The sequence below is a fragment of the Cantharellus anzutake genome (assembly GCF_015039405.1).
Source record: "Cantharellus anzutake strain C23 chromosome Unknown EI90scaffold_5, whole genome shotgun sequence".
Classification (NCBI taxonomy): domain Eukaryota; kingdom Fungi; phylum Basidiomycota; class Agaricomycetes; order Cantharellales; family Hydnaceae; genus Cantharellus; species Cantharellus anzutake.
In genome coordinates, this window is record NW_024066955.1 from 1,677,456 (window position 1) to 1,954,114 (window position 276,659).

The 276,659-nt window shown below is 50.3% G+C and overlaps 43 protein-coding genes across 43 annotated transcripts; 26 read left to right on the forward strand and 17 right to left on the reverse strand.

Annotated features, from left to right (window-relative positions):
- Positions 1-1,600: 1,600 nt before the first annotated feature.
- EI90DRAFT_2820897 (uncharacterized protein) lies at positions 1,601-1,810 on the forward strand (the record flags this gene model as incomplete). Its single annotated transcript, XM_039053572.1, has 2 exons — positions 1,601-1,675; positions 1,733-1,810. Coding segments are annotated over 2 exons (153 nt in total), but the record flags the coding sequence as incomplete, so codon positions are not given.
- A 6,449-nt stretch (positions 1,811-8,259) lies between these two features.
- On the forward strand, positions 8,260-8,713 carry EI90DRAFT_3012492 (uncharacterized protein; the record flags this gene model as incomplete). Its single annotated transcript, XM_039056567.1, has 2 exons — positions 8,260-8,482; positions 8,568-8,713. The coding sequence occupies 2 exons, from the start codon at positions 8,260-8,262 to the stop codon at positions 8,711-8,713; spliced, it is 369 nt and encodes a 122-aa protein (XP_038922078.1).
- Positions 8,714-17,982: 9,269 nt separating this feature from the next.
- On the forward strand, positions 17,983-19,271 carry EI90DRAFT_3012493 (uncharacterized protein; the record flags this gene model as incomplete). The annotated part of the gene is made up of 4 exons (XM_039056568.1): positions 17,983-18,239; positions 18,391-18,746; positions 18,812-18,927; positions 18,981-19,271. The coding sequence occupies 4 exons, from the start codon at positions 17,983-17,985 to the stop codon at positions 19,269-19,271; spliced, it is 1,020 nt and encodes a 339-aa protein (XP_038922079.1).
- A 2,772-nt stretch (positions 19,272-22,043) lies between these two features.
- On the forward strand, positions 22,044-23,827 carry EI90DRAFT_3117254 (uncharacterized protein; the record flags this gene model as incomplete). Its single annotated transcript, XM_039062968.1, has 6 exons — positions 22,044-22,496; positions 22,564-22,818; positions 22,875-23,060; positions 23,123-23,410; positions 23,489-23,537; positions 23,589-23,827. 6 exons carry the CDS (start codon positions 22,044-22,046, stop codon positions 23,825-23,827), a joined length of 1,470 nt encoding a protein of 489 aa, XP_038922080.1.
- Positions 23,828-66,783: 42,956 nt separating this feature from the next.
- On the forward strand, positions 66,784-69,742 carry EI90DRAFT_3117265 (uncharacterized protein; the record flags this gene model as incomplete). The annotated part of the gene is made up of 3 exons (XM_039062969.1): positions 66,784-66,987; positions 68,890-69,384; positions 69,449-69,742. The coding sequence occupies 3 exons, from the start codon at positions 66,784-66,786 to the stop codon at positions 69,740-69,742; spliced, it is 993 nt and encodes a 330-aa protein (XP_038922081.1).
- Positions 69,743-74,316: 4,574 nt separating this feature from the next.
- On the reverse strand, positions 74,317-74,682 carry EI90DRAFT_3117266 (uncharacterized protein; the record flags this gene model as incomplete). Its single annotated transcript, XM_039062970.1, has 3 exons — positions 74,317-74,402; positions 74,464-74,597; positions 74,663-74,682. 3 exons carry the CDS (start codon positions 74,680-74,682, stop codon positions 74,317-74,319), a joined length of 240 nt encoding a protein of 79 aa, XP_038922082.1.
- A 4,088-nt stretch (positions 74,683-78,770) lies between these two features.
- EI90DRAFT_3117267 (uncharacterized protein) lies at positions 78,771-80,377 on the forward strand (the record flags this gene model as incomplete). Its single annotated transcript, XM_039062971.1, has 2 exons — positions 78,771-79,070; positions 79,721-80,377. 2 exons carry the CDS (start codon positions 78,771-78,773, stop codon positions 80,375-80,377), a joined length of 957 nt encoding a protein of 318 aa, XP_038922083.1.
- A 7,888-nt stretch (positions 80,378-88,265) lies between these two features.
- On the forward strand, positions 88,266-88,472 carry EI90DRAFT_2853310 (uncharacterized protein; the record flags this gene model as incomplete). Its single annotated transcript, XM_039053757.1, has 1 exon — positions 88,266-88,472. A coding segment is annotated over one exon (207 nt), but the record flags the coding sequence as incomplete, so codon positions are not given.
- A 35-nt stretch (positions 88,473-88,507) lies between these two features.
- Positions 88,508-89,806, reverse strand: EI90DRAFT_3151003 (uncharacterized protein). The gene is made up of 4 exons (XM_039065694.1): positions 89,462-89,806; positions 89,196-89,410; positions 89,074-89,140; positions 88,508-89,009 (listed from the first exon to the last, which is right to left on the reverse strand). The coding sequence occupies exons 1-4, from the start codon at positions 89,484-89,486 to the stop codon at positions 88,828-88,830; spliced, it is 489 nt and encodes a 162-aa protein (XP_038922085.1). The 5' UTR covers positions 89,487-89,806; the 3' UTR covers positions 88,508-88,827.
- A 2,513-nt stretch (positions 89,807-92,319) lies between these two features.
- EI90DRAFT_3036645 (P-loop containing nucleoside triphosphate hydrolase protein) lies at positions 92,320-95,878 on the forward strand. Its single transcript, XM_039058715.1, has 16 exons — positions 92,320-92,523; positions 92,595-92,800; positions 92,858-92,864; positions 92,915-92,995; positions 93,057-93,091; positions 93,156-93,505; positions 93,565-93,671; positions 93,736-93,745; positions 93,798-93,866; positions 93,922-94,201; positions 94,261-94,626; positions 94,679-94,876; positions 94,935-95,005; positions 95,059-95,144; positions 95,198-95,365; positions 95,424-95,878. Exons 2-16 carry the CDS (start codon positions 92,703-92,705, stop codon positions 95,655-95,657), a joined length of 2,160 nt encoding a protein of 719 aa, XP_038922086.1. The 5' UTR covers positions 92,320-92,523; positions 92,595-92,702; the 3' UTR covers positions 95,658-95,878.
- Positions 95,879-96,091: 213 nt separating this feature from the next.
- EI90DRAFT_3036646 (P-loop containing nucleoside triphosphate hydrolase protein) lies at positions 96,092-99,727 on the forward strand. Its single transcript, XM_039058716.1, has 14 exons — positions 96,092-96,708; positions 96,768-96,964; positions 97,021-97,106; positions 97,158-97,415; positions 97,473-97,598; positions 97,651-97,730; positions 97,786-97,845; positions 97,900-98,062; positions 98,120-98,260; positions 98,318-98,422; positions 98,480-98,530; positions 98,588-98,730; positions 98,795-98,984; positions 99,053-99,727. Exons 1-14 carry the CDS (start codon positions 96,239-96,241, stop codon positions 99,491-99,493), a joined length of 2,511 nt encoding a protein of 836 aa, XP_038922087.1. The 5' UTR covers positions 96,092-96,238; the 3' UTR covers positions 99,494-99,727.
- A 2,012-nt stretch (positions 99,728-101,739) lies between these two features.
- Positions 101,740-104,203, forward strand: EI90DRAFT_3279192 (MFS general substrate transporter; the record flags this gene model as incomplete). The annotated part of the gene is made up of 11 exons (XM_039066653.1): positions 101,740-101,788; positions 101,864-102,057; positions 102,122-102,242; positions 102,344-102,529; positions 102,622-102,639; positions 102,713-102,798; positions 102,858-102,990; positions 103,047-103,356; positions 103,479-103,544; positions 103,602-103,638; positions 103,702-104,203. The coding sequence occupies 11 exons, from the start codon at positions 101,740-101,742 to the stop codon at positions 103,978-103,980; spliced, it is 1,479 nt and encodes a 492-aa protein (XP_038922088.1). The 3' UTR covers positions 103,981-104,203.
- Positions 104,204-105,708: 1,505 nt separating this feature from the next.
- Positions 105,709-108,589, forward strand: EI90DRAFT_2990025 (Sodium/calcium exchanger protein-domain-containing protein). Its single transcript, XM_039056078.1, has 14 exons — positions 105,709-105,821; positions 105,886-106,200; positions 106,289-106,323; positions 106,395-106,458; positions 106,742-106,846; positions 106,913-106,941; positions 107,015-107,028; positions 107,087-107,118; positions 107,190-107,342; positions 107,442-107,541; positions 107,596-107,947; positions 108,004-108,221; positions 108,283-108,451; positions 108,511-108,589. The coding sequence occupies exons 1-14, from the start codon at positions 105,803-105,805 to the stop codon at positions 108,541-108,543; spliced, it is 1,638 nt and encodes a 545-aa protein (XP_038922089.1). The 5' UTR covers positions 105,709-105,802; the 3' UTR covers positions 108,544-108,589.
- A 185-nt stretch (positions 108,590-108,774) lies between these two features.
- Positions 108,775-109,867, forward strand: EI90DRAFT_3036657 (uncharacterized protein; the record flags this gene model as incomplete). The annotated part of the gene is made up of 1 exon (XM_039058717.1): positions 108,775-109,867. A coding segment is annotated over exon 1 (616 nt), but the record flags the coding sequence as incomplete, so codon positions are not given.
- A 7,273-nt stretch (positions 109,868-117,140) lies between these two features.
- On the reverse strand, positions 117,141-118,738 carry EI90DRAFT_2906523 (uncharacterized protein; the record flags this gene model as incomplete). Its single annotated transcript, XM_039054253.1, has 7 exons — positions 117,141-117,389; positions 117,453-117,489; positions 117,541-117,728; positions 117,785-117,846; positions 117,898-117,932; positions 117,996-118,269; positions 118,303-118,738. 7 exons carry the CDS (start codon positions 118,736-118,738, stop codon positions 117,141-117,143), a joined length of 1,281 nt encoding a protein of 426 aa, XP_038922091.1.
- A 2,245-nt stretch (positions 118,739-120,983) lies between these two features.
- EI90DRAFT_3117276 (uncharacterized protein) lies at positions 120,984-121,860 on the reverse strand (the record flags this gene model as incomplete). The annotated part of the gene is made up of 2 exons (XM_039062972.1): positions 120,984-121,245; positions 121,304-121,860. 2 exons carry the CDS (start codon positions 121,858-121,860, stop codon positions 120,984-120,986), a joined length of 819 nt encoding a protein of 272 aa, XP_038922092.1.
- A 579-nt stretch (positions 121,861-122,439) lies between these two features.
- On the forward strand, positions 122,440-125,625 carry EI90DRAFT_2906259 (uncharacterized protein; the record flags this gene model as incomplete). The annotated part of the gene is made up of 18 exons (XM_039054241.1): positions 122,440-122,681; positions 122,730-122,920; positions 122,973-123,052; positions 123,104-123,196; positions 123,252-123,423; positions 123,472-123,592; positions 123,654-123,810; positions 123,864-124,165; positions 124,272-124,381; positions 124,432-124,504; positions 124,635-124,666; positions 124,728-124,825; positions 124,885-124,953; positions 125,005-125,030; positions 125,099-125,239; positions 125,300-125,348; positions 125,413-125,490; positions 125,548-125,625. 18 exons carry the CDS (start codon positions 122,440-122,442, stop codon positions 125,623-125,625), a joined length of 2,112 nt encoding a protein of 703 aa, XP_038922093.1.
- Positions 125,626-127,076: 1,451 nt separating this feature from the next.
- On the reverse strand, positions 127,077-128,686 carry EI90DRAFT_3143955 (tRNA methyltransferase complex GCD14 subunit-domain-containing protein; the record flags this gene model as incomplete). Its single annotated transcript, XM_039065073.1, has 7 exons — positions 127,077-127,681; positions 127,729-127,828; positions 127,882-127,940; positions 127,993-128,090; positions 128,154-128,256; positions 128,308-128,578; positions 128,633-128,686. The coding sequence occupies 7 exons, from the start codon at positions 128,684-128,686 to the stop codon at positions 127,077-127,079; spliced, it is 1,290 nt and encodes a 429-aa protein (XP_038922094.1).
- Positions 128,687-128,822: 136 nt separating this feature from the next.
- Positions 128,823-132,187, reverse strand: EI90DRAFT_3012505 (uncharacterized protein; the record flags this gene model as incomplete). The annotated part of the gene is made up of 11 exons (XM_039056569.1): positions 128,823-129,404; positions 129,430-129,627; positions 129,678-129,764; positions 129,819-129,874; positions 129,934-130,015; positions 130,067-130,385; positions 130,440-130,585; positions 130,615-130,718; positions 130,774-130,950; positions 131,010-131,844; positions 131,897-132,187. The coding sequence occupies 11 exons, from the start codon at positions 132,185-132,187 to the stop codon at positions 128,823-128,825; spliced, it is 2,877 nt and encodes a 958-aa protein (XP_038922095.1).
- A 3,668-nt stretch (positions 132,188-135,855) lies between these two features.
- On the forward strand, positions 135,856-140,844 carry EI90DRAFT_3036693 (uncharacterized protein). Its single transcript, XM_039058718.1, has 16 exons — positions 135,856-136,016; positions 136,076-136,282; positions 136,341-136,663; positions 136,717-137,265; positions 137,320-137,680; positions 137,746-138,071; positions 138,125-138,281; positions 138,343-138,404; positions 138,458-138,785; positions 138,850-139,110; positions 139,173-139,537; positions 139,598-139,626; positions 139,683-139,753; positions 139,811-140,014; positions 140,081-140,377; positions 140,434-140,844. The coding sequence occupies exons 1-16, from the start codon at positions 135,926-135,928 to the stop codon at positions 140,712-140,714; spliced, it is 3,912 nt and encodes a 1,303-aa protein (XP_038922096.1). The 5' UTR covers positions 135,856-135,925; the 3' UTR covers positions 140,715-140,844.
- A 520-nt stretch (positions 140,845-141,364) lies between these two features.
- EI90DRAFT_3036696 (uncharacterized protein) lies at positions 141,365-141,860 on the reverse strand. The gene has a single exon (XM_039058719.1). It carries the CDS (start codon positions 141,744-141,746, stop codon positions 141,396-141,398), a length of 351 nt encoding a protein of 116 aa, XP_038922097.1. The 5' UTR covers positions 141,747-141,860; the 3' UTR covers positions 141,365-141,395.
- A 1,128-nt stretch (positions 141,861-142,988) lies between these two features.
- Positions 142,989-147,732, forward strand: EI90DRAFT_3117280 (uncharacterized protein; the record flags this gene model as incomplete). Its single annotated transcript, XM_039062973.1, has 13 exons — positions 142,989-143,334; positions 143,390-143,712; positions 143,771-145,117; positions 145,171-145,327; positions 145,387-145,448; positions 145,502-145,829; positions 145,891-146,151; positions 146,213-146,577; positions 146,637-146,665; positions 146,716-146,786; positions 146,845-147,048; positions 147,116-147,397; positions 147,452-147,732. 13 exons carry the CDS (start codon positions 142,989-142,991, stop codon positions 147,730-147,732), a joined length of 4,056 nt encoding a protein of 1,351 aa, XP_038922098.1.
- Positions 147,733-149,572: 1,840 nt separating this feature from the next.
- EI90DRAFT_2104510 (uncharacterized protein) lies at positions 149,573-151,094 on the forward strand. Its single transcript, XM_039052592.1, has one exon. It carries the CDS (start codon positions 150,047-150,049, stop codon positions 150,899-150,901), a length of 855 nt encoding a protein of 284 aa, XP_038922099.1. The 5' UTR covers positions 149,573-150,046; the 3' UTR covers positions 150,902-151,094.
- Positions 151,095-151,699: 605 nt separating this feature from the next.
- EI90DRAFT_2966611 (malate dehydrogenase) lies at positions 151,700-153,033 on the reverse strand (the record flags this gene model as incomplete). The annotated part of the gene is made up of 5 exons (XM_039055576.1): positions 152,913-153,033; positions 152,513-152,833; positions 152,119-152,460; positions 151,892-152,025; positions 151,700-151,831 (listed from the first exon to the last, which is right to left on the reverse strand). Exons 1-5 carry the CDS (start codon positions 153,013-153,015, stop codon positions 151,700-151,702), a joined length of 1,032 nt encoding a protein of 343 aa, XP_038922100.1. The 5' UTR covers positions 153,016-153,033.
- Positions 153,034-153,118: 85 nt separating this feature from the next.
- Positions 153,119-153,788, forward strand: EI90DRAFT_3036711 (uncharacterized protein). The gene has a single exon (XM_039058720.1). The coding sequence runs from the start codon at positions 153,259-153,261 to the stop codon at positions 153,481-153,483; it is 225 nt and encodes a 74-aa protein (XP_038922101.1). The 5' UTR covers positions 153,119-153,258; the 3' UTR covers positions 153,484-153,788.
- Positions 153,526-154,540, reverse strand: EI90DRAFT_3036713 (cytochrome b5-like heme/steroid binding domain-containing protein). Its single transcript, XM_039058721.1, has 6 exons — positions 154,314-154,540; positions 154,229-154,257; positions 154,128-154,164; positions 153,975-154,063; positions 153,854-153,909; positions 153,526-153,793 (listed from the first exon to the last, which is right to left on the reverse strand). Exons 1-6 carry the CDS (start codon positions 154,423-154,425, stop codon positions 153,724-153,726), a joined length of 393 nt encoding a protein of 130 aa, XP_038922102.1. The 5' UTR covers positions 154,426-154,540; the 3' UTR covers positions 153,526-153,723.
- Positions 154,541-156,372: 1,832 nt separating this feature from the next.
- Positions 156,373-156,942, reverse strand: EI90DRAFT_2826951 (uncharacterized protein; the record flags this gene model as incomplete). Its single annotated transcript, XM_039053592.1, has 1 exon — positions 156,373-156,942. A coding segment is annotated over one exon (570 nt), but the record flags the coding sequence as incomplete, so codon positions are not given.
- Positions 156,943-157,535: 593 nt separating this feature from the next.
- Positions 157,536-158,234, reverse strand: EI90DRAFT_2826791 (uncharacterized protein; the record flags this gene model as incomplete). Its single annotated transcript, XM_039053591.1, has 1 exon — positions 157,536-158,234. A coding segment is annotated over one exon (699 nt), but the record flags the coding sequence as incomplete, so codon positions are not given.
- A 2,592-nt stretch (positions 158,235-160,826) lies between these two features.
- EI90DRAFT_2104785 (uncharacterized protein) lies at positions 160,827-163,145 on the reverse strand. The gene has a single exon (XM_039052593.1). It carries the CDS (start codon positions 162,836-162,838, stop codon positions 161,069-161,071), a length of 1,770 nt encoding a protein of 589 aa, XP_038922105.1. The 5' UTR covers positions 162,839-163,145; the 3' UTR covers positions 160,827-161,068.
- A 28-nt stretch (positions 163,146-163,173) lies between these two features.
- Positions 163,174-164,654, forward strand: EI90DRAFT_3036720 (uncharacterized protein). Its single transcript, XM_039058722.1, has 5 exons — positions 163,174-163,452; positions 163,514-163,651; positions 163,707-163,778; positions 163,836-164,243; positions 164,303-164,654. The coding sequence occupies exons 2-5, from the start codon at positions 163,581-163,583 to the stop codon at positions 164,370-164,372; spliced, it is 621 nt and encodes a 206-aa protein (XP_038922106.1). The 5' UTR covers positions 163,174-163,452; positions 163,514-163,580; the 3' UTR covers positions 164,373-164,654.
- A 736-nt stretch (positions 164,655-165,390) lies between these two features.
- On the reverse strand, positions 165,391-167,200 carry EI90DRAFT_3036722 (uncharacterized protein). The gene is made up of 5 exons (XM_039058723.1): positions 166,283-167,200; positions 166,044-166,233; positions 165,946-166,002; positions 165,695-165,884; positions 165,391-165,673 (listed from the first exon to the last, which is right to left on the reverse strand). Exons 1-5 carry the CDS (start codon positions 167,161-167,163, stop codon positions 165,498-165,500), a joined length of 1,494 nt encoding a protein of 497 aa, XP_038922107.1. The 5' UTR covers positions 167,164-167,200; the 3' UTR covers positions 165,391-165,497.
- A 1,010-nt stretch (positions 167,201-168,210) lies between these two features.
- On the forward strand, positions 168,211-170,349 carry EI90DRAFT_3036725 (P-loop containing nucleoside triphosphate hydrolase protein). Its single transcript, XM_039058724.1, has 4 exons — positions 168,211-168,268; positions 168,329-168,606; positions 168,657-169,392; positions 169,452-170,349. The coding sequence occupies exons 2-4, from the start codon at positions 168,598-168,600 to the stop codon at positions 170,180-170,182; spliced, it is 1,476 nt and encodes a 491-aa protein (XP_038922108.1). The 5' UTR covers positions 168,211-168,268; positions 168,329-168,597; the 3' UTR covers positions 170,183-170,349.
- EI90DRAFT_3151020 (uncharacterized protein) lies at positions 170,243-175,473 on the reverse strand (the record flags this gene model as incomplete). Its single annotated transcript, XM_039065695.1, has 18 exons — positions 170,243-170,346; positions 170,396-170,706; positions 170,756-170,886; positions 170,942-171,290; positions 171,340-171,445; positions 171,495-171,593; positions 171,646-171,762; positions 171,815-171,927; positions 171,979-172,255; positions 172,312-172,394; positions 172,447-172,629; positions 172,690-172,845; positions 172,898-173,087; positions 173,466-173,550; positions 173,838-174,166; positions 174,219-174,450; positions 174,513-174,663; positions 174,713-175,473. The coding sequence occupies 18 exons, from the start codon at positions 175,471-175,473 to the stop codon at positions 170,243-170,245; spliced, it is 3,777 nt and encodes a 1,258-aa protein (XP_038922109.1).
- A 52-nt stretch (positions 175,474-175,525) lies between these two features.
- On the forward strand, positions 175,526-177,696 carry EI90DRAFT_3117287 (uncharacterized protein; the record flags this gene model as incomplete). The annotated part of the gene is made up of 10 exons (XM_039062974.1): positions 175,526-175,544; positions 175,597-175,658; positions 175,703-175,778; positions 175,836-175,880; positions 175,939-176,031; positions 176,082-176,314; positions 176,376-176,418; positions 176,482-176,958; positions 177,011-177,167; positions 177,222-177,696. The coding sequence occupies 10 exons, from the start codon at positions 175,526-175,528 to the stop codon at positions 177,694-177,696; spliced, it is 1,680 nt and encodes a 559-aa protein (XP_038922110.1).
- Positions 177,697-178,003: 307 nt separating this feature from the next.
- Positions 178,004-178,881, forward strand: EI90DRAFT_2907004 (DUF1000-domain-containing protein; the record flags this gene model as incomplete). Its single annotated transcript, XM_039054272.1, has 5 exons — positions 178,004-178,192; positions 178,259-178,381; positions 178,439-178,542; positions 178,597-178,705; positions 178,777-178,881. 5 exons carry the CDS (start codon positions 178,004-178,006, stop codon positions 178,879-178,881), a joined length of 630 nt encoding a protein of 209 aa, XP_038922111.1.
- Positions 178,882-180,226: 1,345 nt separating this feature from the next.
- Positions 180,227-182,152, forward strand: EI90DRAFT_3036733 (uncharacterized protein). The gene is made up of 4 exons (XM_039058725.1): positions 180,227-180,466; positions 180,531-181,021; positions 181,069-181,715; positions 181,766-182,152. The coding sequence occupies exons 1-4, from the start codon at positions 180,346-180,348 to the stop codon at positions 181,977-181,979; spliced, it is 1,473 nt and encodes a 490-aa protein (XP_038922112.1). The 5' UTR covers positions 180,227-180,345; the 3' UTR covers positions 181,980-182,152.
- Positions 182,153-183,038: 886 nt separating this feature from the next.
- EI90DRAFT_3036735 (uncharacterized protein) lies at positions 183,039-184,065 on the reverse strand. The gene is made up of 2 exons (XM_039058726.1): positions 184,032-184,065; positions 183,039-183,977 (listed from the first exon to the last, which is right to left on the reverse strand). Exons 1-2 carry the CDS (start codon positions 184,053-184,055, stop codon positions 183,198-183,200), a joined length of 804 nt encoding a protein of 267 aa, XP_038922113.1. The 5' UTR covers positions 184,056-184,065; the 3' UTR covers positions 183,039-183,197.
- A 66,128-nt stretch (positions 184,066-250,193) lies between these two features.
- EI90DRAFT_2990057 (uncharacterized protein) lies at positions 250,194-251,842 on the reverse strand. The gene is made up of 5 exons (XM_039056079.1): positions 251,622-251,842; positions 251,340-251,572; positions 251,078-251,288; positions 250,563-251,028; positions 250,194-250,508 (listed from the first exon to the last, which is right to left on the reverse strand). Exons 1-5 carry the CDS (start codon positions 251,770-251,772, stop codon positions 250,430-250,432), a joined length of 1,140 nt encoding a protein of 379 aa, XP_038922114.1. The 5' UTR covers positions 251,773-251,842; the 3' UTR covers positions 250,194-250,429.
- Positions 251,843-252,223: 381 nt separating this feature from the next.
- EI90DRAFT_3117304 (uncharacterized protein) lies at positions 252,224-252,772 on the forward strand (the record flags this gene model as incomplete). Its single annotated transcript, XM_039062975.1, has 1 exon — positions 252,224-252,772. One exon carries the CDS (start codon positions 252,224-252,226, stop codon positions 252,770-252,772), a length of 549 nt encoding a protein of 182 aa, XP_038922115.1.
- A 205-nt stretch (positions 252,773-252,977) lies between these two features.
- EI90DRAFT_3117305 (uncharacterized protein) lies at positions 252,978-254,115 on the forward strand (the record flags this gene model as incomplete). Its single annotated transcript, XM_039062976.1, has 3 exons — positions 252,978-253,270; positions 253,687-253,796; positions 253,850-254,115. 3 exons carry the CDS (start codon positions 252,978-252,980, stop codon positions 254,113-254,115), a joined length of 669 nt encoding a protein of 222 aa, XP_038922116.1.
- A 1,326-nt stretch (positions 254,116-255,441) lies between these two features.
- Positions 255,442-256,261, forward strand: EI90DRAFT_3012520 (uncharacterized protein; the record flags this gene model as incomplete). Its single annotated transcript, XM_039056570.1, has 4 exons — positions 255,442-255,749; positions 255,785-255,890; positions 256,051-256,114; positions 256,158-256,261. 4 exons carry the CDS (start codon positions 255,442-255,444, stop codon positions 256,259-256,261), a joined length of 582 nt encoding a protein of 193 aa, XP_038922117.1.
- Positions 256,262-268,203: 11,942 nt separating this feature from the next.
- On the forward strand, positions 268,204-269,718 carry EI90DRAFT_3117309 (uncharacterized protein; the record flags this gene model as incomplete). The annotated part of the gene is made up of 3 exons (XM_039062977.1): positions 268,204-268,626; positions 268,776-268,936; positions 269,097-269,718. The coding sequence occupies 3 exons, from the start codon at positions 268,204-268,206 to the stop codon at positions 269,716-269,718; spliced, it is 1,206 nt and encodes a 401-aa protein (XP_038922118.1).
- A 5,924-nt stretch (positions 269,719-275,642) lies between these two features.
- On the reverse strand, positions 275,643-276,626 carry EI90DRAFT_3012522 (uncharacterized protein; the record flags this gene model as incomplete). Its single annotated transcript, XM_039056571.1, has 1 exon — positions 275,643-276,626. The coding sequence occupies one exon, from the start codon at positions 276,624-276,626 to the stop codon at positions 275,643-275,645; it is 984 nt and encodes a 327-aa protein (XP_038922119.1).
- Between the last annotated feature and the right edge of the window lie 33 nt (positions 276,627-276,659).

Here is a 276,659-nt window from a genome sequence, read left to right on the forward strand (position 1 = left end):
GTAGTAGAAAACGTCGGAAGTGTGACTCTGGGTAACTGGCGGTGGTTCGGAGGTTAGGTTGGGTTGAGTTACGGGTCCAAAGGTTCGTAGCGGTGTTTGCCACTATATCATGGAATTAAGGGTGTAAGACAGTGTAAGGATCTGTTCACTGGGTGTGGGTAAAGGAGGTGGAAACCGAAGGTTCGGTAAAAGAGTGATGGGTTGGTCGTTGTCAGAAGCCTATGTCGTAACCGGAAGTTGAGAGAGCGGGTGGGTAACTTCAAAGGTTATGGAAGCTGCTCGGAAGTTGGGGGGTTCGGAAGGAACAGAGATCCCAATGGAGCTGCTGAAGGCGAGGTTGGTGAGAGGGACAACGAGTGAAAAACGAAGTGTGGGGAGAGGAAAGTGCCTAACCCAATCGTCTTCCAAGGCTTAGGAAGCGGTGATCAGAAGAGGTGGGTCGACAATGACGTGCTAACGTAGCAGAGGTTGGGTATAGTTCGTAAGGGTCGCTGCTGCATAGCGCAAGCGAGAGGAAGTCATAAAGGAGAACGTAACAGAGTGAGTTCTAATCTACTGTCAAAAACCCGGATCGAAGGGGGTAAATGTGTGAGTCTGAATGCAGGCGGGGCTCAACTAGAGGGGGGTCCGAGGGCTCCGGTAGTGAACCGAAGCTTCTCAGGGAGCCCAGTTCTGCTGGGTGGTACAAGAGGCTCTAAGAAGGATGCGGCCTCAGCGACTCGGAGGGAGCGCTGTGCCTCCGTTACGTCTCAGTTAGTCCTTGTATTTCTTATGTCTGAGGTATCTTGTAGAACAGGAACGGGAATCACTCAGAGGGACTTTGGGTGGCATTTTAGTCGAGATTAGAACTGAGGAACTACAGGTTCTAATCTACGGGTATTTATAAGGAGAATGGGAAGGACTTTAGTCAAAGTCCGAAATGACAAATGGGACAACACCGAAAGGTGCCGAATGATACCGAGAGGTACCGAAAGGTCCTGAACGATATCTTAAACAGGGAACCAAGGTGTCGGGCCAAGGAGGGCGGAGTTGGAGGCTGGAAAATGAATGGGGAAGACAAATGGGTAAAGGGGGTTAGCCGACTGAATAGTAGGAAGAAGCTAGTCGTGCTAAGAATGGAAGGTGACTAATAAGTGATAACATGAGGGAGATCACCGAAGGATGCAGGTAGCTCCGAAAGCGGAGTTGCGTATCCGAAGGATGTTAGGTGACTTGAATAAATGAAATGGGTGGAGGAATGGTTTAAGGGCATGTCACGGGATGTCAGAGGTCCATCGGGATATCGGAGCAAATCCAGGGTCTCCAAATGTTCCGACTTGGGACCGAGCTTCCGGGACGGGAGTGGCCAAGGTTCAGTGTGCTGCAACCAGACCAGAGCTGAGACAGTCAGGAGGGAAGGTGACTTGGGGAGTGGGGAGGCATGGTGTAGGGGATGGTGAAGTTGTTAGGAAGGTGTGGTGTGGTGGGAGTGCGCGGGGTCGGGATTCCGGGATATGACAGTGTCAATGAGCTCCTTGAATCATATGCTAAAGCAGCTGGGCTAAACTCCCTGGGTCTCACATCCCATTGCTTTCGACATGGTGGAGTGCAATACTGGCTGCTTCATGCCCCTACTGTGGAACGATGGTCTCTTGAGAGGTGTCGTTGGTGGGGAGGCTGGGCTGCTGGTGAAGATGTGAGTGTATCTCCCCCCCTTTCCAAAAACAATGCTTAACTTTCAATATTCTATCAGTCAAATACCCTCATCAAATATGCCATTGATGCTCTTCAAGATAATGAAGTTGATTACAGCGATGCATTGGCCCCAGTCAAGACTGATTATCGAGGATCTCTTGGTGGTGCTGCTTCTGACTCCCAGGCAATGACTGTGGGTGAAGGTCGTGCTCAGTTCCAATGGGTCAATCAACAGATATCGACCCTCATTTCGGACTTGAGGACAAACAATCAGTCTTTGATGGAGCAGCTTGGTCAGGTTGTGGCAGCTGGAGCACATTGTGAGTGAATAGTTTGGTTTTCAGAACTTGTAACTCACTTTCCCTTTGGCTATGCCCCCTTTAGCTCTACCTCCACCTGCTCAGTATCAACAAAACATCTTTATCACCACTCCTTGTCCTTCTCGTCTCCCTCCCATCTCCCATCCATGTAGGGCCACCCAGCCTCCACCTCAAGCAAACCAGATGGTAGACCATCATCCACCTGCTCAGCCAGCTCCAAGTGTCACCATTCCAGGAGTTAGGACTTTGAAGGATGCCATAGATCAATGGCTCTATGGTGATGTCCAACAGGGGCTCCCTATACCACTCAAGGACTGGGATAAGAAAATTTATATGGGAAGGTGTCATGCTAGCATTGGAGCAATTTATGGTAAACGTCATCGGGTTGGGGAAATATTTATGGAGTATGTGATCATCTGATAGTGACAGGAATGGGCTAACAATCCCTATGCAGATTGGGGGAGGCTACATTTCTAAGCAGGTACAGCCTTACAATGGATTCCAAATATGGTGATGCAGTCAGGGCAGTGGAGAATGAGGATAGAATGAGGGGTTTGATCCTGAGTCGTAGGAAAAGAAAATAGCTGTACATATGGGACAAATTGGTTTAGTTTTGGAAGACTTGTTATGGATTTTTTGAGGTGATTGAAGTGATTGAGAGCTGCATTCTTTGGCTTCATTCATTTAGCAACATACACCCTTCTTTTGCAAGAGTAAGTTTTTAGAGGAAACCTTGACTTTGTCATATCCATCACTTTCCATCACCTCTGGCCATCTCCGACAACCTCTGCTCCTTCCACACCAACCTTGGAGTTCCTGAATTCCATGTTCACCTCCGCATCCCCTACCACCCTCCCAATTCAATATATTACTGATGCCTCCCTAGTTATGGAATCCTGAAGCCCTCCGGACAGCTCCAATGTCCACAAGTGCACTCCCACCTCCACTAGGCTATTCATTAGCCTTCCCTTCAAGTTTGCCTTTGGACCACCATCCCCATGTCTGCTTTAGGTGACCTCTGCCTTTCCAATTAACCTGAGTTGTGGGTACCATTTAGTTTATTAACCCATGATTATATTACTGTATGTCAGCTTAACCTTAACCTGGCTCCTGCCTCTTGGGGCCTCCCACCTTTGCCTCCATTGTATCTATATATACAATACTTGTAGGTACTGTTAAACAGCATGTGGGGTGCAGTTGTAGACCTGTCTGTCAGAGACCAGATTTTAAGACGAAGGAATGTCTCCGTAACGGAGGGCTTTGGCCTCAGCGACTTCTGCCAGGAGCGCTGTGCCTAGTGACATGTCCGTGCCCTAACTTACTGACTGGCACTTAGAACCTAGTGGGGGTAACTCTAGTTGATTTATTTGCTGGGGCGTAACCTATGTACAAGTAGTGTATATATATGGTTACAGCGGAGGCGGTTCCGCAATTGGCGGAGCCGGACAGAGCGGAGCTAACGGGGTTAAGACATTAGCCGACTGAATATTACCGACGAGTCGGTTCGCGGGGTTAGCGGAAAGGCAGGCGTTAACCCAGAAACGGAAAGGAGGGATAAGCCCGAAGGTGGACTCTGCAGGGCAGGCGAGTGTATTGCCCAGCGGAGGCGGGAGTGCGCTAGCGGACGTCGGAGCTGTCCGGAAGTCTTCGGGGCTCCGTACTTAGGGAGGCGTAGGTAATAAATTGAAATGAGGGGGTGGTGGTCATCGAGGGGCACCGGGAGGTTTGCGGAATACGGGGCTCCGAGGTTGGTGAGGGGGGGAGCGGAGTGAGGACGGGGGGGTCGGAGAGCCCGGGAGTCGATGGCCGGGGATGGATATGACACTGTCCTGGGAAAGAGGATGGAGGGAGAGAACGAGTGGAGGGGCCTTCAGCCTCAGCGACTCTGGCAGAGTGCTGTGCCAACGTTCTATTAACAGTGTGTGGCCCTTAACTTTGTTAGAAGGAGGGCATGGTCTCTGGGGGGATTTCGGTCATTGATTTTGCACTAAGGTGCCATCAACTACAGTACATGGTCTATATACATAAATAAGACCAAAACGGGTACTGTTAAAGAAATGGGTCCTGGATGACCCATTTCTTCCTGTCCTTATAGACAACGACTTGGGTTCATCGACCTCATGTACATAGGGTGGTTTAGTTGTGTAATGAACTTTTGCTGGTGACTGTTGAGCTTCTGACAGAAAGCTGGAACCTTGTGGTGACGGGGACATGCACAGATGTATAGGATCACAAGTAAAGGGAATGTCCCAAGCTGGACCAGTCGAGAGTTGGGAGCTAACAGGTACTTGGTGCTTGAGGGAGCATACCGGTAGCAAGGGGAATGACAGCTCCTTAAGGAGCTTCCTAATGTTGGGTTGACGGTGCAAGCAGGAAGGAAAGGCTGGACCACAGTCAAGGGCTCACCACTCTCCAGCTGCTCCCTCACCAAAGGGAAAGAAGAAGGGGGGTGGGGTGGAAAGGGCACCTAGGGTTTCGGACTCACTGAGGCCCCAGTCCCAACTAACTCAGCCTAAAAATCTCAACACTGGGTGGACCTCCCTGGAAGACGGGCTAGCAGTACTGTCTGTGAAGCACTGTCCCCAAGACTTCAAGCACTCAGACACCACCCCAGGCACACGGACCTAGTACTTAGTGGAGCAGAGGGGAGAATCTCTGTATCATACTAGATACATCTTGTATATAAACCCAAGTTATACTGAGCTAATGTCCGAGAAATCCAACGGTGTTAGGGACGGATAGAAATGGACAGAACAACATAGAACAAAGGAAACAACAGAAAACATAAAAATATATAGGAACGGCCACACAATCGATAAACTCCGACGATCTCCACAACGGCTGCACCAAATTTCCCGATATTAGACTCGTTCTACTCGTCTTGATGATAACTTTCCAACAATACCAAGTGCGTCCGGATCGGAGAAGAACTGGGGGAGTTATGGTGAAAATACTGTGAAAGTGGCCTGGTAACATGTCCGGGTGGGCTGTAACCTGGTCTGAAAAATTATCAAAAAATACAACGATGATAGGGGAGGTTCAACAAGCTTTGGGGGACTGGGGTACTGTGTGTCAGATGCTAGGTAACGTCTGTAGGCCATGATATAGTGGTGTCGGGGTACTACTGGCTTTTCCCTCCTTCAACAGGCATACCAGCAATGGGGTATATGACCGTTTGTTGGGCGAACGGCCAATGATCATGTCAACAGGTACTTGGCACTTGTACAAGCATACCAGTAATGGGGAAGGTAGTTGTTCAAAGGTCAAACAACACGTGGTGGGGTTGGCAGCTACTTGGTGCTTGTGAGAGCATACTGGCAGTGATGTTGGTGGGCCTGACTCATGTATGAGTCCATCCATAGAGTTGGCCAATTCCTCACCATGGAGTGAGACAGATGAGAGCCCTGTGCCTGTGCAAACAACATGAGTTGTGACAGGAGACGTATGTGCATACCTGAGTTGAGTCATGCACGAACTTGACGACCTATGGCTAGAGTTGTCACCCTCGGTAGGGATGACCCATATAGGTGGTAACTGAGACATTTACAGCTGTACACAGTCATTTACAATGTTGGCACAAGGAGGTTTACAGAAGTTGCACAGTTGGTAGGAGTATCTGATTGTAGTTGAGTTCTCATCTCTCTCAGCTTGAGCTGTACATGAATGTGACACTAACTACTGAATGAGTAAGGTTGCGAGGAGTCTCATGAAATGGAATAACATACCAGCCAGCACCAAAACCCCAATAGGGGAAAGCTTAGCATGGGGTGGATATGTAAGAGGGGGGGGAATGGGGAGAAATATAAGGAAGAGAAAGGAAGAGATAGATAAGGAGGTGTCAGGGCATACACCCTGACCTAGCCCATACCTGCATCCACACCTGCACTCGCACCTGCACCTGCACCCACACCCAGCTGTTGCACTTCCCACACATGCCCTGTGCCGGATGCTCAGTGCGGCCGGATGGCCCAGACCTTGGGTCTCGGGTCTCATGTGACTTCCGGATATCTCTGGAAGTTTTCAATCTATTGTGGCCACTGTGGGAAGATGAGAAGTTAACTTCCTTCTCATCTCTGACCCACATTGTGCCCTGGATAGGGCTGGCCAGACTTGAGGCTGTGGGCCATAGGGGAGGGTCATGGGGACCCAGGAGCTGTCCCCTGACAGGAGGGCCTGCTATGGTTGACATTCAGTTGACATGGTCGCAAGAGACTCCATTCTTATAACAGGTACAAAGGGAAACAAGACTATATGTTACCCACAAGCCAGGTCAGTGAGCTCATGAGAGAATCGCCTTATTAGTAGCTGTGGAGCAATTGGGTGAAGGGTGGTATTAGTGACAGGGGTGTCAGGGCACACACCCTGACTAGCCTGGACCCGGACCTGCATCCAGACCTGTGCCTGGACCTGCATGTGTGCTCCACCCTGCATGCTCCACGCGCCGCATGCTCCGGGCCCGGTTCCTATTCCTCATGTGACTTCCGGGTATCCCCGGAAGTTTTTCTGATATTGCGGCCACTGTGGGAAGATGAGAAGTTAGCTTCCTTCTCATCTTCTTACCCACAGTAGGTTGTGCCCTGGATAGGGCTGGTTACACCATAGGGCTGTGGACCATAGGGGAGGGTCATGGGGACCCGGGAGTTGTCCCCTGACAAGGGGGTAATGGGGTGGAAAACCCTTTGCAGACAGCAGAGGCTCCTTGGAGGTCTGTAGTGATTGAGGGGGGATAGAAATATTAATAATTGAATAGGATAGGTGGAGGAGGTACTGGAGTTGGTACTGGAGATAGGAGGTGGAGGTGGTCCAGAGGTGAACTGGAGGGTAAGGCAGAGGTGAGGAGGAGACATGAGGGAATTGGACTGGAGATAGACTGGAACGATGGTGGAGGTGGTTGGAGGTTAGGCAGAGTTGGGATGGATATGACAGGTACATGATACCTTAGTTTGTAATTGACTAGATTCCCCCCTCTTTGCTTGACTCTCTTCCTGTCTGCTAAATTAAGATGCTTGCTGGGCACAGCACTCCCTTCTGATCACTGGGGCTGTAGCCTTTTGCTCTGAGTCATCTCTCCACCTCATGATTGTCAGGGTTCAGCACCCTGCCCTAGGGTGCCCCAGACTCCCCAACCAATCCCTTCCTTCCATTCCTTCATTGTTGCCTTTCTGTGTTGTGTATCCATGCACATGGGATAGCGTGGGAACTTTCTGAGCGAGCAGCTCACCCAGAATGTTCCCACGGGTCACAGCCACAGTTCTGGGTGAGCAACTCACCCAGAACGTTCCCACGCTTACTGGGCACTGCCACCTGGATGTTCCCTCCGGGTCACACTACACAACTCTAGGAGCTGTATACAGACCTGTTCTACTGCAACACCCTTTCAGCCCCCTTGTTCTTTCTTCCCTAGCTCTTGGGGAGTGAGCTGGAGTGCTACCTTCCATTTTCTGGTCCCAGTAATCCTAAATCCACCCCATGGTTTGTGATGTTGGAGGTCGCCAGAGGTCATGTGCTATAACACGTGAGATGCTCTCCCCAAAAAAACATTGTTTTTTTTTTTCCCCTACTTTGCCTCCGTGAATTTCTATAACCATGTCTATACTTGTGCTCCTTGGAAATAAACACTACCTAACTGCATGACATGAGTGAAAAGTTCTGCACAGGCTGCAACCAATCTCGATGTCAGGGCCCGGCCTCGGACTCGGAGGCTCCCTGACCTCAGCCCCCATCTAACCTGTCCTCACACTATGCGGGGCATGAGATGTATAGTAAAAGGAAAGATAATATATACACTTGCCTATGTGGGGCATGAGATGAGAAGAAGGGTAAAGGTCTCATCTCCCCGCATGGTTGCTATATAAAGGAATGGGTCACATGCCCACAACTATACAGCTCTTAGAGTTGTGTAGTGTGACCCGGAGGGAACATCCAGGTGGCAGTGCCAAGCGTGGGAACGTTCTGGGCGAGTTGCTTGCCCAGAACTGTGGCTGTGACCCATGGGAACATTCTGGGCGAGCTGCTTGCTCAGAAAGTTCCCACGCTATCCCGTGCGTGCAGATACACAACACAGAAAGGCAACAACAAGGCAACAATGAAGGAATGGAAGGAAGGGATTGGTTGGGGAGTCTGGGGCACCCTAGGGCAGGGTGCTGAACCCTGACACTCGACCTCTCAACCATTTCCAAACCACTCAGTCCAGCTTGTCCTCCCGCTGCACTATATGTCTTGATATACAGCGTGTCCAACATCGTTCCAATAAGCAAAAAAAAAAATGGATGCTCTTAAAAACCTGTCAACACTTCATGATTTCTATGCTAAGCTTGAAGTGGCCAAAGATGAAGAAGTTGACACCCACCACATCCTTCTTGAACCAAAGGGTGGCTCCCAACTCATACAAATTGCCGGTCCGGGCTACGATGACATACTGGAAATGGACCCTGATGCCAATGCCAATGCAGGAATCAGCGCATATAGGAACCAGGCCGACATTATAAGTACCCAATGTAGTATTATACTCGGCGGTATGGTTTCTTTAGCTTCCTTTCTGAAACAGTTGAACGGAATCTTCACTCACACTAGGTATCATGACACTCAGACACGCGCTAGGAAGGAGGGAGAACAACCTGCACTCCATTTTCGGTACTGGTGTGCACAGGATCGTCAATTGCTACAAAAGTCCCGGAAAATCAATGACTCATCAAAGCAATGGGACCGACAAACAATAGCCTACTTTGAATGCAAAAGCCACCTACACATCACCATTCAACCAATTCAAGGGATCCTCACTGCTAAAATTGACATAATGCATATTGATGATCACATCCCTTACCGTGCAACCCGCTTGCCACCAGAAGCCCGGGATATCATCGAGAAAAATAAAGATAAATCATTAAAAGATGTGTGTGAATGCTTGTTCTAATTAATGGGAAAACTTATCTGCCATTCTGGCCAGGTCTGGCACCTCACACGTCAGAAATCCCCTACCACCCCTTTCAGCCACGATTCTGTATATGTTTTCTTGCAGAGCCTGAAGATGAAGGACTGGAAACTTGATCCAGACCCGATAATATCTTCAAGAGCTCACCTTATGAATGCCGAAGCAGCTGCAGATGGGACACTGCAAATGATTGACCTGGGCGAGAACAGTGATTATGAGTGCATTGCATTCTCAATTCCGGCAGTGTTGGAATTATGGGGGAAGAGGATAAGAGAGTTAGTGATGGACTCAACTTGTGAGTAATTTTCACTAGTCTGAAACATGGAGCTGAAGGTGGATTACCCTTTAGGGAAGTGCGCAACTGGAAATTGGGAGTTATTTGTGTTGCTTGGCGACGCTTGGGGTTCAGGCTTGCCGCTTGGGTGGTGCTTCATGAGGACCAAGTCAAAAGAAGTCAGAACCGGGAGTAAGGAGAGGGTACTTACCACTTGGTTGTGCCATTTCCGAGATGTGTGGCATATAAATGCAAAAGTCACTCACTCGGACAAAGATTGGAGTGAAATAAACGCCTATTCTGGAGTCTTTCCTGTGGCTAAGCATCAGTTGTGTTTTTGGCATGTACTTAGAGCCATAAAACAATGGCTTTCAAAGTTGCACCATCAACCTGCTCCATATAAGGCAGCAATGGCAACAGCTGAGTTCCCATTTATTAATCCAATTTTTGTTCCTGTTGCACAGCATGATCAACTCCCTGCCAATGTGGTTCATAATTCCATTCCAATCTTGACAAGTACTGAAAGTTCATTAGAGGCGGCATGCAGACATAAAAGTTGTCTGCACCTTTATACCCCGACTTTCTTTTAAGATCAGTGGCCAATCAGTTGCACCAACCCAAGTTCCTTCAACATCACAGCAAGTTGAAGAAGTCCCTGATGATGGTTCAGTGCCCAGTGATGTCAGGCGGCTCATTACAAAAGTGCTAGCCAAGAAATTGTGTGGTAAGTAGATGTGGATGGACTTTCAACACTGATTCACTCTGTCACGGCCGTGCATTCCGGCCTGTTAGCCGCCCGTCCCGATGCCGCCCGAGCCCATTCCCACTATGCGAGCATGAGCATGAGCCCCAACCTCAGCCCTATCCTCCCTGAGGACTCCCTGCTCACTTCCCCGCTTGCCCCTAGGCTCCCCTACACTTGGCCGACTCCCCTGCTGCTGCACCAACCTTCCCACCCTGAGTCCGCCTCCAGCACCGTGCCCAGCGCGACTCCCCTACCCCGCCCACTTGGCCCCTACAGGGCCGCTATCATCCCCGCGCCCGACTCCGGCCCAACTCCGAGTCCAGCGCCGCTACGATACCATCGCCGCTATCGCGGCCCTACGCTCTTTCCTTTATTTATCTGTTATTGTTTGTTTTGACCCTCGGTCATTGCCGGCCGCTATGTGGCCAACCCCGCTCCTTCTTCTTGTTTGCTTCCGGACCCTTCGGCCTCCGGCCCGGGTCCGCTTCCATTCATTTCTTCTTCCTATATATATCCTGTATGATACTTTATTGTACCTTAGCTCTAATATCGATGTGACCACGACCCCTAAGTCCTGACCCCAACAAGGCAACCCCAGTGAGTCTGAAATGAGGGCCAAGAGACAGCTAGGGGGCACAGCACTCCCTTTAGAGTTGCTGAGGCCGAATGCCCTACCCTCGGGCCTTGTCTGAGGCATCGCGGCCATCGCGGCCTATAGCGGCCCGCATCGGCGACCTTCGGTGCCGACTCCGGATCAGTGTCTAACAGTATATTAGAGCTCTCTCCCTAGGTTGTCTCAACATCGTTCCTAGTTTTGACTCCGATCTCAGCTTTCCCGCGATACCGTGCCACATCGCCGATCACGGATCTTTCCCACGGCCGATAATCGCGCGAAAACCACTCCCACTGAAGCTGGATTGCTCTCAGTAGGGATTCTTGGGTCCCTGATGCCAGTGTAGCTCAAACCCGCGTTCTGTGACCCTCTGGGGCCTTGGATAGGCACTCAGATGGGGTTTTTAGGTCGCTGAATACCATATTCACTGGATGCGCAACATTTCAGTCCCAACCCGACTCTGGCTATACCACTCTGTGCTACAGATTGTGTCCCAATCTGCGAGCCTGAGCAGGAGCCACTTCCTGTCCTTTCTGACCCATCATCCAGTCTTATCGCGACCCCCATCAGTCCCAATCCGACCTCGATCAGATTTTGGAAACCTGACTTCTACCAACCCCGATCTCCAATCCGACCCCTCTGACGCCGCTAGCAAGCTGCTGGCACCCCTAGCCCTTGTGGGCATCTCTTCCAAAGTCCTGGGAGCAGTCCAGATAGGCACCCATCATCCACTTCAACCCCGACATCCAAACCTTCGGCAAGCGTGCAACTGATTTCAAGATCGCCGCCGCTTTGCACCCCGATGCCTCTTCCAAAGTCCTGGGAGTAGGCTAACTTAGGCATTCCTCATCCATTCCGACCCAGACGACGTCAATTGGCTTGCTCCCAGGAAGGGGGTTTGCCAATGCAGAATGAGCACATCTCCAGGGGGAGTGCTCAGCTTGTCAGGCTTGCGCTGCCGTTGTCTCCGTGCCATCCTGTTTCCCGCTTTGCCATGCCACATGACATTTCAGTCATCCAGGCACCCCCGCTCATTCACCCGCGATACCGTTAACTTCGGTTATCAATCCCACATTCCAAGCCGCTGGGTATTCACCCGGATTTCTGACTATTGATCGCTGGAGACGCTTAGTGCGCCGCTGGTCACATCATGGTTGGATTTCCTTATGGGTTTTCCCTGCTGGCATCCAGCTCTCCTCAGTCCGCTGATGGTTGAGTTCGCCATCACCCCCGCATATGGCTAGACACCGCTATTCTGTTAGGCCCGAGTGGTTAGGAGTATGGCGAAAGTCTCGGCGAGACAGTACCCATACGCCTACCCTCAGCCGTTATCCTGTACCCTAGGATGCATCTGTAGATGCTTGTGAAACCCGTTAGGTCGATAGGAGCCGACCATCCCCGCATTTCCGCAATCCCGCTAATCTGCGGCAAGTCCAGGCCTAGATGACCAAAGACTGCCAAAGATCGCCGTTACACCCACGCCGTTGTTGAAGCTCGCCGCTTCACAACTTTTTGTTAGTCTGCGGTTAGCCCAGCCTAGATGGCTAGGGATTGCCAAAGACCTTTGTCACATTCTGACCCGTTGTTGAAGCTCACCGCTTCACAACCCCACGTTAGTCTACGGCTTTGAATCGCCTAAGACTCTTGTTAGTGCACCTTTGGCTTGAGCAACCAAGGCCGCACCTCCGGAAATCAAACCGGGTGTCTCTTCTGAGACAAAACAAATAGTCTGCTCCATTTCCGTTTTCGTTTTCTGTTTCCTTTTTTGGTTTGACTACGGTCGATTTCCCGTTCAAGGGGACATGCCCCGGCTCTAGGTTGTTTTCCATTTCCGGGACTTCTGTCTCCCGCCCAATCCTTGTTTTTCATGTCCCTAAGATTTTCAAAAATAAAAATATGACTTCCCCGAAAATTCTTTACCTTCGCCGTTAATGGCTTAATTACCAAAACCGGCATTTCGCCGATATCTTCGCCGATTTTTGTCTTTCTGCTTCTGTTTCTCTCTAATGGTCTACTTCCATTTTGAAACATGTCGCTCATTCTCAATGTCTCTCTGTTCTCTGTTTCCGTCTGTTCTTCTGGGACATTTGTTTCCTTTTTGGGAACGCCGTCCACTCCGTCTGAGGACTCTGTCCTCTCGCCGATTTTTCGGCCACCGCCTCCTCACTTTGAGGATTTTTGTCACCCCCCGATGATCTGGCTCATCGCCGATTATCACTTCGACTGTTGTTGAGGTACTACCGGCGAACCGGTATCCAGGCCCGCAACAAGTATCAAACCCGCAACGCTACCGGTGCAATCAATTTGGACATTTCAATGTCACCTCACCATATGGACCTTACCCTACCGTTTCTGGGACACCAACTACACTCACCCACCTCGCTCCATTGAGCAACCGGGATTTTGAGCAAGTAAATCAGTCTGAACGTCCGAGTATTCCAGTTTAGTACCCTGCGCACCCCCGGCCACCTTTGGGCAGTACTCCCATTGGTTGGCATTCAAGCCGATTCACCGCGTATGCACTTTGACCACCAGGCATTCCATTAGTAATGCTAGGTATACCATCCCGGGATAGCGCGCCTTTGTGCCGCTTCCACCCTTAGTTTCCCCCGTCACCTTCGGCCATCACACCGCTGGTTGACTACCCACCTTCGCCTATCTCGCCGATGCTTTGTCATCAACTTTGTTGGATGGGCCGCGATCCCACTTGTCTTATGACAAGGTTGTTCTCCCTGAGGCTCCGTTGAGCAATGGTTCTTGAACATACCATGTCTAGATAACGGTGCACCCAGTCTAACCCCAAACACTCCACTCCGACTCTACTCCACTTTGCCGGACTTCACCGCTCTACCGCTAGGATCACGGACTCTAGTCATGATACTCCATTGAGTGATTGATGTTATGGGCTGCACATCTTGAGCATCTGAGCACCCAAGCCCCGCACCCTCCAACTTTACCGGTCACCAGCTTCACCACCGCTGGCTGACACCCCACCTGGCCGTCACCGGCCTTGTATTATGGGCTAACACCCCATCGCTGTCGACCTCTCTGCCGACTCCGAGGGTATACCATGTTTCATCATGGGTTTAACCTTAGGACCGACCTTGAGGAAGAACCTTTACTATTCCGCCTGCGTGTGGAATCCCGAACACCCGTGGTAGTTTATTGGGAATTATCCCGATAGCGCCGCACCCTCCGGCTTCGGCTATTTTGGCTTGTCCAATAGTTGAAGTACTATCCCGACACCGTGATGTTCCGCCGCTGTCCCCAGGAGACTCGGTACCGGCCTATAAGCATAGTTAGACGATGGGACATCTTCCCTAAGAGGGGGATAAGGACTCCGCGCCTAACAACCTCTGGCCTTTGACCGGTCTTCACCTAGGATTCTCGCCGCGTCGTCCTGTCAACCACCGCACCGCTTTAGCCTGGAGCAAGCCCGTGCATGACGCCGATCCTCCCTCACCACCCGGACATCATCCCTATCCACTCCCGACCCTTCGGTGCCTGAGTGCACACCCCTACAGTCCTCTCCCGACCTCATAGGTCAGTCATTGCAGAAGGCCTAGTATGGCCGACTCTTGTATCCCAACCCCCAATGACCTCTGAGCCCGTATCTGATGATACAACACCACCGGTTCCAAACCCACCTGGCCGGGTCCTCGTAACCCAGTTGAGGACTAGATGTCTTCCTTCACCCGCGCCTAGGTACACCGCTCCGAGCCTGTTTGGCTCCCCCAGTTGACTCCGATTCCCCAAATGGCCATAAGACTCCATCCCGTCAATCCCGCTATCGCCGCTTTCGCCGTAATCAACATAGCGGCATGGAGTACCTCCTTGTGCCATCACCGAATGGGATCCCGAGTCCTTCACCCCCATTCTCCTGGTCACGCCATTGCCACTTAGCCGATTACTCATACCAAATACCGCAAATCTGCGCATTCCCGGCCCTTGGCAGGCTAACCACCTGAACACCCTGAGCGAGTCTACCCTCGGCCCATGCTCCAGCACTCTGAGGACCTCGTCTCAACTTCACCATTTCCTTCTGTGATGAGTTTGCACCATGCCGCAGCGGTACCGTGCCTTGTACTGCCGCACCGCTGGGAACTCTATCACATTCCGTTCCTTCGGGCACTATGAGAGCCACTTGTGTGGTCTCCCATGTGTCATCATTTGACCCCTCCGCTTGCGGCCACCTTGTGAGTTGACTTCTGTCCTCCCTGCACCGCATCCCCGAACTCCGCGGTCATGTTGAGTGGACTCTTGTCCTCCATGTGCCGCACCTCTGAACCTTTGGACATGATGTGAGTTGCCCAACCGGCCTCCATCTGTCGCCTCCACACCCTTCGGGCCGATTAGGCCACTTCCCTTCCGCTACCCGGATCCCTGGACTCATAGGAAGCATGGTAGGAAGGCCAAGTTTGAGTTGAGAGACAAGTCCACCAGCTTGTTCTCCTCTGACCTTCCAGTCCATCATCGCCGACCCCATCTCCGACTTCCATTTTGAGTACCATATCAATCCCGTGCCGACTTCGCCTCCGTTTGAGGCATTCTGCTTTTCCTGCGCTGCCGCTTGCGGCGCTCTGGCTTTGTCTCCTTGTGGGACACCCTCTGCCGTACCCTCTGCTGATTCCGGACTCGGTGCTGCATGCGCTGACTGGATTCCAAAGCAAGGTACCGTGCCCTTGTCTTTTTATGGACACCAAGACCCTGCCAAGATGTCGGCAGCATTCATCTCGCACCTTCTCCTCTCCCGACTCTGGTGCTGTGCTGCAGCCGGCACTCCTGACACCGCCACTCTTAGGCCTTCAAGGGTTCAGGCCCTAAGAGGGGGATACTGTCACGGCCGTGCATTCCGGCCCGTTAGCCACCCGTCCCGATGCCGCCCGAGCCCGTTCCCGCTATGCGAGCGTGAGCGTGAGCCCCAACCTCAGCCCTATCCTCCCTGAGGACTCCCTGCTCACTTCCCCGCTTGCCCCTAGGCTCCCCTACACTTGGCCGACTCCCCTGCTGCTGCACCAACCTTCCCACCCTGAGTCCGCCTCCGGCACCGTGCCCAGCGCGACTCCCCTACCCCACCCACTTGGCCCCTACAGGGCCGCTATCATCCCCGCGCCCGACTCCGGCCCAACTCCGAGTCCAGCGCCGCTACGATACCATCGCCGCTATCGCGGCCCTACGCTCTTTCCTTTATTTATCTGTTATTGTTTGTTTTGACCCTCGGTCATTGCCGGCCGCTATGCGGCCAACCCCGCTCCTTCTTCTTGTTTGCTTCCGGACCCTTCGGCCTCCGGCCCGGGTCCGCTTCCATTCATTTCTTCTTCCTATATATATCCTGTATGATACTTTATTGTACCTTAGCTCTAATATCGATGTGACCACAACCCCTAAGTCCTGACCCCAACAAGGCAACCCCAGTGAGTCTGAAATGAGGGCCAAGAGACAGCTAGGGGGCACAGCACTCCCTTTAGAGTTGCTGAGGCCGAATGCCCTACCCTCGGGCCTTGTCTGAGGCATCGCGGCCATCGTGGCCTATAGCGGCCCGCATCGGCAACCTTCGGTGCCGACTCCGGATCAGTGTCTAACACACTCACAGAATCTCAGCTGATGACAATTTAGAAGAGGAGCTTGATACGGATGGATCGGATGAGGAGGATGGGCCTGACTGGGCATTTGAAGCAGATGAGAAGCGATCAAAGGACCCTGAATATGAATTTTGCCCAGCTGCTCACCGCAAACAACTCCTTTCTATTGTGACTTGACATTTCTGCCAGCATCCCTTCTTCCCTGCTCGCAATGGCTCTTCCCAAACAGCAGCTCAGATATGTGAGGAAAGTGTACACGAAATGTACACATTTTGTATGAAAATGTCACGACCATGCATTCCGGCCCGCTAGCCGCCCGTCCCGATGCCGCCCGAGCCTATTCCCGCTGTGCAAGCGCTAGCACGAGCCCCGACCTCAGCCCTATCCTCCCTGAGGGCTCCCTGCTCACTCCCTCACTCGCCCCTAGGCTCCCCTACACTTGGCTGACTCCCCCACAGCCACACCGACCTCCCTGCCCCGAGTCCGCCTCTGGCACCGACCTAGCGTGACTCTGTGACATCGCCTACTCCGCTATGATACCATCGCCGCTATCGCGGCCCTACACCCCTTCGTTTATTTATCTGTTATTGTTTGTTTTGACCCTCGGTCATTGCCGGCCGCTGTGCGGCCAACCCCACTCATTGTTCCTATTTGCTTCCGGACCCTTCGGCCTTCGGCCCGGGTCCGCTTCTATTCATTCTATCTTCATATATATATCCTGTATACTACATTATAGTACCTCAGCTCTAATATCGATGTGACCATGACCCCTAAGTTCCTGACCCCAACAAGGCAACCCCAGTGAGTCCGAAATGAGGGCCAAGAGACAACTAGGGGGCACAGCGCTCCTTTAGAGTCGCTGAGGCCAAATGCCCTACCCTCGGGCCTTGTCTAAGGCATCGCGGCCATCGCGGCCAATAGCGGCCCGCATCGGCGACCTTCGGTGCCGACCCCAGACCAGTGTCTAACAGAAAAGGGGCTTAGCAGACATATGGGGATACATGTGGACATCATGGTACACACCTGCAATGTGGAAACTGTGGGCCCGATCCAGCACTCCATCTCTCCTCCCCCATCTCCATACAACAATGACTGCAGAAAAACACTGGCAATACCTCAAACACACTCATCTTGGCTTCATGCATTGGCCACGGCTTGATCAAACAATCTATACAATGATAACAAGTGTCATTCCCGAAGTAATCAATAAATCCATTGAGTTAGATGGAGTACGTCACCTTGGCCTCTCCCTCCTGCTGACTTCCTTCCAAACCCAAGCAAAAAAGTCATGGGTAACCCTTGCAACTCGACCATCCAGCAGGAAGGACTATGGCACAGATATGTTGCGATGGATGTGTCAGTGTGGCGTTCAAGAGCTACAGGCACAGCACCTGTGCAAGCATCTTGTCCAGGCAGTGGAAGCCCAAGGGCCGCTTCCCTCAGATTTCTTTGGAAATCTTTCACGATGTCAAATGATTCCAATCTATAAAATCGCACACATTTGGAATGGTGGATCCGAAGTTGCAGGGTCAATTTCAGATGGGGACGATATTTGGATGGACTCACATAAACAGTTGTCTAATGGCACATGGAGAACTTGCTTGACCAGCAAGAACTTGAAGTGTGCTCGCTCGTCATCATGCGATCGTGCATCGCCCAAGAAGATGAAAGTTAGTTCACATCCTTGATCACATTACATCGATTTAATATGTCTGCTGCAGCCTCAAATAATTGATGTGGACCAAGATGTGGACTCACCTTCCCCAACTAGCTCAGAAGTTAATTATGAATCAGACGATGAAGAGGTAAGAACCTACATATTGTATGATTTATGAGTTCTCTGATGCCCGACTTACATGATCAGATGATTAGCAAGAATGAGGAAATATCCAAACTCATTGGGTCTCTCGAACGTGCAGCTGATATCCTGAAAAGGCAGTCTGCACTTGGCAGTTCCAAATGGAAGAAAGCAATCACTTCGACGCCCCTGTTCTCTGGTGCTTTACCCCTGCTTGACGACTATATTCAGGCCATACACCTTCACGAAGCTTGTCCAGAAAGGACATGGCCAAAGAGTCCTCAAGAAAAGCGATGGTCTCAGTACACACTTTACCACCAGATCTGATACCAATGTATCTCCTCTGACAATGTCTCTCACATCAATATTTATTGCAGTCGTTCACCCATCAGTCTACACTTATTCACATTCTAACGTTTATATTCCTTAATTTCATCCATATTATGTCTACAGATATGTCGTCGACAACTATTTGGAGCACTACCCAGAAGGCGTTTGGACCGACCTGGCAGCCTATGTCAAGTCTTCGGACATGGTTGAGGAGTGTGTCGATGGTGCCATTCTCGGCAGGTTTACTTACGACATGGATGAACACGATGTTGAATGGCTGCGGAAGAACAACAACATCGCACTTGGCGAGGGTCAAGTAGCGCAATTCCCTCGCCAACTCGCAATGTCAAAACTTGAGGCAAGGACATTGCTTCAGACCGACTCTCTTGTCTTCACTGAGGACGAGATAGAACTCATGATGGGTCTATTCGAGAAGTTCACCAACGAGAAATGCCATTTCCTCCATCTTGATATCAAAGGTCATTATCAGAGTACGAGCTGCTCTTCACCACCCTGTCCCCAACTCTTTTCGCCTCGTTCATAGTGCCTCCATGTGCCCAGGACCCCTCTCATCTTATTTGGCTCGCTCGAACGATATACCCCTACTATAAGGAGCGGGAAATTGTTAGCCAAGGCCACAAGATAATACCCTCATTAAATGTAAGTGCATGTGTGTTATGTTGCATTCAACACCTGTTGAGAAAACCTGTCAGTTCAACGAATCCAATGCTGAAGATGCCTACATGTGTTTCTGCCGACGAGATGTCAAGTCAGTCTGTAAGACTTGTCGAACGGATATGATGCCTGCCGAAAAGGTCTCACGGCTATGGCAAGAGCTTATCAAGGCGAAAGATCTTGCTAACTTAATGGTTTTGCATGAGGTGAAGAAGTTGGAGCTCAATAAGGATGCGTGCAGCATTCTCGAAGCGAGGATCAGGTTCATGTGCATCCACATGAACGTGCCGAGTTATTCACTAAAGAGATCAAGTGTCAATGCGAGATGAGAAAGGACTCGGGCTGGGAGGATTATTTAGATGTAGGGGCTGAGATTCATATATTAGTTGTCTTCTTTCTGATCACCTGCCTATGTTAGCTCCCGACGAGTTTACCTATCTCAGATCACTTTTTTCGCGCTCTTCCCCTCACTGTATCGCTGTCAAGCCCTTTGTAGAGCACACAGGGCGTTCCCCACTCTCAATTCGAATATGTACAGGGCAAGGCGGGTGGTCGTTCATCAATGCATATTGATTGACGGCTTTGATGCTCGGTACAGTTTTATTTGCATGCCCAGGTCTTCGAGACTGATAGGTGTATTCCCTCGCATCTTTCTCTATTGCGGAGTCCAAGCTTATTGGGTTATCGGTGGACGAAACACCACACTCGGCCCCTTCCTGCTCTACTCAACAGCGCTCTACACTGCACTCACCTCCCTTCCTGCTCCAACGAAACCCGCCCAACAGCGCTCTCCACCACACTCGCCTCGCCTCCCCAGAGCTCGCCAACTTTGTGGCATATGCTCTTCACCGCACTTGCTGCCCTTCCCGCTCCAACAAAGCCCTCTCAAGCAAGTCATGGCACTCGCCTCCAACAAAGCCCGTCCAACAGCACCCTTATCCCCTCCCCAGAGCTTGCCAACTTTGTGGCATACGCTCTTCACTGCACTTGCCTATCTTCCTGCTCCAACGAAGACCTCTCCACGGTGCTCTTCGCTGCACTCACCTCCTTCAAGAACTTCAAGCAGATGTCTTAACCAGACTTCAAGATGTGGCGAGTATTTCTTTTTCTTTTTTCTTATTATTCAATGGCCTTGCCACTGAGCAATGGTCATGTATCAATTTTGGACCTAGTCGGACCACCTCCATGGTTGTGTCTGAACTCTTTGTATGGCTACGACGCATCACTGAACGATGGTCACCGTGCAGGACTTAGTTCAACCTTAATGGTTGGGTCTGAACTCTCTTTGTACGATGACCCATCACTGAACGATGGTTGCGTATAAAATTTTTGGGACTCCCCAATGAGGGGAAAGTGTGAAAGATACAGTACAAGCGGCAAAAGTGCTGAGAATGTCGGAAAAAGTTCAAATCCGCATCAATACATTGCAACGTGATGCAATGACCAAAACGGGTATGGGGCGATGCAACGGTTGCATCGAACACTTAAACGTTGCAATGGCAGAGGCCGGGGCCCAATACATTGCAACATGACCCACAGCATTGCAATACATTGGTTCCATTGCAACACGGCCTATTGGGTTAAATACATTACAACGTGACCCATTAGGTTTCAATACATTACAACACTAGGGGTTGTATTGCGGTAAAAAGTAATTTATTATATCGCATTGTCGTACTTGGGACTCGAACACCGGACCTTGGAGTTACCGTGGGAGCATTAGGCCGACATACAATGTATTACACAATATACTATGACTACAAGAATACATACATTACCGCTCGGCCAGCGAGCCCTTACTGATTCAGGGTCAACCTTAGGTTTCTTATATATAGCTAGAGACGTCGGAGAGACTCCGAACCAGGCTCATAGAATGAATCCGCTGTTCTACTTTCGGTGTTATCCTCCTCCATTCCCGTTTTGCCTTTCATTGTGTTTACCGGGTCGCTTCCTTATCAGAGAGTGTCGCTGTTCTCACGTTATCTCATTCCCGTTTTCCCTCCATCTCTCCACTTGCCTCAACCACAAAACCCGATCGATCGTTTGTGCAACTTAGTATCACACTTGCACAATCTGTAATTGTGCATATCCCTTCACCACCATCCAACAATCAACATCTTATCGATCAACCCGTGCAATGCACCCCCACCCTGTGCGACCTAGATCTCACCCAAAATCCGTACCTGCTCACTTGCAGGCAAGGTGGATCAGAGCGCCGGGCGACTTCGATGCCGCGGAGAGGGGTTGTTCAGTGGTATTAGGTGCGTAACATTCAGTATGTTGTGAAATGGCTCACCTGGGTATGACATGGGGACATTGGGTGTCATATCGCAGGTGTTGCCTTGACATTGCTGTACATTGTGCTGACCAACGTTGAATCCCCACCGCTGTCTCATCACTCCCCACTCCATACCCACTGTATCATAATGCCCCGGCCTTCCTGGAACCAACCTGACCGGCATGGGCACCTTCCAACTACCGCCGCAACACCACCCACACCCACCAAATCACGGCCGTTGCCATCACCTCCAGGGTCTTCAACTATTGCACACCATCACCATCGGCAATTTGGTGTCGGGCCGAACTGTTGCAAACTCCCCCTGTCCGGCATCCTACCTCATATCCGCAAGCCATTTTCCTCCCACCGCTTCCATCAAGTTGATTGGGCTTGTGCGACATTTAGGTTGGGTGGGGCATCTTCAGTGCCGTTTGTCGCACATTCCGTTTCCCGTTGCCATGTCCGTCGGCGCTGTACCACATATTACTATTTTACTCAATGTACGGTAGTATTAGATGTGAGCAATCTAATTTTGGCTATCTATCCACTCATAAAACAACCACAGCACTGTTGTACAATCTGATACTGTGCTGATGGACCGATTGTGTGTACGCGCGTGGGAATATTACCGGTTATATTCATACACGCCGATTACCCGCGCCCTGTGATATTCTTGCATATTCTATGATCATGTGATCCTATCGGTGTATTGTTTGGTTTCCTAAATACCGTGCTCTTCATGTATATAGCTGAGACTTGCTGGGGATGTTCCTTTCCCCCAGCCTTAATCACAACTAGGTTCATTAGCACAAGTACTACTGCTATGTCTGCCTCACCAAGCTCTACTGCCTTCCGATCCCGTGGCTTCCAGGCACCATCTAGTTCTACACCAGTGCAACCACCTACTGTGTCTGATCTGCCCATCAACACTGATGTGCATGGTGAAGCTGATGACAGCGAAGTTGCTGGAGACACCAACAACAATGGCACTGATAGTGATGACCCTACCCCTGGTGATGCCTCTACTGTCAAAAGCATTGAGACTTCGATCACAAAATATGCAGCCCTTTATGCCATTTTCCATTCTCCTTTTTTATCGAAAGCTTCCCTTCTGGTGGAACTCAGCAGTGATTTCCACTCATGGGCACCAACAGAAATGTTTTCATCTGTTGAAAATTTCAATCAATTCTGTGTCCACAAAATTCTCACAATGAAATATCCTATCTTAACAAATGAGCTCCACACTCATTCTGGAGCTATGCCTTGGTCAGCAAAGGTATGTACTCATGTGCTAGTGATTCTCCTTGTGGCTTTCACTAATTAGGCATGTCTGGTACAACTAGTTTGTTTCAGCTGTTGGGGCACGAAGGCGGCAAATGATGAGCCGCTTGCGGCAATCAAGTTTTCAACTGTTTGGCATGGACCTAAGCATACCAGTGCTGAAGTTGGGTCATGGCCCAACTGTGGAACAACTTCAAGAATATTTGGGAGTAATCCCTGATTCTACCAACCCCTTCAACCACTTGCCTTTGTTCTTGTTCCCAGACAATGACCGATCTCATCATCAACATGTGTTTTGCTCACAGGTCCTTGCAGCTGTAAGTATTTCACTTGTGGGTTATACATATTATTCTACTCACAGTGCTACAACAAGGGGATAATTGTCATTATTTTTGGTCCTTCTGCACTCAATGGCCCTGTTTCTTCCATCCCCTTTCCAGGATCCCCTGAGCTTGAGAATTGGGAGCCTGCAAAATTATATGCATCACAAAGGGCACTAGGGAGCATGTATGAGGTAACTGAAATAACCCCTGGCACTTTGGCCATTGTTTCAATGCTGGTATGCCATAAGTAGAATTCTGCTTGAGAATCTTGTGCTGACCAATTATATCTAAACAACAGGTTTATTTCATTTTGTCTGGTGACACTGAGATGGTTTCTGGTTCTGGCAAGCCCAGTGCCACCAACTATGTTGATATCCTTCTCAACTTCTACCATTTTATCCTTACCCTACTTCACCGAGAGAAAACGACCACAGTCCAACCAATGCATAAGACCATGGATTGGTACAAGCATTTGTTGTTTGGTCCTCCTGCAGGAGCAGGAGATGCACATGCATCAGGACGAGCTGGAAGTCTTTCTTTGGGCCTGAGTGCTCTTCTTGAAGAAATGGAGCATAGTGGCAGTAATGTGAGCCTTCCATCAGATTTGCAGGAATTGATGCAGGCTAGAGTTCCACACTGTGTGAGTACTAAAAATTTACCATAGGAAGCAGATCCAGTGTCACTCAATGTTAATGTTTCCTCTGAAATGCCTCGTGTGTTCAGCCAATTTTCCCTTATATATTTTGGTACTGACAATTTTGCAGAAGGTCCAGAACCAGATGTACAGACTGAAGTGGTGGCTACCCCAGTCAGCCTGGATGAGGGGAGGGAGACAAGGTATGGGCGCAGAGGCCGGGCCCACACAGGTGACACTTCTGGGAATGACAGTTCTCGAGAAGTTAGTCGTGGAAGGAGAGGCCAGAGAGGTGGAGCCCAGGGTAGCAGCAGTCGCAGAGGTCGTGGAAGTCATGGAGGCAACAGCACTACACATGGTGATGAATAGGTACTGTCAATGTACAACTCCTCAAATTCTTTGTCTGCATGTAATGTTAGTCTCTATGTGTAACATCTTGTCAGGGACAGCTCTGAAAGCAGCAAAGTCCTGGTGCTGGGGACTTGGTGGGACGAGAAATGGCTGTGCATAGTGGTGGTCCTGTTGTGGGGTGAGTGTCCCCAACCACTTAGTCTGAAGTGTGAAAGTGAGAAGAAGCCTATTTCCTCTTCCTATATATATCCTGTATGATACATTATAGTACTTTAGCTCTGATATCGATTTGACCATGACCCCCAAGTCCTGACCCCAGCAAGGCAACCCCAGTGAGTCTGAAATGAGGGCCAAGAGACAGCTAGGGGGCACAGTGCTCCTTTAAAGTCGCTGAGGCCAAATGCCCTACCCTCGGGCCTTGTTCACAGCATCATGGCCATCGCAGCCTATAGCGGCCTGCAATGGTGACCTTCGGTGCCAACCCTGGACCAGTGTCTAACACTAAGGTACAATGGTTTCTGAACTACAGGTATATATAGAGGACTTTACACAAAGTCCAAAAGGTACTGAAAGGTTCTGAAAGGTGCCAAGGGATAACCTGAACAGGGAACCCAGGTGTCAGGTCAAGGAGGGCAGAGAAGAAGGCCAAGGAATGAATGGGAACAAGAAATGGGTAACCAAGGTTAGCCAACTGAATTGAAAGAAGACATCAGTCATGAGAGAAACAGAAGATGACTAATCAAGAAGTGAAGGGTAGAGTCGCTGGGGATGCAGATACATAGCTCTGAAACTGGAGTTACACATCCAAGGAATATTGGGTGACTCCAATAAATGAAATGGATAGAAGGTTCTGGCTCAGGTCCAAGCATCTGGGGTGGAGATGGCAAAGGGTGCCAGTGTCAAGGACTAGTCCAGAGCAGGGGCAGTGGAAGTGGAAGTGGAGTGGAACAGTGGAGGGAACTGGGACAGGGTATAGTAATGTTGAAGGGAGTGGTGTGTCAGGGGATGAACCCCGGGTCCCCATGACCCCTCTCTATGGCCCACAGCCTAACCTGTAAACACAGCCCATCTCAGGGCATAACTATACTGTGGGTAGGAAAGTGAGAAGAAGGTTAACTTCTCACTTTCCCACAGTGGCCCCAATATGGCGAAAACTTCTGGGGATACCTGGAAGTCACATGAGGGCAGGATCTGGGGCCAGATCATGCGGCGCACGAAGCATGCAGTGTGTCATATCCATACATACCTGATCCCAATCCAACTTCCGGACCCTCTCCACCACCTCCAGAGTCCTACCTTACCCCCATCCGCTCCGATACCTGCCTTCGGACATGATGCCACTCCTCTCCTCACCTTCCGTCCCTCTCCTACCTTATCCCCATCCACTCTGATATCCACCTTCGGACCTGACATCACTCCTCTTACTCCTCTTACTCCTCTCCTCCGCCCCTCTTCTGCCAACCTCCACCAAAGTTATGACCTTCCACCACAGTCCTGTACCCTGTACTTGGACACCACTCATACCTTTGCTCTGAGATCTTGTCATGGTTCCGACCTCAGACTTTGACTCCACCTCAGCTTAAGTCCATTGTATTGGTGACCTCACTTCATGTAAACTCCATTGCCAATATTTCTCAGACTTCCAACTTGGACTCCATAACCTCTGTAAGCTCCGCTACCTCAGAATGCCCTCAGCACTCTCACTGCTTGTACTGTATCCTTTGCACTTTCCCCTCATCCCTATTTGGACTACTGCTTCCTTCCATTTTAGCCAGTTATGTAGTCATCAACCCCACTTCACCTCATCCTCCTGCCCCTCTGGGCTTCACTGTCATATCCGTGCATACCCGACCCCGACCCGACTTCCGGACCTCCACCCTCTTCACCTCCAGAGTCATAACCTACCACTGCCATTCCAATACTCACCTTCGGTCCTGGCAACACACCTCCTTTTACCCCCCCACGCCACCTCTACTCCTCCTTACCTCTCCGACCCTATCTCTGTCCGTTCCAATACTCACCTCGGACCGAACACCACCCCTCTCGCCACCCTCCTACTACTTCTTCACCCTCCTACGCTTCCCCTGTCCACTCCGATACTCACCTTCGGACCTGACTACTCTCCTTTCCGCCACTCCATCTCCCTTACCTTTCCCCTCTCTCCTCCCTCTGGTACTCCTCCACCACCCTTCCGCCAAGATACGACCTTCTGCCGCCTCCCGTACTTCCTACTCAGACACCGCTCGTACCTTCGCTCCGAGCCTCCGTCATAGTCCCGACCTCGGACTTTGACTCCACCTCGGTCTTAGTCCATTGCATTGGTGACCTTATACTACGTAAACACCATTGCCAATATCCCTCAGACTTTCAACCCCACCTCCGTAACCTCTGTAAGCTCTGCAACCTCCGAGCTTCGCGGATTGCCTTCGGCACTTTCGCTGCCTGTAATGTATTTCTCGCGTTTACCCCTCATCCCTATTTGGACTACTGCTTCCTTCCATTCTAGCCAGTTAGTCATCATCCCCACTTCTCCTCATCCTCCTGCCCCTCTGGGCCTTGCCCTCCCTACCTCCTTTCGGACGTATCACAGGTCCTGCCTTATGACCTTCGGTACCGTTCCGCTTCTTCTACCCTTTGTTCCCGTTCGGACGTCTTCGTTCCGATTCGGTTCCCCTTTGTTTCCTTGTGCTTTTGCCCCCTCCATTATATATATCGGCGCTTGTACATACTCATTTTGGTTCAGTCCAAAATCGACCTGAAATGCCCCCTAAGACTTCCTGCTCACCTACTGTGAAATTAAGGACCAAATGGACAAACAGCAATGGCACAGCGCTCCGCTTGAGTTGCTGAGGCCAAGGTCCCTCCACGCTAAGTCTCCGATTCCACTCTGGAGTCGTCTGTTCCTGCCCGGTTCTAACATTTGCCCTCCCTACCTCCTTTCGGATGTACCACAGAGTCTAACCCATGACCTTTACCGCTCTGCTTCCATCATCCCCTTGTCTCCATTCGGATGCCTTTGTTCCAATTCCGACCCCCTTTGTCATATCCATACAATCCTGACCTCTGCTCCAGGCTCCGGAACTCCAAACCTGACTTCCGGAGTCCTACTTCCCTTCCATCACCTTCTCCTTGCCAACTTCCAAGAGGTTATCCCACCTCCGGCTCTGACACCACCTTCGGTCCAACTCCAGAACATTCCAGGTCCAACCCCAACCTCAACACCTTCCAGATGAGTATGCAACACCTATGCTCCCGACTCCGGACCTCCACTCCGGAATCCCGTTTGCATCTCTGTCTCCGGAACCTCCAGTCTTAGCTCCAACCTCAGACTTTGACTCCACCTCCGCTTATACCCATTGTATTGGTTAGCTCATTCCATTTAATTGCCTTTGCCAATATTCTGGAGTTTAACTTCTGAGTTCGGACTTTCCGGACTTACTTTGGACCTTGCAACTATTGCATTGCTCCATTCAATTCTGCTATTCTCCCTCATTCCTATTTGGGCTGTTGCTTCCTTTCTATTCAGTCAGTCAGCCATTCCCCACTCCCATCCTCCTTCCTTCCTCCTTGGGCCTTGGCCCTTCACTCCTCCTTTGGGAAACACCATTGAGTCAAACCCTTGACCCTCGGTGTTGTTCCTCTTTCCAGCTCCCTTTGTCTCCTTTCATCCTACCCTCGCTCCTTTTGATTCCGGACCCCTCCTTATATACAATGTACATAGTAACTTGTAACCTCAGTCCGAAATTGACCTGAATTCCCCACAAGAGACTTTCCCTCTGCTAGATCCAAAATTAGGGACCCCTAGGACAACCAGCAATGGCACAGCGCTCCGCCTGAGTTGCTGAGGCTGAGGTCCTTCCACACTAAGTCTCCAATTCCACTCCGGAGTCGTCCGAATCTGCCCGGTTCTAACAAAGTGCTGGCCCACGCCCCTGCAGTCCCTCCCTTCATATAGGACAGGACAAAGAGGATCTGGGAGAGGGGGTTGGGGAATTCTGCTGCTCAGACGTGGAAATATATCCCGCATTCGGCCTTGAAGCGGTCAAGGTCTTCAGCTGCTCTGGAGAAGGCAGTGGGGGGGGGCGACTTTAGGCGGTTTGGGTCTAGGGGCGGGTGCTGGTGTTGGTGCAGGGACCGGCGCCGGTGCAGGCACGGCTGGGGGTTGGTTCTGAGCTTGGCTTTCTACGATGGCCTGGAGCTCGTGGAATCAGGACAGCAGTTCATCGTACTGCTCTTCGGTCACCATGGCGGGGGAGGCAGGGGAGATGAGGTTGAAGCCTTCTTCTGCTGTCAGGGACAGCTCCGAAAGCGGCGAGGTCCCTGCACGCAGGACTCGGTGGGACGAGTAGCAGCTGTGCGTAGCGGCGATCCCGTCACGGGGTGAGCGTCCCTGACCACTTAAGCTGAAGTGGGAAGTTGAGATTATCATTAAAAGGGAAAAGCTACAGTACTTACCTGAAGTGGGAAGTTGAGAAGAAGGCTGCTTCTTCTGTTCCCACCCCAGGCACTATTATATACATGCGGCCAGGGTCACGTGGAGGAAGCCACATCATCTCCGCTGTAGGAGAAATAACGGCCACACTATGGAAACCCATTATGGAAATATGCCAGATAAATCACAAAACCTCATACGACAAGTAGATATGAGAACATAGAAGGACCTGAATTTTAACGAATTTTACGAATTTTTACGAATTATTATGACTATACACGATAAATCGAAAGAAAGAAAAATAACAAAAATACTTCAAGCTTACCATCAACGAGACGGAATTCTCGGGGGAATTTATAGCAAATATTAAACCAAGAATTAGGACAATCGACCAAGATTTGACTATAAAAATAATCAGAGAACCTCCACGGAAACTACTTTCCCACGTCCGCACACGTAGCAAGGATGGAAGTACCACGGAACAAAGATTCCTCAGGAACTAATGCAAAAGTCAAAGTCGTGTTTATAATAGGAAATGTAGATGTCACCCAAACGGAACCAATGAGAGTAATTACAGGGGAAACTACCCATAAACGACGGAGATATGACGAAAACTCCTGCAAAACGAGGACAATGTCTAAAAAGCAAGCACGAAGATTAACTAGTAACGACCGAGACAAGCTTGATAACCCATTAGAAAGGAAAGGATCTACTCTTAATCCTCCCAAATTTTCATAATAAAAGGATCATGCGTTAATGAGAAATCCAATAATGGGAATAGCGACATCAAAAGTCCGAGCTCAGGGACAAGACGATGATTGCGTAGGATCCATAATTAAAACATACAACGAAATTTACACGGAAATTATGAAAAATAGGAAACTATAGTTATGCAAATTCTCAGCCCAAACGGTCCAGCCGTTGTGAAGTTATACCCATGATGGGAATATAGGAATCCGCATCATGTGTAATGACACGTGAGGGTGGCGATGCGCAGGGAACCGGCCATCGGAACCGAGATCCGCACTTCAGCAGATCGCGAAGACCAATTTCCGTCCAAATAAGGAAGAGCCCGGTCAAAACAAAGCACGGAAAGTGCAAAACAACCTTAGATCATGAGGGAAAAATCTGAAATAAATCACAGAAGCCCATATGAAAGAAATAAACACCCGCGCATATCATAAATCCCGAACAAATAAACGAAAACGGCTCCCGCATACGAACGACACACGTGATTACCAAATGTGCGCGCGAATCTTTGCTAACTCAACGAATACCAGGAAATAGGACACAATATTAGTACCATTGGAAAGGTGGGAATAAATGAAAATTTATGATACTAAGAACGTGAGAAAACATCCAGAAATGGATGAGATACAAGGACATGAAGTTAGAAACCTGAAAATGCGTGGGAAAACAGCTTCAAGAGGTCCAGAGTCCTAAATAAAATAGATAAAAATATGATATCTTCAAGGACAACCTACTATAACAACCAACGATACATATGGAGGATTAGGATGTGATAATACAAAAGGAAATCAGAGAATATGAACAAAATTCACGAAAACCACTAAACTACGACGGACCATGGCGGGAATTTTAGGGAACGATATTCTAATGAGGTGGAGAGCTATAACACATTCGTTTGAGTAATTCTTGACTACTAGCAACTTTTTCTTTCAGTTTCAAACCTGAATAATTCACTCATTTACCATTTCAGTCTCATTTTAACTAAATGTCACTAAATAAAAATGGAATAAATCAGCTGAAGGTCTCAGCACGGCCGTACGCATAGTAATGCGAAGTTTGAATTCAGAGTCATCGAGTCATAGCAAATTTAATGGTATATATATAGAATTTGAAATAGGTAACTGCAGCAAATGCAGTGCAGCCAAGTTCTAATTAACCATTAAAATAGCTTAGGCGAGGGAGGACAATAAGAATTCTAGGCGCAGTCTGACCGCAGTAGAACCGCAGTTCAGCGCAGCAAAAGCACAGTAGAACTATAGCATGAAAATTTCATTTTTATTCAGTTTGAGAAAAATACACTGTAAATAAATCCTGTAAATAGAAGGTAGAGCGTGAAAAAGGAAGGCGACCCAAGGAGTATAAAAGGGAGACCCTTTCTGCGACTTTTCGCCCCCCTCAGAGAAGTAAGAAAATAGAGTATTATTTTTCTCAAGCATTTCTGGTTGTCACTCCAGTGCGAAAAAGTGATATACAGTTAAGATTGCCACTGTAGTAAAAGGCAGCAATTAAGGAGAGAAATATTAAGTAGATATTTCAACAGGAGAGCTGGTTAACACTCCAGATTTCAAAGTGTAAACACAAAACAGTTATTTTGCTACTGTTAAAACAAGCGATAAAATAAAGACAAAAATAAAACGAACTCAAGGGACACTCCAGACACCATCCAAATTCATTAACTGAATAGAATCTTTGAAACTTCACCAAGTAGAAGATTAAATTCAAGTTTAAATCCAAATTAAACAACGCTACACAGAATTACACCTAGACAAATTAATAAATTTCAATAAAGAAACAGCTCCGCAGGGCTCGGTTTATCTGTAAGTCAATTCCCAGGAACTTTAAAACTAACCCATAAAAATAGAATTAGCCAAAACACTCGGATTGGTACTTTATTTACAATAAATAACACTAGTACACTTCCCCATCCTAACTAAAGAACCAGGGAACAGCTTGGTGGTGGTCTCGTTTGAACCTCCCAACTGACCTTCCTTCGTTCTCTCCTTCACCGCACACAGCTGCACCTCCCTGGGTGTCTCCGCAGGAGATCCCGGAGGTGGCCGCTCAATAGGCGGGAGTGTGCACGGCGCATGCGGCGATCAGGGGGGCGGGGTCAGGTATGTAGTAGTACATGGAGAAAGGGAAATCGACCGTAGAATGGAAATAGAAATAGAAATAGAAATAGAGAGAAGGGGGAGAATGGGGGAGGGGAGACGGGGAGTGATAATGGGGTAGTGCGGTACGGCGCAGGGTGCGGCACGGGGTCAGGCAGATGTGCCCTGACATTGTCCTAGGGGTCCCTAATTTCGGATCTAGCAGAGGGAAAGTCTTCATGTCGATTTCGGACTGAGGTTACAAGTTACTATGTACATTGTATATAAGGAGGGGTCCGGAATCAAAAGGAGCGAGGGTAGGACAAAAGGAGACAAAGGGAGCTGGAAAGAGGAACAACACCGAGGGTCAAGGGTTTGACTCAATGGTGTTTCCCAAAGGAGGAGTGAAGGGCCAAGGCCCAAGGAGGAAGGAAGGAGGTTGGGAGTGGGGAATGGCTAGCTGACTGAATAGAAAGGAAGCAGTAGCCCAAATAGGAATGAGGGAGAATAGCGGAATTGAATAGGACAATGCAATAGTTGCAAGGTCCGAGGTAAGTCCGGAAAGTCCGAACTCGGAAGTTAAACTCCGGAATATTGGCAAACGTAATTAAATGGAATGAGCTAACCAATACAATGGGTATAAGCGGAGGTGGGGTCAAAGTCCGAGGTCGGAGCTAAGACCGGAGGTTCCGGAGACGGAGACGTGAACGGGATTCCGGAGTGGAGGTCCGGAGTCGGGAGCATAGGTTTTGCATACTTGTCTGGAAGGTGTCAAGGTTGGGGTCGGACCCGGAATGTCCCAGAGTCGGACTGAAGGTGGTGTCAGAGCCGGAGGTGGGATGACCTCTTGGGAGTCGGCAAGGAGGAGGTGATGGAAGGGAAGTAGGACTCCGGAAGTCAGGTTCGGAGTTCCGGGAGCCTGGAGCGGAGGTCAGGATTGTATGGATATGACAGCGGGCCCTCTCGGGATCTTCCGCGGAAGCACCCAGAGAGCCGTGGCTGTGTGCAAGGGTGATGTGGCACACCCCACGTGTGTCATATCCATCCCCGGCCATCGACTTCCGGTCCCTCCGTTCCCTCCGGTCTAACTCCGCTCCTCCTTCACTAACCTCGGAGCTCCCATATTCCGCAATCCTCTCGGCACCCCTCGATGGTCACCACCCCCTCATTTCAATTTATTACCTACGCCTCCCTAAGTACGGAGCCCCGAAGACTTCCGGACAGCTCCGACATCCGCTAGCGCACCCCCGCCTCCGTTGGGCAATACAATCGCCTGCCCTGCAGAGCCCACCTTCGGGCTTATCCCTCCTTTCCGTTTCTGGGTTATCGCCTGCCTTTCTGCTAACCCCACGACCTGACTCGTTGGTAATATTCAGTCGGCTAATGTTTAACCCCGTTAGCTCCGCTCCGTTCGGCTCCGCCAATTGCGGACCCGTCTTCGCTGTAACCATATATATGTCCCGCTTGTACATAGGTTACACTCCAGTAATAAAATCAACTAGAGTTACCCCCCCTTAGGTTCTGATTGCCAGTCAGTAAGTTAGGGCACGGACGTGTCACTAGGCACAGGGCTCTTGGCAGAAGTCGCTGAGGCCGAAGCCCTCCGCTACAGAGACACTCCCTCGTCTCAAATCCGGTCTCTGACAACGTGATCATTCCCGCATGTATATAATAACAGCTGGAGTGGGAACCGAAGAAGTAGCCTTCTTCTCACATTTCCACTTCAGGCAAGTAGTGTAGCCTTCCCTTTTAATGATGGCTCACATTTCCACTTCAGACTAAGTGGTTGGGGACGCTCACCCCACGACGGGATCGCCGCTACGCATAGCCGCTATCCGTCCCCCAAGTCCCGCACCCCGGGACCTCGCCGCTTTCGGAGCTGTCCCTGACAATGTGGGTCTTTCGATGGAGTGGAGATTTCCGCAATTGTTACTTGCGGTTCCTCGCATACAGTATTGTGTGTGGGGCCTCGAGTTGGGGGAAGGTGTTTTCACGGGCGCCTCAATGGCGTATTACCATGTCACTTTCCCCTCTCTCAAGGGTGGAGTCATTGCCCTGGAGGAGGGTTTTCCTCTGGGTTGTTCATCTGGACATCCGATTGCTGTGTCGGATGCGATGACGTAGCCTGGGCTACATTGTCGGGCTGTGGGCTCGACGAAGTGGGTGCTCCTTGGGTGGGAGCGGGTTGTTGTGTTCATGAGCTGCTTGGCTCAGGTGTAGAGTATGGTAGGTCTACCGTTCTTCCCATGGGGAAGGGTGGTCGTTGGGCTGGTTGTCCAGCACAGAGACTTGCGTCTCTTTCCCGGTATTCGGAAGCTTTCGCTTCCTGTTCCGCAGTTCTTGCGGCACGTTCCTCAGGAGTCCTGAGTGGTTTGAACTGGGACTTTAAGTAGGCAGCTTTGCCTAGACTTTCCCAGGAGATTTTTCCCTTATTCTCTGGGGAATTATATTCCTCTGCGAGTCTTGCGATACTCGGGAGTCCCAAGAAGTATTTCTCGGTTTCCTTCGCTTTTTCGCAAAGGATTCTGTGTACCTTGCCGCTTTTGAAGGCGGCTTCGGCCTGTTCGTACCAGTGTACAAATTCTTTCCCACTCATGCTTGTCCACCAAGCGTATGCGGCGTCATGTGCCGCTTCTGACCCTGCTATTCTCCTCATGGGGAAGTTGGGGTCGATTGTTATGTCGACTGGAGCTTCAACTTTGCCGAACTCGTTGAGTTCGGCGGTCTCATATAGCATGTGGACACTTCCCTGCAGGGTAGCTTGCCCATAGGGTGCTGAGGTACTCAGCGGCCCACCGCCTCTGGCAGTGGTCCCCATTTTAGGGTCTGCTGTCGGTTGCCTACCGCTCTCCCTTTTCCCCTTGACATGGGTTTGCCCCTCTGAGGGCGGGCCCTTATGCAACCCGGACAGGGTCGCCTGCCCACAGGGTGGCGGGATAGTCAGTGCCCCACCCCTTGATGTGCTAGTCCCCATGTGGGGTCGCGCCTCATGAGGCCCGGAACCGTATCCCCTCCCCCTGACCTGGGAGGCCCCCATCATGATGGGTTTGGCAGTGAGGTCTGCCAGTGCGCGTGCCTCTCTGAGCTCGCGTTTCAGTAATTCGATCTCCCTTTTTTGGAGATCGACTTCTCTCTCTGTGTCTTTCAGAGAGTCAAAGATGCCCTCAGCATCTCTTCGTGCTCTGTTGTATTCGCACCTCCAGTTGGCGCAATGGTCGCAGGCATCTTCTGACACCCTCGAGTTATCAGACCGTGCCCATTTGGATGGTCTGGATGAGGAGCCGCTGTCGCTCCCTCGTCTCCCTCCTATGAGGGACTTCATCTCTTTCAGCTCCTCACGGAGCTGACCTGTCTGAGCAGCTACCGCTGACATGATGGCTGATTCCCAGCCTGCATTTGGCTGGGGTGTTGTTGGACCTGGGCTGAATTGGCTAATCCAGGGGTTGATCTGGCCAGGGAAGTTCCCTGGGGAGTATGCCTGGGGCTGCAGCAGCAAATGCTGCCCCTGGAATGGCGCTTGTTGCGCCATCGGTGCAGTTTGCACCACGTATGGTTGGAAGCCTCTTTGGGGAGGCTGGGGGTATGCGGTGCCTGTTAGCAACGCGGATGGTTGTTGGTTTGCAGCACTCATTTGTGCTGCGTGCGTCGTGTAATCCATGGCACTTATCTGTGCCTGGTGTTGTTGTTGTTCTGGGGAGCCTTGCTCCCCGGGTTGTTGTATTTTGATATCCGGTGGTTTGTTTGGATCGAACCGAGGGTTGCCTCCCCCAGAGAACGACATTTCGTCATTATGTTACTCATGGTGGTGGGAGGGGTTTTCGTTCTTGCATGCGTGGGATTCGCCGCAGTTGTGTGTTCTTTTGCACATGAGCCTGTGGTTCACATGGTCTAGGTGAGTTACTCGCCTAGCCCATGTGATCTCTAGTACATGGTGTGGCTGTCCAGGCGAGTTACTTGCCCAGAACTTTCCCACGCTCTTGGCTGTGGGCCATCGTCCCTCGGCTTTACTTCCTCCACCTCCGTTTTTGGGGGTGTAGTGATGCCGAGAGTTCCCTGTCTTCTTTGATAGGGAGTTTTTCTGGTTCCCTTACATTTTGTAAGGTGAGGTACTCGTCCAGGTGGACGAGGTCGTTGCAATTTCCTAGGGGTTCCCATGTGGTGTCCCCTAGTTCCCATTTGACCTTAAACCAGAGTTCGTTGTGAACCCACGTGTGGTTTAGGATTTCGTGAACTACTGCTTCGCGATCGGGGTCTTCCCCAAAATTGTAGAATATGTTTACTTCCCTATTTGGGAAGATTTCCTGGTCATTCGGCTCGTGAGGTATGAGCCGGGATACGTGGAATCTTGGGTGGATTCCGCATTGTTCAAGTTGTGGTGGCAACTTGAGGATGTAGTTTGACGTCTCTGGAAAGTTTCCAGAATTTCATAAGGCCCTATGTATAAGGGCTTTAGTTTTCCTGCCCTGCCTTTGGGTAGGTTCAGCTTATCTGTGGATAAGTATGTGAACTCGCCTTTTCTCAAAGGCAGGTCTGGGCGTCTTTTCTTATTCGCCTGGATTGTTTGAGCAGCGTGATTATGTATTATCGTGTCGTGTGCTGCCATGAGGTTTTCCTTCGCCTTTTGAGCGAAGTCATTTACTCCTGGGTAGTCCGAGAGTGGTGCTGTTAGGCACATCTTTGGCATATGGCCGTAGATTAATTCGAACGGGGCAAATCCTGTCGATGTGTTCGAGCTCGCATTGATTGTGAATTCCGCCATCGACAATTTCGCTGCCCAGTCGCATTGGTCTGGTCTAACCATCGCGCGTAGTATTTGTACTACTTTTTGTATCATTCTTTCCGCTTGGCTGTCGCCTTGTGGGTGGAATGCAGTTGTGAATTTCAACTGCACACCGAGTATTCGGTGTAGTTCGCGCCAAAATTTTGACGTGAATTTTGAGTCTCGATCTGATATGATCGAGTGTGGTAGACCGTGGAGTCTTACAACTTCACGAAGAAATATGAATGCTAGTTCTAGTGCGTTCATTGTTGTCTTTATTGGAATTAGGTGGACGTTGGACGTCAACCTACAAATGATTACCCAGAGGTAATCATATCCCAAGCTTGTTGGGAATGGACCTGTGAAGTCCATGGCTATTGATGACCATGGTGTCTCCGGGGTCGGGAGTGGGTGAAGCATTCCGGGATTTCTCCTGGTGCTTTTCTTTGTCGTTTGACAAGTTCCGCAAGACCTGCAGAACTTGTGGGTATCCTTTCTCATTGACTTCCACCAGAAGTGTCGACGGAGGGTTTCCACTGTTTTCTTGGATCCTAGGTGTCCAAGTGTTTCGTGGATGTTCTCGAGGATTATTCCTCGAATGGACTTCCTTTTGTAGTTCCCTTTTGGGACTACTATTTGGGTCGTTCCTCCTTCTCCAAGTTGGGTTATCAGCCCATCTTTTATGGAGAAGTTTTTGAAATTCCCCGGGTTCTCTAGGATTTCCCAGTGGATCTGGCTTTTCAAGTATCCAGATTTTATTGCCTCAATGAGGTCTTTTTCTTCGAATTGTTTTCGAAGGTTCTCTTCTGGAATTATGATTTCTTCCAGATTTTGGGCACTCCCCCCTAGAGTTTCCTCTAGGTTATTGCTCCCCCCTAGAGCTTCCTCTAGGGTATTTCTCGCATGTATCGCTGCGAGTCTCTTTCTCTCTGAGTTTTTACTCAGGGTACTGCTTAGTAGCAGTTCTTCGTATTCCTCGATTCTGTCGGGGATGATGTCTTCTGCATTTTTGTCCAGGTGGATGTCCGCTGACACATAGTCATCGAAATGCAGATCCTTGTCCGTTGACAAGTCGTAGTATCGTGAGAGTGCATCTGCCACTTTGTTTTTGTGGCCTTCCATGTATTTTATTTCGCAATTGAAGCTTGCAAAAAAGGCTTGCCATCTCAGGTGTCTCCCTGAGTTGTGGTTTTTCGCTTTGAAATATTCCAAAGCTTTGTGGTCCGTGATTACTGTGAATTCACGGCCTCCCATGAGGTCGTCTTGCCATCTCATGAGTGCTTCGAGGACACCCAGTGCCTCGAGCTTGTAGGCGAAGTACCTACATTGTGTGTTGGTGAACTTTTTGGACATGAATGCGGCCGGGCGGCAAGTCTGCCACCTTCGCCTTGTCCAATTAATGCACCCATGCCCGCTGGGCATGTGTCAGGGCCCGGCCTCAGACTCGGAGGCTCCCTGACCTCAGCCCCCACCTAACCTGTCCTCACACTATGCAGGGCATGAGATGAGAAGAAGGGTAAAGGTCTCATCTCCCCGCATGGTTGCTATATAAAGGAATGGGTCACATGCCCACAACTATACAGCTCCTAGAGTTGTGTAGTGTGACCCGGAGGGAACATCCAGGTGGCAGTGCCCAGTAAGCGTGGGAATGTTCTGGGCGAGTTGCTCGCCCAGAACTGTGGCTGTGACCCGTGGGAACATTCTGGGTAAGCTGCTTGCTCAGAAAGTTCCCACGCTATCCCGTGCACACGGATACACAACACAGAAAGGCAACAACAAGGCAACAATGAAGGAATGGAAGGAAGGGATTGGTTGGGGAGTCTGGGGCACCCTAGGGCAGGGTGCTGAACCCTGACAGCATGCGTCTGTTATGACCCAGACGTGGAGTTTGGTCCTCTCTTCTTCTGAGAGGCTTTCCAGTGGGTTCCACTGGACAGGCTTCAGGATCAGAGCCCTGCATGCTAGACGTTTGAATTTGTCGAAGCATTTCTGGTGGAGTGGTGTCCACCTGAATGTCTGCTTGTTTGAGCAGATTGTTTGCAGTGGTCCTGTGTAACCGCTGACGTTTGGCATGAATATCGATAGATATTCTACCATTCCCAGGAATCTTAGGACTCCTGTGTGGTCTACTGGCTCTCGCCAGTTGCAGATTTTTTCCATTTTATCCGCTTGAGCGTGGATGCCCTGTTCGTCCACATGGCTTCCTAGAATGTCTAGGATTGGGGCAAATGGCTGGAATTTTTTCCGGCTTATGTAGAATTTCGCCCCTTTTAGGCGAGTGAATAACCACAATAGTGCTTTATTGTGGTTTTCCACCGAGCTATCGAACCAGACGTGTAGGCATCTGCCTACTTCTCCTCGTAGTTCCCAGGTCAGTGCGCGCTGGAAGGTGCAGGGAGCGTTGCAGTCTCCTTGCTGCATCATGTTCAAGTTGTACATCCCATGGGGCGTAGAGAATGTCGTCCTATGGACGTCGTCTGGATCCACGCGTATTTGTTCATACGCGTCCGACATATCGATCTTGGATCGGTATGTTGCTCTGGCGACTGATTCTTGGATCAGTCGCATGTCTGGCATTGGTGTGACGTCGAGGATCGTGTTTGAGTTACGGTTCCTCGCATCTATTACTGTGCGCAAAGATCCATCTGCTTTGTGGATGCACAGTAGCGGGCATGCTCGCTCGCTGTTCGCGGGATACCACCATCCTGCTTTTACATAGCGATCTATTTTGGTCGCTAGTGCTTCCTGCAGTGCTGCAGGACATCTCGGGGTGTTTTCCCGAAATTTCTTGTTCGGATCCTTCAACGGGATTCGATGGTTCACCTCCCTCAAGGGAGGCATTTCTAATGGTGCTGGTGCCATTACGGTTTCAAATTTTTCTCTCCACCACTCCCTGAGTATTTCGAACTCGGGGTTGTTCATGGAGAGACCTTCCAGGTGTGGTATGTCTGGAAGTTCTAGTCCTTCCAGACTAGGATTGGGCCAACCTTCAGGGTATTTTCTTTTGATTACCCTGAGGTGTGTTTCAATCCTGCCTCCCTGTCAGGGGGGCTTCTTTTTTGGTTGTTCTCGGGCTCTTGCTCGAGTTTTCCATCCGTGTGATCTCGTCACACGGTCTTCGCTTATTCCAAGGGTGTCTATGTTGCCCTTGTTCACCGTTCTCACTTTGTGGGACCGGAAGTCTAAGCTTACCTGGTTTTTGTTTAACCAGGGGGTGGGGAAGATGGCATCGTATCTGTCGATGTTAATTACATCGAAGTAGTGTTTTTCTACGTGGCCATTGATCTCAACGTCCACGTTGGTTCTGAACAGGATCTGTGATCTTGTTCCTTTTGTCCCCATTTGAAGGATGACTGGGTTCTCCAATTGGAGAATTGGGATGGGGACCATGCGGACAAAGTCCGGCAATATAGCGTCCGTTTCGGCTCCACTATCGAATAGTGCATAGGCTTTTATGCCTGCTATTTTTATGTGAGCCATTAGCGTTCTCTTCGTTGAGAGCGGTCTATTTGCGGGGTATTTTCCCGCGTCTTTTGAGATGCGGAATTTTGCATCAAACAAGGGGGACTGGGTTTCGATGGACTTTTGGTCCTTCTTCCCTTTGTCCTTGTTTTCCTTGGGTACTTTGGTGTATTTCCCCAAGGCATCTTTTCTTGGTGCTTCCACCAAGGCTTCGGCAACTTTTTCGTCTGCCGTGTTTTCTAACTGGTGTGCTACAGCCAGTTTGATTTTGTAATTTATGTCATCATGGTCGACGACTGACATTGGGCCCATCCTTATGGTCCCAACATTGACTTCCTCACCCTCTGAGTCGGGTGAGTATTGAGGTCCTTCGTATGGGTCCTCTACTTCGAAGCTTGATGCTTCGGAGTTACCAGAGTTGTTCTCTGGTTTCTCATCTGATGAGCCTTTCGACTCTTCATCCGTTGAGTTCGCGATCTCCATGGCAGCTATGCGCCTTGGTTTTTCATCGCTTGTTACATTGTGTCTTGGGCAATCTTTCGTTTGCCCTATTTTGCCGCATTTGCCGCAAATTGGAACTGACTTTTGGTCAGTTTTCCTCAAGTTTTTCGAGGATGTATCCTCTTTCCATCTGGGTTTCAGCTCTTCCGCCTTCTTTCCTGATGGGAGGGCTCTGCCGCGGCTCGTGGTTGCCATGGTAGTTGTTCGGGTATAGTAACCTGATTTGTAGGCTGAAGACATCTTCAGCCCGTCGATTATCTCGTCTACACGAGATATTGCTTTTAACATCTCCTCGTTTGAGGAGAAGTCTGCTCTGATTCTATCATGAGCAATCATTTCCCTCTTCCATTCGAGGGGAATGCAGTTTAGGAACCTGGCATTGAAAGACGCCTGGTCTGGCGGTGTCACCATCTGGGATGCTGCTTTTGACAGTTCTAAGTAGAACTGTTTTAGGCCTTTTTCCGCTTTGTATTTGACATTGCGGTATTTCTTTGTCGCGTTCAACGCGGCAGAGGCTTTGATGAAGGTTCTCATCAATATGTTGAGAACTTCGAGGCACATGCCCTCGTCTCCTCTGAGGAGAGTTTCGTCTCGGAGTCTAATTCCGAGGTCAAACGCGGGCCCCCTAATCCACGAATCAAGCAGTCCAGGTGGACTTCATCAAATTGGGGACCTTTGCATCCTCGCAAGGCGAGGAATCCCAGTAGTTCTGTGAACCACTGCCAGAATGATTCCATGTTGTTCTCCCCTGACCATTTCTTGTCAGGGAATGCCGGCCCATTCTTTAGGGCTTCTGGCTTCACTCCTTCTGGGTAGGGAGTGAGTATTCTCACTTCGGCCATTCTTATGGCCTTTTCGTACCATTTCTCCAGGTACTATTCTTGCTCCCCTGCCTTCGCGGGGTCGCTATCCAATGGAGATCTCTCCTTTGGGGGGTTTTTGCTGGGGAAATCTTCCTCGCAGCGTTTCTTTGGTTTCAGGCGAATTCGCCTGAAGTTGTATTTGTATTCTCTCATTGTTTTGAGAGGGTGTAAATGAGTTACCTCTCTGTTCGAGAGGTCCATCATAAGTGGACGTTTGGCCAAACCGTTGGTACATGCCAATTCTCCTCCTAATCTCTGAACGATGCCTTCTTTCGGCATCGTCTTCTCCTATCCTTGGGAGAAGGATCTCCTTAGCGTCTCTGTCAAGTCGCTGATGATATTCCAGTGTGCTTTCACTGGTGGTTCTTTTCGTGAATTTTTCACGAGTTCTATTTATGTCCTGGACCGTGGTCCAGGGGTGTTTATTTGTTTCCTCACTTTTTTGTGAGAAATTTATTTCCTTCAGCAAGTCTGTTTGTTCGCTGATTTTTTCAGTCAACGCGTTGATTGCGTTGGCCATTCTTTCTAGAGTTATCTCTAGACGAGCCGTACTATTATGGTTCATTTCCTCGATCTTTTTTGGATCGAGTTTATCGCATTTATTATGCACAATTCCTGGTTTTCCAGGAGGAAGTTTGGTTGGGTGAGCAGAGACTCTCCCCAGTTGACATTTCCGCTTCTGGGGGTTCCAGAATGGGTTCTTGGAGTGAACACTCCACGCTCGCTTTGTTTAGGCGAGGCTGTTGCGGAGGGTGCTTCCCTTTCATAGAGGGGTCTGTTCGCTGGTTTTTCCTTACTTTGACGTAAGGCTTCCTCAGCGAACTCCCTCATTTCAGTTCGCCTCCTCTTCATTATCTCGGAGACCTCCTCCGAGGTTGGCAACCTTGCCTTGTCTGGCATGGTGTGTGGGAGTGTAAACAGCGGAAGTTCTTTTGGAGCTTCCTGTCATATCCGTGCATATCCGACCCCGACCCGACTTCCGGACCTCCACCCTCTTCACCTCCGGAGTCATAACCTACCGCTGCCGTTCCGACACTCACCTTCGGTCCTGGCAACACACCTCCTTCTTACCCCCCCACGCCACCTCTACTCCTCCTTCCTCTCCTACCCTATCTCCGTCTGCTCCGATACTCACCTCGGACCGAACATCGCCCCTCTCGCCACCCTCCTACTACTTCTCCACCCTCCTGTTCCGCTCCTCCTTCGCCCAACCTCCACCCCCCCGTCATCCTCCTACGCTTCCCCCGTCCACTCCAATACTCACCTTCGGACCTGACAACCCTCCTCTCCGCCAATCCTTCCCCCTTACCTTTCCCCTCTCTCCTCCCTCTGGTACTCCTCCACCACCCTTCTGCCAAGTTACGACCTTCCGCCGCTGTCCCATACTTCCTACTCAGACACCGATCGTACCTTTGCTCCGAGCCTCCGTCATAGTCCCGACCTCGGACTTTGACTCCACCTCGGTCTTAGTCCATTGCATTGGTGACCTCATACTACATAAACACCATTGCCAATATCCCTCGGACTTTCAACCCCGCCTCCGTAACCTCCGTAACCTCCGCAACTGTCAGGGCATGCCCCGACACGCCCCGCCCGATCCCCGCTCTGCCTCCCCGCTCCGCACCGCCTCTCCCTCCTCTTCCTCTTCCTTCCTCCTGTTCTCCTCTCCTCTTTTCTTTCTTTCTCTCTTTCTCTTACACGGACCACCTTTCTCTCTGCTCAATGTATCATCGGCGCACACGCCCATCTCCCCTCCTGTATCTTACATCCCTACACCGCTGCCACCGCCGCTGCGCTCGCCTTGCACCCTCAGCGGGCCCTCTCGGGATCTTCTGTGGAAGCACCCGGAGAGCCATGGCTGTGTGCAAGGGTGACGTGGCGCACCCCACGTGATCATTCCCGCATGTATATAATAACAGCTGGAGTGGGAACCAAAGAAGTAGCCTTCTTCTCACATTTCCACTTCAGGCAAGTAGTGTAGCATTCCCCTTTAATGATGACTCACATTTCCACTTCAGACTAAGTGGTCGGGGACGCTCACCCCGCGACGGGATCGCCGCTACGCATAGCCGTCATCCGTCCCACCGAGTCCCGCACGCCGGGACCTCGCCGCTTTCGGAGCTGTCCCTGACAGCAACCCCCGAGCTTCGTGGATCGCCTTCGGCACTTTCGCCGCCTGTAATGTATTTCTCGTGTTTACCCCTCATCCCTATTTGGACTACTGCTTCTTCCCATTCTAGCCAGTTAGTCATCATCCCCACTTCTCCTCATCCTCCTGCCCCTCTGGGCCTGCCCTCCCTACCTCCTTTCGGACGTATCACAGGTCCTGCCTTATGACCTTTGGTACCGCTCCGCTCCTTCTTCCCTTTGTCCCCGTTCGGACGTCTTCGTTCCGATTCGGTTTCCCTTTGTTTCCTTGTGCTCTTGCCCCTTCCATTATATATATCGGCGCTTGTACATACTCGTTTTGGCTCAGTCCAAAATCGACCTGAAATGCCCCCTAGAGACTTCCTGCTCACCTACTGTGAAATTAAGGACCAAATGGACAAACAGCAATGGCACAGCGCTCCGCTTGAGTCGCTGAGGCCAAGGTCCCTCCACGCTAAGTCTCTGATTCCACTCTGGAGTCGTCTGTATCAGCCCCATTCTAACACTTCCACACTCTGGGAGATCCTGCTCTCAGGGCATATCTTCGCGCCTTCTCGGGCTTTCAGCCTGAGAAGAAGTTGATCTTCACTTTCCGTCCTCCATTCAGACGGAACCTGGAACAAGTCCAGTAGTTTTTCGGATAGCCGACGCGGGGGCTCTTCCCTTTGTTTCCCTTTGTCTGCCTTTGGGGCTTGACTTGGGGACGTGAGGGGGGACTCCAGGGGATAGTGGGGCCCTGGAGTTTCCTGCAACTCTATCCGATCAGCTTTTTGGGCTGATCGTTCGGCGCTTATGCATTTTTCGCGCAAGTCGATCACCTCATGAGGAGGTGAGGGATCTTCCCCAGCTTGGGTTAGATCGGTGTGTTGTGGAGTTCTGGGGGTAATTGGCCCCGCACTTACTCCATGTAAGGTTCTAAAACCTTCAGGGACCAGCCCTGAGGTGGTTGCTAATGCCGGATCATGTTGATCCTCATCATCATCTGACGACGGCTTTTGGTTTGAATCTCCCATGATGGGAGATTGCGGTTTCTTAATAAACCGCTCGTTTCTTTTTAGTGTCGCTGCAGATGCGACCTTGCCCTTGCGGGCGTGTTTAGGCGCCATAGGCGCTTCCGAGTCAGATGTTAAGATTTTTGGAGTTGTGGGTTGTGTTGTAAAACACACCTCATGCACTTAAAAAAGTGTGAGGTCTTTGGGTAGCTCAGCACACAAGGCCGTAAGTGATACAAGTTTGTGTATTTTATGGTGGTGTGTAAGCAGTTACCCGGAGGTTCCCGCTTGCCCACGTGACTATATGTATCTAATTTACATGTGGCTCGGGGTTCGGGGCTATTGCCCTGACAGGTCCTCAGACTTGTTCGAGACTGAGGCGGGTTTTCACTTTCTAATTCATGTATTTTACTTATATCGTAGCTAATTTGTGTTTGAGTGGGACGTATGCAGCTGGAGGTGTGTTAAGATACATATCTAAAACAGCGTAAATCAAAGCATGGTTCAAATTTAACTTAGAAAATTTCGCTCCAGCTGAAATTCGTGCCTGGATATACCTCCAGCCAGAATGAAAACGAAAAATTATATTTTCCAGGTGTTTTTTTTGGTGACACATGACCTCCACAAACTTCTGACGTCACAAATCATGGGGTGGATTTAGGATTACTTTCTGGTCCCATAGCCGATTCCTGCTTGCAACAGTAGGATAGGTGAGTGCTGTAGCGGAGTTAACTTCCAAACCCCCATTTTTGATCTGTTATCACAACTTCCCCATTCATTCATATTTCCTTTATTGTTTCTCTGTTCCTGATTGGACACTCTTTATTTATGGCCACCTATTGGGCTGTACACACTCTCTCATTCCATTCATTTCATTTTTAGCTCATATAAAAGAGAAATACCTTGTACATAACAAGTTAGTACTGAATAGACCAGTACCCAAGTGAAAAAGTAGTTGCATCCAAGTGGCAAAGACACCATCCACATCCCCTATGACATCCTACACCTGCTTGAACTCTATCTCCCACCGAATCTCAGCCTTGATGTTCAAGAGAGGCATAGGTGAGTTTTTTAGTTGAAGATTTCATAGTCCCAGTAGCACCAGGACCAACCCACCAAACACCAACCTGTACCCATGCACACTACTACCCCATCTCTTCTGTCTTGAGTCTTGGTGATAGACCTGTTACACCATGTCCTTCACAGATCTTGTATCCCTTGCAGACTCCAACAACCTCCAGAACAGCCCTGGCACACTACCTAGTGCCCTGGAACCCCCTAGTTGAGCCCATCTCCATGCCTCCATTCCTGCAATCACCCCTGACACCCCCTATGGTCATCACCCTCCAATTCAATATATTACCTATGCCACCCTGGTATTGGACCCCCTGGGGTCTTCCAGACAGCTCTGATGTCTGCAAGCACACTTCCACCCCTGCTAGGCCATTCAGTTGCTTGCCCTTCAAGTCCACCCTCAGTCCTCCCACCCCTATTCCCTTCTGGGTGACCACCTGCCTTCCCCTTAACCTGAGTCATGGGTAACATTTAGTTTACTAACCCTTGACAACCTTAAGTCAGCAAGACCTGGTGTCAGATAGTGTGATTCCAAGATGAAGGTGCAACTCAAGTGCAGAAGGCTATAGCCTCAGCAACTCAGTCTGGAGTGCTGTGCCCAGCTATCATCACATCTGGTGAAGGTTCCTCCAAAAAAAAAAAAGAAATCTCACAGACCATATCTCTGCCATGTCCCCACTATTCCAGACAAGACCAATATCATTCAAAAGCATTTGGGTAGAAGTATTTAATGCCCATTTTCCTGAAAATTTTAAGGCAATTCTACTGACCTTGACAAAGAGGATGGAAAAAATTGGAGAGGTATTGTGGGCTTAACTTGAAAATCTCACGGACCATATCTCTGCCACATTCCCACTATTCCAGACAAGACTGATATCATTCAAAAGCATTTGGGCAGAAGAATTCAATGACCCTTTTTCCCAAATTTCTTTGGCCATTTCTTGACAAAGAGGATGGGAAAAATTGGAAAGATTGTGGGTTGAACCTGAAAATCTCATGGACCATATCTTTGGCATGTCCCCACCATTCCAGACAAGACTGATACTTTTCAAAAGCATTTGGGCAGAAGAATTCAATTGCCATTTTTCCTGATTTCTTTTTTTTATCAGTTTATTTTATTTTTTGATGGAACCTCATAGCTTCCACTCTGTGTGTCACAACCTGGCTTAAACCCTGGGGCTCCATTGGCTGTACAACCTCCTACCAAACCCCCACCCATGTCTGACCACTATCTGAACACTGTTAGATACCAAGGACTTTGGCCTCAGTGACTCAAGCAGAGTGCTGTGCAACTGCTGTTGTCAGGGGTCCTTAATTATTTCAAGGCTATGGTGGTTGTCTTACTAGGGGGACTCAAGGATGTTTGTTCTAGCTTGTGATAGGGGACAAGCAACACTAGGTTGGACCCAGAATGGTCTGGAGTTGGACCAAAGGTGGTGTCGGAGCTGGAGGTGGGAAAACCTCTTGGGAGTCAGCAAGGAGAAGGTGATGGAAGGGAAGTGGGGCTCTGGAGTCAGTTTCGGAGTTCCGGGAGCCCGGAGTGGAGGTTGGGATTGTATGGATATGACAGTATTGTCATTAAAAGAGAAACTAGACTAGACTAGGCATAGAATCATAATGGCCCCCATGTTGAACCCATAATAATGAGAATAGCTGCACCATTGAGTCTCCTTACCTCTGGGCTTTATGGAACGTTTGTCCGAAAAGTTACAGATCCGCTGCATCACGTGATATCCATTGCAACGCGTTGCTATGCATCTCAATGACTTACAATGCCTCAGTCAAATGTTACAATGCATGTACCAAATGCCATTTCATGGTGTATGACATTGTAAATGACCCCTGTATTTGTGTAGCAACAAACAAACAGATGTATTTTAATTTATAGAAAGTTGAATGGATATTTAAGGTTGGTGTGTGGGTGCCAACCCAGTGATGGTAGAAAGTGAAATCCCTTTACCTGACCCTGCACCATACATAAGTAAATACAGTTGTTTAGAGTGAGGAATAATGATAAAGATGATTAAAAAAAATGAATGCACAGTGTAGGGGGATGACCTACCATACCTTACACTGCCGGTTTTTGCGGTTTTCACCTTATATGAGTTCCCCACATGCAAAGACCCCCAAGACATTTATATTGGCTGTGCCCAAATTCTAAAATCGGTGCAACTCATCATGGAGTGATGATCTTGGGCTCATAAAATAAAGAAAATTAAGTTACCTGGGATTGCTAAGTTTCATGTCAGAGATGGGCCAGATCAGGACCGCACTGGAGCCTCTTTGCCAAAAGGCTGACATTGACTGACCACTCAGTCAACTTGTCTATACTGGCAAAATAGTTGCATGGCTATGGAAAGTCAAAGTCTATGAGGGAATAGTGTCACGACCCGGCGTTCCCTGGGGCCAGACAACCTCCTCCCTGACCCTCTCCCACGCCCGAACACTCCCCGCACACTCCGCTCGCCGCCCGTCGCCGTCTAACCACTTCCCGCCACCTCTCCACAACCCCTCTCCTAAATGTCGTTGAACGACCTAGCAGCACAGAGCGCTGCGACCTGTTGTCCCATGTTTCGCCGCACCTTGTTACCTCACGGCGAAGGTCACGCTTGACCTTCGCTGTCTTGAACATGTGCTCTTTGTTTGTTTTCCTCCTTCTTTTCTCCGCCCGCAATCTCCGTGAGATCTGGCGACTTATTCCCTATTCAGTTCCCTAGTGCTTATATACAGCTTGTAACTAATGCTTGTACTGTAGTTCGAAATCAACTAGAAATTCACCCCTAAGCTTACCTCTGTCCCCCGTAAGACCTCCAACCTTCTGAAGTATCGGGACCGCGTCGAGAACGAGGTGCAACGCTCCCCTCGAGTCGTTGAAGCTGAAATCCCGGCTCACTCGCCTAAGTAGCCTCGGCCTCGAGATCGGTGGGGTTTATCCCTCACTAAAGCTCAGTCATGTGTAGGACGCCTGTTCCACTAGCGGGCAACGCTCGGTCACCTACAGCTACCATCGGCGAAGATTCGCACGGTTCTGACAACTGTGTTAGAACTGGGCAAGGGTGTTATATCCGTACATACTCGATCCCAAACCGACTCCCGGACCTCCTTCTTCACCACCTCCAGAGTCCTACCCTACCACTGTTCGTTCCGATATTCACCTTCGGTCCTGACACCACACCTCCTCTCACCCCTCATGCCACCTCCACTCCTCCGTCCTTCTCCTATCCTATCTCCATCCACTCTGATACTCACCTCGGACCGAACACCACTCCTCTCCCACTCCTCCTCTTCCTCCTCACAACACCTCCACCCTTCCATCATTCTCCTACCCTTCGCCCGTCCGCTCCGATACTCACCTTCGGACCTGACACCTTTCCTCTCCTCCACTCCTTTCCCCTTTCCTCTTCCCTCTGGCCCTCTTCCGCCAACCTTCCGCCAAGTTACGACCTTCCGCCACTGTCCTGTACCTTGTACTTGGACACCACTTGTACCTTTGCTCCAAGACTCCATCATAGTTCCTACCTCGGACTTTGACTCCACCTCGGCTTTAGTCCATTGCATTGGTGACCTCATACTACGTAAACACCATTGCCAATATTCCTCAGACTTTCAACCCCACCTCCATAACCTCCGTAAGCTCCGCAACCTCTGAGCTCCATGGATCATCTTCAGCACTTTCGCCACTTGTAATGTATCTTTTGCGTTTCCCCCTCATCCCTATTTGGACTGCTGCTTCTTCCCATTCTAGCCAGTTAGTCATCACCCCCACTTCCCCTCATCCTCCTGCCCCTCTGGGCTTCACCCTCCTTACCTCCTTTCGGATGTACCACAGGTTCTGCCCTATGACCTTCGGTACCGCTCCACTTCTGTCATCCCTTTGTTCCCATTTGGACACCTTCGTTCCGATTCGGACCCCCTTTGTTTCCTTGTGCCTTCGCCCTCTCCATTATATATATGACGCAGCGCACCATCGCGCTACTGACGGCAGGCTCCCCCCAACTCACCATGGACGAGTTCAACACAGAACTCGATGCCATGTTCCAAGACCCGAACTGGGAGGCCACAGCCAGACAGAAGCTGGCCACCCTGCGACAGGGCAGCAACTCCGTGGATAAGATCATCCAGGAGTTCGAGATCCTCGGACCCGCTTCACGGCTAGGGGACGTAGGGCTAGTGGACCGCTTCGAACAGGCGATCAACTCCCGGCTCCGCGAAAGTATCTACCGCCTCCGCCCCATGCCAACGACCTGGGCTGAGTGGAGACGCGAGGCCAGCCTCCTCGACAACCAGTGGCGGCGTTTCCAGGCAACGCAACCCCGCTTAGCCCCCGCCAGGCCCCCACTCCTGCCCCCGAGACCCCCACTCCCTGCCACTCTCCCACAGCTATGCCCCTTACCCACCGCCGCCACACCCCAGCCCCCTGCCCCCCGCCCCCCAACAGGAGCAGGGCCACAACCCATGGACCTCGACCGCTCAAGGATTGACCAGAGGCGAAATGGGCTGTGCTACAATTGCAACGCACCAGGGCACATTGCGCAGGATTGCCCACAACTGAAAACCCGCTGAGCCAGACGGATGCACCCTGAGGATCTCAGGGCGCTCATGGAGGGGCTGAGGAGACAGCTGGTAGATGGACCAGAGACAGAGGGAGAAGGGCAGGAAGCGGAAGCCCGAGAGGATTTTCAGGAAGGTGACCAGTGAGGGACACGTCCCGGCCGCCTGCAGGCGATAGTACCAACTGGTGTAGATACCATGAGGCACCTAAGTCGGCGCTGACATCTAAATTCCACCGAGTTATCGCCAAGAAAAAGAGGAAAACCGCATCCTCGAACAGAGAGATACCAAGCGTGGCGCCGGAGGTAGCGGTCCCGCCACCCACCATCTACGTGCTGTCAAAGCAACCCCCCAGATCCCTCAACCTAGCCGTAAAGCTAACCACCTTGACCTCCCTCGCTACCGTCTCTGTATCAGCCCTCTTAGACTCAGGAGCCACCGGGAACTTCGTGAGCCCCGAGTTCATCAGAAAGCACGGGCTCAAGACAACCCCGCTCCCCCAACCCATCCCAGTCTGCAATGTTGACGGGACCCCAAACGAGAACGGGGCCATAACTGAGGAGCTAGAGGCCCTTCTGACATTCAGACGGCACACGGAGCGGGCCCGCTTCGCCATCGCAAACCTAGGGCGACAGTCCCTCATCATAGGCCATTCGTGGTTGCTGCACCACAACCCAGAGGTAGACTGGACGCAGCAAAAGGTCAGTATGTCTTGCTGCCCATCCTCCTGTCGGTCGACGTGAGGGCACGCCGGCCAGGACCCCGTAGTGGAACCAGGGGACGGGATCTACGCCGCTATCATCCCTCCGGGGTGGGGACACGAACTGAGAGCAACCACGACTCCATCTCAGCAGATGGCCCAGGAGGCCCGCGAACCGGAAGCGGAGCCTGTGCCGTTCGAGGCGCTGGTCCCAGAGCAGTACCAGGACTTCCGGGATGTATTCTCGAAAGAGGCCTTCGACCAGCTACCCCCACGGAAGCCTTGGGACCACACGATAGACCTGGTGCCAGATGCCAAGCTCCCGAGAGGGAGGACCTTCCCCCTGTCACGACCAGAGCAGAAGGAACTAGACAAGTTCCTGCGCGAGAACCTGTGGAACGGGCGCATATGGGCATCCAAATCCCCGATGGGAGCCCCAGTCTTCTTCGTCAAGAAGAAGGATGGAATGCTGCGCCTAGTCCAGGATTACTGGAAGCTCAACGAGATCACAGTCAAAAACTCGTACCCCCTCCCACTCATTTCGGACGTCCTCGCGCGCCTCCGAAATGCCAAGTACTTCTCGGCGCTAGATCTGCGCTGGGGATTTAACAACGTCCGCATCAAGGATGGTGACGAGTGGAAGGCGGCGTTTTCGACCAACCACAGGCTATTCGAGCCTACTGTCATGTTCTTTGGCCTGTGCAACTCCCCAGCGACCTTCCAAACGATGATGAACGACATCCTCCGGGACTTCATTGACCGGGAGGCCGTCATCTGCTACATGGACGACATTTTGATCTTCACTGCCACCCTGGAGGAGCACCGGAGGGTCGTCCGAGAAGTCCTGGGGACGCTGCAGAAGCGGAGACTCTTCTTGAAGCCGGAGAAGTGTAAGTTTGAGCAGAAACGGATCGAGTACCTTGGCCTCATCATCTCCAAGGGAAGCATCGCGATGGATCCCGTGAAAGTCCGCGGAGTTCTCGACTGGCCAACCCCAACCAAGGTCAAAGAAGTACAATCCTTCTTAGGGTTTGTCAACTTTTATCGCCGGTTTATTAAAGACTTCTCCGAGACTGCCCACCCCCTCCACGCGCTGACTCGCAAAACCAAGGCATGGGCCTGGGGACCAGACGAGGACCATGCCTTCTGCGCCCTTAAAGACGCCGTCACCTCTGCCCCGGTCCTCGCCTTCCCCGCCGATACAGGTCGCCTCAAACTCGAGTGCGATGCCTCTAACTTCGCCACCGGAGCAGTACTATCCCAGCTCCAGACTGACGGAGAGTTCCACCCCGTAGCCTTCATGTCCAAGGGTTTCACGGATGTAGAGTGTAACTACGAAGTCTACGACAAGGAGATGCTCGCAATAGTGCACGCCCTCAAGGAGTGGCGGCATTTCCTACAAGGAGCGGAGGAGAAAGTCGAGGTCTACACCGACCACCGCAACCTAGGATACTTCCGCACCGCGCAACGGCTGAACCGGCGCCAAGCGCGGTGGTCCCTTTTCCTCTCCCAATTCCACTTCACCCTCATCCACCGCCCTGGGAAACTCATGGGAAAGCCGGACGCGCTCTCTCGCCGTGTGGACCACCCGAAAGGCAAGGACAACAATGATGGGCTAACCCTCCTCCAACCTGCTTGGTTTGAGGCCCATGCAGCGGAGGCGGTCTTGGTGGAGGGTGAGGAGACGACTATCCTTGAGAGGATTAGCAGGGCAAAGGACCTGGATGAAAAGGTGGTGAAGGCGATGTGGGAATTAGGAGAGGGCACGCTGAGGTCAGATGAATGGGAGAAGCAAGGAGAGCTGGTTCTGTACAGAGGGAAAATATATGTCCCAAAGGACCCACAGCTCCGCCATGACCTAGTGCGGCTACGCCACGACGCGCGGGCGATGGGACACCCAGGACGGTGGAAAACCCTGGAACTCGTCTCCCACGACTACTGGTGGCCACGGATGGCGGAGTATGTCGGGCAGTACGTCCGTGGGTGCGACATCTGCAACCGTGTCAAATCCTTCCCCTCCCGCAAAGTGGGGAAGCTCATCCCGAACAAGATCCCTGCCCGCCGCTGGCAGGTGATCTCGGTGGACATGATCGGAGAGCTCGAGTCGAAGGGCTACAACGCAGTCCTGGTCGTGGTGGATCGCCTATCCAAACGCATCCATGCAATCCCCACAGTGACAACAGTGGACTCGGCGGGGATCACGCAGCTTTTCCTCGAACATGTCTGGAAGCACCATGGCCTCCCTGAGGAAATCCTCAGTGACAGAGGGAGCGCCTTCATCTCGCAATTCTTGAAGGAACTCGTGGACCTCCTCGGCGTCAAGCTCACCCCTTCGACGCCCTACCACCCCCAGACAGATGGACAGACAGAGAGAGTAAACCAAGAGGTAGAAGCCTACCTCCGGGTGTTTGTCAACCACCGCCAAGATGACTGGGCGGACTGGCTCCCACTAGCGGAGTTCGCCTACAACAACCGCATCCATTCCTCCACTCACCGCACCCCTTTTGAGCTCGACACTGGCCAACACCCCAGGATGGGGACGGAACCCACACGCACATCCGAGGTAGAAGCCGCTGACGCCTTCTCATCGAGGATGATGAAGATGCAAGAAGAGGCGAAAGCGGCGCTAGAGCACGCGGCGGATGAGATGGCCCGCTACAATGACCGGAACCGCGAGGCAGCCCCCACGTACCAAGAAGGCGACCAGGTCTGGCTCAGCACCCAGAACTACACAACTGACCGCCCAACCAAGAAGCTAGACCACAAATGGACTGGCCCCTTCACGATCGTTAAAGTCGTCTCCCCCGCTGCCGTCAAACTCCGGCTCACCGCCTGACAAAAAGGGATCCACCCAGTCGTATCCATGACGAACATCAGACCGCACCGCCCCGATGAAATCGCGGAACGCCCCACCGAACCCCACCCCGGCCCAGACCTCGTAGATGGAGAAGAGGAGTATGAGGTCGAGAAAATCCTGGACTCTAAGTGGCTATGCCGAAAACTCCGGTACCTGGTAAAGTATACAGGCTGGCCACACTCAGAAAACCAGTGGCTCACGCGTGACCACCTGACCCACGCCTCCGACCTAGTTGAGGAGTTCCACCGAGCGCATCCCCATGCCCTGGGGAGAGAGAAGGAGAACCGCCCAGCCACTTCAAGGTGAAGCGGCTTAAAGGGGGGGTGATGTCAGGGCACATCCGCCTGACCCTGCACCGCACCCCGCGCCGTACCGCACTACCCCATTATCACTCCCCATCTCCCCTCCCCCATTCTCCCCCTTCTCTCTATTTCTATTTCTATTTCTATTTCCATTCTACAGTCGATTTCCCTTTCTCCATGTACTACTATATACCTGACCCCACCCCCCTGATCGCCGCACGCACTGCGCACACTCCTGCCTATTGAGCGGCCACCTCCGGGATCTCCCGCGGAGACACCCAGGGAGGTGCGGCTGTGTGCGGAGATGATGTGGCTTCCTCCACGTGACCCTGGCCGCATGTATATAATAGTGCCTGGGGTGGGAACAGAAGAAGCAGCCTTCTTCTCAACTTCCCACTTCAGCTTAAGTGGTCAGGGACGCTCACCCCATGACAGGATCGCTGCTACGCACAGCCGCTACTCATCCCACCGAGTCCCGCATGCAGGGACCTCACCGCTTTCGGAGCTGTCCCTGACAGACAACCAGCAATGGCACAGTGCTCCGCCTGAGTCGCTGAGGCCAAGGTCCTTCCACGCTAAGTCTCCGATTCTACTCCGGAGTCGTCCGAATCTGCCCATTCTAACAGTATTTCGGACTCCACATTGCTGTTGTCCAGTTCCGACTTCTAGCACCTGGCGTCCAACTGCGATTCCACCTTCCGCAGTCGACCGCACCCTCTGCTCTGGCTTCGGGTAAGCCACCAGCACCTCCCAGCCACTTTTAGGCGCCCCTTCCGAAGTCCTGGAAGTGGGTTGACTAGGCACCACTACTCCTTTCTTTCTAGGTGGTGCTTGCAGCATCCTCCTTCCCCCTTTAGCTCCCTGGAAGCACCCTCCATCCACCCATCCTAGGTTCCCCTGCAGTCCATCACTTCCATCGGCGATTAGATCCATGTCTACATCTGCCCACTGATGATTGCACCCACCCGGAACCTCCGACCTCACCTTCCGCTTCCACACCACTTCACCCTGAGGCATCTGAGATGCACTCGGACCCCTCTTAGGTCATCGCACACTGACCTATTCCACTCTCCTTACCCCCGGTTCCTGGAGTTACCCTCCAGACCACACCCCATGATGGATGCAACATACCCAACTCCCTTGCTACCATCTCCTGCAATGTCTCGCACCTCCGACTTCAACTCCGCCTACCTCCAATACACCCCTATCCCCGGTTATCAAGGCTCTCCCTTCGGTAACACCTCCGATTGGATCTGCGGTTAAGTCCGGCCCCTTCGGCTGTTGATTTACTTCAAGTCCTTGTTCTCCCGCACCTTCGGCTTGAGCAACCAAGGTCTGCGACTCCGGAAATCAAACCGGAAGTCTCTTCGGAGACACACAAATAGTCTGCTCTCTCTTTCTCTTGTTTCCTCTCTTTGGTTTCCTTTTCTGTTTTGTTTAATGGTCAATATTTCTCGTCTCTAAGTATAAAACCAAACCAAACATCTCGTTCCTCCACTATCACTTCCCTCCTTGTCATATATCATCAATTCCTGCCTTCCGTACCTATAACTCCGACTCTCCGACTCTCATATTTAGATCAGTTTCCTCTGTTTGTTATTTCCGTTTTGGTTCTAACTTTCTGTTCCTCCTTTAATATGTCTTCTGATTATTCTAGAATTCTCGGTCCTTCCGGACCCCATCTCTTCTGTCTCGGACCCTCGGACCTTGACACCCATCACCTTCCGATGCACCGGCTCCTTGCTGGTCATCACCCCACTGTCGATTAGGCACTGCTGGCACACCAGTACCCAGGCCTTCGACTCACCCCATCTGCTTCGCTTCGGTCTGAATCAACCTGGACGAACCTTCGTCATTCGTAGATGGTCCTTGTCCCTTAAGTTCTGGGACACCTACTGACTCGCCCAATTTCGATCCGTTGATCGAGGGGTTTAAGAGCAGTTACCTAGTCTGTGCTTTGGAACAACCCAGTCTGCCTTTCCGTGATCACCCCCCAGTCTCCACTTGGACTCCTTGTCCTATGGTAGACGCTTCCACCCGATTCCCCGTTGCACTCCCCACTGCCTGGCATTCCATTAGTAATGCTGAGCACTCTACTCCGGGATAGCGAGCCATGCTCCGCTTCCATCCCATCTGGCCCCCATCTTCCTTCAGACCTCATCCCGTTGGTTGATACTACGTCCTCCTCTCTTCCGATGACGTTTCTACGCCACCCTGGCTGACTTGGATTGTGGTTCTGATGTCTCATGGCATAACTTGTCTCTCCTATGCGCTCCATTGAGCGATAGTCTTGAGCTTACCTTGTCCGGACCTCCGGAACCCACAACCCAACTCATCCACCTCCACTTACTCTTCCGTTAACCTTCGGACCTCACACCGCTGGTTGACACATACCTTCCCTCATCAATTCCGAAGATGTTCTTACATCACTTTTGTCAAATGGACCTTGCCTACTGTCTAGGACACACTGGTACTCTACCTCTTGCTCCGTTGAGTGACTGGTACCGCAGTACTTTACGTCCGGACACTTCGGACACCCCAGTTTGACCACCTCAAACTCCAACCCCGACTCTACTTCGCCTCGTTGCCTTCGGTCAGTGTTCCACCGCTAGGATAACTGTCTCACCTATGTGCTCCGTTGAGCCTAGATCATGAGCGGTACTTCCGAAACACCGGACACCCCACTGCAACCTCCCCATACTCTTTCCGTTGCCTCCGGACCTAGTTCCGCTGGTTGACCCATTCCCTCTGTCCTCTCTCCATGAGTTAGGATCCCATCTGTTGACGTTCCCACGTCACCCCATTGGATAAGTTTGTGCTCAAGTATCTGGCTATTGTCTGCTCACCCTGAGACTCCATTGAGTAATGGACCTGAGTAAATGTTGTCTAGGTATGAGAACACTTCCTTTCCTTCCACCCTCACCTTTCCCTGTCGCCTCTGGACCTTGCTCCGATGGTTGACACTCTGTCTCTGTCTACCTCTTACCCTGAGGAAGACTCCTACCCCATTGGTAACCTTGTATGCTTCGCCAAAGCTTGCTACCGGTTAATATCTAACCTTTGCACATGGTATGCACACATCTCTACTCCACCTACTCTCTCTGCCTTCGGGCTCACCCCCGAGAGTCCTCTGGACAATCGTTAGCACAATCTTCGCCCTCCCACATCTCCTTGGAAGTATTCCGGAACCCTCCGGTTACTCCACACTCCTCTCTTCCACCTTCCCTATGATGTTCCGCTTCCGCTTCCGGATGATCCGACTTTAGCCTGTTGTCGATTGGACGCTGGGACATCTAATCCTAAGAAGGGGATATGGACTCCGCTTCTACCTACCTCAGCGCTATACATCGGTCTCCACCAGGAGTATTTTCGCGTCGTCCCTACAGACAACCCTAGCTGCTCAAGTTCCCTGAGCTAGCTCTACCTCCGATGCCGAAAACACTACACCCCAACATCATACTGTCACGACCCGGCGTTCCCCAGGGCCAGACGACCTCCTCCCTGACCCTCTCCCACGCCCGAACACTCCCCGCACACTCCGCTCGCCGCCCGTCGCCGTCTAACCACTTCCCGCCACCTCTCCACAACCCCTCTCTTGATTGTCGTTGAACGACCTAGCGGCGCAGAGCGCCATGACCTGTTGTCCCATGTTTCGCCGCACCTTGTTACCTCGCGGCGAAGGTCACGCTTGACCTTCATTGTCTTGAACACGTGCTCTTTGTTTGTTTTCCTCCTTCTTTTCTCCGCCCGCAATTTCCACGAGATCTGGCGACTTATTCCCTATTCAGTTTCCTAGCGCTTATATACAGCTTGTAACTAATGCTTGTACTGTAGTTCGAAATCAACTAGAATTACCCCTAGAGCTTACCTCTGTCCCCGCGAGACCTCTGACCTTCTAAGTATCGGGACCGCATCGAGAACGAGGCGCAACGCTCCTCCTAGAGTCGTTGAAGCCGAAATCCCGGCTCACTCGCCTAAGTAGCCTCGGCCTCGAGATCGGTGGGGTTTATCCCTCGCTAAAGCTCGGTCGGGTGTAGGACGCCTTTACCACTAGCGGGCAACGCTCGGTCGCCTACGGCTACCCTCGGCGAACCTTCGTACGGTTCTGACAGTATTTCGAACTCCCTATCGCTCTTGACGCCCTTACGATGTCACAACGTATGACTCGCTCGCAGAGCAGGAACGCTGCGGCAGGACCTTCTATGACGCCTTATAGAGACTACAGCTCTAGTACGCCATTTGAAAGAGGTAGGACAGAGGAGAGACAATTCGAGAGCTTTACGGCGGGCGATGAGTACTACCCACGCTCCTCAACCCCGAGAAGGTGACGCTGAGACGCTAGCAAAAGCGACTCGGACGACGACTTAAGGGGTGGTAACGAGGGCGATGAAACAGCTCAGGCTCCGCCACCACCGGTGACTGAGAGAAGGACTTCAGGCGCTGCAGCTGAAGCAGCCGCTGCGGCTACCCAAGACAATGGTGAGGATGACATCGAGGAAATCAATCCCGAGGAAGTCGATCCGAAGGATAAAGTCAACTTCATGCTCACCAGGGCAATCTCGGAACTAACCCGCACTACCCGCAGCATCCGCCTGATCATCCCTACACCTCCGCCACCAGCACCACCTCCTCTGCCTCCACGCCGCGAACCCCCCCCGTAAAAAGGTCCGCGAACCCGACCAGTTCGACGGATCAGACCCTAAAAAACTCCGCACGTTCTTCGTTCAATGCGAAGTGAATTTCAAAACTCGAGCCTACGCCTTCCCCGACGAATCCGACAAGGTGTTGTATGCAGTGTCATACCTAAAGGGGCCGGCCCTCGACTTATTCGAGCCCGACCTCCTCCGCCGTCATCGCCTAGGTCGAGAACCACGTTGGATGAACGACTGGGAAAGGTTTGTGCACGAGTTAGAGCGCAACTTCGGCCCACACGACCCTATCGGCGAGGCCGAAGAGTTGTTATTCAACCTCACGATGAAGGATGGGCAACGAGTTGGTAAATACGTGATTGAATTCAACCGCTATGCGGGCAAATTGGATAATTTCGGCGAAGGGGCACTCCGCGCCATGTTCTATTGCGGATTACCGGATCGAATTAAAGACGAGATCACTCGATTCGGTAAGCCCACGTCATTATACGACTTACGAGACCTAGCCGAAGATATCGACGGTCGCTACTGGGAACGTAAGGTTCAGACTGAGCGGCGCAACAAGCCCACTCACGATGCTAACGACAAGTCGCCGCCTAAATCCTCTCCCGCAAAACACCAACGCCCTTCCGACCCCCCACCTAACCCTAGTAACAAAACGCCAAAGGACAAGGAGTCCAACGGCAAACCAAAACCCGACCTCGCCGCAAAACTCGACAAAAATGGCAGGCTCACGAAGGAAGAGTGCCAACGCCGCTTCGATAATAAGCTCTGTATGTTCTGCGGAAAGGCCGGTCATGTAGCTAAGGATTGCTACAAAGCTGGCTCTAGCGCTTCCAAGGCTAGGGCAGCCAAGGTGGCAACACCTGAACCGGAGTCAGACTCGTCGTCTGACCCAAAAAATTAGCCGGCAACCATCCGGACCACGCACGATCGGACGGTTGCGGTCAACCGGTTTGTGCGCAGAGGGAGGTACACTTGAACGCGTCCGCCCTCTCCAGCCCCAATTCTTTCTCTGTCCCGGTTTCCTTTTGTTCCATTGACGGTCGATTTCCTAATTCAAGGGGGAATGCCCCCAGCTCCCCTTTGTTTTCTACTTCCGGGACTCCTGTCTCCCATGCGCATATGTTTTCTCCTGACGGTCTACTTTCCCCAGAAAAATGTGATCCCTCCATTGTTTTCTCCGCTCTTATAGATTCAGGTTCCTCTGACTGTTTTATTGATACAGAATTGATTAATAAAATAAAGATCCCGACCTATACCATGACCCCTATGCAGCTCCGCTTATTCGACGGCACCACAAACAATGTGATAACCCGCGCCGTCGACCTCCCCGTCCATTTTATTACCGGTGATGTTACCCTGATGACATTCTTTGTCACCCCATTGGATGGCTCTTGTGCTATCGTCCTTGGACATAACTGGCTTGCCCGATACAATCCGTTGATTGACTGGGTAAAGAGCAGTTTAACTTTCCAGACATCTGAACAATCCAGTCCGATCCCCCAGAGCTCTCCTGAACCATTGCCGAATGCTGTTCCTCCAGCGGACACATCGGTTCCCGTATCCAAAGACACACCGAGTAATCCCGACCGCCAGGCTCCTTTGATCGAGTTAGTCAGCCCTGCGGCATTTGTCCGCGCTGCCCGACTAGAAGGTTCTGTAACCTTCAGCCTGAGCATCCCGTCCCAAGCGAGTGAGCTGCGCTCATCCACCCTGTCCGAGCCCGCCGACCTCGAAGCCGTACCGAAGGTCTATCACGAATTCGCCGATGTGTTTAGCAAAAGCAAGGCTAACACTCTGGCGCCACATCATGAGTTCGACCTGAAGATCGAGCTAGAGGAAGGTGCGCACCCCCCGTTGGGAACCCTGTATTCCCTATCCCCGACCAAACTTGAGGCTCTTCAAGCATTCCTAGACGAGCACCTGGCAACCGGCTTCATTAGGCCGTCTTCATCGGCTCACGCCGCGCCAGTGCTCTTCGTCCGCAAGAAAGATGGATCGCTCCGTCTTTGCATGGATTTCAGGGGCCTCAATCGGATTACAAAGAAAGATAGATACCCGCTGCCTTGCATAGCAGACCTGCTAGATGCCCCAAGCCAAGCGAAGGTATATACAAAACTCGACCTGCGGCACGCCTACCACCTTGTGCGCATCGCCGCAGGCGACGAGTGGAAGACCTCGTTCCGAACCCGCTATGGTTCCTATGAATGGCTAGTCATGCCATTCGGGCTCACCAATGCACCTGCGGCGTTCCAGCAGTTCGTCAACTCTATCTTCGCCGACCTCTTAGATGTCTGTGTTGTCGTATACCTGGATGATATCCTAGTGTACTCTGAGGACGAAGCCTCTCATGAGGAGCACGTCCGGGAAGTCCTCCGCAGGCTTCGACAGCACGGGCTATTTGCCAACCCGAAGAAATGTGAGTTCCATACCGAGACTACGGAGTACCTCGGGTACGTACTTTCTCCTAGCGGACTCGCCATGTCCTCAGAGAAGGTGAAAGCCATCCAAGATTGGCCCGAGCCCCGTAAGGTAAAGGACATTCAGTCCTTCTTGGGATTCGCCAATTTCTATCGGCGATTCATCCACGAGTATTCCGATATTGTGGTACCACTGACCCGGCTCACCCGAAAGGGGGCCCCTTGGGTATTCACCGACGATTGTCGTTCGGCTTTCCAACGACTTAAGGACGCCTTCACTTCCGCCCCCATTTTGACCCATTGGGTTCCCGACGCGCCGATCATAGTCGAAACCGACGCCTCCGATTACACGATTTCAGGCATTATCTCTATCTGCTGTGCAGATGACGAGATACGCCCTGTCGCTTTTCGTTCGAGGACATTGACAGCGCCGGAACTCAACTACGACACCCACGACAAGGAGCTTCTAGCAATCTATGAAGCATTCCGAGGGTGGTGGCATTACTTAGAAGGCTCCGGTACCCCCGTCGATGTGGTTACTGACCACAAGAATTTGGAATACTTCTGCACCACGAAGCTCCTAATGCGCCGCCAGGCTCGTTGGTCTGAGTTTCTCTCTCAATTTAACTTGGTTGTCCGTTTCCGCCCGGGTAGACTCGGTGCGAAACCAGATGCGTTGACTAGACGCTGGGACGTCTACCCCAAAGAGGGGGATAGGGACTACGCTCGCGTAAACCCTCAGAACTTCCGCTCGCATCCTCCCTAAGAGCTACATACCTCGCCGAACCCGTGCTACGAGTGAGCTCCCTCGTCGACGTCGACGCCATCCACAAAGACATCCTAGCCGCCCTCTCCACTGATCCCACCATCGCCGACTACCTCGCCGGCCCGATCCCAGAGGACTCCCGTTGGTCTCGAGACGCAGATGGCCTATTACGGCTAGACAACCGAATCTACGTCCCCGATGCCAACGACCTCCGGCTTCGCATCCTGAGGTATAAGCATGACCACCCACTCTCTGGCCACTTCGGGCAGAACCGAACCTTGGATCTGTTACGCCGAGAGTACACCTGGCCGGGCATCCGCACATTCGTCAAGGACTATGTGTCCTCCTGTACGGCTTGCGCCCGCGCTAAGACCCCACGACACAAGCCGTATGGCTTGCTCAAACAGCTACCTATCCCCGAACGCCCGTGGCACTCCATATCAATGGATTTCATTGAGCAACTTCCCGACTCCTCCGGCTTCATGGCTATCTTGGTTATCGTCAACCGGCTATCAAAGCAGTGCGTCTTCGTGCCAACGACCGATACCATAACAGCCCCGGAGTTAGCGAAGTTGTTCCTCCTCCACGTCTTCTCCAAGCACGGCGTTCCATCCCACATAACCTCTGATAGGGGTTCAGAATTTGTTTCCCACTTTTTCCGCTCCCTTGGCAAGGCTCTGGACATTCGCCTACACTTCACCTCGGGTTACCATTCCGAAGGCGACGGTCAGACCGAACGAATGAACCAAACACTGGAGCAGTATCTGCGCATCTATTGTAACTACCAGCAGGACAATTGGTCTGAGCTCCTGCCCCTGGCGGAGTTCGCCTATAATAACGTGCCGAATGCTACAACCGGTGTTTCGCCGTTCTTCGCGAACAAAGGTTACCACCCGAACCTTGCCGTACACCCCGAGCGAGATCTGACTTCGGCGCGAGCCCAGGAGTACTCAGTCGATCTCGACTCTCTCCACCAATTCCTATGCGAGGAAATGAACCATGCACAGCAACGCTACCAAGGCCCTGCGGATGCTCGACGGCTACCTGCTCCCCCATTCAGCATTGGCAGCTCCGCATTCGTGAAGGCCAAGTACTTCCGCACCACTAGGCCTTCGGCGAAGCTCGCCGATAAGAACCTTGGGCCGTTCGAGATCATCGCGCAGCCAGGTTCTCATTCTCGTACTCTCCACCTCCCCGACACCATGAAGGCTGTGCACCCAGTCTTTCATGTCTCCCAACTTGAGCCCACTGTTCCCAACCCCATCCCGAACCGCACGCAGCCGCCACCGCCGCCAATCGAAATCGACGGCAAACTTGAATATGAGATCGCCGAGATCCTTGACTCTAAAATCGATCGCCGGCGAAGCTGCAAGCTGTTGTACCTTGTACGTTGGGACGGTTACGAAGGGACTACAGAAGAGACTGAGTGGCTCCCCGCGACCGAACTTGGTCACGCCTCAGACCTCGTTGCGGACTTTCACTCACGATACCTGGATAAGCCAGGACCAAATCGCGCCTAAGGCACAGGACGGAATGGATGGATTGCGCTTAAGGATCATGTAAGAACAAAGTGGAGTAGGAGTCGGAAGTAGACGTCGTGGGATGATCGACCCTAGACCCCGTCACACTCGCCTCCCTCTCCCCCGCTTCCCTCACCTCGCGCCTCGCCCTCGCCTCCATCAACCGCCTCTCTTCAGTGTCACAAACGTGTTCCAACAATCGTCCTGCCACGGCGGTTAGACCAGAGATCGCTTGATGGATGTCGCGAAGCACATCATAGATCCTGTCCTTCTCGTTGACCACCTCATCTTCCTCCGTCTCCACATCGTCCACATCCATCGTTGACCCCTCTCCTTTTGGCGCTTTGATACGAGGTCGCTTTGTAGATTGAGGCGTCCCTGCTCCGCGTACACACTTCTGCCTGGACTTCTGACACGCGGCGCAGACGCCGCGATCGCTGTTGCCTTTGACACACTCCACGCCTCTCTTCACGCAACGTTCGCAGGGGGGCAGTCCTTCCCCCGCCACTGATGTAGCAGCAGGACGCTTTGATCAGGGCGATCAGTAAGGGTTCCTGGCAAAGATCACACTGATCGGGGTACTCACCTTGCCTGCGACCACATCTGACGCCTTCGATCGCCTCTCCTCCTCAGCGGCGAGACGTGCAGCCTCAGCTCGAGCCCTGGCCGCCTCTTCTTGTTGTTGGGCCTCACGACGCGCAATCTCAGCCCTGCGACGCCGCAACCTCTCCGCCTGTTTCTGCTCCATCAGCTCTACATCGTCATCGGACTGATCGACGATGTCCTCCTTGCTCCACGTCCTTATATCCGTTGGATTTTTCTTGGGAGCCATGAGGTTGGAAGATCAGGTTGTTGTGGTGGTAAGTTCGATCACCGCACCGGCGGAACCAAAATTTCGGGCTCAGCCGAACCGGTTCCCACGCCAGTTCCTTGGGACTTCAAGGGTTCAGTCCTAAGAGGGGGATACTGTCACGACCCGGCGTTCCCCGGGGCCAGACGACCTCCTCCCTGACCCTCTCCCACGCCCGAACACTCCCCGCACACTCCGCTCGCCGCCCGTCGCTGTCTAACCACTTCCCGCCACCTCTCCACAACCCCTCTCTTGATTGTCATTGAACGACCTAGCGGCGCAGAGCGCCGCGACCTGTTGTCCCATGTTTCGCCGCACCTTGTTACCTCGCGGCGAAGGTCACGCTTGACCTTCGTTGTCTTGAACACGTGCTCTTTGTTTGTTTTCCTCCTTCTTTTCTCCGCCCGCAATCTCCGCGAGATCTGGCGACTTATTCCCTATTCAGTTTCCTAGCGCTTATATACAGCTTGTAACTAATGCTTGTACTGTAGTTCGAAATCAACTAGAATTACCCCTAGAGCTTACCTCTGTCCCCGCGAGACCTCTGACCTTCTAAGTATCAGGACCGCATCGAGAACGAGGCGCAACGCTCCTCCTAGAGTCGTTGAAGCCGAAATCCCGGCTCACTTGCCTAAGTAGCCTCGGCCTCGAGATCGGTGGGGTTTATCCCTCGCTAAAGCTCGGTCGGGTGTAGGACGCCTTTACCACTAGCGGGCAACGCTCGGTCGCCTATGGCTACCCTTGGTGAACCTTCCTACGGTTCTGACACATACCCAACCTCCTTTTCATCATCCTGTGCCTCGCACACCCTCGGACCTTCACCATTTCCAACAATTGTGACTCCATCGATGCATAAGACCCATTCAGGTGGGCAACCATACTCTTCTCCCTGACATCGACTACCCCGATGCTGTATCTCATGATACACTCTCTCCCACCTTCGACAAACCTTACCTGGCTGGTACCCCGAGTTTCTGCTCTGGACCTCCGGACCTTCAATACCATGCCAAGGTACTCCTTCTCAAGCCTTCGGCTTGCTGTCACGGCCGTGCATTCCGGCCTGTTAGCCGCCCGTCCCGATGCTGCCTGAGCCCATTCCCGCTATGCGAGCGTGAGCGCAAGCCCCGACCTCAGCCCTATCCTCCCTGAGGACTCCCTGCTCACTCCCCTGCTTGCCCCTAGGCTTCCCTATACTTGGCTGACTCCCCCGCTGCTGCACCAACCTTCCCACCCTGAGTCCGCCTCCGGCACCGTGCCCAGCGCGACTCCCCTACCCCGCCCACTTGGCCCCTACAGGGCCGCTATCATCCCCGCGCCTGACTCTGGCCCAACTCCGAGTCCAGCGCCGCTACGATACCATCGCCGCTATCACGGCCCTACGCTCTTTCCTTTATTTATCTGTTATTGTTTGTTTTGACCCTCGGTCATTGCCGGCCGCTATGCGGCCAACCCCGCTCCTTACCCTTGTTTGCTTCCGGACCCCTCGGCCTTCGGCCCGGGTCCGCTTCCATTCATTTCTTCCTCCTATATATATCCTGTATACTACATTATAGTACTTTAGCTCTAATATCAATGTGACCACGACCCCTAAGTCCTGACCCCAACAAGGCAACCCCAGCTAATCAGGGCTAACAACTGCTGGTAGTGGGCAACGGCCACAAAGGGCCCATGTGAAATTTGCCGCATGCACGCGACGCGTGACCCGCGTTCTCGTACATACAAAGGAAGAGCAGGAAAATTACTAGAACTGATGAGAGCCACAACTGAAAGCGCTAACAACTAAAACAGCAAACAGAAGCTAATGTACAGAGGTGAAATACAATGAAGAGAAAGTGAACTACAATGAAGAGAAAGAGTAACAGATGATGTGAAAAAATTCGACAAGAAGAGATGGAGGAGTATCGGGGAGGAGGAGGGAGACAAGAAAATATAAGCTAGGGGCTGGAGCAGATGGGAATGTAGTCGAGAATCGTGGTATTGGCAGCAGCAAATCCGGGATAGAGTAATATGCAGGTGGCAGCAGCGGCAGCGGGTCAAAAGCGTGAGCCCGGAAAGGCAAGCGGCAAATTGGATCTCACTCACCAGGGGAGCGCGAGATACCAGTCGATAGGGAGAGGGGAAAAGGGATCCGTCAGGGCCCCTTTATAGGCACGACCTAGGTAGTATGAAACCTAAGGTAGTATGGAACCTCTCCTCAACAGCGAAAATTCAGTACGTACCTCCACTGAATGGTCTGCTTCGCACATCTGCGCCGAAAACATTCAGCGTACGACTGAGGCAGCGTGATTTGACCCGTTCAGGCTAAGTTGCGCGATAAATCATGGGAAAACCGCGATCGGTGAGAGAAGGCATGTGAATGCCAAAGCGGTCGCGACTGGGCGCAGTCAGGTTTCCCAGCCAGTGGCAAACAAGGGCGGAAACCTGAGGTCAGCTGGGGGCAGACTGCTAACCCGTGATTAGTCTCGTGAAATGAAGACATTAAACAACAATGAGTCCGAAATGAGGGCCAAGAGACAGCTAGGGGGCACAGCACTCCCTTTAGAGTTGCTGAGGCCAAATGCCCTACCCCCGGGCCTTGTTCGTGGCATCACGGCCATCGCGGCCTATAGTGGCCCGCATAGGCGACCTTCGGTGCCGACCCCGGACCAGTGTCTAACACTTGCCCCCCAAACAACTCCGATCCCTACATGCCTGTGGAACTCCACCCCTTGTGTTGTCAATCTTGAGTTCTTCCCCATGTCAACCCCGAAAGGGATCCCGAGTTTGTTCTCTTACCCCCCTGCTCCCTCTGAGCGAGCTCCAGTCCCGCATGTTCTTTGGAACTCCATGGACCTCGTCTCACACCATCATTCCTTTCTGTGACTGAGTTGTACCATGCGCAGCACAATCCCATCCTTGAGATTGTTGTTGCAATTGGGAACTCCTTCACTCTGTTCCTTCGGATACTTCGGAGCCGACTTCGGTCCTCCTTGTATCATCACATGGACCTTCGGTCCCTCCCACACACTTTGCGAGTCACCCATCCGGCCTCCTTTGTGTCCCCTGGGTTCCTCCATTCCTTGAGGACCTCCCAACCCACCAAAGCTTGGTCTTGGAACAGACCTTGCTCCGGATTTTCCGCCACAACCTCCGGACTTGCCACTCTTAGGAAGTTATGGTTACGAAGGTTGAAGTTCTCTTTCTCAGACAAGGGATGAATCGCACCCACTTGGCTCCACTTCCCTTCCTTCTCTGAGCTTACCCTCTTGCTCTAACTCCATTCCTACTTCCGATAGGGTCTCCTCCATGTCCGGATCCGACTCCGCTACTCCGAGTCTTCAACATCGCCTTCGGTTCCTTGTCAAGTTCTTCCGGACTTTGACTCCACCGGCCTCCGGACCCTTCCGGACCTCTCTTCTCCTCCATCTCTCATTGGTTGAACACTCTCCCCAATCTCCTGAGTTGATTGACGAAAGCTTGCTAACACCTGGCAGCCTTCATCTCACTCCTGTGTTCTCCCACTCCCTCTGTCGCTATTGTAGTCGGAATATTCAGCCTCCGATTCTAAGGCCTTCAAGGGTTCAGGCCTAAAAGGTTATCCCACCTCCGGCTCTGACACCACCTTCGGTCCGACTCCGGGACATTCCGGGTCCGACCCCAACCTCGACACCTTCCAGACAAGTACGCAAAACCTATGCTCCCGACTCCGGACCTCCACTCCGGAATCCCGTTCGCGTCTCCGTCTCCGGAACCTCCGGTCTTAGCTCCGACCTCGGACTTTGACCCCACCTCCGCTTATACCCATTGTATTGGTTAGCTCATTCCATTTAATTACGTTTGCCAATATTCCGGAGTTTAACTTCCGAGTTCGGACTTTCCGGACTTACGTCGGACCTTGCAACTATTGCATTGCTCCATTCAGTTCCGCTATTCTCCCTCATTCCTATTTGGGCTGCTGCTTCCTTTCTATTCAGTCAGCTAGCCATTCCCCACTCCCAACCTCCTTCCTTCCTCCTTGGGCCTTGGCCCTTCATTCCTCCTTTGGGAAACACCATTGAGTCAAACCCTTGACCCTCGGTGTTGTTCCTCTTTCCATCTCCCTTTGTCTTCTTTCGTCCTACCCTTGTTCCTTTTGATTCCGGACCCCTCTGTCAGGGGACGCGCGTGCTCGCGCAAGATGCTCCGATAACCTAGTTGTGATTAAAGCCGGGGGAAAGGGATGTCCCCATCTTAGGGTCAGCTATATACATGTAGAGTCCGGCAATAAGGAAACCAAACAGATTGCCGATAGAATCACGTGATCATAGAATGTTCCAGAACAATGCCGGAGATGATCCGGGTCACCGGGGCTTAGGTAAGCGGAGTAGACGGGAATTACCGGCATACTTCCCACGCGCATACGCGCAGCCGGCATAGGGTCCAGGGTCATTGCTGATCCCTGACACCCTCCTTATATACAATGTACCTAGTAACTTGTAACCTCAGTCCGAAATCGACATGAATTCCCCCCAAGAGACTTTCCCTCTGCTAGATCCGAAATTAGGGACCCCTAGGACAACCAGCAATGGCACAGCGCTCCACCTGAGTCGCTGAGGCCAAGGTCCTTCCACGCTAAGTCTCCAATTCCACTCCGGAGTCGTCTGAATCCGCTGTTGCAGGGATAAACCCTTGCACTACAAAACAGAGCTCTTTCATTCTTTCATGTACATACATTCCCGTGACTGCACAGCCACAACTATACAACACCGTATCACAAGGACCTTTGGTGAGATTGAGAGAGGCAGGCAGGAGATTACTGTCCCCCCTGTGAGCCTGTGTGACGTTGGGATAAATTCCCTGTTACACCGCCCATTCTAACAGGCAGGGCATGTCGGGGCATGCCCTGACACACATCCACCACCGCTCGTGTGTAAACACCACTTACACATGAACCCTCACAGAACAAGTGAGGAACACCAAAGACATACAACCTTTGGGTCAAAATTCATTTTCAACAAACTCCACAATTTTTTTTTTCTCTCCCTGCAATACCAATGTAGCGCCGTTCACTTCAAAGTAACGGCCCACACTCATTCATTCCTTAAACCCCCTCTCTTTTCTTCACCAACATGTACAAAATCGCCCACTTTAAAGTGGCGACAACAAAACACTCATTGATAATTCCAAACTCAATGTAAATCAATTATTAAAACTCTGTTTTATTCACTATCAACCTTGTATGCGTCACAAATGCAATGCAAGGGGGGAGAATGTCAGGGCAATAGCCCCGAACCCCGAGCCACATGTAAATTAGATACATATAGTCACGTGGGCAAGTGGGAACCTCCGGGTAACTGCTTACACACCACTGTAAAATACACAAACTTGTATCACTTATGGCCTTGTGTGCTGAGCTACCCAAAGACCTCACAGGACCCTATTTGGACTACTGCTTCCTTCCATTTTTGTCATATCCGTGCATATCCGACCCCGACCCGACTTCCGGACCTCCACCCTCTTCACCTCCGGAGTCATAACCTACCGCTGCCGTTCCGACACTCACCTTCGGTCCTGGCAACACACCTCCTTCTTACCCCCCCACGCCACCTCTACTCCTCCTTCCTCTCCTACCCTATCTCCGTCCGCTCCGATACTCACCTCGGACCGAACATCACCCCTCTCGCCACCCTCCTACTACTTCTCCACCCTCCTGTTCCGCTCCTCCTTCGCCCAACCTCCACCCCCCATCATCCTCCTACACTTCCCCCGTCCGCTCCAATACTCACCTTTGGACCTGACAACCCTCCTCTCCGCCACTCCTTCCCCCTTACCTTTTCCCTCTCTCCTCCCTCTGGTACTCCTCCGCCACCCTTCCACCAAGTTACGACCTTCCACCGCTGTCCCGTACTTCCTACTCGGACACCGATCGTACCTTTGCTCCGAGCCTCCGTCATAGTCCCGACCTCGGACTTTGACTCCACCTCGGTCTTAGTCCATTGCATTGGTGACCTCATACTACGTAAACACCATTGCCAATATCCCTCGGACTTTCAACCCCGCCTCCGTAACCTCCGTAACCTCCGCAACCCCCGAGCTTCGCGGATCGCCTTCAGCACTTTCGCCGCCTGTAATGTATTTCTCGCGTTTACCCCTCATCCCTATTTGGACTACTGCTTCTTCCCATTCTAGCCAGTTAGTCATCATCCCCACTTCTCCTCATCCTCCTGCCCCTCTGGGCCTGCCCTCCCTACCTCCTTTCGGACGTATCACAGGTCCTGCCTTATGACCTTTGGTACCGCTCCGCTCCTTCTTCCCTTTGTCCCCGTTCAGACGTCTTCGTTCCGATTCGGTTTCCCTTTGTTTCCTTGTGCTCTTGCCCCTTCCATTATATATATCGGCGCTTGTACATACTCGTTTTGGCTCAGTCCGAAATCGACCTGAAATGCCCCCCAGAGACTTCCTGCTCACCTACTGTGAAATTAAGGACCAAATGGACAAACAGCAATGGCACAGCGCTCTGCTTGAGTCGCTGAGGCCAAGGTCCCTCCACACTAAGTCTCCGATTCCACTCCGGAGTCGTCTGTATCAGCCCCGTTCTAACAATCTTAGCCAGTTAGTCATCAACCCCACTTCACCTCCTCTGGGCTTCACCCTCCCTACCTCCTTTCGGACATACCATAGAGTCTAACCCATGACCTTCGGTACCGCTCTGCTTCTGTAATTCCCTTTGTCTCCATTCAGATGCCTTTGTTCCAATTCAGACCCCCTTTGATTTCCTTGTGCTTTCGTCTCTCCATTATATGTAGGCACTTGTACATACTCGATTAGACCCTCAGTCTAAAATCGACTAGAAATGCCCCCTAGAGACTTCTTGCTCATCGCTTCTGAAATTAAGGACCAAATGGACAAACAGCAATGGCGCAGCGCTGTAGGCGGGCACAGCCAGTACCATGCAAATGAGCTGATTATCGCGATTCTACCACCCGTGTCAAGCACCCCACTTCCGAAACACATCTACCACTGTTCCACATACCCCTTCCACATTTCCCATATTTTTTTCCGATTTTTTTCAAGCCATTCCTGACCACGGACAACCATCAGTTTCCAAATTGGGTAACTGTCACCCGCATATTCCGCCGCTTCCTCCATATCTCCATCAATTCTCCACCGATCTGGACGAATTTGGTATCGTTGGAAAGCCCTTGTTAACACAAGTCGAACAATGTTATGAGTGACGCATTTGGTTCAGCGGTTGTTCCGATCGCCATGTTTCTTTGTTTCCTTAACAACATCAATATTTCTTTGATATTACTTTTTTCTTATTTGTTCCTTGTGGATCTGTTGCTGTCCTAAACCTGTCGGATCATTCGGATTTCCACACGTATTTCTTCATATTTATAACTGCCTCTTTCCTGTATTTACAAAGAGGACTCCCCCAACAGAGAGAGGTGCTCCCCAACAGACATGAAGTTCTAGCAGACATTACTGTCAGGGACACATTGTAGGAGTGCATAATGGGTGTGCTCAAATTCATGGAGCCTTACACAGCAAATACGTCAAATTGGGCTCCCCCCCTTGTACATTATTAGGAAAAAGGAATCGTAGGAGGGAGTAATAAAAAAAAAGAAAGAGGGTTTTCGTACGAACCGAAAGCGTCTTTTCGCAAAGGAATTGGTTGAGATTTGGTGGAGAAATTCAACCTGAGATGTCCTCAGGTGCGAAGTCTGTGCACTTGACCGCGACCATGGGAACAAGGTCAAAAGTTAATGGAAGAGGACGATCTTGAGGTCATTAAATCCAGAAAAATGCCCAAAGACTCAGTGTGAATTTCACCCTAATTGGTTCAGTGGTTGTGGAGATATTCTGATTGTCAGGCATGACGGGAGTCATGGGACGATATGAACTGTTTGGATGCTCATGTGCAAGCTAGTCTCAATGAAAATATGGGTTAGTGTTAGACACTGGTCCGGGGTCGGCACCGAAGGTCGCTGTTGCGGGCCGCTATAGGCCGCGATGGCCGTGATGCCGCGAACAAGGCCCGGGGGTAGGGCGTTTGGCCTCAGCAACTCTAAGGGAGTGCTGTGCCCCTAGCTGTCTCTTGGCCCTCATTTCGGACTCACTGGGGTTGCCTTGTTGGGGTCAGGACTTGGGGTCGTGGTCACATCAATATTAGAGCTGAGGTACTATAATGTAGTATACAGGATATATATATGAAGATAGAATGAATAGAAGTGGACCCGGGCCGAAGGCCGAAGGGTCCGGAAGCAAATAGGAACAACAAGCGGGGTTGGCCGCACAGCGGCCGGCAATGACCGAGGGTCAAAACAAACAATAACAGATAAATAAACGAAGGGGTGTAGGGCCACGATAGCGGCGATGTTGCGGAGTCACGCTAGGTCGGTGCCAGAGGCGGACTCGGGGCAGGGAGGTCGGTGTGGCTGTGGGGGAGTCGGCCAAGTGTAGGGGAGCCTAGGGGCAAGTGGGGAGTGAGCAGGGAGCCCTCAGGGAGGATAGGGCTGAGGTTGGCGCTCGTGCTCGCGCTCGCACAGCAGGAATAGGCTCAGGCGGCATCGGGATGGGCGGCTAACGGGCCGGAATGCATGGTCGTGACAGTTAGTCAAATAATATAAATGCTGAAGAAGTCATTGGAGGAGTCTTGGAATTATGGCATTTTATTTGGACCCAGTTTCCCTGTGCACAGATAATCGAGTTATGTATACTGCTTCTGAGAATTCCCATTCTCAGTCAAATCTCCACCAAATTTCACAAAATTGGTATCATTAGAAAGCTATGGATAAGGAGAGTCGGATGGAATAAGGGATGGAGGTTTGACGCAGTGTTTGGAGTGGTATGAGGAAGTTTGTGTTTTCCTTTTCAATTTCTTTTGTTGATTGGAATTTTATTCTAAGCCAACGGCAGCGGAACCTTACCGCTGTTGTTGGTGGTCTTACTGCAACACCCTTTCAGCCCCCTTTCTCTTTCTTCCCTAGTTTTTGGGGAGTGAGTTGGAGTGCTACCTTCCGTTTTCTGGAGATTGTAGCAGATTCCTGCTTGCAGCATCTGGGGTAGAGGAGGCCCAGGTGAGATGCCCGACACTGGAAGCCTCGTGGGGTGTGGAGCAGGCATGCGTACTGGCAGGCCCAGCTCAGGAGGCAGTCCCTGGCCACTTAGACTGAAGTGGAAAAGGGTGTTATTATTATTAAAGGGGAATGCTATGCTACTTACCTGAAGTGGAAAAGGGTGAGAAGAAGGCTACTTCTTTGGTTCCCACTTCAGGTATGTTTATATACATGCAGCTTGGGTCACATGATGGGTGCCACGTCACCCTCACATACAGCCATAGTCACCCAGGTGTCCCTGTGGGGGATCCCGAGGACGTCTGCTGTGAACACATGAGTTGGACATAGCAGGGGGTCACCTGAAGTGCCTGGGCCAGGTGTGTTGTAAGCACACTGCAGGTGGGTCAATGGTACATTGATACAGAGAAAGGCTGTCTGTGTAGAATAAAGAGAAAATAAAGAGAAAGTGGAATAGATGAAGAGAAAGTGAAATAGGGAGAGAAAGAAAGCAGAAGGGGGAAGGAGGTAGGAGAGGACTGGGTGGTGGGGTACCAGGTGAAGTGGGGGTCAGGCGGGTGTGCCCTGACAGTTACCAGCGCCCAGAGCAGCGAATACGAAGCCAAAGAGGCTAAAGACATAGTACAGGGGCAGAGTTCCCTATCAGTTTGATTATTAGTGAGATTTATGAGTTTATCTTTTTTTATCACATCGCACCCGGACCATTTCTCCTCCCCCCTTTCTCATCATCCGAACCTCCCCTGAGCACTCCCAACACCTAGGCCCCCTCTCTTTCTCATTAGGGTGGTAGATCCCTTGACACTTTTGTCCACCAATAGCCCAATGAGTCCTGATTCCACAAATAGAGAAAGACATGAGGGAATATACCTATCATGGCAGATGAATCCTGAAGACCCAGGTATGCAAATAAACACCATACTGTAAGGGGTTGGTGTAGGTTCCAACCCCAGTGCTCCTCAATCCTCAGGTCATCAATAAAGTTGAGCTGTATGGAGCTTTAATTATCAACAATGGGAAGGAAAAGGAGTTCTGTTCCTTTTCCCAAATTCCCACCTTATTGTATATACATTGTTTATACATGTTTATTATGAGACACATATAGAATGGGGGTGGGAATTAGGGGGTGGGGTTACCACTCCTTACACATACAACGTCATCAACCAATAACTGTTGCTTCTCTTCCATCACTACCACATCATTGTCAAACCTCCACCACTCATTGATCTTCCACACATACTCATCCTTTGGCTCATCATGAGAGTCATCATCACCATCATCCAACTTAACATTAACAGCCAACTTTTTCAGTGAGTCCACCCCCAGACAAGAGAGTTGACAAAAATAATTGTGGAACTGGGGGCAGGGTATTCTGAGGATCTCCTCTTCTTCCATGGAATGGGTGACAATCAATGAATGACTGCCTGGTATTCAGATTGAGGATGGTGAACATCCTGTGTGCTCTGTTGGAGGGACCGTGTGCTATGGGAGGCCAGACGAGTTTTCATACAGCCACATTCCCACATCCAAGCGAGGAACTCACCCAGACAGCCACATTCTCGCAGTAGCATGACTACTTGGTCACAACACCTTTTCTTCTTGGTCACTTCAGACTTATCCATGAAGGCCACAAACTATATTCAATCTTTTGAATTAGTTTCTTTTTCCCTCAGTTCTCATGCATATAGTGAGACTGAGGTTAGTTACCTTCTTTTCATTTCTTATATCTTATACTCATTGTATATTACCTTATAGCTACTATCTACTAGAGCAAGCGGTTATTCCATTATGCTCTACTGAGGACTTTGATGATGATACAGTGAGGGAAAGAGGGTGAAAAAAGTGATTTGAGATGGGTAAACTCATCAGGAGCTAACATAGGCAGATGATCAGAACAAAGATGAGTAATATGTGAATCTTGACTCTGACATACAATTCTCCCAGCCTGAGTTCTTTCTCATCTTGCATTGGTGCTTGATCTCCTTACCAAATAACTCAGCATGCTCATGTGGATGCACTTGCTCTTCAAGGGCCAAATAAGGTGAATTCAAGTCTGTAGGACCCTCACTTTGTTGTGGTATCTTCAGCACTTTTTCATGTTAATACCCCCAATTCCATCCTTGTTGACTTACTTCTTCTGCTCCAATGTCATCTTTGGCCACTTGGCCTCATCTGTGCTCAACGAGAACTGTGGATGCTTCCTCTTCAATTTGATAAACCTGATCCTTATTGAGCTCCAGCTTCTTAACCTCATGTGAAACCATTAAGTTAGCAAGATCTTTTGCCTAGGTAAGTGTCAGGGCACACCCACCTGACCTAGCTCCACCCAGCCCCACTTCACCCAGTGCCTCACTCCCCTCCCCTGCCTTCTCCTTCCTTCTCTTTTCTCTCTCTTCCTTTTCTTTCTTTCTCTCTTCTCTTTCCTCTTCTTTCCTTTTCCTTCTATCACATGGACAACTTCTTTGTATCAATGTACCATTGACCTACCTGCAGTGTGCATGCATGACACACCCAGTCCCAGGCATGCCAAGATCTGTACTTCAGGGGATCACAAAAACTAGTCTCTATCCAAAAATGGAAGTCACCGGTCAAAACAAAGCACAGTAAAAGCGAAAAACAACTTAGAACATGCTGGAAAAATCTACATAAAATCGTGTGAGACTGTATCAAGGTAATAAACATCCATGCATGCAAGAAAGCTGAAATGATCAGTTCTAAATGCTGGCCATGCACAAATGTATGCGAACAAGACACGTGATTGCTGATGGTGTGCACGAACTTTTGCTATCTTGGCAAATATTGAGAACTGGGAAATGACCTTAGTATCAATAGAAAGGTCGGAATAAATGAAAATCATTGGTGCAGAGAGAATGTGAGAAACCATACAGAAATGAGCAAGATATAGGGGAATGATGTGTCATATCCCAGAATCCCAACCCCACACTTCCCCACCTCACTGCACCTTCCTAACAACTTTGCCATCCCCTACACCATTTCTCCCTATGATCCTACCCCACCTCTGCCCCTACTGTCTCAGCTCCGGCCTGGACTTTGGCACATTCACCCTTGGCCATCTCCACCCCGGAAGCTCGGTCCCAAGTCAGAACCTTCAGAATCCCCAGATTGCTCCAACCTCCAGATGGACCTCCAGCATTTTGTTATATACTTCTAAAACCATTCTTCTACCCATTTCATTTATTGGAGTCACCCAATATTTCTCAGATGTGTAACTCCGGCTTCAGAGCTATCTGTATCCCTCAGTGACTCTGCCCTTCACCATCTTGATTAGTCATCACCCACTTCTAGCATGGCTGACATCTTCTTTTCATTCAGTCAGCTAACTCTCCCTTACCCATTTCTCATTTCCATTCATTCCCTGGCCTTCTACTCTGCCCTCCTCGACCCGACACCTCGGTTCCCCATTAAAGATACCCTTCAGAACCTTTCAGTATCTTTCGGTACCTTTCAGTATCTTTCGGTACCTTTCAGTATCTTTCGGTACCTTTCGGTATCATTCAGACTTTGACTAAGTCCTCTCCCCACTTTATTATATATACATGTAGATTAGAACCCACTGTACATTAGTTTTAATCTTGACTAAACCTCACCCCCAAGCTCCCCTATGAGTGATTCATGTTCCCCTCTTACAAGATACCTCAGACATCTGAAATTAAGGACTACTAAGATGTAATGGAGGCACAGCACTCCCCTCCAAGTCGCTGAGGCCACGTCCTTCTATGAGCCTCTTGTAGTAGTCAGCAGACTCAGGCTTCCTGGAGAAGCTTCAGTTCACTACTGGAGCTCTCGGAACCCCCCTAGTTGAGCCCTGTCTGCACCCAGGATCATCGTGTTTTGACAGAACTCACTCCGTTTGATCTTTTCACAACCACCTAGGTTCGCCTGCACTACTCCTCCGCTCCTTCCTCACAACACCTCCACCCTTCCGTCATCCTCCTACACTTCTCCCGTCCGCTCCAATACTCACCTTCGGACCTGACAACTCTCCTTTCCGCCACTCCTTCCCTCTTCCCTTTCTCCTCTCTCTCCCCTCTGGTACTCTTCTGCTGACCTCCTGCCAAGTTACGACCTTCCACTACTGTCCCGTACTTCGTACTCTGGCACCGCTCATACCTTTGCTCCAAGCCTCCGTCATAGTCCCTACCTCGGACTTTGACTCCACCTCGGTCTTAGTCCATTGCATTGGTGACCTCATACTATGTAAACACCATTGCCAATATTCCTCGGACTTCCAACCCCACCTCCATAAGCTCCGGAACCTCCGAGCTTCACAGATCACCTTCAGCACTTTCACCACTTGTAATGTATCTCTCACGTTTTCCCCTCATCCCTATTTGGACTGCTGCTTCTTCCCATTCTAGCCAGTTAGTCATCATCCCCACTTCCCATCATCCTCCTGCCCCTCTGGGCCTCACCCTCCCTACCTCCTTTCGGACGTATCACAGGTTCTGCCTTATGACCTTCGGTACCGCTCCGCTTCTGTCTACCCTTTGTTCCCGTTCGGACATCTTCGTTCCAATTCGGATCCCCTTTGTTCCCTTGTGCTTTTTCCCCCTCCATTATATATATCGGCGCTTGTACATACTCGTTTTGGGCTCAGTCCGAAATCGACCTGAATGCCCCCTAGAGACTTCCTGCTTGCCTACTGTGAAATTAAGGACCAAATGGACAAACAGCAATGGCACAGCGCTCTGCTTGAGTTGCTGAGGCCAAGGTCCTTCCATGCTAAGTCTCCGATTCCACTCCGGAGTCGTCTGAATCTGTGCCTCATCTCTAACATGCACCTTATTCACAAATCACACTCAGAATGCACGGTACAAGGGGGGGGATGTCATTCAGCAAATCAAAAAAAAGAAAAGAGAATGATGTACAACAGGGTAGTTAAGATTGAATGGACGAGGGCCTGGCAGTACTGGGCAAAGCATATTCCACATCAAAGCACACACATGACCCACAATCCAACTCATCATCCAGATCCTCTCCTGCACCCCCATTCTCCTTCTCAGGCACCGGAGCCTGCTTCCCATCCATGTCAGCCCCATCCCCCATAACCACCTTGTCAACAGCCAAGTTAGCCCATGCACAGGGTTAGATGTCCTGGAAAGTGTCTGCAAGAGTCCCCATGTCAATTAAATCTTCATACACATCCTTTGTGATTTTTCTGAATCCTCCTGAGCACTCCGGAGTGCATTTTGGTTGTTTGTTTATTTCAGTACAGCTTGTGGTTTCCATTTTGGGCTGAAAACCAGTTTTGCGATCTCCTGAAGCACGGATCTCGGCACTGCCATCCAGGATTCTCGACACCGCCACCCTCACATGTCTTTCAACATCGTGCAGAACCTTGTGGCAAGGTAAGAAATTGCCACCACCATTACTCCTCAACAGCTGGGTTGATCTGGATGAAACTTGGGGAATCCATATTTATTATTTTTCTCTATTTTCTGAGTCCTTGCTCGTCTCTCAGCAACCAGTAGTGCCAAGTGTAGTTTTTGGGCTGGAGCAATTCAGTACCAGTGCCTTATGCAGAATTGTACTTCAAAAAATGAAATAAACATGCGTTTACGCTCCATGAGCGTTGGCAGATGGTCCTCACATGTGAGAAACCTGTAAGGAACGTAAACCACAAAATACTGGTGGTGTAGGGTATAGTAGGTTATCCTGCCTACAACGACCATAATCCCACCAGAGACCATGCCCTCCTTCTAAGAAAGTTAAGGGCCACACATTTAACAGAACGTTGGCACAGCACTCCACCAGAGTCACTGAGGCCAAAGGCCCCTCCACTTGTTCTCTCCCTCCATCCTCTTTCCCAGGACAGGTCCACAACCACACCCTGCATGCTGTGTAACACCATGTTACGGATATGGAGTCTCCAACGACCATATCCGTCGCATGGTCAAAGACTTCCCCTCTCTATCATTCCTCCCCTCTTTCTCTCTTCCGCCCTCTATCCCGATACCCTATCCTCCTTACCCGTTCTACCCCTTTCCCCCCCTCGTGCAAAGCTTTCCCCATTGGGGTTTTGGTGCTGGCCGAGGTTATTTGTGTTTCGCGGGATTTCCCGCGACCTTACCATTTGTAGATAGTCACGCGTCTTGTACGGAAACCGCCGAAGGCAGTTCCCGCTAACTAACAACTGCTCTACAACTGTCTCGTGTACCGTCTTCTGTAACAACCCTCCCTGTGACTCGACTGAACCCGTGTGACTGTACAACTCTCAATATGTCTTATAAGTCTGGTTATATCGAGTCCTCTAACGGCCCTCACCGCGAGAACTCGAGGTCGAGAGTCGAAGACTCTCGACATGTGTATCGTCCTATCGAATCTGTACCCTATGGGTCCTCATCACTCCGCTCTCCCCCCAGTACTCAACATACGACGTCACCTCACGATCATGGAGATCGTGAATACTATGAGGCCCACCTTCCCGTGATGCCAGCACGTTCGCTACGCGAACGCCAAGTCGCCGCCCATCCACCGTCTGTTCCCTCCTTCACCAGTCATCATGCTTCCCCGCCAACGGTATGTTCCCTTTGGGAACACCAAGTCACCGAAGGCCCTACAAGTCAGTCCTCATTGCGCGCATATGACATCAACCCGCTACCAGTACGTTCGCACTGCGAACGCCAAGTACCCGATGGCAACTACACGAAGTTCTCACCCATCTCACAAGTCGCGACCTTGCACACGGTACGCTCCATTGAGGAGCGCCAAGTACCCGTGGTTGACCCGTCTGTCCTGGCATCTCCGACTACCTACCATCAATCCTTTAATAGCTCACTACATCACCAATTGCGATCTATGGGAATACAATCATCCACCCCCAGGCAAGACTGGGATCACTCATCGATTACATATCCTGTTATGGTACAGACCAGATATGACCTCACTCATCCCACTATAAGAATGGATCGAGGAATGGGGAATTTCCCCCATCCCCGTAACACACCACCCCTCTGACCTTACAAGCCCAGGTGACCTCATGTGCCCCTGCAGACCTCTGGATATATGTCCCTGACAGGAAGGGTGAAACAGGGTTTCACTCCTGTCAAAATCATAGCTCTATACTGCCTGATTTCAGTGGCTTGAGGACAGCAAGTGTCATATCCCAGAATCCCGACCCCACACTCTCTGTCATATCCATACATACCTGATCCTGATCCAACTTCCAGACCCTCCTCTCCACCACCTCCGGAGTCCTACCCTACCCCCATCCGCTCCGATACCCACCTTCAGACGTGACACCACACCACTCCTCACCTCCTCTCGTCATTCCTCTCCCCATTCCTCTCCCCATTCCTCTCCCCATTCCTCTCCCCATTCCTCTCCCCATTCCTCTCCCCATTCCTCTCCCCATTCCTCTCCCCATTCCTCTCCCCATTCCTCTCCCCATTCCTCTCCCCATTCCTCTCCCCATTCCTCTCCCCATTCCTCTCCCCATTCCTCTCCCCATTCCTCTCCCCATTCCTCTCCCCATTCCTCTCCTCACTCCTCTCCTCACTCCTCTCATCATTCCTCTCATCACCTCCTCTCATCACCTCCTCACCTCCTCTCCCTGCTCCTCACATCACTCCTCTCCCTCCGACCCTCTTCTGCCAACCTCCACCAAGTTACAACCTTCCACCACAGTCCCATACCCTGTACTCAGACACCACTCGTACCTTCGCTCCGAGATCCCATCATGGTTCCAACCTCGGACTTTGACTCCACCTCAGCTTAAGTCCACTGCATTGGTGACCTCATTTCAAGTAAACTCCATCGCCAATCGGAGTGGACGGGAGAAGGGTAGGAGAGTGACGGAAGGGTGGAGGTGTTGTGAGGAGGAATAGGAGGAGGGTGGCGAGAGGTGTGGTGTTCGGTCCGAGGTGAGTATCGGAGTGGACAGTGATAGGGCAGGAGAAGGATGGAGGAGTGGAGGTGGCATGAGGGGTGAGAGGAGGTGTGGTGTCAGGTGTGGTGTCAGGACCGAAGGTGAATATCGGAACGGACAGTGGTGAGGTAGGACTCTGGAGGTGGTGAAGATGGAGGTCTGGGAGTTGGGTCAGGATCGAGTATGTACAGATATGACAAGTGTCATGCTGTCAGGAACGTGTCAGATGCGTATCCAGATGATCTGCAAGGCATGCAAAGTCATCCAGGCTCATAAGGTTGGAGGGGTGGGACTTCAGCTTCAGTGACTCAGGTGGAGCGCTGTCAGGGCACACCCGCCTGACCCGGCTCCACCCGGCCCAACCTGACCTGGTACCCCGCCAGTCCACCCTTCCTTACCTCCTCCCCCTTCCCCTTCTTCCCCCCTCATCCTCCCCTCCTCAGTTTCCCCTTATCTTACTTCTTCTTTATTCTCTCTTTATTCTACATGGACGACTTTCTCTGTATCAATGTACCATTGACCCATCTGCAGCGTGCCCACCATGTACCCGGCCCGGGCACCTCGGGCGACTTCCCACTGTGCCCAGCACGCACGCCTGCACCAGATGCCCTTGGGATCTCCCACGGAGACACCCAGGTGGTTACGGCTGTGTGCGAGGGTGACGTGGCACCCATCATGTGATCCAAGCCACATGTATATAAACGAACCTGAAGTGGGAACCGAAGAAGTAGCCTTCTTCTCAACTTTCCACTTCAGTCTAAGTGGCCAGGGACCACTGTCCCGCATCGGGCCTGTCAGTACGCATGCCCAATCTGCCCCCCACCAGGCTCTCGGTCCCGGACGCTACACCCGGACCCCCTCAACCCCGGACGAGTCCCTGACAAGCGCTGCGCTTCATTCTTACGTTTCAGACAGGAGCCTTACAATGTAGAGAAGAGATGAGGGGGGAAATCCAAGTCGATATATGAACTGAGGTACATCTGGTGCAACCTACATGTGTTATAAACACAACTAACTAAATAGGACTGGCCCAGAAGGGTGGCAGATCAAGCGCGATATTAATGAATGAAGAAAGAGACAAATAGTCAATATCGGAAAACTTGGTCAACAAAAGGCAAGCAAGAACAACAAGTGGCAAAGGAGGAACAATAGTCCACAAGTGAACAAAAGAGAAAAGGCCATCTGGCCATCTTGTCATATCCATCCCCGGCCATCGACTTCCACTCCCTCCGATCCCTCTGGTCTACCTCCGCTCCTCCTTCACTAACCTCGGAGCCCCTGTATTCCACAATCACCTCAGTACCCCTCAATGGTCACCACCCCCTCCTTTCAATTTATTACCTATGCCTCCCTAAGTACAGAGCCCTGAAGGCTTCCGGACAGCTCTGACGTCCGCTAGCGCACTCCCGCCTCCGCTGGGCAATACATTCACTTGCCCTGCAAGCCCACCTTCAGGCCTATCCCTCCTTTCCGTTTCTGGGTTATCACCTACCATTCCGTTAACCCCGTAACCCGACTTGTCGGTAATACTCAATCAGCTAATGTCTAACCCCGTTAGCTCCACTCCGCCATTTGCGGACCTGCCCTTGTTGTAACTATATATATACTCAACTTGTACATAGGTTACACCTCAGTAATAAAATCGACTAGAGTTTACCCCCTTCAGTTCTGGTTGCCAGTTTAGTAAGTTAGGGCATGGACATGTTACTTGGCACAGCACTCCTGGCATAAGTCACTGAGGCCAAAGCCCTCCACCACAGAGACACTCCCTCATCTCAACCTGGTCTCTGACACATCTAGCAAGCCATCTGGCTGGCAGGCAGACAACAATGAACCACTCAAATGGGCAACCTTGATTGGAAGGTACATGCAGGGGAGGAAGTGCAGATGAGGGTGACAGGTGGATGGATGGATGGATGGATGATGATGGTAGCGGGTGGGATGGTAGCGGGTGGGATGGGCCAAGTGGCACTAGGAAGCGTTGACAGAAGTGACAGATATGCCAGGTCGTTGTAACAGGTCTATCGCCTAGACTCGAGACAGAGAGAAGGGGGAGGGTTGTAGTGTGCACAGGTGTGGTTCGTGGGGCTGGGTTTTGGTCCTGGGGCGCTACCAGGTCTGCTAGAACCTCAAACAAACACTCACCTATGTCTCTCTTGGACGTCAAGGCTGAGGATTCTGATAAGAGGGGTCTTAGACATAAGCAACTAACTCAGAGGGGGTGTTAGGGTCATGGATGGCATCTCTTGGATGTAACTTCTGCTTGTCCCTTCACGGGTCTATTCAGTACTAACTTGTTATGTACAAGCCATTATCTATTTTATATGAGTTGGAAATGGAATGAATGGAATGGGGGAATGTAAATGGGCCATTAGGCAACCGTAAATGATGAATATCCAATTGGGAACAAAGAAACAATAAAAGAGATATGAATGAATGGGCAACATATGATAATGGATCCGAAATGGGAATTGTGAAAGTTATCTCCGCAACACTTCGCCACAGCGCCAGCCTATCCTCCCTTCAGCAATCTCCTCGTCTCCAGCTTTCCAACGAGCCCTTATTCATCCCAATTGGTGCAGTACTTCCTGAGATATGGCCATTGACAGGTGCTGTCAAGACCACGTGAGGCTATACACCATGCTGAGCCATCCGAATATGGGGTTGCCATTCTGGGAAGTGCTCCATGGGTAAAGGAGGAAGGTATAGCATCACCAATGGGTAGAAAAATGGCTGGGTTGTATGTGTGGTTATGGAGATCTGGAGAGGGGGTGAAATTGGCGGCGTGGTTGGGTGTGGGAATTTGGCTTGGGGCTGTCGGGAATGATGGGGAAAATATGGAAAAATATGGAGTGAGTGTATGGAGTGTTGGATAGTGATAGAATGAGTATCGGGAGTGTCAGCGGATATGTAGTGCATGTTGGTGACCAAATTCTGCAGAATCCGACTTTTTGCGGTACACGGAGTTGTCCCCACAACATCGTGACACATGCCCAATGCCTCTTCAACACTGTCTCCAGCAATCAATGGCCAGTACAATGTCACTTTCCCTCTCATTTTATTCCCATCCTCCACACCCTTTGTTTACAAAAGTCTAAAAGTATACATTGATACCACAGTTAATTTATGTTGTGGAGATATTTTGGTCAAGTTGCAAACATAATGTCTGAGTCATTCAACCCAAACAAAAGCTGCAACCGGATGCAAAAAGCCTAGTCACAAGCAAGGTCAAGGCTGCACAGCAGGCCATTTCTAGTAAACAATATGAAGTCGTATTCACAATAATGATTGTATGTACATCGGAGTAAATAAGGAATGAAAAGAAGTCCCAGGTGCATAACCTTCGCTCCTTACAATGGAGTGAGGGGTGGCAGTGTGAATGAGAGCAAGAGATGAGATTGAGGGTGGATGGCTGGGTACAGTGGAGTGGGCAATGACAGCAGGTGGCCAGGGTGCATTGAGCTCAGTACATCGCGTCTCTTAAAGCGGCGCGTGTGTGTGTATGCAGGGGGCTTAGAGGGCGCGAGTATGGGTCTGGAATACAAGCGCACATGTTGGAACGTGTGCGATGATACCAGAGACGGCGCGAGTGTGTGTGAGCGCGTGTTTCTAAGTGTGCATGCGTGAATTTCGACGGGAATGGCTAGAGAGCGCGAATACAAGTTTAAAAGCGTGAGTGAGAGCCTAGAGTGCACCATAGCATGTCTAGAATGCCTCAGCGCGTGAATAATGCATGAGGAGAGACTGGGGTTATGCTAGTGGTTTGTTTCCAAGATTGCGTGCACGTGAATATCGCGAGTTTTTCCCAAAAAAAGCGTGTGCAGGCATGGGAGACGTGAAAAGCAAGCCCAGAAGTTGAGAGGGTGAGTCCAGGGAGCCATGGGTGCGTGAATTCAATGAGAAGTAAGCAGAGTAAGAGAAGGAAGTGCAATTGCGATATGTGCATGGGAATAAGCCTAATTGCGCTTAAAAATGTAGAGGGCCAACCCTGGCCTTAGACTGACATCGGATGCGGAATTTGCTGATTATGAGAATCCAAAAGAAGCCTGTATTTTAACCATTTATTCAATTCATCCATATCGAGCATTGTTCCGGTTAAAACATAAAGTTTAACCAAGTTATCTATAGATAAATTTTGGCTAATCAGGGTTGACTGAGGTCGTAGCGGAAGACGGCCCAGGAGGCCCAGAATGTATTGGGAGCAAGCAAGCGTGAACCAGCTACAAGTACAAAGAAGTTCCAGACAAAACAACAGAAATACACAAGAAAGTAGAACAACGGATGATAGTAATACATGCAAACTCCGGAACGGGTGGAAACCAGAAAAAGATATATATGGAAACAGAATACACGCAAGATCGGAAACGAAACGAAGTAATCGGTGGTGAAAGGGGAGGGGGTGGGAGAGGCGAAAACAAACTAGTGTGAGACTGCAGCAGCGGATATGCGCGAGTCGAGGGGGAAAAGCAGCAAGGGAAACAGGGAGGCAGTAGCGGCAGCAGCGGCAAAATCACGAGAGTGAGTTCGAAAGAACAGCAGCAAGTTGGCCTTGTACGCACCACGAGAGTCGCGAGAGATTCAGGCGATAAGGAAGGAAAAGGGGGCGCTGTGAAAGCCCTTTTTATAAGCACGGCCTGAATTGTCGTGAGCACTCTCGTGATAAGTGAGGTTCAGTACGTACCTCCACTGGTGTGGTCCGCTTCGCGCATCTGCGCCAGAAAACCCAGCATACGACTGAGGCACAGTCCCTGGGTCCATCAAATGGTCAGGTTGCGCAGCAACTCGTGAAAGCGGCAAAGGGGCAAGTGCGGTGCTGAGACAGGCACATCGGGGTGATCGAGCCAGGGGAAGTCATAGCGTTGGCTGGGCTGAGTTCGATCGTTGCCCCGTGATTAGTCTCGTGAAATGAAAACATTAAACAACAATTAAACGGTTAAAACACTGATCTTCATTCAAAATTCCTAGAAAAGCGGTTAAATTGAGAGGTTCTCAACACATGGAGACCTGAGGCTTGGGGGGAAGGTAGCGGCACTCCAGGTACACATTCATGCCCAATTCCAGCTCCTCCGCTAAATTTCGCAAGTCCTGGCAAGTTTTTGCGCTCCTGCATTGCCTCCTTGCAATTAATTCATTGCTACCAGGGGTTGTCAGGTGCTGCTGAATTTGTAATATTGTGAGTTCAGCGAAAATCGAATCGGTCCATTTTTTCCACTCTGCCAACAAATAGAATTCATTCTTAGCAATGTCATTGTCAATCAACTATGAATTTATTATATACAAAAATAAGAAAAGTTGAGCAAAATAGACTCGATGAGGCTAGCAGGTGGGAATGGGGGAAGTAGTCTGATGGAGGCGGTTCCGAGGATGAGGGAAGGGTCAGGGTGACGCGGTAGATGAAGGCAACAAAGAGGTGGTAAACTTCTCGGCATTGTGTTCGCGGAACAGAGCGTGAATGTAAATGGAAAAAAGTTAGCTCTCAAACAAGAGGAAGAGGGTGAACGGGGGGAAGAGGAAGAAAGTCCTCCTCGTCGTTGAGTTGTAGATGCACTGGTGAGGGGATCTCCAGACGGTCATGGAGGGTTTCCGATCGGACTCAGAGTCAAAGGTGATGCATAGGGGATGCGTACAGCGTCAGCAGGTTTAGCGCAGTGTCATGCATCGTTGATACAAGATCTACAGCGAACGTAAATGGGCCAGTCAGTTACAGCGCGTTCAATGGGCAAAAACTGCGAAGCCTCTGGGGAACGGACTCACTTCTGGTGTCTCCTTCCACATGTTTCACCCTGCCCATGCATGCAAGACCGAAGTCCGATGCACGCATGTTGGGAATCCCAGGCGTCGGGTGCTGTTTAGGGGATGCAACAGGTAACGTTGGCGTGTCAGTCCTGTCGATTGGGCTGGTCAGCGGCCGAGGAACCAGCCCGGCAAGGTAGTTAACACGAGTCCTTACCGGTTCGTCCTCGTCCTCGTCCTCAACCAAGGTGGGTGCAAAAGCCCTTCAGGCTTGCTTGCAGCCACATCGCGGACCCCCAACGACGAATGCAGTTAGGCAGCATGTGGGCAAGGGCTTTTGTTTTTTCGTTGTCGAACTGAATGGAAGAAAAAACAAAAGTGCCTCGGAATCAGATTGCGATTCAGGCGTGGGACCAAGGCAGTTAAGTCGTTTTTTTATTGTTTAATGTTTTCATTTCACAGGACTAATCATGGGGCTACGATCAGACCCAACCCAGCTCATGCTGAGGTTTCCTCCACTCGATCATATCCTGCCGCTTCTGTCTTAGCACTGCCCACTCCCCTTTGCCGCTCCTACCAATCACGAGTTGCCATGCAACCTGACTTTTCAATGAGCCTAGGTTTTGCCTCAGCCGTACGCTGGGTGTTCTGGCATGGATGCGCGGAACAGACCACACCAGCAGAGGTACGTACTGAAACTCCCTCACCGCGAAAGTGCTCACAGTTAGTCCAGCCCACACTTATAAAGAGTGCCTGCACCTTCACTTTTCCCCCTCTCTATCACCTGAATTCGTGCCGCTCTCGGTGAGTTGGGCCGCTTACTGCTTTGTATCCAAACTCTCACTCGTGCATTATCGCTGCTGCCTCTGCTGCTGTCGCTCTCTTGACTCCCGGAATCGTCCATGCCTGCTCAGTAACTTGGCTGGCTTGTTTTTGCACTTCCCACCACCTCCCCTCTCTCCACCTTCTCATCTTTCCATTTCCACTCCTAATCAAATTCACAAACTGTCCGATTCACCAACCCTTTTCTCTGTCGATTCTTGTCCGTTTTCCTTCGTCTTTTTTGTCTGCATCTATGTTCCGCTTTTCCTTTTTCCTTTCTGTATTTTGTTATGCTTGTTATGCCTGCTACTCTGTATATGGACAAACCGGGTCACGGGTCACGCGTGGCTTGCTGCGCTTTGCCTAATATACTATGGGCCACTTGGCCGTCTCCCGCTACGACCAGTAACACCTGATTAGACCATTCAATCGTTAAAACGGCTGAGATATTGTGACTTATCGTGTACAATGCATGTCCGCATGTAATGGATCGTGCTCACGTCCCCACGCGCGCTCTTGTTTCTAGTAAAGGATATATGTATTGAAGAGAAGTGAAACCATTGATGATTGGCGTACTGGAACTGCATGCAAAGGAGGAAACGGAAACAGAGTGGGCTCCTTGTGACTTGATGGATTCTTTTTTTGTCCACGTGAGGTTGATCGAAACGTTCGCTCGCCCATGCATGCATGCATGTGCGAAAAAAAAAAAAAACGAGCCGATTGAATCAAAGGGACGTCGTCGTTGCAAATTGCGGCATTCTGATGTTGATCCGAAGTCCGGGATCGATTGGGATGAAAAAAGATACGACAAAAGTTGTGATATATGAGGAAGCTGAGATCAGAACCATGTAGTATCAAGTACAACTGCTTGTTCGGAGTTTGAACCTGCATGGTTGGGGAGGATGTTTGGACAGATATTGCTATGACGAGGAGAGAGGGGTGAGTCGGGCGGTTCGGGCGGTTCGGGGCGAACTGAAATGAAACCAACACGCTGAAATATTTTTTAAGGCTTCAGACTTCCTTTGTGGTGGCTTGTTTTTACTCTTCAACTTCCCACGGTTTAAGCGCTGAAAAAGGTCATCACATTATTCGAACTCGATGAGAGATGGACCTGAAGTCCAGTAACTCGTCATCCTCTTCTGTCCCTCCTACAACTGCTCGTGGAACGGAAGCGGGAAATCCTCCACCGCCGCCACCACTGCCCTCAAAGATATCGACGACACTTCTTCACGACCCATAAAACTCCACATCCCACGACACTACTACCTCCTCCCAACGACCACTTCCTAACAGGTCTAACCCTAGGCTTCCTCCGCTCAGCTCGCAAAACGTCCTTCCAATACCTAGTCGAACATGCGCACAATCCACCCAGAATGGTTCAAGGGTGGTACTTTTATCACAAGCGGAAGAATTATAAAGTGATGTGGGAAGGGATGAAAGGAGGGATGAAGGAAGGTGGTAGGTTTGGGGTTGGAGGTGTTTGGTGGGTTTTGATGGAGGAAGGGATGGAGAAGGTTGGTTTGGGGGAAGGGAAGGAGGTTGTGGGTGGGTTGGGGATGGCGGGGACTGAGCATCGTGTTGGTAGCTCAAGCCTCCAGTATGTTATGCACTTGCGTCCATAGATTTTTCGAGACAGGCGAATAAGCCTGTTTCCGTCAGGCCACATACAACAGAGGCGACTTGAACACTTAAGAGAAGTGGAGCACCTAGCATTTGTGAAGTAAACGTGTCCCGCGTCGGTCTTTCCAGGCTCTCTTGTCTCGACCACCAATGTGGTTGGGGGAGGAACGACCTGCGTGTCCAGTCACGACTTAAAGCCACACGATACTAGAGGGGAGCACCGAAAAGAGCGCGTCACTCGGCTGATCCGAATGCTCTGAGAGCACTTTGGATGTAGACACGTTCCCTAACAAATAGCGAGATGGTTATGTGAAGGGGCTTCGAAGTTGGGGTAAATCCAGCAAACGATCGATTCATCCCGCCGCAAGGGTACAGATTCAGTACGTTGGCACTTTTCAAATGATGTGGCGTTGTTGCTGAAAGATGTGGAATAAAAGCTAGGGATCGTTCTTCCGTCGGAGGACAATCCCAGTCGCTGACTTTTAATATAAACATTCTTCTTAGAACAGACTTTTGCGGCATCGGAAGGAAGAGGGATGCGCCTCTTCTTAGGTGCATGTCACCTTCAGCTCGCACTATAGAAGCCTTATTCCCTGTGTCACAGAATTTGGCGGTGGTGCGGGTGATCCGAGGTTAGAAACGTAAAGAGCGCAGCAATATCTGGGTTTCTTGAAAGGTTCGTCCGAGAGACACAGTGTGACGAATTCCAACATGGCGAGGACCTCACTGCTCCTGCCAGGATTAAATGCAAGACTGAAGTACCCTTCAAATTTTGAGAAAATCAAGTTTTTGGGAAATTGGGGAACAGCAAAAGGTACTGCTCCAGACATGTTAGGTCATACAAAGTGATGGAGCTGTTTGACTCAACCGAGACTGCGGACGCAAAGCCGCATAGCTGTAAGGGGCACACGTATGCACCAGTAATGTTAATCTGTCATTAGAGAGATTTGCCCTCCGAAAATGCGAAAGTTATGTGGAGATGCCGCCCAGGAGTTGTCACTGTCAGCTAGCAGGACACAAAGTCCAGTTGGTTGAGTAGGGTGTGGAGCCTCCGGGCGGTTGACAAGCCGTCTGAAGTGAGAACCTTCCGAGCAAACACAGCAGGTTCGGTAGGACAAAAACCCATTGTGAACTGAACCGGAATTGAATGGATGTTGCGAGGATCACATAAATGCGCGCAGACAGCATTGAGAGGATCCACCGTCGCAACGAGGGCCTGGGCAACAAATGGAGCACAACAACTCCACGACTGCCCGAATTCACTCCCAAAATCACGTTTCAATTGCTCGGCTGCCAGTTGTTGCTCAGGACTCGTGGCGATTGGCAAACTCTACTTCTCAACATCTCTTCTGAGCCGTATCTTCTGAGCCGTATTTTACTCCGAGATCGAGCATTCTGGGCGTCTTAGTTCTTGTTTTAGAGATGATAACCCTTATTCCATCATTCCCTTGTACACTTGAAGCTCCAGGATTTCTGGCATTTGGTCATCCCGCAGTTCTTGGTGTTCCTTGTCTGAGGCTACATACCTCTTGCTTAGTCATGAAGGTAGCGGGTCATATTTCCGTGGAACTCGATCGCACCCTGCTCATGAAAACTGGGCATGATGATATTTGGGTGGTGTGTCCTAGGCATTAAAGGACACGTAATGCTTGGTCTTAAAGACATTGGGATGAAGGGAAACTAGTCGACTTATCGAATGACTTATCGTCATATCGTCCATGTTCTCCTTCAATCGACAACCAACTGCCCATATTATCATTATTCATGCAGATAACACGGATCTGCTAGCACACACAGTCGACCCTAAATCATCAAACAGTGAAACACAGTTCCATCTTCGGAACCAGCACTCCAGTTCTTCCTCAACTTCCGCAGGGACCTTGTAGAGCGTGATATAAAGTGTGAATTTTTTGTGCTTGCACCGTGCTAAATGTATGCTTGCAGAGACGAGGTGGATTTATAGTCCTCAAGTACTGCTTTCAGTGGTTCCAGCTAACAATCAACAACCGCCCACCGTACGGGGAGGATGTATTGGAGCCCATTCCCACCGATGACACCCGCAATGGCTTTTTGGCCCAGTTGACACTCCGTACCGTGATTCTCAAGGCCTTTCATTTGTTGCTTGTATTGGGCGTCCCTAAGTCATACACGCTCCCAATCATATGCTCGATGCTGGTGATGCTCAACCTGACCCTGCTGGATTCCCTTTCACAGTTTGGTGACACAGCGTCCAGCCTGCTTCCCTGCAACATAGATGCTGCCTTCAAGCGAGGAACACATTTACTCAAGCCTTCCGTCCCCACATTTTATTCCAACCACGGCGCCGCAGTCGTTAAGTGATAGGGCTGTCGTATGCAGGTTTTCAATCATTGGCCAAACATCCCCCATCTTCACAGTGTTGAAACTCCCCAAGCCGATGACTTTTCCGGGAGCAAAAATGACCGTGAAATAGCGGTCGGAAAACGTGGGGGCCATGGCAATGGCGGGGGTGGCAACGGAGGTGTAGGAGAGGTTAAGGGGGGTGGTGCAGCAGGTGCAATAGGCGATGCAACTGCCGTCATAGAACCCATGAATGATTATGGGGGACGGTGGATGACTAGATTTGTATTTCCGGGGCCACAGTCAAGCTACCTTGGAGCGTCGCTACGCTGCAGAAGCCGAACTGTCTTACCATGTTGTAACTGAGGTTTCGAATGCACCGTTCGCCGAGCCCGGAATGATGAGAGTTGCGAGCTTGCTTGGCGTGCACAGCATCGCCGGTGCCTGGGCATATTCGCTGCATTCTGTCACTTCGGGGTCAGCTGGAAGATTGTCCGACCTTGGTAACGAGTTTTCCTTTGCGATGCACTTCCGCAGTCCCCTTGCGCACACATGAGGACATTGGTGGCATCATTTTGGCCTCGGATTCGGCTGATATCTTGGCAGAGTGGGATCCATCGCCTTCCCGCACACCTGGGTGTCTTGCCTGACATTGGTTTCCTCGTCTGGCTATTGAACTGTTCATCCCTAAGCTAATCGTCCTCGTTGTGGGTCACAACCACTAACCAGCTTCTAGATTCGACGCATACCTTAGTCCTCGCTCTCGAGTGTTCAGATTCTATAAGAGGCTCCATGGTGAGGTGACGCCTGTCACCCTCTCTTCGTATGCTTGGCACACTCTAGTCCGCGGCCCTTTTGGGATGGTCATCCTGGTTTACACTTCACATCCTCTAGAGAAACCGGCAAACACGGTGTGAAAGTGTTTGCATTGTTCACATTCAGAGGAAGAGATATCAGACAGATAGTTGGTGACCCACGAGATACAACTGATTTTCCCAATGCAAACACCGCTTGGGCGATTTTTGGATAAATAACTATTGACTAAGTATGGACCAAGGCCACCTCGCCTATATATAAACACCAAACGTGCCTTCTCATGAAGCCGATTCCCTTGTGTGGGACCTACAAATGTGTATCGCACTCCCAACGCACGATCCCCCGCTTGCTGCTTGGATACATATAATTTCAGAAGGTCCCTGATGAGTAGCCCTCGTATGCGACACAGAACAGCGGCGAATAATAAGGAAAGCGACTTCTCTGTCTGAATAGCCCATCTGGGGCAATGGTTGGTAGCAAGAACGTGTACGTATCGTTCATTGCACGTACTCGGGTAACGGCTATACTAAAATACGGCCAATGACTAAATGTACTCCAAACAATACAATGACCACACTGCGCGGCCCGCTTGTGAAAGCCTTTGTTCACATTCTTAGAAGGTTGCCCAGTTCGATGCTCAGTGTCATGGACGCACCCGCTCATACAAAGGCGCAAACATATTTATTTGATAAGCCTTCGCAGTATTGTTAACTCTCTTAGTCGATCATTGGTCGATCAAGCGAAGGGTCTAAGGACAGCCGCGCAGCACTGGTTGCATAGCTGTATAAGCAACGGGTAACAGCATTCGGCCCGTTGGATTCAATGGATTGGCAACATTGACGTTTTGTCTTTATTCCCAAATTTAGAATCTGACCTGCTATTACGCCCCTCCGCGCCTCGCTGGACGCCCCAGGGACTTGCGCTTTAAAACCGAGCCAACCAACTTTGAAGTTCGTCCTCCTAACCCCCTCGAGATGTCTGTGCGAGATTCTGCAGTTGGTCTCGGGACAACAGGTTATGCAAAGAAGGCCAAGGAATTGATTAAGGTTATTGGTGATATTCGGGCTCTTGGGTGAGTTTATCGATTCATTCTTCATGTGATCCCCGAATCCGAATCCTCCCTCTGCAGTGGACAGGTAAGGCACACTGCGCAAATCATACTTGCTGCTCAATCACCTGGACATAGGGCGACTTGGACCTTCCAAGGATCGCTGTCATAGGAAACCAGTCGGCAGGGAAAAGCTCGCTCATTGAGGCGATATCGGGGGTGCGTGCTGAGTGCCCATGCGAAGCTGCTTGTTCCCTCATGCGATTCATGATGTGTGTAGATCACCGTTCCCCGTGCAAGTGGGACGTGCACAAGGAAAGCGTTATTCCGCCCGCTATATTCCTCCAGCACACCGCTTATGATCCACACCATTTCCCAGGTGTCCCATGGAATGCCGGCTCCAGCAATCCGATGAGCTGTGGAGGTGCCAGGTGTACCTCCGGTTCGATTATGACACTCTGAACCGCCCCAAACTCGAGGTTCATGAGGAGAAATTTGGCCCGATGTTGCACGACCCCGCTGCTTTGGAAATCATGTTGCGGAGGGCTCAGCTTGCGATATTGAACCCTACCGTTGACGCGAAGAGATTTGAAGACTTGGATATAGATTCCTTGGATGATGAATACCCTCCGCTCGGATCCTCAGAGCAACTAAATTTTTCTTCCAATGTAGTCTGTGTGGATGTGTGGGGTCCATATCTTCCAAATCTGTCCTTTGTCGACCTTCCCGGTAGGTAATGGCTTCGCTGTGAAATGTAGCTTTGCTTACTTTCAGTACAACCTCTCCAGGCATCATCTCTAACGTGGCGGATGAGAAGGACTCGGGGAATATCGATGCAGTGAAGAATATGGTTAAAAAGCATATTGAAGGGAATTGTTTAATTCTACTCACTATAGTAAGATCTATCTTTCGATTATCTCTGATGCTACACCGACAGGTCTCCCGTCACGTCCCCATAGACAATGCGAGGTACATGGATTTTGCTATTTTATGCTATTTTACAAACTGACTGACCTGGTAGATGATATTGATAACCAGAGCGCGGCTTGGTTGGCAAAGCAAGCCGACCCAGATGGACTTCGGACCATCGGTAAGACTTATGATTAGGATGTAATTTTATGCTCATTGGTTAATTCTTCGTGCAGGAGTTCTGACGAAGCCGGACACCCTTCAAGATGGCGAGGAGAAGGGTTGGGTTGACGTCCTGGAGGGTCGAAAGCATCCATTAAAGTTGGGGTATTATATTACTAAGCAGCCTGCTCCTAAGGATCTCTTGGAGAAAATTACGCATGCTGAAGCTCGAGCTAAGGAGCGCGACTTTTTCCGAGACCATCCGACTTGGTCCAGGTTGCCTAAGAGTCGTATGGGCACGGAGATGCTTGGTGTTAGTCTGAGCAAGCTTCTTTCACAATTGATCGATCGGACGTGAGTACTTTCATTGATTGCTTCGTGTCATCTCGCACTCAGTTGAGCGAATCTTGCAGTCTCCCGAAGCTTCGCGAGCAGGTCCGAGAGCAGAGTAAAGCAACAGATGGGGCCTTGGCTCGGCTTCCAGCTAAAATAACTAATCTTCCAGCGGTGGAGATCAACGCCCTCATCGGTCGTTTCTACGAGGAAATGAGGTCTTACGTCGAGGGAGCGCAAGGATATGAGACTCTCCTGCATGGTTGTTTGGAGCCATATTCCACATTTAGATATGAGATCAGGGCCACTGCACCTGTTTTCGACCTCAGTGATCCGCCAAAACCTGCTGATTTGCCCTACGGATCAGGAGATGCCACTGACGAGTCTTCAATTGGGGGGTCCTCACGGAAGACTACTCTTCAAGAGTTGAGGATGATTATCGATCGGTGTGTCATTTGCGCCCCCCCGGGTAACCGAATAATTTATCCGCACGGCCAGGCACCTCACCAAGGAGCTTCCTGGCAACGTTCCGTTCTCTGCGAAATTGAGCTGCATGCTTAATTGTCTCAAGGAGTGGTCGGCGCTGGCTGATGCATGTTTCGACTCTGTCTTTTTTATGGCTGAAGATCACTGTGTTCAAATTGCCCGAACGCACTTCGATCGATTCACGTATTCTTCACTGAATACTATCATCAGGTGAGAGTAGTATGGCACAATTGTATGGCACTGTTGTCTCTAACCGATTCACTTCTAGGGATACTGTTGCGAAAGAGCTTCTTCGTGCAAAAAATGAGATTGACGAAAAACTTCGTTGGGTGATAAAATGTCAGTAATACTCCTAATCTCTGTTAGTTGCTGCTTACACGGTATCTGGGTAGTGGAGTCCACACCGTTCACGCAGAACGCGCACTATTTTACTTCCTGCAAAGAGAGATACCTGGTGGAATACAAAGCGAAACGGCCCGTAAGTGCTGCGGCGGTGACCTTTTGGATTCAGATGGCTGAGAGGGGCTCTAGACGAGCAAATTGATAATTAGTTATCTAGAAAACGCGCTCGTATCCTTGCGTGCCGCTGGGTCCTCGATCAGATCGATAGAGGAGATCAAGAAATATGAAGAAGATCCGTATGAGCGGGAGATCAGCGTCGCAGCGGAGGTCCGGGCATATTTCCAAGTTGCTTATAAGGTCAGCTTGATTTCGCTATATTTGTTCAATCGTCCTTATTGTTTCTTTTTCTTGCCAGCGCATCATTGACCTTGTCCCTCGGATCATAAATATCGATTTTATCTCAGAGTTGCATATAAGACTCCGAGCTGCCCTTGAGAAAGAACTCGGAGTTGGTACGGAGGCAGGGATTAAATTGGCTGCCAAATTGTTGGAGGAAGAGCCAGATGTGTTGAATAAACGAGAGGAGCTGGAAGCGAAGCAGAAACGACTGCGTGAGATCCAATTAAGGCTCAATGGATCGCTTGTCTAGCTTGAGAAACCTGGCGTAGTGCAGAGTCCCTCGTCAGGCGTAACGGTTTAATGCATATAGCTTTCCCACAAAGGGCTTCCCTTCAGCTCAGAAGCCAGTCGCAGCACCAGCAGAACTGAACATGGGTTTCTGATAATACAGTTTCGCACGTATGTGCTTTCCTCGGGCAGCCGGGACTACCTCATCAGTCTTCCGATACGATGCTCCATTGCCCCGCAGTAGGCAGGATCCCAGCCTCTACTCAAGTGCCCCGTAGGTGGAAGGCTCAATGCATAGGCGGAAAAAACTTCATCCACATTGCTTCGGTGAATCGGGTTGTCATACAGACGTTGCCGCATTTCCTGGTGCGCGATGCGGACAAGCTATAAGCAGGTGACCAGCCTCTAGAAACCAATATATGACAAACCAAGCACAGCCACTGACGTGTTGGACAACACCTGTAAACATCAATAAACGTTCAAGTCTTCAACAACCCATAAGAGTCACTCTCGCACTACGCATTCGCAACACCGACTAACGCAACAGGAAAAATTACAATAGGACGGTTTTGTACAGGCACATATTTATCCCAGTTCCGGTCCATGTCACGCTCTACTTCTACCGACTCGCAGGTGTCCAAACTCAAACAACCATTCACTACACGTCCACGTTCACAAGCTAGTAACTACTCCGATGCAAGTTCAACTAAGATTCCACTCGCTCGCTCGAATACACCATCTTTGGGCCCCGTCGCGACCAAAGTCAAGGCAGCCCTTTCGTCCGAAGCTCGCCTTGGGATCAAGCCCACAAAGAAAGCACCAATGCTTAGGCCTATATCTAGACCTGCATCTCCCACTAAAAGATCTGCTGCTACTCCATCTCCGACACCATTTGTACGCGACATTAATCCGGAGGAGGGATTGGTAGATTGGACTAATGTCGAAGCAGACCTGTCCCTGGAATTGGACGATAAACCGCCGCACGATATATTCGATTCCCCAGACGACAAAGTATTAGTGTCTATACGCGTCAAACCAATTGTGAATGATTATGAAGAACAATCCTGGATTGTGTACGTAAGAACTCTTGGATCTTTGATCGTCTCTCAACAAGCAATTGATGACATGACAGCAATACAGAAGGGAGTTGGATTAAGCTTCATCCAAACCATGCTAAAATAACAGGAAAAGCCGTTGAGCATCACTTTGACGCTGTTCTAACTGGAAGTGACAACAAGAGCGTCTACAATCGCGCAGCTCGTTCTCACGTCCGGGCGGCAATGGAAGGGTATAACAGTATTGTATTTGCATACGGCCAAACGGCATCAGGTAAACCACCCATCGCTGTCCGTCGTCCAGATCCAGGAAACTTGACATCTATGTAGGGAAGACGTTCACACTAATGGGCGACGAGAATGAGCCTGGAATAATACCCCGTGCCATTAAAGATGTATTTGGCTACATTCGAAATGTATGGTCCTCATTTGTTCGTGTCCACCTTACAACTAACCAACCAATCTAGACATCAAGTCGAGAGTTTCTCTTGCGAGCATCATATCTAGAAATTTATAATGAAACTGTTTATGACCTCCTTGCCCCCTCATCTGTTGGTATCGTTGGCCCAACAATCACCGACGCTGGGGTCGTCAATCTCCGCGAGGAAGTCGTGACCAGCTTGAAAGGGATCAAGGACGTCCTGGAACGAGGTGACAGCAACCGCAGAACAGCCTCAACAGATTGGAATGAGCGTAGTTCTCGAAGTCACAGTGTCTTCCGCCTCGTTAGTGTCATGATCCTCTCAGGAGCGAATTCGGAGCATTGATGTGGCGCCAAACAGGTGATCGAATCCCGGGAAGTTCTGGGCGAGGATGAGGAAGTTGAAGCGATGCTTGGGACGCCATCCACCCCGCGAGGCACTCGACTGCAGAGCAGAGGGGGTCGTGCTGTACAGTCCTCCGTCCTGGTGAGATTCGACTCCCTTTTGGGTTGCTCCGTCAACCTGAAATTCCTTCTAGAGCTTGATTGACCTGGCGGGTTCAGAAAAGGCCACCAGTGACAAGGACCGTACTCGGGAAGGAAAGTACATTAATACAAGGCAAATATCTCAAAGTCAACTGGCATCCGGCTCGCCCGAACTAACCTTCGCACAGTCTTCTCACTTTAGGAACAGTTATCGCTACTCTCGCAGAGAACGCTTCGAGGGGAAAATCGTGAGTTTTTTGTTGCCGCCACCCCGATTCCGCGACTCCTCAACACTTGTCCAGCAACCATGTACCCTATCGTAACTCGAAGCTCACTCGAATGCTTCAGCCCTCTCTGTCTGGAAACGCCCGCATATCGGTGATCTGTACTCTGAATAGCTCTGTGAGTGCCATTGGTGAAACAACCTCTACTCTCGGTTTTGCATCGCGGATAAAGAAAGTTAAAGTACGAGCATGTTTTTTGCATCCTCGGACGTCTGATATTGAAACCAATTACTTTCAGCTTCATGCGACGAAAAAGGAGGTTATTGACACGGAGGCCCTTCTCGAGCGATACCGGAAGGAAATTGAGGAGTTGCGAGCACGACTGGCAGAACGAGAAAGGGAAGCCCCTGTACGGAATCGGCGGCTGAGTGCCAGGCAGGTATGTGCCAGTGCTTGACTCACCTGAAAGGGATAGCTCACCACTACGTTTGCGTAGAAAATTGACGAGAGTCGGACACTGAACGATATGAGTGGGAGAATCAAGCAATTGACTAAACTCATCCTCACTAGTCAAACTGTGGATGAATCTAGGGGTGATCAGGTACGCTTCGAGAGATACGAGCAAAATAACTCGATTCAACCTATTCCTGCAATATAGTCGTGCCCTTCTAGTCCTACTAAACTGGACTTTTCGCAGTCACCATACGAGGTGGGGATTAGTTGCAAGCAATGTCAACCCATCGAAAGATGCTAACGTTCTTCCCAGCTTCAAAAGGAACTTCTTGTAGCGAAGGAGCAACTCGAGCGACAAGCTACCTTGATTCTCTCGTTAGAAGCGAGCCTTGAGCAACGGGCTGTAATACCACTTGACTCACCCGAACACGAAAAGGATGCAAAAATATCGGAACTGTAAGTTTTCGGTGCCCCTCTGCATCTTCTCAAACGGGGCATAACCACCCGTGATGATCTCCAGGTCGAAACAAGTTAAGGAACTGGAATTCGTTACGAAACGGTATGAAGAGAACCTTGGTGAACCATTGCGCGCGGTGAAGGAAGATGTTGAAAAAGAATGGATTGGCAAGGTTGAGGGGTTGGAAGAACAACTCCGCACTAACAAGGCATACGCTTTAGAGTGCGAACGTGCTCTTGACAAGGAAAGACAGGTGAGTTTGCGCAAGGATGGAAATTTCTCGCCCAGTCGTTAACTTGCTTGCTATGCTGATTGCGATAGACCCGTAAAAAGTTGGAAGAAGAGAAAAGAGCCCTTGTAGCGTTCGTAACGGATTTAGATTCTGCTTTGCCTTCGTTACGAGGACACGCGCCTCTTAACATTATCTCATCCTCGACACCCCCTCCACTACCATCCTCATCCACCTATCGTCCCCCCCTTAGTCCACTCAACGAGTCGGACCCAAATGCTTCGCCATCACCACCTCAAGCGGCATCTCCGACTAAATCTAGAATCCCCACTTTAACTTCCCCCTCTAAACAGCGAATTTCATCATTCACAATGCCAAGCATGATGAACGGAACTGGAGGCGAAAACAGAGAGGGTATTTTAGGCAGGGCTACACTATTCGATCAGCCCCCCGTTGATGACCTACTCGATGGTGAAGCGAGCTTTACGGGGGACGGTTTGGGGATCGAGGATAAGGAGAATCGATCGGTTTGATGGACCCTTTCCCCTGTAACGCCGTCCGTTTGTTGGTCTAGCTCCATCGGGGCGTATGATCGCCAGAGGCGACGGTTCAACTGCCCATGCTGATTTTTTTCTATTTGGGTTTCGTTCAGAGCTTTCTGATAGATCATAGCCAAGTATCTATCTTCCTGTGCATCATCTTTTTCTTTGAGTCTAGATGTTAAGTATTGTATGTACATGTCACATAGGACTATGGATCATTGCGCTTGATCCCAGGAGCTATAAAAGCTCGAATTGATCAGGTATGGAAGCATGATGTTGGAGTACATTGAGCCAGCAAGTGTTGGTAATAGCTTGTATTCCAGGAACGGGGGTATGGTATTCGCATGTGTCTCGAGGGCACGCGACGCTTCCAAGAGACCAGACGAGAATGCACGTATGTGTTAGAATTCTTGGTATTATGGTGTTCGCTATGACCAACTCACGTTTGGTGATGTTGAGTCGTGTGGCGTTTAGATTTACACCTATTGCCTTTCTTGGTGGCGTCCGTGCCAAAGTCAGTGCGCATTCATAGCGCCTGACTATAAAAGAACAATTTTTCACAACCCAACCTTTCCTCAGTTCACGTACAACGGGACTGAGGTATGTTGGTTATCTCTTGTTCATCATCCATAAAACGTGTATCTAATATTCGTACACCAGCGACAACATCGCCAGGTGATTATTCTAATATACTTTTAGTTCACGTACAACGGGACTGAGCGACAACATCGCTAGTCCAACATTTCGTCTTATAGTATGTGTGACTAGTTGTACGTACGCCACATACTTGGATTGTTGACGGAATAACGTCGAGGCAATCGGCCTGGCCCCATCGTAGGGATGATAACAGCAAGCACTCATTTTTTATTCAGTGGCTGGTGGCAGGTGCAACACTTAACAATGTAAGTATTCACACCGCGGGGATCTGACCGTTCCGCCGCGTCCGCACTCGTAGGGTAGGCTGACTACGACTTTGTTACATCAACTTTTGTCGTTCCAAGTGGCAATTCCGAGTCGATCGACCGATCCGAATAGGTGGCAGTTTATTATGAACGGTTAGCCTTTCCTGCAGCGGTGGGCACCATCACGTATGTTGTAATCACGAGTCACGGGGACCGGACACAGCCGGTGTTTATGTGGAGGACTATGTGGAGGGAATTACTAATTCCGTAGTCGCACAGGAGTTACCTTAACAGGCCGCTCCGTAATAGATTTACAATGTATATAAATACGCACAGACGGGCGTTGACAAAAATCATCAGATTTTTACCTTAGCTTACATCTGGTCTCACGAGTGTTACCGCTGAGGTAGCGGATTGCCTTATACGGAATCCCTACGTTACAAGAACGTACCTGGGAATAATGGTGAGTCCCGCAGTTTATGACGCTGTTCAGATCGTTTGTAAGTCCAATGAAACAAGCGTACTAGTACGTTGGGCAACACTGGCAACACATTCTACTTATCTCTGGGAGCAGCCAGATGGACCTTTTTTTGTTCATTGTTTATCCTTTGCAGTATGCACCCTAGCTTCTTGGATCGTCATGCACGTATATATATGATCATCCGTTAATACTTAATGTTTGGGCACGGGGGCTTCGGTTCGTAAATCAATAATCAATGATTACAGAAGGTAGTTGGCAGGACGTGACTCGCAACGTTGAGAGGGGTTCGACAAGTATGGGAGGGGTGAACTCCGGCATATAGGCCATCGGCAAAGTACCCTGCTAGCAGGTAGTTCAGAGTTGCTAGGGTTCTGACCTGTTCTACCACTATAGAGGCTGGGATCCTGCCTATTCTACCAACCCAAAACCTTGAGAACTACAGGGACCCTTGGAATTGAATTGAATCTGATTCACATTTCGAAGGATCTGTGGGCAGACTTTGCCGATGCAGAGCAGGCCAGGAAGTTCATGATGGATTGTGTCACCGCATGCATCCGAAGCTGTCTTTTTCTATTGAAGCATGCATGTTGAGTGCATCCAAAGGGTCAGTTTTCGGGGATCAGCGTCGTAAAAGTCCGAGGGAAGCAGCGCGCGTAAATAGCTATAGAAATTTATGTGACTATGAAATCGGGCTGGCGGGCGTACTAAACACTTTGTTCCTCAACATTAGGAGCGTTCTCTCTCTCCAGGTGAATACGACGGCGAACTTGCTCACTCACTATCGACTTGCTCGGTCTTACATTCCTCAGTCTCATTCTTGCATTTTCACCGGTCGTAGCACGACCCTTTAAGCCATGACCTCAACCCCAAATAATTCTGAAAAAGTCGCGATCGAAATAAGACGTTCTTTCGAATCCTCTGAACCCGCCGATAGGCGACAACTAACACCCGCCGTCTATCCGCCATACACGCCCGAAGAAGAAAAGGCGCTTATTAGAAAAGTAGACTATCGACTGATACCGTGGCTGTCTTTTCTTTACCTGTTATCCTTTCTCGACCGAACGAGTATCGGGAACGCTTCACTGTATGGGCTGAAGAAGGATCTGAAGATCAGTGATCAGCAGTATTTGTGGGCGTTGACAATTTTCTTCTTCTCGTACGCGACTTTTGAGGTGAGTAGAAGGATATATGTGTGTTGCAGGGTATTATGACTTATGAGCCTTCACGTACAAGTAGGTGCCGAGCAACGTGTTGCTGAAAAGACTCAAGCCTCATCTGTGGTTGAGCTTTCTGATGATCGCTTGGGGGATCGTGATGACGTGTCAAGGGCTCGTAAAGAATTGGAAAGATCTAATGGGTATGTCAAGGTTGAACTTCCGCCTTCACGCTCACAACTCGTTGCGAACATCTATCTGACCTCTGACTTGTATTTGTGCATGTGGATCCCTGCGACGCCAGCCGTCCGGTTTCTCCTCGGGATGGCGGAAGCAGGCCTTTTCCCCGGTGTCAGCTACTACCTCAGTTGCTGGTACAAACGTTCCGAATTCGGGCTTCGAGTCGCGATATTCTTTAGTGCTGCGACGGCATCGGGAGCGTTCGGTGGATTATTGGCGGCTGCCATTAGTCAAATGCATGGTGTTGGTGGTGAGTGCTTGGCTGACCTGATTGGTCGATTTTGGTCTCGGCACATGAGGTAATCATGACACTGATTGGCTATTTTTGGAATCGTTGGATAGGTAAACCGGGATGGGCGTGTAAGCTTTTCCTCGATTTTCAAATTCGCGGTTTATCAACTCCAACTCATTATGATTCACGGGGATTGAATAGGGATCTTTATTTTGGAAGGATTGATCACGGTCGTGGCGGGTATGATGTCATACTGGCTTGTCGAGGACTTTCCTGATGACGCTAAGGCAAGTTCGCAGCAATATGTTGTCTTTTTCGTCCCTGTTGTCTAATGACTCTCTACTAGTTCCTCACCGATCGTGAGCGAGCCTTCATTATCGGCCGACTTCAGACGGATGATCAGTTCAGTGCCGGCGGTGAGGCCTTTAGCTTCAAATATGTCTGGAACAGTCTCACGGATTGGAAAACTTGGTTGGGAAGTGCGTTCTTTTTTATGTCCTTTTTTTCTCGTCCAAACAACTGCTTCGCCTGATAGTGCTCTGCTATGCCGGCTGGGTCGGTCCTCTCTATGCCTTCGCGCTCTTCGCACCAAGTATCATCAACCAACTAGGCTACCGCGCTACACCTGCTAACCTCCTCTCGGTACCCATCTACGTCTGGGCAGCTATACTTACCGTAGGAGTCGGTTATATGGCTGATAGGACTGGTCACCGAGGGTGGTATAATTTGGGATTTTCCTCGTTGGGAGTTGTGGGATATGCGATTTTGATTGCGAGTCGACATGCAGGGTTGAGTTACTTCGCTACTTATTTAGCAGCGAGTGGGATTTATCCTGTGATTCGTGAGTCGAGTACTTTCCTTGGAGGCTAGAATCTAGGCTAATTGACTTTCCGCAGCGAATACCTTGTAGGTACTTCAAGGACGGCTGTGGTGTGGGCTATTGATATGATTCATTTTATCTTCATAGGGCATGGATGAGTAATAACGTCGAAGGGTCCTATAAACGCTCCGTCTCTTTGGGAATCATTATCAGGTGTGTATTTATTCTTAATGGCTCACCGGTGGTCGCATCTTATTAACCCCCAAACAGTTTTGGAAACATCAACGGAGCTGTTAGCTCGAATATCGTACGTACCCCAAGCATATCCAACTTTACATTTAATTCTCATCACGCCCACAAATTGCAACAGTACCGTGCCAAGGACAAACCATGGTATCGCCTGGGTCACACCATAGTCCTCGTCTACATCATCATGGGGATCATCACCTCCCTCCTCTTCCACTTCTTTCTCGATAGAGAGAATGAGAAAAGAGATCGAGGCGAAAGGGACGAGAGGATATTGGACAGATATGAGAGTGAGGAAGTGGCGAAGAGGGAACATCATGGGATGGGAGGCACGTTTGTGAGTTTGGATGAGGCGAGAAGGGAGAAAGGGGATGAGTGGAGTGGGTATCGGTACACATTGTAAGATTGGTGGGGTGTTGGCCTGATCATGAGGTGGTGACGGTGGTGAGGGTTTGACATCTTCTGCTTCAATTTGTTTTGCGTGGAAACTGTTTGCACAAACGGGCATGGAAGTTTTAAAGTGTGAAGCTGTGTCGTCCGTTGGCTCAGACTCGTATCACTATCAGAGATCTAGAATGTATTCCAAGTGACCTTGAAAACCAGGTAATTTAATGTGTTTGCTCATGGTCAATTGTACACAGCTCTCAAGAGTCCGAGCATGGGAAGATGCCACATTACTCATTCAAAATCACAAACCATGTGTAGCCCAACGTCACCTTCTCATGCATACTACCAATGCAGGGGCTGAGAGGGGGGCGCAGTAGAAGGCTTCGTTGCTTCGTCACTATTAGTAAACTTCCTGGGTGAGATGCAAAAGATGATCTGAATACTAGCAATTTGGTATCATACTGTTAAAGGTCAAAAATACACAGTCACCGATCAATCCAGCTACACACCAGTATACCATATGAACCCAGTAATATGACGCATTACTCCTGCTGTGACTTATGCCAAATGCAACGGCGAGAACAGCCAAGATAAGAACGATGCTCTCAAAGGGATCAAAGAGGAATATGAGAGGTTTCCCTATGATCTACCCGAGAATGACGAGAAATCTAGCAGAGAGGTAACTCAGTTACCGTGCCTCCCATAAAGGGGGGGGTAAAACAACTCGGCGCACAGAATGAAGAGGAGGGAAATCTGGATCGAGGATCCAACGGCCACACGACAGTAACGAGTTCGGCGACATCCCCCAACAGAGGCAGAAGAATGAGACCTGCCCATTCCGCGGGGATGTAACTAGAGGCTGGTAACCTGCCTAGGATGTAACCCCATTCCGTTAGCCCATCGATAGAGATAACGAGGGGCAGCATGGTGATAATTACGAGCTGCGAAGAGATAAGATAAAGCGAATCGAAGCAAAAAGGCACGCCAACCAGTGTGTATGGCCAAAAGTCCAATCGCATTCGTCACAGTCAGCTGTGGAGTCTTCTCATCCTCAGCCGAAGTTCCTATGCATCCACGTTTCCATCCTGAACCGGTACGGTTCCTATCGGCCAACCCATAGCGCAGAAAATATTATGAAAGAATATGAAACTGGCTGTGCACCTCCGACAACGAGCCATACCAAAATTACTGTCTTCTCTTGAGAGTAGCCTTAAGAATGATGCTCAGCCTCTCATAGACGAGTTACTTAAATCAGATGAGTCATGTACGATACATATATCCATTGTAATGAATAAAATTAGATGCGCTGTTTTTTTTTACTAAATTGTTGTCAAAGGGTTGACAAGCAATGAATTCATGGTTATGTGAATAAATAACTAAACGATTTATTCGGCAAATGCCCTCGGCTGAACTGTGCCGGTGGTGTTCCCACGCCAAGTTTGTGCAAATACGTTGATTTTTACTACGGGGCTTCAGGCCGGGGATCTGTCCGATTAAAAGTGAAAGGTGTATGGCAAAATCAACTGACCAAATTTCTGGAATTTCCACTAGTCAATACAGTTCGAATTACATATATTCCAATACAGTAGATTACTGAAGTAAATGGGAACAAATGGAAACCCCGCCGAACGCTGCTTCAAGATGGCTAGAGTCAACCCTCGGGGGCAGGAACGCGTGAATTATGCTCTATGACGCAATGAAACAGTCACAAGTACTGGAAACTGGAATTCCCCGTCCGCCGAGGATGAATTGCTGCTGCGTAAGCCTGTTTTAGCAACTATTAGTTCAACAACTCTCTCCTTCCACAAGCCTTGTCCACTCAACACCGTCAATCCTTCATGTCGACTGATACGTCAGGTTGGCCCGCAGCCACGACGATTCCTATGTTTAATGACGCTAAAGTACTTCTAACGTCCCACAGTGTTACATTCGAGAGAAGCCACAGGTTTGGCCAGCATTCCCCCTACCGCCGAACCTCGCAGCAATAGTAGCACCGAATCATATATTCGCACTGCTTCTCCAACCAACGTCGTTGAAAACACTACGACCGGACCCGACAGCCTGTCTATTCTCACTTCTGACCAGGACGCCGAAGACGCTCTCACCAGTGCAAGAGATCACCCGTGCGTCACTTCGCAAGGAACCCGTGCGGTGGTGTCGCTTTTTGTGCCAGCGAAGAAGATTGTGGAGGAGCCTACCAAGATGGACAGTTTGAAGGCAATCGTCTTTGCTTCATGTGAGTTCGCCGCTCATTTCAGTTACCCCGATCCGCCGCGCCCGGCCATCACCCATCTCTGACAATCTGCGTTCATTTTGTTATGTAGGGCTCAACCCTCTTCTCATCTTCGTCCCCATCTCCGTACGTATGACTTCACCGTCAGATCCACCGCTCCAGATTTTATTACCTGACTGATATCGGCTTACCCCAAGTGGGCCCTCAATTTTGCTCTGGACCCCGATAAGTCATCTAATAAGAATACAGTCGTTTTCGTCAGTACGTCTCGCCTCCTTGGGATCTGCACACTCGCAACCTCTGTTGTCACCACCAACATTGGCTAACAAGCGTTTCTTACCTCCACGTTTTAATGACTATTTGGGGATTCGCGTTATATCTCACCGCTCCCGGTTCCTAAATTCCCGTCTTCGGATTGGTTGCCATTACCGCGTGTGGATATGCATCAACAACGTCAACTTCCTGGCGCAACCATTCATCTACCCCGCCTTTTTTTCCATCATCGGCTTGTATGGCCAACCAATCTGAATACCTGTGCAATCAGCTGTTTCCCTAGCGATAATACCTCTCGTTAGGCTCCTCTCTTTCGGGACGGAGCAACTTGCCATACGACTTGGACAAACTCTTGGCGGTCTGTTACATGTCACGCGTAGGTAACTTATTTCGACTTTTTAGATGCGTTAGTCTGACGAGCGTCGGCGGCATATTTGGGCAGTGCGCAATGTTGTCGAGTTGCTTGTTGGTGTAAGTTTTTATTGACCGGACATCCTCGCCCTCTGCATCCAATGTTGATTCCCATACTCAACCTGGCGCATAGACAATCGCCCTTGTGTGAGTTCCTACCGTCCGCACAATCATTGACATGATGATCTTTGCCGTGCGCCGATAGACAAGGCAGATTGAGGGTTGTCCAAAGTTCATGTATGTTTCCCCTCCCAATTCTCCTCTTCTTTTGTTAGACGTGAACTGATCCTTTGGAACCACTAATACAGTGGTAGGCTCGATCCTGTCGAACCTGCTTCTAGTCCTCGGCACGTGCTTCTTCGCGGGCGGCACCCGCTTTGCGGAGCAGGGATTTATGGAGACTGGGGCGCAGCTCAATGTTTCACTTTTGGTTTTAAGTGTCACTGCTATCCTCATTCCTGGTGTGTTGTTTCACGAGCTTTTTTCTCTGTTGACTGGATGATGATACTGATGCTCTGTATTCCATTTGTCCTTTTTTTTGGTGGTCGATGAGTGAATAGCTGTATTCAAGGTAGCAACTACCTGGAACCCCCAACATAGTGATCAAGAGGGCGATGTGCTTCGTGCCAGCCATGGGGTTGCCGTAATCCTTCTCGCTAAGTTAGCAGCTCACACCTTCGTCACCATGAAGTTCAGCCAATTGTAATATTGCAGTTACATTTCGTACTTGATTTTTCAGCTCTGGTCGCACGCGCACCTCTACAATGAGAAGAGCGTGGGCAATGATCGTTCCCCTTCGAAGCAATACCCTCCCAAGAACCGAGCCCGATCTGAGCCAGCGAACAATAAGGTGAAGAAGCATTCAAGAAGGAAGAAGAGTAACGGCACTAGTTTGGACTCCACAGAGGAACTAATGGGGCGATCAAATAGAGTAGAAGGCACCAGCACTGTGGTTCAGGATGGAACCGTGAAGGCAGAAAAGGGTTTAGGAACTTCGGCTGAGGATGAGGAGACTCCACAGTTGACTGTGGCGATCGCGATTGGACTTTTGGTCATGGTGGTTGGCGTGCGTTTTTGCGAACGGCTTTCATCTTCCTCTCTGAGTACAACATCTCTTCGCAGTTCATGAGTTTCACCACTGTGCACCTCGTTACCTCTGTCGATGGGCTAACGAAATCTGGTTACGTCCCCGCGGAATGGGCAGGTCTCATTCTTCTCCCTCTGTTGGGAGATGTCGCCGAACTCGTTACTGCCGTGTCCGGCTCTGTGAAGGATAAGTTGGATATTTCGATTGGTGTGGCCGTTGGATCCTCGATTCAGATTGCCCTCTTCGTCCTTCCGTGCGCCGAGTTGTTTCACCACCACCCCTCCCTTGCGGTAACTGAGTTACCTTTCCGCTAGATTTCTCGTTATTTGGGGGTGGATCATAGAGAAACCTCTCACGTTCCTCTTTGATCCCTTTGAGAGCATCGTTCTTTTCCTGGCTGTTCTCACCGTCGCGTTTGGCATAAGTCACGGTAGGAGTAATTGGTTAGAAGGTGTCATATTACTGGGTTTATATTGTATACTGGTGTGTATTCTCCTTGGTTTGGTGTTGTAGCTGGATTGATCGGTGAATTGTATGTTTAGGCCACGGTATTTTGGTGGTATCCTGGATCGTGACCCAGGCTTGCATCTCATTCCGTTTGATCCATACCTCTTACATTGCATTTTTAACCTTCCGTAACTGTATGATCCCAAATTGCTAATGTTCAGATCATGTTTTGCATGTCACCCAGGAAGTTTCCCAATAGTGACAAGGCAACGGAGCCTTCGGCTGCGCCCCCTGTATTGGCAGTAAGTGTGAGAAGGTGACGTTATATAGCTAATGATGGTTTATGAACAATGTGGCATCACGTGACACCATCTCGAAAAGAGAGGGAAAACGTCTAGTGAGATCGAAAAACAACAATACCACCCCCCATTCCCCCCAAACCGCTTCCCCTTCCCACGCACGATCTCCTAACCATGGATGATCAAGAAAAGTTTGACACAGGAGGGAAAGCAGGGCTCCAAAAGCCAGCTAACCCTGCTAGCTTGAGACAGTCTAGCACGAAGCGAGATATGTACAACACGAACTCGAGCACGCCGCTCCAGCCGCACCAATTGCCACGTCGTGGTACCAAAACTACAGCAAGAGGACAAACAGGCTCAGCCAACAGTAGCCCCTGGGACGAAGCGGCAGCGACTAGTACCCCAGAAATGCAACTACTCCGCGACAAATTCGCTGAACACCCTTATCCGATTGCGCCAGTCTCCGATCAACTGGATGTTACCAGCATCCCGATGTCATGGCCCAGCACCCCAGACATGGAACGACACGCTGTACCAATGGAAGACAGCACACACACCACAGATCCTCAACACTCCTCAGAAGCCGAACACCAAGAACGGTCCGACTCGGAGAACGAAGAGATGTGGATGGAAGACCCGACCCCCGAGGATGAGGAACACAACAGGAACTGGAAGCTTTTGGAAGAAGCGTCCACGAGTATGAACGAGGTTACGGAGAGACTATCACTTGTCGGCCTTGCAGGCCTGTGGGAACAACTCCTCCCGACATACTCCCATTGGTTCGCAGGACTGCCCAAAGCCACATACAAAAGCCATGGTGAGAAGATGGTGGGAAAAGACCTAGAAAGCCGTCTGGCGGAGGCAGAAGCTAATGTCTCCAACCTCGCTTCAACTAACGCTTACCTATCCAATTGCTTGAAATCCTTAGAATCCAAGGTGTCCACGGCCCAAACCCAACCTCTGCCAGAGAGGGACCCGGATACCGTAGCGAAACCAATGGTGGCCCCGACCGAGTCTTGGGCGAGCGTAGCAGCAAAGAATCCACCGAAACCGCAACCCAGACAGGCAACAGCAAAGAAACAGATAGTGAAACCGCCAGACCAAGCCCACGAAACAGCCACACAGGGAACGGAACACAAACAGATGGCAGACCCCCACTGCCTAATCATCCGCATCAACCCTCCCCTGAAACCAGACCAACGCCCAAATGGCATCGAGATCTGTAAGAAGATCAATGACATGCTAGAGAAAAAGAATCTCCTGCACTACCTCAGGGTGATGGCAGTGGGATACTCGGTAGCAGGGAACATTAAGGTTACGATGGCCCCAACCTGCAAGGCGTCCGACCTACAGGACTACGGGAACGACATTGCGGCCACCATCACAGACAATGAGGTTCTCTCAACCCTACCAGACATGGAACACTACCGCGTGAAAATCAATAAAATACCCACCCACTGCGGCAATGACCCACTCCCGATCAACATGATCCATGAAGAGCTAATGACGTATTGCCCACCTTACGGGGAACTGAAGCAGTGGTGCCCACCCAAATGGCTGGGCTCAGATGCCACCATTTACGCTAAGAATTTTGCATCCATTGTACTGGACTTGACTAACAAAAAAGACAGAGATACACTCTTCCAACTCAGGACAGTGTACTTATTTAACTACAGATGCACCATTACACCGTATGAAGATCGTGCTCAAGTCTTCGCATGCAGCAAATGCGGCATGTACTCCCACCGCACGGCCAACTGCGCACAGCCACGGTGCTTAAAGTGCGGGGCAAAGGACCACAACACTGATGACCACCAAGCAGATGTGCAACCTCGCTGCATAAATTGCAAAGAGGCACATGTAAGCGCCTTCAAAGAATGTAAGATCAGGAGAAACAAAATGGGCCTCAAACCCATCCCGAAGAAGACTGCGCAGCCACCTAGCAACCCCCAGCCACAAACTGCACAGCCGAAGGCTGGCAACAAAAAGAGAAACAAAGGCAAAGGGAAGGAAGAGGCAACCAATCAATCAGAGGTAGCAAGCGTAGACATTGGCCTATCGGGCGACAATGTAAGCCGCATCCTAGAACAGAACCGGTCTCCGGAAGCCCAAAGGGCATCCACTGCTAAGCTTGTCCACACACGGTCAAAGACAAAAATTGTCAAACAGACCAATCAACCCAACCTGTCAACCGCGGAAAGTGGGGAAAAAATGGACATTGAAATGACAAGCCCTCACCTCACCTCCCCCCAATGAAGTGCACACCCAAAATAGCAGCCCAACTCTCGATATGCAGCTTGAACGTGAATCGGTCCAATGCGGCGACACAAGCGGCAATGCATATCATTTCCAAACGAAAGAACCCAAAGCCAGACATATTACTCATACAAGAACCGTGGTGGGAGAAGATCAACAGCACATACGCATCAGCCACCCTAAAGGGGTGGCAAGCAATCCTCCCCAAACTACCTATCGCTGAAGGCGAACGACCAAGATGCATGGCCTACACCCGCCAGAATGCACAAATAGAGCTGACACTAAGGAACGACTTTGTCAGGGCTCGGTCCTCAATCAGGGACAGCCCGACCTCGGTCCTAGGTGTGTGTGGTGTTCCGGGTGCTTGGGCGCTAGACCCCGTCCTCAGCTCCTCAAACTCACTGAAGGGACTAAGCGGGGATTGAGTTGTCATGTATTACAGAGGGTAACTACAACTTGCCTAAGCGGGGATTGAGTTGAGAAGAAGGGTAAGTTTCCCTATTCCCCGCTTGGCTACTATAAAAGGAAGTGTACTGTACAGTTCGTAACGTGATTCCGGGTAGAAGCCGAGCATGTTCCCGCGACTCGGAAAAGGTGTCACATGGGTTAAGGCGAGTTGCTCGCCTTAACCCACGTGACTTTTCCCGCGGGCTCACATGCGGGTTGAAGTTGTGAGAGGTATGTAGGGATGGGGAGGTCTGGGAAGGTGGTTCTGGGGTGTGGTTGGGTGCCCTGACAGCGGGGTCAGGGGCCGATCCCTGACAGACTTAGCATCAGATCTAGACTTCATGATCTTGGAAGTCAAAAGAGAAGGAGCGGTGCATGCGCCGATCAGACTAATTAATATCTATAATCAGAAAACCCTCACCGACCCCCAAAGCAGGGAATACACAGCGGACAGACTGGTTAACACCAGGCTGGATGTGGATGTCCCAACGGTCATAACAGGCGACTGGAACATGCGACATCCAACCTGGGATGATCAGGTCGAAGCCCCGTGCAACCGCACAACAGAGACCCTAGAATGGCTCGAAGGGAAAACATTTTCCATCTGTAACGAACCCTTCATCCCAACCCAGGAGGACAACATGGGACACTCATCGGTTATTGACTTAACCTTTGCCAATGCAGCAGCACTTGGAGCAGGCGTCCTAACGGGACACCACGTAGATATGGAAATCGGCAGTCTGTCGGACCACCATGCCCTCTCCTTCCAGCTAGGCTCCCCCAGGGAAGAAGTAGACAACCTGTGTGAGGAAAAACTCAACTGGAAACATGCGTCGGAGGACAAATTTACAGAGGCCCTGAAAGCGACCATTGAAAACAACAAACTGGCCCACGACAATTTGGTGTACAAACTCCTCAATGAACACCGCATTACAGCTACTTCAGAAGAACTCGACAAAGCAACAGAAACCTTGCACAGGTACCTAGAAAAAGCAGCAAACGACTCAGTTCCAGTGAGACGGCCAAGTAAAGCAGCGAAACCATGGTGGACAGAAGACCTTTCAAAAGCATATCGGGAACTCCGCAAAGCCAAGGAAATGCTGAAAGACTGGACCAGAGATTTGCACCGACCCTCAACATTCCTGGCAGGCCGCGTAAAAGACCTCAAGAGGGAGGTCCTCATGCGCATCAGAAAGGCCAAACGGGAATACTTCCGCAACATCACGGAAAAGGCAAACCCACACAACCTCTGGGACATAAGGAAGTGGACCAAATGCCACAGGACTTATATATCGCCACCTATAAAGCGCAGTGACAACCTAGAGCCAGCCATTAGCCATATAGACAAGTGCCAAACCTTACGGGAGAACCTCCTCCCAGAACTCCCGAGTGTCAGGGCACACCCGCCTGACCCGGTTCCACCCGGGCCCACCTGGGCCCACCTCACCCGCTCACCCGCTCACCCGCTCACCCGCTCCCCGCTACCCATCCTTCCTCCCTCTTCCCCTTTCCTCCCTCTTCCCCTTTCCTCCCTCTTCCCTCTTTTCTCTTCCTCCTTTATTTCACTCTCCCTTTCTGTTTATTCTTTCTATTTACACGGACCACCTTCCCTTGTATCATTGTACTGTTGACCCGTCCGGCTCGGACACCCCGGGCGACCTCCCGCTACGCCCAGCACGCACGGGCGCCCTCGGGATCCCCCGCGGGGATACCTGGATGGCTGCAGCCCTCTCCGCAGATGACGTGGCACCCGTCACGTGACCCAAGCCGCATGTACATAAATGTACCTGAAGTGGGAACTGAAGAAGTAACCTTCTTCTCACGTTTTCCACTTCAGGTAAGTAGTGTAGTTCTTCCTTTTAATAACAATTCACATTTTCCACTTCAGTCTAAGTGGCCAGGGACTATAGTCCCAGATCGGGCCCATCAGTATGCGCGCCCGCTTCGTCCCCCGAGAGGGTCCCTCTGCCGGGCGCTACAGCCGGGCCCCCTCCACCCCGGACGCGTCCCTGACACCGAGACTCGCCAACTCTCCGCCAATTTCTCTAGACCCATGCAACGATGACATAGAATATGTCAGCGTAACGAAACGTGAAGTCCGAGATGCCATTTTCACAGCTGCTCAACTGAATGCCCCAGGGATCTCCGGACTTACGGGGCGTGCTTGGCAGTGGGCATGGAAGACCCTTGGGGACGAGATATTCCACCTCCTCAGGCTATGTGCAGACTCAGGCTACCACCCGAAATTATGGCGCACATCCATCGCAGTGGCCTTGCAGAAACCAAACAGGGACTACTCCCTCCCCAGATCATATCGATTGATTCAACTACTAGAAGTCTCAGGGAAAGCTCTTGAACGGATCCAAGCCCGTAGGCTAGCTTACTTGGCAGCAAGACACTGCCTATTCCCCAGCACGCAGTATGGCGGAATTCCTGGCAAGTCAGCCCAAGATGCCCTCCTTACCATCGTGCACGACATCGAGGCAGCATGGAACCACAAGAGGGTAGTCTCCATGCTCACCTTTGACATCACCGGCTTTTTCGACAATATCCCCCACTCTCACCTAATTAGCACGCTAAGAGCCTACCACATCCCGCTCCCCACAGTAAAATGGGTCCTCAGTTTCCTCAAGGACAGAGAAGCGGCAATCTGCCTAGATGGAAAACGAGATCAACTAAGGCCCATTTTCACTGGCGTCCCACAAGGCTCATGTGTCTCTCCTATTCTGGCAGCATACTTCACGTCCCCGCTGGCGAAAGCCATGGAAGGAGTCCAAACCAGGATTGCACAGAACACAGAGCTAAGCACGAAATTTAACAACGGCCTAATTTCCCCCATGCCCCTCACTCTCTATGTAGACGACGGATCCATATCAGCATCAGCGCCATCCAGAGAAGAATCCACTGAAGTCATTAAGGCCGCTTTCCAGATAGTCCACGAGTGGCTCAGGGAAAGAGGCCTGAAGACCGATCCAGTTAAAAACGAACTCATGCACTTCACCCAAACCAGAACAGGCAGAAACGCCGGGCCCGGCCCATCCATCACCATCCCCTCACACATAAACGACGCCGATAAAACAGTCAACCCATCCAGCCTGATGAGATATCTAGGCATATGGTTCGACCTGCAACTCAAGTTCACGGAGCACATCAAGAGGATCACCTCCAAAGCGGCATCCGCGGCCCAAGCCCTTCGTATGCTGGGCAACTCAGAGAGAGGTCTCCACCAGACCCATGTCCGGCGCCTCTACCTGGGAGCGATACTGCCTATCGCACTTTACGGTCTACCAATATATTGGCGCAAAAAATCTAAAATGATCATTAAACATCTTTCTATACTACAGAACAAATGCTTGCGCATGATTACAGGAGCATTTCGTACAACCAACACACAGGCAATGGAAATCAAAGCATTGATCCCACCTATCGACTTACTCCTCGAATACCGACTAAAGATGGAGGCAACACACCTGGCCCGACTCCCAGATGACCACCCAGTCACCAACCGCCTCTACCCGTGGCAGAGAAGATTAACAACACCATTCACCGTACCACCACTACCGGTATTCAACCCCCACAGAAGATATCGAATAGACCCAAGGGACACCTTTTCAACGTGCATCACTCGCATCGCGGACCATATAATCCACGGCACAGAGAGGATCCGCCCACACAGCGAAGCCCCATGGCATATCTCGGAATTCGATATCGAAGACCGTATCCAGATTTACCTACCAGAGAACGTCGCAGGCGAATCCGCCAAAGAGACATGGACAGACGACCACCTGGAATTCATGACGGAACACGAGGACAACCCAGATTTCCTCTTCGTGTACTCCGACGGATCCAAGTTCACAGAAGAAGGGCAGAGATACACGGGATTTGGAGTAGTGGGCTACTCAGCAGGAGAAACAGTATTCGAGAGGAATGGTTCTATGGGCGGCTACGTAGAAGCCTTCGACACAGAAATGATGGCGCTGAGGACAGCGGCGGAAGAGACACGTCGCTTCATCGAAAACGACCTGAACACCCACAAGCCGTCAAACATAGTATTTTACTCAGACAACACGAGCGCGATCGGCCGCATCTTCCAAGGGAAACCCGGAAAAGCCCAAGAGCACACCCGGACCTTTAGGAAGACAGTGTGCAGGCTCTTGGACGACAGAGACGACCTCAAGGTCGCGATAAGCTGGTGCCCCGGCCACAGTGGTATCAAGGGCAACGAACGCGCAGACGAGCTGGCCAAAGAGGGAGCTCGCCTCAGCCCGGACAGACCCCGCTACCACTCGTTGTCCTTTGTAGAAAGCTTGCATAAACAGGAGATGGAAGAAGATTGGAAGGAACGCTGGGCAAGCACGCCCACCCCGATCCGATCAGGATTCCACACAGCAAACCAGATCCCCCCATCGATCAAACCCACCACCAGGTTCAAATCGCTGGACCGAAAAACCTTCAGCAGGCTGGTCCAGTTCCGCACCGGCCACGCACACCTGGGCGAATACTACCACCGGTTCGGTATTCACACAGAGAGTAGAGAGTGCACATGTGGAGCAGCTAACCAGACGAGAGAGCACATCCTTCAGGTATGCCCACAGTTTAAGAAACATAGACACGTACTGGGCCGGGGCCGTCAGAACAGGTTTTCGACCCTCATGGGGAAGCCCAAAGGCATTCTTAGACTAGCAGACTTCATCAAGAAGTCGCGGGCCATCGACAAAAAGAACGGACAGAGAATGACTCCGAACGGGGGAACAGGAAACAGGAGTACCCAACCAGTAACCCCCCGTAGGGAGAGAGGAGTGACATAGACATCACTACACCCCCACGCATACCCAGATAAGACTTAAACCCAGACATCACAACCCAGAGGACCCCGTCACCCCGACCACACCAACCAGACAACCCTACCTTGTATTGACGAGCCCCTCATGTACATTCAGATGTAATTATTAGTCGGGCTAGCCGCACTGCCACGTACAAACGCGGCCGCGGGGTAACAAAATAGAGTACAACAACAACAACAACAATGTGGCATCTTCCCATAAGTAGTCGGATTCTTGAGATCAGTTGTGTGCAGTTGACCATCACACTGTTTCTGCCATCGATGACAATGTCACTGAATTACCTTGCTTTCAAAAGTCGCTTGTTTATCCGGCACGATTCCTTTCCTTCCTGACTTTTCGCCGGTAGATCCGTCCGGAAAGGCGCCCGATGTTATCAAGCAACGTTGCGACCGGTTTTTGGTCAATAGTTGATGGTCAGACCCCAAGCTAGAGTCTTTACGAAGGGGGTTAAGATTGAAGGAATGAATAGGCCGTCACGCTGATAGGAACCGCTGGTACGGTGAGCTGCGGCCGCCCACCAGGAAAGAAGCATGTTTTTGGGCCGGCATTTCATACCAGTGAGGTTTGATACCTCAAAAGAAATCAAATCCGTTAAATGAGGGGTTGTTGAAGTTATACTCCATTTGCCAGCCTCATTTCAACATCGTGAGGAGATCACAAAACCAGAACAAAAAATGAGTCGGGCATACTTGCTGGAATTATGGGGTGAAAACCACTCAAAGGTGATCGACTATCAGCGAAAACATACCCAGAACGTAAGTAATGAGAAAAGCACGACATGATCAAATAGTTTATGCTGTAAGAGACAAAAAGGGGCTCGATCAATCACAAAGAGAAAAACAGTCTGCTTCATGCATACACGACAAATTCTTGCAGCGATCACAATTCCTGAGCCTTGAGAGGCAGCGATATCCCATGCTTTGCCATCTCGACTTCTTCCGTCTCTTCCTTCTGTATCTCCTCTCGCATGTGTTCTACGTCCTTGTCGACTTTCCCTGGTCCCGCTTTGTCGATGACAGCCTCAGAGAGGGAACGGTGTTGTGCCGAAGCGCGCGGTTGGAGGTGTGCGGTGCGCCTGGCAGGACGACGAAGTCGTCGTCGGGCAACCATCACGGGGACAGACGATTTCTAGATTAGAGGGCCAGACTCCGTCAGCATATGGAAGCGCTGGTTGATGACAGTGATGCTTACTTGGATGAGGTAGTGGGATGTTGAACCAAGTAAAACACTGGATAACAAGGCTTAGATTGCGTAAACCATTTTCACTCGCTACACCCACCCTTTCAATTGACCCAATCCTCGACTCCCAACAATCACCATAGAGGGTTCCGTATAATCAATCAGATCCGTAAGTAAATGACGAGCATTCCTCGCGTGCAAAGCCTGACAAATAACTGTGCACTGCAATTTGGTGCGTTGCAGAAGGCCAGTGGCTTGGCGGGCAAGGAGGTATGCCAAGGCTTGGCGCTAGGGAGCAATTGAGAAGGCCGGACAAGTCTTGAGTCAAAAGCGGGCATCCGTACCTCTTGCTGATTTCTCAGCTTGGCCACGCGGTCGGTGGAAGGTGCGTTGTTTTCTGGATCCACTGCAGACATATGTCAATAAATTTAAGATGAACGAGAATGACTAGCCCCACATTTATTCTCAGTTTCTTGCACTGACACCAAGATCCTGTAGGGCGCATTGAGTTAGCTCTCTTAATCCCCCCCATAGAATAATAAGAGTGGGAGTTACATATAATCTCCATCCCTCAACACGGTCCCTATCCCCCATTCAACAGCATAAGAACTCTCTATGCTAAGATCGCTTGCGACAACGTATCTTCTGGGTTCCCTCTTCCTTCCAAACGACTCCTGCTCTGCGAGCCAGCCCGCTGGATCCCCATGGGTCAGCACGACCGTGCATCTATCACGTTGAAACGTCGGCCTGGAAGTGTGCAATTCCAGTCTGTCCAACTTATTTGTTTTCTTCCTCTTAGGTGTATTTCGCTGTGGAGAATCAGCACCAACTGGTTCTTTCCCTGAAGTTGAAGCCGTAGAACGTGAACCGCGCCCTCTTGGGGTTCCCATAAGGGTTTGAGCAAATAAAGGTTCATGGGGACGGACAACGTTAACACCCTCGCCTAATGGGTCGGGCGAGTCGTCTACATCGTCGTTTGCCCGGCACGGGTTCCCGTTTGCGTCAAGTGAGAGTAACGCATTTCTCTCCGTGTTGCGCTCAGTTAGGATGTCAAACGAACGCGCCGAACTGGCATCAGTCGTGATTCCGGTTTCGGTGTTCTTCTCTCGATCCGATATAGTGGAGCCTTGTTCGGTCAATTCATCGTCATCAGAATCGGAGCTATTGCCGGACGAGTACTCGTCGTCTGTGCCACTACGGGAGAAGGAAGATCGTCGAACACCAAAAGTTTTGCGAGAGGATTTTGTCGTGACAGAGGAATCTTCCGCTTCAGAGAGCTCAGCATCGGATTGAGACATGCGTAGCGCCTCAACTGCTGGAGAGGGGTCACGATTTGAGAGGCGCCGTCGAAATGGAGAAGAGGAGCGTGCGCGCGATCGAAAGCTTCTTGGTTCATCTTCATCTTTATCTTTGCCATCTTTCGGTCGGCTGGAGCTGGATGAACGACGCTGCCTTCCCCCAAAGAACGTAGATTTCTCCCTAATCCTAGTCTCTTGCTCTTTGTCATCTTCATTCGCAATAGACTTCTCACGGGTGAGAGAAAGGCTGGAGAACATATTGCCTAGTGATTTCTTGGTAAAAGATGATGGTGGTGATGAGGACGGATTGTTCCCGGTTATCCGCCGTGCCGTTGTGGTGCCGTCTATGTTTCCGCGGGCAACGGCACCAAGGATGAGTTCGGATGCCTGTGCATCGAGTCCCGCGTCGATCGGCGTCAGCGGTTTCGATCTTACGACGGGTGACGACAAGGATGAAGGGTAGAGGTTGAGCGATGACACGCGACTTAGTCGCCATCCATTAGCTGGTGGGGCGCCTTCAGCACCACGAGAGCCATCTTGGGCGTCATTTGGGCGGGAGCGAAAAGCCCAATCGTTGAGACGACCCACAACACCACTGGAGCTGGAAGGGCGCTTCCTCTGCCCATTCATGGTGTGCTGTATGCAACAACTTACCTCTGCCCCAGAGACAATCTGGGAGCAGTGAAGAAGATGCAGGCGGAAGAAAGGGGCGGTAAGCCAGATGAAGGAAGACGGAGATTATGAGTGAGTACACACATATTCCACAGCCTTTGAGTAGCTATCCCCTGAACGCTAGTTTGAATCAAGAAAGTGAATCAGCCAAGACAACGAGACGCGATCAGGCGCGGAGGGCGACTGAAATAGCACTGCCTACCGAACGCCGGACATGAGCAACTCCGGCGCAACTCGGTCCTCACCTCCAAAGCTGTTCTCGCACGTTGAGGACTTATCTTGAGTTCAGTAACGAGAGCAAGAACGTCGTCTTGGCTGTTCATGCGATCCCTCTTGTGATGACCGATTCACCGAATTGATTGCACGTGGGAATCGCCGAAAGTCCATCCTTGAATTCACTTTATGCGTTTCCTGAGGAAAGAACGACTTTTTTCTTCCGCGTCAGTGCCCCTAGCTCGCCGCTTGTTCCTAGTATGCATGCAAACATGAGGACACCACGAGCTTCATGGGCCACTTATTCCCGTAATCGTCATCTATGACACCGGCGTAGTGGATATCTACAGGGATGGCCTCTTTTCCTCTGCTTCTTTTGGATACATTGATTCCACAATCACACAAGGCAATCCAGAAGTGGTATGTAGTGTCATCCATCACAATGTCCGTATCCTTGCTCGGGGTCATCTTTTGATGTTGGCCCTGAAAATGGGCTTGTTGGTACCAAACGTCCTGAAAATATCGCTGATTCCTTACTTGAATCGTCGGCATCCCAGACGCCGCTTAAGATTGCTTTGTTAGGCTAGTCAATGCCAGGAGCCGAAAGTTAGTGCCACCGCCGATGATTGGAATGCTGCTTGACGGTGGGGAGTCATCTGGATAATCATAGCCCCGCATTATTCTTTCTCCGTGCCAGCTGTATGTAAACATCACTCCGTGGACTGCCTCTATCGTAGGTAATGTAGCCGAAGGATAGTACAATGCTCTTCGTTATCCATTCCCAAGTTGATCACATCGTTTGGTGTGTGATACGTTAGGTCTCAGGAATACCAATAATCCAGAGGGCACGTATGAGAGCGCTGACTCGGATATTCACATCAATACGGCCCGCGCAATATCTATGTTGTGCAGATGTGATGGTATCACTGTCGTGATTGCAGATATCTACAGGCCCGCAGAAGCCTTCTCTGATGTTTGCAGGGTTCTGTACACACTGTTAACTTTTTTGCGATTGATTGTCCGCGTCCAACTGCTGCAGACGGACTGAAACTACTGCTAGGGGACGCAAAATGCGAAGTTTTGAGAGCGCGAGTGAATTGGGGATGTTCCTCGCATCTGCTTTAATTAGGCGTTGAATAATTAGAAAGGTCCTCATCTGAAGTGGTGAAGAACCACTTTCGGCGGAGATGGTAAACGCCCATCACCCTCTCCAGATGCTCAACAGCAAGAAACATCGAGTCATTGGGGATACAAGAGATTCAACGATGGGTTGAAACGGGCAAAGTGTATCCAGGTCGACTTCATTAATTTCGGTACCCCCGCCGATGAGTCATTGCGCAAAGTTCATAATCTGCCACCTTCAAAACCCAGAAACGTATCCTTGAGTCCTCCGCCATGTTTCCGCATACTCTTCTTCCGCCTTCACGTCGTCGCCGCGGTCAGATCCTCTCATAGTGGGTTTAGCGGTCACTCGTTCCACCGCATGTGCAGGCTTCGGAGGAGTGAACGAGAACCCGGAAGCGCGTATTTGCGTGATGCCGAAGTTCAACGCTGCAGGGAGATAGGAGGCCATGTAGCCCACACCACCTCCTAGGAGGGCTGCAACCCCGAAGAATACGTATCTGGTCAGGTAACAATATTAATATTTAGGGTGGAATCTGGGTAAACCGATAGACATACAGCGGATATATTGCTTCCGTGACAAACCAAGAGATGATGGAGAAAGTGGTTCGAATAAAGAGGATATAGACAATCTCGAGAAGAAGAGTCACCGGTCGGAGGACTGACCATACCATGGCCAGGGGGAGCCTCAGAGGACGGAACACGGCTGCATGCACAATATTAAGTGCATATATGGAGATGCGCTGGAGGAACCTGAAACCCCCCTTGACAGCTGAGATCACAAAGGGGACAATGTATGTAATGGGAGCCGGAGTTGGAGGCTGGACCACTGCTGCGACCGGTACTGCATGAGGCAGATGTGTGGAATATTGTTGCTGGCCGGGCTCTGGATGTTGAGGTGATCCAATCATATGAGAGGGTTCAGAAGCAGGAGAGATGACCGTCGATGGCACTGAAGTAGCATTTTGGTACGTGGCTATTGCAGGCCCATGGCGCCCAGTGTAATACGGCACAATGACACCCAGAGCAACAACCACAAGGGCGAAAAGGAACGTTTCCGACCGAATGACACTGGGGGCTACCCTTCCTGAACGGCGTGTATTTGTGTCAACCATCACTGAACCAGGTGTCCGCGATGGTATGGAGATGGACAACCTGCAGGGTGTCGGAAATGGGCATCCGATTTCGTTGAGCGGCAAATCCCCGGTAGATTCCCGCGGGTGTAATCAGAAATGGTCATGTCATGAGTGCGTCCACAAAAGGCTCTCGAGAATCACTCTCTGTAAAGGTAATATGGTTTGGGTTTCATTCGGACGAAGAAGGACGAGTGTTCTCAGATCGGACTTATCTGTTCTTTTTACTTTATTTGCGTGTATTTTTCTCGAGACCCCTGCCCTTGGCGCTCGTGTGAGCAGCCTGAAGCTCTGCAGGTTAAATATCCAGAATAAAACAAACAAACAAACAAACAAGCTGGCAGTGGAAACCCTCCTAGGGAAGAATTGCACTTGGCACTCAATATTGTGTGGCTGTACCCGCAAGACGCTTCTTTGCACGTTCGCATGCACTCGGATAGGGGGTGCGGTCAGCACCTATATATGTAGCATCACTTATTTTATTTCCAGCAACTCCCGTACCTCATGGCTGTGGTTCGCGAGCGGCTGTCCCAGTCACTGGGAGGGTTGAAGTACTTTTTTATGAGCAGCTGGACCACGCAAACCTTGCTTGCGTTGGCAACCATTCCAATTGTGGGATCCGCATATGGTGAACGAAACCTATTCTTGGGTCCGCCTGGTTTCTCTGAGCCTGCATTAGCCCCATCTCTTGCACCATCAGCCTATACAGCAGGCCCTATTAAGAGTGTCTGGAAAGAAGGGTACTATAATAACCCTACAGGCACTGCTGAACAGCCCCAGCCCCGCGTCACGGACCCTGTAAGGTAAGGATGCTCAGCTTACTCATTTCCGTCCCTTACAGCCCCTTGCAGCGGTCGTTTATTCGACCAAAACCTATCTTCTCCAGTGTTCTACCCTAGAAACAACACACAAGACCCAGCCGTTTTCCCGCCAACCCCACCCGCGGATCAATTATACACGCTGTTCTTGAATCAGCTTACAGAAATAATAGAAACACCATCATTCGGTGGAGGATGTGGCAGTTGCTTGGCGGCTTTTCAGGGTGAGCATGTATTAGCGAGCCCATGACCCGTTATTAAACATTCGATGACCAGTTGGACAGGTCATTGCCCTGACAAACCCCCATCTAGTCACTGATCTCCTGGTATCCTTGTGTGAGAAGTATCAGTATCAAGTGTGTGATCTGTATTAACAAGATGAGATGTTAAACTCATGAAGAACCAAGACGGACTGTCGTGAGCGGTATTATCCCTCGCGGTTCGGAGCTATCATAACCCAAGTCCTCGCTAACGCAAATTTAAGTGGTTATGGTGGCCAGGTGCGTAAGCTGTCGTTTAGCATAGTTGGTCATGATTCTGACGTTCGTCGAGAAGATCATTTGTTCCCAGTTCTTTCTGAATACTTGCTCCCACCCGCCTCCGCCAACTCTTAACTTATCCTCTTGGTTTTCTAAGCCGAAACCCTTGGATGCTGCCGCACCCATCCCTTCCACTGGTGGCAAAAAACTGAAAATCCTCCATATATCCGACCTCCACCTTGACGTCCGTAGGTCTCATTATTGATGGTGTTGGGTAGAGCGCTCATTTTGATCAGGATATGCCACCGGCTCAGAAGCTCAGTGTGCTTCAGGCTTGTGTTGTAGGCTAGAAGTCGACCCAACAAAAATTCCTGAAAAGCCCATATTCCCGGCGCCACGATACGGGGCGTTTGAATGGTAATCCTGGGTCCCCTTGCTGCAGCACCATTGGTTGTGAGAGGCTGACTGATACAACTAGTGACACGCCCCTGTCCTTGGCATTAGCCGCACTAGAGTCTATACCAGTTTTGACGGACACAAAGGAAGGAGGATTTGACTTTAGTATCTACACAGGAGATCTTGTCTCACACGATGAAATCGCCGAACAGAGTCGTGATTACACTCACTTATCAGAGGTATCTCAAGCTCGGCAGGCCATTGAACATGTGTCCTGATCTGCCTTGATAAGGTCCTTGTGTATGAGCTTCTCCGGCAGCAACTCAACTCTGGGCCAATCTACGTGGCTGTGGGCAATCACGACAGTTCCCCAACTGATCAAGTCGGTCCTACAAAGGCGTCAGACTACCTGAACACACTAGACAAGGGACTCGCGGAGCAATTCAACTATCATTATGAATATCTTTCGAAACTCTGGAGCCACGAGGGGTGGCTGAATGATGCCGCGAGTCAATTGGTGAGGACCCATTATGGAGGCTACAGCGTTCAACGCGGTGGGCTTCGAATTATCACGTTTAACACTGATTATTGTAAGTCCGCCCCCTTACTAGGGTGAGTCACCCTAATGTATGGAATCTGTAGGGTATTTCCTGCATGTCGCTGTCTTTGAATGTTGTGCGGCTCATCTCGAGTGAGACAGGTACCCACCAAACTATTATAACTACATCAACCCTGAATCGAGTGATTCAGGGGGGGCGTTGCGTTTCCTCACGGATGAGCTACAAGCTGCGGAGGATACTGGCCAAAGAGGTATGACCTCTGCGAGTTCAGGGCTTTTGCGATCTTATCAAGTTGATCAGCTTGGATCATTGGGCATGTGCCTTCTGGATGGGACGGGACGAATACCATGCATGCGTCGTCTAATCTATGTATGTTTCTTCTCCCTTCATGCTCGGGCACTCTCGTTCATGCTTTATCCGGTCTAGTTTACCAGATGTGAGGCCCCTGATTCGACATCTGTATGGTCGTACATCTAACCAATACGTCTTTACATACGGCTCAGAGTCGACCGATTTTCCCCTCATGTCATCGCGGGTACGCCAGTTCCTATTGCTTTTCATGGCTTGATGTGTTTAATGTTTAACAATTTATCTAGGTATTTTCTATGGACATACACATGAAGATCAGTTCATGGTTTATTACGCGAACAATGGTTCTGTCATCTCTGGCGAGCATGCGTTGGCGGCTGCATGGGTAAGCTCTTATCGCTCCGAGTCACGACCGTTTGTCTAATTTCTAATCCTCTAAACTAGATGGTTCCAAGCCTTACGCCATTGGGTAACCTGAACAGTGGGTTCCGAATGTACGAAGTTGATGCGGAGGTGGGTGTAGATCGTTGATACCCTTGGTTATGGGTTGATAAATTTGCATAGACTTATGAGATTATTGATGCCCACACGTATGTCGTTCCTTTTTTTGATGGATTCTCATTAAAGTGATCCATCCACTGAACATTCAATGCCTTAGATGGTATTCGAACGTCTCTTCGTACCCAGGACTTGATTCTCAGGCTGAACATGGTCCAACGTATACGTACGAATATTCGGCGCGCGAAGTGTACGGAAAAAATATTTCGTGGCCCGGTAGTGCTCCGCTAAACGCGACTTGGTGAGCAACCATGGCAGCAAATAAACAACCATACTGAGAATCCAATTGCGATGCTTTTAGGTGGCATAGAGTCACAGAACAAATGGAAGCCAACCCAGATCTTGTAGAGGTCAGATTTCTCCTGCGTCCATCTCCACGTTCGATGTTTTAAGCGGCGCTGATACCAAAAACAGACCTTTACGACCTATCAGGGCAAACGAAGTGTCCGGACGCCTTCGTGCGTCTCCAAGGAATGCGTTGCCGCCAAAATTGTATGCCAGTATCCAAATCTATTGACACGCAGAAATTGATGTCCTGCTGATTCACAGTGTTACATGCGAAGTGGGAGCGCTCCAATAGCGCGTCAGAACTGTATTCCGGGATACGGTTCCGTTCAACATGGTTAGGAATTTGATGGGCTGCAATCGACTCGCAATTATTTGTTTTTCGTCCTTTTCATGCCGAAGACCGTTGAACGTGTGTTTACAGTGTTCGAATTGCTCAAAACGATTCACCCGTCCATCCCTCTACGATTGATGCGTATTGAAATAGCATAGGGTTGTATTCTCACTGGGCTCATAACGGCCCTCAGATTGCAGAAAAGATTAAATGAATAGCCAAGTCCCCATCCTCCAAACGCGCCAGTAGCAAGCATTGGCCATACACCGTTTGCCGAGTGAGTATGGGCGGACCGAGAACGGAAAATGGTCGAAACGGGCGCTGCCCGTTAATTCAGAAACCGCTTGACTTGAGTCCACTGACTGCGTACACATGCTGTTAGATGAATTGGCGGCACTGCCGGTGATAGACGTTAGCGAACGTTGTGACTCATAAGAAAGCAACTGCACCCAAACGCGGCAACCGGGTTCGCCGAAAATCGTGCACGCTTTGCGTTGCCAGAACAAGATTTTCAGAGCATGGTCGATCTGAAATCACCAGATCATATTACAGCAAGCGACAGAAAAAACCGCACACCTAATTTGGATGAATACTATTCAATATAATTCTGAATATATTGGAAACAGCTGATTGACAATGTAGGAAAATAATGAGTGCTAATCACCCTGTCCCAATGGCACACTCTATTAGGATGTTAGCGATTTACGCTCAGTCAATCGTTGTTGAACTAATAGATTAGAACTAATTACCTAGCGTAAAATGCTAGGGCATATGAAGATACATGAGTGACAACACAAACATGTGGTAAAAGCGTAGTCTCACCTCAGTCAATTGTTGTTGAACTGAGGGAGACGAAAGTGAAAAATTGTTCACTGCTTTTATAAGCAGTTGCCTCAATGGTGCACTGACTTTGGTAGCAGGAATACCAAGAAAGGAAATGAAGCGCTGCTAGCCCAACGTCACATTGTGAGTTGGCCACAGCGCACAAGAAAACCAAGATTTCAACACACTCTTGACCATGTTCACCCGTAACAATGGGAAAACACCTCAAACCACCCGAGGATCCCCTTGCTGAAACCCGTGGCCGAGTGTTACATGCAAAACAAGCTAGGTTCCTTAGGACCCCAGTTACGGGCGCCAAAATGGAGATTGTATTGGCACCCTGATTTACTGCCATTTTGGATCATCACGAGACCCGCCTGGGTCATTCATCCAAATTAGGTGTGCGGTTTTTTCTGTCGCTTGCTGTAATAGCGAAGAACGTGTCATATTCATCATCCTGCAGAAATCGTGCCTCTCAATGGCCTGATGATGTTAAGAGGCCTTTGTATGGCGTGCACAGATCCAGTGTGGTAGAATGTACAACAGTGATTATTATTTATCCTTGGGGGCCAACATTGCCTCAAGTTGCTTGGGAATGGATTGTCAGCTAAAAGCATTCTAAATAATTTAGTCGATTTCACACCTCAACTGTCAAGCTCAATGCAGCGGCATCCCATGATGGATCGTCTCCCATTCCTTGTGAATCTATTGCTGATTGCGATGTATCACCGGGGAGACCGTTACTTGTGCCAGCGTTCTGGATGGCGGAACCACTCTCCCATTTGACAAAGTCATGTGGCAAGAGCACTGCAAACGTCAGATACGATGTGTGGCCCCGCACCTCGGTAAATGGCCGTGTCACATGGAACGAACTCTCTGGGAGAGGCGGCGGTTTACCACCGACAGGCGTTCTGGAACCATCGCCAACATCCTGCCGGACTGACACAGGGTGCACAATCTCACCATCCTCGCCGCCCTCAGAAGTCCCAGCTTCATCATCTGTTTTAGGCTTTTTACAAGGATTCCCACCCGCCGACGCCGTTGCCATTCCAGCATCGTCGTATCCATTGTCTCCAAGTTTTCGCTTCTTATTTTTTTCATTCGCTTTCGCAATTTGTCTCAACCGACGGGCCTCCCCTTCGACCTCCGCGTTCCTCAGTCGTTGGATTACTTGTCCAATTGGTGGAAGCGTTATGGGTACTACTTCCTGTGGACGCATCAGAGTCTCATACATTGTTATTTCTGCAACAATCATGTAAGTTGTGAATCCCGGGCGAGGAGAGGGAAACGGCACATGCCCGTGAAACCAGCATCGTTCAAGGCTGAAACAGTGCGAAGAACTTGTTCGACACAGGGACTGAAGCAACATATCCTGCCTATTTGACGTCTCTGTTAGGCAATGGCAATCAATGAAGGCCTAGACATGATGCAAGGATTGTCACCTTCATTGCAGTTTTTGCGTGTCTGATGGCATCCCAGGGGGCGGGTAAATCCAGAAACACTTGTTACTTGTTGAGCTGGTCTTTCGAGAAGCCTTCATGCAGTAGCCTCACCTGCGTCTGCAGCGTCTTCAAGGCCAAACCCCTCTTTGCACACATTTCGATGTTTCAGAGTAACGAGATCAGCCATTCCATGCTCCTGAAACTCAGCTCTATCAACAGAGGTCAGGTCATGAGAAACAACATTTTTTCCGCGTTGTAAATCCCGAACCTACCTTGCTTTCTTTGACCGTTCCTCGTGATACTCAAAAGAATGGAGGTGCCCATTCGGCTGAATGGTTCGGCAGGCGGAGTGCGAGAAAGAGCCAGATCCCGTCCCTTCGCTAAGCAGTTAGCTCAGTGGCGCCAAAGAAAATCAACTTCACGAACCAGCTTCGATGACAATGCTCCCTGGCTTCAAGTCTAGCCATGCTGTTATAAAAGCAATATCCGCGAGGTAGAGTATTTGGGTTCGATGAGGCAGAGCAAGTGTCCAGAGTTCAGGAGTGGGTCTCAATATATGTACAAAACCTCTTCCATTCTTCGAAATGACTTTAGAGCCGTAAGGCACCCCCACAAGATCATCGTGACGATAAACGCCAAAACGTCCGTTATATACCTTTCCAGGAGTGATGACTAGCGGCTCCAAGCTGTCTCTGGTCTTCAGGGATTCATTACTATCTCCTCAGCACTCAATTGGGTTTGCTTCACTGACCAACCATAAGATAACCACGTCTCCTGGAGAGATTTCTCGAGCCTTGGTCCACATTCAATTTTCTCTCTCTGATGGAACTTGCCGGCTCCATCAGCCTCATTATTTGTTCATGCCCAGCGCTCGTTCGGACACATTAGCGGGCTCAAGCTTATTAAATTGCGAGCGGCTCTTATATATTGGGCACAGCGAATCACTTGGCAGAACTCCTGAGATTCCTAGAACGAAGCACTCGATTAGAAGGTGGAACCGCCTCCGATCTCGTCTTTCTTCGGAGAACAGAATCGTTATCTTCATCTCCCGACTCGTCCGCATTGTAGTCAACACGCTGCCGTTGGCGCCGTCGAGTGGAACCGGCTGGCGGTGCATTACCGGTATCCCGACCCATCATCTGTGAAGCTTTACTATCCTCAGCAGGTTTTCTCGCAAATTCCGCGATCGAGGCTGCCGCAAAGGAGTTCATGCTTTTAGGCGTGACCAGGAGAGCGCCCTTGAGGGCTGCCGAAGTGGTTCCTTCAGCAACTTGAGACACGGAGGTCTCGGCTCTGTCCTCGGCACAAACTGGTTGTTGAATAACATTGGTCATTGCAGCTCTGTCCAGCTTTGGTGGGACACTGGGACTGGAATGATCCTGACTCTGTCCAGGAGGTTGCTTCTCACTCGTCTCATGCCAGTCCCGTGGGAGCGTGTACGGGGTGATGTTTTCGTCGAGTTCACGTGCGAGACTCCCCTTGTTATGTTCATGATGGTCATGAGCAACGTCGGATACAGGGACCTAAGCCAGGGGCTCGTCAACGAACATTAGAGTTAAAAGAATCGATAGATACGTTTTCTGTCTTTGACTCGGCTGCTTCGTGTGTGTCGGTCTGGTAGTATTTGTCCTGTAATCTTTGTCGAATTCGCAATCCTTGCACGAGCCTCGTCCAATGCTTGATGACTTTCTCGAGCTTCTTCTGCTTCTCCCTTTCACTGGCAGCTTGTGCCGACTTCCAGTAAACCTATCGAAATGTGTCAAACAGGAATGAGTCCATGAATGCGAATATCATACTTCGAGAAGCTCGCTTTCGCGATCCTCCGGAATCACCACTCCGTCGAGAACCGGGAAGGCACGACGATTCTTGAATTCGAAACCAGTCTGGAGGGGAGGTCAATGATCTTTGGGCCCTGTTCAGGTGACCTCGAGACTTACCACGGCTTCCGCGTAGTCGATTCCTAATTGCTTCGCAATCTTCGCGGTCCCTTTGTCTGTGATGGATCACAACACTCAGAGTACGCAGCAAGAAGAGATAGCATGCAGATATTACATGGAATGTGCACGCCCCCCTCTGGTAACATGGAAGGAACATATAGATCGATATTGCCAAAATCATTTTTCGGAACTTTTCCCTGAGTGAGATGTCAAAAAAATGTTGGCGGCAACAATCAATGCGCACCCACCTCAATTATGGGCGGAGGAAGGTAGAGTTTGGTCTGCCAACGGGCATACATTCCTTGCTGTAATTGGGTCCCGTCCATGCCTTGTGCCTCCGCTGCCACCTCGATAGCCCTCTGTTTGTGAAGTGTCACTGCCCTGATCTTGGACATCTTGAGCGGCTGCTCCCCATCCTTTATCACCCTGCCAGAGCGCATCCAGTTCTCTGCCGTCTTTACAGAAGTGACATTTGCACGGGAATACACAGATTCGCCTCGAAACGTTCCGATTTGCGTAAGAGGGTAAATGACTTCGTCTTGATGCAGGTGTCGCCCCAGAACATACCTGGACGCAAAAATCGCCGATGAATACCTACTTGCGGAAGAGCCCAATACTCACAAGGGATGATCCTTGAAACCACTTATTGAACTAGGCATTCCTTCCAGCTCTTGCATATGTTCGAACTCCTCGTCTTCCGCATCATCGCGTTGCTGAATTTTAACATTTGGGACATTGTCGTTTGGGTGGTTGGAAAACTTACCAGTCTGTAAGGTCGGGTCAGGAATGAAAGAACACTGTCCCACCAGTCCTTCTTCCCCATCCCAGTCCGCCTTTCCTTAACGATTTTTGTTCCAAAATTCTTCGCGTAGCGCTGGGTAACATCACGAATGTAACCGTCTAGCTAGCGAAGTCAGAAGGAATGGGAAAAAGGATCGTGAAACGGACTTGTTACCTTCTTCTATCGCAACAACGTATAACATATGATTAAATTTGTCATTAGACAAAGGTTCAAAGCGTTTTCTCTTGTCAACATGGTTATGTATGGGATCCACTGGTAACCATCTGCCGTCAGGTCTTGAATATACTTCTGTCCAGAACACTGGCGATGATTCTTCCCGTGATATATTGCCTAAGAATGATGGAATAGCCGTGAGGGCGAAAATTGCACACACAAGTGAGTAAACGTACGTTGTTTTGGTAAACCACCAAGCCTGCGCCCAGTCGGACGGCTCTTCCGAAGGCGAATTGGCGGTTTCGATAGTGGTGTTGGTGTCTGATTGCTCGATTCCGTGTGAGATGTAGCTCCTGCAAACGTATTCCCTTCACCAGGAAACATGTCTCTGCCCTTTCCCTTATTTTTACCATCAACATTCAAAGATGTAAGAGCCCCTTCCATATCTGCGTCACTTATCTCAATCTCCTTGCTCATGGGGGACGGAGAAGCCTGTTGCCCTGAGGAGCTTCCAATGTCTCGTGCTGATGAGGCAACCATAGAAGCCTGTGCTGCCTCGATTTGTGCATCCTTTTCCTTCTTACGAGCCTGTTGGCGCAATCTGTTCGCATGAAGGGACTCCTTTTCCGAAGGCTTCCGTTTGTCCGTTCGCCATAGAACGGATTGCAAGCTAACCACCAGCCGGGCAGGCAGTCCAAGAGCACGACACAGCGCAGTGAAGAGCTGCGCGCTACTGTCGCGGGAGCCTTTCATCATAAGTGCATGTTTCATGAGGCTTTTTGCGCTTCGGATGCGATCTTCACCGTACAACTCATCCTCTGAGTCATCCTGTGCTTTTGCTTTGCCCTTGCCTTTTGCATCACGAGACGCCTTCGCAGCAGTTTCATCGAAGGACTGATGTCTGATCCCGAGTTCGTGATTAACGAGGAAGCGAGTAGACCACCAACCAACAAGTCGAGTCAATGCAGCTTCGAACTGGCGACCCCGAAGCTGGCGATCAGGTTGATTTCGGGGAGTAATTATCGCGAAGGGTGTTTGCAGAGATAAAGGGGTCAAAGACATAAGTCGCGCCTAATTATTTGCATGAGTGTTATCTTTATAATATTCATCCACAAGAGCATACATGAAGCAGTTCATCGTTTGCCCACCAATTTCGGATGGTGGCGTTGGTAAGAAGTGCGATTGTATGTAAGCGATGTGCCTGCAATCGAATGAAGCGATTAAGGGATTCAGCCTTGGTTTTCTCTCGTTTAGCGTGAGTCTGGGCTTGTTTTCCGCCAGACAGCGGGGCTTGGATAGTAATCTGGAGCGATGCGCTTTCTTCGGGTGGATGAATGACAATTGTTTGGGCAGCAATTTGAGAAGGGACAACTTCCTCCCAGTCCATGTCATTGTCGCTATCGGTGTCGCTCATATTGGTAACCTAACCCTTTGATTTGCAAGTTCGGTATTTAAGGTTGCGAAAGACTTTCGGAGAATAGCGCTCGCACACGAGTACTATATAGAGGCAGCGAGTGCTGCCTATCTCGATATCGCAAAATGTGTTCAGATTGATTTTGGAGTCCCAGTAATTGACGCGAGAGATCACGAAGCTTACTGTCTGGAAGCAAATTCCCGCTACTCTGTAGCGGGTCTTGGAAGCGTAGACTGAATGGCCGTGCACAAATATATTGGTTATACCCCTGTTTTACCTCAGCTTTCTGACACACGATATTAGCTCATCACGCTTACTGTCAGCTGAACACTGGACACCTCACATGCTCTACAACCTGGCCCCCTCGATCCTCCCCCCTCCCACCGCGACAGCGAGCGGCGACTGCACTCATCCCTCTACTAACGGGGTTTCCAATTACCATCTAACCAAAGAAACGATAGCTCACGGCCTGTATGACTTCTCATTAACGATCAACAATCAACGGACTTTGCTCTTACACCATGTTCTGCGTGCTGATTGTTATTCCGGCTGTCTAGATGCGTGTGTTGCCCACCACTCTCAAATTCCTTCGCGCGATCTGTTTTGCTGCGCTCTTTTTGCCTCCTGTCTTCTCATACCTCACACACCCCCTTGTACTCCATGTGCATCGCTCTTTATACTATCGACCCTAATCAATCCCCCTCTTTCGTGGGATTTTGCTAGGTTTCAATAACATCCACCAACAATTCCCCAATCGGTTCACGATCACTTGGACGTCTCTCTCGGTTTCAACTGCTTGCGCTCCGTTGGTTTCATGGCTTACTTAACACTCTGACTTGTGGTTACTCACCATGTGAACATTTGCGCAGGATCGTGTTTGAACATACCGTAAGCGATTTTGGCATTATTGAAACATCCACACCGGAACTTCGCACCTAGTGTTGCACGCTTCCCACATCTGACCATCAAAGATGGAGTTATTGTGCTCAGTCCCCCCGATGGATTGTCTCCGTTAAGAGTATTGAGACATTTGGTAAATCATCTACACCTCGACTGTGAATCAACGGCTTCTCTAGCTGTGAAGATGGGTCAACAATGCGCCATTGATTATTGATGTGAATTGTCGCATTGAATTCGGCTTTGTTTTCTCAGAGGGGTTCTATATTCAGATCGGGTCGGGGGCCTGTGGTCTCTGTGTGCACTTGCGACGAGCGTGCATGTATGCTAACTCATTGTTTCTGAGTGTTGTGGCATTTAATTGTGTCGGTGGGGTTGTATACGGGTGTTTGTGGGCCTGTGGTCCCTGCGTGCAAAGACGGCTCCAGATTGACATCTATGTTTGCTTGTACTTACGTTTATTGGGTGCTCGCGATGTACCCGGTTGGTTCTATGTTGGAAATGAACATCTTTACCCTTAAGCTTTTGGTTGGATGACTTCTCATGGCCACCGTTGGCTTGTGAGTGGCGGGTATTGCCGCTTCAGGCGGGCTCATCAGTTATTATTGCGTTACTTCCGCACAAGTCATACACCCGTGGCAATATTACGCTTTTTTCGACGCTAAAAACTTGTCATCATCTCGCCCTTTTTATTTACTTACGTTTCCTTACGTTTCTTTTTGCGCTCACGTCATCCCTGTTGTTCTGCCGACTTCTGCCCAACCCAATATCAGACCCGCGCTCATCCACTGCTAGTATGATAACTAGCGCTAAAGAGAGGCTGGTCACCTGCCTAAATTAGCGCCTCCTCTCCCAGCTGTGATATACTCATTGACTTCCGAGAATGGTTGGAGTGGTACTGGCTTGATCAAAAGCTTGGTAAAGAATCGCAAACTCGATATTGTTTTTGCTCTTCAAATTCACAATACCGTTACCATCGATGCCATCCGAGCAGAAGTAACGAGCACCAACACAATCCCTAAGGAGCTCATTCATATAGTCTCTCGCAAATCGGAACGGTACATTCGGTATGAGCAAGCAATGAAAGACCGGCATCGATAGCGACTATGATGCAAGTGGACACAACCAAGGACGAGGTGACTGCTTAGATTGCGGCCATCACTCGTCGAGGCGCAATGGATGCGTCATTACCTCATGCTGACGGTGGTCTTAAGCGCACGAGAAGGGCACGAGCTACGTCTACCATTCTAGAGCAAGGTGCAGAATACTTCTCAAAGAAGCTTAACACTCGGATGGGGCTGATTACTAGTCAATTGGACAAGGTTCAGCAGTCAACCGCTCAGATCGGCTGCTTTCTGCCCGTCACGAGAACGAACCCTTACCAGCATGTTTGCTAGAGTGCATGTTGCCGGAGGTGGAAATCCCGATAACAAGCGTCAGCCACAGCCCCCGAAGAGGCCCAGTCCCAGGACAAGTTCGATAGAGTTGAAGAGAAGCTTGATTTATTCCCAGGTCTGCTGAATGTTCAACATCGGCGGACACAGGCTCTGACACTTTAAGGGAGACAATGAGAAGCTATTTTTTAATTTATCATACACGAGTAGACTCGCATAATTCATTTCGACATGTAAAGGTCATCTGTTCCCGATGTGAACAGGAAATGAGGGGTGATGTTGAACATAATGCGCACCATCCAGTGAGAGAAGGAGGGTCTTCGAGACCTGGCGCCCACCAGAGATCAAAGCATTAAAAAATGGAGAAACCAAGGGTGTGAACCAAAAGCTCCATAGGCTTCGGACAGTCTGACGCAGCACAATTGGCAAAGATAGCTCATAAGATAGAGCGACGACGGAGGGTAGAGGACATCACCAAGAATGGATCAGAAAGGAGATACTGGGTCTTAATGGGTCGGTTGTTTCTTGATGCCGTCGAGGATTTTTTGACCAGAGGAAAGGGTGGAAAGTCCACTAGTTCAGGACCAGATGACATCGGGGGGTCAATAATGTGTGAAATGGTATTTGAGAGTCATGGAGGCACACGCGCGAAGGTGATATTAGCGGGTACCTTGGTCCTTGGGGGAAGAGTGACTGAGGTGTGGCACCTCATTGTGCGAATCAGGGGGTGGTTCGGATCAAAAGGTTGTGGAGCCGATGGGCGTTCGGCCAACTGGGATTACATAACATGCTGGGCCGAGGACGGGTTTTACCGCGCTTAGTGCATGTGACTCACATCACAACAAACAGGGGGCATCAAAAATAAAGCCCCACGCCGAGATCCATCGGGACGTCGTCGCTTTGGCAATATGTATAATCATCGAGTCACCTGGTTGCCGACAGGACGATCCGGGAAACGGGTTCAAAATTGATTCGGCTCACTTGGTCACGTTGACTGATGATGCCCGCTATTCTTTCTTCTTCGGGGTTTGGGATTGGGCGCTGCATCCCAGCAACGAGAGGACCCCGGAGAGTCAGGTCCTCCGCATCGGGGCTACGGAGTAGCAGAAAATTCAACTGCTTAGATGACTCGTCCAATTCGAGCCCATGATGTATAAATGGTCTCATCCGCTCGGAACAAAGCCACAAACAAGCGCGTCTAAGCGCCCAAATTGATCCATTTAATCCCTTTGTTCATGTGTCGAAAATTCTGTGATCGCCCAATTCAGGCTGTGTGTAATCTGATCTCGGCGAAGCATAGCCGTGTTTGAACGTTTGACCATCTCTTGGGTGTGTATGACAAAAAGACCCCACAATCTTGGGACGCCTCCATATATTGGCTCTTTTCCACCCTCTCTCTTGTTGTCGTTGTCCTTCCCATCTCATTCGTTGCCTCTGACCGTACCTGATGATGGTCTCACCCGAGGACCCTACTGAACTTACAAATCTTGACCCGAATATAATCGAAACTACCGCAGATGAAAGGGCCGACAAGCTTGGTAAGAAGAAGACCGTCGTACGCCGATATGTTTGATACTCACCTTGGAGGATTTTATAGACGACACAATCCATTCTATAATTAATCCTTTTGAAAAGGCCAAATCGTTTTATACCGACAACAGCGATGTCATTCATGCCACTGTTCAGCTATTTACTGGTGATTCAGCGGCGGGGAAGCTTGTAGATGGCTGGTTGGGCACTATCGACAGAGTGGTCAATGGTCTCGATGAGCTCGCTAAGTCTCAACCCTTTCCATTCGTAGGACGTGAGGTCATCGTTACATCATTTAGAATGTTTGCTGAATTTTCTTTTTTCATAACCAGCCGCGATACTTGTCTTCACGGCCCTGGTGAAATTGGAATCTCAGCGTCGCGAGAACAGCAAGCGAGCACGAGCGCTCCTCTTGCAAATAGCCGATATGCTTTCCGCCTTGTTGCAACTACATTTCGTCAAGGATCCTGAACTCAAGGATGCGGACGGGCAGAGTGTCCAAGGACGCATCCAGGTTCTCATGGAAGACATCAAGAAGGATATTCAGGATTGCGGGAATCTTATCCATACGTACCACAACCATAGTTTGACGAGCAAATTCTTCTTCAGCGGCTCATACGCTGCTCAATTTAACGCTAAAGCAAGCCTCCTTGTGGTATGTATTCGTGCTGCACCCGCCAACATTCACTGAATCAACACCCCTTGAAGAACCGCAAATCTGATATCATTTTCGCTCTTCAAATCCACAACACCGTTAACATAGACGCTATCCGAGCAGAAGTGACGGATACCAACGTAATGCTCAAGGAGCTCATTGCTGTGGTCTCTCACAAATCTGAACGACACATTCGATGCGAGCAAGCGGTGAACGATCTGGGAGGACGAAAGAAAGTCCTTGGGAATGACGAATTACTTACCTCAATGGCGACCATGATCCAGGTGGGAGCAAAGGGGGACGAGAAGACTGTTCAGTCAGTGACCGCCGCACTCCAAGGACCGTTGGGTGCGGGTGCGTCGTTGTCTCGTGATGAAGGTGTTCTCAGCGCACAAGAAAGGCACGAGCTGCGACTACCTTTAGACACCATCCTGGCCCAAAATGCGAAATACTTCTCAAAGAAGCTCGGTGTTCAGGTGGACGTGATTGCCAACCAGTTGGACAAAGTTCGGCAGTCAACCACTCAGATTCTGCATTCAATCGGCGGTGCTTCCTACCAGCGCATTGTAAACCCCGTCGTTCGACGGATATGGAAGGAAATGGTGCGTTGAAACTTTGCGCCCCTGTTTGTCATGGATGTAACTCTATCCTATCAGGGCTGGCATACGAACGTCAAAGCACGGATCTTCGTCATGACTCTACATGATTACTATCAAGACATGTTCTCTAGTTCTTCAGCAGTACCAACTGGCGGCGCTGGTGGGGAAGTTGCAGTGGGTGGTGAGGATGATGCAAAACCCTCTGACCCGTCGGAAGAGGCGGATTGTTTGGATTATACTCCGGATCCTGCTAACAAGTGGTGCCTTCAATTCTTGAATCTACGATATCTGTCGTCGATCATGGAAGCCTTTGACGATGACAGTTCGGGTTTTGTGCGGATCAGCGAGGTCAATGACTTCACAGCTTCGATTCCAAAAGGTTGGAGTTTGCTGCAATGGTTAGCGTACTGGGCACACGGTATGATCTTAGAACTCCTACTCTATTTTTGGCGTTTCCGTCTTACTCCGAGGCTTTGTTACAAGGTTGGCGCGTTGAGGCATCCATTTACGCCCAATTGATGCACGCACTGCTGAATCAGATGTATGAATTAACCAACACCGTACACTTGATGAACTCTCGCATCATCCATGTCTACTTTCATGGTCACTGGGTCCCCAAGCTGGATAGACTTCTTAAGCGCGCGATGTACAGTACCTGGAATGTCACCAGCACTCCGCTAGACGATCTGGTCCTGGTTCAGATGGAGGAGCGGAGGAAAAGATTGATGCCTGCACTACAAAGGCTTTATTTCAACATTGACGATGCGGAGTCTCTGGGGTTGATCAAGGAGCCAGGTAGAATCGAGAAAGTAAGCGTTTATCAATTATGTATCTGATCCTCTCAACTTACTTGTGCCGGCAGGACTTGTTCGCGATTCTTTATCTAGTTCTTCTTCGCCACGCGAGTATGATCAAACTTGGCAAGACTGTCATTCTCGACGATCGTGAATTTACGGAAGCTTCCAAGACCCTGAATTGCATCTTCTCTGCTATCGACGATCGCCTCAGCAATTTGGACGGTAGGAATGATCCCGCTCCCCACCTTCTACCGAGAAGCTTACATGATATTGATGACAATAGAGGCTTTGAAGGGACGTGGCGTCGACCCAGCTCCTTTCATCGCAAGATATGCAGGTGGTGTTGTAAGCCAGTCCACGCTATGTTTATGCCGCACTCTAATTTGCTTTTGATGCAGTACGAATTCCTGTATCAGGGGAATGTTCCCGACAATCTCGGGGGAATCGTCAATGACGACGCTGTCGAAGCCGCGGCCGCAATATTTGAAAAGTCCAATATTGATGTCAAAGATTTGCAGTTCGGCGAATGGCATTTAGATACTTCAGGTTATGAGAAGGTGCCAGAGCCTGAGGCCGAACCTGATCGCGATGACATTACGTCTCCAGTCTTACTGGAAGCACCGGTTCTGGTTCCTGGAGCCAGTGTCAATGTGGAGGCTTACGTCAGACAAGTGGTTTCAAGACTGGAGCATTTGGCGACTCACGAACAGTTCAAATTTGTGAAACGTGAGTGGAGGCGTGTGAATACGTTCTTTCTCGATTTTCCTTTGCTAACGAGCCACTTGCGCAGCGTCTGTCAACATGCTCAAGTCAATAGCTAATGCCGAGTTTGATAGATGGCTGAAGAGCGATGTTCCTCGTACTCTCATTGCGCAGATGGCGGACATGCTAGATACCCTCTTGCATCTCCGACACATGGAAAATCTCGAGCTTGTTACTGATACCGCCGTCACTACCATGTGCCGCGTGCAAGACCTTGTGCGACGTATCGAAAAGGATTTGAGGGATTGCAAGCATCTCATCCGAATGTATCACAAGATCAACGTCTCAAGTAAGCATTCCGTTTGTGCGCTCCTCGGCTGAACCTCAATCATGCGTCGACTCGAATCTCAGGGGAGGAACCGATAACTCTTTACTTCCGCCAACGAGCCGAAGGCCTCCTTCGTCGAAAAAATGATCTGATTGACGCGATGTCAAGATCAGACATCCAAGGCATAGCGCGCTTTCGTGCTCTTGGCTATACAGTAGTCCGACAGGTCAAAGAGATGCGTCAAAGACTCAAATGGGAGTTCTACAGAGACCGTCGAGACACACGAAATGGATATGTGTCGCTCGTTGCGAAACAACTGCAATGCGCGGAGACGAGAGCCATTCGGCATGTTGCTGTATCCATGACTGCAGAAGAAGAAGAGCGGTTAAGGGATCTGTCTGATGATTTGTCTGAAGCCGATTGGGCTTATTACCAGTCACTTGCCAAGGTAAGTGCACCATACAGTCTTTCCAACAATGGGTTCACACGTCTTCCGCTCACATAACAGCTCAAGTACCGACTAACTCGTGCTCATCTGTAAGTGCAAACCACCAAAAATTACTTCATCAACCACTCACTCAGTCTACACCCAGTAATCTGATTTGTTACAATTGCCCAAAGGTATTAATCGTTGGTAAAGCCTACCAATGCCTTTCATGCACATGTGAGTCCGATAGTATCCACCCTACAATATTCCCCTAATAATGGCATTGCCTATCAGCCGTTGTTTTGTGCGAAAAATGCGAGCAGAAGAGCCCTTCTGGAATCTCAGATGCCACTGGGAAAATGCATCTATCTTCCCATCCACTGCTCCAGATCTCCCGGCCCGTCGTTCAAATTACCAAGACTGAGCTGGAAGGCATCGTTCGGATGTACGAACGACTGGCCAATGGCGCACAGGATAGTGATGGATCGGATTCCGATGGTGAGCGTGTTGGTCTTAGGTGCTTCGACATGACTAAATGCTGACATCGATACCGCGTCGGCCCAGTTCAATGGAGTGACGAGGAAAACGATCCGGAATCACACAATGAGGATCTTGATAGTCGTTCCGCATGGTCATTCTCGGCTATAGAGAAGCTGCCTCAGGGTCGCCTCCACTCTCTATCTGTGGCCAGCAGTTCGGTAGTAGAATCGCCCGCCGAGTTAACACGGCAGATGATATGGGAAGACGCCGCGACTAAAGATGAACACATTAGCGACCTCGAAGATGAAGGCTTCTATAAATGTTCGCATTGCCATGAGCTCTATACTGGTGTCCGATTTGTTATGATCAAACAGTATCGAGGTACGACCTTTCCCAATGGGTTATGGGGTAATTCGAAACTGATATGACATATCCAGGCAAATATCTTTGCCCCGACTGTGAACGAGAGCTCTCTGCCCGTCACGAGAACGAACCTTTGCCGGCATATTTACTGCTGCTGCTAAAATGCACGTTGCCGGTGGTTGAAACACCAATACTAAAGGGTGGGGCCTTGGAAGACATACAAAGTTTACAGCCACGAGATGAACGTGCCCAAAATATCGAAGATCAACTTCAGAAAGTTGAAGAAAGACTCAATCTACTCCTGGGTCTGCTGAATGGCCAAAATCGGCCGACACGCGCTTTGATGCCTAATTGAACAGTTACGCTTTCGTTATACGATACATTTAGTTCTTATAATCCTTTGTAATTCCTTTTTAATGGTCATCTGCGCTCTGTATGGACAGGACGTCGGGGTGTGAATTAACACTTGGAACATCTAACGATGATCATTCACGAGACGTGGGACGGCACTGCAACCATGAATGACAGGGATGGCGGGGCTCAAGTAGGGACTTTCTGCCTTTTGGGCGCACAGAACAACGCAAGATCGACACCCAATACAGTCTGAATAAGAAGGAGAAAAAAAAACCAGGTGCCTGAACCGGAAAGTCACGGGGAGCTTCCAAGAATGAATCGGAGACCGAGAAAAAGTTGACCCACGAGGACTGGATGACAGGTATCCAGACGGTGGATGACGAGCAAGACGGGATTTGGGAGCAAATCCTTGACTATCGACAAAATAAACACTGGAAAGGGGAATATTCAGTGTTTGAGGCACTCAGCCTGAGTGCGTCGCACGGCGTCACAATCACTTTGAGCGCGGACACTGTCGGGGGAGAGGAATGTGGGGGTACGATGTTGTAAAATCGACAAGTAGGACTGCATATGTCAGATGCTGTACGGTAGTGCAGAGGCACCCAGTGTGACCGGGCCGCAAGTGGAATTTCTTGTGTGGACATTGGAATGGGCAATTTTCGGAGAAACCTGTTGAAGCCATTTAGCAGAGTCGGGAAGATGCAGCCGACTCTCGTTCATTTGCGAATTTTGATCGCTGACAGGAAGGGGAAGTAAGTAACACATGTCGGCGTTTATCGCTTACATAGATAATATCGCACGGCGACCGCGAGGTACTGGTTAAATGCCCAAGGCAACTTCCAAGGAAACAGAATTGCATATGTTGAATTCGAGATGCGTCAGCTAGAACCTCAAGCACCTTAGCCGGGACCTCGATGACCAATCGGTGATGCTCGCGACTGTTGCATGGTTCAATAAAGTGCAAGGAAACCAAATTGATAACAAGTCCAGCAATTATGTAAGAGCGTGAGGAAGACCACGCCATGAATCGCATGTCGTAGATTGACACTCGACTCGGATCGAGTCACCATCTTCAAGTTTCAAATCATCACGTATGTTTTCGAACCTTGCAGCAGAGGTTCATGAGAAGTCCATTGGAATCAAACGTGAGCTTGCATAGGCAGGATATCAGCCTCTATGGATAGAGAGCTTGCGGGGGGTTGGCGCTTCGGGACTGCGCACGTTACCGCAACTGGCAATTCTCACATTACGTAAACGGCAGTCCCGCAAGTATTACTTACGTGGTTTCCCCATAGGCCAGATATAGTTTCGACTTGCTGGCTTTCATCCATCCGACTTTAAATCAAGGCGGTTCGATATTCCGACGATGCGTTCGGCCTTGCGTTACACGAGACCTGCGTTGTACTTCCGGAACACTGATGGCACTCGACACAGGAATAGAGCCACTTCTCTGGGACTATCTTCCATGTCGATCATGAGACTTTTTCGCCACTGTTTACAGCGTCTATCATCTTTATAACAACTGTGTTCATGAGTTTTTGGTGCGAACTGGGTTCTACTTTAGTAAAGGCTGGGATCTGCCGGGATCCTGCCTAGAACTAGGTAATGGGTCGCCGAAACCCCACACCCCGGATTTTAGTTTGCATTCGGAGTTTTGCTACGCTTCAGAGCCTGGGAGAACATGTGCGATCAACTTGCTTGGGGTTTTGAACAATTGACCCGCTTCAACCATGATGACTAACCCCGCGTAGTCTAGATGCTGCGCCGATTCAGCGAAAAAGCCTTATGAAGTTCTTGCAGCAAGGTCAATTGTCCGTGGAAACATTTTCACGAAAAGCTTATCTGCGGAAGGATTTCACCGTGGTTCGGAAGCCCTCCTGATGCGACCTTCAAAGTATTCCATGTGGATGGGCGTGGATTCTATGATCTGAATGACTTCATTGTGCTATGGGTGACCAATACAGGCTGCGAACCATTTGCGCCTGAATAATGACAAAGAGACTGTTGCGGTAACTCCGAATGGACATAACGGACGTTTCACTAATCTCATTCATTTCAGTTGGTCTTTCATATATGACTCGTATCTCTCGTTTGTTTCTCCTGCTTCAACCCGCATTTTTTAGCTAGTTATCGTGCATTTAAGCTGTTGACCGGTAAAGACGGTTAACAGAGATTGCAGGGGACTCCTTGCTATATTAGCCCCCAGTAGCCTGAGCCATTTTCCCACCTCTCATCTGTCACTGTACTCCTCACTTTTGGGCTTTGGTTACCCTCAATGGCCTCGCCTCAGAAAGCCATTACGGATCTTGACGCGAATGCGGTCGCAACCTCTGCAGACCAAAGGGCGGACAAACTTGGTATGAAACAGATCATGCCTGTACGGACATGTTTGGTAATCATGGAGAATTTCGTAGATGATACAATCCATCTTATCACTGATCCTTTCGAGAAAGCGAAATCATTTTATAGCAAAAACAGCGATACGATTCACGCCACTATTCAGCTGTTTACTGGCGGTTCAACGACGGGCAAGATTATTGATGGATGGTTAGGCACTGTCGACAGAGTAGTTAATGGACTCGACGAGCTCGCCAAGTCTTCACCCTTTCCATTTATAGGACGTGAGATTGTTGTCACATAGTTTGGGACCTCCGCTGAAGTCACTTTTATCACCAGCCGCAATACTTCTCCTTTCAGCAGTTGTAAAGCTGGAAACTCAACGTCGAGAGAATAGCAGGCGAACACGGGCCCTCATCTTGCAAATGGCGGATATGCTTTCCGCTTTGTTGCAACTTCATTTCGTTCAGGATCCTGAACTTGAGGATGCTAAGGGACAGAGCGTCCAAGGACGCATCCAGGCTCTGATGGAAGATATCAAGAAAGATATTCAAGATTGTGGAAATCTAATCGACACGTACCACAAGCACAGTTTGACGAGCAAATTCTTCTTCAGCGGTTCATACGCTACCAAATTTAGTGCCAAGGCAAGCAGCCTCGTGGTAAGTTGTACGCCCGCATCCTCACCATCATTAACTAAACCACACGCATTTGGCGAAGAACCGCAAATCCGATATCATCTTCGCTCTTCAAATCCACAATACCGTCAACATCGATGCTATCCGAGCAGAAGTGACGGACACCAATGCAATGCTTAAGAAGCTCATCGACGTAGTCTCTCACAAATCTGAATGGCACATTCGGTATGAACAAGCGATGAATGATTTCGGAGGACGGAAGAAAGTCCTTGGGAATGACGGATTACTTACATCGATGGCGACCATGATCCAGGTGGGGATGACAAAGGACGAAATGACTGCTCAAACTGCAAATGTCGCAGGTCGAGAGATGCTTGGTGGTGTCAGTGTTCTCAGCGCACGAGAAATGCACGAGCTGCGTCTGCCACTTGATGCCATTCTGGCCCAGAATGCGGGATATTTCTCAAAGAAGCTCGACGCTCAGATGGAGGCAATCTCCAATCAATTGGATAAGGTTCAGCACTCCACCACTCAGATTTTGCGTACAATCACGGGTGGTGCCTATGAGCGCATTGTGCATCCTATTATTCGACACATATGGAAGGAAATGGTCCGTCAAAATCATGAACTTTTATTTGTCGTGCGTCTCACTCTTGCACACAAGGGCTGGCATGCGAATGTCAAAGCACGGACATTCGTCATGACTCTGCATGATTACTTTCTGGACATGTTCGCTCACACTTTAGGGGCATCAATCATCGGTGTTGGGGGGAATTTCTCGATGGCTAACCAAATTGATTTAACTGGAGGCGATGCTGAAACCTCTGTTGATGCGTCGACGGGGACAACTTGTTTGGATGGTGCTTCAGATCTCGCTGACAAGTGGTGCCTTCAATTTTTGAATCCCCGATACGTGACCTCAATCATGGAAGCCTTTGATGATGATAGTTCGGGTTATGTGCGGGTCAGCAAGGTTAATGACTTCACAAATTCGATTCCGAAGGGTTGGAGTTTGCTACAGTGGTTAGCATACTGGGCACGCGGTAGGATCGTTCCCACCTCATTTGTGGTTTTTTTGTCTCACGCTGAGCCTCTACTACAAGGATGGCGCGTTGAGACATCCATTTATGCTCAACTGATTCACGCACTGTTGAGTCAGATGCGTGGGCTTGCGAACACTGCACACGTAGCGAACTCCCGCATCATCCAGGGTTACTTTCATGGCCGCTGGGTCCTCGAGCTGAACAGACTTGTCAAGTGCACAATGTTCAAGAACCGGGACTTCACCAACACTCCTCTAGATGATCTGATCAAGGCTCGGATCGAGGAGAAGAGGGAAAGATTGGTTCCTGCACTGCAGAGGCTTTACTTCGACCTCGACGATGTGGAGTCTTTGGAGTTGATTAAGGAGCCAGGTAGGATCGAGAAAGTAAGTATTTGGAGGCAATATATCTGAGCCTCTCAATTTACTTGTGCCGGCAGGATTTGTTCGCGATTCTTTATCTAGTTCTTCTTCGCCATGCGAGTATGATGAAACTTGCCAAGACTGTCATCCTAGATGATCGTGAATTTACGGAGGCTTCTACAACCCTTAGTTGCATCTTCGATGCTATCCACGTTCGCCTCAGCGATTTAGAAGGTAGGAATAATTCCGTACCCTCCATTTATGGATGCTTGCTCAACATTTGGTGGAAATAGAATCACAGAAGGGACATGGCATGGATGCAGCTCATTTCATCGCGAGATACGCGGGTGGTATCGTAAGCCAGTCCACGCCTTCTATACGCCAGATTCTGACTTGCGTTTGGTGCAGTACGAGTTTTTATATCAGAAGAATGTTCCCGACAATCTCGGGGGAATCGTGAACGATGACGCCGTTGAAGGCGTGGCCGCAATCTTGGAAAAGTCGAGTATTGATGTCAAAGACTTGCGGTTTGGCCCTTGGCATTTAGATACTTCAGGTTACGAGGAAGAGCCCGAGCCAGAGATTGAACAAGTCCAGGATGAAACCATGCCTCCACTCGCTCCAGGATCGCCCGTTCTCATTCGTAGGGCTAGCATCAGCGGAGAGGCCTACGTCAGACAAGTGATATCTCAGCTGGAGCTTCTGACAGCTGATGAACGCTTCAAATTTGTGAAACGTGAGTCGGGACGTACGCTAGTACCCTCTCCCAATCCTCTTATGACAAACTACTTGCACAGCGTCTGTCAGCATGCTCAGGTCAATAGCTGATGCCGAGTATGAGAGATGGCTGAAAACCGATATTCCTCGGGCCCTCATTGCGCAAATGGCGGACGTGCTGCATACCCTCCTACAACTTCGGCACATGGATAATCTTGAGCTTGTTACCGATTGCGGCGTCACTAATATTAGCCGAACGCAAGACGTTGTGCGACACATTGAAAAGGACTTGAAGGATTGCGGGTACCTTATCCGAATGTATCACAAGACCAACGTTTCAAGTAAGCCTTCCGTTAGTATCCCCCTGGTCGAACCTCAATCATGCGTCGTCTTGAATTTCAGGGGAGAACGCGATGGCTATTTATCTTCAACAACGAGCCGAACGTCTCCTTCTTCGAAAGAATGATCTAATTGCTGCGATGTCAATATCATACATGAAAAGTCTAGAGCGCTTTCGCGCTCTTGGCCGCACTATTGTCCAACGGATCCGAGAAAAGCGTCAAAGACTTAGATGGGAATTTTACAGAAACCGCCGCGATGTGCGAAATGAATATGTATCTCTCGTTGCGAAGCAACTGCAATGTGCGGAGACGAGAGCAATTTGGCATGTTGGTATATCCCTAACTCCAGAAGAAGAGGAGCGGTTAAAAGATTTGTCTGACAATTTGTCGGATGCCGATTGGGCTTATTATCAGTCACTTGCCAGAGTAGGTGTGCATACAATCTTCCCAACAGCGAGCTCACCAGTCTTCTCGCCATCCAACAGTTAAAGTACCGACTAACTCGTGCTCATCTGTAAGTAAAACCCGCCAAGAATCGCCCTACTCACTTCTCACTCAATCCAGTAATCTGGTTTGTTGCAACTGTGGAAAAATCCCTGTCATCGGTAAAGCCTACCAATGCATTTTATGCACATGTGAGTCCAATAACATCCGCTCGGAAAAATCACCTTAACGATGACATTACTTCAACAGCTGTTAGCTTCTGCGAAGAATGCGAACGGACGACCCCTTCTGGGATTCAAGATGCCATTGGGAAACCGCACTTATCCTCCCATCCGCTGCTTCAGATTTCCCGACCCGTTGTTCAAATAAGTAACACCGAGCTAGAAGATATTACTCGGATGTATGAACGGCTCGTCCATTGCAAGCAGGATAGTGATGAGTCAGATTCGGATGGTGAGCGTTTCGACCTACTAGATGCCTCTACATGGTCAAATGCTGACATCGACACCGTGTCCGCTAGCGCAATGGAGCGATGGGGACGCTGATCTAGAATCGAGCGATGAGGATCTCGCTGGTGTCCACTTCCAATCCACGAGTAGTTCGATCAGAGAGTCACCCCTCGAGCTGGCACGACAGAAAACATGGGAATTCGCCGCGATGAAGGTTAAGCTGGAGCACGCTGTCAATGACCATAAAGGCGAAGGCCTCAGCCCACGATGCATCAGGGAACTGGGCTACAAATGTTCACATTGTCACAAGGGCTATACTGGTGTCCGGTTTATTTTGGTGAGCCGCTATCGAGGTGCGATCCTGCCCGTGTATTCATGAGGCAACCAGAGGCTGACGTGACACCCAGGTAAACATCTTTGCCCCAAGTGTGAACAAGAGCTCTCTGCACGTTACGAGAACGATCCCTTACCCGCACATTTGCTGCTCCTGCTAAAATACACGTTGCCGGGGGTCGAAACACCCACACCAACCGTTGTCGGCGCCTTAGGAGGAGACCACGATCTACAGCAAGATGAACGTGTCCAAGCTCTCGAGGATAAGCTTGGTAGGGTGGAAGAGAAACTCAATTTGCTCCTAAGTCTGCTGAACGCCGAAAATCGGCCGACATGGGCTCTGATGACAGATTGAGACAATGGGTAGCAGCGCTACATAAAAATGGCGTTTTTACGCTTCGACAATTCATTTCACTTACAAAACTCATCTCACTGCATGGACGGGAAATCGCGGCATGGATTGACAGTATACTGGGCATATCCAACAATGATCATTCACAAGGACGAGAAAGGCGCTTCAATCATGAGTGAGCATCGTAGGAATATGGGAAGGTTGAATTGGAGGGAACCCTGATATTTTAGCATGGCCGCCCGGCCGAATTGTGACTCAATATTTGAGCGTTGAGGAAATATCAGCATAGTAAGGCAACCAATGTCACCTCTCCCTTTGAGTATGTACGGCGGGACAAGATGGACGCCCAGGACGCCACCGTGCAAGGCGGTCAAAGAAATAAAAATGGACTGGGGGATGAGACAGAAGGGCCGTAACGCAGAATAAGTATTCAAAGGGATATCAGCGGAGATGGGTTCGAGGCAAGGCACAGTATTTTCATGTAGCAGTTATTTCTTGACGCCTGTAGAGTAGCGGAAAGGCGCAGGGGACAGGGTTACAGGTATTCTAGGCAGTCAATGACGAGCGAAATAAGACTTGGGGAACTAGACGAGAGCCAAATCCCCCCCTATCCACAAAAATAATAGAGAAAGCATATTTGGTGAAGGAAATCAGCTGCCCTTGTGGTACGTTGGAAGTGATTCGCGCATTGGAGGTGCGGGGTACGACGCATAAATTACATTCACCTGGGGAACTATTGAGCGTGGTTTGAGGCTAAATACCTTCAGCGAAGAGCGGGAAGCAGGGCGCTAGGCAGGACTCTATAGCCTAGTTCTATAGGCATTGCACTGACCCAAAAGGCGTAGCATCGACGGGGGGCGTTATGTCGGGCGCTGGGAAGCAGCGCAGAGGTGCGTTTAATACTGAAAAGCACAACATATGTCTCTTTTTCCCGCGAAAGCTACAGGGGGATCCATAAAAGAAAAGGCCGTGTCGGGGTCGTTCTGCCCCGGCAACCCACTGAGCCATCACAATAGGAGATATGTGAGATAGCCGCAATGAACCACCACGAAGACGAAGGCTTCTGTCTCAAATGCTCGTATTGCCATAAGAAGTATGCCGGTCTCCAGTTTGTTGTGATTAAACCATATCGAGGTTGGCCTTCGCTCGTGCACTTGTGGGGTAATTTGAAACTGATAAGGGCATACCCAAGCAAGCAACTTCGCCCGAACTGTTAACAGGAGCTCTCTGGCCAAGAATGAACCCTTACCGGCATGCTTGCCGCTATCGCCAAAATGCGTGTTGCCAGAGGTAGAGACTTCAAAACCAAAGGCCGCCAGCGACTCCGAAGAGGCTTGTGATTCCCAATAGCAGAGTGGAAATGTCCAGGTTCTCAACAGTAAGCCCGGTGGAGTAGAAGGAGAGCTCAAACTGCTCCTGAACGCCAAAAAATCGGACAACACACACTCTGATGTCCCATTGAGACAATGAGTATCCTGGAATTCATATATCTGGCTGTGCCAACGGCGCATCCAAAACGAACCTTTTCTCTATTGGTTACACACAATTGATTCCCTTGTCGCAATCGAACAACATAATAATTTGTCCGCGCGTTGTTGGGAGCTTATGTTACTCGTCTTCATCTCCCGCTGCTCCGGCGCGCGGGCGCCAAGAGCCTTACGCGTGATGCCTTCACATTAGCCCGTTGACTTCTCCGAGGCACTTGGACATTTGAACAACCAACCACGACGGGCCCGCGCGCAGCTCAACTGTTGCCCCGTGTTGTACTTTATTTGCTGACCAAGCAGCATCACGGCGTGGGATTACAACGGCGTCAACAACGACATCAGAAACTCGCGCGCGTGAATCTGAAATCAAGTGCTTTTGTCCTCGAGGCCGGGATGGCAGTGAATCTGACAACAAAGGCAACCCGCTCAAATTCCTACTTGATTGACTGGCAATTTTCCGCAGGAATTATATTTTTGTTCAAGTGTGACGATCATGAGACTATATAAACCTCGCATGGCTGCTTCAAGGCATACCCAGTAATCCTGGTGGTTTCCTCCTCAAGACCTGGTGTCTTCATATTTACGTTTAAAGAATACACATCTAGACCCGGCCCCCCCTTCCACGGTTAGTGGCTTACGAATATCGTACGTTCGGCTTGGTTCTGGAACCCCTTTCTGATAATCGTGACTCGCTCGCTATTACCGGCAACAGCTAACTTCGCCCAACTAAAAAAGGCTTGGACTCTTTACGACTTATTACGGCTTCTCTCCTCGTCCTTCATTCTTTCTTCTGGACCACCCATTTGCTCCCCTCTCACTCTCTTACAACGATGTACTTCCGTGACGGTCATACCAAGCGGTTTCCAGACTACCTCATCTTAAGAACGCCGAAGTCGGTTTTGAACTTTGTCTTCAGAGGAGTATCAAGAAACGTTCTCCGGCACATCCATCATTTACGAATACAATTTGACTTCAACTACGACGCCTGTGATTATGAACACGAGATATGGTCGATAGCGATTGGAATCGTTCTTCGGATCCTCCCGGAGCTCAAAGATCTCGTCTTGCTCTGGAGCGGTGCTCCCTCCCGTGTATTCAGAGGTGTACCGTTTCAACTGGAAGCACTCACAAGTACTGTGGAGGTGGACGAGGAAGCGCTCTTATTCTTGCATTCTCAGCCACAACTACGTCTTGTCGAGCTTCCTCATTGGCGAACTGTTGAATTCACCAATCCTTCATTTTCCCACCGCAAATGTCGCTACCCCATTTCCTTTGGCCGGAAAATCCTCCGATCCTCATACCCTTTGATCAACCCACAATCATATCCGCTTTCGCTCTTTTCGGACGAAACGTTCCTTCCCAACCTGTGTGAGCTCAGCGTCCCCCCGTTGACCGCGCAGATGCTGGTTCCTGGGCGACCCGTGCGTTCTGTTGATATCAGACTCACTCGAGGAGAGCGAGTCAGAAACTGGGACGCCCTAACGCGCGCGTTTAGCCAGTCAACGTGTCCCATGGATGATCTTGCAATTGCGACCCTGGACGAGTTTTCATTTGAAATGTTGGATAGCCTGAGATGGTTGCCGAGTTTGATGACGCTTTATGTGCGTGTGTTGGCCCCTGCACGCGTGGACTCGGTAAGTCGGACTATCGTATCATTTTTCTTCCTACTTTCTCGCCACCCCTGAACCTATTCATACTGATGTGAGCGCTTTTTTCATTTTACTTTTCGCATGAAAATAGGACGTGCTCGAGTGGTCCCTCTGGGCGCCCTACTTCACTCCCCTCCCCTACCTTGAGAGTCTCAAAGTGGAGTTTGATGCGCGTCACCTTACCCGGGTTCATCCTCAGTGGCCGGTGCCAACTCTCAAGTGCATCCGGTCCTGGCACCGAACGTGTCCTGATCTTGCGTCGGTTTACGTGGGCCTTTACGCGGGTGATGCCCTTGTTCTCTGGGAGAGGACTCCAGAGATGCCCATGCGGACTGGAAGCAGTGGGTCGAACGACAGTCCCAACGCAGGGCTCGGCGAGACTTGGCCTGCTGTCCAAACCTCGGTCGAAGAAGTCCAGGGCGTTTAGCAAGGCCGTGGTATGATCGGCCGTTTTGGGACGAGACTGTTCCATTGAGGCAGATCTGTGATGAAGCTATCTACGTTCAGTGGATCTGGAAAATGACGACTTGACCCTTTAGTCGTTGCAGAAATAGTGTAACGGATTTCGGACCTCGTGTGTTTCTGTGACATCATCGCGATTCTCGTTCGCTCCCTTGCTGATCATGACAGAACTTATTGTACTGGCAATGTGTAGTTAATCGCGTAGCCCCTCTCCCTTACTTTGTTCGCTTTTATGCCACATGGATTTATCTCAAGTCGAGGATCAAATGAAAATTGTCCCTTCCGATGCAAAAAAGCAGTGATGCTCATTTTGGGTTGCTTTGCGCAAAGTATTGAAATTCCAAGTATCCAACATCATGCCCGCCCCATGCCTCATGGGGAGTTGTCAGCGAACTTCAAACCCTTCTCAATGTTCTTCTTGAGTTCTGGGAGTGCATTCTCGATGAGTTTCTGCTCCGCAGGCGAGATGGAACCCAGTGGGTGAATTTTGGTGATGCCTTCGGGCTAGTTATGAAGATAGAGAAGATTTTAGAGCAATCTAGTGGTGCGAGTGATTTCACTTACACCCAGCTCGACGTTGCTAGAGAAGAAGCTGACACCCTGGTCTTTGAACAAAGGAGATTCGGTGAAGGTTGGGGTGATGACACCTTTCTCGCCATTGAGGGCCCTAAGGAGCGCATGAGTGAACTTGGCCGCCGCTGGAGGATCGCCGACCAGTGGTTGTAATTGAAAAGGCGTATGGATCGCTCATGAGAAAGCGTTAACCAATTTCAAAATTCATCAAGACACACCATAAGCCATGGAGAGCGTGGCGCTACCGGCCCCATCCTTAGCCTTAACAACTTCATCACCGCCAAATTGAATTCGATGCACGAGGCTAGACCAGTCTTCGGAATCCTGGCTAAGGGCTTTGCCCACGGGAGACTGAGAAAGGAGTGGAACAATTGTAACCCCAGAATGTCCACCGACGACAGTAACAGGTGTCTCCACTGGATCCGTACCCCTGACACTAGAAAGGAAGCGCGAGGCACGGACAACATCTAGGGTCGTGATACCATAGAGCCTGTTGGACTGGTAATTACCCGCCTTTTTGAAGACCTCTGAAACGATTGGAACAGTCGAATTCACAGGATCTGGAGAAAACTGTAATTTCGCCTGTCCCTCATATATAAATCCCACGCTTACTGGAAATAACGAGGACGTGGGCGTCGGGAGAATGCTCAGAAATAGACTTGGCGAGGTCCCGAACGATTGAAGCATTGGTGTTGAATAGGTCATCGCGGGTCATACCAGGCTTCCGGGGGACACCGGCAGGGATGAGAATGATCTTAGACCCATCGAGGGCCTGAGCGACCTGATCCTGGGCGAAGCCCTGGACATCGCTTTGGGTGTCAATGTGACTGACATCGGCAGCCACACCGGGAGCACCGCGGATATCGTACAGACTCAACGCTGAGACGAGAGGGTCCGCCTTAAGAAGTAGAGACAGCGGCTGCCCAATACCACCTACGTCAAACAGCAGGAGAAAAAAGCCAAGGTGAGATAACGATGGTCAATTAAACCCCGAAATAAATCTGGCACGTACCCCCGGCACCCAGGACAGCGACTTTTGTCTGACGAATTGGGGTTGTAGAGAATGATCGCAAAAGCGAGCGAGAGTGAATAATACTCTGGCGAGCTAGTAACATTGTGTGTGCCTGCAAAGGGGAGCAAAAATTGCCGGATTCGGTTGTTTCCTCTATATGTGAACTCGTGATGGGAAAACTTTCGGCCGAAGTGTCTTCATTTACCCAAAGCTGCAGCCTGCTGCAGCGCCATTTGATAGTACTTGAGCTAACTGGCGCACACCATACGACTGTTTTGGAATTGGGATCATTTCCAGTCCGGTGCGCCCATCCACTTGCGATCAATAGTCGAGTCCGTATCACTCGATGGCCCATCATCGCACCGTTGGACCGCCTTTAGTCCCGGACACACGCATTTTTTGCTCCCTTGCCACCCTTCCTGAGCCACCACCCGCGACAATTGTGGTCCTTCAGAGACCAAGACGTACTATTGCTACACCTTCCTCATCAAGCAGCCAACGGTGTTTTTATTGGTCAAATGATTCCCAAAACCGCTCGCCAAGCGAGCACCGCGACGGGCAAGTCCTTTGATCTATTATCTCCCTGGATCTTGTAGGATGGGCAGCACCTGTCCATGGATGCGTAAAGTATTTATTGCGCTCAACTTAGGACGATATTAGAACAAGCTCGAAATCGACATCTCGCATCGATGTCCGTCCTTGACTGTACGGCTCAACTGAAAAGGAAATATGATGTGGGCAAAAACTACAGTTTGTGTCGCGGAACAATTCCAATGCAATCATGTATGCAATGTCCGATCTGATGGCAAGTTTATGTAAGGTAGTAACGGTAGGCGAGGATGATGCCAAAGAGAGCAATTAAGAAGAGGAAGAGGTTTGCGCTATAAAGCAGATAACTGGCTTATTAGTCGATTGAAATTCTTTTAATCAAGCGTACTTGCTTTGTGGGACTCTTTGCGGGACCCTCTTCGAGGCGTCCGCATACAGGACCCCAATTCTTTCCGGAAAGATTCAGTGTGAGGCGGAGATGAAGCGAGAACGCAGCACGCGAATGTCACTCACGTCAAAATCACCGACATACAAACCCTTCAACAAGTCGCGTGCTTCGTCCGAGTGTCCAACATCCTCGAATGCCTCTGTGGCGTCTTTACCTACAGATATGCCAGGCCTATGAGGAAGAACAACACGTCCAAGTAAAAATAACCAGGGACTGACCAGCTTCAGCGAGGATAACCTCGTCGCCGCCAGGATGCTGCGACGCATATCACGAGGAAATATTGAGAGCGTGACCCCCAGTAGTAGGAAAAGTTACACACCTCGTCCAGAAATTGGGTAGCATCATATACTGAAATTCCAACGTAACGCTATTTGGCCTGACCTGTAAACGAGACTCTGACGAACCTTTGCCACTGATAACGACGTAAAGACTCTCGCGCGTACTGTGAATCTTGAGGGTTTTGAGGCTGATGAACTTTGTGGGTGGATCCGTCATTTTTGATGCTGGGAACAGCATAAGGAGAGTCGGTGTAAGCTGTTTGGCCTTAGAAAGGGGATCGCTGAATGGAACCACTGGATATTCAGCCCTTCACCGAATGACGCTCGATGACCTCGTGGAACTATTATACGCCCTTCGAAGTGATGATGCAATCGATTGAGTGGAATGCACAAGGTTTGGAATGATGGGATGCTGTTTGAGGGCTACAGCCAAACTGCCAGATCGTGCGAAGTTTGCATGGTCTTAGCCATCCAAATCGCCACGTTCCAACTCCCTTCAGCATGCATCAACACGTCTGCCTGTAGCTAGTATCCGGAAGTGCAACGTGCCTTGTAGCCTTTCCAGTATTTTTTATCGCCTTGCGCTCGATTTCTGCAGATCATTATCTCCTGACTTATTGTCTCCGTGATCTTGTCACCTGCTTCATCCATTGCTATCCGGCAGGATTAGATGCTGCGATAGGGACCAGGTTCTAGTGGATGTTACACAACGCCTGTGCATCTTATTGGTTTTGCCTAAAAGTTGTACTTTGCTTTGAATAATGCGCTGACAACGTCCTTCACCTGGTGTTACTTGAGTGGCGGTCGAGTTTTGGAATTATGGAATGAGCCACCGAAAAATAATATACTTGTCACGGGTTCATGAATTATATGTCTGACTTGTCTGACTTGATCGACATACTCAAGTCCGGATTCAAATTTTGTATTACAAATGTAGAAGTCACGCTCTGCTTTCAATACAAAAGTCACATGCTACACGGGGATAAACCCAAGTCCGGGTTTAGGCATTTGCCGGAGTCTGGGGCCCATGCGAGGTTCCCATGCAGAAAGGAAAAATCTAGACATGTAAACCGGTTACTTTGGTATGAGGTCGGCACCCAAGCCGGTGTTGGGTGTAACCACTTATATATTACTTCGCATGTAACAAGAATGTTGGGTGTTGCGGTTCAGATGGTGGAGAGTTAACTTTTCATTTTGAAGCCATGGGTTCGATTCCCACTAGGGGTAAATCTTGTTTGCTTGTTTTTTTTGGTTTTTGCATTCCCATCTGGTTGCAGTGGGAATTTTTTATGCACAATGCCAGTAAATTAGGACATCGGAAAGGGATGGAACCGAATCCATGCCTTCATATAAGTATTCTGGCCCAGGTTGGAATACAAACAAAAAGATGTACACAGTGGGAATCGAACCCGTGGCTTCAAAATGAAAACCCCAAGTTAACTCTCCACCATCTGAACCACAACACCCAACATTCTTGTTACATGCGAAGTAATATATAAGTGGTTACATCCAACACCGGCTTGGGTGCCGACCTCATACCAAAGTAACCGGTTTACATGTCTAGATTTTTCCTTTCTGCATGGGAACCTCGCATGGGCCCCAGACTCCGGCAAATGCCTAAACCCGGACTTGGGTTTATCCCCGTGTAGCATGTGACTTTTGTATTGAAAGCAGAGCGTGACTTCTACATTTGTAATACAAAATTTGAATCCGGACTTGAGTATGTCGATCAAGTCAGACAAATAAACGAATAAACGAATAAATTCGGCCAACTCCGCTACAAAGCAGCTAAGGTAAGACATACAAGCCGACCTCGTTGGTCCGTAACAACGCATAGAAAACACAGTGAAAACCAACACACTCCGACCAATTTCTTAACTACTTTCCTAACTTTCGACGGCCCTTAACCATCTCCCCCCAAACCCAAAATAAAACCCCAAATTCTCCCTGCCAAATGAATGAACCCGGAATGCCACACATGTCCCATAGCGGATGCGCAACGCGAGGACAAAGCCGGAAAGCGACGATGGATGAAAGGGATGTGTCCTAAATACCACAAATTCGCTCCATGAGGCCAAAAATGAGAGTCGTGAGAAGAACATTGAGGGGAAAACAAAACTGGAATGAAGTCGATGATTGCCCTTTGCAATGCCTCGGAAGCTTTGTCTTCCAGTAACTCCTTGGTTCTAGAACAGAGCCCTGACACTGCGGATATGCGAAAACTTCGGAACACTGGGCATTCGGAAAACAAATGGTGCATGGACTCTGCGGAAATGCAACCCAATCTACACTGCGCTGATGCAACCAACCCTCTTGCATGCAGAAGAGCGCGAGTTGGAAGCTGCCCCGAACGGGCATACAGTTGAACACATGCTGAAAAACCCGCACTCGTTCGTTCATATGGGAAAGAAGGGCTCGTCATTGCCTGAAAACCAGGCATTCGCTGGTGTGAAGTCCAGAATAAGTGCCTCGCTGACTTCTCAGACCACTGAGAAGATGCAAAGGATAACACATTATTCTCGATGAAACCCAGGAAAGGACGCCAAAGAGAAAAGGCATCCATGGTGAAAGTCGGCAATGGAGCCAACGGAACGATTGAAGGACGAGAGTGTGCGAGAGAAGCAGCATGATCAGCAGCGCGGTTTAAGACTGAGGGCATGTCCACGGCCTGAGTGTGAGCTTTAACATGATCGAAATGAATGCCGTTTAGCCGAGTCAAAATGTCCTTGAACCAACGGTAATACGAACGTGCATTCTTGTATGCCCAGAAGTTTGGAGGGAGAGAGTGTGAACGAATATCCTCTGTGAGCCGAACAGATTGTAGATGATCTGAGTAAACGTGCGAAGGCCCGACACCAAGTGCTGAAATGAGCAGGCCAGCGGAGATGAGAGCCAGAACCTCCCCTGAATGCTGGAAGCATTGACCCCAACAATTCTCAAGGACACAGGATGAGGCCCAACCACCGCAGATGTTACTGAACCTGCAACCTCTCGACAGGAACCATCCGTTGCCCACATAACAGGATCCAAAGGAATAGGATCCAACAACGCTTCCAATCTAGCCAAGGCCACAATACTGTTCTCTGCAAGGAGTTGTCGTTCTTGAGTAGGCAGGGAGAGAGAGACCGGACCTGACACCAAGTCGGACAATGACAAAAGTCCGAGCCAATGGCACATAACCCGATAATTGTAGAACTGTGGTGAAGGGAACTGGAATGGGTTAGGAAGGGAAGTGCCAAAAGAGGGAGGGGAACAATTCTGCACAGGTGGATGACTCCAAGATCCCCAAGCCCCAAGGAAAGCGTGAGATGTCCCTCGATAGCAGCGAACAATCGATGAATGCGGTGCCCGTGACGACTTCTTAGCCAGGTGGGAAAGTGATACATGACCGTCCAAGATATCGGACTGGTCCATGTGTCGGATGTGGAGGTCAAGTTGGCGGAGACAGTCATGAGCCACAGTAAAAAGAAAAGGTAAAGAACGCCGATGACGGAGAAAAGACAAACGTAACCCAACTGAATCAAAAGGGAAAATACAAGGCAGAACAGAACACTCCCAATCCGCCAAAGATATGAGAGACATATGTCTGAAAATCAGAAGATGGTGGTTCAAATCACGGAGTAGTCCAGCCAGAGCAAGAGAAGCATTGAGATGTGGAATGGACGTGAAACCGAAGCCATAGTGATTCGAGGGGAGAGAAAGCACTTGAGTGGAAGGGGAAAATGGGAAAGGAAGATAAGAGTGGACGAGAGACGCGATTTGTGACTGAAGGGATGAGGCATGCGACGGGGAGACTGGATGCAAGGCCAAATGAGCCCGAACTTTTGATATCAATAGTTGGTTAACAATTTTCCGGATCACTGTGATAGGGAAACGTTGATAGGATTTCGGAATGATAAAAGATGAAATCAAAGATGATAAATGATTGAACTGTGAGTTTGGGTCATTAATGGATACACGGAGGAAATGAATATGATCACGACGAACTGGGACCTGGACCATTGGGACTAGAGGAGATGAAGGGCAAGAAAGTGAAATTGTTGGCATAGAGATGGAATCGGCCTTGAAGGAACTCGAATTGAGCACAACGACCTCCGATTTTTCCCAAGCCGTTAACCAACCATAAGCCAGTTGGAAACGTTCCATAAGTAGACACATTGAGCGGATGGAAGAGATGGAAGATGCAAAAAGGAGGGAGTCATCCGTCGCCTCCACCATAGAGATTCTAATAGACAATGAATCAGCATGACGATGGGGGTCAGCATTGCGCGCCTTAATAGACGAAATCTTGACCCCGTGCTCCTCTGACAACCAACGATGACCTAGACTAGTTGTAAGGGCCGACTTGAAAGGAGATAGCGAGCCACCCTGTTTTGTTACCCCGTTAATGATGATTGGCGGAGTATCGCCATAAGCGGTGCGAAGAGAGCAGCGAACATCGAGCTGGGATGACTGGTCCAGATTGATTATGCTCTCAGGCAGCCCGTAGGCTAGGATGGCATCATGAAAACCCGTGGGGGAAAGGAAATCGAAGCCCTTCTGTTGGTCGCGCTTCAGAATAAAGAGGGGTGTAGACGTACGGTTGGACCAGGCCTCAACTTGGGCAAGGAAGCTGGTCATGTCTCTACCCTGAACACCCTGCTGAGTTGCGACTTGAGTTTCGGGAATGAGCTGAACCTTGACATTGTACAAATTTAATTGTAAGCTCAGCCAGGCAAAAGGAAGATTGGCAAGAAGATTTGAGAACATGATTCCTCGTTTATTCTGGAGCTGTGTAGTGAGCCCCCGTTTGTGAAGCGTAACCAGGACTGTATCCCTGAGAAAAGCTGGAATGAAGGAATGAGTGATTTGGAAATTTAGGAGGGATTGCACCAGGGATAACGCGGAGTCTGACAGTGCCTTAACACACCACTTCTCCCATCCATCCGGGCCTGGGGCTGGGTGAGGGTTACCCCGACGGAGGAGTGAACGAAGCTCAGGTAAGGAGACACAGCGGGGCCATATGAAAGGAGAGTGTAGGACCCGATCTCTCAGTGCGCGAACTGGGGAGCAATCAAGCCAAGGTTTGTTGTCCTCTGGGGTAGGATGATGATGATAGAGATTGGTAAAGTAGCGAATGGTTGCATCCTTCACTGCCTCCTCTCCTGATACTAACTGATGTGTGTCAGGATCCTCTACCACCAAGGGCGAGTCAGCTGCCAACTCATATGGCATGAGAGACTTCGCTGAGCGGCCTCTAAGAACGGCAAGCACCTTTCGACGGTGTGCCAATGAAGCACGTTCATGAGCCAGTCTGTTTGAAAGGGAATATCGCTCCTTGAATAGACATTTCCGACGTTGGCGGAGGAAAACAATGGCATGTTCACGGTCCATCGAAGAGGGAATACGCAAGAACTCTGGGCGCAGTCGCAAAGGGAGAAAGTGAACAGAAGGTAGAGGACCTTGGCGAAGTCGGAACAACAAACCACCAACAGCACGAATGCAGTAGTTGACTTGTCTAATCTCGGGAGAGGAGATTGTAGGAGGCCGTAATTGAGGCGAAAAAGCTCTTCGACGACCAAATACATCCTCCCCTGCTGAGAGTAGAATTTTTGAGAGAGCACGATAGACAATCTCGAACTCATCTAGGGACACAATCTCATGAGTGAGGAGCCCTTGGTCCGCTATTTCACGGTCCACCCTGCCAGAAAAATCCTCAAATTTCGCTTTAGTAGAGCTGGACGGGTAAGGATAGAGCAGACGCGGAGGTGGAAGGGAACGCTGAGGTAAGAAAGGCACAAGAGAAGGGCCTTCTGAGCCAAGTATGTGAGCGGAGATGTGAATGGCACGGTGATCTGTGGCACCCAGGAAATCCCGCTGGGTCTGGATGGATGCGGAGAAAATTGGAGAGGATGAGATCACTGCTCTATCCACTACTGACTTGGCCCCATTCGCATAAGACCTAAGCGTGTAATCTGAGTTGACATCCACGTCGTGCTTCAGAGACCATAAATCGAGAGCGTCCGAAGCTGTGAGGAAATCTTGGTAGATCAGAGCCTCTGGTGAAAGAGCACCCGATGACCGTTCCCTCGGGGCCATGGTCACATTAAAATCCCCAGCAGCCATCCACAGGTGAGGGAATGGTTCTTGCAATATGAGGCTCCGAATTTCAGACCAGAAAGAACGGAGGGATTCCCGCGCGGCATTACAAGGGGCATATATCCCCAAAAGCCGTAGGACCTTGGGGGCTAGAGAGGAGGAGGCTAGGATAACGTCGAGAGCAACTACCCTGCCCTGTAAAACTGGAGGGACAGAGAGACGACGCAAAACTTGGAAGTTTTTCCTCACTCCCAAAGCTAGACCCCATTTCCCACATCGCCGGGCTAGTGGCAAAGCTGGACTCTCATATACCATATAGTTGGGAAGGCTCAACAAGGGCATAGATGGTGTCGTTGATTTGGTCTCAGATAGAACGAAAGCGAGAGGAAGAGTGGATGTGATGAGGGACGTAATGAGATGGAGCTTGAAAGCATTTCCCAATCCGTTCACGTTAGCCGCGAGAACACTGAAATCCGTTGAAGTCGCTTGGGCCCCCGGTAAGAAGAGAAAGAACAGGAAAGGTAACAACAAGAAATGGGGGTTGCAAACCAAAGCCCATACAACGGTTTGTATAGAGAAGTACACCCACAAATAGGCCACAGACAAAGAAACAACTGAGACACGGGGAAGGGAAACTGGGACAGCTGCAGAACAGAACACTGAAACACAGGTCGGAGCAGTAGACAGGAGAGGTCCACTTGCATGTGCCGACTGAAAGGGTAAACCAGAGGGAAAAATAACATGGGGAACAGATGGAGGAACAGAGGGGGAAAGCGAAATGTGATCGGACCGCATGCAGAAATTCAGCCCTGAAGAAGCAAGCAAGGCGGGGGTAAGACAGAGGGAAAGTTAACTAGCGGAAGAGATGGAGCAGTAGGGGAAAGGGAAACATGATCGGATACCAAGCGGAAATTCAGCCCTGAAGAAGCAGGAAAAACAGGGGGTGAGTAAGGGGGCCCAAGAACAGAGAAGATTAGATGGTAGAGAGCATCGAAGGATCGATGTAGTCGAATGACTGAGGCATGAAAGAGCAAAGAATGCATCAGATACGGCACCTTACGATGGCGTTTAGCTGATGGGCCAGGATCATCGGGCGTGCCCGGGGACTCCAGGGCCATATCGGCGTCGTCAAATTGGATGGACGATGACTGAATCGCCTGTTGAGGAGACAGGCAGTCGATAGTCATGCTGGTGCCAATTTGGAGATCTGAGAGGCTCTTGAACAACACGCTATTCGTTTTGGAAGCAGACTGAACTTGTTGGTGAAGAACCATAATTTTGTTGGTGATGGCATCCTTCTCGGCATCCGTCTTTGCGTGATCCCGCTCCAACACAAGAAGAGTAATCTCTTCACGAAGGCCCGAAACCTGCATCTGTCCACCGATAGTGTGTACCATTCCAGCCATCGATTTGTTAAGCGCGGCAACGGCGTGGCTTTGAGCTTGAACGACAGAAGACATAGAGCTCACAACCTCATTAGTCTGACGCATCTGTTCAGTCAGAGTGGTGATAGCACGGTCAGCTCCGGCAGTCACTGTCTCGACCTGAAGGCGGTGTTGAGCCAGCTGGTCATATACTTTGGCCATACTCGCATCGTGGGAGACTGCGAGAGTGTTGATTGCGGCCGCAGTGGACCTTGGTATGAAAAAACCTTTACCGTTGAGTTGATAAAGAAGTTTTGGAGGGGAGATCTCGGCCTCTGAGGACGCGAGGTATTCAGAGAAGAAAGAGACGTTGTTGGTGATCTCATGGATAGTGTCCCAATCCTTGACATAAAACACCAAAGCGTTATTTCCTTGCTCCATCGTATAGCCTATGAATTGTGCAGGGTAGCGGGTCTTGACCATGCTGGCAAGCTGCTGTGCGAAATCGTCGGTATAGCGAGCCATGCCAACTATAGCTCCCGCGTACGGCCAAAGGGGTTGGACACATGCCTTAGACTTTACGCTATAGGCCTTTCTTCCGATGGTCAGGCCGGAATCGACCAGACGGGCAACGTCTGACTGTGAATGAAGCAACACAGCGGTGGAAGAGCCGTAGACGCTGGCATAATGAGCTCGGATGTTTACCGCGCCAAGAGCGCGCAAGACCTGGGCTTCCCAATCCTTCGGGGTAACGCCATCTGAGTCGTAAACCAGCGAAATAATCCTGAGGTTATCCACACCAAACATAGGACTCCATACTGTTCCGAAGGCTAAATCCTCTAGTGGTTTAATCCATTTCTTCATGTGATGCGCCTGTTTAACTGAATTGACTACCGACGCGTCGGGTCGGAGATAGGCGTAGTCGACAGATTTCCCACGCGTAGAGGAACGATAGACTGCGACTTTTATGAGATCGGTATGACGAGAAAGTAGGTCAGCGACGACCTTTTTTAGATGACTCTCGGCGGAATCCGGCGTTGTGGCTGGGAGGTTGCGGACAAGTAATTCGCAGCATTGGAGCGACGACGATGGGAGGGTTTGCTGGTTTTGAGAGAGATTAGATTGGACGTCAACGGATTCAACCCCCGGCAAAACAAAGTCGGATTCATTAATAGCTGTGTTTGAAGTCTGGGCTCCGGAGTCGGACATAGTAGATGGATAGAATAGGAGTGAAACGAGGTAGGGGATAGGGGGACAAAGGTGGCAAGGGTCCTAGGGCGACAACTATAGGGCGAGAGACGGGAAAAAAGCTAGGTTAGTGCGATCAACGCGCTTTGTCAGCCAAGAAACACAACACGAAAGGAGGTTAGGACAACAGAGGCGATGAGGGTGTGGCAAAACTAATCTGAAGTTGAAGGCGACAGGCTCTGCTTAGGTTGGTGTTAGGTTACTGTTATGGGCAGCGGTCGTGGTCGTGGTCGTGGTCAGTGACAAGTCAGACATATAATTCATGAACCCGTGACAAGTATATTATTTTTCGGTGGCTCATTCCATATGGAATGCAATGCCTGATGATTGAGCGCACATGAAATAGCTATTCGTCATTATTCGACCTCGATCCAACCGTCACTGCAGTACCGCCGTTACCATCTGTTTGGAATCTGTGTAGCGTTGCGATCATGATCCCATCACTCCGGCATCTTGATCCCCAACATACATAAACTAGGCGTCCTTGTGGTGCTTAGCCCCTCGCTGCTGGCGTCAATCAAGCCCTCTAACCTATTTCGTTGTGCGTTTCCCTCTGACCCGGTGTACTGGTTACAGTGAGTGCCGCCGTGCCAGCCCCACTCACTACGACACTGAAACTTAACGGGTCGTCCGCAGCTTGCCGTCCCTCATTCCCGTCGCGCTTCGTTCCAAAAATAATTACTCAAGAACCGTACTAGCTAACATGCGTGTATTTGTATTCGCCTCTCTTATCGGCTGCTTCATGGTCTTCCCAGTCATGGCTACTTCCTTCAAGTAAGAATCGTGCGCTACGTATACACACGATGGGCTAATCGTGCATGCCTTCAAGCGTTGGCGACATCTTAAACTCGGGACTGACAGAGAAGCATCATGAGGAAATCACCCACGAGCGTCGGGACGGGTGAGGTTGAGGTAAATGTATGTCCATGGACTCACCATCTGATCGACTTCCATTCAGCGGGACCCAAGGCTTAGGATCCTTCGGTGATTGGGACTCGGGGAGCCCGGTTTCGTTCACCACACGAAGCCTCCTTGACGAACTAATCAACAAAATTAGTTCCAAGCGCGATGAAGAGGTCCCCGCTGCTGATATCGGTGCTGATGCTGAGGAAGCAGAGCTCCTTAGGCGTGCACTTTTGTCCAAGGATAGACCCCTCGCCAAACTTGTTCTGGCTCGTAAAGTGGCTGATAAGCAAGGACGAGGTTCTGGGAAGTCCTGGTCCCGTCGAAGTCCCCAAAGCCAGCTGCCCAAATTCAGAATTGGCCTTGCAGGAGCGGGTTACTTCGCACCTGCATCTCGCATCAACAGACGTGCATCCGAAACTAATCATGGTTTGGCTGATATCATCAAGGCAATGAGTGTTCGGTAAGCCTTTCCTGTTGTTTGTTGCGGGGTATCAACTCACGCATGGGTCATGCATTAAGCAGGAGTCACCTCACGTATGACCCACTTGTTTACGCTACTGGGAATTACAAAAATCTAAACCTAATTTGATGGTAATCCCCATTTCTTTGTTCCTTTGGATCTGCTTCCCAGTCCCGCGCTATCTAATTTTATTGAGGCTCTTGGAGAATGAACGGGGTTGACTGTTTCTGTTTCATCTTTGGATGCCCATCACATTGACCACAAGATTTATCTGGCTCCGCTTACATGTATTGTCCAAAAGTTGTACCTGCGTAATGGCTAATCAGACAGATTCCCGTCCTGACTGACGATGCGGGCGACATTCCTCGGGAGTGGCGTTCGAGCCAAAACTGTCGCCGCAACGTCATCGGTCTAGACCAATCACCCGGTGTTAATTCTGAAACCGCGTCGAAAGTTTCGCTAAACTGCACGTGGGCGACTGTCACCGAGTCTGAGTGGTCGGCAACTGAGGGCAGACATCCAAAGAGTGACACGTGATGCAAAAAAAATGGCGATCACCTCGCCCAGAAACCATCCCATCACATCCATTGGATGTTTAATGGATTCGGAAATTCATGGGCACGAAGCGGATCATTCAGTGGAAGTACTTGTACTGAACTTTCGCTGTTGAGGACATTGTCTAGGCCATGCTTATAAAAGGGCCCTGATGGCCTTTTTCTCCTCTCCCTGTTGCCTGGTATCTCGCGCTCTTCTGGTGAATGAGATCCAACTTGCTGCTCGTTTTCCGGGCTTACACCTTTTCCCACCTGCTGCTACTCTCGTTCACTGCTTGGTACTTCCACTGGAGCCAGCTCTCGGTGTTACGGCTTATAGGGTATTAAACGTAGATTGATTCCTAGATATGCGTATCCTGTCCTCGCAAGCTGAGCACTTACGTAAGCGCTCAGCTTTACACTCGCCCTCCTGCGAAGACAGGATAAGTACTCGCATCTAGGAATCAATGTTAGTCAAATGGTCGGGTATATAGACCTAAGATTGCATAATGAATATCTAATTTTCAACTGATGAGGTGCTTGAGTAAATCCCAAATTGTTCTCGGAGTTTCGTGTTGCCACCAGCCGTCAAATGTTTAGAATTAACATTGATCATGCAACAAATGACAGGGGTTGCTACTACTGTGTCCGCCGTTCGCATTTACAGGCGCTTCAAGCTTGTGAAGGCCTTGATAGAAAAAAAGCAGCCTTATCATACAGATCACAGCCATTCATCATCCTCGTCGAGGGGTCCCCAGGGCTCGTCAACATCAAATCCCCGCGCGGTTGTCACCATGCATACAGTGCCATACGCCGTCGCCAACGAGGGCTCATTACCGTATGTGACAAAATCCACCTTAACGAACTTTTTAGGGTCCTCATTCACCTCGATGATCCCTAGCACCCGAGGGCTTCAACCGTTGTGTTCATGGATGAGTGTATTTACGCCGCCTTCCATCTCACTCCATGTGTAGAGCTGGGCAGATCGAGGGAGTATTGCACGAGTTCGATCCTCGGGTTCATATTCGGCGAAGAGAACGTGGTGAAAGGTGACGCTGACGCCCGTTTGAATTAACATGTGATAAAGAACGGCATCACGACCTTTGAGCTGAGAGAAAAGATGAAGTATGAATGCAAATACTACGCCGTAGGGGCTGCATCGTCCCTACCCTGCGACTGACTGAATCCGCCTTCTCCAATGCCCCGCCATGGGCTAGGTGGATATACTCATGAGCCATCGAGGATGATCGCATAGATAATGACTCACATATTGATGTTCCAGATAGAAGCACAGACGAGGATGTTTGATGTTGGTGAAAACACCGGGAGCAGTGAGTGCGTGATATAGCAGGCTGAGATTGTGATTGGAGCCCGAGGATTCAGCCAAGATTTCGGTGCCAAATGATGAATTGTCGCTGCTAGTGCTATCAAACGAGAGCGTGTACGAGAGCGTCACTCTGTCAAATATTAGAATGGATTGCGAAAACGGTTATTGGATACGCTCACCGATGGCCGCTCGTGACCGGCAAAACTTCATGCTCACAATCAGAAAAGAAGGCTATCCACTCGAGATTTGCGCCGCTTCCCCATTGAGTAGTGTACTCCTCGCGGCCCTGGCTGTTGTTGCTGCTTTCCGATCCTGGTGCTCTGACCACAAGCTGACCTCCCTCGTGTGGGGCAGGCAAATTAATTAGCAGTGTCCCGAACATGTCTGAGGAGCGAGGGGTGTCGATGTGTCCCTTGAAGAAGTCGCCAGTAGAATAAACGTTAAGTTTGTCCAAAGAAGCAATGATCCGGACCCTTCCAGTGTCTCCCTCCAGCGCATGCAGAAAGTTTTCATTATCGCTCATCTCTTCGGCGGGCGAGTGCAGATTCGAAGGAAGCAGAAACTTGGATATGGAAGTAATAATACCTAGACTGTAAGGGTCCAGGCTCCCTGCAGGAAAAACTCCAAAGTTCTCCTTTTGCAGCACGAGGGCGCGACGGTACGAAGGATCGAACACGTCTTCTTTTCCTCTCCCAAACGAGGCCTGACTAGATGCATTAACGAGTGGCACGATTTCGCTCACATTCTTCAGCGGGAAAGAGACGGGAGTGAATTTGGGTGATGATCCCCCAGACGTTTCAGACAGAAGTATAGTTAGGGGTACGTTCTCATCCAATGGGATGTTACCAGTGCAGAAGAAAGGACGCTTGGTCGCCTCGAGAGCGGATTTAATGGCCTGAAGTTGTTCTGGGATGTCAGTGCTTTCAGCGTTTCTCGACATTGCAGGAGAGTAGAGAGAGGTGGTTCGAGTCAGCAAGTAACGACCACTGCACTCAAAACTCAGGTTATTGAGCAGACTCCTACCCAGTCGTCTGGTTGAGCTAACACGAATTCCCCACATGGCTAATCTAAGATCCAATTCCTATTACTCTGTAGGGGTCTTGTAAATTTTTCGGTTCCGAATTGAATGCCAAAAACGACGGGGTCCTCTATCATTTCATAACTCAGGGTCCTGCCTTTATTCTTCCGTTTCTTTTTTAATCCTCTCTTTGTACAATCCAACGTCTCTCGTCCATTATGGGCTTTATTGCGGTGGGCTGGAGACTTGTATACGCAGCCGACGATCCTTTCGTCAATTTCCATAGAAATGGGACTGCTGTGACATCCTCTACACCGAGGGCAATTGCGACTTTTGAGTTCTCTGGAATTGGGATATGGGTTTACGATGCTAGACGTGGCGTGTTCGTTCCAGTTATTCGATTTCGGTACCGAGATGCTTATCGCAAAGTTTGGAAGCATGTTGTCCCGTTCGAACATATAATGATTCCAAATATTCAGGCCACGGCTCTCACTAGTCGTGTAAATTTTAGGAAGTCACGTCATCAGATACAGAAGTATGAAAGGCCTGTCTTTCTTGGTCGACGCACTCAATTGTTGAAATCCGGTTTGAGCAGAGTGAATGGAATACGTACTGTCACTGAAGTGATTCTACATCATACTACATACCGTTATTCTTTTGAGTTGTTGTCAACATTGGTTAGAAGTGATATATAAAAAATAGGTGGGGCCGTATGTACGGACGATAGCACAGGGAGTGCAATCAGCTATACGAAGATTGAATAAACGAAGAAATAGCTCAGTCTCTAACTTGAGAATGAGGGAAGGGAAAAAGTCCAGCGCCCCGCCCAAATAATGTATATATAAAGATTTTCGTTAGTCGCAATGATTTCCAACCAGAAGAACATAGGCAGGAAGGACAATTGGTAATATTCCCACGGGTCTGGCTCTGACAACCCGCGGTGCGGGATCTTCAGATAGATATACGCGCATGACGTTCAAGGCCGTCTTCACCCACGGGTGTAGAACAGTTTTTAATCTCCTGTGGTCAAACTCACGCGAATTTTCATCAACGTCTCGGCGCGTACCTGGGAGAAAAAAGAGTTCTAGACATCGATTAGAGGATCGGCAACGCGTCTCATTAGGGCCCAAACCAAGTGGTAATAGAGGTATGGACTTTCTAACTCCTTGCGATCCGTTGTTGCGTTTTAGATGCTGACTGTATTAAGGCAATTTTGCAACTGGGTCAAAGGGACACGATCAGCGCAGAATACGGGGTCCGTACATTACATCCATAACCCCTATCTCTATCATTTGCACTGCTTATAGCTTTACCGACAGGTACTCGCACCTCGCTGTCCTCCATTCATGGCATGCACAATTTCTCCTTTCATGTTCGAATCATTTGGCGCTCAATGTTCATTCAGGAAGATCTTCACCTGTCCAAAACCCTTCAAAGTCGCGTCAAGTCTCTCACCGCCCCCTTTCAGGCCGATCTATGCAGAAGGTAATTATCCTTTCAGTGTATTTTCTGTAGCACTTACACAGAAAGCATAGAAATCATCCTTGCGTGGCGGATATGAAGATAAATTTGTTGCTTCCAGAATACCAAAAGCACCGAGATTGCACGAAGAAACCATCCATACGTTTGAGTCTCCCCCTTTGCTTCAAGGGCTTTCTAATGCACTGAAAGAGGTCCTGGGCAAGCAAGCACAGCCTACTCCAATCCAAGTGTTGTCCCTCAACAATTACTTTTTTCACCGAAAGCAACGTGCTCTACTGAGCCAGACTCCCACTATCACACTTATGGCGTCGGAAACCGGCTCCGGCAAAAGCATAGCTTACCTTCTACCTGTGCTTCAATCTTTGAAAGAAACGGAAAAACCATTACTATCGACATCTTCACCTCTTCCACAAACACCACGAGCAGTCATCCTGGCACCAACCCATGAGCTTTGTCGGCAGCTTAGCGCGTATGCGAAATCCCTGTCTCATGAAATCAAGATAAAAACAGTATGCTTCTCTAACCCCTCCAAGCCCTCGACAAGTGCGATCCAAGCAATGAGGGAAAGCCTCAGAAACGAAGATAGAGGTCCTTCTGTAGTCTACCGCCAGCCTGATGTCATAGTTTCTACCCCTTCACGTCTTGCTCACCTCGCTGGATTGGAAGTGATTACCGATAAGGAAAGCCCGTCCGCTGCGTCGCGTCCGAAAAAATCATCTTTATCACGTCCTGAAGTGGCCCTGGACGGAATGGAATGGTTAGTGATAGACGAGGCTGATGTACTATTTGGTCAGACCCTTTCATATTGCAAATTAAGACTCGTTCATTCTATTCTCTTCGTCACGTAGACCGCGATTTCCGGCAAACTGTCGAGGCTATACTTGCATCAAGGTTTGAGGGACTTCAAAATGGCCCTCCCTTGACCGCGGGCCCTCGCCTTAATATTATTGTTAGCACCGCAACAGTTCCCCAATCGCTCAACAAATACTTAATGGAGAGATTTCCGAACATGACGCGACTAACATCACCGAATCTTCACCAACTTCCAAAGCGACTACGTACTGAACGTGTGGTTGTTTCGGGAACCCATCCCTTTGCTGTGATGCACAAAAAGCTAGTGGAAATATTCGCCGCTGACAGCATGTCTATCGGCAATAGACAAAAACAAACTCCATCACGCGTTATCGTGTTCTGTAATCGGTCTGAAAGAGCGGAGCAACTGGCATCGTATCTCAAAAGCGTGGCTATGTCATGTTTCGTGATGACGAGTAGCAGCGCGGGTCGAAGAAAAGGATCAAATAATCATATAGCCGAATTCTTAACCTCAGCCTCTCCGCCCGATGCCAATTCTCAGAACGATGCCATACCCTCACCACGCGTGCTAATAACCACTTCTCTCCTTGCGAGAGGCCTCGACTTCGCGTCTTCCGTCACTCATGTACTCATCGCAGATGAACCGCGCAACGAGATTGATTTTTTGCACAGAGCGGGACGCACGGGTCGTAGAGGCCGACCTGGTACTGTTGTCCTCTTCGGCAAGGTCGCATCTAGGGGTCCGAAGCGAGTTGGATTTACTTGATCTAGTCCCGGGAATTGTAGGATGTTGTCTCCAAGAAACATGTACACCTTCACATATGCGTTAGGTAGCGAAAGTGAAGACACTTTCGCCGATAGTCACTCTGGCGGTCCGCGGACCTGGCCAATCAAATACTAGTGAATCGCAAAGTTGTTCGTATGTTGTATCTGGGAAAGTTTAAACAGGCAATTTCAGCCGCAGAACTGACACACGAACCTGTTCTGACGGTTATGGGGAACTTTTTGAAAGGTTCGGAGCTCGAGTTCCCTTGTCGTGGTGGAGCACCGGGCATGAAGAAGCTGACAAGGCTCGATCCAACTTTCCACACCATCACAAGCCCTTCTTCCAATGATACTGTAATTAATCGACGCCCATCAGGAGAGAAGGTGCAAGCGGACAATCGTTGTTTGTGTCCATCAAGCACGTATAACCTGGAGGCCAATTTCAAGTCATACATGATGAGGGCACCTTCGTTCGTGCCGACCGCCAAGCGCTGAGTGGGCATATAGAAATCAATACTCGCGTACCTACGAGATATGAGTCAAGATTTGACTTATGATTGGAGACGCTGCTCACGTTCGCACCACTTGCCCAAGAAATTCGATGGCGGAGTCCAACACTACTTCTCTTGCAGATGAATTGGGGTCCAGGGATTTGACCACCGCTTCCACAAGACGAGGTAGATTTGGATACAATATCATTCGATCCTAAGAATGGAACGAGACATGAATCACACCTAGGGATTGAGAAAAGTCTGTGTACTCTGCGAATTATGTATGCAATAAGCTGCATAGTGGAGCTACGATATTCAACGGAGTTGGTATCCATGATGTCCAATGAAATCGTTGAAATGAAAAGAGGTGTATTGGCCTTGGCAATCTGCAGAACACTCGTTCGTGCTAGTTGAACCAAATTTCGAAGTTGAGTGCTGTCCTTTTGTGCCGGAGTCCCAACAGCGAGTCGAGAAAGGGATCTTAGAAGATCCATGGCGTTCACATAAATTCTCCAGATATGGAACCCACGAGAGCATAAGTCAATGGCGGTTGCGCGATGAGGGGACTGATCGTCACTCATGTATAACTTGATTGATCGTGAGACGTCGATTAGAGTACTGGCATCCAAAAGTGAGCGTTGCATCGGTAGGAAGTGAGCAAAATTACCTTGGGGAACAAATGGCGTATTTCTCAACAGCCACATTTCCTACCACAAATAAAGCAAGTGCCGATATGGGAAACTGCTTATGGGCATCGGCTTGCAGGAACGGAACTATGGTTGAAGGTGAGTCTTACGAGATTCTGCGCAAAGCATCACGTACGGTAATGCTGCCACTCGTCAAAGAGATCGGTGGCAGCTCGATCCGAGAGCAATGTAGCACCAGCGTCGAAGAGATATCTTGCGACGTACTTCTCTTCGCCTGATTGAAAGTATCAGAATCCTCGGGTCATAGGCGCATATTCGCTACTTGCCTGATGACTGTGACCAAATCGAGCCAAGAAGGGGGAATGAGATATTTGGGCACGACTCTCTAGGAGTTTGTGCCAGCCCAGCTTGAGAGAGTAATTTATTGATGAGTTTCGTTGGATCTATCCACTCCGTAAGGCGAGATTCTCGTTGTTCCGGTGCTGAGAGACAAACCTAGTCCAGCTTGACGAAACGCCAACGCAAGGGCAAATAAGCGTCGTGTTTTATAAATTAGAGACAATTCGGTGTTACAAGAAATGGCTGGTATGGCTACTGAACCGCCGTAACTTCAACAAAGAATTAGCGGATTGTGTGCTGCAGAAAAATAGACAGCTCACCCATACATGCCAACTAAAGCGGAACTAAAGTGGCGTGTTTTCGCCCCAAAATTTGCATAACGAGTTTCTTCTTGAGTAATGAGAAAGGAAACAGCCAACATGGCGGCCTCATCGCGACCCGAAGAGGGTGGAGAATGTTCTGGTCTTTCCGGATGCTCGGGCCTCTTACCTTTACCGAATGCCTGCTCAGGAGTCTTGTCACTTTCTGTCGGCGGCAGCGATGCTGAAACGGGCGCCAAACCAAGCAACCGCCACGCATCAACGATGACCGTCCTGGCTGAAAGAAGCGGCGTTGTGGATTGGTATTAATTAGCAACGAGAACACTGGCATACCAACATCCAGTGCACCGGCACTGGAATCGAGGCGTCCCAGACTCCAGCAAGGGAAGTCGGGCTCTTGCTGCTCCAGAGGACCACTAGGACAGCGACATTGAAGACATAGTAGTAGATGATAGAAAGGCCACCCACGCATCAAACCATCCCCCTTGACTCAAAAGCTCCATCGCCTGATCTTGACCCATTGATCTCCAAAATTCCAGTGTGTTCGTGTCCCAAAGGCGAGTTCGCGAATTGCCATACAACAACAATATGCTGTTCGCGCTAACCCAAATCCGCTCTAATGGAGCGACGGATCCCGGTATGACATACAGCCTTGTGAATAGGGAAAGGCAATTACCCTGGCTGCGGGAGTATTGGGCGAGGGCAACTCACAGCTGCAGTGTCTCTACACTGATGACCGCTATCGTACCGCTTATTGACATACATAAGACACAATCATGCATTCGACCTGGATGAGGGTCCGGCAACGTGATCACATATCGTAATGCATCGTGAAATATTGTCCATTTCTTGAGCAGATTCAATGATCTATAGACATGGTTATCAGTCTTACTTCCTTAAAAACAGCATGAACATCTACCCCGTCTCCCACAGAGATACGGTGCCGTCTGCCGTTCCAGCAACAACCAGAGTTTTCATAACATGATAATTGAGGGTGACGTGGAGACTTGTTATCGGCTGGTGCAAAGATCGTTTCGAACCCGCATATCTCGGCAGGTCAAGCCCGTGAACCAGTTGGGAGAGTGGAGCCACTCTTAGATAGCCGTCGCCTAAAAATTGATGAACGCAACCGCTTTAAATCATAATCCAATACTCAACTGCAACCCAGGTATATTTGACTAAGCTCCAAGGGTAGTATTGACGACACGGTCACCGATGGCGGCTTGGACGAATGTAACCTACGTGCTTCCCAAATTCTTGCAATTTGAGGCAAGACGCACTCCTGCTTCTTTGCACGTCGGCTTCCACTTTCATATAAGGGCAGCTTATACAGACTGAGGCGACGAAGTTGAGAACCATCATCCGAGATTACCAGGATCAACGTCGGGGATGCAAGATATAAGGTTACAGTCTCACTTCCCGCCGATTTCGCAACGCTGCATGGCCCGCTTAAACTGAATTTCTTGCGTTGTGCAGAGGCTGCGTACCTAAACTGTTGTATGGATCCTTCGACTGTTGTCTCCAGAGTATTTTCCTGCCCCAACCTTCGATCCTCAAGAATCCAACGCGCTCCTAATAGAATGAGGCAATAACAGGAGCACAAGGATAAAGACTCACAGAGCCTAAAACGACAATACATGACCCATCTAGCAAATGACTGGCATCACGGATGAGACCTAAAGAAGGGCAGGTCTTGAACAGAAGCTGCATGGGCTCGTTTCGGTTTGATTTGTATAACTAAAACATGTTGATATTGGACCTATTGCACACAACACATTTGAACGCACGAGAAGTGTATCTGATGACCAGATTGCGCAAAGGAAAGCGCCTGGGGTATCCGTGGTAAGAAAACAACGCACTCCTTTCACTTGCCTCCCGTCGAGATCAATCCCAGGGGTAGAGATATTATCACCGAGCAAAACTCGATTGTCCAAAAAGTGGATGTCATCTTTCTTGTGCTCGTAAAGCGAAGCCTGACGTCGCGGGATCAGCTTCCCTCCGATTTTAAAAGGCCGATAAATTGCAGAGAGAGGGAGGCGAGGGAGATGCAGCTGGTTTGAAGACGCATCATTTGTTCCTCGGTCGTCAACTGGCCTATGGAGCAAACCACTACTAGACTTCGGTAAGAAGTTTACTGGAGTGACAAGAAAGATGTGACTCTCGGAAAGTCTGTAACACAAAACTTGATCTAAGAGCGGGAGATGAAGGGCGAAGATCGAGAGATTAAGGCTGAACTATACCAGGATTATTATCGGTTGGGCAGGAGAAAGCGCCAGAAGCAGAGGCTGGGCCTTGCACGATCCACTCTCCGAGCCATTCAACAGCTTCATCGTCCACTAAGAAAGGTCTGAGTTCATGGAGATTCAGCTTAAGACACGATACACGCGTTGTCGACATTGTGTCGGTATAAGGAAGGTCTAGCTGAGAAAATTGGAAAGGGTCCGAGGCCGTGATATAAACGATCAGACTGCTCTGCATGGTCTCGTGAGCAAATTTTCAACGAGCAGGAAATATAAAGTGCGTGCCTCGTTGACCAAGGGTATGATATTTAATCCTTTCCATTCCCAGAGACGCGAATCCGCTGGAACATTCTCGTATCCCACAGGGGCCTGGCAGCGGGGTGGACCACCCAGATCAACAGAAATGAGGCAGAGACCATCCAGAACAGAGTACACGGACAGCCGCCTATTGTGGGATGTAGAGAATATCTAACGGCCAGACTTCGATCACTTACCCTGCCGTCTGGAGTGACAGAAGAAGGTTTCCGTCATTTATGAACTCGAGGAACACAGTAGAATTTCCAGAACTTGTTTGTGGCGGATAAAGATGATATCTCAAGGCATAAGGATATAACGATTTTTCGTCTGTACCGTTCCGTGAACCAAGTGAGGAGCCAGGGTAGGTATCGGCCAGAACTGCAGCATTCGATGTTCGCTGAAATGGAGGCTTCAACGAGGGTTTGTCAGTTGTCTGTTCAGTTGCAATATCAATGCGTCGGGGAGGTGCGGGAGGAAGAGCTTCCCTGTCTTTAGGGGGAGCAGGGGCAGACTGAGTGTGAAGAAGTGCACGGAGCTTGTGCTCGTCATCGTGATCGATGAAATTCATTGGTGCCTGCGCTTCGTCCATGCTCAAGTCAGAGATGGCCAGCGAGCGACTAGGAACAATATTAGTAGGGGAAAAGTGATTCCCTGAAGATTTTATTGAAGATATGGATGGAACTGGAGAGGTTGGCCGCATGCGAGGGAGTTGTCGTGGAAAGAGTTGGCCCAGGTTGTCGCGTGCGCCATGAGACAACATGAATATGCTCCCGTCTGTGCACCCAACAGCAATCCATTGCGGAGGATTAATAGCTGTGGTTGGTTCGAATACCCCAGGATATGCAGCGAGTGCAGTAGCTGTAGATGAGGAGAACGCTTCATCCACGATGTTGACGCCTTGACCATCGCCCCCGTCTCTCAGAGTCAAGGGAAATAGAAGGCTGGAGCCTACAGGCATCTATGAACGATATGCACGCTCAAAGCGGCAGATACTAGTCATACCACGCTCCATGAGGTCGCGTTTGATGCGTACGTTGATGTTTGTTTTCGCCGAGACGGCTGCGAATATTTCCCCCGGAAGAAAAAACGGTTCCACATCACCCCCAAGAAAGTTTTGCTGTTACGATCTTCACTTCATTATGGGTAAGAGATATTCAATTACGGATTCTCAATGGGATTGAGTGTAGTCTGACAAGGACTACTCACCCTCAGCACCAAAGAAAGCCAAGAAGCTAGCCCTCACTGAGTTTTTGGCCGACGAAAGTTTGTACATGTCAACTGAGTCGTGCGATCTATTCTAACAAAAACCCCCCCTATTAGGTCTCGGATCATGGGCGGATGAGATGGATAGCCTGCCAACTGCTCGTATGTTTTGATGACGTATATTGTTATCCTGACGTCCTGGCGTCTTATGCTACATTAGCGACGATAAAAACTGATGAGGACCGCGCAAGAGACAGGGAGGGGCGGCGTGGAGGAGACTACGGCGGAAGGGAAAGAGACTTCCCTCCTCGATGTGAGTTAATGCACACAGCATCATTCATATTATGTTGATGAAATCTTCAGATTATCCTCCACGTGAGGAACTACCGCTGCCCACGAAACCCCCATACGTAGCATTTGTTGGGAATCTGGCTTTTGATATCCACGAAGAAATTATTGCAGAATACTTTTCTCCGAATGTCATCAAGGACATCAAGATTATCAGGGATCGAGAAGACCACCACCCCAAAGGTTTTGGCTACGTCGAATTTGACACCCTGGATGGCTTGAAAGACGCATTATCGAGAACCGGAGGAGTGAGTCAGAACAACTTGATTTGTGAAGTGCGTTCATCATGGTAACCCGCTGTTCATCCAGCAACTTGCTGGGCGAAGCGTCCGGGTCAGCGTCGCAGAACCCCGTACGTGTCACCGCTGACAGAGGTTTAGCACGGGACTTCCTCTAAATCAGATTGATATTTCAGCCAAGGAACGCACCCATTTGGAAGACGAACGCTTAGCTGGTCCATGGCGGCGAGAAGGCCCACTGCCACCACTGCCCCCTCCATATACAGAGCGCGCAGGTTTTGGTGGGAATTTTGCTGGTCGTACGGGACAAGATGGAGATGGGACAGGTCCACCACTTGCTCTCACGAACGATGACTGGCGAAGCAATCGTACCTCTCGCCCGCCTCCTCCGCCTGAGCGGGAACGCAGCGGCCCTCCCCGACGGACTTCAGTCCCCCCCGAACTTACGAGCCATCCGGCTCATGCGGAATTCACATGGACGAAGGGAAGCAAATTCCATCCTTCTGTTGATGTGTCTCCACCTCCAGAGCGCAGGAGTATGTTTGGTGGGAGGCGTGGGGACGGGCTCGGGTCTGGGTCCAACCCTGATGAAGTCGATTGGCGTGCCGCACCCAGGCGTACACTTTCACAATCCGGATCAACTCGTGGTAGCCGTGGGTAGAGCTTCATCCTAATCGAAATGAGTTTACCTTAAACATCTTTCAGCAAACCCCTCGAATCCGACTACACCTCAGCTAGGCGGTCGCCGTAAGCTCGAGTTACTCCCTCGAGGCAGCTCAACCCCACCTGCAGAATCCCCTATGACATCACCCAAATCTTCAACCGTGCCCTCCGCTAAATCTAATCCCTTCGGCAATGCAAAGTAAGTCACTCGGGCTTTGGATGCGATTTCGATTTCTAATTGTAATTTATACAGACCTGTGGATGCCTCGGCTAAGGAGAAGGAAGTTGCAGAGCGTCTCGAACAGGAAAAAGACCGCATCGCTCGTGCTGCTAGAGAAAAGGAGAAGGAGCGCTCGGGTTCAGGCTTTGGAACCAGTTATACTCGGCCGACATCTATGACTCGCACTGAATCTCATAAATCCTCTTCCGCCCTTCAAGCAGCTCCAGCCTCCCCATCAGCCACATCTCCATCTCTCCCTGCTTCTCAGTCCGCCCCTCACAAATTTGCCAAAGATGCTGGTGCTGTTAGACCAAAATTTAGTTTCGCAGCTGCCGCCGCAGGTGCGAAAGGTCCTGTCGAGGCCACGGATGGAACGCATACAGCCGCAAAAACCGAGTCATCGAATGGCGACGCTGAGTCCCTTGCCAATGGGGAGGTGCTGAACGAGATTACTGGAGACGATACTGTAGAAGAGGCGAGTCGGAAACTTGGAGAAGTGACCATCTAAGATGATGGGAACCTTGGCCGTCATTTGACGGTTTGTTGCTCGAAAATCATCATGTTGGATTAAAAACTATCGTGGTGTCTCACTCTTACGAGCAAGACGACACACACCATTTTATTACATTCGTATTAATATTCGCAGCGCCAGATGTTGGTGTCGAGATTTTCCTGCAATTGTGAGCTCGACTACAACTTCTGGTCCAGGATCGCTGTAAGTCTGACCCAAACGCCTTCATCCCACAATATTCGTGATGTCATCGCACGTGACATTACTTTGGGGAATCAGAGTACCAGTCCCGCGGCCTCTGAAAATGAGCCATCACAATCATCACAACAATGAAGGCTGTCACAGCCATGATGATAATCATGATGATAACGAGTTTCCCGAAGCGAGTGGAAACCTTTACTCGAAGATCGATCTTCCCAATGTCGCGCTCCTCAACTCCGAACACCCTGCCACTGGAGCCATCAAGCCTTGGAATGAGCGAATGAGCAAAACAGTGTGCCCGCATTTCTCATTCTGCTATGGTTATATGTAACAGACCAATTGAACTGGTTTCGTGCAGTACATAGAGTCCGATGCGGATGACCAGTTGATTATTCGCGTTCCGTTCACCGGTTCTGTAAAGCTCAGGAGCATTTTATTGAGAGCGGGACCTGAGGATCAGACTCCCTCAAGAATCCTCCTCGTACGTCAAACCATTTAATTCATTTTCACTTGAATTTAGAGGGAAGATGTCCCCTAGTTTGTGAATGCTGATCAACTGGACTTCAACGACGCATCGCAAATCACGCCGACGCAAGAGTTCGAGGTGGCTCAGAGCGCAGAAATCGGCGAATATGCTGTGAAGTGAGTTGACGTCGATTTGTGCTTTGAGCATTATTAATGGTGCATTCGATGCAGGCAAGCGAAGTTTCCGAATGTAAGATCCTTGACTATTTTCATTCCATCTTCCCAAGGAGCGGAGGAGACTCGCGTATTGTATCTGGGATTTACTGGGGAGTTCAAAGAGGTAAGCTGCCAACTGCAGTAACATCTCTGCATGCAAGTGAACCGCCTACGGGTATTTGCTTAAATAACTAGCTGAAAGAACAGCCCATCATAACCGTGTATGAAACACAAGCCAATTTGGCTGACCACGAGAAGATTCAAGGAACTAATGGAGTCCCGACCAGACCAGGAATGTAACGATAGAAACTAGTTGTTACAAATTGGGCCCAGCGTGCGAGCAGTCTTGAGTAAATCAAACATCCCACATCCGCAATCTTTGCTTGATTACGTAAGGCCTCGGCAATCTACATATATAAAGTTTTCACTCCCATCGTTTTCTCATAACTACAACAACCCATTTCACCTTTCTGCTGTGAGTACTGGTGAATTTCTTTTTTTTTCACTTAGCCTTAGGGGTTGTGTGATGAGTTCTTTCCCCGTCTTACACGACCGAGATGAGAAGGGGAGAAGTCGCAGTCTTTTGATTTGCGCACCGCCCTTGCTTTCACGAGGGTCATTTGGCGCTAAGCCAGCGTGTTTGTCTGATTCGCACCCGTCTCTCTTTTTTTCTTGCGCATGTGGCTAACTTGCGTTCTCACTGGCACCTTTCTTGCGTAGCATTGGTAACGGTACGTCTATGTCACCAATCCCTTCTTTCGTTATCGTTGTCATGCCCAAAAGGATGAATATCAAAAACCATTCGCAGTTGTTCACAGAACGCACGGGAATCTACCCCAACTCCCCCCAACAGCCATTCATATATTCCCCCTCCCACATGCGTTGACATTCTTGCTCGCAAACCCTATTCGGGTGGGATTTGTCGGCGCGGGAGCTAAGGGGCCGATCCCGACAAAGGTTTCTGCGCTGTGTTTGTGCTGGGTGGTGTGCGATGATGTTCATTAACCTTCCTTGGATGTCTGAAGGGCACATCTTGGCAACTTCCATCGTAAATTTCTTGATGCGACGCTGATTTTTTTTTTCACCCCGTTTTTTAGGTTCATTGCCAGTCTCTTCTTTTTTTTTTTTTTTCTCTTTCCCGTGTACTTACTGTTGGCTGTCAATCCTTTACATATCATGAAACTTTTGCCTGTGGCCACGAGTATTCTTTGAGTCGTGAAAAGTATCTGAGGAACGCTGGCCTCCCCAGTTCCATCGCCAGAATGAATGAACGCTCCTGAGGCATAGGCTTTTGATCCAATTCCATCATACATATATGGTGTCAGCCGCGATGATCTGGTACAGGTCTGCCATGAGGCCTCGCTCGCATCCGTTCCATATTCGGTGAATTGAATTGTGGCAGTTCATAGCCACCTCGGATTAGGCAATTTAAATTTCACATCAACCTCCACTCTGTTCCACTCACGAAGGCGGCCTTTCTGACCAACGTCTCTATTCCTCAGCATGGCGAGCGCTGGGTTGTCGTTCACAGATTCCTACCGACCCCGCTTGCCCACTCCTAACATTGTCGATCTCACTGGGGACAGTGACGATGAAGACATCAACTCGTCTTCCTCCTTACCACGTAACCACATCCGCTCTCCTACAGTGACCCGTGCAAGTACCCCCAGACCGTTTCATGCAGGCCCTTCTTCGACCTCTTCGCACGGCGTTTACATCAACCTACTGTCCGACCAGCATTCTGATGACGAAGACATAGTGTATATGGGCACTCAGCACCAGCCTTCTAATCTTATCCTTCCAGGAGCGCACGGTAACTCATCCGACTTTGTTGATTTATCCAGTCATCCAGACCCGCCACACCTCCATGCTCGTTCCATGCCAGGTGTGCAAAGTCCCTCTACGTACTCATCTTTATTTCTGTTTCATGCTTATCATTTGGTTGCTAGATCCCCGACACCGTTTGACAAGACCACAGAACTTCTCTGAGCCAGGGAGTGCAGGATCCGGACATATTCCTCCACCCCAGGCACTGAGGCGGATTGTCAATTCACCGCCGCCCCTACCACCCACTCGTCAGGCTGCTTCCATCCGACAATCACGCCCTGGTGGTGCGATTCTTACCTCAAGGTCACGCGCCACTGGCCGCCGTCACTATGCTTTCCGGTTTCCCACCTACGATGAGCCAGAGGATATGCGTGGTCCAGCAGACAATGGAGACTGGGGCAATGGATGGCTTGGAATGATGGCCAACGGTTACAATGATGGCTTTGGCGCACTGTACCACGGAATTCACGCTTTCTTTGATAACATCAGATGGGTGGGGCCTGTCGGTGGTGCTGAGGCTGCCGAAGTACCAAAGTTTGAGGAGAGGTTCATTCATAACGGGCGATTACCGCGCAAGGGCTTTACGTATGACTTTGATCGCTTTGGGCCGGACGTCAGGTTCAAGATTGGATCATTTAAACTTATCGACGGTCAAATGAGGCATCGTCGTCTAGCAGCCGTTCACGTTCTCCTGCTGTAGCTGATTCCGTTTTAGACCCTGATGGAAAAAAGCTCAAGCGTAGAGCCATCTCCAAGCCAGAACCTGCGGTGATTGACCTTGATGCGCTCCCTGATTCAGAGGAATCTGGTTCCTCGTCCCTTCCAACAGTCATATGCGCGGGATGCGATAAGCCACTGATGCAAGGCCTCGACGGCGATGATCGAATATGGGGTCTTCGCTGTGGTCATTTAATATGTGGAGGCTGTTTAACGCGTGTTGGAAGGCCACCTCCTCCCGAACAACCCACCGCCGTACAGCTCCTCATCGGTGGGGCTGACAAGCTGCTGGAGGAAGCTCGCAGCGAATGCGCGCAAGGGAAAGGCAAGGCCATTGAGCTTGATCAACACCCACATGAACCTGCCAAATTCCCTTTGCTAGAGGATGCTGTTGACCATGATCACTCTTCTGTCGTACCCGTTTCTACCACTTATCCACGTCCCATTGGTATGCGACTTCGCACTTTTGGCAACAACAGCCTAAGAGAAACCATTGATTCCTCCTATTCTCCCCTCAACCCTATTGACCTCGCTTCTGGCGACAATAATCTGGGAGAAGCCACCGATTCCTCTTATTCTCTCTCGACGACGTCCTCCCCTCACCTTCTACTTCGAAACCTACTCGCGGACGCGGCAACAGACGCGGTCGGGGACGAGGCAGAGGCAGAGGCCGAGGGAGAGCTGTAACGAAAGGCAAAGGGCGCGCGATTCCAAGAGAATGGACCTATCACTGTCCGGTAGAGGATTGCCGGAAGGCGCATGTCAGAGTTGTTAAGTTGGGTGACACGAATGTACTTGGACAAGAGGAATGGGTTCCACATGCTGATATGGGAGAGATTGCCGTTTACATTTAAATATTAGCGCTCGTTGAAGTTCTGTTTAATGCAACTTTTGATTTGTGATATAGTTCGGATGTGAGATGATACTTCTGCATTATTCTCCTGCGACCTAAGCCTTGTATGCACCTAAATAACCTGTTTGGACTCGTTGATACAGTAATGCATGGGTTAACCCCACCTTGATGTCATTGTCATGCTCCGAACCTATTTGGTAAGCGCGAAACTCTCAAATCTCCACAGCTACTGGTCTGTTTGGGATGGGGTTCTGGAGGCTAGTACATTCGAATTTCCTCTTCCTAAGATCATTCACTACTGACAACTTTGAATTTCCGACATTCAGGTACTCTGACTTCATGCATCAGATCCATTCCTCCACGTCTTTTTCCTTCAAATCTCCACCAAATTCAATGGGGTATGATGCATTAGAATCATATGGTCCACCACTACTCATCCTAGGACTCTCCTTCCTAGTGTACAAGGGCTGATGAATGGTATATATCATGATTTGGACCGTTTGTGATGTGTGCCCATCCATCCTGCCTATATACAGTGCAGCTGAAGTATTTTACAACTTCAGCGAAGATCCTGAACAGGAATATCAGGCAAAAGGGATTATCAACCATCAATGGGATGACGATGAATCAATATTTCCGAGCCAAATGTCAAGGAACGCGTGTCAGTTTACGCTAGAGGGGTCCTGGCAATCTAGTCAATCACAAGAGCGAGGGACAAGCCACTCGCTACAGCCCAGATACACATGTAAATGTTATATGGGCTACTAGGGGCTAGATCGGGCTGACCAGGAAAGTCGGGACAATGAGATCTCCCAAAGCACAGTGCTTTGATGGCAAGAAACAATTAGTTCACATCCGAGGGAAGATGTGCAAGAAGGTAAGGGATCCCTAAGTACAGCAGGCACTTAGGCTACCCACATCAGGTGCGGATCATCAGATTACTGTCGCTGCGTGATTTTCAGGACGACAAGATGTGATCGTCAAATACATACACTACCATTGCAACGAAGCTCGTAATCTCAAAGCATATGGTGAATCGCCAGAAAATGCCAAGGTCAATGTTTGGCAATGGAAGACATCGAATACTCTGATTTCGGTGAAGATCGTGGGGACGTCGAAATTGACGACCTCTAGACCATAGAGGCTGCCGGTGTCAACACCTTTCCACGTGCACTAATCAAACTGTGATGGATATTTCGAACATTATAAATTGCACTGGTCATAGAAGGTATTCCAAAGCATTAAACGATGGGGCAGTGCCTTTCATGGCGAAGTATTCAGCAATATCGGTAGCGCAGGCGCGTATTGCCTCTGTCACCAATTCTGGCGTTATACGGACACGGTCTTGTAATCTCGGCTTTTCCGTCCTCGTGCAGCATGGTTGCGACTCTCGAGCTTCAATGACTGAGGGCGCTCTTCGTTCAACAAGAAGTTTGACAAGTTCCAAGTTGCGTTGTCGGATGGCGATTTTAACAGCGAGCGACCCCTGCGACCCAGGGTCCGCACCATAAGACAGAAGGAGTGTTACCAATGGGATTGAGCGTCGATGGCAGGCCATTATAAGGGGGTAACCTTTATGCGAGTTAATGTTTGGTTTGTAAATGTTATGATGTCGGGCGAGTTCATCAAGTACGTTTGTAATGGCATCCTCATTATTATTATGAATGGAAGTAGAGGGTGATGCGTTAGGGCGATATCTGAATAGCCTTCGGGGCAGTTTTATCCAAATGACTGGAAGCTTTTTGGAGAAGGGAACTAGACCATGAATTCGATGGATAGCACGCAGCACTCCTGGAGTGCAGACGGGGTGCAGCAGACTCGCCTCGACTATATGAGCAAGTTGGACGTTCGGTTGACCACCCTCATTCGTAAGTGGGTGCAGCATCATCAGCCACCTGGCGCGTAAGGATTCCGGCGCGGAACGAAGTGTATGGTGCATGGACTTTGAAACTAGGGGTAATTGTGCATTCAATGCAAACAGGTGAATTTCGTACAGCAGCTGTAACATAAACTGTGTGAGAGGATGCAGGCCAATGCAGCCACGCTACGATACCTCGATGGGCAACATGGCCAGCATTAAAACTGCCACCTGATCTGCGAAATGTTATGTAATCAATGTTGACACACTCAGCTCAAGGCCTGAAAGCAGTTGTGTCTCTTGCGCTGCCTTCAACAAATCCCATAAAAATGCCCAATGAGGGTCCATGCATGTACTGAAGGTCAAGCTCGAATACCTGTATTTATCATTGTTTACATCGAGTTTATAAATTTAGCGGCCTTAACTTTGTTTTTTAACAGCATGAATTGTCTTCGTTTGTGCCAACCTGACTTCACCTCACTGAAACTGCACATGGTATGAGGAAGATGGTATACCCGATTTTTTTGCGATGATTATGGGTGTACAATATATGGACTTTCTGTCACAACCGACAAATCCCGGGGCTCCGTCAGCGGTGAACCAATGCCGATAGGCGAATCTGCCAACCTGAAACCCGATCTAACCAGCCCTCAACCTGATGTCTGGCCCCCTGCCCTATCAAGTGAGACTTGGCCAACAATCAGACCCTGGACCCTGCTGGCATTCCGACTTCACCACCAGTTCTGTCAGAGACCGGATGCGGGATGAAGGAAATGTCCCCATGGTGGAGGGCTTTGGCCTCAGCGACTTAGACCAGGAGCGCTGTGCCTAGTTACATGTCTGTGCCCTAATTTACTTACTGGAAATGAGAACTTAGAAGGGGGAAACTCTAGTTGATTTTGTCACTGGGGTGTAACCTATCTACAAGTTATGTATATATAGTTACATAGAGGGTGGGCCCATGAATGGTGGGGCTGAGTGGAGTGGAGCTAACTATTGGAATTATGAACTAGTTGCAAATTAGCACTCAGTTCCAAGGATGTGAACTGAGGAGAGAGGAAAGAGAAAAATCGCACAAGGTGGCTTTTAAGCCATCCTCAACTGCGTTCATCAACATGGATGCCAAAAGTAGAAGTATCAGGCAATCCTTCATGGAAATGCCCATGTGCAAGATGTATAGTCCGATGGACTCAATGGATGGTCCACAGTGTACCAAGAAAACAAGGATTTCAACACTAACGGAATTACATGTTAGCTGACTGAATATTACCAACGAGTTGGGTTACAGGGTTAGTGGAGTGGCAGGCTATAACCCAGAAATGGAAAGGAGGGATTGGCCCGAAGGTAGGCTTGCAGGGCAAGCAAGTGAATTGCCCAGCGGAGGCAGGAGTGTGCTAGTGGATGTCGGAGCTGTCCGGAGGCCTTTGGGACTCCGTACTTAGGGAGGTGTAGGTAATATATTGGATTGAGGGGGTGTCAGGGCAACCACACCTGACCATACAACCCCAGAACCACCTTCCCTGACCTCCCCCCACTTCCCTCATCCTCCCATCTTCACACACCTTTCGCAACTACAGCCTGCACGCGAACCTGCGGGAAAAATCACGTGGGTCAAGGTGAGCAACTCGCCTTAACCCATGTGACACCTTTTCCACATCGTGGGAACATGCTCGGCTCCTACCCTTAGTCACGTTACAAACTGTATAGTACATTTCCCTTTTATAGTAGCCAAGTGGGGAATAGGGAAACTTACCCTTCTTCTCAACTCAATCCCTGCTTAGGCAAGTTGTAGCTACCTTCCATAATACATGACAACTCAATCCCCGCTTAGTGAGTTTGAGGAGCTTGGGGTAGGATCCAGCACTTGGCTGCCTGGGACACTGCAAGTGTCCAGTTCTGAGGTAGGGCTGCCCCCAGACAGAGGCCGGGCCCTGACAGGGGGTGGTGACCATCAAGGGAGTTGGAGGTGATTGTGGAATATGGAGGCTCTGAGGTTAGTGACTGTTAGAGACCAGATCGAGACGAAGGATTTGTCTCCATGGCAGAGGGCTTTGGCCTCAGCGACTCAGGCCAGGAGTGCTGTGCCAAGTTACATGTCTGTGCCCTAATTTACTTACTGGCAACGAGAACTAAAGGGGGATCAACTCTAGTCGATTTTATCACTGAGGTGTAACCTATGTACAAGTTAAGTATATATATAGTTACAGCGAGGGCAGGCCCATGAATGGCAGGGCCGAGTGGAGCAGAGCTAATGGAGTTAAACATTAGCCAATTGAATATTACCGACAAGTCGGGTTATGGGGTTAGTGGAATGGCAGGCAATAACCCAGAAACAGAAAGGAGGGATAGGCCTGAAGGTGGACTTGCAGGGCAAGCAAGTGAATTGCCCAGCAGAGGTGGGAGTGCGTTAGCGGACGTTGGAGCTGTCCGGAAGCCTTCGGGGCTCTGTACTTAGGGAGGCGTAGGTAATATATTGAAAAGAGGGGGTGGTGACCATCGAGGGAGGTGGAGGTGATTGCGGAATACAGGAGCTTGTTAGACACTGGTCCGGGGTCGGCACTGAAGGTCGCCGATGCGGGCCGCTATTGGCCGCAATGGCTGCGATGCCTCAGACAAGGCCCAGGGGTAGGGCATTTGGCCTCAGCAACTCTAAAGGGAGTGCTGTGCCCCCTAGCTGTCTCTTGGCCCTCATTTCGGACTCACTGGGGTTGCCTTGTTGGGGTCAGGACTTAGGGGTCGTGGTCACATCGATATTCGAGCTAAGGTACAATAAAGTATCATACAGGATATATATAGGAGGAAGAAATGAATGGAAGTGGACCCGGGCCGGAGGCCGAAGGGTCCGGAAGCAAACAAGAATAAGGAGCGGGGTTGGCCGCATAGCGGCCGGCAATGACCGAGGGTCAAAACAAACAATAACACATAAATAAAGGAAAGAGCATAGGGCCGCGATAGTGGCGATGGTATTGTAGCAGCGCTGGACTTGGAGTTGGGCCGGAGTCGGGCGCGGGATTGGTAGTGGCCCTGTAGGGGCCAAGTGGGCGGGGTAGAGGAGTCGCGCTGGGCATGGTGCCGGAGGCGGACTCAGGGCGGGAAGGTTGGTGTGGCTGTGGGGGAGTCGGCCAGGTGCAGGGGTGTCAGGGCACATACCCTGACTTAGCCCGGACCCGGACCCGCGTCCGGACCCGCTCCACTTCCCGCGCACTTCCTGCGCCGCACGCTCCGCACGCCGCATGATCCGACCCCGGATCCCACCTCATGTGACTTCCGGGTATCCCCAGAAGTTTTCGCCATATTGGGGCCACTGTGGGAAAGTGAGAAGTTAACCTTCTTCTCACTTTCTTACCCACAGTAGGCAAGTGTAGCCTACTCTTCATTTATCTATACACTTTCTTACCCACAGTAGTTATGCCCTGAGATGGGCTGTGTTTACAGGCTAGACTGTGGACTGTAGAGAGGGGTCATGGGGACCCAGGGTCCGTCCCCTGACAAGGGGAGCCTAGGGGCAAGCAGGGAAGTGAGCAGGGGGTCCTCAGGGAGGATAGGGCTGAGGTCGGGGCTCACGCTCACGCTCGCATAGCGGTAATGGGCTCGGGCGGCATCGGGATGGGCGGTTAACGGGCCGGAATGCACGGCCGTGACAGAGCTCCAAGGTTAGTGAAGGAGCGGAGGTAGTCCGGAAGGGTCGGAGGTGGTGGAAGACTGTCATATCCATACAATCCTGACCTCCGCTCCAGGCTCCTGGGACTCTGAACCTGACTTCCGGAGTCCTACTTCCCTTCCGTCACCTTCTCCTTGCCGACCCCCAAGAGGTTATCCCACCTCCGGCTCCAACACCACCTTCAGTCCGACTCCGGAGCATTCTGGGTCCGACCTCAACCTCGACACCTCCCAGATGAGCATGCAACACCTATGCCCCTGACTCCGGACCTCCACTCTGGAATCCCGTTTTCGCGTCTCTGTCTCCGGAACCTCCAGTCTTAGCTCCGACCTCGGACTTTGACCCCACCTCTGCTTATACCCATTGTATTGGTTAGCTCATTCCATTTAATTACGTTTGCCAATATTCCGGAGTTTAACTTCCGAGTTCGGACTTTCTGGACTTATGTCGGACCTTGCAACTATTGCATTGCTCCATTCAATTCCGCTATACTCCCTCATTCCTATTTGGGCTACTGCTTCCTTTCTATTCAGTCAGCTAGCCATTCCCCACTCCCAACCTCCTTCCTTCCTCCTTGGGCCTTGGCCCTTCACTCCTCCTTTGGGAAACACCATTGAGTCAAACCCTTGACCCTCGGTGTTGTTCCTCTTTCCAGCTCCCTTTGTCTCCTTTCGGAGTACCCTTGCTCCTTTTGATTCCGGACCCCTCCTTATATACAATGTACATAGTAACTTGTAACCTCAGTCCAAAATCGACCTGAATTCCCCCCAAGAGACTTTCCCTCTGCTAGATCCGAAATTAGGGACCCCCAGGACAACCAGCAATGGCACAGCGCTCCGCTTGAGTCGCTGAGGCTGAGGTCCTTCCATGCTAAGTCTCCGATTCCACTCCAGAGTCCTGTCAGGGGACGACTCCCGGGTCCCCATGACCCTCCCCTATGGTCCACAGCCTACTGGTGTAACCAGCCCTATCCAGGGCACAACCTACTGTGGGTAAGGAGATGAATAGATAAAGGCAATGTAGAATACACTTGCCTACTGTGGGTAAGGAGATGAGAAGGAAGCTAACTTCTCATCTTCCCACAGTGGCCACAATATCAGCAAAACTTCTGGGGATACCCGGAAGTCACATGAAGGGGTAGGAACCGGGTCCGGACGCGGGTCCGGGTCTGGGCTAGTCAGGGTGTGTGCCCTGACAAGTCGTCCGAATCCGCTGGTTCTAACAAAGATGATGGCCATGGATGGATATGACAGTGACAAAGGAGTGGAGGTAATCCGGAAGGACCGGAGGTAGTGGAGGATGATGGCCATGAATGGATATGACAGTATCCCCTTCTTAGGCCTGAACCCTTGAAGGCCCAGAATTAGTAAGGTGAGGGGAGCTGTACTTACAGAAAAAATAAAAATGGAGATGAGGAGTGGAGAGAAAGGAGAGATGGAAGAGGAGTTGGGATTCCTAAGGAGCTTCGGGTCCAGGCTTATCTGGATACTGAGAGTGGAATGCTTCTGTTACAGGAATGGGTTCTGGGGAACCCAACCTGAGCCGTTCTGCTCACAAATGGAGGTGGCTGCATAGCCGTTGAGGGGAGAGCAGGAGGAGATCCGAGGCCAGGTGGGCTAACGGTAACTTGGCACTCCAAGGAGCATACCGGCAGTGGGTGTGGTGGTCTGCTAATGGTGACTTGGCACTCCGAGGAGCGTACCGGCAGTGGGTATAGTGGGGGCTCCTTGAGGGAGCCACCTAACAGTCGGCTAGCGGTGACTTGGCGCTCATGTGAGCGTACCAGTAGTGTGGGTAGTTGGCACTCCTTGAGGGAGTAGCCCAGTGGTTGACTATCAGTTACTTGGTGCTCAGGGGAGTGTACTGGTAGTGGGATTTGTTGGGACAGGCAGGTTGGTTGACCAGTGCATGGTAGTGAGTGACCATGGGAATTTGGGCCCATGGGTATGTGGCCAGGCTGTCATATCCGTGCATACCTGATCCCAACCCGACTCCCGGACCTCCTTCTTCACCACCTCTGGAGTCCTACCCTACTGCTGTCTGTTCCGATATTCACCTTTGGTCCTGACACCACACCTGACACCACACCTCCTCTCACCCCTCTTGCCACCTCCACTTCTCCGTCCTTCTCCTGCCCTATCTCCATCTGCTCCGATACTCACCTCGGACCGAACACCACTCCTCTTGCCACCCTCCTCCTACTCTTCCTCCTCACAACACCTCCACCCTTCCATCACTCCCCTACCCTTCTCCCATCTGCTCCGATACTCACCTTTGGACCTCACACCTTTCCTCTCCTCCACTCCTCTCCCCTTTCCTCTCTCCTCTCTCTTCCCTCTAACCCTCTTCTGCCAACCTTCTGCCAAGTTACGACCTTCTGCCACTGTCCCATACTTCGTACTTGGACACTGCTTGTACCTTTGCTCCGAGACTCCATCATAGTTCCTACCTTGGACTTTGACTCCACCTTGTCAGGGACAGCTCCAAAAGCGGTGAGGTCCCTGCATGTGGGACTCGGTGGGACGAATAGCGGCTGTGTGTAGCGGCGATCCCGTCGCGGGGTGAGCGTCCCCGACCACTTAGTCTGAAGTGGGAAGTTGAGAAGAAGGCTGCTTCTTCTGTTCCCACCCCAGGCACTATATACATGCAGCTAGGGTCACATGGAGGAAGCCACGTCATCTCCACACACAGCCGCACCTCCCTGGGTGTCTCTGTGGGAGATCCCGGAGGTGGCTGCTCAGTAGGCAGGAGTGTGCGCGGCATGTGCGGCGATCAGGGGGGCGGGGTTAGGTATGTAGTAGTACATGGAGAAAGGGGAATCGACCGTAGAATAGAAATAGAAATAGAGATAGAGAGAAGGGGGAAAATGGGGGAGGAGAGATGGGGAGTGATAACGGGGAGTGCGGTACGGTGCAGGGTGCAGGGTGGGGTCAGGCAGGTGTGCCCTGACACACCTCAGCTTTAGTCCACTGCATTGGTGACCTCATACTATGTAAACACCATTGCCAATATCCCTCAGACTTTCAACCCTGCCTCTGTAACCTCCATGACCTCCGTAACCCCCAAGCTCCATGGACCACCTTTGGCACTTTCGCCACTTGTAATGTATCTTTCACGTTTTCCCCTCATCCCTATTTGGACTGCTGCTTCTTCCCATTCTAGCCAGTTAGTCATCATCCCCACTTCCCCTCATCCTCCTGCCCCTCTGGGCTTTGCCCTCCTTACCTCCTTTCGGATGTACCACAGGTTCTGCCCTATGACCTTCGGTACCGCTCCACTTCTGTCATCCCTTTGTTCCCGTTCAGACGCCTTTGTTCCGATTCGGACCCCCCTTTGTTTCCCTGTGCTTTCGCCCTCTCCATTATATATATCGGCACTTGTACATACTCGTTTTAGGCCTTAGTCTAAAATCGACCTGAAATGCCCCCTAGAGACTTCCTGCTCGCTGCCTATGAAATTAAGGACCAAATGGACAAACAGCAATGGCACAGCGCTCCGTTTGAGTTGCTGAGGCCAAGGTCCCTCCTTGCTAAGTCTCCGGTTCCCCTCCGGAATTGTCTGCCCTTGCCCAGTTCAGGTCGATTTTAGACTGAGGGCCTAAAACGAGTATGTACAAGTGCTGGTATATAATGGAGAGGGCGAAAGCACAAGGGAAACAAAGGGGGTCCGAATTGGAACGAAGGCATCCGAATGAGAACAAAGGGATGACAGAAGCGGAGCGGTACTGAAGGTCATAGGGCAGAACCTGTGGTACATCCGAAAGGAGGTAAGGAGGGTGAAGCCCAGAGGGGCAGTGAGGTGAAGTGGGGATGATGACTAACTGGCTACAGTTGCGGACAGGCAAATTCATTAAATTTTCTATCACGGGAACAACTGTGTCAATAAGTTTGATTTTTGTATAGTTGTACTCCATTTGGCCATAGCTATCTAAAAACACACTTTATAGGCTCCTAGGTCGTTTTTCGAGCGCACGCTAAATTTTGGACCCAAAAATTGAAGAAAAATTTGGCATTTCAGACATCGACGAGGCAATATTGGCAATATTGGGAGGGTATACTTTTGTACATCAAAATACAAGAGTATCTAGCTATCTGTGGTTGCAGTATTCCTCGGAATCGCATCCATTGCAAGAATTGCGGCTTCGCTTCGGAAACTGAGTGATGACTCTTTTGTTTTTTTTACCACCCATTCTGCTGCTTTTCCCTTCCGATAGACATCCATAAACCTCCAAGTCTGATTAATGCACTTCCAAATTGTGCATGAATCCAAATGCTGGAGGGGAGTGGTTGGCGTACCGGAAGCAAACTCATGTGATTCTGCCTCCCCATCACCGATTTCCTGCCATACCACCATTCCATGGGACTTCTTTCACAAAAAATCATATGCTACTAGTCAACAGCTTTCATTTGGCCCCCTTTTTATGCATGGGCGCCTATTTTCTAGTGCGACGCTAAATTTCGGCACTCACATGGAAATATAATCTTCGAATTCAGTGTCGGAAAGCCTCGGAATGAACTCGGTTACCCAAAATATGTCATGTTTCCAGACTTTTTCATGGAGATTAAAATTTCTTTCAGACTTTGCCTGTCCACAACTGTAGAATGGGAAGAAGCAGTAGTCCAAATAGGGATGAGGGGAAAATGCGAAAGATACATTACAAGTGGCAAAGGTGCCGAAGATGATCCATGGAGCTTGGAGGTTATGGAGGTTACGGAGGTGGGGTTGAAAGTCTGAGGAATATTGGCAATGGTGTTTACGTAGTATGAGGTCACCAATGCAATGGACTAAAGCCGAGGTGGAGTCAAAGTCCGAGGTAGGAACTATGATGGAGTCTTGGAGCGAAGGTATGAGCGGTGTCCAAGTATGGGGTATGGGACAGTGGCGGAAGGTCGTAACTTGGCGGAGGGTTGGCGGAAGAGGGTCAGAGGGAAGAGAGAGGAGAGAGGAAAGGGGAGAGGAGTGGAGGAGAGGAAAGGTGTGAGGTCCAAAGGTGAGTATCGGAGCGGACAGGAGAAGGGTAGGAGAGTGACGGAAGGGTGGAGGTGTCGTGAGGAGGAAGAGGAGGAGTGAGAGGAGTGGTGTTCGGTCCAAGGTGAGTATCGGAACGGACGGCGGCAGGGTAGGACTCCGGAGGCAGTGAAGATGGAGGTCCGGGAGTCGGTTCAGGATCGGGTATGTATGGATATGACGTCAAGTCTTGCTCTGGGTGAACGGTGATGTTTGGATGGTAGCCCTTATTGGCAAAGAATGGAGAGATGCCTGTGGTGGCATTTGGAGCGTTATTGTATGTGAACTCCACAAGAGGTAGGAGTTCAGACCAATTATCCTGCTGATAGTTACTATAGATACGCAGGTACTGCTCAAGTGTCAGGGCACAGCCCTTGACCCCACTCACCCTCAGACACCCTCACCCTTTCCCTAACCACCCACTCCCCACATTTCCCCATTCCCCCTATCCTTCCCCCCACTGTTTCACACAATGATGCACACACACGGACCTGTGGGAACGTTCTGGGCGAGCGACTCACCCAGAAATGCACAGCCATAGCTGTGGGAACTTTCTGGGAGAGTAACTCGCCTAGGACACGTGACTGTGGGAACATTCTGGGTGAGCAGCTCGCCCAGAACTTTCCCATGGGTCACACCTGTTTGTCAGAGACTGGAATGCTGTCAGAGTCGGAAGTACTGTCAGAGTTTGGAATATTGTCAGAGACGGAATACTGTCAGAGTCAGGCAGACTGTCAGAAGGCAGATGGAAGATGGATTGGGTTCTGTCTGAGTTGAGGTTGGAGGTGATGCAGAGGTCTGTTGGAGCGCACACGCAGATATGCAGGCGGAAATATGCGGCGCATCCGGAAGCGCTGTTCAAGGTTAGCAGAGTGGGATCGTGGCCTCAGCGACTCAGGTGGAGCGCTGTGCCCTGAGCTTGACATTTGGGGGAGATCCCGTATTTACAGATTGACACTCACAGCGGACTTCAAACAAGACTTGTGGGTGGAGCGGACCTGTAGGAGGAGCGCGGACTCCGCGAGCACGGACTCAGAGGGGGGGAAGCCCCCTTTGCAGAAGGAGAGACTCAGACCAGACAGGGGGGGTACTCTAGTTGATTCCAGACTAAGGTCCCTGAAAGTATTTACAGGATATAAATAGGCAGGAGGGAAACACAGAAGGACTGGTCAGTCCAGCATGGTCCGGTGCGGAAATAAGCGGGGATTGTCAAACTGAATGAAGGACAAGAGCCCGGGAAATGGGAGGCAATGAACTAAACAAAAGCGGATCAAGTGCCAATATTGACAGGTAATAAGAAGTGCATCAGCACATGGATCAAGTGCCAATATTGGCAAGTTAAGCGAATGAATGGATGAACAATATAGGCACTCGGCAAGGAATGAATGGTATGCTGCCGAGTGACAAGATGGCCAGAGAAAAGCAGAGGTCAGTGCGCGGTGCCGATACAAGTCCGGGGTTGGTGCAGTGCCGACACAAGTCCGCAAAGGGACATGGAAATCAGTGCGGTGCTGACAAGTCCGCAACAGAGGGTGGTCCATCAGTGCTGTCACAAACAAGGGCAGCATGATGGCCAGCAAGGTCGGAGGGGAGTGTTGGCCTGACCACAGGGTGTGGAGGGCAACCAGGAGTGGCAGAGGTCCAGAGGGTGTGGAGGTGGGCAGAGGTACAGATGCGGGCAGAAGTCCGGATGCAGGTGGAGGTCTGGATGCAGTGCATGGTTGATAGGGCAGGGGGCCAATTGGGGGCTGGTTAGATTGGGTTTTGGGTCAGCAGATTTGCCTATCGGCATCGATTCGCCACTGACGGAGCCCCGGGATTTGTCAGTTGTGACACCATTATGGAAAGTTGGCAGCAAGTGGGAACTGTATAGTTCCTAGGGTCCTTTTGTGTCGGCCTCACAGGGGGCTGAGAGGCTTACCCTTCTTCTCAGCTCATTCCCTGTGAAGGCTGAGGCTAGTCCCCTCAGTGACTTCGAGCAGTTAGCAGCTGGGGAGAGTACCCCAGCTTCCACACCCGGTGTCAGAGACTGGATTTTGTCAGAGGCTGGGATATTGTCGGTGTCGGAGATTGTGGCAGAGGTCTGTTGGAGCGCGCATGCGCGGATATGCGGGCGGAAATATGCGGCGCGTCCGGAAGCGCTGTTCAAGGTTAGCAGAGTGGGATCGCGGCCTCAGCGACTCAGGTGGAGCGCTGTGCCCTGAGCTTGACGTTTGGGGGAGATCCCGTATTTACAAACTGACACTTACAGCGGACTTCAAACCAGACTTGTGGGCGGAGCGGACCTGTAGGAGGAGCGCGGACTCCGCGAGCACGGACTCAGAGGGGGGAAGCCCCCTTTGCAGAAGGAGAGACTCAGACCAGACAGGGGGGGTACTCTAGTTGATTTCAGACTGGGGTCCCCGAAAGTATTTACAAGGTATATAAATAGGCAAGAGGGAATATAGAAAGGCCGGTCAGTCCGGCGCGGTCCGGCGCGGAGATAAGCGGGAATTGTCAAACTAAATAAGGACAAGAGCCCGGGAACTGGAAAGGAGGAACAGATCACTAAACAATAAGTGGCAAGGGTTATTGATGAATAACTGAATGAGATCAATAACCTAGTGCCAATAAAGAGGGGATCAAATGCCGATATTGGCAGGGAAGCAAACAATAAATGGCACTCGGCAAGGAATGAATGATAAGCTGCCAAGTGACAAATGGCCAGAGGAAAAGCGGAGGTCAGCACGTGGCGCCGATACAAGTCCGCAAATAAGCGGGGTCGGTGCGGTGCCGACACAAGTCCGCGAACAGAAGTTGATCTGCCAGCACTGTCACACAAGGACAGCATGAAGGCCAACAGAGGTACAGAGGGGAGTGGGAGTGTTGACCTGACCAGAGGTGTCAAGGGCAACCAGAAGTGGCCAGAAGGTGCAGAGATGGGCAGAGGGTGCGGAGTGGGCAGAGGGTGCGGAGTGTCCGGAAGCGGGGCATGGCTGTGACCACATAGCGGGAAGCGATGAGTGTGGTTCAGATGGAGACAAGGCAGGCGTGACTGAATGCCGGGAGCGCCAAGGGCTCAGGAACTGGAGGTAAGGTTGGAATACCGGCAGGGTCTAGGTTCTGATTCTTGGCCAAGTCTCACGCAGTAAGGCAGGGGGCCAGACATGGGGTTGGGGGCTGGTTAGGATGGGTTTCGGGTCGGCGGATTCACCTATCGGCATTGGTTCGCCGCTGACGGAGCCCCGGGATTTGTCGGTCATGACACCCGGTCTCACCCTCCGGCCACTCCCAGTTGGGGTCCGGATCCTGACTTCAAGTGTCTGGTTCATCTGTTTGGTCTGTCCATCTCTGTCAGAGACCAGATCGAGACGAAGGAATGTCTCCATGGCGGAGGGCTTCGGCCTCAGCGACTTATGCCAGGAGCACTGTGCCAAGTTACACATCTGTGCCCTAATTTACTTACTGGCAACGAGAACTAAAGGGGGTCAACTCTAGTTGATTTTATTACTGAGGTGCAACCTATGTACAAGTTGAGTATATATAGTTACAGCGAGGGCGGGCTGAGCAGAGCAGAGCTAATGGAGTTAAACATTAGCTGATTGAATATTACCGACAAGTTGGGTTATGGGGTTAGCAGAATGGTAGGCAATAACCCAGAAACGGAAAGGAGGGATAGGCCCGAAGGTGGGCTTGCAGGGCAAGCGAGTGAATTGCCCAGTGGAGGTGGGAGTGCGCTAGCGGACATCGGAGCTGTCCAGAAGCCTTCGGGGCTCCATACTTAGGGAGGCGTAGGTAATATATTGAAAAGAGGGGGTGGTGACCATTGAGGGAAGCAGAGGTGATTGCTGAATACGGGAGCTCTGAGGTTAGTGAAGAAGGAGCAGAGGTAGTCCAGAGAGTTCGGAGGTAGTGGAAGTCGATACAATCTCCTTCAGGGTGGTAACCTGAGGTGAAGTGGAGGCAGATGTTGAGGGCTTTACCAAGTGAACGGAAAAAATGAGAAACAAACTCTGGACCCCTGTCAGAGGTGATGTGGGAAGGAACTCCATGTTTGGAGAACACATGGAGAATGTTAGATCAGGCAGATTTGGATGACTCCGGAGTGGAATCGGAGACTTAGCATGGAAGGACCTCGGCCTCAGTGACTCAGGTGGAGTGCTGTGCCATTGCTGGTTGTCCTGGGGGTCCCTAATTTTGGATCTAGCAGAGGGAAAGTCTCTTAGGGGGGAATCAAGTTGATTTCGGACTGAGGTTACAAGTTACTATGTACATTGTATATAAGGAGGGGTCCAGAATCAAAAGGGACAAGGGTAGGATGAAAGGAGACAAAGGGAGCTGGAAGGAGGAACAACACCGAGGGTCATGGGTTTGACTCAATGGTGTTTCCCAAAGGAGGAGTGAAGGGCCAATGTTAGAACCGGGCGAGAACAGACGACTCTGGAGTGGAATCGGAGACTTAGCGTGGAGGGACCTTGGCCTCAGCGACTCAAGCGGAGCGCTGTGCCATTGCTGTTTGTCCATTTGGTCCTTAATTTCACAGTAGGTGAGCAGGAAGTCTCTAGGGGGCATTTCAGGTCGATTTCGGACTGAACCAAAACGAGTATGTACAAGCGCCGATATATATAAAAGAAGGGGCAAAAGCACAAGGAGAACAAAGGGTAATCGAATTGGAACGAAGACGTCCGAACGGGAACAAAGGGTAGAAGAAGCAGAGCGGTACCGAAGGTCATAAGGCAGGACCTGTGATACATCCGAAAGGAGGTAGGGAGGGCGAGGCCCAGAGGGGCAGGAGGATGAGGGGAAGTGGGGATGATGACTAACTGGCTAGAATAGAAAGAAGCAGTAGTCCAAATAGGGATGAGGGAAAAACGCGAGAAATACATTACAAGCGGCGAGAGGGCCGAAGGTGATCCGTGAAGCTCGGGGGTTGCGGAGCTTACGGAGGTTATGGAGGCGGGGTTGAAAGTCCGAGGGATATTGGCAATGGTGTTTACGTAGTATGAGGTCACCAATGCAATGGACTAAGACCGAGGTGGAGTCAAAGTCCGAGGTAGGGACTATGACGGAGGCTCGGAGTAAGGTACGAGCGGTGTCCGAGTGCGAAGTACGGAACAGCGGTGGAAGGTCGTAACTTGGCGGAAGGGTGGCGGAGGAGTAACAGAGGGAGGAGAGAGGGGAAAGGTAAGGGAGAAGGAGTGGCGGGAAGGAGAGTAGTCAGGTCCGAAGGTGAGTATCGGAACAGACGGGGGAAGCGTAGGGGGATGACGGGAGGGTGGAGGTGTTGTGAAGGGGGAGCGGAGTAGTAGGAGGGTGGCGAGAGGGGCGGTGTTCGGTCCGAGATGAGTATCGGAGCGGACGGAGATAGGGTCGGAGAGGTAAGGAGGAGGTGTGTTGCCAGGACTGAGGGTGAGTATCGGAATGGCAGCGGTAGGTAATGACTCTGGAGGTGAAGAGGGTGGAGGTCCGGAAGTCGGGTTGGGGTCGGGTATGCATGGATATGACACTATCCCTCCTTTCTGTTTCTGGGTTATAGCCTGCCATTCTGCTAACCCCGTAACCTGACTCGTCGGTAATATTCAGTTGGCTAATGTTTAACTCTGTTAGCTCTGCTCCACTCGGTCCCACCATTCATGGGCCTGCCCTCACTGTAACTATATATACTTAACTTGTAGATAGGTTACACTTCAGTGATAAAATTGACTAGAGTTGATCCCCCTTTTAGTTCTTGCTGCCAGTAAGTAAATTAGGGCACAGACGTGTAACTAGGCACAGCGCTCCTGGTCTGAGTCGCTGAGGCCAAAGCCCTCTGCCATGGAGACAACTCCTTTGTCTCGCTTCCGGTCTCTAACAGAACCTGGAGGCTAGGTGTTCATCTAAGAATGCCCCCCAAGGGTGGTGAAGTGCCTTCCTCAAGGTCAATCCTCAGGTTGTGCTCATGGTGCAGTGTCAGCATCGAGGCTTTGCTCTTGCTGAACACATCTGCAAACTCGTGGTACTCCTTCGGAATGGCTGTAAGGTCAATGGAATCGGTGTGGGAGGAAGCAGCCTTTAGGTGGCTTTCCTGAGAAGGGATGGTCAGGCTGAAGGATACCAATTGTCAGGGCCCAGCACCCAAGCCCAGACCCCAGATCCCCTTCTCTACCAGTTGTTGTTTCACTGCCCTGTACACTTGTGTGAGCACGGAAGTGTGAGAAGACCTCCAGACACTGCCACAGTTCTGGGCGAGCTGCTCACCCAGAATGTTCCCACGCCCTCTGAGTACTGCCACCTGGACCCTCCCTATAGTCACACCGCTCAACTGGGGAACTGTACAGTCTTTCCTTTTATGGGTGCCATGCGGGGAGTTGGGAAGGTTACCCTTCTTCTCAACTTAGTGCCCGCATAGAGTGCCCACATAGCATAAGAGTACTTCCAGGTCCCAGGCCAGGCCCTGACACCGATCCTTCAAGTCAACAAGCCTTTGCAAACATGGAATGGCTGACGAACTCGATGGATGGTACTGGAGGAATGGTAGCCTGGGACACAGGTGCTAGCAGAACATCGGATGGTTGGATGTTGGACAATGGTGGTGGTGCTGGAGACAACAGGGGAGAGCTCAGAGTAACTGTTTTGGTTAGTTTGGGAGTTCAGAACATAATACTGCTTGAGACCCAGTCAATCAACAGATTGTAGCGGGTAAGCCAAGTTGTGTCCTAGGACTAGAGAACAAGATCCATCCAGTGATGTGACAAAGAAAGTCGTGGGGGTGATGTTTCTGGAAGCAAAGTGGAGGGGAATATCAACGGCACAGGTTATGATGGAGTTGGTGCTACCATTGAAAAGGCATAGTTGTAGAGGTTTTATCTGATATGTCTTCAGGGCCAGCTCCTTCATGAATTTGTCGTCGATGAAGCAGTCTGAGGACCCAGAGTCTATGAGTGCAGGAACATTGTTACAGGAATGGGTTCCGGGGAACCCAACCTGAGCCGTTCGGCTCACTAATGGAGGTGGCTGCGTAGCCATCGGAGGGAGAGCGGAATGGGATGAGTGTCTGGCAGTGTAACCTGTGGGTTGGCCAACGGTAACTTGGCGCTCCTGGGAGCGTACCGGTAGCGAGTATGACATGGGCTCCTTGAGGGAGCCACCTGGCTGTCTGCTAACAGGGACTTGGCGCTCCTGGGAGCGTGCCGGTAGCGGGTGTGCTGGGAGCAGTTGGCTAGCGGTGACTTGGCGCTCAATGGAGCATACCGGTAGCATGGGATACTGGGACTCCCAAAGGGAGTCACCCAGTTGGTGGCTATCGGTGACTTGGCGCTCATGTGAGCGTACCGGTAGCGGGGGTTGTTGGGGAAAGCGGGCTGGTGGACCAGTGCACGGTAGTGAGTGACCGTGGGAAGTGGGACCCGTGGGTGCGGGGCCAGACATTCTGGAGCTGCCTGGACTATATCCCTCTCCTAAGGAGGTGGGATAGGCTACAGTTCCTGATAGGGAACTTCTGGTTGGATGGGAGTGACCACTCAACCACCCGGTGGACTGGTGGGAGCGGGCAGCAGGAGGTTGGGCATGGGAATGCCCTCCTCGCTGCGGTTTTGTCATGGAGAGGAGGAATAGGGAGGTGGACATGGTTCCAGGGTTACAGGTTGAGTTTACAGTGGTGGCACAATGGTGAGGATGTTACAATCACGGTACAAGGTTTTTGGGTTATGTATTTGATAATGATCAACATCCTCGGCATTTGCCTTTACATGTCATATGACTGGTTTCTATCTAATATCAAAGTCTCAATGGTCAAGGGAAGTCCCTTGAAACTTAACAATTCCCCCAGCCAGCACCAAAACCCAGTGGGAAAGCTTGGCATGGAGTTTGACAGAGAAATATAATGGAGGGCAGAGACAACCTACCTACTTGCAGTCACGGACCATAAGAATCTAGTCCATCTCTATAACAAACATTCTCATAGGTGTGGAAGAGTTTATTTTTTGTCCTAATATCGGACAGGGAAGTAGGAACAGGAGAAGTGAGAGAAGAGAAGAGAAGAGAAGTGGAATGATCTATGGAAGTAGTTGGAGGTGAAGGAGGAGATGAAAGTGAAACATCAACAACACTATCTACAATGGGTAGAACATTAACTGAAGGGTCAACATTAAGAGGAGGAAGTAGACCATTAGAAAGAGAAAAAGAAACAGGAATGTGGAGGGAGGTGTCACAGCCATGCATTCCGGCCTGTTCCCCACCTGTCCCGATGCTGCTCGAACCCATTCCTGCTGTGCAAGCGTGAGTGTGAGCCCCAACCCTCATCCCTATCCTCCTTGAGGACTCCCTGCTCACTCCCCACTTGCCCATGGTTCCCCAATGCTAGGCCGACTCCCCCGCCGCCACACCAACCTCCCCACCCTGAGTCCGCTTCCGGCACCGTGCCCAGTGTGACACCTCTACCCTGCCCACTTGGCCCCTACAGGGCTGCTACCATTCCCGTGCCCAACTCCAGCCCAACTCCGAGTCTGGTGCCGCTATGATACCATCACCGCTATTGCAGCCCTACGCTCCTTCCTTTATTTATGTGTTATTGTTTGTTTTGACCCTGGTCATTGCCGGCTGCTATGCAGCCAACCCCGCTCCTTATTCATGTTTGCTTCCGGACCCTTCGGCCTTCGGCCTGGGTCCACTTCCATTCATTCATTCCTCCTATATATATCCTGTATACTACATTATAGTACTTTAGCTCTAATATCGATTTGACCACGACTCCCAAGTCCTGACCCCAGTAAGTCTGGAATGAGGGCCAAGAGACAGCTAGGGGGCACAGCGCTCCTTTAGAGTCACTGAGGCCAAATGCCCTACCCTCGGGCCTTGTTCGCAGCATCATGGCCATTGTGGCCTATAGCGGCCTGCAATGGTGACCTTTGGTGCCGACCCCGGACCAGTGTCTAACAGGAGGAAAAGTTGGAAATGGAAGATGCGTTTAAGCATACTTCTTTGAGTGCATGGAGGGAAGAATCGCAACCCCCGGTCTGTGCAGAGTCCATGGGGGTGCGGACTAATTTTTTGCCTCTGTGGAAGCAGAACCTTGCTCTTCGGTCCTGGCTGTGTGGGCCTTAGACATGTGAGAAGAAGACTTGGGGCAGTCCTTGACCATGTGGCCAGACTGTCTGCAGAACATGCAAAGTTTCTCATCAAGATGACGCTTACGCTCTTGTGGCATGAGCTTGCCATTGTCTCCGAGTTTTGATGAGAGATCCGGCTTAGCGGAGTTGGCCTCGGACTTCTTGTTGTCCTTTGGAGGCTTGCTACTGGAAGCGGGATTGAATGAGGAGGAAGGAACGGTGTCAGAGCGGGAAGCGGTAGTGGTCTTGTCGAAGACATTGGAGGTGGAGGGTTTCACATGACAAGTTACTTCGGATTTATGCTCCCAATAGTGTGCATCGAAAGTCTGTGATAAGGTGCAAAGTTCCGAAAGGGTGGATGGTTTCCACCCTGACAATGTTATTTTTGATACGTTCCGGCAATCTGTTATAGAAAAAATGGTGGAGTGCAGCTTCCCTGTAACCATGAAGTTTGTTAGAACTGTCAGATTCGGACGACTCCGGAATGGAATCGGAGACTTAGCATGGAAGGACCTCAGCCTCAGCGACTCAGGCAGAGCGCTGTGCCATTGCTGGTTGTCCTGGGGGTCCCTAATTTCGGATCTAGCAGAGGGAAAGTCTCTTGGGGGGAATTCAGGTCGATTTCGGACTGAGGTTACAAGTTACTATGTACATTGTATATAAGGAGGGGTCCGGAATCAAAAGGAGAGAGGGTAGGATGAAAGGAGACAAAGGGGGATGGAAAGAGGAACAACACTGAGGGTCAAGGGTTTGACTCAATGGTGTTTCTCAAAGGAGGAATGAAGGGCCAAGGCCCAAGGAGGAAGGAAGGAGGATGGGAGTCGGGAATGGCTAGCTGACTGAATAGAAGGAAGCAGCAGCCCAAATAGGAATGAGGGAGAATAGCGGAATTGAAATGGACAATGCAATAGTTGCAAGGTCCGGAGTAAGTCCGGAAAGTCCGAACTCGGAAGTTAAACTCCGGAATATTGGCAAACGTAATTAAATGGAATGAGCTAACCAATACAATGGGTATAAGCGGAGGTGGGGTCAAAGTCCGAGGTCGGAGCTAAGACTGGAGATTCTGGAGACGGAGATGCAAACAGGATTCCGGAGCGGAGGTCCGGAGTCGGGAACATAGGTGTTGCATGCTCGTCTGGAAGGTGTCGAGGATGAGGTCGGACCCGGAATGTTCCGGAGTCGGACCGAAGGTGGTGTTGGAGCCGGAGGTGGGATAACCTCTTGGAAGTCGGCGAGGAGGTGGCAGAAGGGAAGCAGGACTCTGGAAGTCAGGTTCGGAGTTCCGGGAGCCCGGAACGGAGGTTGGGATTGTATGGATATGACAAAGTTGTGACACGTGTCAATTGAACTTGATGATGTACTTATTGATATGATGACCATCCTCCATGTCCAGGGTCATAAGTTGGACTTTGGCATTGCCCACAGGATCATGAGGATTGAGTTGGTTTGGAGTTCATTGACGAACTCCTGGTAATTACTCATCCAAGTGAGGACGAAGTAGAGAATTTTGGTTGAACAGTAGGTCCGGCTCAAACCAATCAAGAGCCATCCCCTTGAGGTAGGACTGCACAAAGATGCCCTTGGCATGGTCACTAGCAAAAGCAAGGGGGTGGTCCTGGAAATTCAGTTCGCACTGGACCAAGAATACTCGGAGTTCATGGGGGTCTTTTCCATTGAACTGTTTGGGCTCACAGAAGATGGTGGAGGAGGTGGGCGTCTGGTGTGATGAGCCAAGCTGGTGATAGTGTTACGGGGATGGGGGGAAATCCCCAATCCTCGATCCGTTCTTATAGCGGGATGACGAACGTTGTATCTAGTCTGTACCATAACGGGATATGTAATCAATGAGTGGTCCCAGTCTTGCAAGGGTGTGGACGATCGAATTCCCATCGATCGTGATTGGTGATGTAGTGAGCTATTAAGGAATTGATGGTAGGTAGTCGGGGATGTCATAACGGACAGGTCAGCCACAGGTACTTGGCGCTCCTCAATGGAGCGTACCGTGTGCGAGGTTGCGACTCGTGAGGTGGGTGAGAACTTCGTATAACTGCCATCGGGTACTTGGCGTTTGCAGTGCGAACGTACCGGTAGCAGGTTGATATCATGAGTGTGCAATAAGGATTGACTAATGGGGCCTTTGGTGACTTGGCGTTCCCAAAGGGAACGTACCGTTGGCGGGGGAATATGATGACTGACGAAGGAGGGAACAGATGGTGGACAGGTGGCTACTTGGCGTTCACATAGCGAACGTGCCGGCATCACAGGAAAGTGGACCTCAGAGTATTCACGATCACCAAGATCGTGATGTGACATTGTCTGTCGAGCACTGGGGGGAGAGCGGAGAGATGAGGTCCTGTAGGGTACAGATTCCATAGGATGATACACAGGTTGAGAGTCTTCGACTCGCGACCTCGAGTTCTCACGGCGAGGACCGTTAGAGGACTCGACATAACCAGACTTATAAGACATGTTGTGAGTTGTACAGTCACACGGTTCAGTTGAGTCACAGGATGGGTTGTACAGAAGATGACACACAAGACAATTGTAGAGAGTAGTTGTTAGTTAGTGGGAACTGCCTTCGGTGGTTTCCGTACAAGATGCCTGACTATCTACAAATGGTAAGGTCGCGGGAAATCCTGCGAAACACAAGTAACCTCGGCCAGCACCAAAACCCCAATGGGGAAAGCTTTGCACGAGGGGGGGGGAAAGGGGTAGAACGAGTAAGGAGGGTAGGGTATCGGGATAGAGGATGAAAGGGAGAAAGAAGGGGGGAGCGATAGAGAGGAGAAGTCTTTGACTATGTGACGGATATGGTCATTGGAGACTCTGTATCCATAACAGATAGCGTGGGCTAGCTGTGTGATAGCTACGTTGGGAATGGGCTCAGCATCATCGGTGACTTGGACAGTAGGGATGGGAGGATCAACAGGAGGAGGGTCGACAAAGTCAGGGACCTCAGAGCCGAGTCCAAAGAAGTGGACTGGATCTATGGGCTGTTCAGTGGTGTCTCTGAAGTCGGAATCTGCAACTGGTGATCGATTTCTAATGGGGTGCATGATCGGAGTCGATGGGAGAGGGGTTTCTAAATTAGAGAAGCTACGAAACTCAACTGGGTTTCTTGCCAGACGACTAGGACCAGGCTGCAAGGGTTTGGGAGATGGTGAGGCTGAGTCAGGAACCAATGTGCATAGTTGTGAACGAGTGCAGGGGGCTTTGGGTGCCATACAAGTGTACTGTCAAGGAGTGATAAAATACTGTCAGAGACTGGATGTGGGATGAAGGAAACATCCCCATGGCAGAGGGCTTTGGCCTCAGCGACTTAGACCAGGAGCGCTGTGCCTAGTTACACGTCCATGCCCTAATTTACTTACTGGCAACAAGAACTTAGAAGGGGGAAACTCTAGTTGATTTTATCCCTAGGGTGTAACCTATCTACAAGTTATGTATATATAGTTACATAGAGGGTGGGCCCATGAATGGCAGGGCCAAGCAGAGCGGAGCTAATGGAGTTACGTGTTAGCCAACTGAACATTACTGACGAGTCAGGTTATGGGGTTAGCAAAGTGGTGGTGTTACGGATACGGAGTCTCCAACGACCATATCCGTTGCATGGTCAAAGACTTCCCCTCTCTATCGTTCCTCCCCTCTTTCTCCCTTCCGTCCTCTATCCCGATACCCTATCCTCCTTACCCGTTCTACCCCTTTCCCCCCCTCGTGCAAAGCTTTCCCCATTGGGGTTTTGGTGCTGGCCGAGGTTATTTGTGTTTTGCGGGATTTCCCGTGACCTTACCATTTGTAGATAGTCACGCGTCTTGTATGGAAACCGCCGAAGGCGGTTCCCGCTAACTAACAACTGCTCTACAACTGTCTCGTGTATCATCTTCTGTAACAACCCTCCCTGTGACTCAACTGAACCCGTGTGACTGTACAACTCTCAATATGTCTTATAAGTCTGGTTATATCGAGTCCTCTAATGGCCCTCGCCGCGAGAACTCGAGGTCGAGAGTCGAAGACTCTCGACATGTGTATCATCCTATTGAATCTGTACCCTATGGGTCCTCGTCACCCCGCTCTCCCCCCAGTACTCGACATACAACGTCACATCACGATCATGGAGATCGTGAATACTTTGAGGCCCACTTTCCTGTGATGCTGGCACGTTCGCTACGTGAATGCCAAGTCGCTGCCCATCCACCATCTGTTCCCTCCTTCGTCAGTCATCATGTTTCCCCACCAACGGTACGTTCCCTTTGGGAACACCAAGTCACCGAAGGCCCTACTAGTCAGTCCTCATTGCACGCTTATGACATCAACCCGCTACCGGTACGTTCGCACTGCGAACGCCAAGTACCCGATGGCAACTATACGAAGTTCTCACCCATCTCACAAGTCGCGACCTTGCACATGGTACGCTCCATTGAGGAGCGCCAAGTACCCGTGGCTGACCCGTCCGTCCTGGCATCTCCGACTACCTACCATCAATCCCTTAATAGCTCACTACATCACCAATCGCGATCGATGGGAATTCGATTGTCCACTCCCAGGCAAGACTGGGATCACTCATCGATTACATATCCCGTTATGGTACAGACCAGTTATGACCTTCATCATCCCACTATAAGAACGGATCGAGGAATGGGGAATTTCCCCCATCCCCGTAACAGGTGGGCTATAACCCAGAAATGGAAAGGAGGGATCAGCCCAAAGGTAGGCTTGCAGGGAAAGCAAGTGAATTGCCCAGCAGGGGCAGGAGTGCGCTAGCAGACGTTGGAGCTGTCCAGAGGCCTTCAGGACTCCGTAGTCGGAGGTGATTGCGGAATATGGAGGCTCCGAGGTTAGTGACGAAGGAGTGGAGGTAATCTGGAAGGACCGGAGGTAGTGGAGGATGATGGCCATGAACGGATATGACAAGTTCCTGAGCCTTTGGTGCTCCTGGCATCCAGTCCCTCTGGTTCCTCCTAGGCTTACAGCACAACTCAGTCTCACATCCCTGCCTCCTCTGCATCCCCTGCATATTTTGCATCTTCCATATTCTCTGCATCTTCTGCATCTGGACCTCCACCCACCTCTGCCACTCCTGGTTGCCCTCCACACCCTGTGGTCAGGCCAACACACCCCTCCATACCTTTGCTGGCCATCATGCTGTCCTCGTTTGTGACAGCACTGACAGACCACCCTCTGTCTGCAGACTTATCAGTGCCGCACTGATTCCTGTATCCCATTTTGCAGACTTGTGTCAGTGCCACACTGTGAGGTCTCAGTGGGTTCACTCAGCACATGAGGCTGTAAGTGATATGATGGTATGTATTTTACGGTGTGTGTAAGCAGTTAATGGAAGTTCCTGCTTACCCATGTGACTATATGTACATTGTGATTACATGTGGCTGTCATATCCATCCATGGCCATCATCTTCCACTACCTCTGATCCTTCCGGATTACCTCCGCTCCTTCTTCACTAACCTTGGAGCCCCCATATTCCGCAAATCACCTCCGACTCCCTCGATGGTCACTACCCCCTCTTTTCAATATATTACCTATGCCTCCCTAAGTATGGAGCCCTGAAGACTTCCGGACAGCTCCAACGTCTGCTAGCGCACTCCTGCCCCCGCTGGGCAATTCACTTGCTTGCCCTGCAAGCCTACCTTCGGGCCTATCCCTCCTTTCTGTTTCTGGGCTACCACCTGCCATTCCGCTAACCCTGTAACCTGACTTGTTGGTAATACTCAATTGGCTAATGTTTAACTCCATTAGCTCTGCTCTGCTCGGCCCCACCATCCACGGGCCCACCCTTGCTGTAACTATATATACTTAACTTGTACATAGGTTACACCCTAGTGATAAAATCGACTAGAGTTGATCCCCCCTTTCTTAGTTCTTGTTGCCAGTAAGTAAATTAGGGCACAGATGTGTAACTTGGCACAGCACTCCTGGTCTGAGTCGCTGAGGCCAAAGCCCTCTGCCATGGAGACAACTCCTTCGTCTCGCTTCTGGTCTCTAACAGTGGCTCAGGGTTCGGGGCTATTGCCCTGACATGTGCACTGACCCCGCTTTTCCTTTGGCCTTTTGCCACTCAGCAGCATACATTCATTCCTTGCAGAGTGCCTATTATGTTTATCCACTCATTCATTTAACTTGCCAATATCAGTGTTTGATCTGCTCTTATTGACACTAGGTTATTGGTTCGATTGTTCTTCCCATCAATAACCCTCACCACTCGTTGTTTACTTGTTCACTCCTCAGTTCCAGTTCCTGGGCTCTTGTCCATTATTTAGTTTGACAATCCCCACTCATCCCCACACCGAACCACACCGGACCGGACCGGACCAACCGGTCCTTCTATATTTCCTCTTTCCTATTTATATCTTGTAAATACTTTTGGGGACCTCAGTCTGAAATCAACTAGAGTACCCCCCCTGTTCTGGTCTGAGTCCCTCCTTCTGCAAAGGGGGCTTCCCTGTCACTAACCCACCTGGGGAAGTTCTGATCACTACCCAGGTGGGTGTGTCTGGTGGAGCTTGATGTTCCAGGTTGTCTGATGGTGGGTCAGAGACAGGCTGGGGGTGGGGTGGAGCTCTGAGGGTGACAGGGTGTTGAAGGGACTCAGCTTCAGTGACTTGGAACGGAGTGTTGTGCCCATTACATCCTCGTTGTCCCCAATTTGTCAGGGGAGCTGGCGACAGAGGAACTGAGGCCACCAGTGGAAGGGGGCCTGGGGCCCCCCCTCACTACTTAATGATGGAGGTGTTAGTGAGGGTCAATCATTCATCACACAATTTGTTGGGGTTTATACCAAGGTGCCTTTACACACATCTGTCACTCAGTTCTTGGTTCAGGGTGGAGCAGCAGGTGAGTAGAGCATGGTAGACATTGTGGGGGAGGGTTTGGATTCAAGGGCTTAATATTATAACTGGGGGGAACTATTTACTAGAGTTGTACATGCATACATATAGCAGAGGTAACAGGATCTGAAGGTAACCAAGGGTTACCAAGGGGAAGAAGAAGTAAATAGAAAAACCAACTGAATGGTAAGGCCTGGGCCCGTCTATGAATGAGCAGGGGAACTACAGGGGGAGATGTCCAGAAGGGTCCAGAGCCCGGAAGTTGTAGTCCGGAATATTGGGGTTGTAGAAAATATCAAATGATAAAACAATAAGGAATAACGTGACCAGGGGTAAGGTACATAGGAGTGGGGAGGTACCGAGGGTACACAACTGGAGGTGTGTCAGGGCACACCCACCCGACCTGCCTCCACCTGGGCCCACCTCACCTGGTACCTCTTCTCTCATCCTGCACCCTTCTTTCCTGTTCTTTCTCCTCTCTATCTCTCTTCTACTTCTGTCTCTATTTCTATTTCTATTTCTATCTTACACGGATGACCTTTCCTTTATATCTATGTATTATCAACCTGCCCGTGACACACACATGACATGCCTAGCCCCGGATGCCCTGGATGGCTCTAGGGTGCAACCTAGTGCGTGTGCGTGCAGCATACACCCTCAGGATCCCCTGCAGGGACACCTGGGTGACTGGCTGTATGCGGGGTGATGTGGCAGACCTCATGTGACCCAAGCTGCATGTATATAAACACACCTGGGGTGGGAACTGAAGAAGTAACCTTCTTCTCAACATTCCCACTTCAGGTAAGTGTCAGGGAACAGCCCCTGACCCCACACACCCTCAGGTACCCTTCCCCCATTTTCTCCTATTTTTCCCTTCACTGTTCCACAATCCCGCATGCATGCAGACCATGGGAACGTTCTGGGCGAGTTACTCGCCCAGAAACCATCACAGCCACAACCGTGGGAACTTTCTGGGCGAGCTGCTCGCCCAGAATCTTCCCACGGGGGGGTGCCAATTATGGAAAGTCGGCAAAGAGCCGAAAACTGTATAGTTCCCAGCTCCCATTTGTAGCGGCTTCACAGGAGGTTGAGAAGGTTACCCTTCTTCTCAACTCATTTCCTGTGAAGGCAAGTGTAACTAAGCTACTCCCTAAATGCGTAGCAACTCATTTCCTGTGAAGGCTGGGGCTAGCCCCCTCAGTGAGTTTGAAGACCTCGGACTGGGACTAGATACCCCAGCGACTCGGAGGATCCCCGTAGGCCCGTCACGGAACAAGGGCCGGGCCCTGACAGCAGAAGAAGGGTTAAACCTAGTTGCACCCCACCCCGATGTCATTAGAGGAACAGATTGCAGAGCTGACACGCCAGCTCCGGGACCTCCAGACCCAGCTGACCACTCAAGGGCAACCCGCAGCCATAGCCCCTCCACCCCTCCATCATGCCCCAGTCCCAAAACCGCCTAAAGTGGCCGCCCCCACCCCATTCTCCGGGTCCCAAGATGACCTAGACCGTTTCAAGGCTGAGTGCGGGCTCTACATGAGCATGCGGCACACGGAGTTCCCAGACGAACGCAGCCAAGTCCTATTTGTCCTCTCCTACATGAAAGGAGGCACTGCAGGACCATGGGCTACTCAACGAATCAATACCCTCCTGGCCCCAGGGGCCCCAGCCACTACCTTCGATGACTTTGCTGCGGAGCTGGACTCTATGTTTGCCGACCCCAACCGCCAAGCCACTGCCCGCCAGAAACTTGTCTCGCTCCGACAGGGGAATGAACCAGTGGACAAACTGATCCAGCAGTTTGAGCTGTACGGCCCTGTTTCGCGGATGGGAGATGTTGCCCTGGTGGACCGCTTCGAGCACGCCCTCCACCCCCGGCTCCGTGAGAGCATCTACCGCCTCCGGCCCATGCCCACAACCTGGGCTGGGTGGAGGCACGAGGCCTCGGTTCTCGACAACCAATGGCGGCGATTCCAAGCCACCCAACCTCGCCTCCCGGCCACCAAGCCATCCCCCTTCCACTCCCAACCTGCTCCAGCACCCGTGCGCCCCGCCACCCCAGCCACCATCCCAACCCCGACCCCAAAGCCAGGTCCCCAGCCTATGGACCTGGACCGCATGTGCCCTCCCCGGGAGGAGCAGAGACAAGCGGGTCTCTGCTTCAACTGCAACCAACCAGGGCATGTGGCCCGACACTGCCCGAAACCGAGACCCCAGCGAGCTCGCCTGGCCCTGGAAGACCTCCGGGCGATTGCGGACCTACTAAGGGACCACCCTCAAGGACTGGATCAGGCGAAAGTGGAGGAAGTGGGGGAGGAACTAGCTGAGGATTTTTGAGAAGGCGACCGGTGAAGGATGTGCCCCGGCCGCCCCCAGCATCACTGTATCCGCATGTAGATACCATGGTAATCCCAAAACTACTGCGCGACATAAACTACACCGAGTGATTGCTAAGAAAAGAAAAGCCACACCCACTAACCCCACAAGGAACAGCTCCCCAGACGCAGTAGCCGAAGTGGCTGTCCCCCCACCTGTGATCTACATGTTGTCCAAGCGCCCCCCCCGATCCCTTAACCTCCTGGTGAAGCTGACGGCCACCACGTCCCTGGCCTCAGTCACCACCTCTGCCCTGCTAGACTCGGGAGCTACAGGGATGTTCATAAGTCGTGACTTTGTCCGAAAACACAACCTGGAGACCATCCCCCTCCCCCAGCCGGTCCCAGTCCACAATGTGGATGGCACTCTAAACGAGAACGGGTCCATCACGGAAGAGGTAGAAGCGCTCCTTAGCTTCGGTCGGCACGCAGAGCGGGCCCGATTTGCAGTAACCAACCTAGGCCGTCAGTCGGTCATCATTGGTCACTCGTGGCTCCTGCACCACAACCCGGAAGTGGACTGGGCCCGGCAGAGAGTCACCATGTCCCGATGCCCGCCTGCCTGCCGAGGCCTCAGGCCACAGCCGGTGACCCCAAAGGACCCAGACCTCACACTGGAACCTGGGGATGGGGTGTACGCTGCGGTAATCCCCCCCGGGTGGGGGCACGACCTGAGAGCGACTACCACCCCATCGCAGCAGCTAGCCCAGGAAGCTCAGGACGCCACCTCAGGGGAACAACCCTTCGAAGAGATGGTACCGCAACACTACCAAGACTTTGAGGATGTGTTCTCAAAGGAGGCCTTTGACGAACTACCCCTTCGGAAACCCTGGGACCATGCCATTGACCTTATCCCTGAGGCCAAGCTACCACGGGGAAAGACGTTCCGTTGTCGCCCACAGAGCAGAGAGAACTCGATGACTTCCTTAGGGAAAATCTGGCCAATGGACGGATCCGCCCATCTAAGTCCCCCATGGGGGCTCCGGTGTTCTTCGTAAAAAAGAAGGATGGCTCCCTGAGGCTGGTCCAGGACTACCGGAAACTGAACGAAATTACGGTCAAGAACTCCTACCCCCTCCCCCTCGTCTCCGACATCCTCACCCGACTCCGCACAGCCAAGTGGTTCTCAGCCCTCGATCTGAGATGGGGATTCAACAACGTCCGCATCAAAGAAGGGGACAAGTGGAAAGCTGCCTTTGCCACTAACCGAGGGTTGTTTGAGCCGATGGTAATGTTCTTTGGACTGTGCAACTCCCCGGCCACCTTCCAAACAATGATGAATGATATTCTCCGAGACTTCATAGACCGAGGGGTTGTCATCTGCTACATGGATGACATCCTAGTGTTCACATCTACCCTGGAAGAGCACCGGAAGGTCGTCCGAGAGGTCCTTACTACCCTGAGGAACCGGAGACTATTCCTCAAACCGGAAAAGTGCAAGTTTGAACAGCAGAAGATCAACTATCTGGGGCTAGTCATCTCGGAGAACCACGTTGCCATGGACCCAGTGAAGGTGCGAGGAGTGACTGATTGGCCAGTGCCCACCAAGGTCAAGGAAGTCCAGTCCTTCCTTGGGTTCGTAAACTTCTATCGCCGGTTCATCCGGGACTTCTCTGAGAAAGCCCGACCTCTCCACGCACTCACCAGGAAGTCCAAGCAGTGGACCTGGGGCAGGGAGGAACAAACAGCGTTTGATGGATTGAAGGAAGCCGTCACCTCAGCGCCAGTCCTCACCTTCCCCTCCGACTCTGGCCGCTTCAGGCTAGAATGTGACGCCTCAAACTTCGCCACAGGAGCGGTACTCTCTCAGCTCCAAGAGGATGGAGAGTTCCACCCAGTGGCCTTCATGTCCAAAGGCTTCTCGGACACAGAGAGAAACTATGAGATTTACGACAAAGAGATGCTGGCCATAGTCCGGGCCCTAGAGGAGTGGCGCCACTTCCTCGAAGGCACCCCAGAGACCTTTGACATATTCACTGACCATAGGAACCTCTCCTACTTCCGCTCAGCCCAGAGGTTGAATCGACGCCAGGCCCGGTGGTCCCTCTACCTCTCCCGTTTCCACTTCTTGTTGGTTCATAGACCGGGAAGGCTCATGGGGAAGCCGGATGCACTGTCCCGCCGCCCGGACCACCCAAACGGAAAGGAGGACAATATGGACATGACCCTCCTGCGCCCGGACTGGTTTGAGGTAAGAGCTACAGAAGGGGTTACGGTGGAGGGAGAGGAAGCAGACATCCTCGACAGAATACGCAGAGGGAGGGACCATGATGAGGGGGTGGTGAAGGCACTGAGGGAGCTAGAGAAGGGGACCCTACGCTCAGACGAGTGGGGAAAGGAGGGAGAGTTGATCCTCTACCGAGGACGGGTGTACGTCCCAAGGGACCCGAAACTCCGCCATGACCTGGTCCGACTCCACCATGACTTGGCAACAATGGGACACCCAGGGCGCTGGAAGACCCTAGAGCTCGTCTCCCGCAACTACTGGTGGCCCAAGATGCCCCGATACATAGCCCAGTACGTCTCAGGATGCGACACCTGTAACCAGGTGAAGACGTTCCCCTCCCGAAAGGTCGGGAAGCTCATCCCAAACAAAGTCCCATCCCGCAGGTGGCAAGTGATCTCAGTAGACACGATTGGCGAGCTCCCAGACTCCAAGGGGTACAATGCAATCCTGGTGGTGGTGGACCGGCTCTCCAAGCGCATCCACGCGATCCCTACCGTTACCACAGCAGATTCAGCAGGCATAGCCCGGCTCTTCCTCGAGCACGTCTGGAGACACCACGGCCTTCCAGAAGAGGTGCTCAGCGACTGAGGCAGTGCATTCGTCTCCCACTTCTCCAGGGAGCTGGCAGCCCTCCTAGGAATCAAACTCGCCCCCTCAACAGCCTACCACCCGCAAACTGATGGCCAGACCGAGCGAGTCAACCAGGAGATAGAAACCTACCTCCGGGTCTTCGTCAACCACAGACAGGATGACTGGGCTGACTGGCTGCCACTTGCTGAGTTCGCCTACAACAATCGCATCCATTCCTCCACCCGTCGCACCCCTTTTGAGCTTGACTCCGGGCAACATCCACGCATGGGAATCGAGCCAACCCGCACATCCGAAGTTGAAGGGGCTAACGACTTTGCCTCTCGGATGATGAAAATGCAGGAGGAGGCAAAAGCGGCACTGGAGCACGCAGCGGATGAAATGGCACGGTATTACGATAGGAACCGGAGAGCAGCACCAGCATACCAAGTCGGGGACAAGGTCTGGCTCAACACCCAGAACTACACAACAGACCGGCCAACCAAGAAACTTGACCACAAGTGGATTGGCCCCTTCCAGATTGTTAAGGTAGTATCCCCGGCAGCGGTAAAGTTACAGCTCACAGCCCGGCAGAGGGGAATCCACCTGGTGGTCTCGGTCACGAACATCCGCCCCTATGCCCCCGACAGGATTGCTGAACGCCAGACAGACCCACCCCCGGGCCCGGACATCGTAAATGGGGAAGAGGAGTATGAGGTGGAGAAAATCATGGACTCCAGGTACCGATATGGACGGCTCTGGTACTTTGTCAAATTTTCGGGCTGGCCAAACTCGGAAAACGAATGGCTCCCCAGGGAAAACCTGGAGAACTCCCCAGACCTCATAAAGGAATTCCACCAGACCCACCCGGAAGCCCCCAAACCAGCAAGGACAAAAGAACCCCGCCAACCAAGAACCACAGCCGCTTCGAGGCGAAGCGCATAGAGGGGGGGTGATGTCAGGGCACAGCCCCTGACCCCACACACCCTCAGGTACCCTTCCCCCATTTTCTCCTATTTTTCCCTTCACTGTTCCACAATCCCGCGTGCATGCAGACCGTGGGAACGTTCTGGGCGAGTTACTCGCCCAGAAACCATCACAGCCACAACCGTGGGAACTTTCTGGGCGAGCTGCTCGCCCAGAATCTTCCCACAGGGGGGTGCCAATTATGGAAAGTCGGCAAAGAGCTGAAAACTGTATAGTTCCCGGCTCCCATTTGTAGTGGCTTCACAGGAGGTTGAGAAGGTTACCCTTCTTCTCAACTCATTTCCTGTGAAGGCAAGTGTAACTAAGCTACTCCCTAAATGCGTAGCAACTCATTTCCTGTGAAGGCTGGGGCTAGCCCCCTCAGTGAGTTTGAAGACCTCGGACTGGGACTAGATACCCCAGCGACTCGGAGGATCCCCTTAGGCCCGTCACGGAACGAGGGCCGGGCCCTGACAGTAAGTAGTATAGTTTCCCTTTTAATAACAACTCAACATTCCCACTTCAGTCTAAGTGGCTAGGGACCACTGTCCCACATCGGGCCTGCCAGTACGCACCCCCGATCTACCCCCTGTGAGGTCCTCAGCACCGGACGCTATGCCCAGACCGCCTCGACCCCGGATGCGTCCCTGACAAGGTGCTGAAACCAGAAGTAAGAAGGAGGGTGGATAGACAAGTTGAGGGTTACCAACAACAAGTAGGTGACCGAGGTCCATATCCTTTTGAACAAGAGGTCCGAGGAGGTGGAGGTATGGTAGGGGAGGTCTGGAGGTGATGTGGATGTAGATGGGATGGAAGGGCAGAAGAGAGTCGAAGGAGGAGGTAGTCCTAGGATCGTTGGCATCGACCAGAGGCAGCAGAGAGAGATTGGGAGGGCTGGTGGAGGTTATAAGAGTCATCTAGGACTAGGGTGGAGGGAGGTGGAAGATCCGGGATATGACATTCCCCCCCTCTGAGTCCATGCTCACGGAGTCTGTGCTCCTCCTACAGGTCCGCTCTGTCATATCTGTGCATACCCGATCCTGACCTGACTTCCGGACCTCCTCCTTCCCCACCTCCGGAGTCCTACCCTACCGCTGCCCATTCCGATACTCACCTTTGGTCCTGGCAACACACCTCCTTTTACCTCCCATGCCACTACTACTCCTCCTTCCCTCTCCTCCCCTATCTCCATCCGCTCCAATACTCACCTCAGACCGAACACCGCCCCTCTTGCCACCCTCCTACTACTCCTCCTCCTACTCCTCCGCTCCTCCCTCACAACACCTCCACCCTTCCATCATCCTCCTACGCTTCTCCCGTCCGCTCCGATACTCACCTTCAGACCTGACAACTCTCCTTTCCGCCACTCCTTCCCTCTTCCCTTTCTCCTCTCTCTACCCTCTGGTACTCTTCTGCCGACCTCCCACCAAGTTACGACCTTCCACTGCTGTCCCACACTTCGTACTCAGGCACTGCTCGTACCTTGCTCCGAGCCTCCGTCATAGTCCCTACCTCGGACTTTGACTCCACCTCGGTCTTAGTCCATTGCATTGGTGACCTCATACTACGTAAACACCATTGCCAATATTCCTCGGACTTCCAACCCCGCCTCCGTAAGCTCCGCAACCTCCGAGCTTCGCGGATCATCTTCGGCACTTTCGCCGCTTGTAATGTATCTCTCGCGTTTTCCCCTCATCCCTATTTGGACTGCTGCTTCTTCCCATTCTAGCCAGTTAGTCATCATCCCCACTTCTCCTCATCCTCCTGCCCCTCTGGGCCTCGCCCTCCCTACCTCCTTTTGGATGTATCACAGGTTCTGCCTTATGACCTTCGGTACCGCTCCGCTTCTGTCTTCCCTTTGTTCCCGTTTGGACGTCTTCATTCCGATCCAGACCCCCTTTGTTCCCTTGTGCTTTTGCCCCTATATCGGCGCTTGTACATACTCGTTTTGGGCTCAGTCCGAAATCGACCTGAATGCCCCCTAGAGACTTCCTGCTCGCCTACTGTGAAATTAAGGACCAAATGGACAAACAGCAATGGCACAGCGCTCTGCTTGAGTCGCTGAGGCCAAGGTCCTTCCACACTAAGTCTCCGATTCCACTCCGGAGTCATCTGTATCCGCGCCTCATCTCTAACACGCTCCACCTGCAAGTCTTGTTTGAAGTCCGCTGTAAGTGTCAATCTGTAAAATATGGGATCTCCCCCAGATGTCAAGCTCAGGGCACAGTGCTCCACTTGAGTCACTGAGGCTGCGATCCCACTCTGCTAACCTTGAACAGCGCTTCCAGGCATGCTGCTAATTTCCACCCACACATCCATGTGTGTGTGCTCCAAGAGACCTCTGCCAAAACCTCCAACCTCGACTCAGACAGAAAACCAGTCCATCTTCTGACATTTTCATACACTGGTATCAATACCCTGTTATCCACCTCTGTCCCATGCCAACGACCTGGGCTGAGTGGAAGTGCAAGGCCACCCTCCTCAACAACCAGTGGCAGTGTTTCCAGGTGATGCAGCCCTGCTTGGCCCCAGCCAGACCTCCACTCTCACCTGTGAGACCTGTCAGAGATGGGTGGGTTTTCTGTCTGAGTCGAGGTTGGAGGTTGTGGCAGAGGTCTGTTGGAGCGCACACATGTGGATATGCGGGCAGAAATATGCAGCGCATCCAGAAGTGCTGTTCAAGGTTAGCAGAGTGGGATCGTGGCCTCAGCAACTCAAGTGGAGTGCTGTTCCCTGAGCTTGACGTCTGGGGGAGATCCCTTATTTACGGACTGACACTTACAGCAAACTTCAAACAAGACTTGCAGGTGGAGCAGGCCCATAGGAGGAGTGCAGACTCTGCAAGCATGGACTCAGAAGGGGGGAAGCCCCTTTGCAGAAGGAGGGACTCAGACCAGACAGGGGGGTACTCTATTTGATTTCAGACAAAAGTATTTACAGGATATAAATAGGCAGGAGGAAACATAGAAGGGCCAGTTGGTCCAGTGTGGTCTGGCATGGAAATAAGCAGGGATTGTCAAACTGAATGAAGGACAAAAGTGGAGTTCAGCGCATGGTGTAACGGGGATTTGCTGGTGTACCATAAACAAGCCAAATCCCGCGATTCTACCACCCTTAGCCAATGTTCTCTCCTGCATATTTCTTATTTTTCCTCATTTTTCTGATTCCATTTCTAGTCACTAGAGCCCGATGTTTCCCTTTCTTATTGTTCTTTCCTTATTTGTCATTATCGGACTCTTCCATGATACCGGGACCAGCTGTATAGTTAGCTAGACAGTGAGGAGTAGTGGAATCCTCTCCCAGTCAACAAACCTGTGCATGCAACCACTCCAACCCTCCCCCTCTCTTCTGTCTCGAGTCTAGTGGTGATAGACCCGTTACAATGACACTGATACAAGTCCGCAAATCGGAAAGCGGGGTTGGCACAGTGCCGACACAAGTCTGCGAAACAGAGGTTGATCTGTCAGCACTGTCACAAGGACAGCATGACGACCAGCAGAGGTCCTGAAGGAAGTGAGAGTGTTGGCCTGACCACAGGGTGTGGAGGGCAACCAGAAGCATCAGAGGTGGGCAGAGGTACAGATGCGGGTGGAGGTCTGGATGCCAGGAGCACCAAGGGCTTGGGAACTGGAGGTAAGGTCGGAATGCTGGCAAGGTCCAGGGTCGGATTGTTGACCAAGTCTCACTCGATAGGACAGGGGTCCAGACATTGGGTTGGGGGCTGGTTAGGATGGGCTTCAGGTTGGTGGATTTGCCTATTGGAATTGATTCGCTGCTGACAGAGTCCCAGGATTTGTTGGTCATGACAAGACCCCCACTCCCTGCCACCCTCCTGCAAGCTTGCCCATGTCAGGGTTCAGCACCCTGCCTTAGGGTGCCCTGGACTCCCCACCTACTTTACTCCCTTTATTCTTTGATTGTTTGTTACAGGAATGGGTTCCAGGGAACCCAACCTGAGCTGTTCTGCTCATGGACGGAGGTGGCTGCATAGCTGTTGAGGGGAGAGCAAGAGATCCAAGGCCAGGTGTACTAATGGTAACTTGGTGCTCCGAGGAGTGTACCAGCAGTGGGTGTGGTGGTCTGCTAACAGTGACTTGGCACTCCAAGGAGCGTACCGGCAGCGGGTATAGTGGGGGCTCCTTGAGGGAGCCACCTAACAGTCGGCTAGCGGTGACTTGGCGCTCATGTGAGCATACTGGTAGCGTGGGTAGTTGGCACTCCTTGAGGGAGTAGCCCAGTGGTCGACTATTGGTTACTTGGCGCTCAGGGGAGCATACCGGTAGTATTTGTTGGGACAGGCAGGTTGGTTGACCAGTGCACGGTAGTGAGTGACCGTGGGAATTTGGGCCTGTGGGTACATGGCCAGGCATCCTGGGGCTGCCTGAGTCACTTCTCCCTCCCAAGAAGGGAGGAAGGGTTGTAGGACCCAGTAGGGTACTACAGGAAGGGTAGGAACGGGAGCTCAACCACCCAGTGGGGGGGTGGGAGCAGGAAGAGTGAGGTCCGGTGTCTGAGCACTCACTGGGCCGTTGAGGTTTTCTCACAGATTGTATGAATATCGATGTAGACATCAATATGGGTCAAGTCAGATGTTACAGGGAAGGTTCACAATGGTGGCACAATGGTAGCAGTTACAATCATGGTACAAGGTTTTGGGGGTTATGTATTTGATAAAGAGAACAATTCCGGCATCTGCCTTATACATCATATGACTTCTAACTATCTAATATAAAAATCACAATGGTCAAAGGAAGTCCCTTGAAACTCAACAAATCCCCCAGCCAGCACCAAAACCCAGTGGGAAAGCTTGGCATGGGGTTTGACAAAGAAATAAAGTTGGAGGGGCTAAGGTTTGATTGTCTATAGTCATGGACCATAAGATTCTAGGTCCATTCCCATAACATTGTTGCCTTGTTGTTGCCTTTGTGTGTTGTGTACTCGTGCACACAGGATAGCATGGGAACTTTCTGAGTGAGCAGCTTGCCCAGAATGTTCCCACACTTACTGGGCACTGCCACCTGGATGTTCCCTCCAGGTCACACTACACAACTCTAGGAGCTGTATAGTTGTGGGCATGTGACCCATTCATTTATATAGCAACCATGCAGGGAGATGAGACCTTTACCTTTCTTCTCATCTCATCCCTGTCAGGGACTGTGTGTCAGTTCACGATGAAGAGGGTGTTCCCGAGAATCCTAGTCATTGTTAACGCTGAGGTGCCACCCTCAGCGGAGATAGGGGTTATATACATGGGTACCGCTACCCACAAGAGTGCAGCTACAATGAGATAGAAGATAACCGATAGAATGACGACATGAAAAGATAGCTATTCATTCGGATAATTGTAAGTGAGGTGTGGGAAAGGGGTGACATGTGGATGCAAGATAGAAGCGGGATGCTAAGTGAGAGCTAAGCGAAATTACCTGCGTTCTTCGGATCACTCTGGATCATCTTACAGCAACTCCCTTCCAGCATAGGGAGTCAGGGTAGCCGGTTAGGCCATGCCCTGACAATCCCCCACATAGTGTGAGGACAGGTTAGATGGAGGCTGAGGTCAGGGAGCCTCCAAGTCCAAGGCCAGGCCCTGACAGCCCAACACCCACACTGCCACACCCCCCTGCCCCCCATGGCCTGCCCAGCAGCAGGGGCAGGGACGCAACCCATGGACCTCAACCACTCAAGGATTGACCAGACATGAAATGGGCTGTGCTACAACTGCAATGCACCAGGCCACATTGTGCCAGATTGCCCACAGCTGAAAACCCACCGAGACAGACAGATGCACCCAGAGCACCTCAGAGCACTCATGGAGGGGCTGAGGAGGCAGCTGGTAGATGAGCTGGAGACAGAGGTAGGAGAGGGGCAGGGAGCAGGGGCCCAGGAGGATTTTCAGGAAGGTGACTGGTGAGGACAGGTCCTGGCCACCTGCAAGATACCGTGAGGTGCCTAAGCCAGTGCCAACATCTAAATTCCACTGAGTCATTGCCAAGAAGAAGAGGAAAAATGCATCCTCAACCAGTAAAGGCAGAGAAGCCCCAGAAACAATGCCGGAGGTAGCAGTCCCACCACCCACCATCTATGTGCTGTCCAAGCAACCCCCCAGATCCCTCAACCTTGCTGTGAAGCTAACCACCCTAACCTCCCTTGTCACTGTCTCTGTGTCAGTGCTCCTGGACTAAGGAGCCACAGGGAACTTCATGAGCCCCCAAGTTCATCAGAAAGCATGGGCTCGAGATGACCCTGCTCCCCCAGCCCATCCCCATCCACAATGTCAATGGAACCCCAAATGAGAACGGAGCCATAACTGAGGAGCTAGAGGCCCTCCTGACATTTGGGTGGCACACAGAGCGGGCCCACTTTGCAGTTGCAAACTTGGGGAGGCAGTCCCTCATTATAGGACACTCATGGCTGCTGCACCACAACCTGGAGGTGGACTGGACATGACAGAGAGTCACCATGTCCCACTGCCCAACCTCCTGCCAGTTGATGCAGATGCAAGCCAACTCAGACCCTGCAGTAGAGCCCAGGGACAAGATCTACACCACTATCATCCCCCCAGGGTGGGGACATGAGCCAAGGGCAACCATGATGCCATCGCAGCAGATGGCCCAGGAGGCCTGTGAGCCGGAGCCAGAACCTGCACTGTTTGAGGTGCTGGTGCCAGAGCAGTACCAGGACTTCCAAGATGTATTCTCAATGGAGGCCTTTGATCAGCTCCCTGCAGAAGCCCTGGGACCATGTGATAGACCTGGTGCCGGATGCGAAACTCCTGAGAGGGAGGACCTTCCCCTGTCAAGGCCGGAGCAGAAAGAAGTAGATGAGTTCCTCTGTGAAAACCTGCAGAATGGATGCATATGGCTGTCCAAGTCCCTGATGGGGGCACCTGTCTTCTTCATCAAAAAGAAGGATGAATCATTACACCTGGTCCAAGATTACTGCAAGCTCAATGAGATCATGGTGAAGAACTCATACCCCCTCTCCCTCATCTTGGATGTCCTTGTGCACCTCCAAAATGCCAAGTACTTCTCAGCACTGGACCTCCACTGGGGATTCAATAATGTTGTTAGAACCGGGCGGAAACAGATGACTCCGGAGTGGAATCGGAGACTAAGCGTGGAGGGACCTTGGCCTCAGCGACTCAAGCGGAGCACTGTGCCATTGCTGTTTGTCCATTTGGTCCTTAATTTCACAGTAGGTGAGCAGGAAGTCTCTAGGGGGCATTTCAGGTCGATTTCGGACTGAGGTTACAAGTTACTAGGTAAATTGTATATAAGGAGGGGTCCGGAATCAAAAGGAACAAGGGTAGGACAAAGGGAGATGGAAAGGGGAACAACACCGAGGGTCAAGGGTATGACTCAATGGTGTTTCTCAAAGGAGGAATGAAGGGCCAAGGCCCAAGGAGGAAGGAAGGAGGATGGGAGTCGGGAATGGCTAGCTGACTGAATAGAAGGAAGCAGCAGTCCAAATAGGAATGAGGGAGAATAGCGGAATTGAAATGGACAATGCAATAGTTGCAAGGTCCGGAGTAAGTCCGGAAAGTCCGAACTCAGAAGTTAAACTCTGGAATATTGGCAAACGTAATTAAATGGAATGAGCTAACCAATACAATGGGTATAAGCAGAGGTGGGGTCAAAGTCCGAGGTTGGAGCTGAGACTGGAGGTTCCGGAGACAGAGACGCCAACGGGATTCCGGAGTGGAGGTCCGGAGTTGGGAGCATAGGTGTTGCGTACTCGTCTGGAAGGTGTCGAGGTTGGGGTCGGACCCAGAATGTTCCGGAGTCGGACCGAAGGTGGTGTTGGAGCCAGAGGTGGGATAACCTCTTGGGAGTTGGCAAGGAGAAGGTGATGGAAGGGAAGTAGGGCTCCAGAGTTCGTTTCGGGGTTCCGGGAGCCCGGAGCGGAGGTCAGGATTGTATGGATATGACAAATGTCTGCATCAAGGATGGTGACAAATGGAAAGCGGTGTTGTAGGAGGGCACAGCAAGTACTATACAAACAAGGCCAGAACCACGTTTTCAAGGCTCCAACGAGTGCCCTCAAGCTTCCGACATATTCCCAATGCCCACAGAACATTTCCACATTTTTTTCATGCTTTTTCCATGCTTTTTTCTCAAGACTCATATTGCCACTTCCTGTTAGAGATGTGTCGCAGATTCAGACGACTCCGGAGTGGGATCGGAGACTTAGCGTGGAGGGACCTTGGCCTCAGTGACTCAAGCAGTGTTATAGAAACGGATCTAGAATCTTATGGTCCGTGACTATAGGCAAGCAGACTTTGGGATTCCATCACCTTATTTCGCTGTCAAACCCCATGCCAAGCTTTCCCACTGGGTTTTGGTGCTGGCTGGGGGATTTGTTGAGTTTCAAGGGATTTCCCTTGACCATTGTAATATTTATATTAGATAGTTATGAGTCATATGACATGTAAGGCAGTTGCCGGAATTGTTCCTTCCTTATCTAATACATAACTGTTAGAACGGGTGGATTCAGACGACTCCGGAGTGGAATCGGAGACTTAGCGTGGAGGGACCTTGGCCTCAGCGACTCAAGTGGAGCGCTGTGCCATTGCTGTTTGTCCATTTGGTCCTTAATTTCACAGTAGGCGAGCAGGAAGTCTCTAGGGGGCATTTCAGGTCGATTTCAGACTGAGGCCAAAACGAGTATGTACAAGCACCGATATATATAATGGAGGGGGCAAAAGCACAAGGAAACAAAGGGGATCCGAATCGGAACGAAGATGTCCGAACGGGAACAAAGGGTAGACAGAAGCGGAGCGGTACTGAAGGTCATAAGGCAGGACCTGTGATACGTCCGAAAGGAGGTAGGGAGGGCAAGGCCCAGAGGGGCAGGAGGATGAGGAGAAGTGGGGATGATGACTAACTGGCTAGAATGGGAAGAAGCAGCAGTCCAAATAGGGATGAGGGGAAAACGCGAGAGATACATTACAAGCGGCGAAAGTGCCGAAGGCGATCCGCAAAGCTCAGAGGTTGCGGAGCTTACGGAGGTTACGGAGGTGGGGTTGAAAGTCTGAGGAATATTGGCAATGGTGTTTACGTAGTATGAGGTCACCAATGCAATGGACTAAGACCGGGGTGGAGTCAAAGTCTGAGGTAGGGACTATGACAGAGGCTCGGAGCAAAGGTACGAGTGGTGCCTGAGTACGAGTACAGGACAGCGGTGGAAGGTCGTAACTTGGCGGGAGGTCGGCGGAAGAGTACCAGAGGGAGGAGAGAGGAGAAAGGGAAGAGGGAAGGAGTGGCGGGAAGGAGAGTTGTCAGGTCTGAGGGTGAGTATCGGAGTGGATGGGAGAAGCGTAGGAGGATGACGGAAGGGTGGAGGTGTTGTGAGGGAGGAGCGGAGGAGTAGGAGGAGGAGTAGTAGGAGGGTGGCGAGAGGGGCGGTGTTCGGTCCGAGGTGAGTATCGGAGCGGATGGAGATAGGGGAGGAGAGGGAAGGAGGAGTAGAAGTGGCATGGGAGGTAGAAGGAGGTGTGTTGCCAGGACCGAAGGTGAGTATCGGAACAGGCAGCGGTAGGGTAGGACTCTGGAGGTGAAGAAGGAGGAGGTCCAGAAGTCGGGTCAGGATCAGGTATGCACGGATATGACACTTCCCCAAAATCCACAGTTATCCACCATTTCCCCCATATCTCCACCAATTTTCCACCAAATCACACAACCTTTGGCTTTAAGGACAGCGACGGATCAGGAGGAGAGGATGGAATGACAGGACGAGAGTTAGGACGACAGATACGCGGTGGAGAAGCGAGATTGATGGTCGATATTGACTTCATGGGTTCATTTATTAATTTCATTGTCACCTTGTGGTCCACCTTTTTGCCTTATTGTTTCTTAGCCGAGTTCTTAACATTCTTCCTGTTCCCATTTCCACCATCTATCGCCTATTTCTCTTATGTTTTGTTCTGATTTATCTTTTTTCTATATATACACCCAGTTTGCATTGTACTTACAGTTGTTGGACCCCTCTTCTGTGCTACAAAGAATGTGGTGTTGAGCGATCCCTCCATATGTTAAAGAAGCCTCCTGACGACTGTCCAAGAAGGACCAGGAGTGAGTACAGATTCAGTGAGATTTATTGATTGTTTTCTAGCACCCGGACCATGGCACAGTATCAGCACTGTTAGAATGGGCGGATTCGGACGACTCCGGAGTGGAATCGGAGACTTATCATGGAAGGACCTCGGCCTCAGCGACTCAGGTGGAGCGCTGTGCCATTGCTGGTTGTCCTGGGGGTCCCTAATTTCGGATCTAGCAGAGGGAAAGTCTCTTGGGGGAATTCAAGTCGATTTCGGACTGAGGTTACAAGTTACTAGGTACATTGTATATAAGGAGGGGTCCGGAATCAAAAGGAACAAGGGTAGGACAAAAGGAGACAAAGGGAGATGGAAAGAGGAACAACACCGAGGGTCAAGTGTTTGACTCAATGGTGTTTCCCAAAGGAGGAATGAAGGGCCAAGGCCCAAGAAGGAAGGAAGGAGGATGGGAGTCGGGAATGGCTAGCTGACTGAATAGAAGGAAGCAGCAGCCCAAATAGGAATGAGGGAGAATAGTGGAATTGAAATGGACAATGCAATAGTTGCAAGGTCCAGAGTAAGTCCGGAAAGTCCGAACTCGGAGGTTAAACTCCGGAATATTGGCAAAGGCAATTAAATGGAATGAGCTAACCAATACAATGGGTATAAGCGGAGGTGGGGTCAAAGTCCAAGGTCGGAGCTGAGACCGGAGGTTCCGGAGACGGAGACGCAAACAGGATTCCGGAGCAGAGGTCCGGAGTCGGGAACATAGGTGTTGCATGCTTGTCTGGAAGGTGTCGAGGTTGGGGTCGGACCCGGAATGTTCCGGAGTCAGACCGAAGGTGGTGTCCAAGCCGGAGGTGGGATAACCTCTTGGGAGTCGGCAAGGAGAAAGTGATGGAAGGGAAGTAGGGCTCCGGAAGTCGGAGTTCGGAGTTCCAGGAGCCCGGAGCGGAGGTCGGGATTGTATGGATATGACAAGCACTGTCACCACCATCCATCCATTCCCTCCTTCTGACCCAATTCAGACACTACCCCCAGGTCCCTACTTTCTTGTCTGGGTAGCTCTTTTGCCTGGTTACAGTGTTCTCAACCAACTGAGGGTTTTTTGAACCTACTGTCATGTTCTTTGGCCTGTGCGGTTGTGGTGTAACAACCACAAATGCCTGATGATGAGGGACTGCTGCCCTAGGTTCACCATGGCAAAGTGGGCCCACTCTGTGTGTTGGCCAAACATCAACAGGGCCTCCAGCTCTTCAGTGATGGCCCCATTCTTGTTGGGTGTCTCATCCATGTTGCACACTGGGATGGGTTGGGGAAGGGGGGTCGTCTTGAGCCTGTGTTTCCAGATGAAGTCTGGGCTCACAAAGTTCCTGGTCACACCGGAGTCTAGCAGTGCTGACATGGTGACTATGGCTAGAGCGGTCACCTTCACTTTCATGTTGAGGGAACGTGGGGATTGTTTGGTGAGCATGTAGATGGCAGGCAGGGAGACAGCCACCTCAGGGGGTAGGCTAGCAGTTTTCGTGCCTTTTCTGGTCAAGGATGTGGTTTTCCTCTGTTTCTTAGCAATTACCCAGTGGAATTTGGATGGCAGTGAAGACTCATGCATATCTCTGTATTTACACTGGGTGCCATTGCTCACAGGCAGCCAGGACACATCCCCACTGGTCATCTTCCTGAAAATCTGTGGAGGGGTCCGCTTCCTCTCTCTCCTCCTCATTCCCCTTGGGTGTCCCCATCAGCTGGCTCCTTAGCCCTTCTGCAAGTGCTCCAGGTGCATGCAGCGCACTCAGCAGACTTTTGGGAGGGGGCAGTCTTGCGCAAAGTGCCTGGGGGCATTGCAGTTGTGGCACAGCCCTTGTTGTTGGTCTGCCCTCAAGCAGTTGAGGTCCATTGGCTGAGGTGGTGGGGCTGGGGGGTGTGGGGCTGTAGTTGTGGGGGCAGCAGGGGTGGCAGCAAGTCATGGTGGTGGCCCCATGTCAGGGACTGACCCAGGGTTGAGAGCGTCCAGGTATATCGCCTGGGGCTGAGGGCCCAGTAGGGTCCGGCGTGGGTGTGCGTAACAACGGGCCTGAAGCAGACAAAGGTCCCTGGCCACTTAGGCTAAAGTGGGAAGTGTGAGAAGAAGGTTGCTTCTCAGTTCCCACTTAGGCTGTGTTTATATACATGTAGTTAAGGCCATGTCATCTGCGCACACAGCCATGTCCATCCGGGTATCTCTGCAAGAGATCCCAGGAGTGCCCGGTGTGTGGGAGGCCACCTGGCGGGTCCAGGCATGTCATACTGCAGCTGGGCTAATGGTACACTGATAGGAGGGAAGTCATCTGTGTAATAAGTAAGGAAAGAAAGAAAAGAGAAAGGAGGGAGAAAGAGAGGAAGCGAAAAGGGAAGAGGAAGTAGGGAAGGAGTGGATAGCGGGGAGCTGGGTCAGGTGGGTGATGGGGGACCAGGTCAGCTGGGGCTGGGTCAGGCAGGTGTGCCCTGACACCCCAGTGGCAGGCATGGGGGGGGGGGGACTGGCAGTGGCAGTCTGGTGGGGGGAGGGGGCATGTTACGGATATGGAGTCTCTCTCCTCTCTATCGCTCCCCCCTTCTTTCTCCCTTTCGTCCTCTATCCCGATACCCTACCCTCCTTACTCGTCCTACCCCTTTCCCCCCCTTGTGCAAAGCTTTCCCCATTGGGGTTTTGGTGCTGGCCGAGGTTACTTGTGTTTCACGGGATTTCCCGTGACCTTACCATTTGTAGATAGTCACACGTCTTGTACGGAAACCGCTAACTAACAACTACTCTCTACAACTGTCTTGTGTGTCATCTTCTGTACAACCCATCCTGTGACTCAACTGAACCGTGTGACTGTACAACTCACAACATGTCTTATAAGTCTGGTTATGTCGAGTCCTCTAACGGTCCTTGCCGTGAGAACTCGAGGTCATGAGTCAAAGACTCTCAACCTGTGTATCATCCTATGGAATCTGTACCCTATGGGACCTCATCTCTCCGCTCTCCCCCCAGTGCTCGACAGACAACATCACATCATGATCTTGGTGATCGTGAATACTCTGAGGTCCACTTTCCCGTGATGCCGGCACGTTCGCTATGCGAACGCCAAGTAGCCACCTGTCCACCGTCTGTTCCCTCCTTCGTCAGTCATCAACGGTACGTTCCCTTTGGGAACGCCAAGTCACCGAAGGCCCCGTTAGTCAATCCTTATTGCACACTCATGATATCAACCCGCTACCAGTACGTTCGCGCTGCGAACACCAAGTACCCGATGGCAGTTATACGAAGTTCTCACCCACCTCACGAGTCGCGACCTCGCACACGGTACGCTCCATTGAGGAGCACCAAGTTCCCGTGGCTGACCCGTCCGTTATGATGTCTCCAACTACCTACCATCAATTCCTTAATAGCTCACTACATCACCAATCATGATCGATGGGAATTCGATTGTCCACACCCTTGCAAGACTGGGACCACTCATCAATTACATATCCCATTATGGTACAGACTAGATACGACATTCGTCATCCCGCTATAAGAACGGATCGAGGATTGGGGATTTCCCCCCATCCCCATAACAGGGCAACTTGAACAGGGGGAGTTGGGGTTGAGTCCCCTGGAAGCACTGTCATTGGTTGTCAAGGAGGGTGGCTTCTCATTTCCACTCTGCCTAGGTCCTTGGCATGGGGTGTAGGCAGTAGATGCTCTCATGGAGCTGAGCATTGATTGTTTGCTCAAAGTGGTTTACCAGCCCTATGTCACCTAGCCATGAGGTGGGACTGTGGATCTCAAACTCCTGGATAATCCTATCCATGGAGTTGTTACCTTGCTGCAGAGCAGTGAGCTTCTGCCAGGCAGTGGCTTCCCAGTTGGGGTCTTGGACCATGGCATCCTTAAGAATGAGGCTTGCGCATTGCATGGGTGTGTGGATGGCGTAAATAAAGGGGAACCTTTAACTCCTGCATCGAGAAATGATTAAAAGTTGGCTTTACTCTGCACCAGAGTACCGATATTAGTAAATTTCTGACACTGAAACTGCTGAAATTATGTGATGTTATTTCCTTTTTGGTCATTCTGTGTAATGCTTTGTACATCATTTGCTTTCCTCTTTTGTGTCAGGGACGTGTCTGGGGTGGAGGGGGCCCGGATGTATCACCTGGCAGAGGGGCCCGATCTGGGACTGTAGTCCCTGGCCACTTAGACTGAAGTGGAAAACGTGAGAAGAAGGTTACTTCTTCAGTTCCCACTTCAGGTACATTTATGTACATGCAGCTTGGGTCACATGATGGGTGCCACATCATCTGCGGAGAGAGCCGCAGCCATCTGGGTGTCCCTGCAGGGGATCCCAAGGGCGTCCACTGCAGGCACGCATGCTAGGCGTAGTGGGGAGTCGTCTGGGGTGTCTGAGCCGGACGGGTTAACAGTACAATGATACAAGGGAAGGTGGTCCATGTAAATGGAAAGAATAAACAGAAAGGGAGAATGAAATAGAGGAGAAAGAGGAAGGAGAGAAAAGGGAAGAAAAAGAAGGAGGGGAGAGGGGGGAAGGAGGAAGGAGAAGGATGGGTAGCAGGGGAGCGGGTGAGGTGGGCCCGGGTGGGCCCAGGTGGAACCGGGTCAGGCAGGTGTGCCCTGACATTTTGTGTCTCACATCACGTTTTCTTTCTTTCTCCTTTTCTGCTTTGCAGTGTTGGCCAACTATACATATTTGTCTATTTGTCCCCCTTGCTCTACTTTTACATTCTTTATCATGTTGTCTCTTTTTTTTTCTTTGATAAGTTGGACGTCAAGGCTGAGTATTATGATGAGAGGGTCTTAGACATAAGAAACTAGCTCAATGGGGGCGTTAGGGTCGTGGATGGCATCTTTGCCACTTGGATGTAACTTCTGCTTTCCCTTTCACGGGTCTATTCAGTACTAACTTGTTATGTACAAGCTGTTATCTATTTTATATGAGTTGGAAATGAAATGAATGGACTGGGGGAATGTAAACGGGCCGTTAGGCAACCGTAAATGATGAATATCCAATTGGGAACAAAGAAACAATAAAAGAAATATGAATGAATGGGGAATATATGATAACGGGTCCGAAATGGGAATTGTAAAAATTAACTCCGCAACAGTTCGCCACAGCGCCCGCCTATCCTCCCGTCAGCAACCTCTCGTCTCCAGCTTTCCAACGAGCCCTTATTCATCCCAATTGGTGCAGTACTTCTTGAGATGTGGCCATTGACAGGTGCTGTCAAGACCACGTGAGACTACTGTACTAGCATGACCAACAACCGGTAATGCGTAATGCGAGGGTCTTGGATTGAATTGAAAATTAATACAACTGAATTGATTGGCAGCCTCCGGCAACTCCCGGAGGCCGTGGGAACTGGTTGTTGGTCGTGCTAGTACAGTATACTCCATGCTGAACCATCCGGGTATGGGATTGCCATTCTGGGAAATGCTCCGGGGGTGAAGAAGGATGGTAGAGCATCACTATCGGGTAGAAAAATGGCTGTGTTGTATGTGTGGTTATGGAGATCTGGAGAGGGGGTGAAATTGGTGGCGTGGTTGGGTGTGGGAATTTTGCTTGGGGTTGTCAGGAATGATGGGGAAAATAAGGAAAAATAAGGAATGAGTTTATGGAGTGTTGGATAGTGATAGAATGAGCATCGGGAGCGTCAGAGGGTATGTGGTGTATGTTGGTGGCCAAATTCCACAGAATCCAACTTTTTGCAGTGCACGGAGTTGTCCCCACAACAGCACTCCATTCTGAGTCGCTGAAGCTGAGTCCCTTCAACACCCCATCACCCTCGGAGCTCCGCCCCACCTCCAGTCTGTCTCCGACCCACTGTCAGATGACCCGGAACACCGAGCTCCACCTGACAGCGTCGCCTGGATAGTGATCAACCTATCCCCTCCAAGGAAAGACGTTCATGACAGAGGGCAGACAATTCCGGAGGGGAACCAGAGACTTAGCAAGGAGGGACCTTGGCCTCAGCAACTCATGCAGAGCACTGTGCCGTTGCTGTTTGTCCATTTGGTCCTTAATTTCAGAAGCAGTGAGCAGGAAGTCTCTAGGGGGCATTTCTGGTCGATTTTAGACTGAAGGTCCAAAACGAGTATGTACAAGTGCCTGTATATAGTAGAGAGACGAAAGCACAAGGAAATTAAAGGGGGGTCCGAATCGGAGCAAAGGCATCCAAATGGAGACAAAGGGATGATGGAAGTGGAGCAGTACCAAAGGTCATGGGTTAGACTCTGCAGTACAACTGAAAGGAGGTAGGGAGGGCAGGAGGATGAGGTGAAGTGGGGTTGGTGACTAACTGGCTAAAATGGAAGGAAGCAGTAGTCCAAATAGGGATGAGGGGAAAGTGCAAAAGATACATTACAAGTGGCAAAAGTGCTGGGTATGGTCCGTGGACCTTGGAGGTTGTGGAGCTTACGGAGGTTGCAGAGGCAGGGTTGGAAGTCTGAGAAATGTTGGCAATGGTGTTTACGTAGAATGAGGTCACCAATGCAATGGACTTAAGCCAAGGTGGAGTCAAAGTCCGAGGTCGGGGACATGATGGGATCTCGGAGCAAAGGTACAAGTGGTGTCCAAGTACAGGGTACGGGACCGCGGCAGAAGGTCACAACTTTGGTGGAGGTTGGTGGAAGAGGGTCAGAGGGAGGAGAGTGATGAGAGGAGTGGAGAGGAGAGAAGTGGAGAGAGGAACGGGGTCATGTCCAAAGGTGGGTATCGGAGTGGATGGAGGTAAGGTAGGACTCTGGAGGTGGTTGAGAGGAGGGTCCGGAAGTCAGTTTGGGATCGGGTATGTATGGATATGACAGTAGATGCTTTTGCAGAGGCACACATTGATCGCTTGCTTGAAGCAGTGTCAGGAACGTGTCAGACACGTATCCGGGTGACCTGTGAGGCACACAAAGTCGTCCAGGCTCGTAAGGTCAGAGGGGTGGGACTTCAGCTTCAGCAACTCGGGTGGAGCGCTGCGCTTCATTCTTACATTGGTGTCCCAATTTCAGACAGAAGCCTTACGATGAGGAGAGGAGTCTAGAGGGGGAATCCAAGTCAATATACGAACTGAGGTACATCCGGTGTAACCTACACGCATTCTAAACACAAGTAACTAAATAGCACCAGCCCGGTGTAGGAGAAATAATATTCAAAGAATAAAACAATGATCTATCAGAATAGTCAACAAACAGGTGACAAGTTCAGATGTTTAACAGATCTCATGATCTTTATGAGACTGGACAGACATTAGAAGATCATTATAAATTATCTACACCCATGTAGCATGAGATTTAATCTACTACAAGCATGCCTAGAACCTGGCATAGGTGTAATATCCAAAGAATATATCCCTACAAGAAAATAGCACATAGACAGCAGAATAAGAAGGAACATTGGGAAAGAAATGTGAATATCTCGGGAACCAGTAAACCTTTGACTGTAATCTTTTTACCATCTAAAGGGACTGTTTCTAAACTTTATCCACGGTTTTGTTTCATTCTAAAAGCTTCGAAACTGACGGAGATATCGCTCAAACGGCGAAACACCTTATAATTCATATATATTTATTTGCTAATTCTTATAAAAAGTAATGTGACTCAAGGGAAATATATTGGCGCCCGGAAGTCTGGCGGACCGAATACCATATGACAGAGTATTCCCCGGCGCGGGCGGACAGTTTGTGATCGCATCAGAAGAGGAGAAAATGCTAAAAAACCGGATCTTGTATATTTTCCCATGATTCATCAAAACCTTTTGATTTTAAGCTCAAATAAATCGGAACAAAGGAATGATTGATGATCTGGATCTCGGATCATAAGCATGAAGTGATTCAGAACTCCGCGGATCAGTTGATTAATTGGGAAAGCTCTAGAACATTAGTAATGATGTGGCTTCACAAAAAGGGGTGAATTAGAGAACAGTCTAGAAAGTTCCTTTCTAGCCAAGTCATTTCTAAAGATAACCGTTCGTAATTAAGGCGGCGTAGAGCATAGCTTTAGCGCTACAAGACCCCGCTGAGATCGGCTTAAAAGACAAAGAACTGAATTACTTATTGCTGAGTCATGTCCTAAGTCCATTATTAAGCTTACACAGCCCAAGCCCCTATATCATTCTAGAACTATCTATAATACAAATGTAGCACATGTAACTAGTGCGAGGCGTGGGAGTAGAGAGGCCTCTAAAAAGCATAAAAGGCCGCCGCTTCTACCCCCTCTCAAACCTCAGGTAGAAATAAAAGTTTAATTCTCCTCACCAGTGGTTGGTTCGTTTGCTCCAAAAGATAAAAGCAAATATTAGTTGTTAGCTAATATAAAACTAACACGTCACTCTAAGCGTGAGTTAGGGTCAGTTAGACACAGCTGAACAAAAGTGTCATAGTGAGAATTAGTGAGAATTTGGTGGAGGGACTTCTTAATTGAATAATCTCTCAGCAATACTTGGTTATCACACCACAGGAGAAAAGTGAGCGATCCTGAACCTGCTAGATAACTAGCATGCACTCTAAGCGATAGAAAGAGCAGTTTGGTCGCTCCTGTATTGAGTAACATTTATTGCGGAATTATTTCATTAGTAGTTTTCCTTCAGTAAATTATCAGGAAAATCATGTCCTACTGAAAAGTGGTAAATCTAGGTGTAATATTGACTAGAAATCATAGTAAAGTCAATATAGAATTTAATCCATAGACGATCTATACATCAGGTGAGATCGTTGGGGGGTGTTTATTGTTGTTTAGACAGTGAACAATTATATATTTGGCAACCAAAACACGGTCAGTACGCAGATCAGCACAAACTCTAATATCATTATTGGATGTAGGAAACTGGTTACATAAGGTGATCCAGCTCCGCTCCTTCACCAGAAGGAGTGGCGGATCAAGTGCAATATTAATGAATGAAGAAAGAAACAAATAGTTAATATCGGCAAACTTGGTCAACAAAAGGCGAGCAAGCAGACAAAAGAGAAAAGGCCATCTGGCCATCTAGTAAGCCGTCCAGCTGGCGAGCGGACAACAATGAAGCGGGCAACCTAGGTTGGAAGGTACGTGCACGGGGGAGGAAGTGCGGATGAGGGTGATGGGTGGATGGATGATGATGATAGCGGGAGGGACAGGCCAAGTGGCACTATGTTACAAAAATGGGGCCGGAAGCACCCATTTTCGTCCGTTCTGGCACAGGAATAGGGAAGGGGGTTGGACATAATGGTTTACAGGTGGTTTCACAGATGGTTTGACATGTGGTGTAACAGATGTTAGCACAGCGGGTTTTTGGTTAATTGTTGATTGGATAAACTCTATTCCTATACAAATCATGTGATACAGAACCCATAAGAGTCTAAAATGGGAAATTCCCATTTCCATAACACACTAGGACGCGTTGACGGAAGTGATGGATATGTCAGGTTGTGACAAGCAGTCCACTAGCCCTACATTACCTAGCTGTGAGGCAGGACCGTGGATCTCAAACTCCTGGATGATCCTATCCCCGGAGTCAGTACCTTGCCACAGGGTGGCAAGCTTCTGTCAGGCAGTGGCTTCATGGTTTGGATCTTGGAACATGGTGTCGAGCTCTGCCATGAAGTCGTCCATAGTGATTGCAGGAGATCCTGCTGTCAGCAGCATGATCATGCACTGTGTTGCCCATGCTCCTGTGGCTCCTCCTTTTATGTATGATAATGAAGAGGATCTGGGACAGGGTGTCAGGTCACTCTGCTGCATGGACATGGAAGTAGATCCCACATTCCGCCTTAAAGCAGTCGAGGTCTTCACTCACACCAGCGAAGGCAGTAGGGGCGACCTTGGATGCTTTGGGCTTAGGTGCAGCTATGGATGTGGGCATGGGTGCAGGTGTGGGCAGGGGCAGTGTGTCAAAAACCCGGATCATAGGGGTAAATGCATGAGTCCGAATGCAGGCAGGGCTCAACTAGAGGAGGGTCCGAGGGCTCCGGTAGTGAACCGAAGCTTCTCAGGGAGCCTGTCATATCCATCCCCGGCCATCGACTTCCGGTCCCTCCGATTCCTCCGTTCCAACTCCGCTCCTCCCTCACTAACCTCGGAGCCCCCGTTATTCTGCAATCCTCTCGGTACCCCTCGATGGTCACCACCCCCCCATTCCAATTTATTACCTACGCCTCCCTAAGTACGGAGCCCCGAAGACTTCCGGACAGCTCCGACGTCCGCTAGCGCACCCCCGCCTCCGCTGAGCAATACACTCGCCTGCCCTGCAGAGTCCACCTTCGGGCTTATCCCTCCTTTCCGTTTCTGGGTTATCGCCTGCCTTTCCACTAACCCCGTGAACCGACTCGTCGGTAATATTCAGTCGGCTAATGGTTAAACCCCGTTAGCTCCGCTCCATTCGGCTCCGCCAATTGCGGAACCGTCTCTGCTGTAACCATATATATATCCCACTTGTACATAGGTTACGCCCCAGTAGAAAAATCAACTAGAGTTTCCCCCCTAGGTTCTAATTGCCAGTCAGTAAGTTAGGGCACGGACATGTCACTAGGCACAGCGCTCCTGGCAGAAGTCGCTGAGGCCGAAGCCCTCCGTTACGGAGACATTCTTTCGTCTCAAGTCTGGTCTCTGACAGAGCCCAGTTCTGCTGGGTGGTACAAGAGGCTCTAAGAAGGATGTGGCCTCAGCAACTCGGAGGGAGCGCTGTGCCTCCGTTACATCTCAGTTAGTCCTTGTATTTCTTATGTCTGAGGTATCTTGTAGAACAGGAATGGGATTCACTCAGAGGGACTTTGGGTGGCATTTTAGTCGAGATTAGAACTGAGGAACTACAGGTTCTAATCTACGGGTATTTATAAAGGAGAATGGGAAGGACTTAGTCAAAGTCTGAAATGACAAATGGGACAACACCGAAAGGTGCCGAATGATACCGAGAGGTACCGAAAGGTCCCGAACGATATCTTAAACGGGGAACCGAGGTGTCGGGCCAAGGAGGGCAGAGTTGGAGGCCGGAAAATGAATGGGGAAGACAAATGGGTAAAGGGGGTTAGCCGACTGAATGGTAGGAAGAAGGTAGTCATGCTAAAAATGGAAGGTGACTAATAAGTGATAACGTGAGGGAGATCACCAAAGGATGCAGGTAGCTCCGAAAGCGGAGTTGCGTATCCGAAGGATGTTAGGTGACTCAAATAAATGAAATGGGTGGAGGAATGGTTTAAGGGCATGTCACGGGATGTCGGAGGTCCGTCGGAATATCGGAGCAAATCTGGGGTCTCCGAATGTTCCGACTTGGGACCGAGCTTCCGGGATGGGAGTGGCCAAGGTTCGGTGTACCACAACCAGACCGGAGCTGAGACAGTCAGGAGGGAAGGTGACTTGGGGAGTGGGGAGGCATGGTGTAGGGGATGGTGAAGTTGTTAGGAAGGTGTGGTGTGGTGGGAGTGCGCGGGGTCGGGGTTCCGGGATATGACACAGTGGGTTTTGGATTTGGCTCTCAAGGATGGCCACAGTTCTGTCATATCCATCCCTGGCCATCGACTTCCGATCCCTCTGATCCCTCTGGTCTACCTCTGCTCCTTCTTCACTAACCTTGGAGCTCCTGTATTCCGCAATCCCCTCGGTACCCCTCGATGGTCACCACCCCCTCCTTTCAATTTATTACCTACGCCTCCCTAAGTATGGAGCCCCGAAGGCTTCCGGACAGCTCCGACGTCTGCTAGCGCACTCCCACCTCCGCTGGGCAATACACTCGCTTGCCCTGCAAAGCCCACCTTTGGGCCTATCCCTCCTTTCCGTTTCTGGGTTATCACCTACCTTTCCATTAACCCCATAACCCGACTCGTTGGTAATATTCAATCAGCCAATGTCTAACCCCGTTAGCTCCGCTCTGCCATTTGCAGACCTGCCCTCGTTGTAACTATATATATACTCAACTTGTACATAGGTTACACCTCAGTAATAAAATCGACTAGAGTTTACCCCCTTCAGTTCTGGTTGCCAGTTAGTAAGTTAGGGCACAGACGTGTTACTTGGCACAGCACTCCTGGCATAAGTCGCTGAGGCCGAAGCCCTCCACCATGGAGACATTCCCTCATCTCAACCTGGTCTCTGACACCTACCCTCGGGCCTTGTTCATGGCATCACGGCCATCATGGCCTATAGCGGCCCGCTAACAACGACCTTCGGTGCCGACCCCGGACCAGTGTCTAACACTCATATTTAGCACTGATACAAGTATCAGCTTCCCTATTTAGCTTATATTGGTCTGCTTTCTCACAAAGCTCAATACATTAGACAGGAATAAAGACTCAAGCACAGTCTGATGCACTCTACCATGCCCATCTTGCATGCTGGGGACATACTAGCTCAGAAAAGGATAGCTTTCTCCTTGCTCCACCACCTTTTAGTGATGGATGTCGTCATTCTCACTCAAGTTCACCATATGCTAGAACACCATCTCAATCCTCCCACTCTCCACTCTCCATCTCCCCTGCCTTCTGTTGGGTCAAAGATCTCAAACCCCTGGCAACATATTGGCAGACTAAGGTGTCAAGTCAATGGGATGCTTTTCAAGCTCAAATCACTTTCAGAAAGAGGCACCAGGTTCAAACAAACCATTCACACCCTTCATGTTAGAACTGGGTGAGGGCAGATGATTCTGGAGGGGAACCAGAGACTTAGCAAGGAGGGACCTTGGCCTCGGTGACTCAAGGGGAGCGCTGTGCCACTGCTGTTTGTCCATTTGGTCCTTAATTTCAGAAGCAGTGAGCAGGAAGTCTCTAGGGGGCATTTCTGGTCAATTTTAGACTGAGAGTCCAAAATGAGTATGTACAAGCACCTGTATATAGTGGAGAGATGAAAGCACAAGGAAATCAAAGGGGGTCCAAATTGGAACAAAGGCATCCGAACGGAGACAAGGGGATGATGGAAGTGGAGCGGTACCGAAGGTCATGGGTTAGACTTTGTGGTACATCCAAAAGGAGGTAGGGAGGGCGACGCCCAGAGGGGCAGGAGGATGAGGTGAAGTGGGGTTGATGACTAACTGGCTAAAATGGAAGGAAGCAGTAGTCCAAATAGGGATGAGGGGAAAGTGCGAAACATACATTACAAGCAGCAAAAGTGCCGAGTATGGTCCGTGAAGCTCGGAGGTTGCAGAGCTTATGGAGGTTGCGGAGGTGGGGTTGAAAGTCTGAGGATGATGTCAGGCCCAAAGGTGGATATTGGAGTGGACAGGGATAGGGTAGGTGAGGGATGGAAAGTGAGGAGTGATAGGAGGAGTGAGAGGAGGAGTGGCATCACGTCCAAAGGTGGGTATCAGAGCAGACAGGGGTAAGGTAGGACTCTGGAGGTGGTGGAGAGGAGGGTCCGGAAGTCGGATCAGGATCGGGTATGTATGGATATGACACTTCAGCAATGTTGCACACAATCCGAAATGCCAAAAATATAATAGGGTAGACACACACAATCACAGGAACACACTCACTGGAGGTATCATAATCCAATCCCTTACTTTCACATCTTGTTCACCACCAATCTATCCAACCAAGTCTTAAAACTATATCACACAATGCTTAAATAATTTCATATGAAATTTGGGAGACCGAGGGTGTGAGTTATGAGGAAATTGTTTTGGGGCTCATGTTTGAGACGATTCTGATTACATAATCAGGACACGGAACTAACCTGGGTTGCCCACCCCCACAATGATAGGGATAGGGAGAGGAGCATCTGCAATCATGTGAGTGAGTGAGGGGGACTGTGTCATATCCTGGAATCCTGACCCCATACTCTCCCACCTCATCACACCTTCCTAACAACCTCATCATCCCCTACACCATAACTCCCCACCTCCCAAGTCACCTTCCTTCCCAACTGTCTCAGCTCCGGCCTGGTTTGCAGCACACTTTACCTTGGCCACTCCCATCCCGGAAGCTCAGTCCTGAGTCAGAACATTCAGAGACTCCGGATTTGCTCCACCCTCCCGACAGATCTCCGACATCCCGTGACATACCTCTAAACCATTCCCCCTCCCATTTCATTTATTGGAGTCGCCCAACATCCTTCAGATATGTAACTCCACCTTCAGAGCTACCCACATCTGTCAGGAACATGTTGGACATGTATCTGGATGATCTGCAAGGGTGCGTGAAGTCATCTGGGCTTGTAAGGTCAGAGGGGTGGGACTTCAGCTTCAGCAACTTGGGTGGAGTGCTGCACTTTGTTCTTACATTGGTGTCCCAATTTCAGACAGAAGCCTTACGATGAGGAGAAGAGTCTAGAGGGGGAATCCAAGTCGATATACGAACTGAGGTACATCCGGTGTAACCTACATGTGTTATAAACACAAGTAACTAAATAGGACCGGCCTGGAAGGAGTGGCGGATCAAGTGTGATATTAATGAATGAAGAAAGAGACAAATAGTTAATATCAGAAAACTTGGTCAACAAAAGGCAAGCAAGAACAATGAGTGACAAAGGAGGAACAATAGTCCACAAGTGGACAAAAGAGAAAAGGCCATCTGGCTGTCTAGCAAGCCGTTCAGCTGGCAGGCAGACAACAATGAAGCGGGCAACCTAGTTGGAAGGTACCCGCATGGGGGAGGAAGTGTGGATGAGGGTGACGGGTGGACGGATGGATGGATGGATGATGATGATAGCAGGCCAAGTGGCACTAGGATGCGTTGATGGAAGTGACAGATATGTCGGGTCATGACAGTATCCCCTTCTTAGGGCCGATGCCCCTGGAGGCCCAATTGGTGCACGTGGGAATCATTCAGCCAATTCCGAATTTTGAATCCGCATGTGAAATCAAACATCCTTTGATCAAGTCCAGTCATTACCCAACAAACTTACTCAATACCCCACCCTCATGTCCAAGACTCTTGAGCTACACAACATCGCATCCTGGGAGGAGGAGGACATCCAGGAGGTGATGGACGACGAGCCTGCCATGATGCAGGCGAAGCTGAATGAGTGGGTGAGGCACAAGGCGGTCAAGAAAGCGGCCAAGGCAGCTGGCAGGCAGCTGAAGAAAAGAAAAGGCATGAGGAAGAGGAGGCCAGGGAGCGGGAGGCAGAGGCGAAGCGCCAGCAGGCACAGGCAGCTGGGTCGTCCAAAGGCAAGGTGAGTAGCCAGCATCTTTAAACACTTACTGCCACGTGATCCCTGAGGCTAACACAAGTACCTCTTTGTTTTTGTTTTTTAGCGCAAGGCCTCAGTCAACCCTCCACAGGCCACAAGGGAAAAGCCCCCCTGTGGTCGATGCATCAAGTCCCAGCTGGTCTGTGAGTGGGGCAAGTACCAGGCATGCATGAACTGCATGCACACCAGGGCCAAATGTGACCTGGTCATGATTCGAGTGGGACTGTGACGCCCTCACAGCAGAAGAAACTGCAGGTGATCTCACCCAAGGCACCAGCACACATGTCTGAGGATGAGGGAGAGGATATGGAGGATGAGGAGGATGATTGGGACGAGGATGAGGGTGACATGGAGAAGTGGGGTGAGGCAATCATCGACACCCTCAAGGAGCTGACTGACACTGTGAGGCAGTTGCCCAGCGAGGTCACCAAGATTATGCGGGAGGAGAGGTCAAGGAAGAAGAAGGAGAAATTGGATGGTGGGGGAGCGGGTGACCCGCCCACATATACCTCCCATGGTGTGGGCACATCACCCTGAAGTCGTCTTTTTTTTTTTTTTTGTGTATACCTCCATTGTGCCATACCTTAATCAACACATGGCCACACTTGACACATGAGTACGCTAAGAAAAGTGGGGGCCTGGCTTGTTAGGATACAGTGCATGGAAGTCAGAAACCAAGTCAGAGGCATGGCCAAGCTCTGTGGCCGGCAACCAAGAAGTCTCCTCATCCGTCCCATCATACCCGAGCCAACATACCAGGTACAGTAACTTACAGTTACGACACCTACAATCCAACTTTGAATCTAGTATTTCAGCAATCTCATACTCAGTTTCACTGTCAATCTCAACAGGCAGAGGCAGAGGTTGTATGTGGTTGGGAATGGTGTTGGGGATGGCCGGTTCGAGTTGGGACACATGAAAGACCGGGTGTACAGCTCTCATAGTCTCAGGAAGGTGGATGGTGCAGGAGTGGGTTCCTGGTGCAGCGATGATCTCGAAGGGCCCAAGATTCTTCTCTGAGAGCTTCTTTGAGGGTCGGGTGGATCTAAAATACTTAGCCTTAACAAAAACCATAGTACCAACCTCAAAGTTGGGTGCAGGCAAACATTTAGCATCCACAGGGCCCTGATATCGTCGTTGCGCTGAGGACATTTCCTCATGTAGGAACTGATGTAAGGAATCGAGATCAACTGAGTACTCTTGAGCATGTACTGAAGTCAAGTCTCATTCCGGATGGACAGAGAGGGTCGGTGTCAGGGCACACCCGCCTGACCCCACTCCACCCGGTCCGACCCCACCCGATCCCACTACCCTCACCCAGTGCCCCCGTCCTCCATCCTCCCTTCTCTCCTCCTTCTCTCCTCCCTTCTCTCCTCCCTTCTCTCCTCCCTTCTCTACTACACAGATGACTTCCTTGCTCAATGTACCATTAACCAGGCTGTGCAACATGCCCGGACCCGGGCACACTGGGTGACACCCTACACACCGGATGCTCCTGAGATCTCTTACGGAGATACCTGGGCGGATATGGCTGTGCATGTAGATGATGTGGCACTCCCCACATGACCTTCAACCACATGTACATAAACACAGCCTAAGTGGGAACTGAGAAGTAACCTTCTTCTCACACTTCCCACTTTAGCCTAAGTGGCCAGGGATGCCCTTTTGTGCCGGGTCTGTTAGTACATGCGCCTGTGCTACACCCTATCGGGTCCTCAGTGCCAGGTGACACATCCGGGCGCTCTCAACCCCGGGTCGCTCCCTGACAGTCGGATGGTATCCCTTGTTGGCAAAAAACAGGGAGACACCAGTAGTAGCATTGGGGGCATTGTTGTACGTGAACTCAGACAGGGGCAATAACTCAGCCCAATTGTCCTGCTGGTAGTTGCAATACACCCGAAGATACTGTTCTAATGTTTGGTTCATCTGCTCGGTCTGACCATCCCCTTCTGGGTGATAACCTGAAGTAAAGTGAAGGTGGAAGTCAAGAGCCTTACCTAGAGAGCGGAAGAAATGGGATACAAACTCGGATCCTCGATCCAAAGTGATGTGAGAAGGTACACCATGTTTCAAGAATACATGGAGGAGGAACAGCTTGGCAAGACCAGGTGCATCAATGGTATCGTGTGTAGGGATAAAGACACATTGCTTAGAAAGATGATCCATGACTACCAAGATGGCTGTGAAGCCAGAGGACGGAGGAAGCTGTTCAATGAAGTCCATGGATATCAAGTTCCATGGGCAACCGGGGATGGGGAGTTGTTTCAGCAAACCATAGGGCTTGTGACAAGGGACCTTGGCATGGGCACAGGCAGTACAGGACAAGACATAGTCCTTAACAAATGAATGGATACCTGGCCAAGTATACTCTCCATGGACCAGATCCAATGTGCAGTTCTGACCAAAGTGTCCAGAGAGTGGATGATCATGGTATCTCAAGATCCTGAGGCGAAGATCGTTTGCGTCCGGTACGTAGATACGCTTGTCAAGCCTTAACAGGCCATCCACATCTAGGGACCAACGAGAGTCTGCAGGGATAAGATCAGAGAGATATTCAGCAATAGAGGGGTCAGATGGCAGGGCGGTAAGGATGTCCTTGTGGATAGCTTTGATGTCAACCATAGAGCTGGCCTGGAGGACTGGAGTGGCTAGACAAGTGGCTCGAAGGGAGGCCGAGAGCTGTTCTGTGGTAAAGACAGGGCGAAAATTCTGCAGATTGATGTGGGTGTAGTCCCTATCCCCTTCTTTGGGGTAGACGTCCCAGCGTCTAGTCAACGCATCAGGTTTCACACCAAGTCTTCCTGGGCAGAAATGGACAACCATGTTAAATTGCGAGAGAAACTCTGACCAGCACGCCTGCCTGTGGGTCAAGAGTTTGGTAGTGGTGAAGTATTCCAAGTTCTTATGATCCATGACAACATCAATTGGAGTGCCAGATCCTTCAAGATAGTGTCTCCAAGAGCGGAAGGCTTCAAAGATAGCCAGGAGCTCCTTATCATGGGTATTGTAGTTGAGTTCAGGCGCTGTCAGTGTTCTCGAGTGAAAAGCAACCAGGCGAATCTCGTCATCCTCACAACAGATGGAGAGAATACCTGAGATTGCATAGTCAGACGCATCAGTTTCAACTATTAGCGGATGATCAGGTACCCAGTGAGTAAGGATGGGGGTGGATGTGAAGGCTTCTTTGAGATGAAGGAAGGCGGAACGACACTCATCAGAGAAAGACCAAGCCACATTTTTATGGGTGAGTCTGGTCAGCAGAAGAACTATACTGGAATAATCATGGATGAAACAGCGATAGAAGTTAGCAAATCCCAAGAAGGACTGGATGTCTGTTAGAATGGGTGGATTCAGACGACTCCGGAGTGGAATCAGAGACTTAGCGTGGAAGGACCTTGGCCTCAGCGACTCAGGTGGAGCGCTGTGCCATTGCTGGTTGTCCTGGGGGTCCCTAATTTCGGATCTAGCAGAGGGAAAGTCTCTTGGGGGGAATTCAGGTCGATTTCAGACTGAGGTTACAAGTTACTATGTACATTGTATATAAGGGGGGGTCCGGAATCAAAAGGAGCGAGGGTACTCCAAAAGGAGACAAAGGGAGCTGAAAGGAGGGACAACACCAAGGGTCAAGGGTTTGACTCAATGGTGTTTCCCAAAGGAGGAATGAAGGGCCAAGGCCCAAGGAGGAAGGAAGGAGGATGGGAGTGGGGAATGGCCAGCTGACTGAATAGAAAGGAAGCAGCAGCCCAAATAGGAATGAGGGAGTATAGCGGAATTGAATGGAGCAATGCAATAGTTGCAAGGTCCGACATAAGTCCGGAAAGTCCGAACTCGGAAGTTAAACTCCGGAATATTGGCAAACATAATTAAATGGAATGAGCTAACCAATACAATGGGTATAAGCAGAGGTGGGGTCAAAGTCCGAGGTCGGAGCTAAGACCGGAGGTTCTGGAGACAGAGACACGAAATGGGATTCCGGAGCGGAGGTCCGGAGTCAGGGGCATAGGTGTTGTGTGCTTGTCTGGGAGGTGTCGAGGTTGAGGTCGGACCCGGAATATTCCGGAGTCGGACTGAAGGTGGTGTTGGAGCCGGAGGTGGGATAACCTCTTGGGAGTTGGCAAGGAGAAGGTGATGGAAGGGAAGTAGGACTCCGGAAGTCAGGTTCAGAGTTCCGGGAGCCCGGAGCGGAGGTCAGGATTGTATGGATATAACAATGTCCTTGACTTTATGGGGCTCAGGCCAATCCTGAATGGATTGAATCTTTTCAGGTGACATGGACAAACCAGTCGGCGAAAGGATGCAGCCCAAATACTCCGCAGTGTCAGTTGAGAATTTACACTTCTGCAGATTGACAAATAACCCATGCTTGCGTAGCCTACTTAAGACTTCCCGGACATGATCCTCATGTGAGTCTCATCTTCTGAATAGACCAGGATGTCGTCCAAGTAGACTACCATGTGAGTGTCGAGTAGATCAGCAAAGATGGTATTGATGAAGCGCTGAAAGGCTGCGGGTGCATTGGTCAGACCGAATGGCATGACGAGCCACTTGTAGGATCTGTAGCGCATGCGGAACGAAGTCTTCCACTCATTGCCTGCTGCTATCTGCACCAAATGGTATGCATGGCAGAGGTCGAGCTTGGTGTAGATCTTTGCATGGCTAGGAACGTCTAGGAGGTCAGAGATATGCGGCAGCGGATACCTATCTTTCTTTGTGATCTTGTTGAGGCCCCTGAAGTCCACACAAAGACGTAGAGAACCGTCTTTCTTGCAGACGAAGAGCACTGGCATGGCATGGGTTGAAGATGAGGGACGGATGAAACTGGACACCAAGTGCTCGTCAAGGAATGCATGGAGAGCCTCAAGCTCAGACTGGGACAGGGAATATAGGGTGCCAAGGGGAGGATGGGAGCCTTCCTCCAACTCGATCTTCAGGTCATATTCACGGTGCAGTGCGAGAGTGTTGGCTTTACTCTTACTGAAGACATCCACAAACTCGTGATAAGCCTTAGGAACAGTTGAGAGGTCGACAGGATCAGATGGAATAGAAGTCGAGTGCAACTCTGCTATAGTGGACAGATTTTCCAGGCAGAAAGTGATGGACCCATCGAGTTGGGAGGTCCGGGCATACACAGCCGGACTGACGATCTCAATGGTGATTGCCTGATGGACGGATGCACACTGTGGGTCGGAGGTTGGATTCCCTTGTGTTGGGACTGGGTCCACAACTATGGGAGGAGAGCTCAGGGTGGTTGGACTGGATTGCTCAGATGTCTGGAAAGTTATACTGCTCAAGACTGTTAGAGATGTGTCGCGGATTCAGACAACTCCGGAGTGGAATTGGAGACTTAGCGTGGAGGGACCTTGGCCTCAGCGACTCAAGTGGAGCGCTGTGCCATTGCTGTTTGTCCATTTGGTCCTTAATTTCACAGTAGGCGAGCAGGAAGTCTCTAGGGGGCATTTCAGGTCGATTTTGGACTGAGCCCAAAACAAGTATGTACAAGTGCCGATATATATAATGGAAGGGGCAAAAGCACAAGGAAACAAAGGGGATCCGAATCGGAACAAAGACATCCGAACGGGGACAAAGGGAAGACAGAAGCGGAGCGGTACCAAAGGTCATAAGGCCAAACCTGTGATACTTCCGAAAGGAGGTAGGGAGGGTGAGGCCCAGAGGGGCAGGAGGATGATGGGAAGTGGGGACGATGACTAACTGGCTAGAATGGGAAGAAGCAGCAGTCCAAATAGGGATGAGGGGAAAATGCGAGAGATACATTACAAGCGGCGAAAGTGCTGAAGGTGATCCGCGAAGCTCGGAGGTTGCGGAGCTTACGGAGGTTACGGAGGCGGGGTTGAAAGTCCAAGGAATATTGGCAATGGTGTTTACGTAGTATGAGGTCACCAATGCAATGGACTAAGACCGAGGTGGAGTCAAAGTCCAAGGTAGGGGCTATGATGGAGGCTCAGAGCAAAGGTACGAGCAGTGCCCGAGTACAAAGTATGGGACAGCGGTGGAAGGTCATAACTTGGTAGGAGGTCGGCGGAAGAGTACCAGAGGGAGGAGAGAGGAGAAAGGGAAGAGGGAAGGAGTGGCGGGAAGGAGAGTTGTCAGGTCCAAGGGTGAGTATCAGAGCGGACAGGAGAAGCGTAGGAGGATGACGGAAGGGTGGAGGTGTTGTGAGGGAGGAGCGGAGGTGTAGGAGGAGTAGGAGGAGGGTGGCGAGAGGGGCGGTGTTTGGTCCGAGGTGAGTATCAGAGCAGATGGAGATAGGGGAGGAGAGGGAAGGAGTAGAGGTGGCATGGGAGGTAGAAGGAGGTGTGTTGCCAGGACCGAAGGTGAGTATCGGAACAGGCAGCGGTAGGGTAGGACTCCGGAGGTGAAGAAGGAGGAGGTCCGGAAGTCGGGTCGGGATTGGGTATGCACGGATATGACAGAGACCCAGTCAATCAACGGATTGTGCCAGGTGAGCCAGTCATGTCCTAGGACGATAGTACAAGAGCCATCCAACGATGTGACATAGCATGTCATCGGAGTAACCTCACCAGTGACAAATCGGATGGGCAGATTGACGGCTTGGGTAATCATGGAGTTCATGGTACCGTCAAATAATCGGAGTTGCAGAGGCATGACAGGGTACATGGAGATGTGGTGTTTATTGACAAAGGATGTATCTACAAATGTGTCAGAAGATCCTGAGTCAATAAGAGCAGAGAATTTTCCAGAGGGGAGAGAAGAAGGAAAAGACATATTTTTGCGGGGTTCAGACCCCCTGGAAGAAGGAAACAGAGCAGAGCCAGGAGCATTCTCCCTTGAAGCAGAAAGCAGATCAGAGCTGGGAGCACACTCCCTTGAAGTTGGAAATCGACCATCATCAGAACAAGGAGAAAAAGAGATCAGAACAGAAAGAGAATGAAGAGTGGATAGTCCAGACATGTTCAAGCACAGGACTCTAGATGTACGAGGAGGGTCAGTGTGACCAACCGGTCGTACAGGGCCCAGAGGGTCACTATCTAGTTTTTTTCCTCGTCCGAATCCACCACAGAATCCGCAACATCCTCAGCCTGGGCTGCTCTAGCTTTGGCTGCATGAGAGGAGGACTTAGAACACTCTTTGGCCACATGCCCAGAGCGCCCACAGAAGAGGCAGAGGTCGTTCTTGAAGTGACACTGGCATTCTTCTTTGGTGAGCTTGCCACTCTTGTCAAGCTTCGAGGACAGATCAGAGTTGGGTTGCTTTCCCTTGGACTTTTTAGGGTCCTTGGTAGAGCGATCAGTGGAGGTGGAAGGGTCGGACGTGGAGTCAGGAGGGTTGGAGGACTTAGAGTACTTCAGGTTCTTGCCCAATTTCGTGTTCTGCTTGGAGGAGTCAGGTGAGGTAGCTCAATCTCTCGGACGGTGTGACAACTCACCCTTGCGCTCTCAGTATCATCCATCGATTGGGCAAGAGAGCGCATGTCATGCAGTGAGCATGGCTTGCTTACCATAATGAGTGATCTCATCCTTGATCCTATCCGGCAACCCATTGTAGAAATGGTGCCTCAAGGCAACCTCAGGTAACTGTGAAGCATTGTGATTAAACTCATCAACATACTTGGCAATCCTGTGATTATCTGACATAGTCAGAGTACTCAGACGATGCTCAGCATCACCAAAGGGGTTGTGCAGGCCTGTCAGGGGACGGACCCTGGGTCCCCATGACCCCTCTCTATGGCCCACAGGCTAACCTGTAACAGCAGCCCATCTCAGGGCATAGCACTACTGTGGGTAAGAAAGTGAGAAGAAGGTTAACTTCTCACTTTCCCACAGTGGCCCAATATGGCGAAAACTTCCGGGGATACCCGGAAGTCACATGAAGAGTGGGAACCGGGCCTGGAGCATGCGGCGTGCGCGGGGCAGAGCACACATGCAGGTCCGGGCTAGTCAGGGTGTGTGCCCTGACAGGGCTGAAGTTCTCTTCGAGTTCTCGGACGAAGAGTTCATAGTCATCAATCCAATGTGGACGGTGATGCAGGTTACCATGAAGAAGTTCAGGCTCGAACCAACTCAGAGCAATCCCCTTGAGGAATGACATGGCATAGATGACTTTGGTACACTCATTGACAAACGCTTGGGGGCAGTTCTGGAAGTTGAGTTCACACTGAACAAGGAAGGTACAGAGTTTCTGTGGGTCAGTACCATCAAATTGGTCAGGCTCACGAAGCTTTGTCCTATGGCTGGGGTCTGAGGGTTGACGAGTGGCAGTGGTTGAGCAGGCCAGGGCAGCAATAGCGTCCGTCAACTGGGCCAACACACGGCTACCAGGGTCATCTGGCAGCTGATCCTCAGGCGGATCATCACCACCATCACCGTCACCACCACCGTTACCACGGTTGGGTGGGGCATCTGGTGGGTCCAGAGGATTAGCAGGATCAGGACATGGGGTAGGGTTACGGGAAGCTTCGGAATCATGGTCATCAGCTTGGCTATCTGGATCGACATCTCTCTCAACAGCAGCTGCCTCATCATGGTCTTGGAATATGGAACGATGAAATCGATGGGAGGGTGCTGGAGTGGAGGAGGAGGTAGGGTTATCACAGTCAGCTGTAAAGCTTTGGAATGGCAGACGTTCAGAAGGGTCTAGATCATGTCTGTGCAAAAGTTCTTCAAGCATGCCGAGACCTGGAAGCCTAGAAGAACCAGGTTCAGTGCGTGTCTGTGAACGGGTCTGATAAGCTCTAGACATATTTCAGTGAAACAATGACAGAGCAAGGAAAGAACATAAGAGCGATTTGAGTTCATATATACTGTCAGGAACGTGTCAGACGTGTATCCAGATGATCCACAGGGGCGTGCGAAGTCGTCCGGGCTCGTAAGGTTGGAGGGGTGGGACTTCAGCTTCAGCAACTCGGGTGGAGCGCTGCGCTTCATTCTTACGTTGGTGTCCCAATTTCAGACAGAAGCCTTACGATGAGGAGAAGAGTCTAGAGGGGGAATCCAAGTCAATATACGAACTGAGGTACATCCGGTGTAACCTACATGCATTATAAACACAAGTAACTAAATAGGACCAGCCCAGAAGGAGTGGCAGATCAAGCGTGATATTAATGAATGAAGAAAGAGACAAATAGTTAATATCGGAAAATTGGTCAACAAAAGGCAAGCAAGAACAATGAGTGACAAAGGAGGAACAATAGTCCGCAAGCAGACAAAAGATAAAAGGCCATCTGGCTGTCTAGCAAGCCGTCCGGCTGGCGGGTGGACAACAATGAAGTGGGCAACCTAGGTTGGAAGGTACCTGTGCAAGGGGTGTGGATGAGGGTGATGGGTGGATGGATGGATGGATGGATGGATGATGATGATAGCAGGCCAAGTGGCACTAGGACATGTTGATGGAAGTGATGGATATGTCAGGTCATGACAACATCCTCAGGTGATCCCACTCACATCATCACAAATTAGTCACCTTCCATTTATAGTACAACTGTTGTCTTCTTTCCATTCAGTCGGCTAACTTCCTCTTACCCATTTCTTGTTCCCATTCATCCTCTGGCCTTCTACTCCACCCTTCTTGACCTGACACCTCGGTTCCCCATTGAGGATATCGTTTGGGACCTTTTGGTATCATTCGGCACCTTTTGGTGTTTTCCATTATCACTCGGACTTTGACTAAAGTCCTTCTCCTTCCTCCATATATAAATACTTGTAGATTAGAACCCGTTGTACCCCAGTTCTAATCTTGACTAAAAGTTACCCCCAAGTCCCTCTATGAGTGAATCCTGACCCCCCTCCTACAAGATACCTCTGACACATGAAATAAATGGACTAACTGAGACATGACGGAGGCACAGCGCTCCCTCCGAGTCGCTGAGGCCACATCCTTCTTAGAGCCTCTTGTACCACCCAGCAGACCTGGGCTTCCTGGAGAAGCTTCAGTCCACTACCGGAGCTCTCAGACCCCCTCTAGTTGAGCCCTGCCTGCATTCAGACTCACGCATTTTCCCTACATTGGGGGTTTTTGACACTTCGGGCCTATCCCTCCTTTCTGTTTCCGGGTTATCACCTGCCATTCTGCTAACCCCATAACCCAACTTGTCAGTAATATTCAATCGGCTAATGTTTAACTCCGTTAGCTCTGCTCTGCTCGGTCCCGCCATTCACGGGCCTGCTCTCGCTGTAACTATATATATACTTAACTTGTACATAGGTTACACCTCAGTGATAAAATCAACTAGAGTTGATGCCCCTTAGTTCTCATTGCCAGTAAGTAAATTAGGGCACGGACATGTAACTTGGCACAGTGCTCCTGGCTTGAGTCACTGAGGCCGAAGCCCTCCACCATGGAGACAATTCCTTTGTCTCAATCCGGTCTCTAACACCTGCCTCCCTCTTTCAGGGTTTTTGACAGACTGAATGGGCATCACCGAGTGAATGGAGGCCATAATCGCCATCGAACCGTTACCGGAAACGGACTGCGGCATTCGCTGCATCACTTGAAATGATCCATTTGGATCCGGTCAGGTTAAATCGGCGCATATAAGTGATGTCATCAAGCAGCACATCGGCAGAAGTCGGCAATTCCAGAAACCGCACAGTCGTGATGGTTGGTTTTGGGGTGCCCACGATCACCTGCACCATCCAGCTGCACAGAAGTTTATTTTTGACCCTAGCTTCCCTAAGACACCCCATAACATGAGTAAAAACTGTATTTGACCACTGGGAATGATTAAAATTTTGAACATCTGCCAAACCGGCGTAATCCATCTGTGAGGACAATGGGGGTTCACGCCTTCCTAATCTCAGCATTATCCCAGGCAGTCATGAGGAGTGGCGATTCGTACATAGTGGGCACTGCACTTGTACTGAGATAGGGTAAGGAATGATAGATCTGATACACAAACGAGGGGAATGCATACCTCTCCTGCAGCGCAAGAAGCGCCTTGTCAACGGTCGTATCCGCACCATCAAGATCACCTCCCTCGCGCAGATCCTCAGCCTTCCTGAATGCAACCAGCGCATCTTCAGCCGATTGAAGGGGCTTATCCCATTCAGCCAAATTCATCAAACCCCGCTTCTTCCCCTTTCCTAGCGATCGATTGTTATACGCCTTCAAGCCTGCGATATATGCACTCAGCATCACGTCAAAGATGGTCTCACATATGCAGCGAAACCGGAGAATCCAGGGAAGAGGAGTTTCCATGCGGACAAAGTCAAGCATTTCCAGGCCACGCCGGAGGTGCTTCGGATCCCCATGAAAGCAGCCACGTAAAAAAGTTCGATTTGGCGCTCTTTCGTACTTGAAAAATTCGAATGCCCAGCCATCGAAGAAAATGCAGTGGATGGGTAGAGAAAAACTTTGAGCGAGGTTGCTGGCGTCGCAAGCTGTACATCTCAGATACCAAATGTGCAACCCTGAAGCGCTGGGGCTTACCATCGCCTTCGGCTATAACCTGGGCAATAGCCTTCAAACGTTCCTCATCATTCAACACTCTCAGCTTTATCTCGACGAACAGAACCGCAACAGCGCCAAAAGCTTTGAAGTAGTATTCAATGCGGCCCTGCGTAGCAATGTGACCGGAAATTGTGGTCTCTGGGTCATTCCTTAGCGTGAAAGTGAACTGCTTGACGAGGTGGTTAAAAATCTGCTGGTTGCGGTGAGCTTTTAAAGCGCGAGAGAATCAGCGTATCCTCACTGGAGAGAAGAATCTCGATCTCGCCTCTTCTGTCTTATGCTCATGAGGGGGCCCGTACTGCATTAACAAGATATCTAGGTCCATCACAATCGACTTGAAAAGATCTGTGGGAATACGAGAGCGGTGGATTTCGAAGGTTCCAATGTCTTTCAACGCATTCCCGGGTTCAAGTCCGACGAGAGGAGCGACGTCACCATACGTAACTTTGGAGAAACTAACTACCAAACCGTGTTCTACGTCGCTCGTTAGCACACCGGACCCAAGACAAAGATAGAGACAGACCTGAGTCGTCATCTTCTATTTGAACATCGAGACTAAACTGTTTCACGAGACGACGTACAACAGTCATAGCGGCATCTGGTGTATCAGGAACAGGAATGTCTGTGGACGCATCCGCTGCACCAGTGTTATCCCGTGGCCTTTTGGGTGCCATTGTGGATGTCTAAATGAAGTCTGTCCAAGAGTGGAGTAAACCTAAATCCAGTGACGCCGGAAGTTTGCGGAGGTCATGCATGTGTCACCAAAAAAAACACCAGGAAAAGTTTCAGTTCTGGCTGGAGGTATATATACAAATTTCAGCTGGAGCGAAATTTTCTAAGTACTGATAGTGCATGGGTGCGTGCACTCAAGGAGCGTCTCTATGTCAGGTGTGTTAGATTTCTTGGTATAAGACAAAATGATGGGCTAGCGATGTTGTCGCTCAGTCCCCAAGGGGGTGTCGGTAATGTTCAGCAGAAAGGTATGCCAGTTACGTGTTTTGCCGAACATCGGCCACCCCCCCCCCCCTCACGTGAGTGAACCTTCCAAGTATGGGAGGCTAATGCTTTGTAATATCCAAAAAAGGCAAGCCCTAATTATCACCGCCCCCTTGGATCACCTCTCCAATGTCTGCAGACACACTAGACAGCCTAAATCCCGGCTTTCAAGAATGTCCATTATGCAAAAACCAGGTTCATGTAGCTACCGGAGGGGACGTGAATCTTGAATTCCATATGAGTGGGGCGGAATGTTTGAGAACACAGAAAAAAGCCAAAGAACAGGAAAAAATCTCAGCCCAAGCAAAGAACTTCAGTGCCTGGTTTTCTAATCCCGCAAAAGCCAAACCAACACATTCATTCAAATTAAATCCGCCACCACCACTCCACCACAAGCCAACACCTTCCCTTAAGCCCGTGCTTAAGCCATCCCACTCAGATATCACCAGGCCCCCTATCCCTATTTCTCCTCGACCTCCTGACAGAAACACACCATTCTCTGCACTCCATGATATGGAAAAACTGAGCCCACTAGAGAGGGTGGGTGCCCTCACCATGCTCCTTCCTTCCTCCATTCCAGTTGCTCATGAAGACAATGCAATCTGGCAATTAGGGACACTGGACCCATCCTCCTGGGCTGAGACAAACTGTAGCAAGGATAGATTGGGAACTCATTAATGTGAGAGAACTAGTGTTACAAACTAGCGCTCAGTTCACAATAGTGTAACTCAATTACCAAAAATTGTTACAAACTAGTGCTAGACAATGAAAGATTGTTAAGTAAAGGTCTAATGAGACCAAGAAATGAGATCTCACCTCAGTTCATGATAGTATAACTGAGGAGAGAGAAAAACAGTTGCAATGAGTGGCTTTTAAGCCTACAATGCCACCTATCACCAAGAAAGATGGATTGGGAATAATTAAATCTCCTGCAGCTGGTGAGTCCATGCACCATAATGGTGGGATGTCGACCTTGTCTCCAATAATTAATCCGATGCTACATACCATTTTTGGATGGAATGACTCAGTTCAGATGGTCGTTGACAATGTGCAGAGGGGAGCTGATGGAGTCAAAGGGCTAGTTGGCTTTTTAGAATGGTTTGTCCATAATCGGGGCTTGAACCCTACCCTATTTGACACCAAACTTGAAAAGCTATCAGAGGCAATGCTACAATTGTAAGTATTTTATTTAACTCACCATAACACCTTCTCTGTCAGGGATCGGCCCTTGACCCTGCTGTCAGGGCACCCAACCACACAACCCCAGAACCACCCTCCCTGACTTCTCCCACTTCCCTGACCTCCCCATCTTTACATATCTCTCACAACTACAGCCCGCATGTGAGCCCGTGGGAAAAATCACGTGGGTCAAGGCGAGCAACTCGCCTTAACCCATGTGACACCTTTTCCGAGTCATGGGAACATGCTTGGCTTCTACCCATAGTCACGTTATGAACTGTACAGTACACTTCCCTTTTATAGCAGCCAAGCAGGGAATAGGGAAACTTACCCTTCTTCTCATCTCAATCCCCGCTTAGGCAAGTTGTAGCTACCCTCTGTAATACATGACAACTCAATCCCTGCTTCTTCAGTGAGTTTGAGGAGCTGAGGACAGGGTCTAGCACCCAGGTACCCGGAACATTGCACACACCTAGCCCTGAGGCTGGGCTGTCCTCGACCCCAAGCCCTGACATTCTCAAATGTGTGCCAAGCAGAATCCCCTCAATCCAGTACCATCCTCAAGGCTGTCAACAGTATTACCCCAAGATGAAAGTCCCAACCTGGTCAGTGATGATGAGGGGGATGCTGAGACAACATCGGACTTCCTAGTTACAGAGCACAGAGCTGAAAGGCTTTGCGGTGCACAAAGATTAGATATCCCTGCAAGCCAGTCACCCTACTATGTCTATCCCTTTGGCCTGCATGCTGTTCATCATGTCCCTTGGGATATTGAGATTGGGAATGACACTTTATACCTTCGCTCCCGGAAGTGTTGCAGAATTGCTGTTAGAACTGGGTGAGGGTGGACGATTCCAGAGGGGAACCGGAGACTTAGCAAGGAGGGACCTTGGCCTCAGCGACTCAAGCGGAGCACTGTGCCATTGCTGTTTGTCCATTTGGTCCTTGATTTCATAGGCAGCAAGCAGGAAGTCTCTAGAGGGCATTTCAGGTCGATTTTAGACTAAGGGCCTAAAACGAGTATGTACAAGCACTGGTATATAATGGAGAGGGCAAAAGCACAGGGAAACAAAGGGGGTCCGAATCGGAATGAAGGCGTCCGAACAGGAACAAAGGGATGACAGAAGTGGAGTGGTACTGAAGGTCATAGGGCAGAACCTGTGGTACATCCGAAAGGAGGTAGGGAGGGCAAAGCCCAGGGGCAGGAGGATGAGGTGAAGTGGGGATGATGACTAACTGGCTAGAATGGGAAGAAGCAGCAGTCCAAATAAGGATGAGGGGAAAATGCGAAAGATACATTACAAGCGGCGAAAGTGCTGAAGATGATCCATGGAGCTTGGAGATTATGGAGGTTACAGAGGTTATGGAGGCAGGGTTGAAAGTCCGAGGAATATTGGCAATGGTGTTTACATAGTATGAGGTCACCAATGCAATGGACTAAAGCTGAGGTGGAGTCAAAGTCTGAGGTAGGAACTATGACGGAATCTCGGAGTGAAGGTACAAGCGGTGTCCAAGTACAGAGTACGGGACAGTGGCAGAAGGTCATAACTTGGCAGAGGGTCAGCGGAAGAGGGTTAGAGGGAAGAGAGAGGAGAGAGGAAAGGGGAGAGGAGTGGAGGAGAGGAAAGGTGTCAGGTCCGAAGGTGAGTATCGGAGCGGACAGGAGAAGGGTAGGAGAGTGATGGAAGGGTGGAGGTGTCATGAGGAGTAAGAGGGGGAGTGAGAGGAGGAGCAGGAGGAGGGTGGCAAGAGGAGTGGTGTTCGGTCCGAGGTGAGTATTGGAGCGGACGAGGATAAGGTAGGAGAAGGACGAAAGGGTGGAGGTGGCATGAGGGGTGAGGGGTGGTGTGGTGCCAGGTCCGAAGGTGAATATCGGAACGGACGGCGGTAGGGTAGGACTCCAGAGGTGGTGAAGATGGGGGTCTGGGAGTCGGTTTGGGATCGAGTATGTATGGATATGACAATTGCAATTGGTAGCCATCCAACATGTCGTGAATGCCATGCACTTGTGGATTCCCAAGTTAGTGAAGGGAATCAAGAAACACATTGAAAATGGGACACCACAACCCACAAATCACCACCTTTGGTCATGGGGTATTCTCCATCAGGCCTTGCTATGGACACAGAAGTGATTGGCAACGCATCAGCTTCTGGTTTTCAATGCCAACATGCAGCTAGGCCGAAAGACATGGGCAATTGATGAACATAAACACCTGCTCATGATTGTGTCATCCAGAGAAGTCAAGCAAGTTGATGCGGTGATGCAGGTAGCAAAGAAGGCATATTCAGCCCAGTCCTTCACTGAGCAAGAAATGGAGCTGGGCTTACTGTTTCTTCAGCTGGGAGGAACCTGGCTGGCAAGCATCGCACACAATGCCTTTGGCACCCCACTGTCACCACACTTCGGCACAATCGACCAACAGAGCCACTCCGTATCTCAACTGGGCTCCCAACTGCTCATGAACTTCACCATAATGTCTTGGTCTCACTGGTTGCTGGGACTTTTGGTAGCACTGAGCAGCCTAGCAATGTTCATGGGGCCTACATTCTCATGTTTGACAAGATCAAGATTGAAGAAGTTTCACGATATGACCCATCCATGAATCACATTGTTGGGGTATGTTGTGAGCATAGTGACAGGTTTGCACTCGAGTATGCAAGTGCAGACAAAGCCAATTGCTTGTTTGAAGGGGTCCGGGATGGAGTTGTGCATCTGGCAGCAGAGATAAGCAATGAATTTAGAAATGATCTCATACTTATGTGAATTTGTGTTAAAGAAATGGGTTCTGGGTAATCCATTTCTTTCCGTCCTTATAGACGACTTGGAATCATCGACCTCATGTATGTAGGGTGGCCTAGTCATGTAATGAGTATCATCCGATAGCCTTGGAGCTTTTGACAGAAAGCTGGGACCTCGCGGTGAATGGGAGTCTGCTGCAACGGATACTTGGTGCTTGTTACGTGAGCATACCATGCATGGATGTATAGGATCACAAGTAAAGGGGATATCCCAAACTGGACCAGTCAAGGGCAAGAGGCTAGCAGGTACTTGGCGCTTGAGGGAGCATACTGGTAGCAAGTGATATAACAGCTCCTTGAGGGAGCTTCCTGAGGTTGGGTTGATGGGTACTTGGCACCCAGATGGGCGTACCGGCAACGAATGGGATTCCAGCTCCTTGAGGGAGCTTCTTGAGGTTGGGTTGATGGATACTTGGCACCCAGATGGGCGTACTGGCAATGGGGTATAAGACCGTTCGTTTGGCAAACAGTCTGTGTTCGTGTCAACGGGTACTTGGCGCTCATATGAGCATACCAGTGATGGAGGGGTGTCAGGGCAATAGCCCCGAACCCCGAGCCACATGTAATTAGATACATATAGTCACGTGGGTAAGTGGGAACCTCCGGGTAACTGCTTACACACTACCGTAAAATACACACATTTGTATCACTTACGGCTCTGTGTGCTGAGCTACCCCCAGAGACCTCACACTTTTTTAAGTGTATGAGGTGTGTTTTACAACACAACCCACAAAAAACTATCCACTCTTAACATCTGACTCGGTAGCGCCTATGGCGCCTAAACACGCCCGCAAGGGCAAGGTCACATCTGCAGCAATGCTAAAAAGAAATGAGCGGTTCATTAAGAAACCGCAATCTCCCATCATGGGAGATTCAAACCAAAAGCTGTCATCAGATGACGACAAGGATCAACATGATCCGGCATTAGCAACCACCTCAGGGCTGGCCCCTGAAGGTTTTAGAAACTTACGTGGAGTAAGTGCAGGGCCTAATACCCCTAGAACTCCACGACATACCGATCTAACCCAAGCTGGGGAAGATCCCTCACCTCCTCACAAGGTGATTGACTTGCGCGATAAATGTGTAAGCACCAAACGATCAGCCCAAAAAGCTGATCGGATAGAGTCACAGGAAACTCCAGGGCCCAACTATCCCCTGGAGTCCCCCCTCATGTCCCCAAGTCAAGCCCCAAAGGCAGACAAAGGGAAACAAAGGGAAGAGCCCCTGCATCAGCTATCCAAAAAACTACTGGACTTGTTCCAGGTTCCATCCAAATGGAGGACGGAAAGTGAAGACCAACTTCTTCTCAGGCTTTCAGCCTGAGAAGGCGCAAAGATATGCCCTGAGAGCAGGATCTCCCAGAGCGCGGAAGCTCCAAAAGAACTTCCGCTGTTTACACTCCCACACGCCAACCTCGGAGGCGAACTGAAATGAGGGAGTTCGCTGAGGAAGCCTTACGGAAAAGTAAGGAAAAACCAGCGAACAGACCCCTCTATGAAAGGGAAGCACCCTCCACAATGGCCTCGCCTAAACAAAGCGAGCATGGAGTGTTCACTCCAAGAACCCATTCTGGAACCCCCAGAAGCGGTAATGTCAACTGGGGAGAGTCTCTGCTCGCCCAACCAAACTTCCTCCTGGAAAACCAGGAATCGCGCATAATAAACGTGATAAACTCGATCCAAAAAAAGATCGAGGAAATGAACCACAATAGTATGGCTCGTCTAGAGATAACTCTAGAAAGAATGGCCAACGCAATCGATGTGTTGACTGAAAAAATCAGCGAACAGACAGACTTGCTGAAGGAAATAAATTTCTCACAAAAAAGTGAGGAAACAAATAAACACCCCTGGACCATGGTCCAGGACAGAAATAGAACTCGCGAAAAATTCACAAAAAGAACCACCAGTGAAAGCACACTGGAGTATCATCAGCGACTCGACAGAGATGCTAAGGAGATCCTTCTCCCAAGGATAGGAGAAGACGATGCCGAAAGAAGGCATCGTTCAGAGATTAGGAGGAGAATTGGCACATACCAAAGGTTCGGCCAAACGTCCACTTACGACGGACCTCTCAAACAGAGAGGTAACTCAAACACACACTCTCAAAACAATGAGAGAATCCAAATACAACTTCAGGCAAATTCGCCTGAAACCAAAGAAATGCTGCGAGGAAGATTTCCCCCAGCGAAAACCCCCCCAAAGGAGAGATCTCCATTGGATAGCGACCCCGCGAAGGCAGGGGAGCAAGAGGAGTACCTGGAGAAATGGTACGAAAAGGCCATAAGAATGGCCGAAGTGAGAATACTCACTCCTTACCCAGAAGGAGTGAAGCCTGAAGCCCTAAAAAATGGGCTGGCATTCCCTGACAAGAAATGGTCAGGGGAGAATGACATGGAATCGTTCTGGCAGTGGTTCACAGAACTACTGGGATTCCTCGCTTCGTGAGGATGCAAAGGTCCCCAATTTAACGAAGTCCATCTGGACTGCTTGATTTGTGGATTAGGGGGGCCCGCGTTCGACCTCGGAATAAGACTCCGAGACGAAACTCTCCTCAGAGGAGATGAGGGCATGTTCCTCGAAGTTCTCAACATATTGATGAGAACTTTCATTAAAGCCTCTGCCGCGTTGAACGTGACAAAGAAGTACCGCAACATCAAATACAAAGCGGAAAAAGGCCTAAAACAGTTCTACCTAGAACTGTCCAAAGCAGCATCCCAGATGGTGACGCCGCCAGACCAGGCGTCCTTCAACGCCAGGTTCCTAAACTACATTCCCCTCGAATGGAAGAGGGAAATGATTGCTCATGATAGAATCAGAGCAGACTTCTCCTCAATGAGGAGATGTTAAAAGCAATATCTCGTGTAGACGAGATAATCGATGGGCTGAAGACGTCTTCAGCCTACAAATCAGGATACTATACCCAAACAACTACCATGGCAACCATGAGCTGTGGTAGAGCCCTCCCATCAGGAAAGAAGGCTGAAGAGCTGAAACCCAGATGGAAAGAGGATACATCCTTGAAAAACTCGAGGAAAACTGACCAAAAGTCAGTTCCAATTTGCGGCAAATGCGGCAAAATAGGGCAAACAAAAGATTGCCCAAGACACAATGTAACGAGCAATGAAAAACCAAGGCGCATAGCCGCCATGGAGATCGTGATCACAACGGAGGAAGAGTCGAAAGACTCATCAGATGAGAAACCAGAGAACAACTCTGGTAACTCTGAAGCATCAAGCTTCGAAGTAGAGGACCCATACGAAGGACCTCAATACTCACCTGACTCAGAGGGTGAGGAAGTCAATGTTGGGACCATAAAGATGGGCCCAATGTCAGTCATCAATCACGACGACATAAATTACAAAATCAAACTGGCTGTAGCACGCCAGTTAGAAAACACAGCAGACAAAAAAGTCACCAAAGCCTTGGTGGAAGCACCAAGAAAAGATGCCTTGGGGAAATACACCAAAGTACCCAAGGAAAACAAGGACAAAGGGAAGAAGGACCAAAAGTCCATCGAAACCCAGTCCCCCTTGTTTGATGCGAAATTCCGCATCTCAAAAGATGCAGGAAAATACCCTGCAAACAGACCGCTCTCAACAAAGAGAACGCTGACAGCTCACATAAAAATAGCAGGCATAAAAGCCTATGCGCTATTTGATAGTGGAGCCGAAATGGACGCTTTATCGCCGGACTTTGTCCGCACAGTCCACATCCCAATTCTCCAATTGGAGAACCCAGTCATCCTTCAAATGGGGACGAAAGGAACAAGATCACAGATCCTGTTCGGACCAAACGTGGATGTTGAGATTAATGGCCACGTAGAAAAACACTACTTCGATGTAATTAACATCGATAGATACGACGCCATATTCAGTGCCCCCTGGTTAAACAAAAACCAGGTAAGCTTAGACTTCCGGTCCCACAAAGTGAGAACAGTGAACAAGGGCAACATAGACACCCTTGGAGTAAGCGAAGACCGTGTGATGAGATCACATGGATGGAAAACTCGAGCAAGAGCTCGAGAACAACCAAAAAAGAAGCCCCCCTGACAGGGAGGCGGGATTGAAACACACCTCAGGGTAATCGAAAGAAAGTACCCTGAAAGTTGGCCCAATCCTAGTCTGGAAGGACTAGAACTTCCAGACGTACCACATCTGGAAGGTCTCTCCATGAACAACCCCGAGTTCGAAATACTCAGGGAGTGGTGGAGAGAGAAATTCGAAACTGTAATGGCACCAGTGCCCTTAGAAATGCCTCCCTTGAGGGAGGTGAACCATTGAATCCCATTGAAGGATCCGAACAAGAAATTTCGGGAAAACACCCTGAGATGTCCTGCAGCACTGCAGGAAGCACTAGCAACCAAAATAGATCGCTATGTAAAAGCAGGATGGTGGTATCCTGCGAACAGCGAGCGAGCATGCCTGCTACTGTGTATCCGCAAAGCAGATGGATCTTTGCACACAGTAATAGACGCGAGGAATCGTAACTCAAACACGATCCTCGATGTCACACCAATGCCAGACATGCGACTGATCCAAGAATCAGTTGCCAGAGCAACATACCGATCCAACATCGATATGTCGGATGCGTACGAACAAATACGCATGGATCCAGACAATGTCCATAGGACGACATTCTCTACACCCCACAGGACGTACAACTCGAACATGATGCAGCAAGGAGACTGCAACGCTCCCTGCACCTTCCAGCGCGCACTGACCTGGGAACTATGAGGAGAAGTAGGCAGACGCCTACACATCTGGTTTGACGATATATTCACCAGCACAAGCTCGGTGGAGAACCACAATAAAGCATTATTGTGGTTGTTCACTCGCCTCAAGGGGGCGAAATTCTACATAAGCCGGAAAAAATTCCAGCCATTTGCCCCAATCCTAGACGTTCCAGGAAGCCGTGTGGATGAACAGGGCATCCATGCTCAAGTGGATAAAATGGAAAAAATCCGCAACTGGCAAGAGCCAGTAGACCACACAGGAGTCCTAAGATTCCTGGGAATGGTAGAATATCTATCGATATTCATGCCAAACGTCAATGGCTACACAGGACCACTGCAAACAATCTGCTCAAACAAGCAGACATTCAGGTGGACACCACTCCACCAGAAATGCTTCGACGAGATTAAACATCTAGCATGCAGGGCTCTGATCCTGAAGCCCATCCAGTGGAATCCACCGGAAAGCCTCTCAGAAGAAGAGAGGACCAAACTCCATGTCTGGGTCATAACAGATGCATGCCCAGTGGGCATGGGTGCATTAATTGGACAAGGCAAAAAGTGGCAGACTTGCCGCCCAGCCACATTCATGTCCAAAAAGTTCACCAACACACAACGTAGGTACTTCGCCTACGAGCTTGAGGCACTGGGTGTCCTCGAAGCACTCATGAGATGGCAAGACGATCTCATGGGAGGCCATGAATTCACAGTAATCACGGACCACAAAGCTTTGGAATATTTCAAAGCGAAAAACCACAACTCAGGTAGACACCTGAGATGGCAAGCCTTCTTCGCAAGCTTCAATTGCGAAATAAAATACGTGGAAGGCCACAAGAACAAAGTGGCAGATGCACTCTCACGGTACTACGACTCGTCAACGGACGAGGATCTGCATTTCGATGACTATGTGTTGGCAGACATCCATCTGGACAAAAATGCAGAAGATACCATCCCCAACAGAATCGAGGAATACAAAGAACTGCTACTAAGCAGTACCCTGAGTAAAAACTCAGAGAGAAAGAGACTCGCAGCGATACGCGCAAGAAATACCCTAGAGGAAGCTCTAGGGGGGAGCACCCAAAATCTGGAAGAAATCATAATTCCAGAAGAGAACCTTCGAAAACGATTCGAAGAGAAAGACCTCATTGAGGCAATAAAATCTGGATACTTGCAAAGCCAGATCCACCAGGAAATCCTAGAGAACCCGGGGAACTTCAAAAACTTCTCCATAAAAGATGGGCTGATAACCCGACTTGGAGAAGGAGGAACGACCCAAATAGTAGTCCCAAAAGGGAACTACGAAAGGAAGTCCATTCGAGGAATAATCCTCGAAAACATCCACGAAACACTTGGACACCTAGGATCCAAGAAAACAGTGGAAACCCTCCGTCGACACTTCTGGTGGAAGTCAATGAGGAAGGATACCCACAAGTTCTGCAGGTCTTGCGGAACTTGTCAAACAACAAAGAAAAGCACCAGGAGAAATCCCGGACTGCTTCACCCACTCCCGACCCCAGAGACACCATGGTCATCAATAGCTATGGACTTCACAGGTCCATTCCCAACAAGCTTGGGATATGATTACCTCTGGGTAATCATTTGTAGGTTGATGTCCAACGTCCACCTAATTCCAATAAAGACAACAACGAATGCACTAGAACTAGCATTTGTATTTCTTCGTGAAGTTGTAAGACTCCACGGTCTACCACACTCAATCATATCAGATCGAGACTCGAAATTCATGTCAAAATTTTGGCGTGAACTACACCGAATACTCGGTGTGCAGTTGAAATTCACAACTGCATTCCACCCACAAGGCGACGGCCAAGTGGAAAGAATGATACAAAAAGTAGTACAAATACTACGCGCGATGGTTAGACCAGATCAACGCGACTGGGCAGCAAAACTGTTGATGGCAGAATTCACAATCAATGCGAGCTCGAACACATCGACAGGATTTGCCCCGTTCGAATTAATCTACGGCCATATGCCAACGATGTGCCTAACAGCACCACTCTCGGACTATGTTAGACACTGGTCCGGGGTCGGCACCGAAGGTCGCCGATGCGGGCCGCTATAGGCCGCGATGGCTGCGATGCCTCAGACAAGGCCCGAGGGTAGGGCATTCGGCCTCAGCAACTCTAAAGGGAGTGCTGTGCCCCCTAGCTGTCTCTTGGCCCTCATTTCAGACTCACTGGGGTTGCCTTGTTGGGGTCAGGACTTAGGGGTTGTGGTCACATCGATATTAGAGCTAAAGTACTATAATGTAGTATACAGGATATATATAGGAGGAAGAAATGAATGGAAGCGGACCCGGGCCGAAGGCCGAAGGGTCCGGAAGCAAACAAGGATAAGGAGCGAGGTTGGCCGCATAGCGGCTGGCAATGACCGAGGGTCAAAACAAACAATAACAGATAAATAAAGGAAAGAGCATAGGGCCGTGATAGCGGCGATGGTATCGTAGCGGCGCTGGACTCGGAGTTGGGCCGGAGTCGGGCACGGGGATGATAGCGGCCCTGTAGGGGCCAAGTGGGTGGGGTAGAGGAGTTGCGCTGGGCACGGTGCCGGAGGTGGACTCAGGGTGGGGAGGTTGGTGCAGCAGTGGGGGAGTCGGCCAAGTGTAGGGGAGCCTAGGGGCAAGCAGGGAAGTGAGCAGGGAGTCCTCAGGGAGGATAGGGCTGAGGTCAGGGCTCACGCTTGCGCTCGCATAGCGGGAATGGGCTCGGGCGGCATCGGGACGGGCGGCTAACAGGCCGGAATGCACGGCCGTGACAGACTACCCGGGAGTAAATGACTTCGCCCAAAAAGCAAAGGAAAACCTCATGGCAGCACACGACCCAATAATACACAATCGCGCTGCTCAAACAATCCAGGCAAATAAGAAAAGACACCCGGACCCGCCTTTGAGAAAAGGCGAGCTTGCATACTTATCCACAGATAAGCTGAACCTACCCAAAGGAAGGGCAGGAAAACTAAAGCCCTTATACATAGGGCCTTACGAAATTCTGGAAACATTTCCAGAGACATCAAACTACATCCTCAAGTTGCCACCACAACTTGAACAACGCGGAATCCACCCAAGATTCCACGTATCCCGGCTTGTACCTCACGAGCTGAATGACCAAGAAATCTTCCCAAATAGGGAAGCGAAGCAGTAGTTTGCGAAATCTTAAACCATGCGTGGGTTCACAACGAACTCTGGTTTAAGGTCAAATGGGAACTAGGGGACACCACATGGGAACCCCTAGGAAATTGCAATGACCTTGTCCACCTGGACGAGTACCTCACTTTACAAAATGTAAGGGAACCAGAAAAACTCCCTATCAAAGAAGACAGGGAACTCTCGGCATCACCACGCCCCCAAAAACGGAGGCAGAGGAAGTAAAGCCAAGGGACGATGGCCCACAGCCAAGAGCGTGGGAAAGTTCTGGGCAAGTAACTCGCCCGGACAGCCACACCATGTACTAGAGATCACATGGGCCAGGCAAGTAACTCGCCTAGACCACGTGAACCACAGGCTCACGTGCAAAAGAACACACAACTGCGGCGAATCCCATGCACGCAAGAACGAAAACCCCTCCCACCACCACGAGAAACATAACGACAAAATGTCGTTCTCTGGGGGAGGCAACCCTTGGTTCGATCCAAACAAGCCACCGGACATCGAAATACGACAACCTGGGGAGCAGAACAACAACAACACCAGGTGCAGATAAGTGCCATGGACTACATGATGCATGCAGCACAAATGAGTGCCACGAACCAACAACCATCTGCGTTGCTAACGGGCACCGCATACCCCCAGCCTCCTCAGAGGGGCTTCCAACCATATGTGGTGCAAACTGCACCGATGGCGCAACAAGCGCCATTCCAGGGGCAGCATTTGCTGCTGCAGCCCCAGGCATACTCCCCAGGGAACTTCCCTGGCCAGATCAACCCCTGGATTGGCCAATTCGGCCCAGGTCCAACAACACCCCAGCCAAATGCAGGCTGGGAATCAGCCATCGCGTCAGCGGTAGCTGCTCAGACAGGTCAGCTCCGTGAGGAGCTGAAAGAGATGAAGTCCCTCATAGGAGGGAGACGAGGGAGCGACAGTGGCTCCTCGTCCAGACTGTCCAAACGGGCACGGTCTGATAACTCGAGGGCATCAGAAGACGCCTGCGACCATTGCGCCCACTGGAGGCGCGAATACAACAGAGCATGAAGAGATGCTGAGGGCATCTTTGACCCTCTAAAAGACACAGAGAGAGAGGTCAATCTCCAAAAAAGGGAGATCGAATTACTGAAATGCGAGCTCAGAGAGGCACACGCACTGGCAGACCTCACTGCCAAACCCATTATGACAGGGGCCTCCCAGGTCAGGGGGAGGGGATACGGTTCCGGGCCTCATGAGGTGCGACCCCACATGGGGACTAGTGCATCAAGGGGTGGGGCACTGACTATCCCACCACCCCATGGGCAGGTGACCCTGTCCGGGTTGCATAAGGGCCTGCCCTCAGAAGGGCAAACCCATGTCGAGGGGAAGAGGGAGAGCGGTAGGCAACCGATGGCAGACCCTAAAATGGGGACCACTGCCAGAGGCGGCGGGCCGCTGAGTACCTCAGCACCCTATGGGCAAGCTACCCTGCAGGGAAGTGTCCACATGCTATATGAGACCGCCGAACTCAACGAGTTCAGCAAAGTCGAAGCTCCAGTCGACGTAACAATTGACCCCAACTTCCCCATGAGGAGAATAGCAGGGTCAGAAGCGGCGCACGACGCCGCATACGCTTGGTAGACAAGTGTGAGTGGGAAAGAATTCGTACACTGGTATGAACAGGCCGAAGCCACCTTCAAAAGTGGCAAGGTACACAGAACCCTTTGCAAAAAAGCGAAGGAAACCGAGAAATACTTCTTGGGACTCCCGAGTATTGCAAGACTCACAGAGGAGTATAATTCCCCAGACAACAAGGGAAAAATCTCCTGGGAAAGTCTAGGCAAAGCCGCCTATCTAAAGTCCCAGTTCAAACCACTCAGGACTCCTGAGGAATGTGCCACAAGAACTGCGGAACAGGAAGCGAAAGCCTCCAAATACCGGGAAAGAGACGCAAGTCTCCACGCTGGACAACCAGCCCAATGACCACCCTTCCCCATGGGAAGAACGGTAGACCTACCGTACTCCACACCTGAGCCAAGTAGCTCAGGAACACAACAACCTGCTCCCACCCAGGGAGCGCCCACTTCATCGAGCCCACAGCCCGACAATGTAGCCCAGGCTACGTCATCGCATCCGATGCAGCAATCGGATGTCCAGATGAACAACCCGGAGGAAAACCCTCCTCCGGGGCAATGACTTCACCCTTGAGAAAAGGGAAAGTGACACGGTAATACGCCATCTGTGAAAACACCTTCCCCCAACTCGAGGCCCCCACAATACTGTATGTGAGGAACCGCAAGTAACAATTGCGGAAATCTCTACTCCGTCAAAAGACCCACATCCACCACCACTCGTGTGTAAACACCACTTACACATGAACCCTCACCAAACAAGTGAGGAACACCAAAGACATACAACCTTTGGGTCGAAATTCATTTTCAACAAACTCCACTACTTTTCTCCCTGTGATACCCATGTATCGCTGTTCACTTCAAAGTGACGGCCCACACTCACTTATTCCTTAAACCCTTTCTCTCTCCTTCACCGACATGTACAAAAATCGCCCACTTTAAAGTGGCAACAACAAAACACTCATTGATAATTTCAAACTCAATGTAAATCAATTATTAAAACTTTGTTTTATTCACCATCAACCTTGTATGCATCGCAAATGCAATGCAAGGGGGGAGAATGTCAGGGCAATAGCCCCGAACCCCGAGCCACATGTAATTAGATACATATAGTCACGTGGGTAAGCGGGAACCTCCGGGTAACTGCTTACACACTACCGTAAAATACACACATTTGTATCACTTACAGCTCTGTGTGTTGAGCTACCCCCAGAGACCTCACAAGGGGTTAGTTGTTCACAGGTCAAATGACATGTGGTGGGATTGGCGGCTACTTGGCGCTCACGAGAGCATACTGGCGATGAAGGGAACAGGCTTGTATTGAATACTGGGCAAGCGATGTGAGTCGTAACAGAAGGTGTTCGCACATACCTGAGTTGAGTCACGTGCAAACTTGACGATCCATGGCTAGAGACATCAACCTCGGTAGGGATGACCCATATAGATGGTGACCGAGACATATACAACCTTACACAGACATTACAATGTTGGCACAAGGAGGTTTACAGTTGTTGCACAGAAGGTGGGAGTGTGTTATTTGTTAAGTTCCGTCTTTCTTGGCTGTAGCTGTACATGAACATGATGCTAACTATTGAATATGAATGATCGTGAGAAGTCTCGCGAAATGGAATAAATAATCCGGCCAGCACCAACACCCAATGAGGGAAAGCTTAGTGTGGAGTGAGTGTATAAGAAGGGGGAATGGGGAGAATGTAAGAAAGAGATGGGAGGATGTGGACAAGGAGGACCTGCTGTGGTTGATGTTCAGTTGACACAGTCGTGCAAGAGACTCCATTCCTATAACAATTTGTATTGTATAGGCCACAATTGGAGCTGTGGGATCATTGTCATCATTTGCAAGGATATATGGTTCTCGGCCAATTCTAATTTCCCCAACATGCAAGCATGAGGGTGCACATAGCCATGCCAAATTGATCGAAATTGTAATCGAAGCTTGCAGGAAGGACTTGAAGGGTGCTCTGTTGTCAGGGACAGCTCCGAAAGTGGTGAGGTCCCGGTGCGAGGGACCCGATGGGACAGATGTCGGCTATGCGTAGCGGCGGTCCCATTACGGGGTGAGCGTCCCCAACCACTTAGTCTGAAGTGGGAAGTTGAATTATCATTAAAAGGGGAAGCTACAGTACTTACCTGAAGTGGGAAGTTGAGAAGAAGGCTGCTTCTTCTGTTCCCACCCCAGGTGCTATTATATACATGCGGTTGGGGTCACGTGGGAGGAGCCACATCATCCCCGCACATAGCCGCACTCCCCTGGGTATCTCCGTGGGAGATCCCGGAGGTGTGCCGCTCTGTGAGCGGGAATGTGCGCAGCAGGCGCGGCGATCGGGGGAGCGGGGTTAGGTGTGTAGTAATACATAGAGAAGGGGAAGTTGACCATGGAACGGAAATAGAAAGAAAGAAGAAACAGGGAGTGATAGCAGGGGAGCGGAGTAGGGCGGCACGGCGCAGGGTCAGGTGGGGTGTGCCCTGACATCTGTACAGCATTGCATCTGATGGTGAATCACGTTGAGGTGCCACACTTGCCCAAATCACACTGAGGGAACCCCCCTCCCAAACCGTCTTGTTGGTAAACATGACATAACCTGTGATAAGGACTATAAGCATCTGTTCAAGAGCCTATGCTCACCCTTCGCCCAGCAGGCTTCAGCATTTTTGACACCATCATCACTCTGCAAATTCTCAAGAGACATCTTCATCAAAATGAAATGTCATTCACAACAAACTGGGCTTTGCTCAACCCAGCTGATAAGCAGGACATACCAAAGGCCATTGAACTACTGAAAGCCATCTGGGATCTTCCCTTAATTACCAACAATAAGGATCCAATCTGGACAGCCCAGCGCTACGCTCTCCACCTCTTTGGCCGGGTCTGTTTCTGGTTTGTGCAACTGTATATTGACATCACACTCAGTCTTCAGCAGCAACTTGGACATCTCAGTGCTGCTGCACAATTGCTCCTGATCCTCTTCCAGGAAAATCCAAATAAGGGACAATTCATGCCAACACAACTCTACATTGACATTCAGATTGCCATCAAGAATGTTTTTTTCTGCATAGCAAAAGAAAAAACTTACAATCGGGGGGGGGGGGGGATTTCTATATCATTCTCCTTGGAACAGATTGCCTTGAGATTTCATTCAGTATTCTACGCACAATGGTCAGGAATGATGCAAACACTGACACACTTCAGCTATCAACCCGATTATTGCATGTCACTGAAATTCAAAACATACTTGCTCACCATCCAGAATGGGACCGGAGCCCACAGCATTTGAGGTTACCATCCCTTCAAGAACTGGAAAAGGAATCACAGCATATTGACCATATCACACCTGGACTCTGGAAGGGGAGGTGAGCATCAAAGATGTCCTCCCCTTGACATGTTGGTTAAATGGGTGTTCATTCGCTGTGGCACTTGACAATAAAATCCCCCAACTAATCAATGACATCACTGCTCATGAAGGGATTGACATGCTCTCACCGTTTGGACAACTGATGGTGATCTTGAAAGGGAGGATGATGTCAGAGATGCAACAGCAATCTCGTTGTTGGGGTCAAATATGGATGCTCCAGAAATTGAAGCCGGTATGATCAGTGGGGCAGAAGACATGGTGATGAATCCTATAGGAGATGGACCTAATGCTGGGCTGGATTTGGAGGATATACTTGGGGCCATAACCAATGACTATAGGGTCCCTTTGCCCTATCTCTCAATCCATGATGAGAAAACTGGGGAAGAGAAGACAATTCACAAAGCACAGGCGTTGAAAGCCCTGTTCCAAAGTATTGTCCATCAAAAAGGATCCCTAGATCAACAGAAGCAAATTGCTGGACTCACCCAATTCTCAGTTACACCTACTGGTACAATAAGTGACATCGATGCCAACGACACTATCTTTGGTGACAGCATTTGCATTGGGGATCCAGCTGTGACTCTCATTAATGTCGAGAATATCCCATTCCTGGCTGTGGTTCAGATTTCGGCTTTGAAGATCGATGGGCAAGGAACACAAGCCATACCTTTGACAGTACTCTCTGAGCACGTTGTCAAAGTTAGTTTCCACATTCTCACATTGAAAGTGAGACAATCTGTGAGGGTGACAAGGATTGGCTATGGAAGGACTGGAAATTAGAAATTGAGTGCAGTAAGACCACAGGAGCTTACCTTCACCCTATTAATCCGACTATTTGGCAAGATGACATCAATGGATGTGCAACGTTTATATTTACAAAAACAGAACTGCAAGGGCTAGCAGCATCACTGTTTAGTATCCATGGACTCCAGGGATGCCCAACTTACCAAAGGTTAAGGTATTGCCCACATTTACATACAGAAATCCAGTTGGTAAGCCCAAAATGATTTGGCAACAAGTTGCAGATGCTAATATCAGTTGAAGACCACAGCATGTGTTTTGCTGGGGAATTCCCAGATGATGAACGGCCCTTACCTGACTGTCAGGGCAATAGCCCCAAACCCCAAGCCATATGTAATTACGAGGTACATATAGTCATGTGGGTAGCGGTAACTTCCGTTAACTGCTTACACACACCGTAAAATACACACCTTCATATCACTTACAGCTCTGTTGCTGAGCTACCCCACTGAGACCTCACTTAAGTGTATGAGGTGTGTTTTACAACACAACCCACCAAACTATCAAATTGTAACAACTTGACTCAGTAGCGCCGATGGTGCCTAAACATGCCTGCAAGGGCAAGGTCACTTCTGCAGCGATGATAAAGAAAAATGAGCAGTTTATAAAGAAACCACAATCTCCTATCATGGGAGATTCAAATCAACAGCCATCGTCAGACGACGATGAGGATCAACAAAATCCAGAGAGAACAACCACCTCAGGGCTGGTCCCTGAAGGTTTTAAAAACTTACGTGGAGTAAGTGCGGGGCCCAATACCCCTAGAACTCCATGTCACATCAATCTCACCCAAGCTGGGGAAGATCTCTCGCCTCCTCAGGAGGTGATCAACTTGCGCGATAAACACATAAGCGCCAAACAATCAGCCTGAAACGCTGATTGGATAGAGTCACAGGAAACTCCAGGGCCCCACTGTCCCCTGGAGTCCTCCCCCATTTCCCCAAGTCAAGCCCCAAAGGCAGACAAAGGGAAGAACCTCCACATCGGCTATCTGAAAAACTACTGGACTTGTTCCAGGTTCCGTCTGAATGGAGGACAGAATCAACTTCTTCTCAGGCTAAAGGCTTGAGAAGGCACAAAGAAACGCCCTGAGAGCAGGATCTCTCAGAGTGCGGAAGCTCCAAAAGAACTTCCGCTGTTTACACTACCCCATGCCATGCCAGACAAGGCAAGGTCACTGTCAAAGTCGGAATTACTGTCGGGGTCAGAATACTGTCAGAGTCGGGCAGACTGTCAGAAGACGGACTGAAGATGGATGGGGTTTCTGTCTGAGTCGGGGTCAGAGGTATTGGCAGAAGTCTGTTGGAGCACTGAAGGAGCGGAGCTGGATCACCTTATGTAACCAGTTTCCTACGTCCAATAACGATATTAGAATTTGTGCTGATTTGCGTACTGACCGTGTTTTGGTTGCCAAATATATAATTGTTCACTGTCTAAACAACAATAAACACCCCCCAACGATCTCACCTGACATATAGATCGTCTATGGATAAAATTCTATATTGACTTTACTATGATTTCTAGTCAATATTACACCTAGATATACCACTTTTCAGTAGGACATGATTTTCCTGATAATTTACTGAAGGAAAACTACTAATAAAATAATTCTGCAATAAATGTTACTCAATACAGGAGTGACCAAACTGCTCTTTCTATCGCTTAGAGTGCGTGCTAGTTATCTAGCAGGTTCAGGATCACTCACTTTTCTCCTGTGGTGTGATAACCAAATATTACTGAGAGATTATTCAATTAAGAAGTCCCTCCACCAAATTCTCACTAATTCTCACTATGACACTTTTGTTCAGCTGTGTCTAACTGACCCTAACTCATGCTTAGAGTGACGTGTTAGTTTTATATTAGCTAACAACTAATATTTGCTTTTATCTTTTGGAGCAAATGAACCAACCACTGGTGAGGAGAATTAAACTTTTATTTCTACCTGAGGTTTGAGAGGGGGCAGAAGCGGCGGCCTTTTATGCTTTTCAGAGGCCTCTCTACTCCCACGCCTCGCACTAGTTACATGTGCTACATTTGTATTATAGATAGTTCTAGAATGATATAGGGGCTTGGGCTGTGTAAGCTTAATAATGGACTTAGGACATGACTCAGCAATAAGTAATTCATTTCTTTGTCTTTTGGGCCGATCTTAGCGGTATCTTGTAGCGCTGAAGCTATGCTCTACACCGCCTTAATTACGAACGGTTATCTTTAGAAATGACTCAGCTATAAAGGAACTTTCTAGACTGTTCTCTAATTGACCCCTTTTTGTGAAGCTGCATCATTACTAATGTTCTAGAGCCTTCCCAATTAATTAACTGATCCGCGGACTTCTGAATCACTTCATGCTTATGATCCGAGATCCAGATCATCAATCATTCCTTTGTTCCGATTTATTTGAGCTTAAAATCAAAAAGTTTTGATGAATCATGGGAAAATATACAAGATCCGGTTTTTTAGCATTTTCTCCTCTTCTGATGCGATCAAAAACTGTCCGCCTGCGCCGGGGAATACTCTGTCATATGGTATTCGGTCCGCCAGACTTCTGGGTGCCAATATATTTCCCTTGAGTCACATTACTTTTTGTAAGAATTAGCAAATAAATATATATGAATTATAAGGTGTTTCGCCGTTTGAGCAATATCTCCGTCATTTTTGAAGCTTTTAGAATGAAACAAAACCGTGGATAAAGTTAAGAAACAGTTCTTTCAGATGGTAAAAAGATTACAGTCAAAAGTTTACTGGTTCCCGAGATATTCACATTTCTTTCCCAATGTTCCTTCTTATTCTGCTGTCTATGTGCTATTTTCTTGTTGTAGGGATATATTCTTTGAATATTACACCTATGCCAGGTTCTAGGCATGCTTGTAGTAGATTAAATCTCATGCTACATGGGTGTAGATAATTTATAATGATCTTCTAATGTCTGTCCAGTCTCATAAAGATCATGAGATCTGTTAAACGTCTGAACTTGTCACCTGTTTGTTGACTATTCTGATAGATCATTGTTTTATTCTTTGAATATTATTTCTCCTACACCGGTTCAACCTCTGGGCCATTCGGAAGTATGAGAGGTTTTTGTGGTCCGTGAAGATGGCAAACTTCTCTGGGGCCCCTTCTAGGAAGTGGTGCCATTCCTCAAGTGCTCGTATTATGGCGAGCATCTCCTTGTCATAGATCTTGTAGTTCCTTTCTACCTCCAAGAAGCTCTTAGACATGAAGGCCACTGGGTGGTAGTCTCCATCCAACTGAAGCTGTGAGAGGACTGCCCCCATCGCAAAGTTGGAGGCGTCACACTCTAGGCGGAATGGGGCAGTGTTGGAGGGGAAGGTGAGCACCGGGGCCGACGTGACTGCTTGCTTCAAGTCCTCAAAGGCAGTCTGTTCTACTAGGCCCCAGGCCCAAGGCTGGGTCTTCCAGGTGAGTCGGTGAAGGGGCTTTGCCTTTTCTGAGAAGTCCTGGATAAAGTGGCGGTAGAAGTTGACGAAGCCTAAGAAGGATTGAACCTCCTTGACCTTCATGGGGACCAGCCAGTCAGTTACTCCCTTCACCTTCACTGGGTCCATCGCAATGTGACCTTCAGAGATGACAAGGCCCAGGTAGTCGATGGTGTTCTTCTCGAACCTGCACTTCTCAGGCTTGAGGAAGAGCTTCCGCCTCCTCAGGGTGGCCAGAACCTCTTGCACGGCCTTCCGGTGCTCTTCAAGAGTGGGGGAGAAGACTAGGATGTCATCCATGTAGCAGATGACATCCCCTCGGTCGATGAACTCCTGCAGGATGTCATTCATCATTGTCTGGAAGGTGGCAGGGGAGTTGCAGAGGCCGAAGAACATCACTGTAGGCTCAAACAGCCCTCGGTTGGTGGCAAAGGCTGCCTTCCACTCATCCCCCTCCTTGATCCGGACATTGTTAAACCCCCCATCATAGGTCTAGGGTTGAGAACCACTTAGTGCCCCGGAGGCAGGTGAGGACATCGGATATCAGGGGGAGTGGGTAGGAGTTTTTAACCATGACCTCGTTCAGCTTGCGGTAGTCTTGGACTAACCTCAGGGACCCATCCTTTTTCTTCACAAAGAACACAGGGGCCCCTGTTGGGGACTTAGATGGTCTGATCCGCCCGTTTGCGAGGTTCTCCCTGAGGAAGGCATCCAGCTCTTTCTGCTCCGCTGGTGAGAGTGGGAACGTTGTAACGGGTCTATCCAACTAGACTCGCAACAGGAAGGAGGGGGGATAGAAATCTCACTGAGGTCAGGTAAGAGGTGGGGTATATTGGTCCTCTAGAGTGTGGTGCTAATACTCTCTAGCTACTGTACAGCGGGTCACAGAAGAGTCCGATAGATAAGTAAGGAAAGAGTATCACATGACAATAAGAAAACGGAAACATCTGGCTCTAGACACCAGAAATGAAATCAGAAAAATTAGGAAAAATAGGAAATATGTGTAAGGAGTGTGAGTGGACATGGGTTACATGTGATGGATTTGAGGTGCTTGCTGAGGGTAGTAGAATTGCGGGATTTGGCTCGTTTAGGGTGCACCGGCAAATCCCCGTTACATACAGGCCTAGCTCTCAATCGTGGTCCCTCACGATATCCCAAATGAAACCAGCGGCATCATCCCCAATCCACAACTCCTGAGGGTTTGGAAGAATAGATCATGAATGTTGCATAAATAAATAACTCGATGTGATGCGTGATTGGGACTGCCAAATTTGCATCAACCCGGCAACATCAGGGAGGCTTCTTCCTCCGCACTCTAGGCTCGTATTCGCTAATGCAAGGCATGTATCCATCCTCAAGGCAATGCTCAGCCTCGTCTCCATTTCGCAACACAACGCAAATTGTCCTCGGAAGTGATGTCTTTGACTTCTTAACGGATTCCTGATAGCCATACACCTGAGCGGTCTGACTATGGTGCTGACTAGCAGAACCTTCTGGACACTTGGCTCGCACAAAATCGACTGAGGAACATGTCGCACGTTCAGTAAACCAACCCCATGAGACTGCGCTGGGGTAAGGGTCGCGGGATTTCGACTCAATGAGCACATTCTTCTGGCATCTCCGGCTGTCTAGACTATCATCCTGTGCACACGGAGCTCTTCTCTGACATCTGGGATTACTCTCTCTGCCGAGAACATCTGACTGAGCAATGCGTTCTCGAACATCAAACTTGTTACAAGTCTTCGACCCTGAACATGGCTTTGACATTGCACAGCTCACATGCGGACTTTGGCATTGGACAGGAGGCCTAAGCTCTTTATGCATGGCCTCTCGGCTCGATGATGATGTCTCCAGGTGACTGGGTACTTGGCTTCCACACTCACTCATGGTGCTGGCAGTTGGCTCCATTTCGCCTTTGAATCCCGACATGAGACTCAGATCAGGGACACCTCGGCACTCTAGACTCTCTATGATCCCTTCTGTCGTCGTTGCGGCTTCACTCTGGTGATCAAGAAGTCCTGGAACATGGGAGATCACGTTCATCTCACCCTCGAGCCAGCAATCGGCATCAATCTTTATCATTCTGCCATGAACTTGTGCGCATCTCTGTACCGTTGTGGCCATTACATCTGGGAGAACTACAGGTCGAACGAGAGGTTTAGGCACAATGGTAAGCCTCATTTTCACTCCCATCACTGACTTGTATGGGCCATTGCTGATTTCGCTTGCTTCGGCCCAAGACTCCGTATTCGACATGCAATTGACCCCACGCTTGGGCCCAGACTCGCAGTCCAAGACCAGTACTCGCCTGGCCCCATCAGCTCCCTCAAGCACAAAGGTGTCACCATGGGACTCAACACCTCACGAACGTTCGGCCTCTGGAGTCTCCTCAGACTCTTGTTCTTGGGCTAGGCCATCGCCCGGACACTCATTCACATTTGATACCTTGTTGGGGTCTTTCTCGGGTCAGCATTCATAGCCATCGCCAGGGAAATATGGGGCTTTCACGTGCTTGGGTGCTCCGATACCAGGACTAACATTAACGGCAGTCTCGAAGGTAGGCCTTTTCACTGCATCGATTCTGCCATGTATGATAGCGTGTTTGCCAATCAAATCACAATCCCGTTCTTCATGATTTGACTTGCACATAAGAATGACTTCAGGGGGATCAATCAACCCAATGCCCTTGGGTACTGCATCAAAGCCGATGTCGGATTCGCATCCAGAATCCCGTGTGTAGTCATCCACTGAGTCGGAATTTCCGAACACACTGCTGAAGCTGAGAGGCCATAGCTCTTTATCCTTGAGCTCAGCCCCATCTTGTGCTAGGCTAGGCTCGCCTCTGAACTGGACCTCAGACTCTACGTCTTGCGCAGCTTCAAAGAGAACCACAAGGTTACCCTGGACGACGTAGATGCCCTCTACTGTCTTGAGCATGGAAACCTCGTGGCGGAACTCGGTACACAACGTAGAACAATAACGATTGAGCTCGTCATTGAGGCCGGGAGGCTTTAGCTCTTTATGTTTATGCTCACTGTGCTCTTGCACTGAGTCCAGGGCCTGTGCTATTTCCGACTTCCTGCTGCATTCAGACTCGCGTTTGGCTTCGAACAGGGCAATCTCATCGCCGCAAATGATGTAGGTGCCTTCCGGCATATTGAGCGCGAGGATGTCACTGTGGGGCTTGACATTTCGTATACTTTCGGCCTCTGGAGTCACCTTAGACTCATATCTGCGGGCTAGGCCATCGCCTGAATACTTGATCACGTTGATACCCTTATCAGGGTCTTTTGTGGGCAGTTCTCCATAACCATCTTCGAACTCGGGGGTGATAGGAAGCGGCTTCACGTACTCAGGCGCTTCACCATGATTGGGATTGGATTCGTGTCCTACAACCTTATCTGGATCCTTCTTGGGCAGATCCTCATACCCTTCACCGGACTCATGCATCGAAAACTTAACTCGCTTAGCCACTTCACTGTT

Excerpts from the sequence above, each read along its gene's own strand:
- EI90DRAFT_3036733 (XM_039058725.1), top strand. The coding sequence starts at position 180,346 with ATGGGCACTCAGCACCAGCCTTCTAATCTTATCCTTCCAGGAGCGCAC. Across the intron at positions 181,022-181,068 it reads TTGATCGCTTTGGGCCGGAC|GCATCGTCGTCTAGCAGCCG; the intron begins GTCAGGTTCAAG and ends CGGTCAAATGAG. Across the intron at positions 181,716-181,765 it reads TCTTATTCTCTCTCGACGAC|ACGCGGTCGGGGACGAGGCA; the intron begins GTCCTCCCCTCA and ends ACGCGGCAACAG.
- EI90DRAFT_3036713 (XM_039058721.1), bottom strand. The coding sequence starts at position 154,425 with ATGCTGTTCCCAGCATCAAAAATGACGGATCCACCCACAAAGTTCATC. Across the intron at positions 154,258-154,313 it reads CGTCGTTATCAGTGGCAAAG|TATATGATGCTACCCAATTT; the intron begins GTTCGTCAGAGT and ends TTGGAATTTCAG. Across the intron at positions 153,794-153,853 it reads CCCGCAAAGAGTCCCACAAA|CGCAAACCTCTTCCTCTTCT; the intron begins GCAAGTACGCTT and ends TCTGCTTTATAG.
- EI90DRAFT_3036645 (XM_039058715.1), top strand. The coding sequence starts at position 92,703 with ATGTCTGTGCGAGATTCTGCAGTTGGTCTCGGGACAACAGGTTATGCA. Across the intron at positions 93,092-93,155 it reads GCAAGTGGGACGTGCACAAG|GTGTCCCATGGAATGCCGGC; the intron begins GAAAGCGTTATT and ends ACCATTTCCCAG. Across the intron at positions 93,506-93,564 it reads GTCCTTTGTCGACCTTCCCG|GCATCATCTCTAACGTGGCG; the intron begins GTAGGTAATGGC and ends CAACCTCTCCAG.
- EI90DRAFT_3036735 (XM_039058726.1), bottom strand. The coding sequence starts at position 184,055 with ATGCTGGCCATGTTGCCCATCGAG. Across the intron at positions 183,978-184,031 it reads TGGCCATGTTGCCCATCGAG|CTGCTGTACGAAATTCACCT; the intron begins GTATCGTAGCGT and ends TTTATGTTACAG.
- EI90DRAFT_3036720 (XM_039058722.1), top strand. The coding sequence starts at position 163,581 with ATGCGTGTATTTGTATTCGCCTCTCTTATCGGCTGCTTCATGGTCTTC. Across the intron at positions 163,652-163,706 it reads GTCATGGCTACTTCCTTCAA|CGTTGGCGACATCTTAAACT; the intron begins GTAAGAATCGTG and ends CATGCCTTCAAG. Across the intron at positions 163,779-163,835 it reads ACCCACGAGCGTCGGGACGG|CGGGACCCAAGGCTTAGGAT; the intron begins GTGAGGTTGAGG and ends ACTTCCATTCAG.
- EI90DRAFT_2104785 (XM_039052593.1), bottom strand. The coding sequence starts at position 162,838 with ATGTCCGACTCCGGAGCCCAGACTTCAAACACAGCTATTAATGAATCC.
- EI90DRAFT_3036725 (XM_039058724.1), top strand. Across the intron at positions 169,393-169,451 it reads CGAGGCTGATGTACTATTTG|ACCGCGATTTCCGGCAAACT; the intron begins GTCAGACCCTTT and ends TTCGTCACGTAG.
- EI90DRAFT_2104510 (XM_039052592.1), top strand. The coding sequence starts at position 150,047 with ATGTACTTCCGTGACGGTCATACCAAGCGGTTTCCAGACTACCTCATC.
- EI90DRAFT_3036693 (XM_039058718.1), top strand. The coding sequence starts at position 135,926 with ATGATGGTCTCACCCGAGGACCCTACTGAACTTACAAATCTTGACCCG. Across the intron at positions 137,681-137,745 it reads GTTAGCGTACTGGGCACACG|GTTGGCGCGTTGAGGCATCC; the intron begins GTATGATCTTAG and ends CTTTGTTACAAG. Across the intron at positions 139,111-139,172 it reads TCACAAGATCAACGTCTCAA|GGGAGGAACCGATAACTCTT; the intron begins GTAAGCATTCCG and ends CTCGAATCTCAG.
- EI90DRAFT_3036646 (XM_039058716.1), top strand. The coding sequence starts at position 96,239 with ATGTCACGCTCTACTTCTACCGACTCGCAGGTGTCCAAACTCAAACAA. Across the intron at positions 98,063-98,119 it reads CGCGGATAAAGAAAGTTAAA|CTTCATGCGACGAAAAAGGA; the intron begins GTACGAGCATGT and ends AATTACTTTCAG. Across the intron at positions 98,531-98,587 it reads TTTCGCAGTCACCATACGAG|CTTCAAAAGGAACTTCTTGT; the intron begins GTGGGGATTAGT and ends CGTTCTTCCCAG.
- EI90DRAFT_2990057 (XM_039056079.1), bottom strand. The coding sequence starts at position 251,772 with ATGGCACCCAAAAGGCCACGGGATAACACTGGTGCAGCGGATGCGTCC. Across the intron at positions 251,289-251,339 it reads GATCGAGATTCTTCTCTCCA|ATTTTTAACCACCTCGTCAA; the intron begins GTGAGGATACGC and ends CGCAACCAGCAG. Across the intron at positions 251,029-251,077 it reads GGTTATAGCCGAAGGCGATG|CTTGCGACGCCAGCAACCTC; the intron begins GTAAGCCCCAGC and ends TGAGATGTACAG.
- EI90DRAFT_2990025 (XM_039056078.1), top strand. Across the intron at positions 106,324-106,394 it reads TCATCTTCGTCCCCATCTCC|TGGGCCCTCAATTTTGCTCT; the intron begins GTACGTATGACT and ends GCTTACCCCAAG. Across the intron at positions 107,542-107,595 it reads GCCGTAATCCTTCTCGCTAA|TTACATTTCGTACTTGATTT; the intron begins GTTAGCAGCTCA and ends GTAATATTGCAG.
- EI90DRAFT_3036696 (XM_039058719.1), bottom strand. The coding sequence starts at position 141,746 with ATGCGATTCATGGCGTGGTCTTCCTCACGCTCTTACATAATTGCTGGA.
- EI90DRAFT_3151003 (XM_039065694.1), bottom strand. The coding sequence starts at position 89,486 with ATGCGGCTTTGCGTCCGCAGTCTCG. Across the intron at positions 89,411-89,461 it reads GCTTTGCGTCCGCAGTCTCG|TACCTTTTGCTGTTCCCCAA; the intron begins GTTGAGTCAAAC and ends TGTCTGGAGCAG. Across the intron at positions 89,010-89,073 it reads GAAGAATGTTTATATTAAAA|CAACAACGCCACATCATTTG; the intron begins GTCAGCGACTGG and ends CACATCTTTCAG.
- EI90DRAFT_3036711 (XM_039058720.1), top strand. The coding sequence starts at position 153,259 with ATGGCCCATCATCGCACCGTTGGACCGCCTTTAGTCCCGGACACACGC.
- EI90DRAFT_3036722 (XM_039058723.1), bottom strand. The coding sequence starts at position 167,163 with ATGTGGGGAATTCGTGTTAGCTCAACCAGACGACTGGGTAGGAGTCTG. Across the intron at positions 166,234-166,282 it reads CCGGTCACGAGCGGCCATCG|AGTGACGCTCTCGTACACGC; the intron begins GTGAGCGTATCC and ends AATATTTGACAG. Across the intron at positions 166,003-166,043 it reads TCTATCTGGAACATCAATAT|TATATCCACCTAGCCCATGG; the intron begins GTGAGTCATTAT and ends ATGGCTCATGAG.